The 263,761-nt window shown below is 38.1% G+C and overlaps 14 protein-coding genes and 1 long non-coding RNA gene across 23 annotated transcripts; 9 read left to right on the forward strand and 6 right to left on the reverse strand.

Moving 5' to 3' along the window:
• Window positions 1-21,638: 21,638 nt before the first annotated feature.
• Window positions 21,639-50,797, forward strand: erfl1 (Ets2 repressor factor like 1). Its single transcript, XM_084089089.1, has 6 exons — window positions 21,639-21,764; window positions 42,949-43,025; window positions 45,259-45,493; window positions 46,889-47,072; window positions 48,498-48,627; window positions 49,846-50,797. Exons 2-6 carry the CDS (start codon window positions 42,962-42,964, stop codon window positions 50,676-50,678), a joined length of 1,446 nt encoding a protein of 481 aa, XP_083945215.1. The 5' UTR covers window positions 21,639-21,764; window positions 42,949-42,961; the 3' UTR covers window positions 50,679-50,797.
• Window positions 50,798-52,960: 2,163 nt separating this feature from the next.
• Window positions 52,961-102,112, forward strand: arhgef1 (Rho guanine nucleotide exchange factor (GEF) 1). Of its 5 annotated transcripts, XM_084089715.1 has the most exons (33): window positions 52,961-53,289; window positions 71,109-71,173; window positions 73,194-73,280; window positions 73,623-73,736; window positions 74,429-74,527; window positions 75,893-75,935; window positions 76,065-76,170; window positions 76,354-76,494; window positions 81,619-81,648; window positions 83,398-83,515; window positions 83,640-83,694; window positions 84,006-84,038; window positions 85,354-85,530; window positions 90,045-90,186; window positions 91,234-91,245; window positions 92,290-92,445; window positions 93,368-93,558; window positions 93,654-93,800; window positions 93,931-94,013; window positions 94,144-94,269; window positions 95,162-95,276; window positions 95,537-95,637; window positions 95,921-95,995; window positions 96,087-96,162; window positions 96,261-96,428; window positions 97,490-97,577; window positions 97,724-97,840; window positions 98,002-98,063; window positions 98,160-98,303; window positions 98,402-98,521; window positions 98,690-98,862; window positions 99,016-99,116; window positions 99,228-102,112. In XM_084089715.1, the coding sequence occupies exons 2-32, from the start codon at window positions 71,147-71,149 to the stop codon at window positions 99,088-99,090; spliced, it is 3,201 nt and encodes a 1,066-aa protein (XP_083945841.1). In that variant the 5' UTR covers window positions 52,961-53,289; window positions 71,109-71,146; the 3' UTR covers window positions 99,091-99,116; window positions 99,228-102,112. The 5 variants fall into 5 exon arrangements, with proteins under 5 accessions (XP_083945841.1, XP_083945842.1, XP_083945843.1 ...); XM_084089716.1 differs by lacking the exon at window positions 91,234-91,245; XM_084089717.1 differs by lacking the exon at window positions 84,006-84,038.
• A 155-nt stretch (window positions 102,113-102,267) lies between these two features.
• On the forward strand, window positions 102,268-105,398 carry cd79a (CD79a molecule, immunoglobulin-associated alpha). Its single transcript, XM_084089743.1, has 5 exons — window positions 102,268-102,411; window positions 103,135-103,485; window positions 104,689-104,804; window positions 104,926-104,985; window positions 105,067-105,398. Exons 1-5 carry the CDS (start codon window positions 102,372-102,374, stop codon window positions 105,181-105,183), a joined length of 684 nt encoding a protein of 227 aa, XP_083945869.1. The 5' UTR covers window positions 102,268-102,371; the 3' UTR covers window positions 105,184-105,398.
• A 352-nt stretch (window positions 105,399-105,750) lies between these two features.
• On the forward strand, window positions 105,751-128,556 carry lipeb (lipase, hormone-sensitive b). 2 transcript variants are annotated; one of them, XM_084089721.1, is made up of 14 exons: window positions 105,782-105,915; window positions 108,615-108,649; window positions 112,092-112,333; window positions 112,676-112,960; window positions 113,738-113,828; window positions 115,250-115,395; window positions 116,045-116,230; window positions 116,827-116,979; window positions 119,186-119,330; window positions 120,630-120,857; window positions 121,973-122,113; window positions 123,913-124,157; window positions 126,776-127,036; window positions 127,211-128,556. In XM_084089721.1, the coding sequence occupies exons 2-14, from the start codon at window positions 108,634-108,636 to the stop codon at window positions 127,616-127,618; spliced, it is 2,547 nt and encodes an 848-aa protein (XP_083945847.1). In that variant the 5' UTR covers window positions 105,782-105,915; window positions 108,615-108,633; the 3' UTR covers window positions 127,619-128,556. The 2 variants fall into 2 exon arrangements, with proteins under 2 accessions (XP_083945846.1, XP_083945847.1); XM_084089720.1 differs by lacking the exon at window positions 108,615-108,649 and having other exon boundaries at window positions 105,751-105,915.
• Window positions 128,557-131,306: 2,750 nt separating this feature from the next.
• Window positions 131,307-149,198, forward strand: tmem145 (transmembrane protein 145). Its single transcript, XM_084089729.1, has 15 exons — window positions 131,307-131,568; window positions 135,247-135,321; window positions 135,881-135,958; window positions 136,369-136,455; window positions 136,751-136,852; window positions 140,425-140,509; window positions 141,051-141,122; window positions 141,348-141,416; window positions 141,734-141,814; window positions 142,530-142,608; window positions 142,904-142,997; window positions 144,426-144,598; window positions 145,845-145,965; window positions 146,058-146,243; window positions 147,337-149,198. Exons 1-15 carry the CDS (start codon window positions 131,473-131,475, stop codon window positions 147,580-147,582), a joined length of 1,644 nt encoding a protein of 547 aa, XP_083945855.1. The 5' UTR covers window positions 131,307-131,472; the 3' UTR covers window positions 147,583-149,198.
• Window positions 149,199-171,163: 21,965 nt separating this feature from the next.
• mrpl17 (mitochondrial ribosomal protein L17) lies at window positions 171,164-172,799 on the reverse strand. Its single transcript, XM_084089747.1, has 3 exons — window positions 172,407-172,799; window positions 171,594-171,662; window positions 171,164-171,498 (listed from the first exon to the last, which is right to left on the reverse strand). Exons 1-3 carry the CDS (start codon window positions 172,578-172,580, stop codon window positions 171,238-171,240), a joined length of 504 nt encoding a protein of 167 aa, XP_083945873.1. The 5' UTR covers window positions 172,581-172,799; the 3' UTR covers window positions 171,164-171,237.
• Window positions 172,800-181,737: 8,938 nt separating this feature from the next.
• Window positions 181,738-183,097, reverse strand: LOC311067711 (trypsin-1-like). Its single transcript, XM_084089742.1, has 6 exons — window positions 182,968-183,097; window positions 182,737-182,887; window positions 182,407-182,657; window positions 182,171-182,307; window positions 181,980-182,081; window positions 181,738-181,886 (listed from the first exon to the last, which is right to left on the reverse strand). The coding sequence occupies exons 1-6, from the start codon at window positions 183,005-183,007 to the stop codon at window positions 181,839-181,841; spliced, it is 729 nt and encodes a 242-aa protein (XP_083945868.1). The 5' UTR covers window positions 183,008-183,097; the 3' UTR covers window positions 181,738-181,838.
• A 12,286-nt stretch (window positions 183,098-195,383) lies between these two features.
• Window positions 195,384-197,588, forward strand: LOC311067715. Its single transcript, XR_014603267.1, has 2 exons — window positions 195,384-195,464; window positions 195,736-197,588. It is a non-coding gene; the product is annotated as an uncharacterized lncRNA (long non-coding RNA).
• LOC311067710 (trypsin-1-like) lies at window positions 197,464-198,846 on the reverse strand. The gene is made up of 6 exons (XM_084089741.1): window positions 198,694-198,846; window positions 198,463-198,613; window positions 198,133-198,383; window positions 197,897-198,033; window positions 197,706-197,807; window positions 197,464-197,612 (listed from the first exon to the last, which is right to left on the reverse strand). The coding sequence occupies exons 1-6, from the start codon at window positions 198,731-198,733 to the stop codon at window positions 197,565-197,567; spliced, it is 729 nt and encodes a 242-aa protein (XP_083945867.1). The 5' UTR covers window positions 198,734-198,846; the 3' UTR covers window positions 197,464-197,564.
• A 12,730-nt stretch (window positions 198,847-211,576) lies between these two features.
• On the forward strand, window positions 211,577-213,040 carry LOC311067875 (interferon-gamma-inducible GTPase 10-like; the record flags this gene model as incomplete). Its single annotated transcript, XM_084090022.1, has 1 exon — window positions 211,577-213,040. The coding sequence occupies one exon, from the start codon at window positions 211,577-211,579 to the stop codon at window positions 213,038-213,040; it is 1,464 nt and encodes a 487-aa protein (XP_083946148.1).
• A 6,938-nt stretch (window positions 213,041-219,978) lies between these two features.
• Window positions 219,979-235,384, forward strand: LOC311067706 (interferon-gamma-inducible GTPase 10-like). The gene is made up of 2 exons (XM_084089734.1): window positions 219,979-220,047; window positions 233,495-235,384. Exon 2 carries the CDS (start codon window positions 233,540-233,542, stop codon window positions 234,683-234,685), a length of 1,146 nt encoding a protein of 381 aa, XP_083945860.1. The 5' UTR covers window positions 219,979-220,047; window positions 233,495-233,539; the 3' UTR covers window positions 234,686-235,384.
• Window positions 223,820-227,958, reverse strand: LOC311067876 (uncharacterized protein; the record flags this gene model as incomplete). The annotated part of the gene is made up of 6 exons (XM_084090023.1): window positions 227,851-227,958; window positions 226,048-226,137; window positions 225,793-225,941; window positions 225,184-225,323; window positions 224,283-224,333; window positions 223,820-223,885 (listed from the first exon to the last, which is right to left on the reverse strand). The coding sequence occupies exons 3-6, from the start codon at window positions 225,908-225,910 to the stop codon at window positions 223,820-223,822; spliced, it is 375 nt and encodes a 124-aa protein (XP_083946149.1). The 5' UTR covers window positions 225,911-225,941; window positions 226,048-226,137; window positions 227,851-227,958.
• Window positions 230,415-233,185, forward strand: LOC311067705 (interferon-inducible GTPase 5-like). The gene is made up of 2 exons (XM_084089733.1): window positions 230,415-231,073; window positions 231,624-233,185. Exon 2 carries the CDS (start codon window positions 231,632-231,634, stop codon window positions 232,811-232,813), a length of 1,182 nt encoding a protein of 393 aa, XP_083945859.1. The 5' UTR covers window positions 230,415-231,073; window positions 231,624-231,631; the 3' UTR covers window positions 232,814-233,185.
• A 1,366-nt stretch (window positions 235,385-236,750) lies between the features above and the next one.
• irgq1 (immunity-related GTPase family, q1) lies at window positions 236,751-241,147 on the reverse strand. Its single transcript, XM_084089730.1, has 3 exons — window positions 240,881-241,147; window positions 239,373-240,107; window positions 236,751-238,318 (listed from the first exon to the last, which is right to left on the reverse strand). Exons 1-3 carry the CDS (start codon window positions 240,886-240,888, stop codon window positions 237,604-237,606), a joined length of 1,458 nt encoding a protein of 485 aa, XP_083945856.1. The 5' UTR covers window positions 240,889-241,147; the 3' UTR covers window positions 236,751-237,603.
• A 338-nt stretch (window positions 241,148-241,485) lies between these two features.
• Window positions 241,486-260,947, reverse strand: cblc (Cbl proto-oncogene C, E3 ubiquitin protein ligase). 4 transcript variants are annotated; one of them, XM_084089725.1, is made up of 13 exons: window positions 260,299-260,438; window positions 259,476-259,908; window positions 248,404-248,550; window positions 248,090-248,246; window positions 247,263-247,384; window positions 246,741-246,878; window positions 246,565-246,652; window positions 246,302-246,433; window positions 245,488-245,679; window positions 243,048-243,194; window positions 242,824-242,879; window positions 242,673-242,734; window positions 241,922-242,468 (listed from the first exon to the last, which is right to left on the reverse strand). In XM_084089725.1, exons 2-13 carry the CDS (start codon window positions 259,862-259,864, stop codon window positions 242,308-242,310), a joined length of 1,791 nt encoding a protein of 596 aa, XP_083945851.1. In that variant the 5' UTR covers window positions 259,865-259,908; window positions 260,299-260,438; the 3' UTR covers window positions 241,922-242,307. The 4 variants fall into 4 exon arrangements, with proteins under 4 accessions (XP_083945853.1, XP_083945851.1, XP_083945854.1 ...); XM_084089727.1 differs by having other exon boundaries at window positions 241,486-242,468; window positions 243,066-243,194; window positions 259,476-260,947; XM_084089728.1 differs by having other exon boundaries at window positions 242,673-242,728; window positions 243,066-243,194; window positions 259,476-260,942.
• Between the last annotated feature and the right edge of the window lie 2,814 nt (window positions 260,948-263,761).

Consider the following 263,761-nt stretch of genomic DNA (forward strand, 5'->3'; position numbering starts at 1 on the left):
TTCAGCTGATGAATGAATGTAACATTGTAGCGCGCATCCCATCCAATAAATCGCAATAATCTTTGTGCTTTGTTACTATTGATATGAAACAAAGTCTCAGATTTCAAATTACGTCCATTTTCTTACGAAATTAACAAAAACATAAATACCGTTTTGGCGCTGTGGCGTGAGACCGCTTTGGCTCAGCTCAAGAGAAGCAGCAGCGCGCACATGATCTTCTCTTCCGCCTTAATATTACCAGTTACCGCGCAAAATAAACATGAATGAGCATCTGAAAGTATTTTAAAAGGTAGAGTACAACTTATCGAAATCCATATAATGTGACATGGAATCACTCAATCAGTGTTTCAACCGTGGAAAGACGTCAGTAAATCAGCTTGTAAACAATGTCATGTAACGTCACATTTACCTCAGAAAAACCATATCCAGTGACCATAATCTCGTTAATCAGCTAGAAAAATTATATGTATATGTATACCATATTACATATTCATTATAATTTTTAATGTTCTGCAATTTTGAATGCATGTTTGAATAAATCTGGCAGGTTTTTATGACAGCCATCATTTAAATGTTCATATTTCATATAACTTTATTATTATAAAAATAAAGTGTAATTTAAGTGTTTGTAAACAAATCAGTTAATTTTTACCTTCAATATTAGAGTAGGCTAATGAAGCCTAGTAGGCTACAAATGACTCCCATAGTTTACAGCATTAGTTAAGAGATTTGTTTTCCTTGAGAAAATTTGCCATGTATTGTACCTGATATCCAAAATAATCAATATTGAATCGAATCGAATCGAGAGCGAATCGACTTGCAAGCTTGTGAATCGAAATCGAATCGAATTGTGAAATTTGTGTCAATACCCAGCCCTAGCCTCCACCTCGGCCTGTCGACCCATTGTCTCCATGCTCCTTTCACTCCACTGTGCTCCATCATCCCCCAGGCTCCTTCAGACTCATCTGTCGCTCCGGCTCTACCTTGGCCAGTCATCACCCTGGTTGTTCCACGGACTTCCGGGCCTCCGGCTACACCTTGTCTCTCCACCCCTTCGACTCTGCTGGACTCCTCCTTCCCTCCAGATCCACATTTGTCCTCACTCCCACCGGCTCCGCTCTGGTCTGCTGAGCCCTCGTCTCCACCTTGGTCTCACAAGCCTGCAGTTCTGCCTTGGCCCTCCAATCCATTGGTGTCACCCTGGGTCTTCGTCTCCTTGACTTTGCCTGGGTCTCCACCTTTCCTGCCTCCATTTCAGACGGTCGGGTTCCTGGCTCCACCCTGGGTTCTCCCTCCATCGGTTTTGTCTTGGCACTGCTCTGGGTCACTCTCTGGCTCCTTCCTCTTCGTCTCCTCCCTGGCTTCTCTCTTCATACTATCCTCAATGTTGATCCCCTCTGCTGGCCCCTTGAGTTTCCTGTGTATTACCTGCTCTTCACCCACTTCGAGAACACCCTCCTTCCCCCCTCTGTTGGACAAGAGGGGGCCTACTGTCACAGTCATGTTCTGTTTAGTTTGGTTTTCCCGTGTTCCCTGTTCATATTGCCTGAGTTCTCATTTCTAGTTTGTTTTCATGGTTTGTGATTGAGTTGCGCACCTGGTTCTTGTTCTGTTAAATATCCCTGTGTACACCAATACCCTCAATTTTTTCTGTTCCTTGTTCTGTGTCCGGTTATGTGAAGGCGTAGTGTGTGTTTAGAGTTTTCTCCTGTGTATACTCCGTGTTCAATAAAGTCTCCTAGTATATTTAATTCTGCGTCAAGCATCTTGGATTGTGGATTAGACTACACAGAAATTTTAACTAAATCCTACACAAACTTTTTGGTATGACCATCCTTTGCAGGTGGATTTCTCCAAGACATCAGCATTTTAAGTGAACCAGTGATTCAATGGCCCATAAAGAGAGCCATTTACTTAATTCCTGTATGAAACAGCTGTCTGAACAAATCAAATGAATAAATGGCTACATATAATATATATAAATGTTTTAAAACTATTTTGTGTGTGTCTGTGTGTAAAAACTGTTTTAATTACAGGTTGGACTGATGAACTCAAGTACAAGAGAATCTGGAATTCAGGTAGGAGATGTTTTGACTTAATCTTTGTGAGGAGTCTATATGTGACTTTTATATACAGTGTATAAATCCATTCTTCTGTAGGCAGTGCATTTGGCCAAACAACGGCCTCTTTTTTTCCTTTTCCGCCATCACTGATCTTTTTTTTTTCTTATATTGTTGCTGGATAATTGCAGAATGCCACACAAGATGACGGATTGACGACCAGATGAGCCTATGGATGCTCTCACATCAACGAACACGAAAAAGCAGAGCGATCACAACATAAATAGACAGATTGCAGGATGGATGAATTGATAGATCTTTGAGAGAAGGTCAAACTTCTGTGCGCACACTCTCAAACCATCATGAAAAGAAGAGAAATTGATTGCCGCTCACAAAAGGGTTGAAATGACCAAGAAATTATTTTTCTGGGCAATGAACATTGTGAGTGAGTAAGAGAGAGGGAGAGAAAGGGGAAAAAAATGCCTAGCCTCTTTGTATGAATTGTCTCAAAAGTAACTATAGTCATCAAGTGTTGCCAGTGTTCTGGTCAAATGGCCACTCTACCAGATCAGACCAAACGAGAGCAGTTTTGAGTTTCGGTACATCTACCTCATCTGAAGTTTGGCCTCAAACGTAGCCTTTACGTTTCGCCAAAGGAGATGGTCATGATGTCATCATTTCACCTGTCAAGAGTCTGTCATGGTTGCCTTGGAGACAACTGGCACCCTTGGAACCCTAGTGCCCCATGGCACAAGCTTTCGATTGTGGATATCACAGTTCCTCGATTGATGGACGCCTCCGATCCACACTATATTACCCTGCTGGGGTGAAAAAGAAGACATCTAACACTCACACCCCTTCCCACAGTGCAAATAAAAACATCTAGGGGGAAAAATGAATGCTTCTTTAATCATATGACGTCTGTGTGCACCAAGCCGTTCAAACGGCGCTCCACTAATGGACTGCTGATGAATAGACAAAGAGAACAACCATCCACAGTGAGCAGAACAAATAGGCCTCCAGCACAAATGGAGATGTAAGTGATCCCACTCACTCACGTTGGGATATGTAGATTGGGGTTCAGATGATCACACCCACAGACTGAGATGAATATATGGGCTCATGAGCGAATAAACACGTCAAGCCTTATTGTGAGCTCGCAGAGAGACCATTACCACAAATCTGCGTGCTAATCATAATTAATCACTTACTTATTAAGCATTAATTGCACTGCACAAATGTATCAACGTCCAGAAATGCCCCGGTATTGAAGTTGCTGGGCCTAGACAAGGCAATATTAATTTATTCGTACTTATTAATTTCCCTAATTAAAACAACAAGACCTAGATATAAGTGTATTCTTTGTGTAATAAATGAGGGTTTTTGAAAAGCAATACCAAGTCAAGTGTGTCGTTGTACAAACCGTAAATCATCTTCTCTGGGGTTGATTCATACTCTTTATCATTTCTGAGCCAAACGAACATATTAAGAAGATTGCACCCAAGTCTGTGTAATTATGCACATCCTTTTAAAAAAAATACATAGATTCATTTAGATAAACGGTTTTACTCCTAATAGAACTTGCTGATCTCTTTCCACTAAAGCTTAATCATCTATCTAATAGGATCAGGATGCGTTACTGCTTTGCAGGCCTCTCTGAAACAAACAATGCCACTTTCAGAGAAAGTTTGCCAATCACTGGTCCCGAGAGCAGAAATGGTTTAATTTAGGTCCAAACTGTTGGTATGTTTCAGATATTTTAGTATACTTCTCAGTTGTGGGATAACTTAACGAGTACCCCTTGTTTTCCCCCTGTCTCGCTCTTCGCCATGCATTTTTATCGGTTTCCTCATTTCTTTTTCTCCATTTCCAAAATGGTCCACCTGAGCGGGCTAAGCGAGGGCGGGGTTCCGTAATAGCGCTAATGCCCAGTAATACGGGCCAGATATTATAATCTAAGCGCTGTCACAAAGCGTTAGCCGTCGTAGACTGACGTGTCAATGCTGCTGAACGCAGGTGATATGGCGGGGCAGGAAGCACGGCCCGGTAATCGTCTAACACAGACACGTTTATTTTGAGTCTCACTCTATTTCTCTCTCTTCCTCTTTCTCTCTCACACACTGTCTTTCTCTAGGTTTTGAGCGCATGAAGGCTAACGACCCGTGCGCGCTCCTGCGGTCACGGTGCGGTGCGCGCTTCGTTTGTGATTTATGCGTGTGTGTAATTGAGTGTTAATAAAAGGTTGTCCGAAGCGCGTGTAATTGTGTGTTCAAGACTTTCTGTGTGCGAGCGTGGATGTAATTGGGTGTTATCGATGTTGCGCGCGCGTTTGTGTGGGTAAGAGTCCAGGCTGGACACGAGCGTATACATGCATTTTCAGCAGGTTAGTTCTCGTCTCGTGCTCATGTTCCATATATCTTACGGCGCCCTTTAACAGACCGTAGACGGCGTACACTAGAGGGCATTCTATACGTAGGATCATGTGTATGGCTCAGTCCAAGTCTCTTTGCTAACTTTGGCCAACTCATTTAGTCCTGAACACTGACAGGATTATTACAATTTCTATTTTATTTTCAAGACTGAACATCAGCACTGCTGTTATTTGCATGTAGGCATGAGGCCACAGCTGTGCTAATATTCAATAGGCCTCAACTGCAGCATTGTGAGTGTGATATTGTTTTTGTACAACAGATATAAAAAAATAAGTTACATTTAGTAACTTTTAATATCTATTTTTTTTTTTTTTAAATGTTCAGTTAGTTTGTGCATTTCTTTGCAAACAAAAATAGTTCCAAATGAAGCCAAAGTGTAACCTGGCTGTAACAGCATGTATGAGTGGAGCGAAGTGACAAAGATTTCCACTCACCCACTTCTAGTATTCAGTTTTCTCCAGTTCCACTCCGGGTTTTCCACTTCCTCACTTGAGAGAAAACTCTTGAGTGATCCTGGACAAACACCACTCGCATACTCTGTTCATGAACTTTACCAATCAAATTAAAAGACTGTAATTAACTTGTTTATTACATTTTTTTATTAAAAATATCTCAAAAAGCTGTACAATTTGAAGTTATTATAGTATTACATTATAGTAAATTCAGTATAGAATTAGCTCACTAATCAAAAAGTTGTTTTTGCAGTATCTTCTTGGTATGCTTATCACAATATAAAGCCTCTTGGTTTGATTTCATAAAAGCAGACTTGTTAAAGCTGTTGGTGCGAATTAAACTCCTGGACGTGTATCCAACATCTAAGATCTAACATACAGGAACATATTTGTGAGTGCAAACTGTTACAGAGTCTGTGAGAGAGACTAAAAAATACATTTGTACTGTGATTGTGGGGTGTTTGTGTGAATCAGAGGTATTTAAATGTGTGGCATTTATGTGTCAAGAGTATGGTATTGGGCCCAAAGCATAAAGAAAAAGAGAACATCAAAATAAAATAAAAATTATTAAGGGCTTTCCAGTGTGATTTCAAAAGTATTTATCCCATTTTAAAGTGTTATGAAATATGTGATAAAGTTTGTGCACATCTAAAGTAGAACAGAATAGAATGTACTGGTGCAGGTTAGTTGTGAGTGTATGTGTGTGTGTTAAAGAGTGTGCATGGTTTGGGGCCTGTTTAATTGATGTGGGCTGAGCATCGATCCCCCCCGCCTGGCCTAATGAAGGCCTGATTGGTTTGTGAGGGCTGGCTGGTTCTGCTCAGCTGCCCGGGCGGCCCGTACTAATCCACAGCACAGCGCATTAACACACACTCAATCCACCATCACTCTCTTCTGCCCCCTCCCCATCTTCCCTTCTTAAATTCTTTTCTCTCTGTCTTTTCAATCTCTCTCTCCCTCTATCCATTTTTAACTTAAAGCGAATTTTTCATTTTTTTTTGTTCTACACCTAAAAAAATTAATTGTACTTTTGACGAATAAGTAAATGTAAAATGATGTAAAGCTCTATATGATAAGTATCCAGTTTTATCACTGCCGTAGAAAAAAATAATATATATATGGTCTACGGTATATGTATACATGTACTGTATATATAATATATATTTTACTAAATTAGTAGTTGCTCTGACCATCCCATATTCTTTAATGTTCTACTGCTTAATATTTTTGTAGAAAACGTGATGATTTTTTTCTGTTTTTTTTTTCTGAACTTATTTTTAAGATTTTTTTAAAATAAATTTTTATTTTTAAAAATGCTAAATATCTTGCATAATCTGCAAAGGCTATATAAACTTTCAAGCACAGCTTGGTATGTATATCTTATTTGTCCGATACTGTTTATTTATGGGAAGTTATATTCCCCCTCACTGTTGATATCATAATTTGTTATTACACATAATGCTTTTTGTCAGGTACACATCTGTTCTCATAAATCTCATAGTGGATTCACACTGTTAAAGAAAGTGACAGCCCAGTTACAGAATCTGGTGGCAGATCTTGGGGATTGGTTGCCGTGATATGCTTTCCACATCACAGTGACTCGCAAAATTTGTCAAAGCAATCTCCCTGGTGCTTCCCTCTCCAGAGATGCTAGTTTTGCCACTTCACTGGTCAGTAAATTTTGATTCACCAGCTTTTGCGATGAGTTTTTGCTTTTATCCAGCCTTTCCATTTGTATCAGTTCTTTATATTTGACACTATCTTTCACCAGTTGTCACTTGTTGATAACAGATATTTGACCTTTCAAACTGTTATCAACCCTTAAAAATCCCCTCAATTGAAAATCAGCCAATTTACTTACTTTAACGCAGAATAATTAGAGAAAGCTGAAGCTTTTAAAGCACATTATGACCCTGGTCGGTTTGACTGTAACATTCAGTGCTTATTTGTCATCTATCAGAATACATTATTTGTCCGTTACACTACATTTAAAGCTTATTTGATTGTGTATTGAATTTTCAACATTTATCAGCTTGATAGTTTTCCTCTTTAAGCAAGAAAAGCAATTAAGAAGAGATTTTTATTTATAATAGTGGACTGCTAAGAGGTAAAGAGCAGATCATTTAGTAATATAAATTCAATACAATGAGGGGGAAGCAAGTCAAATGCAAAAAAAACCCTTGCAAATACATTACACACAAAACATGATACTGTAGAGTGCCAATGCTAATTATAGTACACACATGAGGAGTGTAGTGGAGAAGAAAATGTAAAACGGTTTACATACATCTGATTACACATGTTGAAGTAATCATTGTGTTAAGCCATGTATTCATTCTAACAAATCTCGTTATAAGTGAAATGTTTATATTGTACACCAGTAATTGTGGCAGTGGGTCTGGTTGATTGAGCTCAAGATATTTAATTGTTAGACTAAATGAGTAAAGATGGAGATACATGCACTGTGTTGTTTAAGAACCTATAGTTGTTGGATACAGCAACCTGAAATGACAGTCATCTTTTGGATGTGAATCTGTGATCTGTTTATCTGTCTGTCTGTCTATAGCTATGAGATTGGCATTATGTGTGCATGTTAGTGGTTGTGTATGTATACTATTGTGACTGAATGACACTTTACTACAAAAACCACTGAGTCCACACAGCACATCAACTAAGCTGTGCAATGGCCACCTTGGCTATCTGTCACTCTCTGTCAGTCAACAGGCTGGCTGGAAATGCTCTAAATGCTGTACCTGGATCAGCTTGGCCATGAGTGGGATATTTATGAGTGAGAATTAGCCACAAGACCCGCTTCACAGTCAACACGTGTGGAAAACTCTATAGACGCTTGATGTGGGATGCTAATTTAGAAGGCATGGGAAACTTTTATCTCACTGCTTGTGGTCTTAAAGTTGGCATGAAATTAATTAATTTCTGTACTTAATGCATGTTGCTGGTCTCATTCTGAATGAATCATCTATTTTTGGCTTTATACTTTTCAGTCAATAAATATCAAAGCTCATGATCAAGTTTACATAATTTACGTATTGTGAAAATCTTCCGTTTCATTCTGACTAATGGATAGATCAATGAAATAGGTGTGAATCCGTTCTTCAGCACTAGTCTAACTGTTATGCTTTTAAAGGAAAAGAGCACAAGCCTTATACAATCACCACACAATCACTGCGTGCCATTTTCTTTCTGTCAGTGATGACATGAAAAGCTCTCAGTGGTTTTTAATGCTGTTACAACACTCAGTTTCCCCTCAGATAGCACAATAGCAGCTTTAGCCTTAAGCAACAGCTCAGTTTTAGTGGTTCAACTTTTAGTCTAGGTTTTTTTTGCTTCTCGTTGCTGTCAGTGACTGAGCATATTTGAGTGGATGCTGTCTGAAAGCACATAATGTTTCATTGAACTTATGTACAGCAGATATGACTCTACATCACCTCACCAGTGTGTTTATCATGCCAATATACTGTGGTACAATGCTTAAAAATAAGCTTTTATGTTCTGCTTAAACAACAAGGAAACAGTCACTGATCAGATGTTCGGATCATCACAGCTGTCAATCACTCAGCAGTCAGGTTTGTCATTTTAGTCAGTACTTGTCTCCATAAAACTATTTGCACACACACAAACACACTGGCAGATAGGCACTCACACACACGGTGCTAAGTGGTGTGTGTTTACAGCTTGTTCATTTCCACTCTGCAACTGTTGGCTAAGGGAGTAGGGGCAAGAGAGGGAGAGAAAAAGAGGGTGATCGGAAGAGAGAGGGAGGGCTGGCGGGCAGTGTTTTTGTCCTGAAGAGAAATAGCCCTCTACCTTGTAATTGGAGGCAGAGAAAGAGAGAAAGAAGAGGGAGGGAACGACAGCAGAAATTGCTTGGCTGGGGCCGTGTGGGATGATAGTGTTTTTGACAGGTAAATAAGGCTGTGATTGTCGACAGTTACACTGCACCTTTCTGACCCCCACACACACTGGCCTCCTCCATCTATATTTCACTCTGACACTCGTGCTGACTGCCCCTCTCTCTTTCTCCTTCTCTCTGTCCTCCTCTATTCCTTTATGTCTTTTAATCCCTCAATCCTCTTTCTAGTTCTTTTTTGTATGTTTCTTTATACACAAACCCCAGCATACAGTACACAAATGCTCTCACCTTACATTTGGAACTGACTCACCAAACCAATTCAATTGCACACAGTCACATAAAGTGCAAAATATCTATTTTATGATAGGCTTTAGATCTAGAATTTGTATACATACCATCTCATGAAAACATCTAATGCAAGACTAACCAAAGCTTTATGATACATTCCAATTCTGCAATACTCAGGTAACGTTTCTGTTACATTCTGTTACGTTTCTGCAGGTGTAATTCTATTCGATAGATAGACGGATAGATAGATAGATAGATAGATAGATAGATAGATAGATAGATAGATAGATAGATAGATAGATGGGGCAACGGACAGACAGATAGATAGCTATGACTAGATAGATAGCTATAAGATAGATAGACGGATAGATGGATAGATAGATAGATAGATAGATAGATAGATAGATAGATAGATAGATAGATAGATAGATAGATAGATAGATAGATAGATGGGGCAACGGACAGACAGATAGATAGCTATGACTAGATAGATAGCTATAAGATAGATAGATAGATAGATAGACGGATAGATAGATAGATAGATAGATAGATAGATAGATAGATAGATAGATAGATAGATATTGTTTTCTCTCCTTTGCCACCCCTGGTATCTCTTCTTCCCCTTTTCCCGTCTTCCATCCCTTCCCATCCTCTTTTATCAAGTCAACAACCGTCTCTCCCCCTCCCGCTCTGTTCTGCCCTTGCCTCCCTACCTCCCTCTACCTCTCTCACTTCAATCTCAAGTGTTTTCAATTTTATTCTAGAGTGGAATTAACTACCCCCGATGTCAAATTGCCGACGAAATCGATAATAATATCTTTACAAAAGAGGATATTCCAGTCTCTCGCGTCGGCTTTTGAAAAATGGAAAATTTAGCCGAGATTGATTCATTAGTTGACACGTTATAGGACGGTATAAGTATTGATCGCGGCCTGTCATGTCCCATCTCGGCTAATCGAAGCTGAGGCGCTCTGTCGATGGGCGCATTTTTCATAATTCCAACGCCGGGGAGAGAGACTAGCCGACGGAGGCGACTGCAAGGCACTGAGAAAAGAAGAGAGTGTATGGGGCGAAGGGGGGCAAAAAGAAAGATAGACGGAGAAGAGATGGCTGTGGGGAAATAGGTAGGGGGCAAAGAGGGGAAGAACGAGAAATAGAGTGAAAAAGAGGTATGGGGTAAAAGGGAGAAGAAGGAAGAAAAAAAAAACTACAGCCGCGTAAGGGTTTTTTTTTTCTTCAGCGTTTACGGAAACAGCCCCACAGCTGACAGGGTGATCTGGGGGGTGTTTGGGGGGAAAGGGTAGCTATGTTAATAGTGCAGGTATTGGGGCGTAAATAATTAATGCATTAACTAATTAAATACGAAACCATGAGAAAACGAGATGGGATGGAGAACACGACAGGAAAGAGAGTGACGGCCACTCGGGCACCGATCGCGAAGAATGGGGTTTAATAGCTGGAGTTGAGGCTCGGAGGTGTGAAAATGGTAAGATCGGATGAGAAGGCTGAGCAAACGGTGGGGGGAAATAAATAGAAATCGAATGGTTTGAGTTCGGGAAAGAAGTTCTGAGGCGGAAAAAAATATATAGGGAGAGAGTGAAAGGCGATGACGTTGATTGAGAAACTTTTGATAGTTGTTCAGCCTGAAAAGTTGTTTTAAGGGCACCAATCTCACCTCTTATGTGTTTGCTCACTCAGATTACCACAGATGGGCCATTTCAGATCCAATCACTGCAATGCATTTGCTTTAAAGTTTTTTTCCCCAGTTAGCCTATGAAGTAGGCTACAATGTCTTTTTCTAAGTTTTAAGACAATGTAATTAAGAAAACATCACTTCATCACATTGAAAACTAGTTTAAAGGTGCAATCAGTCATTTTTCTATATTTAAAAAAAGTATAGAAATTAATCTCAAATTAAAGAGATTTACTGTATGGCCACATAGAGCTGTTCACCTCATGGGGGCCGACATCTTAGGACATAAAAAGTTTTGTCTTTTATGATGCTACATTTATGCTGCTATGTAGCCTATCATTAAGTTACCTGTCGTATTGGCAGGTGCAAACGATTATGAGTGCATCTTTAAGATAAGTTTGATTCATTTTAAACAGATATTTAATGTTGGTTCTCATCACTCTAATGTTGTCACGGATCTTAGGTCATATAGGTTTCTATGCTTATACCACCAGACAGAGAGGGGAAACCTTTCAATTGATCATGTATGTCCACTCTATCCTATTACAGTCCTCCATTATTCAATTAAGCTTGTGATCTGTGGCCAAACTCTGGACTGGAGCAGATGTTAAATGTGGAATGAACTCCTTTATCAAAAGCAGGCCCACTAAACGTTTAGATTTTGTGTCATTAACACTTTACACTGTTAGAGATTTTGGGGGTGACATTATAACAGATGACATTGTCTTCAAACATTTATTCAACTTAAACAATAAATATTAAGCAAAAATAATGAGTGGATGAGTTAAGACAAATAGAAAGGATTGATTTACATTCAAGAAAGAGATGGAGAAAGAAGAGAGTGTAGATGTGTGCGGTAGATGGAGAAATAGAGGGAGGGGGTGAGCGGGGTCTTGGTACTTGGCAGTCTCTGAGTATCTCAGGTTCTCTCCGGCCGAGGAAAGCGGTCGATATTTAATTGTTATTGCTAGCATGGAACGTACGGAAGCGGTGCCTGTACGAAAATTTCTCATTTATTTGGTATTCTTGTTTTCTCTTTTTCACTCTCTCTCCCTCGCCCCCTTGTAGAGAGTTGGAGATGTAGGTGGTTAGACATTTGTGGTACAAAAGAAAGTGGGCACAGGGGGTAAAAGCGGAAAAAAGACCTCTTTCGCCTAGCAAGTTTAGTTTTCTTCCTTAAGCTTACTGCAGCAGCCTATTCCACGCAAGCAACACGTTCTTTGACTTGAGCTCACCCCTCAGCCCAGTTCCCCTTCACCCCCACCTGTCCAAAATGAAAAACCCGTCATTTTCCATCAAACGTCCAACCAAATATTATCTACACTCTATTCCGAGAGATCGAAACGTATTTAGAGCGACGGCCGTATGTTTTCAAATTTCATTCCTCCATGAACTTTATTTTCCCCGACTTTGGACAAAATTATAACCCGATCGATTTCCTATCTGCCCACTGTCTACATATATTTTCTGCGGCGGTGTTCGTTTTTGCTCTCAGTCGCCAGTCAATTTTCTGACCCTTTAGCGCGAGACCAGGTGCAGACTAACGAACGCTCCCAAACCGCGATTAGCCAAGCTTTAGGGGATATACCCCATACTCTTTACCTCCTCCATCCCCCCTTGACCTATCTTCTTGGTCCTCTGACATGTCCCCCTCTCTCCTCCTCTGTTCACCGGCGCGCTCCACTTGAGACTCGTAGCCTACACTAGCGCGCGACTTGTCAGGTGCAGTTCAGTTTGAGCTCACTCTTTTCAACACATCCTGCACACTTTGCAGGCGGGCTTGCGAGGGACTACAGAAACCTATGGGGTGGGCGTCATTTTATTACCAAATTCGTGATCGTAAAGGAAACACTTTTTTTCTTGTCCTTCTCTGTTGTGTTTACATTTGTGTTTTGTCTCGTGCTCACTCGTCGTGCTATTGCTTTATCCGCATTATCACAACATTGTGCCTCCTTTTGAACGATAATTCGGAGAGATAAAAACCAACTTAATGCTATCCACGGGATCCCGGAAAACCAAGTGTTAAGTCGATGTGATTGCGCAGTGGCAGGTGAGTAAAGCTCTCTACTTTTTGATTGTTTGAGTGCAGATCCTGTTTCAAGACAATGTTCATTTACAGGGAAAATAGCTTGCCCGTAGTGAGTGACTGAGAGAGCATGAAATGATGCTCCCACCTTGGGTGTCTGTGAATTTGCCCTTGTTGCAGACAGCATTTTACTTTTCATGACGATGATTAGAAAAACGTGTTACATTAACCCGTGTGGCGTTTTATAGCTGCGGGGTGCGTAACGGCGCTATGGGAAAGGGCGAGAAAGGAAGGGGAATTGAAAGGTGATGCGCGGTACACCTGCACATGCCAAGCGATTGCTTTAATGGTGACGATTCCTTGCGCTTATTGGTTGGTGGCATGTTTTGTTTTGAAGTTTTAAGTTTGTGTTGGATTCGTCTTAATTCAAGGTTTAAGACTATAACTACATCCTAGACGTATCAAAACACCGTTGCTTCGCATTATTCTAATCTACAAACAAGATAAGTGGTGAAGACATTTTTAATATGTGCCTTCATTTGATATTCTATGTCTTTTTTTTAATGTAGGCCTGTATATTTTGTATTTAAAGTAGATATTGCAAATCAGCTTTAGCTAAACAATATATTTGAACCATGTACTTTATAGCAGCCAGAATGCTGTTTTTAAACACTTTCTCTCTCTCACTTATCACTAGGTCTGGTCGTCAGGCCTTCAACAATGTGAAAAGTCAACAAAGTATATGGCACTATGTGTTTCTTCTTTCTGAATGGTAATACGACTGAAGATAGGCTAGGCATATCTTCAGAAGCAGAATATTAATATTAAGTGCCTATGAGGATGTCATTAAGTCTTTTTGTAATATTAGCCTACCTATGTTGTGTTTGTAGCTCTGGTTAGACATGATGGGGAATGTAAGTTCTCTCTGAGTTCAGCTCAGGCACACAAGCATGTCTGCTAAGCATATAAGCCAAAATTTATGGGGGGTGTAACAGACTCATTACTGCTCCAGTGAGGATAAAACACTCATAACGCTTTACTTGAATATGCCCTTCTCCCCCATTCATTGCAGTGATGACAGCACACTGCTCTACAGTCAATGGCCACATCATTCCTCATTCCTTTTATAGCTCTGAGACATTTATGGGCTTCCAGAGGTTTAAGTAAGAGTTAACGAAAATCAGGATACTGGTTTTATTTAGCTGGGTGCTGTAAGTGATATCTGTGCGGTGGGCTGATCTGATGACAGATTATATTTGTTGCTAATAGTGACTGACTCTTACCATACAGTTGTTAGGTTTAAGACCTAGTACGTTTTCAGTTTACAAATATTTATTAAAATATTACACAAAGGTGTAGGAGTGAAGCAAAACAGCTACATAACAAAACTTTATTTTCAGTGTTAAAGTTTAAAGCAATAGCACAACACTTTCATTGCAGTCCACCCTACCTCACTTTTTTCTTTTTTTTTTACTCCCACTTAACCCCATATTTCACAGCTGAACTGAAGCTAAATTAACCCAAGTTAGCCACACACAGCTCTATCCACTCGAGAAGCATGCCTAATTACCCTCAATTAAATCACTTAGCAAACGAGAAAATTACTTTGATATGAAATAGTGCACATGGAAACGTGACGAGAACAGGCTGGTGGGCTGCTGGACCGGACAAATAAGCTGTGTTGAGTTATGCTGTCTCAAATAAAGAATTGTACGTTTATAGGGGATGTAGTTGCCATGCCCCGGGACCATAAATACAACCAAATTTCGAATAATGTAGTGCTTGAAAGAGTGTTGTTTTGACATAACACAAGATTGATTTTATTCATGATTTTGGTGCAGATTTTTATACCAGTCCAAACTTTCGTCCAATCAAGTGTTAAAGCTGTGAAGGAACGGAAAGTGTTTTGAATGAGATAATAAAGGCCTTTCTGTTCTCAAGAAGGTGAATGACTCTCACCTAAGTTATTCATATTTTTTAAAACTATTTTATACTTAACATGTAGAGTTTGGGGGGCACATTTTCTAAATATTAAATTAAATAAATAAAACTTTATTCTGTCTGCCCATAAAGTGTTTTATAGGACGTCAGTGCACATCAAACTATAGTATCTCTTGTCAGTTTAAAAAAAAATCATGTGAATGAGAAAGTGAGAGATGTTGTTTGTTGCACTTTGTGCTCACCTGTAAATGGGTTTGCAGTTGACATGTCCTTGTATGCACTCTACTCAGCTACTCCCTAGGGAAATGAGGCCTGATCAACAAAACAACTACTTTTACTGTACGATGTCGATGACATTGTACGGTCTAAAATTCCTCGTTAGACTGGGCCAATGGGTGTAGTGAACATCACAAAACAAATGTGATGTGTTGACTTCCGATGTTTCATAGACACAATCTGGTTGCACTAATCTTACTTTTAGCTGTTTAGGCTATTGCTATTTTACCAGCACTAGAGCATCCATTGGTAACAATTATCATAATCACCACCAGCCTAATACTTTCAAAGCGCTTATAAATTTCCAGTTTACCTCATGCTCTGTTGCTGGAGAGAGAGACAGCCCAGAAAAGGCGATGCAGTTAAGATAATTGCAAACAGTAGTAGTAATAACACCAGGCCCAACAGTGATAACAATTAGATTTGATTTCATTTGAGGATGCCTCCACAGCTGCTACCCCTGCCCCCCATAGCCCTCCAACCCCTCGAACAGACCAGTCTGAACCTCAGCACCTAACAACAACCCCACCCCCAACCCATGGGGCCCGTCTCCCCCTCAGATTAAAGTGGGTGTGTTAATTCGGTGGTGTAGCGATCGAAGAGCTCTGGCAACAATGGGAAATGGGCTATTGATCAGACCTGCTCAGATTAAGACTGGGGACTGGAGCTCTTTCTTGCTCTCTTTCCCTCTCCTTTTCTCTTCGTTTTCCCATCCCTCTCTTCAGTTCTCTTACAGCCTGTCTGTTCTTCTTCTTTTCTTTCCTTTTATTTCTGCCTCTCTTTCTATTTGTTGTTCCTTGTTCTATACATTTGTGTCTAAGGATGTACAGAGGCCTCTCTCTTTCTCTGCCCATTGCAAATAAACAGTATCTATTAGTATCTAAAACAGTATGTTTTTGGATTTGGGGGGGATTGTGCATGATTATACAACAGCAAAAGTTAAGCTTGATTGTACAACAGCAGCACAATTCGTCCTTTGCCAACATAATGTGGTTGTGAATCGGATCCACATTGTAAAGTAATAAACTATACAGTAAGGAAGTGGACAGTAAATCCATACAGTGCAAAGTGAGCTTTAAAAATCTCTGCTCTACCTATACGAATAACCTCAATCACTGATAATGGGATAGGTCAGTCTTCCCCCTCCCACCTAATAGATGCACCATCAGTTGTCACCAGTCACTGACATTAGAGCAAACCACGTACCTTGCATTCATAATGCCATCAGAGAGGCCTGTAATACACCGAACATTAAGGTCTATTACATGTGTCTGGGGTTGTATGCGCATCCTGTCATTGAACATTTGGCAGATGCAACTTACAGTTCATTCCAAGTAACCAGTTTGTGTGTTACTAAATCAAACCCACGATGTTGACATGCTGGTGTGTGTGTGTGTGTGTTTGTGTTTGTGTGCATGTCGTGTTGGGTTTCCATGTTTTATGGGGACTTTCCATAGACATAATTATTTTGATACTATTTTGACCTCAATTTAGGTCCCCACGGAGTCCCCATAAGTCAGTGTGCATTCAGGTTGAAATCCCCACCAGGATAGAAAAACAAACATACACACACGCACACACGCACACACACACATTATTTTATTTATTATTTTTCCTTTTTTTCCCCCCTGTAACTCTGATTCACATGAGACTGGACTTGAAACCCTCTGTAGTCATTGTGTTCACTAGGGGGCGATAAAGAGGTGCATGATGGTATTGTGTACAAGTCAGTTTAATATTGTTTGAGACTTCATAATTGGCAGTACTGTATACTTTCGCTACTCAATCCATCGCTCTCATTTCATTCTCTGTATGCATCCGCTCATAGTCTCATCATGTGCCTCCTTCTACACCCCAGTGGGTTCCATAGGTTTACCTAATGGATTATTACGTAGTCGATCAATTAAGTCATTTAAGTTTGTTAGTTAATTGCAGTCAATGGCTTGAAAAAGACCGTGAAGACTTAAAGTGATGTTTACTTCTGTTCGAGATCCAGAATCGGGATGCATGCCAGTGAGATCAACGTTAGTTTGCACTTAAGGTTTCAAGTATTGAGGTTTTTATCCGTATGACAGTTAAATAAATTATATAATCCTAGATTAAGATCAAGTCCTGAAATGGCTTCAACATTTTTAGCACGCTCTTTCATTTCATGCACCACCAGGCAAAAGTGTTAGGAATATAAGTATAGGCTCACTGCAGCTTGACTTGAGGAGTTGATGAAATTATCATTTTTGTTGTTGTTGTTGTTGTTTTTAATAGGCTACATTTTACGAACTGAAAGTAAATCACTGTCTTTCAATGGTGGTAATGGGAGTGTGATACATGAAGTATTTTAGTGCATGTGGCTGAATGTTAAGATGAAAGTTGTAGCTTGGACATTGGACATAAGGTCCAGAAGCAAAATGAACACTATCTGGAGAATCGCGAAAGGGCCAATTTCGTATGCGAGAATGTTAGGACGAGAGTGAAGTGGATTTTCTGGCGAAAAGAATGAGAGAGAGAGAGAGAGAGAGAGAGAGAGAGAGAGAGAGAAGGAGGGTGGGGAGGGAGGACAACACACACACACACACACATACACACACGCACTTCATATACGAGACAGAGGAGCGGAAACGGGTCGAATCCTACTTCAAATTCTCTTTCCTCTCGGCTTGTCGACCGGGGAAAACAAACCGACCCGAGGCACAGCGAATGGGGATTTACTAATTAACTACTTACCGAGAGATGCACACCTCCTCAGCGCCCTCCCTCCCTCTCATTCAGTTCCCTCGGTCGTGGTTATTAGTGTAGAGGTGCTTCCACGGATCCCGGCTCCGCGCGCCCCCGGATCACACACCAGGAGAGTGAAAGCGCACACGGGTTAGATAGTTTCTACTTTGGACGGTTGGAGAACACGATCAGGAAAGGCTGAGGTATGTCATCTGCACTGTTTTATAAAAACATTTATGATGACAAGATGATTTCACAAAGTGGAATTTGAACTTTTTTGTTGTTTTAAAAAAATAGGCTATTCATATTTTATGGGTGCATTTTATTTATTTTTTAAGGTTTAATTATTTTTAGTATTATTAGGCCTATTGTAAATATTTAAAAGTACGTTTCTGGTTCATTTATTAACCCAAAGATGTGTTTTCGTACAATCTTATTAAATTACAGTATAAGGAAATACAATATACATTATAAGGAAACTATGACAAATCCTTTGAGTTTTGTGTCATTTTGAAAAGCGCTGACATCCGCGTGCACACTCGCAAACAGCCTCGCTCGTGCGGTTCGTGCCACGTCGGATTAGCTGTTAAGTGTCTCTATTTGTTAACGCTGTTCGTTGAGCCCTCACCTACACGCCACACTATCAATCAGTCAATTAAACAGTCACTCTCACGGCAACTAGAGACGTTTAATGTGGACTAAGCGCCGGGTGTGTGTGTATCCCTTCGATCTGCCAAATGACCAAGCTCAATTTACTCTCACAAGTGCATAACGTGTGCTGCTCCATTCATTCATTCTTGTCATGTTGGCCACTGGTCAAATGCTTGCGAGAGGAGGACAAAATTCACTTTCTACTCATATTTATTTCGATACATTTTTCGTTTAGTTGCCGGTTTTGATTTCTTATGTTCTGGGGAATTTTGGAGTTTTGCAAATGGAAGCCTAGAATATTAATTATAATTGAAATATTAATTGAAAAGAGTCAGAATGAGTATGCTTAAATGTTATTTTATTTATAATAGCCCTATTAGTCATGTTACGTTTAATGTTGAATAGTATCCTTTGTGTGGATAATTTAGGTTTAGGCCTAACATTGTCAGAAATATGGGACTTGGAAACTTTTTTTTTTTTTTTTTTTTTTGCACCTGCGCAAAAATTCAGCTGCAGCAAAACTTTAAAGCATTCTGTTCAGTGTGTACCCGTTACAACATATTTAAGAGAATAGACCGAGCCTGTATTTGATCCATAATTCGGTTAGTTCGTTGCATAAAAATGTCTACCACGGCCGATCTTTGATGCATATGTTAGCACAGTAGATATATATCTCATCAATTATTACTTGCAACATTTTTTTGTTAAGTGTTTATAAATCAATAAACAGATATTTAGCTTTAACCATTTCAGATGCACCTCCTACTGATCTATCCATAGATATATATTTTTTTAAATCAACCGAAATATTTTGTTTGGATTTGTTAAATTATTCACTAAAACCTTGCGAGTTCTGAAAACTCGGGTGCTCGGGTTTTGTTTTTGCTCTTTTTCGTTTACTTTACAGCCCTGACTCGGCTCATCTCGAAAGTTCGTTTGTGACCATTTGTAGAGTTCCAGCACTGTACTAAATCTTGAAAGTGTTGAAGAAAATCATAGAAATGCTTTGAATATGACTTGTATGCAAGATGCACTGTAAAAACATTACGGTGATGGTTCAAAGAATTTGATTTTTTTAAACTTTGGGTTCAAATAGAAATGAAAACAAAAAATGTAAGTTTTTGTTATAGTGATTGTAAACAGCGTTTTTTTATATAATAATTTATTAAATAGGCTACAATTTATTAAAATAAGCTTTCGTTGGGAATAATATTTAGCATACTTTTTATTTAGAAATGGTTCGTGGATTATTTTGGAAATTTGTTTAATTTGTTAAATTTAAAGTTTGATTAAAATATTAACTTTGAAAGTAGGCTATGCATTTACCTATTGTGGCAGAGTAATATTTAAATTTTGTTAAGTAATTTTTGTGTGCAATGTTTTGTGAACTAGGCTATACACGTAATACGTTAGGCTATATTTTTTGTGGACTATAGGCTATAATAATAATAATAATAATAATAATAATAATAATAATAATAATAAAATGATTATTACTGTTATTATTATTAGTTCGCGAAAATAATCGGAGAGGGAAAAAAAAGAAAGTGAAGACTATTTAAAGACCTGATTGAGAATCACGGGGATTTTCCACATGCAGGAGTGATTTTGTTTGTCACTTGATGTAAATATCCCTCATTGTCATTTTGAGGCTGTACCCTTGCCTTAGTCCTTGAACATGTAGGACCTATTGCATCTTCCGAGTTCAATGCATTCTTTACGTGTTTTCACATTATTTGATTTCAATCAAAGTAATTAACCGCAGGATGTCAGTCCACGATTTTGGACAATATCCAGAACATCCATTAATTCAATCACTTGCCCGCCTGAGCCGTTCCTCTGCGTCTCCCTCTTGCGTCTATCTCTCTGTCAATATTTGTAGGAAATATTTCCGACATTAAATGGCATTTGGGGATATCTCTCCTCTCCACATCACTCAGTTACTCCCCCCTCCCTCCACCCCAGCACTGCCTTTGCTTAGTCCGCGTTACCGAAACTGCTCACCTGGCCAACTTTGTTTTAAGTCATATGCTCCATTACTTGAAAGAAGACATAGCCTACTGTAGAAGATAATGATAATATGTAAATGTAAGAATGTGTCTGACATGATTGTTAATAATAGGCATAATAATGATGATATCGTTATCGTGAGAACTAATAGGCTATTCTAACATTTGCCAGCATTTTAAAAATAAATAATTAATTAGCTTCATACAATTAAACCATTTTAAAGTATTTTGCATTTTGTAAACATTCATATAGAAAACTAAAACTTTATAATTTATAACATCGTGAAAAATCTTTTTTGTTTTTTGTTTTGTGAAGCTTCACTGTTTACAAGTCACGGCTGAAACTTGTTTTAAAAAACACTCTAGTTTGGGGGAAAAAATCAAATTCAACACATTTTATAGGCTTACATTTTTTAGGCTATCTTCTGATCCATGTTAGAAAGGTCTTAAGATTGCATTTTTTATTTAGAATGAAATGAGCGCTGCTGTTATAAACGCACTGATTCTCTGACTCAAAAAGTAACTCAATATTGAGTTTTATATAGCCTAATAATAATAAAAAAATATAAATATGTAAAGCGTAAAAAAATATTTTTTTTTATTCTTGTCTAACGTTAAACTTCATGTAGGCTACCATTTTCGCCATTATAGACCTATTTTAGCAGAATGCGGTTACTGCAACGGACTTCAGGCCAATGTCGGTTTGTAAAATTACTCAATGGGATAATTATATGAAAATAAGGCTACTTAGGAAACTGCGAGTATGTTATTAGTAAATATAACCATGTAGCCTAATTACTTTTTACTCGTTTGCCTATTCACAATTTTACCCTGCATATTACCCGACAGCTTTTTTTATCCGAAATGTTCGATAACATGTGTTTTAAGGTGTAAAGAAATGTAGCTATAGCCTACGAATTGAATAAAATTTGCAGAACAAAATTACACAGACATCTTACTCGTAGGAAATTCTCGGAAGGAATGCTTTCCAGCTCTTTGCTGGCACATAGCCTGCTACACTAAGTGATTAATGTAATGACGCTGTTTAACATATCCTTCTATTACAATTTTAGCTACCCACAATGCTTGTTTAAGAAGAATAGCCTAATTTATCAATAAAAGAAGAGTAAAAAATGAGTAAAAAGACGTTTTGTAAACTTTTTTTTTTATCAACAAATTATTTTTCCGTTTCAGCGCATCAATTATAGCCTACTGCACGGAACGGCACAATCTTTGCTCTTCGAAGTGGATCAGATAAAGCGCAGAGATTTTCGGTCCATCTTACAGCCAGCAGCCACGGTGCCGGCTCCGGCCCTTGGTTTCCGTCTGAGGCGAGGCCACTTGGGAGTGCCGGTAAGTTCAGCTCCGAAAACAAACACACACGGGTCTCGCTGCTCTCGCATCATTTTGCATCTCGCACATATTCTGCTTCGGAAATGTTGCTCGAGCGACGCGCTGTTTAGCCAACCCTACTGCGGTGAGAAACACATCATTTATATTCACTCGCATCGTGAATTTGTTCACAACAGGTTGCCAAACATAAGGCTTTGGTAAGCACGCTTATTTCGAAGCATCTGTTATTCCATTTGTAAGCACTGAAATATATTGTCACCTGCAGTGAAAGTCATTTAAAAAATAGTCTCACAAATTAAATGCTGAAATGGTTATGCCGTATCTTTATTGTGCTTTCATCTTGTGTTTGTAACCATTAACATATTGTAAAGACACATTTATTAATTTACAGTTAATACACGTTTTGTGTTCTAACACTTTTTTAGTTTTTATACTACTTTGAAAAGCAAAGGCATTTCTCTCCTTTCCTCCCAGTTCCTGCTCTGTCCCTTCTCCCTCCCCACTGTGTTCTTCCCTCCTATCTCGTCCACCTCCCGTGCACCCCTGGTTGCTACAAACGTGTACACAATAATAACAGCAATATATATATCCATCTATCTCTCTATCTGGCTTGTCTACGGTGTGGAGAGTGCCTGGGAGCCTGAGAGTAAGGAAAGGTCATTTAATCGATGGTGCCCAATTTGACAAATCCAAGTGAGTCTTATCATCCGCAGTATTTAGGGGCGATAGAGGGCCTACGAGATAACTGTTTAATCCTGACGGCAATTGCCAGGGGAGAAGAGGAGATAGAAATGTCTGTGAGAGAGAAAGAGACAGTAGGCTTGAGAGAAAGTTGCAGAGACTAATGTAGACGAGAGGGTGTAGGTTAAATAAAAGAGTTCAGAAGTTAGACATTTTAGGCTTTTGGAACAGATAGGAGAGTGTAGGAGAGTTATATGGACCAAAAAAATGTTTTTGGTCCATATAATAAGTCATTGTGGTCCAATGTTGTTTTGGACCCCACTGACTTTCAATATATGGACAAAATCAGTTTGTTTCGTTTTGTTTATTTATTTATATAGCCTAGCACCTTACAGACTACCACCGTAGTTTCAAAGTGCTGTACATTGCAATAAAAAGCAACAGAACAATAAGTCAAAACATAAAAACATCCATGTACTAATGTACTAAAATGATCAAAGAGTACAGATAAGATTTTAAGTGGTCCTTAAAAACATTAAGAGTCAAGGAAGATCTAACATCCAATGGCAGATTATTCCACAATCTAGGACCAGCGACAGCGACACGATCACCCTTCAGGGATAATTCAGTTGAAACATTCTTCAGTATATCTTCTGTTGTGTTCTGTAGAAGACAGTCAAACAATGAACCTCACTTTAGAGAAAAGGTATAGCTTTTTATTATTTTTCATATGAAGGACTCTAGAAAACACACACCCTAACACTTGTTGGCCATGAGAGGAGCTTAGTCAAGTACACAGCCTCCTACTCTTGTCCTCTCTCACCATCTCAATACCAGCTCAATGTAATTCGATTGAGATTAGTTGCACTGGCATGACAGCAGATCCCGTATTGCCAAAACACTTAGGAGGCAATGACAGCCTCCCATCGACATGTGCTAATACAAGACTCCACGACTGGCCATGCATCACGACTACAGCGTACACACACAGCAGAGGGGTTTGAGTGTGTGTGCACTTATGAGTAAGTGAGCTCATAACTCGGACAGAGCTAGAGATGAAAGGAAAAGATAAGAATGTATCAGCGAAGACAATAAGCGAGACAGAGAGACTAATGGCATAACAGGATTGAGTTATAATGAACAGAAGAATCAGAAACTGTGCTTGGGAAAGACGGAGCAATAGACGGACGGGGAGACTGATGGTGACTGAGGTAAAGTGCGGGAGAGGGAGACGAAGAGTAAGTGGGTTTAGAGGATGGATGAGGACAGGAAAGGGAGAAGGCACAGCTGAGAAACAGCAGCTTTACAAGAGCGGAGATTAAGGCAACATGTCCCCGGTCAGTCATTAATCCGGTTTAAAAGCAATTAAGCTAAGACTCTGTGAGAGAGAGACTGAGAAAGAGAGAGCGAGATAAAAAGAGAAAGAGAAAATGTGATTATTTGGGGTTTATTTGGATCTTTAGCACATACAACCAGTGTAAGGAGTAAGGAATAAGACACAGAACAACCTTGATTATTGTCCCCGATGCTTCAGTCTTTCTGTCCAGCATTGTCTCATTTCTCATCCTTAGTGTGCATCATTGTCATTGATGTTACAGATGTGTATCACGGGCTGCAGGTCGACACAGGGCCTCACCACATGTGTAATGTTTCTGCGTCCATGGGGAGATTGTGGTACAGATAGTGCTACCACCTGACAGATACACAACAGAACATAAATCACACCTGGAAGCTCTTGCATGCACTCAAAGAGACAGTTTTATCACACAAGTCTGTTCTACAAAGTAATTAACAACTATGCAAGCAGGGAAAGGTCAAAGCAGAGAGATGCTGAATGAAGAGTGAAATTCAGATTCAGAGTCCTGTGATTTAAAAAAAAAAATATATAAACATGTTCAGATCTAATTTAGTTGGGGAACAGAATCATTAAGGCTTTCTGTGACTTTAAGGCTCGTTTACATATGTCAGGATTATGCGCCATTCAAAATTGAATTGAGAGTGCATTTTCAATTATGTTGCTGAATTTGAGTTGAGGCAGCAAGCAGGATGCAGAATTGCATCCGAATTCAAGTGAACTGAAATTCAAAGAACTAATTTTTAACTTGAAAATCAAGTTTTATTAAGGCAAACTTTAAATGTTGACTTGACATGGCCTCATTTGAAAGTTTTGAAAAAAGCTTTGAAGTTTGAATGTTTATAAGCCTAGATAGATAGATAGATAGATAGATAGATAGATAGATAGATAGATAGATAGATTCCTCTTCCTGTCATTTTCGATTCAACTTCCTGTTTGTGACCAATTTAGTCAAATTCACACTCGTTAACTGAAAGGGAGCCAGTTCTTCAATTCTGAATATTGCCCAACCCTGACATATATCTTATTGGTTGCACCATATTAATAGTTGCATTTTATTTCATTTATTTAACAGGGACCATGCACAACACAGATGTTGTGCCAGAGTTAGCTAAATTGTTGTTTCATCTTTAAAAACGTAAGTATTTGTGCTGCCTTAATTTAAGTTTAGTCAGCTTGAAATGTAAAGTTGTACTCAATGACAACTTGGATATTTAAGTTGACTAAACCTAAAAATTTTAAGGCAGCACGAACACTTACTTTTTTAAGATGGAACAACATTCTTTTTCTGTGGTCCACATTAGTTACATTAGACAAAGAAAGAGAAAGATCATTTTAAAACGTGACGGATGAAGTCCGTCTCATTTTCCACTTTACCCAAAGTGAAAATACAAAAGTGTTGACATAGATTTTGTGGAGCGTTGTTCATTGTTGACCAGGATGGAGTGCTATTGACTGGCTCTTCCTGCTGAGGGATCGCTGTGCAGCCCTGAGGCCAAACCCACAGTGGCATTTAATACACTGCACTGGTGACCATACTGCCACACTGCTCACGGTGTGTCAATGTGTGTGTGTGTGCTCTTATAGACTCAATCACACACATATATACTCACTCAAGTTTAAAGACATTCAAAGACTACATGCAATTCTTCAAATAGACAAACAAGAAGGTCTCTTTGTGAGAGTCTCTTTTTGAATGAGAAAAAAAACAACAAAAACAAGGAACTGGTTAGATGTCTCTAAAATGTAAAATGTAAAAGGGGACAAAGAAGAAGAAGGGGGACAACATGAGAGAAAAAGATGCCACAAAGACAGCCTCTGGGTAGGATCTAATTTGCAAAAAAGGAGGAAGCACAGAAGAAGTTGTTCACTAGGGAGACAGAAAAAAAGAAAGACAAGGGAAAGACAGAGATACACAGATGGGAAGGAGAAAAGGGGAGGGGGGTAAAATTTCCATCAGGTTTTCAATTGGGGCGGATCAATAGTGTATTAGAGCTCACCTTGACCCCGCGTCTCCCTCCTCTCCTTACAGGCCAAGTCACTTGCACACACAGCAGGGGGCTGCAGAGGGACAGTGACTGCATTACTGACTCCCTCACAGCAGCCGAAGTGGCAGAAAATGGCACAATAAAAACGGGAGAGAGTGAACGAAAGATTGAGACTGGTGCCTGAGTTCTCTGTGAGGCAGAGCGGCCTGCCGAGCAGTGGTTGAAATTATGAAACAAGCTGATTTATAAGATATTTCTGCATTTACCTGCCTTTACAGATTTATAAATCTCAGTGTGCTTGTTCACACACACACACACACACACACACACACTCGCGAGAACGCTGCAGACTGCGTTTGCAAAGAGACAGTGAACTTCAATACACTTCGGAGGCGGAGGCAGGGGGCAGCGGGCACAAAGGGATGGGGGGGGGAGAGGTTGAATGAAAAAAATTGATCTGGGAATTTAGCATTTAGACACAGTTTACAAAGCGATATGGAGGGAAGGCAAAAGAGCACAGGGGACCGGTGGGGCCAGACACTTAACTTTACAATTGGTCAGCATCACCCAGACGACTCGGCTCCAAAATATGGAAATCTCTGGTGGGAAAAGCTCCTTTATTTTGGAAGTTTTGTCTTTTAATACTCTTCTGCTTATATCACAAGTGAATGGCTTTGCCTTTTTATGAACTGTTTTGACGACCAGGAAACTGGGTGATCACTTTGAAATGTATGTTCCTTAGACGACACCGTAAAGCCATTATTAAGACTTCACGTCTGCTATCGTTTTGTCGAGACGCTGAGATTGTGCCGCTCAGATGAGAAGTTTTCTCCAGGCGTTTCCTCAACCATTGTTGGCTTCACACTGTTTCGCTCAGTCACACTTGCACACACAGCGACTAACAACAAACCAGAGGTGCGCGTGCAGTGTCCCTACTGCTGAAGGGAAAAAAGAAAAAGAAAAAAGGGAGAGAGAAAAAGAAATCGATCGCCGGGGATAGCGGTGCGCGTCGGAGGATCGTATCTTGTCAAAATAATATATTACCCTCATCCCCGGCTGATCGATGCGGCGGATTAGGGACGGAGGGCTCGCTCTCCCCTCCTCTATCTCTCTTTTTCTCTCCCTCTCTCTGCCTGCCGTTCCTTGCAGTTTAATATTTACCTCCGTGAAGGAACGGGCGCGACGGCGCTCTCTCTTAATTGATTCCGACACTTGGGGCTCTGTGCTCGGGCTGCGGAAGAAGGAGGGAGGGGTGGCTGGAATGTAGAGAGTGTGAGAGGGAAGTGGTGAGGAACAGGCAAAAGAAATGAGGGTGAATAAAATAAGGCATAAAGGTACGAGTTTATTCATATGCATTTAATATGCATTTGAAGTTTCTATATTTTAATATTTTGTTGCTTAGGATATTTCATATCAAATGTTAGACAGGTAGGGGTACACAGAATATTAAGAGATGTGAAGCTACAAGTTCCACCTCCCATTATAGCCTACAAGTTATGGCAGAAGAAACACTTTCTATCTCACTTTCCTGTCTAGCAACTGTCCTTTCCTAATAAAAGGCAAATACTGCCTTTTTTTTTTTTTTTTACTGTATTTTTGATCAAATAAATGCAGTCTTGGTAAGCATAAGAGACTTCTTTCTAAAACATAAAACAAATATTACAGACCCCAAACTTTTTTGTATATTTTATATTACATGTTCAGTGATCAGAAGAGATAAATGAGACAAACGTAAAACAGAGGAACCTGAAGAACAAATAGAGGAAATGGCAGAAAGCAAAAAATAGACACATTGAGGTAAAGAGAAAGAAGAATGAGCATCAATAAGGATGACAAAGATAACATGCATGGCAAGAGAAAAGAGGGCAACCGTAAAGAGAAAGCAAAAAAACAAGGAGGAGGGGGAGATAACAAAATTGTGAGGTGACAGAGTAATATAAAGAGGGATAGACAGAAAACAGGAACGATGAAGGGAGACGGAGAAAACAAGAGAGGCACCATATTTTCCGTTGAAGGAACTCAGCTGTCATCTTGTTCCGCCAGCACAGAGCGTAGCTATAAAATACAAGAGCCGGGCAGGCCACACTCAATGACTTATGTGTATATCTAGGCTTTGTCAATATTTCTTTCTGGCTCCCCACTTTCTCTGTTTCTGTCTCTCTCTCAAACACATACTCTAGATGTTATGTGGGTGTCACGTTGCCCTAAACCTGTAGAAGCCATGGAAAACTTCTGATGTGATTTTCATACACATAATTGTATGACAGTGACAGATTGTTAAAACTGTTTGTATGATGGTGTAATTATTTTTGTAGGCCGCATGATGCTCAGACCAATCCAAGTGTTTTAAATGTATATATCTTACAACATCTATTTTTCTATATTATTCTGATATAGCATTAAAGTGGCAATTCACCCAATGATGAAAATTCTGTCATCATTTATAATGTTGTTCCAAATCTGTATGATTTTCTTTCTTCTGCTGAACACTTAAGACGATATTTTGATAAATGTGTTAGTGTTTTTTTCGCTCTCTGTACAATGTAAGTCAATGGGGTTCAGTGTTGTTTATGACCCCTTTGACTTTCAATATATGGACAAAAACAGGACACATTTTTCAAAATATCTTCTTCTATGTTCCACAGAAAAAACAATATTTAAATTTTTGCATGGAACTGTCCCTTTAATAATATGAATATTATATTCCTTGCAGATAGTTTCATTCATATCTAAGCAACTTCAGTCCAAGGTCTCAGTGCACTCACTATAGGTCTGCCACACACTAACATCACATGCAACTCAAGTTGTGTTGATGCCAATACACAGCATCTCTTTTCGTGGGTTTATTGGTTTTGAAAACAGAGGTATGCCATTGAGAACTATTGTGAAACAAAGCAGATTGCAAACAAAAATGCCCTCGTACATTCATCTAGCTGACTTGTCGAGTTTCTTTTTCTCTTTGTCTTCGGTTTCCCTTCCATCTCTCTTTGTATATAGGCCTACGCACCTCCATTTGCTCTCTCCATTCATCTCCCTGCTGTTCCCCCTCCTTGTTCATCTCTCTCTGTATTTCCTCATCTCTGGTCTTTATTTACCGGCGCTGCGGCGCTGGCTGTGGCAGCTCAGGGAGCGGTAACAGAAGTGTCAGGTGTCATTATTCGTCTAATTCAGTAATCCGTCATCGCACACTCCCTGTGTGTATGACGTATTATACATGGACACAGCGGGTGTAGTAGGCGCTGTGGTGGAGATTCGATTTGACACGCGCAGAGGTGGGCTGTTTGGTTGAGGGGGAGGAGGGGGGGGGGGTACAAGAGTGGAAATAAGGTCCCGAGTTTGACTGAAGACAAAGGGTAGTAAGAGTTATGTGTGAAAGAGGTTGTGGGTGGCCCTATAGTTTAAAAATGTGTGTTTTATTTTAGAACAATGTCTCTTATTTTATGAGAGAATTTTAACTTAAAGAGATAGTTCACCCAAAAATTTAAATCCTGTCAGCATTTACTCACCCTCTTGGCATTCCAAACCTGGGGTGCGTTTGCCATACAACAACATAACTCGCTGCTTGACTACCATATGATGTATTGTTGGAGAAATGAACTAGTCACAACTGATTCCCCAAACCAGTAACATGGTCGCACCTCCATCGTTTGAACCATGTTGGTTCAACAATTTAGGACTAATGACTTCACATGCAGGTGGTGGAGTAATATCTTCTGCTAATTAATCAATTCCAGATTGCAATTAATGTCAGATTACTACTCTAATGCGCATGGCATGAGGCCTATACTTCACTTTTTTGTTCTTGTCGTTTTGTTTTATTTGATGTTTGATTCATTGTGGGTTCCCTAGCTCTACGTCTTGCTCAGGGGTTCCTTTACGTATTTATGTACATGCACACTCTTCAAAAACGGTGCTGATTGTTAATATACTAAAATATATACATTGAAATATATTTAAATGGGATAAACGATATAGAATGCACTGAATGTTAGCTTGCTTATTGTGTCCAAGAGCATGTTCATATTAACATGGTTCTAACCACAGGTCGAGAGTAGTTTTAGTTTCAACCACACAAGGTTGCGATGCTGTTTGCAAATGTTCATTGGAACTATAGTTGCAGCAAATGAAACCAAATCATTGAACTACTGTATGTTGGTAATGACAGAACTTGCGACCATAGTTGATAACAATGCTTTTGGGAAATGCACCAATGTTTGACTTTCTTTCTTATGTGGAACACATATTTTGAAAAATATCTCAGTTGTCGATTTTTGTTGAAAGTCGGTTGGGTCCAGTGTTGTTTTGGATCCCATTAACTTTCATTGTATGAACAAAAAGAGTAAAAAAAAAATGGTGACAGAATTTTCTTTTTTTTTAGTGCTAATGCTCCTGTAAATCCAATCCAATTCCTTAAGTGTGTTAAAACTTGGCGAATAAGACACTTTCTGTTTCTGAAAGTAAATAGGATAGATTCCTGCTTTGTGGTTATTGCAATAATTTGCTATATTCAAATGTAACATATTCCATTCAATTCACATTTATTTGTATAGCGCTTTTCACAATACACATCGTGTATGTTTCAGAACATCAATATTCACATTCAACTGGCTCAAGATAATAGAACTTAAAATCACACTCTCCTTTTCAGTTTGTTCTATCTCAACCAAAATAATGTAGAAACGTTTTTTGTTTTAAGTTTAGTTTAGTTTGTATTTATTTAGGTAAATCATTTTGAATAATTATTTGCATTTAGGTTGATTTTGTTAGGTTCATAGTTCTTTTTTTTTAAGTGTCCCATTCATGGTTAATTGGTTTATTGCCAACTTTTCCCACTTCTGATGAAGAGCCGAACCGTCACCTGTGGTGAGAACATGAAATAAATATTTTTCTATTTTTGGAGCTGTGGTGTGCCAACTTTTCCCCTTAACCACAAAAAGACATAAAGTTATTATTATTATTTTTTCCACAGTGCAAAAGTATAAAAGTATTGATCCTCAGATTTAAAAAATCCTGGGTTGTTTCAATCCATGTTTGGGTAAAATATGGTCAAACCCAACCGTTGGTTTAAATGAACCTAAATTCTAGGTTAATTTAAACCAACGTTCGAGTTTGTCCATAAGTGTATATAAAAAAGTGCCCCCAAAATGTCTTTCATTATTTACTTTCCCTAATGTCACTCTAAACATGTGACTCTTCCATGGAACACAAAAAGTGAATTTTGAATTCTTTAAAGGTTTTGCATCTAGCTGTGCGAAGATCGAAAAGACCAGATTAGAAGTAAAAGTTTAATTTTTTATCAATTTATCAGTTGATTAAGCCAAGTGAAATCAACATTACAGTGTTTCCAATATTATCTCCCTTCAGTGGTGCTGTACTTGCTCTCCAAGGCTTTCTTAATTTAAAATGGACACACTCCATCCCTGACAATCACTGTTTTAATGAGTCTTGGAGTTAGCAGCAGTGTTCTTTAAAAGTAATGAAAAATACTGAAAAAAACTTTTACTTCTACTCTGGTCTTAAGGGCTTTTTTGATCTTCACACAGCTGACTGCGAAACCTTCAAAGTGTTTGGAGTATCATTAGGGAAAGTAAATAATGAAAATTTTTATATACACTTTTTACACTTTTGCAGAAAATATGGACAAACCCAACTGCAGGACCAAGGGTAATTTAAACCAACAGTTGGGTTTGTCCATGTTTGACCCAAACATGGGTTGAAACAACCCAGTATTTTTTAGAGTGTACAGTAAGGATAATAAATGCAGCAGTAACTCTCCAAGTACAGTCCTGCTAAAATTTTCAAGAGCATTGCAGTCTTCTGCTCTCAGTGCAGCCATGGTGATGATATATGTTCATAGGGACACACATAAAACATTTGAGGATTATAAATTAGAGAACTTTTCAGTGTTCCAAAAGGTCTAAAATGCCCAATGCAGGGATTAAGAGTAAGATGGTAAAGAAGATGCTATGTTGTTTAAATTCATGTTGGGAGCACCTGCTCCATCCTGGAGTTTTGTTTAAGTTGTGATGTTGCAGTTTTAGTTGCAGTTAGTGATGATTTATTTCCCGTGCCTCCATTGCTTTGCCATCAGCAAATTTGGGAAGTCACATCTGCCAGCTTCTTTTGGGATCCACAGATTTGTCATACTCAAGCCTACAAAATACCTCTACACCAGTTAGTTTAAGGAGTTTGAACCAGCTAACTCTAAGTGCAAGGTTACATAAGCAAAGATTTTGATCCTTGGATCATGATATCTGGTTGATTTGTCTGTGCAAAATGCCCAAATGCTCAAATCATCTTTCTCTTTACCGTTTATCAGAGACAAAAAGGGACACTTAATGCATATCTTAATACATATTGATAATTTCAAAGTCATTACACTCTCTGAGATTTCATTCATTTTAGTGTGATGCAACCTTCTGAACATATTGGTGGAATTTTTAGCCTAGTTCAACAGATTATGACCTGAAATGTACTCAAATTCTAGTTAAGATTGATCTATGTGTTGGTTTGTAAAACAATCAGTTAACCATCACACTGGTGTTCAATACCTGTGACTTCACAGAATAAACAACATCACACAGTTTCAAAAGACACAAGGCTAAGTAAAAAATTGGGCCAACATAAATATATATATTTTTTTGAATTATTTCTTTAGGACTCTAATTTGCAAAATTTTCAGGAAATCATGCATGTTGAACTCACACTAAACATGGATAACAGTTTATAATAATCCACAATTCATCTATGTTTAAAAAAGTTCATGTCTGTTATAGCAAGATCTAAGGTTCTTAAATATGTTCAGGGTTCAGTTTCCCAAAGCAGTAAAAAAAAAAAAAAGAGAGAAGAAGAATAAGAAAAATACATGCATCTATATAGGCCATGTAAATACGAGCGTAAATTAACGACAGACACGGATAACTCGTAAATATATTACTTGCGCTGAGCTTTTTCGTTTCTTCATCGGTTTATCAGAGAGAGATGGAACAGAACTGTCAAAACATTAACGATATTAATACATTTTGATTATTGCAAAATATTTCTACACAAAATGATATCCGAGAATAAAACTTGTAATATATCACATCTCTGCATATCACGTAATAGAACTGCTTTAATGTGACAGACAATAAGTTAAACATGTAGGCTATCACTTGTTAAACAAACCTAACAAGTTGCAGTCTTTTTTATTAATTAAGATATTACTTTTACCAGTGACCCTCCTCATAAATAAATGAAGTTAACGTGTGTTACGCGTGCCATCCTCTTCTTTCAATGGGAAGTTCAGATCTGCTCCAGTCAGTCAGGTGCCACATTGTGGCTAGTTTGGCGAATTGTCGAGCCCCTTATAATCATCTACATCTCATCTAATCACATTACATTTGTTTATTTTAAGCCAAATTTATATATGCGGTTGAAGATGAACATTCCTGAAACTTAACCAATAGTCACATTTATTTTATGTTCGCTAAAACCTCGACAAATTACATTAATCTTAGTAGTATTTTCGTGCTGTTGTGTTAGGGAGACAAAAATACAGTATTGGTGAAGGTTTTGTTCAGCCCCTTTGAACATGACAGCTCCTGAAACAATTTACTTCTACCCCGCTAGTCTGGGAAAACCTGAACCCAGCTTAGTTCGGATCGCGTCACAAATGACACACGCACAGCCATGCGCGTCTGATGGACCTTCTCATCAGAGACATTACTAGTAGAGAATTGCGTTGCAGTTACATCATGATTTATGTGCTGATTAATTTAAGATTTTCGGAAGGAAATGTTCATAAGTATCAGTCTGACGCAACTGTGACAAACCTATACAAAAATCGTAGGCTATTATTATTAGGCCTAGGCTACTATAAATATAATACTATTAATATTAATATTGTTTTTGTGTGTGTGCTATGCAGAAACAACACCTGGAAGGAGTAAAACCTGCCTATAAGACGTCCTTCCTTTATTGAGAGATTCTTGCGTGTCGGTAATGAGACGTGTCGAGAACTTCAAACAAACGGAAAAAGAGAAATCCTTGCGGATCTCTGATACAAGCGAGGGAGAGAACAAATCAAAGTGTTTACTGAGTGCATCTTTTCTTTTTTTGTGTGCAAATATCCATATTAAAAGCGATCGCAGATTTGACATGCAAAAAAAAAAAAAAAAAACTGAAGCCACAAGACAAATTATAAATTACTTCCAACACTACTAACCTTACACTACACATTATAATAAAGAGTTGTGTGAATGAAAGGGCGATAGATAAAAACAGCAAAAGTGCAGAGACAGAAGTAGGACTCCAGTAGCACACCGGGGAGATTGATAGTGTGCGCTGAGTTCGGGGCAGGGCAGTCACTGTTTTAGCCCTCGGAGTAATCCGACACTTTATCACCATCTTAATGACAGAGAGCGCCAAAGAGGGAGGAGAGCACAAAGGAGAGAAGGGTTAAGTAGGTGTGTATTCACCCGAGTTATTAGCATATGCTTGAGGAGAGAGCGAGGGGAAGAGAGAGAGAGAGAGAGAGAGAGAGAGAGAGAGAGAGAGAGAGAGAGAGAGAGAGAGAGAGAGACGTTCTACGAAAAAGTAAAGGAGGAAAGGGGACGAGGGAAAAGCGTCGTGAATGTGCACGCGTCAAAGACAGGCGTATAGGCCTGTTGATGAAAGCTTGATTAAAGTAAACGAGCTACCTGCGCCCTGGACTAACCTCTGTGACGCACACTGCCAAGAAGGACAGAGAAGGATGGGGGACAGGTGGAGGAGGAGGAGAAGGATGGATGGAGGGAGGGAGGGCATAGAGTAAAGTTCAGAGTGTAAAGTTCCTGACTGACGTCAAAAAGAGAGAAACGACAGCGAGAAAAGTTGCAGGAAATGAGAGCAGAAAAATCCACGATTAAACAAATTGTTCAGCATTGGAACAGAAAAGATGTTAAACAGGACGATGCTCTTGTTAAAAAAACAAGAGGCAAACATTGAGGCACATTGGCGTTTTACTGTAAGAATGCAAAGAAAGGCCATTATTTTGCATCGCTCTCTTGTTTGTGTACTTCTCTTGTTAATTCAGTTAATCACGAGACCTTTTTATTTATTTATTTATTCTTGCCACCCTCTTCCCTTTTTCATCTCTCTCTCTCTCTCTCCAACGATTATCCTGCCGTCTAATTAGAAATCGATACTGTGAAGCCGGCGGGTATTTGCGATGTGTTTGTGAATGTTGAGAATTCCCTGGACAGAGGTAGATAGAAGAGGAAGAAAAGAAAGCGCGCGCGGGCACTCACACATACACTGCCGAACTGAGACACACTTACGGCTTCGAGCTATTCGTTTTTTAAAAAGCTGGAAAAGCACACACTAAACAAGGACAGAAAAGAAGAGCTTCCCTTTTCTGCGCAAGGGACTGAGGCATGTGCAGCTGGGATTTTTATGCAAACAACGATACGGGGCTTGATAATGAGAAGTTGCATCATAGAGGCTATAAATCTCACAGATGGACTAAGGGGACAGTGGAAATTATGTAATTTTAATAATGCATTTCATTTAAAGAACTTACCATAACTTAGCCTTTAATGCGTTTCACACTTGAAATTAATGTCCTCGCATTTTTTAGTCCCGTTTCCGTTTCAAAACTCATAAAATGATTAGGCCTACTACTTAGGCTACTAAAAACATGTAAGCCTATTAGTATTTACTATATAAATAATTAGGCTAGCCTATATTTAGCTATAGGCCTATAGATTAATTAATTTTGTTATTCACAATAATAGGCTACGCATTGATTTAAGTGATTGTAGCTACCATTTATGCTACTTATTAGGCTATATTAAATAGTGGATTATTTCGTTTTGTATATATTATTGTCATCATCAGTGACATGGGGTCATAGCTTCTTCCCCTCCCAATGAGATGTGATCTGTCTCTGCGATCCAGAAGACGGAGGCGACGGGTTAGCGCTATTATTGCGCTGGCAATCGAAGTTAAACGAATTAGCAGCTCACGACGCCGATGTGGAGAAAAGAAACAGAGAAAAGAATAGGACCGCGCACATTTATTAGTTTAGCTCGCACCGAATCCGTTTTACGCCAAGGTTTTCTCTTTATTTGCTCCCACCGTAATGTGTTTGTGTCTGTCCTTACTTGTGATTGCAATGTCCTTTTTGCAAAATTGTTCTCTCTCTCTCTCTCTTTTTCTCCGTGGGGAAATGTCAATTTAGATATTACTATATAACACTTTTCACTAGAGTTGTTTGTTTAAAAGCAGAGCCAGCCATCCACTATTACATTATATTTCATCAACCTATCCGGTGAGGAAGGCTGATTTCTCTACATTTCTCGTGTTCTAGTTTGAATCAGTCCGTGTGCCTTTCCACTTGAGCCTCTCATTAAACGTCTCTCTCTCTCTCTCTCTCTCTCTCTCTCTCTCTCTCTCTCTCTCTCTCTGCTTCGCCATACTCCCCTTCTCTCTCTCTCCCTCATTTATACGCGCCTTGCCTATGGCTATATGATCGCAAAAATGTGTTTACAAAACTCGCTCTAGCACAGATCAAACCGCTCCATCGAATCAAAGAGTTTGAAACAGAGACAGAGGGAAAGAGAGGCTGGAGCACAGGGAATATGAGCAGGGGCCCGTTCGTGTGTAATCTTTAAATTCTCTATGTGTTTTGTGTGTGAGCCTGTTTGAGTTCGTGTGTAGCCTATGTGTGTTGGTTTCTGTGTTTTCATATTTTTGAATATGAGGAGATCAGCGGGGGCTAAAAAACAGAGTGAGGGTATGTGTCCAACTTGGATATTTACTTGCTTTGGCAAAAACAAATGAATCGTAGGTATCTAAAAAAATAAAATAAAATAAAAACTTATAAAAACTTTTTTTATTAGCATGCACCTAAGCAAAGCATTAAATATTGATTGACTTTTCTTTGTCAGCACAATTTTATCTTTTCTGACTGCCATATTAAGATACTAAATGCACTGCAAAAAGTGGTAAAGTGCAATTGTTCCCATAAGGATCTGTTTCTACTTTATATAGCCCCTAATTATTTGTGTGTGTGTGTGTGTGTGTGTGTGTGTGATCTATAATGGTTGATTCGGTTATATCAAATAATATTTTTAACTTAAACGTATGTTGAAAAAGCAATCCGACAATTTCTGCAGTTTTAGATATTATTTTTGTAAAACTGAAAACTTCATGTACTAATTTCTAAATGTTGATAGAAATAGTCAAAGCTGCGCAACACCTCCTAGAGACATCAGATTGCAGGAAGACAGTCTGTCACAGATGACACCGTTCAGAGGAAGCACAAGACAGAAAGCAAAAATGCCATGCAACTGATTCTAAATGAGGTATCACATACATTTTCTGATACATAGCAACACAATGATCAGATTAATTAGTTTTTGCACAGTGCCTATGGATGAAAATGAAGCAGTTATTAGAAAGAATAAGAAAGTGAACAGTAAGTTGTTAGTTAGTAGTAATTAGTAGTAGTTTGTCAAGCCAACATAAATAGAAGTTAAGGGGACAGAAGGTGTGTGTAAGAGAGAGAATGAAAGGGTAACGAGGGATGAGGGGGCAGACAGACAGGCATGTGGAGCGATTATAGCAGGGTTTATGTATGAGCTATTGATTGAGTCGGTGGTGACTTCTTGAGTGGTTAATTCGGGAAGTGAGAGCGATAGAGAGAGTAACTCACTGACCAGAGGGAGGAGGGATAAAGAGAGGGGGATAGCAAGTAGGAAGAATGCGCAATAGGCCTATACATTTGTGGCTTCTGTCCTGTAGAATAGGCTACATGTATACGATAAAGAAATATGAAGGACACATAAAAGAGCAGGATTAATTTGCCTAACTGCGTGGTTGCTTCTTTTTTTTCTTTTTCTTTTTAGTGATTTAATGCAGAATCAATTGGTGTTCAAATGCACACGCTGTGATCTCAAGACCTTGAGCAGTCTGCACTTCACTTCTTCACCACTCTCTTTCTCCAGATACTTGTATTAATTAGCTTTCCACACATTTTAAATTAACATCAAGCAGATCCAGAGCCAAAAAGTTCCCTGGTGCACCATTTAAACAATGATTTGAATCAGAATGAATGTGTCTTGGGTTTCCGCGTAAAATTGATTTTTAAAAATGCACAAAGGGATAGACAAACATGAAGATTTCAATTATGACGCGAGCTTAACTCACTTGTGTAACTTTTAGGTCTACTGGGGGAAATTAGTGAAGATGAAGACTGAGAGAAGTTTCTTTTAAATATTTTATTTTGTTTGGGAGTTACCACAGTGTTCATATATATATGGTGCATAGGCTGACTTGCCTAAAACAGCGTCATATGCTGAACTCGCTAAATTAGCGTGTTTATCTTGTTTTTGTATGCCAGGGCGTTATAGCCTACCTGCTCAGTGCTCATTGAAGGAAAGTAAACAATCGTTGACAATACGTTATGATGTCACCTCACAAGACGACGGCAGATGTATCGAAGTAGCCTAAGCGGCGCGCGTGTCTGTGTGAAGTTTAAGGTCCGCTCGGTCTCCCGCGCATTTTCCTCTTTCTCTTTCCTTCTCTCTTCCCTCTCGCGCAGGTTTTGATCTCTCAGCCGCGAGATCAAAGGCGCTCTCTGGCTATTAGTCAGCGAGAGCCATTGATCCCACATCGATCCACGCGAGACACAGCCGCCCCGTGAACACCGTACGAGGCTCCCCAAAGCTCTCCCGCGCATCGGGAGGGAAAGCGAGCGAGGAGAGAAAAAGAGCTTTAAGGGGGGCGATGTGTGTGTGTGTGTATTTCTCACTGGCGCGGGCAGAACCAAGCTCGAGCTTTTTCTTTGCCGCGGGACATGAAACAATGAGGCTCGAGCCGGTTTTAATAAAGCGCGCTTTCCCTCCTTTCAACTCTCGCGCGAGGCGGACGAGCCGGCAACGGAGAGCGATCGATAATTAATGACGATGAATAATTTAACCCTATCGATTGATACTTTTTCTCCGTCTTTCCCCCTTTTTTCCCTTGTATCTTAAGTCCAATGTTCTATAAGAAACTGATAGGCTACCATATCGCACGCTCGCTCCTATCATCTCTCCTAAAGTTGAGCACTGTTGAAGTTGAAGTAGGCTACTGTTCCATCTCTCTCTTTTTTAACAAGTTTCCTCAGTTTTCTCATCCGCAAATGCCAAGCACCGCCGAAACAGGAGGTTCACAGGAGACCGTATTATCTCAATTATGGGTTTCGTATCTAAACTTTGCAGTGTTAGGAAAGATGATCGCTGGACAGTGGTGTAACACGGGGTGAGACGTAAATGACGTCTTACCCACGTCACGAAACCAACTAGAAATTAGTTACAAGGGTGAAATCACTATCATGCATGACCACCCTCCTGAGGTGACAGTAGAAAGTCTGTGTATGTATAAAAAAATATAATATATAATATAAAATATATCTATAAAGCATTCAGGACAAAAACGACTTTGAATTGATTTTGAATAGCCTATTTACAAAATATTTTCATAGGCCTACATGCTACATTTAGGCTGATATTTGTTTTGTTTCCATACTGGTTTTTGAAATAAAATGAAACCATTTACTGTAGGCCTACATTTGATCACCACAATAAATGAATCCACAAAGTTTAGTGGAAGTCAATATTAGTGGGGGGAGATTAATTGTAGCCTACTTAACATTGATTTACACATGCAGTTTAAGAATAAATTCTAAAGTACATGGATGTGAAACAGATGAAAATATCATGTCAATGTTTGAGACACACATGCAGTGCAATAACACACACAGGTGTTTAAACAAAAATGTGTAACATTCTCTGGTCTCTCTCTCAAATTGCAAATTCAAATAACTGGCATAACATGGAACATGAAATGAAACCTACATTTATTACACTACCTTTATAGAAATCTCTTACAAGAAGCATCCAAAACTTTTGTAGAGAAATTAATGTGATCAGATCTTTGCATGCTCGAGCCGAGAGACAAAGATTTCTCCCCTATATGTGGATTGTTAAGAGTTATTATGAAATTTGAATAATAAATATGTACACATTTGTTAAATAAAGGTCTCATAGAATTTTGTGAGCCACCTGAAAATATTTCCATGTTTATGTGTTTACATAGGAACTGTCATTTTTGTATCATGTGCACAATTTGTCAGATGCGCCCCATCTCAAGTTCTCCATCTTGACCATATTTCCCCTTACCCCTCTCTTCCCCTGCTTCCTTCTTCATAACAAACACACACAAGCCAGTCCTTCTGTTCTTTGACCCCGAGGCTGTGCAGACTGTCAGAGTAGAGTCAAGAGAAATCGAGAGATGGAGAAAAAGTAAAAGAGGGAAAGAGGAAGGAGCAGTGGGGGGAGAAAGAGAGAGAGGGGCGAGGGTGTTTCAGAGTCCCTTTTCAGTGGCAGCCCGAAACCGAAAGATGACACAGATACGGAGGGTTTGTTTCATGTCCTGGGAGCAGAGAGCGAGAGGGACGAGACTCATCACATTCCCTCATCTCTGTTTCAGAACCTTGCTGTCCATCTTTTTCACAACTAGAAACAATGTCTACCATCTGTTACTCACTTCTTTCTCTTTTCCTCTACTCTTTAGTCCACCTCGGAACCTATTATTATTACCATTTTATTTTGTGGTCAACCCATAACACAAAATTGTTTCCAGCAGCCCTGTTTTGTCGAAGCATTAATGTGCAATCAGCAGAGCTTTTCACAAAATGTAATTAGTCACAGGGGTAAACGTGTTAAATCTGTAGGGAATGGCCATTCCATAATGAATGAGTAATCAATGCCTGTGTTTAAATGCAATAATGTTTATAAAAGCAGACTTATTATTTCATACTTAGTGTTTTTGTGCTTTAAGATTAGCGTAAATCATTTTTTCCATGGCATTAAGCTTGAATTCTTTGAATCCCCACAGCATTACAAAACATAGATTTACTAAATGATTAAAATGATTTAACATACGGTCAAAATATTTAATATTAAACCATAAAATCTGTTCTACATAAATATTAACAATAAATAATCCAGATGAGACTATAATTATTTAAGTGATATAAATGTAACTTTTTCTCATGCATAGATACATTTATATATATTTATTTACATATAATTTCTATAAAAACTCATTTGTATATATATATATATATATATATATATCATTTTAAATAATTATATATATTCATTTTCTTCCACTTTTATTTACTTTGATCATATTTTGTGTTTGTATGCTCACAGATGATATAAATGTGAGCTTTTTTGTGACCTTTATGTGTACCTGTCACAGAAGAGTTTTACTTTTCTCAAGAGTACGTTTGAGCATGTTGTCTTGGGCAAAGGTGTTACTTTGTGTTGCCCTGTTTATGTGCATCTTTTTTTTTTTCTTCTGAGTTTTTTTTGTTTGGTGTGTGTGGTGGTTGTGCACTCCCTGAATCAGTGTCTTCATATCTAGGAGATTGTGAGAAGATGTATTCCCTTGGCTGCTAGTTATAATGTTTCTGGGGGTGATGGGGAGAACTTGAAAGCCCTGTGCTGCCCAAATCAAAACTAACAAGGAAATGATGGGGGCTCCTTTATCTCTTCACTGGCCTGGAGGGGAAGAACAGGGCAAAAGAAAGAGATCGAGGGAAAGGGAGGGTGGGGGGCGTCCTGGCTTCCTCTTTGATTTGTAAAAAATGCATTACCTCCGAAATCAAACGGAAAATTACTGAGCGGGAGCAAAAACATACAGAGGAGAGAAAGAGAGAAAGAGTGCAGTTAGGTGCACGGGCAGGTAAGGCTGGGGTTCCTTTGATCGGATAGGCTGGCTGATAGGCTCTGAATACAGATTTCACAAATGAATTCATTTACAGGTGTATCTGGACTGCACCAGTTGCACTGTGCTCAATTGCATTTAATAGTGTTAAAGTAGTATCTATTTTTAAGTTGATAGTCTCGTGTAAGACTGGCCCAAGACAAATCTTAAAGGTGAGCACAAAGTCTGAATCTACATTTCTATGCCCTCGCAAAGCTATCGAAACGGGTAAGTAAAAATACAGCCAAGTTAATTGATATACCAGTTTTCTTCAGTATATATTGTACTAAAGAAATAAAAACAGATGAATGTTACGAGAGAAAAAAAGAGCGAGATGAGAGAAGTAGACGGTGCGAGGGTGGGGGAGAGCAAGTGGACAGTCCAAAGAGTAAAAGCAACAAAGGGGTGTGTGTGTGTGTGTGTGTGTACTTGTGTGTGAGAGAGAAGTGCCTGGAGTTAGCAATAATAATTTATACAAACACACCTCAATAATTCACGTTCCATTTCAATGCTGGAGGGAAGATCCAAAATTCACAGAGCATAATTAAATAGAGTGAGAGAGGAGAGGGGGAGAGGGGGAGAGGGAGAGACCAGCATTAAAGATACCCTTGTACCGGCTCCTTCTTCTTCCAGAGCTTTGTAAAACAACCTTTATGAAATTGTGATGGCTGAGGAGGGATTGAACTCCTCTAGCCATGTATACTGAATTGCTTCATGGAGAGATGGATCTTTACTGATGCTCCCAGTTGTTCTGATAGCAGATGCAATCTTCAATGATTTTTGATATCCTGCTTTGAAGTTATTTGTATGAACACATGCCCACCGTGGCGTGTTTATTTCCTTTTGCTGCAACGTGAACATTTGATGTTGAAAATGAAGTTCAACTGTAGTGCATAACGTGTGGAAACTGAAAAATTGCTTAAATTATTATTATAAAATAGCATGTGCATTTTCGTATTTTGATCATTATTACAAAATGAAAATGTAATGCATTAAAGTGCAAACAGATACCTATGAAAACCTGGACTAATTGCTTGAGGGCCTCACATACTGTCATAGATGTTCAACATGAGATGGGGGTCTTTTGAACGTTGCTCTTTGTGAAAAAATGCTCAGTGATCTTCTGCATGGCTGAAGGGACAGCCTTCGGCAACCATATTTAAAGAAACCCTTCAGATGAAAAGGCATTGATTGATTTCAGAGGCCACCGGAATGACATGCCCTCATGGTTTACAACGGCATGTTCTGACACACTGGTGTGTAGTGGGTGAAATGAGTCCACAAGAATTTGTGGAGTCAAAGTATTATGCTTTAGCCTTATGTTCTGTGGTCTAACCGAAAATGGTTCACACTCAAATTTTGTTGGTTTGTGTGAATGCAGGTGTAGTGGAGGTATGGACTGTAACTGTGTTAGTGACCTGCTGCTCACGCCACCCGTCCCAACCCTCTGGACACCAGGTGAGACACCGGAAGATAATTTTTCTTTCTTCACTATCATGGTTCCGTAGGACAGTAGAAACAAATGCATAGATGTTACATTGATCTTACAAGCAAGACTTATTATTATTATTATTATAATTATTATGAACAAGAGTCCCAACCAACAGCATGACACGATATGTTATCATACAACAGTTTACTCAACAGGAAGCTAATATTTAATGTTAAGCAACTTACATTTTAGACTCAATATTTCCAGCTTTGTTGTCTATTTTTTGTTCCGGCAATGAAAATCGTTCCAAACGAAGCCAAGGCAGAATCGACAATACGTCTCCTAACAACCCACAGTAATAGTGTTTTGTTGCTGAATAAAACAGTGTTTTGAACGAATCGGTTAAGTTAATTATTCACTGACTTACTTTAATAGGCTGCGTCCAAAAGGCAGACAGTGTTTGTGCATGAAGGTGCCTCACAAAACTGATTTTGGACAGACTTCTGAAGCAGTGTTTAACGGTTTAATGATCTACAACAAAATAGAGAGAGCTCTGGTGATAACTAAGCAAATACTTTATTACTACTATAGTAATTTATTGTTAGAAATTAGATGAAAAGTGGGAAAAGTAGGTAAAAAAGTTACATTTACACACAAACTGACAACCAACCGCAATTTCCAGATTCCATATACATTTTTTAGCTCAACTGTCACGAAATGGTACGCAGAGAACTGTGGGATGATAAAGGCAGACATCTGATGTAGATATCTCAGTGAACAGGGTGTGACACAATCATTGGATTTGGACATGCCTTGTTGCCATCCTACCTCTGCATTTTTAAGCTTTCAGATACAGCCAAAGACTTGTTTAGTCACTTGTTTCGTTCCTAAATAAATCAGTGTTTCGAATGAATTGGTTGAATGAATGATTCAAATGACTCACTCATAAAGACAATCACTTGTCGCCACCTACTGGCATAATGATGTAACTTACAGAAAGAATCCCTTAAAGTCCCCCTGTAGTCAATCATTTTTATCCCTTAAAACTCATCTTTGATCACCAAAATGACATATTTAAACGTTTATTCATGTGAATTTTTTTATTCATGCCAAAATAGCTTGAATGTAACTACACTCTTGCTTCATTTAGTAAACACGGATCATGAATATGCAAATTAGCCCGCCTCCACTCACTCACGCCAGCTCAGAGATGCACTCAACTTTACTCAAGTTACTGTAGTAAATGCAGCACAATGGTATCGCTCTTTACAATGTCTGACACATAACAGTAATTAATATGATTTGCCTTTTGCTAATGTTATCAAACAGCTAATAATGTGCCGCTAATGTTACATAAATCATGTTCCCATTCTCCATCTCAGAGTCAGATAGCTGTTTTCTAAAAATCAGCATCCTTAGAAACGCTTTGAACAACTTAGAACGTCAGTGGAGAAAGGCAAATATTTCATCTTAGCATCGTAATATACATCATATACATAATTCACACGCTATTTTGCTAAAAGTACCCAATTTTTCATATCAACAGAAAAAATATACCGGAAAAACCTGGCTTCTCTTGAGACGTAGTTAATGATATGCTAAAGCTCGCCCGCACATTGACGTGATTGCTTACAAGGTAGTTTGTGACATAAGAAACACCAGCAATTTCAAACCATCTTTGGTTTACTGGAGTTTTAAGGACAAAATACTCAGCAATGGTGTTGACATGAATTGCACATGGTTTGTCTTAAAGCATAAAGCATATTAAAAACACCACATAGACACATTAACAACAATAAAAACTTGGTTTTCACCATAGAGGGCCTTTTAAAAATCTCAACTACTAAATGTATTGACTGATTTTACATAGTGTTTGAGACAAACAGTAAAAAGTTCCAAAATGCAGCTCGGCCAATCAAATTCAGAGACCAGAAATAACTGTTGTATAAATTCAGTTTCAAACAAAAGGTAGAATTGATATTCATTTTTTGTTCCTGGTTGTCATCACAGGCTGTTTGCTGCAGTTTGAACAATAATTTAGTACATGTACAGAAAATTTAATCAAAATCAATTAAAAAAGAGAGAAAGTTCTCTTACCTATACTTGTTTAAAACACAGGCTAACTACTCCCTAGGCTCAAAATACCCTATTGAACCACCCATCGCTTCATCAGTTATTTAGACAGGAATGCTCTTAGCAAGTAGCAAAACCAACAGGCCTTATCCAAATCCTTTCACTTACTTGCCTCCCTTTCCTCAGGCATCGCCTTCCCAGACTGGGCCTATAAGCCAGAGTCAAGCCCAGGCTCCAGGCAGATCCAGCTGTGGCACTTCATCCTGGAGCTGCTGCAGAAGGAGGAATACCAGGGGGTGATTGCCTGGCAGGGAGACTATGGTGAATTTGTGATCAAAGACCCAGACGAGGTGGCAAGACTGTGGGGCATTCGGAAGTGCAAACCTCACATGAACTACGACAAGCTCAGTCGAGCACTTAGGTATGCACAGCATGTGTGGGTTTCATATTCAAAGGATTGTTTTCTGTGTTAATGCTTAATTGCTGCCTTTTATTGTTCTCTCATGCAATATGTATATTCTAGATGATGTGCTTTGTTGAGTACACAGTGTGTTTGGCTGTTTCTTTTGTGGGTATGTGTTTTTATCTTGCATCTTATGGGGGAAAAACATCATTTATTTTTTCCGCACATAATATCCTGTATAAAAGCCTTGGTCGCTCCATGCTTGATGCTTGATAGTATGTGGATATTTTAAGTGCTGCCTTCCCTCCAAAGAACATCAATACAGTCCAATTTGTGGAATCTTTGAACATCTAAATGGATTCTGGATGTTCTCCGGCAAGAGGCTCATATAAAGAATACTTGTCGATGGGGATTTTGAAATGAAGTCTAAAATTGATTCGTACCTCACCGAAATTCTATGTATCAGATCTCTTTTCAAACTCCAACATAAAACTTTCAGGATTGAACTTTGACCCTGGTTGAAGCACTTCTGCTCTTATTCATGCACATTCGCTTAGCCATTTCTCATCCCGCCTTTTTTATCGCTCTGCTCCCCTCCTACCCTCCCCCAGCCTCCCTTTAATAGATGCTGTCGCTAGCTGCTAATTGTTATGAATAGGCACAGGCCATAATTAGCCTCGTTGATTAGCCTTGCTTAATTGCTCAATTAAGGGGCACAATTGCCACATAAAATAAAAGCTTACAAATTATAGCGTCGGCAGATTGCATCATGGGAACTCGTGTAGGCTGCCGGACCGGGTAAAGTGAAGTCAAGCATAAAGTGTGCCGAGATTAAAGAGCCTCGCTCTCATGCACAGGTGAGCATCCTCAAAGCATTCTGACACTCGTGATGAGCGCAAACGGCTGATGGGCAGCGGAAAAGACTCCGTATAGATCCATCTCTTATTTCCAACTGACTGATATGCCGTTGTGTGATGCTGAGGGAAATCTAAGCGGTCATCACCGTGCAGAACGGGCAGCTGACAAGGCTGGCATTCTCAAATGAAGGCCATGACCCTGGAAAATGTTTCAGTGGAGGTGAAGGCAGCCTTTCCCCGCTTTAAAGCGATAGTTCACTTAAAAATGAAATCTGTGTCATGATTTATACATCCTAATTTCGTTCCAAATATGTATGGCTTGAAGAACAAAACTACTTTGTACCCTATTGTATGCACACAAACCCCTGAGACATTATTTTTTGTTCCACAAAAGAAATGGAACGACATAAGGTAAATGATGACAAAATTTTCTTTTTTTGGGTGATCTATCCCTGTAATTCAAGCATTCATTCTTGTATGCACAGATGCAGATGTTTTCTTTTACAAACATTTACAGCTTATTTTATTGAATTTTCTGTTGTTCTCCATCCTGCAGGTACTACTACAACAAACGCATTTTGCACAAAACTAAAGGCAAGCGCTTCACCTACAAGTTCAACTTCAGTAAGGTGGTTCTGGTGAATTACCCGCTTCTGGACATGGCCAGCTCTCCGTTCCTGCTGGCCCAGAACCACTTCAATGGAGGAACAGCCACACCGGACTGCCCTGTCACACCCGAGGTATGAGGGAATAAATGCATCGCAGTGAGTGTGATTACAGATAACAGAACAAACAATCTCAATATAATGAGAGACAGGAATGAACCGCCAGGTATAACAGAAGAATGAAGTCAGACAAAAACCCGAAGGGCTGACGTGCTCTGTGATAATAACAGCTCTATTGCCAGTGTTTAATGATTGATGATGTTTTTTTCTATCCATACTGTATAAGGCTTTCTGTATTAGCTTTGATGTGAGGGATCAGGCTATTGATTGTACAGAGCCAATCAGTATGTAGGTATCTTTTTTGTATTTATTGTATGTATTTTCTGTAATTGCTCTACTCTAGCATTGGTGTTCAGCAATTATTTTGTTTTCGGTCAATGTTAAACTTTAACTAAAATAGTTATCATTTGAATACTAGAGGCAAATCGTAAATTTATGTCCTGCTTGAATACAAAGAGTCTGAGAATAGGTTTTATCAATAAAGGTTTAGTCAAATCTGAAATTATAAATGGGTTAAAAGAATAAAATGGTGGTAAATTTGCTACACGAGGTAACTTCAAACAAGCAGTCTGATAAAATTCAATAACAAATTATTATTTATTAATATTATTTTTTATTAGTAACCTGATTTTACTTTAGCCTTGCAAAGTATATCTACTCAGGTCATTCTATGAGAAAGTTATCTGCTGTACATCTTGACTAGAGGAGACTGAAGGAGACGGGAAAGATCTAGAGGTGAAGAAGAAAGTAGAGAGAATGTCAAAGATGGCGTTAAGCAGCCTTAAAACAAAAGAAGACATTATCCCTTTCCTCTTATCCCAGTCTTGGAGGCGTACTCATCACTGCCATTGATTGAAAATGAAAGACATGTGAGAAATGAAAGAGAAGTTGGGGCTGTCAGATCAGTGCCATGTAATTAATGCGGTTTTGTTAAGCAATCCAGATTACGTAGCTTCGAAGTGTAGTCCTGCCTTTCTCACTGAAAAGAGAAGAGTGACAGAAATTATTGATCACCTTCATGTCACTAATAATAATAAAAAAGAGAAAATCTTTATGCCGTTCATCTTACTGACATCTTACGAAGTCTTTAAGACGAGAAGTTTTTTTTCTTCAAGATTTCGAAGACAGTGTTTAAAATGTCATGATAGTTTCACATTTCTTATCATCCTTTGAATGTAAATTTACAGCAGTGAATTCTTTGTCTGTTCGTGCACTTATTTTTTATATTTTATGACTATCCAAATTTTTAGCAGTACATATTAAACATCCCATAAAATGTTTAATAAAATTCATAATAACTGTTAAATGGACAAAATTAGTATTTATATTATCAATACTGTTATATATTAGTGTAATATAGTACATTATTTTAATGTAGTCCCCCAATTTGAAAAAGCAAATTTAACACATGCTGTCTTTTCTCTATCCCATCTCTCCCAGGCCCTTCAGTCTTTATTCCCTCGTTTGCCTGAATCGGGTCGAGGGCCCTCTCTGTTTGAGCGCAGTGCAGGGGCCCCAGGGCCTGATGGAGACAAGCTGAGATTGGACACTTTTCCTTTCCTCGGCTCAGGTGAGACACAAATTTAACAAAAGAAAAAGAGAAAATTATAGATTCATGTTAATTAGGGAATGTTCTTAGTTTTTTAGAACAGTGAAATAAAGTGTGTTGAGTTCAGATATAACTGATTAGTTCACACTGTTATCAGTATGTTCTTGACATTTGCACTTGCATTGCACTCTAGCACTTTCTCTGTGAGTGTTATCATGTACATATTCTCTTGTTTTTTCGGATGTTCTGAATGTACATTGACATATCAGTGTATCAGAATGTACAAGGGCATGAGTATGTCAGTGCGACTCCCCACCCCAAAAGACCCCCCACCTTCAACTCTGTTTTTCCTGAGGTCCTTTTCCGCCCTCCTCCTCTTCTTACCCTTCTCTGCCTCCCATGTGTACCCTCTGTCCTAATCCCTTCCCAAGCAGGAAGGCCCTAATTGAGGGTGCAGGCTTCAGTTTGTGGCCTGTGGGCACCCATTACTGTGTTTTCATAAGAAAGTGAGGCCTGCCTGACTGATTCAATATTCATGTGTCTGCCAGCTACTCCTGGCCCTACATACACACACACTCTCTAGCACTGTCAAATTAGCCCTGCATAGCAAATAACACAGAGAGTGGCTGTGGAGATAAAAAGAGAGGGAGAGAAAATAAAGTAGGGAGGAATAAGAAAGAAAGAAAGACTGAGAGGAAGTATACTGTGAAATGATGAAAAGGTATTTTTAATGTAAGTGAAAAGCATGTAAAGTATTAGGAGTGTGAAATCAGGCATATCAACTCTCATGTCATATAAGGATTATTAATTCATCTGTGAAAAAATAAGCTTGCTCGGTATGTTTTATCTTACATTGTCATTGTCCAAAGGATTTCTATTTCAAATAAATGCTGTTCACTTGAACTATCTATTCGTTGAAGAATCCTGACAAAAAATCCTTCACAGTGTCCACAAAAACATATAACCTCAGCACAACTTTTTGTAAAATTGACAATATTAAGAAATGTTTTTTATAATCAAATCAGTTTGATTTGTAAAGGATCAGGTGACACTGAAGACTGGAGTAATGGCTGATGAAATATTACTATATGATGATAAATATCTAAAGTTTTTGAAATATATGATTCATAATGTCCTTCTGGTTTTCCCTCACATTCTCTGTTCTCAGTCATGTCTCTAACATCTGATCTTAAACATTAACACTGGTTTCCGTTCCATGTTTTTCAATTTCTCCCACAGGGGCTCCTTGTTACTCCAAACCTCCATCCCTGTTGGGTCCTTACCCGCGGAACCCGGCTTTTGACTACCCCTGGGGCTTCAACCCCTACCTCCCAGGGGCCTTTTCTCTAAACAACTGTCCCAAATTGCCTCCAGGCTCCCTCTACTCCTCAAATTTCTACCCAAACCCGCTCCAGTCCAGCCTGTCTCAGCTACCACACCCCTTCTCTTCACTCTTACCCCCCGGAGACACGACCGGGGCAGAACGTGGTCAAACGGGAGGAACTAACGGTCAGCCCCCCAGACTCTGCATCCCACCGTACCCAGGGAGCGTGCCGCTGGGTCGGACTGAGCTGGGGAATGGGGGTACGGCTGTAGGTGACCGGGAAAGAGGGGAGACCAACACCGGTGTTATAGGTGGAGGTCTTGGTTTAGGGTTAGGCCTAGGATTGGGATTGGGTTTGGGTGGGCTCGGCGTGGGAAACGGAGGAGGAGGCCGTCAAAGCCCTTCCGAGCGGAGAAAGGGTGTGAAGCAGGATCCAGAGTCTGACTCTGAGCTGGAGATCACAGACCTGAGTGACTGCAGCTCGGAGAATGAGAACGAACCGGACTTCCCTCTAAGGAAGGAGCCAGGGCTGGGTGGTCGCTCACACCTTCTAGAGGCCAAATCCGGGGGTCTCGGGGGAGTCCTGCCCCCTCTCTCTTCTCTTCCTCCACCTGTGTCTCCACATCCCCTCAAAAGTCTGGGAACCCTGACTCCTCCACCGTCATCCCTGCCTCCATCCCTCTCTCCCTCCCTCAGTATGGTTGACCGGCAAAGGGAAACAGAGACACTTAAACTTGCTCACAGTTAATATGTTCTGTTGTGTGAATTTTGATGTCTTGCAGGTTCTCTTTTTCTGTCTGTGTATTCCTGCATTTGTGAAATAATGCTGTATATTCCCATTTCATTTTTCCCCTTCCTCTGTTCTGGTGTCCTCCCAAGCCACTCATGCAGTTCCAATATCAGAGCTTTCAATTTCTGCTTTCTTCGATTTCTGTATCGTACAATGAGACTCTCAATGCAATCATAGTTTTTGTCATTTTGAGAGTAGAAGTGCAGCGCACACACACACACACACACACACACACACACACACACACACACACACACACACACACACACACACACACACACACACACACACACACACACACACACACAAATAGCTTTTCAGATTAGAATGTTTAAATATCTAAATAATTCTCATTCTCTAATCTCAAACAGAGATATTTTATAGCCAAGACAGCACAGTAATGGAATATGCATATCTTTTATCACCACTTTCTGAATTGCACTGCATTCTGGCCATGCTGAGACAGGCAGTAAGTTTGTTCTGCTTGGTGTATTTCATAAGTTAATGCTAAGCTCTGCAATACAGTGTTCAGCTGAACAGTGTAACACAAGCAAAATGCAATAATGGCAACACTGATAGTAATTTTAAGGTGATTCAGTGATGCAATAAAGCACTTTTGTTTTATTGTGCCGATTCAGAAAAATATATGGTCAAACATTGCCATCTTGTGGTTATATTTTTCAAAGCCCTTCATAGTTTTTTTTAAGAGAAACTTTTATGTATTTATTTATTTTAACTTTCAAATTTCATGTTCAGTCCATGTCTTTTTTTAAAACGTCCAAAAACTTTATGAGCCTGAGAATGAGAGACAGAGTCAATACTGCTCATGTCACTGAATATTTAAAGTTTGTATCTATTTCATTGTATATATTTTATTATTGTGTACATTATGTTTAATTACTATTACTATATGGGATAGTTGTATTGGTGTCATTTTACTCTCTACCTAATTGAAGAGTGATATATGAGACAGGGAAATGGATAAGTATATGTGTAGTGACCCAAAGTTGACCAAGAAGGAGCAATTGTTTTTCACATTGCTCATAAGAATAGAGTTTAGACAGGGAGGTGTGCAAAAAATATTCTGCTCCCTCTAATTGTGCCCTGTGGAAATTTTCTCCAGATACCTCAGAAATGTAGATGACCCTACTGGACTGAGTTATGCTGCTAGTCTCATCTTTCAATAATTCATTCACCCAGTGGTGATGTACTATAATTAATCAAGTGTGAATAATATTAGTTGCAGCATCTGCTCATTTCTTTAACCAATGTTCATTCTAATGTTTAAGTTTGATATATGAACATCCAATCTGAATGTAAAGACAATGCATAGGAGCAGAATGACACACATTGATGAATGGATTTAACATTGAAAGCTATTCAGACAAGACCTAGAACAAGTTTAATACAAAGGCAAAATAAAAGTAAGGTTTTGCCAAACCTGTGCCAACAATATTCACGGATATATAATTACAGTTCTTTGGAAAGTTCTTATCTGATTCTAGATAAGAATTTGAAAGAGTTGTTACATGACAGTTGGTGCCCTTGACTTGCCCTTACTAAAGGAGATTTCATCTGTACATAGAACCTTGTGTATTTGTGTGTACACATTGAAAAGGAAAAAAATACCATTTACCTAACAGTAAAGATTTTTCTTTGTTTTATTGTGAAATTTAAAACAGAAAGGATGACTAGAACAAAAAAAAATGAGCAAAGAGTAATATCTTCAAAAGCAATAAACAATATTCTTGAGATTCAATTGTAAGAGTATGGATTTTTCTCTGGCGTTCAGTAAGCCTATGTGATTTTAAATCAAATGGACCCAATTAAAAATACTCGGTTTTCTGTCTGTGTCAAAAGTTTCATGAGGTAGTCAACATCCTGTCAGGTTCCAAACTCGCTGCATTTCTGAGATTAAATAGATAAATGGAAATGATGGATAAACATCTAGAGACCTAATAGGCCTACCATATTTCCTGCGCATACAAAAATCTATATATGAGTGCACTCAGTGCAGTATATTTCAAAAATAAAACAAAATGCAATCTATGGTGGAGTTTCACCTACAGGTCTATCACACACCCCAAACACAGACTTGGCTCGGGTTCACATTCATAAATCGTGAATATGTCAATAGTAGCCTAATGCCACGGAGAGTCGAACACACGTTCAAGAGCCCTGAGAGCCATTCAAATGGAGGGGAACAAATTTAATGTAACACTGAACGGAACCATACGGGCATACATGAAAGATTTTTTTGGACATCTTTCGGCCTCTGGTGGTCGCAAGTCACACAGGAAGAGGCAGTAGACGACGAAAAGTTACGTTTCCAACGCAAAATACACATAGCTTTCTGTCGAGTGCACTTGGTGGTTATTGAACATATTCAATGATCATCTGTACATTAAGAATAATGATTTAGTCCCGCTTTTATATCTGCTGTCAAACGTCGCGCGCTTGAAAATTTTGTCTCCACTTCCGCGTACAATGTTTTTTTCCAACGACATACGACAACTTTAGAACAGGAAGCCTTCAGAGGCGCTTGTCACTTCGTCTCACCTTTTAGAAGGTAAGTTTTAAGCTTAAAGATATGGATTGTGGTCTGTTTAGATTGTATTATTTTTCTTGTGCGCAATGATTTGATTTGTCATCAGAGGGAGCATTCGCATGCTTGATTAGGCTACTAGCATGATCCGCGAACGATCCGATCCTGCCAGTTTGCCTCTGCTCAGCAAGAGGAATGTTGTGTTTGGCTACAATGTAACCTTTGCCAGCATTCCTATTATTTCCGTCGACCCGCGCCTCTATTTTCAACAAACAGACAGCGACGATAATATCTGAATCTAGCTTCTCATCGAATCGATATGTTTTGAATAAGCAAATACAATTGCTCTCAGTCTTTGACAGCTAAACAGCTTTACTTAAACTGTCTCGAAAAATGTTTGCAGTAGCCTACATGCAAAAGCAGTGTCAACATAATCACCGTTTGCGTTGTTATTGATATTTCAGCCTGATCAGCAATGACGTTAAGCGCTATTGCAATTCATTTCATACATTTATGATAAGCTGATTATATCAACTGTAGTTCATAGCATGCACACAGGTCTTGAGTTTTTTTATTTTTTTATTATGAATTGGATTAATATTACACAAATAGCAAGAGATATGTTGTACTGCATATGAGCACGGCTGTAATTCCGCGCGATTGTCATATTGCATTTATACAACAGTTAGATACACAAGTAACTAATATACATTTCTTCTCCGCCAAATAAAATAGTTCCAAAATAAACCAGTGCAACAACTTTTACTGATCGCCAACCAACAAACAAACTGAAAGCCTGGTCTGGATCAGCATTAATAAGTGGATTTGCACTCCTTGCTCAAGGCCTTCTATAAATCACTGGGCTGTTGCTCCACCCCGTGTTTTGTATGTCACTGGTGAGAGAAACCCCGGTGAGAAGAAAATACTAATTGCTGCAAGCAAAATGTCACCGCTCCTCTTCTATTCGTGAGAGAAAACAGTAACTTCAGAAAACTTGCTCCTAGCTTTGTTTCAATTTCACACCACTCACATTCGCCGGTCTTTATCCCTGTGCTGTTATATTAAATAGGCCTAACTGCACTCTTGAAACACCACTCAACCTATCAAATTTGAGCCAGAAATTGCTTGCTGTATAATGTTTGATACGTTTATAATAAGCCCTGGCTGGCAGAAACAAATATGGTTTATTATGAGTTTTATTGATGTACTTTAATAAAGTACAAGTACAAATTGTAGCCCTTGTACTTGTCCATGCATAAAGTATCTTTAACTTCAGACTCAGTTTGTTTTTACAGTTTGTCAAGGTAAATTGATGTAGTTCATTGTTTACATTTTATGTTTGTCTTCCAGGTAATTTGTTGTGTAGAAAACCACCGTAGTCCATTACATTTTTGGGCGAGGAGCACTTAAGAAGCATCGTTAGTCTTGATGTAGTTCCTAGCTACGACCGTCTGACAGCTAGAGTGAACTGGGATTAGATTAGTTTAACCTTCGTGGAGTGAGCCTTGTTCATATTTATTGGATGCATTTGAAGAGAAATTGCAGTCATCAGTTAACCTGCCTGTACTTCTTTATCAGCTGATAGTACTCGGGTTTCATCCCAGTGTTGTTTTATGTAAACATTCTCATTGCTTGTTTCCTTTATGTTGTTGCATTTTAATTTTTTGGACTGAAAACGCACCACTGTATAATGTATAATCCTTTAAGTCAGTTCAGTTCAGATTATTTTGTTATATAGATTATTTTGTCATAGGACTAACACATGGAATGGTCAAACACAAGCGGTGTTGTTGTAGCAGTTTGTGGTATTATGTTACTGTAGTTCATAATGGAAAAACAGGAAGACAACAATACTTAGTTGCAAAAAGTTTAAGTCAACATTAAAGAGCTTCAGGCCTCTTTGGCTAGATGGTACAACCCATTACAAAGAGATTCCTAATTACTGTAGTTCCGTGGAAAAGGTGGAATGATTAGGATGTCACGAAAGCCAGTTGGATTGGCTATGTACACGTTCTGCAAGATTCAGTTTGTATTAAAAATCTCTAAGTAAATAATCTTGTCTAGAATCTGTACAATCATCCTTTAGTATCAATTATTAGAATGCACTACTGTATGCGGTCAGTAAGATTTTTATAATGTTTTTGAAAGACGTCTCTTATTTTCACTATGATTGCATTTATTTGATCAAAAATAAAGTAAAATGTATATGTTTTCTATTTTAATAAATTTTAAAATGTAATTTATTTTTGTGATGGCAAATCTGAATTTTCAGCATCATTCCTCCAGTCTTCAGTGTCACATGATCCTTCAGAAATCATTCTAAAATGATGATTTGTTGCTCCATAAACATTTCTTATTATTATCAATGTTGAAAATTGTTGTGCTGCTTAATATTTTTGTGGAAACCTTCATCCTTTTTTTCAGGATTTTGTGATGAATAGAAAGAACAGCATTTATTTGAAATAGAAATGTTTTGTAACAATGTAAAGTCCTCAGTCACATTTGACCAATTTGATGCATCCTTACTGTATAAAAGTATTAATTTAATTCCCCCAAAAAGTCTTACTTAAAAATCTTGCCAAACTTTTGAACATTAATTTATGAAAAACACTTTTTACACTAAGATATTTTAGAAGTGATCCTTTAAGTTGCTTCAGCTGTTTAGATTAGTACAAGATAGGGTTGTCAATACCAAGTAGTATTGTAATACTACTTTAATCGTGTGGATGTGTCGTTATTGCAGGGGCTATTCTGTTGTATTGCTTATTTACAGTTAGCATGAAATTTTATCATAATTATTGCAGTGATAATACATAAATAGTACAGTTCTGAACATATGTTTTAATTTCTGTCAAAAAGATGCTGTCAAACTCTCACATTGTGTTTCATTCTGTTGTGCTCCGTCACGGGTCCAGTGTAAATGGCACCTAAAACACTGGACTTAAATAATACATGCCAATGAGTTTAGCTTGAGTATTGCCTGAAGCATACTGTATATTGCATGAGAATATATTCTACCGTGCATCACGGTACTACCATTTTTGAAAATACTGTGTGTGGCACTGCCGGTATTTCAAGGCTTGGGCATCACGTTACTACTGTATCACCTGTAGGCTACACCGAGCAATAAGTTACTCAGTATAAGTTGGTGAAGTGCTTTTCTCCCAGATTTGTCATTTGGGTGGATAATAACTGAAACAATGGGGGTGTCTTACCACTTCCTCTTCCTGTTCTGACATTGCTTGTGTCTCTCTCTCTCTCTCTCTCTCTCTCTTACTTTCATACAGAGAGGCAAGTACAATCTTGTCCAGACAAATGCTACTGACTCTTTCTTTTGAATGCAGAATGATGAGGAATGCAGACCATTTCATTTTGTATCTCTCCTTTACCTTCCTTTTTTTCACTGTATCTTCCTCTCATACACTGTGTTGTTTTTCAATAGACAGTTAGTGCTTTGTGTTTACTCCTGGAATGGAGAATAATGCCATTAGACCATAGGAATTAAATGTGCTGCTTATGGGAAATCATATTTTGTAATAACAAGTGGCACACAGTAATTTGAAAAAAAGTTAAAGGGCTTGTTCACCTAAAATTTTTAATTTTGCCATAGTGTTGTCAAAATTGCCGACTTCGGTACCAAGTCGGTACTGAAATTTAAAAAACTAGTGCAAAGTGCCCGTGCAAAATCAGTGTTTAGTAATTGTTGGTTCGGTGTGTTTGAATGCTCATTGTTACAATTACACAGCAAAAGTTCAGTGACATTTTTATTTGTGCATGGTAGAAAGCAAATACTGATACTGACATAATGACATACAATAAATGTGGAAAATTGAACTACACGATTGAGGGAGCAGGCTACACAGTGAACTGCGAGAAAGCGCTATGCTTGAGCAAACAGTTTGTGAATAGGCTACTACAAATGATGGCCGTGAAAGAGACTGTGAACGCATTGAATAGGATATGTTTAGTTGGTGAATAGCATAGGCTACTATTACACAGTAGCGATAACGTTAAGTGCACCAGAATCAAATATAATATTCAGAAATAAACAGTAGGGATGCAACAATACCATTTTTTCAGAACCGATCCGATCCGATCCCAAAAATTCTGAGTATCGGCCGATACCGATCCGTACCAGCGCAGTTTTTTTTTAATCAAGTAGAATTTCTATAACTCTGTGTTGAACTGATAATAAGAACTGAAAAAAAGAAAAACAACAACAAAAAATATATGATCATAATCTGACATAAATGCTATTATAAACTAGATTAGTGGATAATTCAGCAGTAAAATTTAGTCTAGAAAAATCACGAGTGCACAATAATTGTATAAAATCTGAACATTTTGTGAAAAAAAAAAAGTTTAGTGCAGAACAAATTAGAGACAATAAGTGTAACACTAAATCTGGTAAAACTTTACACATTGCTCTTTGTATTGTTGTAAAATACATTCATGAAAAACAAGATAAAAATCAAAAATAGCAATTATTTTATATCCTACTATAAAATTTAGACATTTTTTAAATGTATAGCACATCTGTTTAATGAGGTAGCAACATAATAGATAGGACAGAACAAGAACGGCTATTGATAATCTTTCATTGCGTCCCTGTATTATGATATGAAAGGCTCCAATACAGTGCGGCACAAAGCGCTTATGCGGATCCCGAGCGCAGAATGATGCGCTTGAAGCAACTCGAGTCACAGCGCGCAGCGCGTCGAGTCCGCATTAAAAAGTTTAAAGCACAAAGAAAATACATATTGATGCGTAGTGTATTATACAGTATCTATCTATGCAATAGTCTATTCAGCATTTTCTTTTAACAGTTTTAAATCTCAGTTACTGTGCGCGTTAAGAACAAAGTGCTCTGAATTTACTCCAGTGTTGTGATCTAACAGACACCCGGTAGAAAGTAACATGATTAAGGTACAATAATAAAGTCCAGCAAGATAAAGTTGTTTTATGCGAAACCATAGACCTTTATCTACAGATCAAGTATAATAATAGTAACATTGAATCATCTTGGAGAGAGTTTCGTCGTGTTAACTGTCGTAACCGAACACGACGCGCTGTTTGAATGCTGAATGAAGAATGATTGACAGCCGCAGCTGAGGTGAACGTTTACGTGATCTTGAATTTAACGACTTAAATATTAATTTATATCTCAAATTATACTATATAATGGCTTCAGAACACTTATAATATTGTGCATGAAAACTTATGGTGCTTTATAATGTTTGTGTGCCTTTTGTGGGGCTTAAAGGTCCCATGACATGAAATTTCCACTTTCTGAGGTTTTTTAACATTAATATGAGTTCCCCTAGCCTGTATATGGTCCCAAAGTTTCTAGAAATTTTAATCGGTGTAAATCGAGCTTTTGCTATTTTTCTCTGCCTTTGAGAAAATGGAAGCTCAACCGGGCTGATCTTGAATCTCCTCCTTATGACGTTATAAGGAGAAATGTTACCTCCCCTTTCCCTGCTTTGCCCGCCCAGATAATATTTCTCGCCCATGAGAAAATGAGCTAGGAAGTAGAACGCGCGCGCGATTTTAGTTTGTCCACGAGAGATATCATGGCTTTTGAGCGAGCGAAGCATAATAATTGCTCAATAATTGGATGTACAAATGAACACCGAAGGGTACACACAGCTACACACCTCGGACAAGTAAGTCAACAAATGATATTTACATTTACATTTATTCATTTAGCTGACGCTTTTATCCAAAGCGACTTACAATTGCTATATATGTCAGAGGTCGCACACCTCTGGAGCAACTAGGGGTTAAGTGTCTTGCTCAGGGACACATTGGTGTCTCACAGTGGATTCGAACCCGGGTCTCTCACACCAAAGGCATGTGTCTTATCCATTGCGCCACCACCACTATTGTGTTGCTTTACTGTTAATGGTTACCTAGCTTCTTACACGTAGAATGTGGCTGTAACATTAGCTATGCAGCTATGCAGTTACTTGCGCTAATGTAAAGGTAGACAGCATCAAGTTACACATACTGTAACGCGAGTGTTGTAACGTTACATTTCTTTGTTATTTGGATAACCGTTTTCCTGTTGGTTATATGGCGCGCGCGATATCCGCATTTCAAGATAGAAAGCTTGATGTAATTGTAATAAGATAAATTACAGACGTTAAGTTACATATCTCTCATGAAAAGGCAACAGTAGGTTCGCGTTAGCTACATGATAATAACTGTAAACCATCCGAATAAAGTACCGTATCCAGACATAATATTTTAAACTAACCATTCGGAAACGTCCTGCTGGAGCCGCTGAGTTGCAACTTCTTCATCCGTTGCTTCTCCATCTGGATCAGATTCTGGGTCAAACTGAAATGCTTGAACGACTGCGTGTCTTCGTGCCATTGCAATAGGCTATATCCAACATAAACATGCATGGTACCGTTGCGCAAGATGGTCATAGGCCACACCCACCCTCCACCTTGCGCCGCCTTTCTCCTCCTCATTAGTATTTAAAGCTGCAGACACCGAAACGGCCCGTCTGAAGGAAGCTCATTCTGGGACTGGCTTGTAGTGGCTATAATTCTGCACGGAGGCTGAATTTTTGGAAAGAGATTTCAGATACAGTACTAAGGACCACTAAGGCCTATATTAAAGCCTACAAAAAGTAGCATGTCATGGGACCTTTAACAATAACACTGAATAGTATACGCACAATATCGGATTTGGATCGGCCTTGTCTGACCGATACCCGATCCGCCAAAAATGGCAGTATCGGAGCCGATACCGATACTGAGTATCGGATCGGTGCATCCCTAATAAACAGTGTAGCTGACTTACAGATTCAGTTAACATCCACAAATGAATAAGCACGACGATTCAGGGAGCAGGCTACACAGTGAACTCGCTGAAAAAAACGTTGAAAAAACGCTACTTAAGCTCCGCTGCTTTCTTCGACCCTCTCTTGTCTGTGGTCCTGCGCTGTGCTCACTCAGTGTGCAGTGTGAGAGGGATAGTGGCCAGCTGTGCTCACAGACAGACAGGCAGACGTTCCTGTAATTTATAGATGGATCTGACGATTTGAGCGGAATTGTAAACATATCTGATTGCCCATTGTGTTTACGCGCTTATTGGATATGTCTGTGATTTGGCTACAATGATCAATGCACGGGAGCGTTTGAGATCTCGGTGAATAGCGTAATTGATGTTTAAGAGCTCGGTGAATAGCGTAATTGATGTTTGAGAGCTTGGTGAATAGCGTAATTGATGTATTTATGTTTGATCATGTTTTTGAAGCGCTGATCATTGTATCCAATCACAAACATATTTGATGCGCACGTGAGCACAATGAGCAATCTAAGGTGTTTATGATTCCACTCAAAGCGTCACGTTTAAAATTTCAGTACAGACTTGGTACTGAAGTCCGTACTTTTTGACAACACTATTTTGTCATTTACTTACCCACATGTCATTCCAAACCCGTAAGACTTTTGTTCATCTTTGGAACACAAATGAAGATCTTTTTAATGAAATCTGAGCGATTTCTGTACTCTCCATTGACAGTCTACGCAACTACCACTTTGACACTTCAAAAAGTTCATGAAGAGATCGTAAAACTAATCCATATGAATTGAGTGGTTTAGTCCAATTTGTCTCAACGCTGAAAATATTTAATTTAGGCTTTTATTTACATATAAATATTCATCAACTCACACATCAGTTGTGGTAAACGGAAGCTCAAGCATGATCGCTTGAAGTACGAGAACCAATTTGGTTCATTCTTGTGTGTTACGCAGCATGTTTGAGCTTCCGCAAGAACCAATGAGGCTTGTTCTCGCGTGTCAAGCAGGTTCGGTTGAACTTCTAAGCAGTGAGTGATTTTCTCTTTTTCTGAGTAAAAAGAGAGAAAATCACTCACTGCTCTTGACTGAATAACTTTTGTAGCTTTAAAAGCAACCATTTGTAATTCATGCAGTGCCAGCAGGGGGGTAATCCAGCATCCAGATAGCGTACCATCCCCGAGGGCCGCCATTGGCTAACAAGCCATCACCTGCTGTTAGCATTCCATTGACTCCCATTCATTTTGGCGTCACTTTGACAGCGAATAACTTTACATCTGAGGCGTTTAAAGACTCTATTTGTCCATTGTTTATTTCTAAAGAAACACGATAATGTATAAAAGGCTCCATTACCTTGTATCTTACGTTATGGCCCCGTAGAAGCACTGTGACGTTCGTCTGTTATAGGACAACTTAGTTTGAATAAAATTAATATTTGTGTAGTGTTCAGTGTTGTTATCAATAGAGATACGCGGATGGGGTATTAGTTCATCCGCAACCGCTTCACATAACTCATCATCCGCACCAACGTTTTTTGACCAGATTTCAAAGACGCACCCGACTGCCATCCGCTGATTGTTTTGCGGTCTATGGACGATGCAATTCTCTGCTGATGCGAGCCGCAAGAAAGCCCTTGTCTGTTCTAGAAAGGATGCAGCAAAGATATTTAATGCTAATGTATGAGGCATAGGCCTACGCTGAGTTTCATTCATTTACGATGAGATGCGCTCTAGTTCAACTTCACAATGCAATGCAAGTGAATGCGGCGCATCGGAGCCTCCATGTCATGGTTATTATATTGTCTCCTATATTTGCTTTTTATTTATTAAATGCATGCAATTGGTTGATGAAACATTTATTAAAATTAAGATACAATTTGTACAAAACGAAATTCGCTTTAAAGAAAGGCTTTCTACAAAGCAAAACTTAATGAAGTGGTAAAAATCATGTCTGACGATTTACAAAACAAAACTTCATTAAGTGGTAAAAACCATGTCTCCCGATTGCAAATGTTCATTGCTAATGTTTATTATTGCAAATGTTTTTCATTTGTTTAATAAATCTCATAATGATGGCACATCACTATATCATAGCTTTTATTTCTATCTCAAATGATTGGCGGTCGGTCAAGGGGTAGTAGCCTACTTGGCAAAGAATCAAATACAGTTGGAAACGACGTAGACCATTAATAACACAGACTGTTAACAGTTGTTTTTAATTAGTATTTAAACATTCTCTATGATAAAAAATGTTTGTAAAAAATATTTTAATAACACTGTTTTGGCGGTTATAGAGTTGTAATAACGGTGTTCAACTATAACCGTCGGTCTCACGGTTATATACTAACCGACACACCCCTATATATACCGTTATCGTGAAATAAAATGACTCGTATCAAGATATTAGACTTTGGTTATATTGCCAACCCTTATTGGACCCCATTGACTTTCAGTATATACACATTTTTTTCCATACATGTTTGGAAACAACATGTAGTTGATTAAATTTCGACAGAATTCAGGTGAACTGTCCTTGAAGGCCTCACATAACGCTGTTTAAAATTAATTTTAATATGAAAAGATCTGTTGCAAAAATTATTATTGTACAAATCGTAGTAAGTTTGTGTGCATGCATGAATGTCTGTGCAGCAGGTGAGAACATGAGATCACAGTCAAGTAAATAAAAAGTTGTTCTGTTATGTGTTTTTATTGTGCTTTAAATTAGCTAATTCGGTTTTCTGGTAAGTCAAGTTTGCTAATATATCTACTGAAATTAGACATCAGAAGGCAATCAGTGCAAAAAGCAGCAGAATGTCTCCTGCTTGTGTGTTTATGCAGTGACAAAGCTCTCACAGTGTGCCGGGGATGTGTGTATACGTGTAATGTGATGTTTTTGGCATGCTTTGCTGAGGCAACAGAAACTGTTGGTGTTCTCTGAGCCATTAACAAAGAACCCTATGTCTTGTCATGAGTAATAGTAGTGGCGTATGTCTGGGTGGGAGGTATGTTTGTGGAAGCTGGCAGTGTGAATTGTGGTTGTAAGTTGTTAGGAAGCAAAGGTGTATGTGGACGCTTTAACCTTATCCAGATATATAATTGGAAAATATAAAGCTTAAAGTGAGCTAAATATATTTTGTAACGGTGACAGAGATGCAGTCTAAAAGAGAAGGTACAAAATATGGGATATGTCTTCATGTGAAAAGGCCAATTGAAACAAGGAAATGGAAAGTTCAAGAAGACAGAATGAAGGAGAGATTGACTAAATTGACTACAGAGCAGAGAAACTAAAGGATTTTTTGTAATGGAGCCTCTGAGTTGGTAGTCAATGACAGCAGGAAAAAAAGTGTCTTGGCTGTTGTGTCATCTCTTGCTGTGAGCGATGTTTTTTTTTAAGATACCGTGTCAACTTAAAAGTTGTCATCTTAAAAATAAAAATAAAAATTGTGTCTCTCACGATCCCTTTGTTCTGCAAGCATTTCGTCTGTCTTCATCCATCTGCTCACAGGGAGTTGCCTGTAGTCCGCTTCAGGTGCGTTCACACTGACTGTGAATTCAAAGCGATCTGATCTGAAGTCATTCATTCATGGAGAGGCAGACGGTGATCAGTTGGATTAAGCGATTGTAGGAACATGATTTAATCTCACAAAAACATGATGGTGGTACTTAAAGCTTGAATTGCTGAGTTTTCATAGTGGTCACAGGACATTTGAACTAGATTTATTATCATTTTAAAAATTTCACTCGTTTTTTTGGTATTTTAGTTCAAGCATAACTTTATACTTTAAGCATAACCATCTGACATTAAGGTCATATCTGACTTGAAAAAGTTCACCTCCAGGATTAAGTTGTGGCTAAAGGCAAACCAAAACTGTAACCATTTCTAATTATTGTTGTTCTGGTGGAGTGAGTGGAGTGAGTGAGTGAGTGTGTTTGAAGAAATGTGAACGTTTTCTATTCTATTTGTATGTATCTGTTTTATAATGTACTTAGAAATGCCCATCCAGGGACAGGAGTTGAAAATTAGCATTAGCTATAAACTCTAAATCCTGTGCAACAGTTACAGGCTTTGTATTGTAACTATGTTTGACTTTATGGTCCCTGTTAAATAAATAAATAAATAAATAAATAAATAAATAAATAACCAACCTACGGTCTTTTTGTTAATCTACCCGAGGCAAACTTTCGTTTAAAAGCATAATTACAATGGAAACGTCACTTTTAAGTTTGACCGTATTTTTGTTTTTGGTCAAATTGCCTTTTGAATGGGAGTGCTTGGTGGGGCACTTCTATGATAGCATAAAAATGCTATTTTTAAAACACTAGGAAGGCTCGACACAACATGAAACTTTGCTTGAAGTATCACCAGGGGCTCTACACATGAACTCGATTGAGAACATTGTTTGTGTACACAGAGTTTACTAAAAAGAAAGATTTTGAATAACTCACTGTAGCTGTTGTTGATTCCGTCCGCCGGCATTTTGTCAGTCAAAAATAGTCGATCTTTTAATTACTTAAATTAAATAGTCGATTTTTTAATAGTCGAAGTTTTAATTTTGTAATTTAATCTCTTTTTTTATATATTTTTTTATTATTTTTTTACATAGCACCACAATTTGTTCCATCTCTTTGTGGTGATACATACTGCATTTCATCAGAAACTGCACAGTACTCAAAATAATAGCATCAGAGAGTCTGTGATCAAAGTTCTATTTGTCGGAAATCGCAACTACACCCCATACTGCAGTACTTACTGGCAGTGATTACGCAGTAAATGTGCCATTACTGCTACATTCAGCAGTTACTATCATCACTCTCTGCAACTCCGGAACATTCATGATTCCACAATATGGACTAGATAGATCCACTGGCACTCAGATCTTGTCAGACTGCCTAAACTGGACAGCAGCTATATAGTGGATTTGCCAAGTTTTGCAGAGTTAATGGCATATAATCCTTGAGATATGTTCATTAGCTTGAGGTTGTTTATATCAACTAAATTTGCATTGTCTTTACATTGTTTCTCTGAAATGATGTGCAGTGCACCATATGTTTGCTGTGACAACTTTGCTGCATGCTGGTTTGTTATAGTGGTGTCGTCGATTTCTGATGTACCTGCCCCTAAATTTCACGTACAAGCCAGCAGGGTTTGGTTGCTTTACATGTTGTTCATTGTCCAGCATTGAAAATACAAAAACAAGTCTTTTTTTCTCTCTATATTTCCAGTTTGTTTTCATTCATATTGTAGTGCACATTTATATTTTTGCTAACAATAATAACCTTAATTGGAACTAGGTACGATTCAGAAGCCGAAATGAATAGTTAAAACCCGTGGAATTATTCATTACCATAGCTGTGTTGTATGTTTGATGCAAGGGCATATGCCAGAAAATGATGTGGTGTTCCAGGATCCTCCCTCAGATGTTTGGTGGTGAGACGTGATGCAGGCCGGTATCGCTGAAGAGAAACGAGTTGCAGTCAGGTTGAGTCAGATCGCCCAGGGTGGAGTGATGAACTGACAGAATGATGGATGCGGTGACAGGACTGTGGAGGGGAAAGCGAGCGAGGCTGGCGGAGGGCAGGAAAATGATTTGATGTGGTGATGCCAGTGTTCAGATCTGGGAGTTGAGCTACGGAGGGATCACCTGTCTCCATTGAGACTACTTGTTTTGACCGAATTCTAGCATTTTCCTTTTGTTACTGGCACATTTTCAAGAGGTACAGATAAAAATGGAGGTTTAAGTTGGATGATCTACCAGCTAAAAGGACTTTATAGTTGTTTCTGAGAGTTTTAGGCGTATAGTCTAAATGTGGTTGACTCCGTAAAGGGGGTGGGTTGATTCCTGGCTGCAGATCACAGTGCTGGAGCTTCCTGGCATTCCCTGCCCCTCCAGCACTCAGCCTGTTGGACACAAACGCTACATGATGTAAAGTTCCTGAATAGCTGTTCTCCAATCAGAGATGTTCAACGTGAGAACATACATGGACACGTGTATGAAACAGATGCATACTCAGACGTTAACTCACTCTTACACACAAACTCGCTGAATCCCGGTTGGCGTGCCTGTGGTGGAGCGGGTCTGTTGGGATGCCGGACAGGCCAGGTTTGTGTGCAGTCAAAGGGCTCTGTGTTTGAAGCGGGCTGATTACTCCCTGGACTCGCAGCCCACATTTGGAAACAGTTAGAGGGAGACTGCAAGCTGCCACGGCTTCTACCAATCAATGCGGCGGTGCGGCACTGGTTCACTCGCCTGGCAGCATTTCATTTTGCACCCATTGGACAATAGTGTCCCGCTTAGCCCCCAAACCCTATCCTTACAAGCTTGTAATTCTCGTTCTGATTGTGACCTCTTAAAAGTATCATATGATGATAACTTTGGCAAATGTTTGCAAAAGGGTCAAGAGTGTCTGTGATAAAGAAAAAAAAAGTGTTACACCAATTTTCAAGAATATTTTAAATAATTGTTTTTTAATATTTGAAAATATTCTTGAAAATGGTATAAAAAAAATTCTAAACCACATCTTAATTAGTTTTTATAAAGTTAAAAATAATAAAGTATAGATAAAAAAAAGTATGTATTTTAGAAAATTTTATGAATTCACTTTTGAAAGTTATGTTTTTATGCCTTTTAATAAAAAGTTAAAATTATCTAATATTTTAAGAGACTTATTGACCTTTACACAAAGTCATGAGGGTCTGCTCAATGATGGCAATGTCCCAAATGGCAACCTATTTCGTGACGTGATCAGGTTTGCTGCAGAGCTTGCGGGCTTGCATTTTTCATTTTGAGTATTGTTAAAAAGTACAAAATGGAGGACCAACGAGAACAGGACGCTGGAAAGCGGTAGATTTAAAGGAGGGAAGCAATCGGAAAATTCACAAGCTTGCCAACCTCATGCAACAGACTGAAAATGTGTTTTGCCTTATCACAAGGGAAATTTTTTTTTTGCCAGGGATCAGTGTTTTTTATTCTTTTTCAGGTGCTTTTAATACTGTGGATGCCTCAAATATTACAGATGGCTTAAAAAATGCAGAGGTAATAGATAATACTTGAAATGTGTCCTTTATATGTCCAGGCTACTGTATGAAACATCTAGGAATTGGCATTTTAAGAAATGTAGTGAAATGGGTCTTGATTACCTTTTAAGTGTGTTCAGAACGCATGCCTCTGGGATATTCCAGGCAACGTTTACGTCTATTAACAATGATGGGAAGTTGAGGCTATAGAAATAAAACAGGAGGAGATAAAAGTGCTCAGCAGGGTGAATAACAAGCTTTTTTCCTCTCCTTTTTTCAGAATGAATGGTGTTTCAAGCATTCCTAATTAAGTTGGCTTGGAAAAGCCAACTTACTGATATTGTATTTAAATCTTCTTCTTCTTCTTCTTCGCCGCCTTCTTCTTCTTCACCTTCTTTGCCTCCTTCTTCTTCTTCTTCTTCTTCTTCTTCTTCGCCTTCTTCTTCTTCACCGCCTTCTTCTTCTTCTTCACCGCCTTCTTCTTCTTCACCGCCTTCTTCTTCTTCTTCTTCGCCTTCTTCTTCTTCACCGTCTTCTTCTTCTTCACCGTCTTCTTCTTCGCCGCCTTCTTCTTCGCCGCCGCCTTCTTCTTCTTCGCCACCTCCTTCTTCTTCTTCTTCTTCTTCTTCTTCTTCGCCTTCTTCTTCTTCGCCTTCTTCTTCTTCTTACTTAGATCAGACCTTCAGACTGTTCTGATTTAGTGTGCTATATCTTTTCAGACTGATTTGACTTTCAGTTTTCTTAAAAATTAATATAAAAAGTCCCATACACTTTCATTGACCAAATGTCCAAGACTGTTTGAACTCTGTTTAACTGCCAGAAGCCCTTGATACTCATTTAAGCTTTAAGCTCTCTATCTTCTTTCTAACTAATAACTAATTTTCTTTCTTTCTTTCTTTCTTTCTTTCTTTCTTTCTTTCTTTCTTTCTTTCTTTCTTTCTTTCTTTCTTTCTTTCTTACTAATCTTTCTTTCTAACTAATCTTTCTTTCTAACTAATCTTTCTTTCTAACTAATCTTTCTTTCTAACTAATCTTTCTTTATTTTTTCCTTCTAACTAATCTATCTTTCTTTCTTTCTAACTAATCTTTCTTTCTAACTATTCTTTCTTTCTTTCTAACTTTTCTTTCTTTCTAACTAATCTATCTATCTGTCTATCTATCTTTCTTTCTCATCTATCTATCTTTCTTTCTCTCTAACTTTTTCTTTTTTTCTAACTATTCTAGGAAGAAGTAGAAAGTTGTGTGTGTAAAGAATGTTGAAAAAATTGTATCATGGTTTCCATAAAAATATTAAGCAGCACCATCATCAACATTGATAATATGTTAAGAAATGTTTCTTGAGCACCAAATCATATTAGATTGATTTCTGAAGGATCATGTGACAATGAAAAGTGATGCTGAAAATTCAGCTTTGCCATCACAGGAATAAATTACATTTAAATTTACATAGCTAGATAAAGGAAAAAATGGGAACGCTGTAGGCAAGAAAGAAAGAAGTTAAGGGTGGAGTGTGTGATGGTTATTAGAGGTTAACACCTCAGTCACACATCCTTAAAGTCCTTTGCTCTAAACATTGTAACACTGTTTATTTCTCTCTCTCTCTCTCTCTCTCTCTCTCTCTCTCTCTCTCTCTCTCTCTCTCTCTCTCTCTCTCTCTCTCTCTCTCTCTCTCTCTCTCTCTCTCTCGCGCGCGCGCGCTCTCTCGCTCTCTCTCTCTCTCTGCTCTTCATGCTCACATGGTCAGTGAGGCCACATGCCTGTAAGCCAGCCTTCCTCTGCTCTTATTGGAACGACTGAGAGAAGCTCAGAGATCTCTAATCTCCTGCAGTATTGAAATACCACACAGTCCAGAGAGAATCAAAGAGAAAGAGTGCAGTCATTACATACTTTTGAGGAGATAGCGAGCGATAGACCTCATTAACCCCACCTGTAACACCCCAGTGGCTCCACGCTCTCATTCTCAGTTAAATTGGGAAGACACACACTGTCTCTGACTAGTGACCACCATGCAGATCTTTCTCTCTTTCTTGAAGAAAGTCTGTGTTTAACGCTCGCTGATTGATCTTGACAGCTGTTGAGATGATTTATTAAAAGCTGTGGGTGTATTTAAATGTCTTTTAGGTTGTCATTTATCAAAATCACATTTTAGCATGTTATACTGAAAGTTCATGAATTTTACAGTCCTGTCTCAGTAAAGCTTGTGAATGTGATGTCTAGAACAGTTATGACTTTTATCGTTTTTCTATCCACTTATTTTTTATCTGTCAGTTCCTCTTTCTTCTCTTATCCTCCTTCATTGTTCTCACTTGACTTGTTTTTGGTTACAGATGTTGTTTCCGCTCTGTTTCCACATGTATGCATGAATGACTTCATTTATTGTTGTTTTTCCTGCTCTTTTCTTTATTCTGCTGATGTTGTGATGTTTTCTCTTTGTGACAGAGACGAAAGCAGTGTCACGAAGAGAGAGAGAAAGCATCTTTACTAGCTGTACTTTATACGCTTTCCATGAATTGGATACAAAATAGAGCCTGAAACCATTTTTTTGGAATATTTTATTTTCTAAATTCAAAATGTCTAAATAGTTTTTAGTTATTTTAGTTTTTATTTTAGTCTAAATAGCTTCATTTATTTATAATTTTTGCAATCATTTTTAGCAATAAACACTTTGCGTCAAAATGAAACGAACAGAATCTCTAAATTAGCCTAGATTTTAAAAATATTTGTAGTTTTTTTGCTACAATAATTTGAATGTCAGTTGAATAGATCAAAAATGGTTTTGTTTTTGTATTATTTGAATGTATTTTGTATTATTTTAATTGTTAGATTGGTCAACATAGTAGATAGTTGAGAAGGTCAAGACCCCTGATGTGGGACAGACCAAAATTGGCTGGGGTTCACAGACGTTTGATGTATTGCGCACTACCTACTTTTCATACTAGACTAATTTTAATGATAATAGTTCATCTAACATTTTTAATAGTTCTCACTATAAATGAAACCATAGTTGTGCCTATAATGCTTTAAAACAGTAACGGGGCACCAAAGTATACCCCATTTGTGGGAAAAAAAAGTGCCATAAATCTTTTCACTTCTCCTTTATGTGTCATACACTTGTCTATGTGTTTGTCCCTTCTTGTCTTTTTCCTTTGTTTGATGCTCTCTGTTACTCTGAACATGACTTTTGCAGACAGGTTGACAAAAAATGTCTCTGATCGTTTCCTGAGGAAATTACACCCACTTCCTCCCTCTCTCTCTATCTCAGTCTCTCTCTCTCTCGTCTCTTTATGCTTGCCTGCACTGTAGACGCAGCGCTTTGGAAAGCTTTGAAGATCTCAGAGACTTGGCTGATTAAAGCAGCTGATAAAACCCAAACACAAACACCGCTCCATTAGCAGTTATTTTAGGCTTTTGCTATCACACTGATTCAGTGCAGAGGACAAGGCCATTGTCCCAACAGCTGCATACGGTAGTCTGGTATGCAAAGACATCCCCCTGTTATCTGCTTTTTTTTGTCTGAAAGTTGGCGCACTTTCACTGCGAAACTCAATGCAGTACAGTAGCCTAATGTCGGTATTGATGCTCATTGAGATTAGATCATAAGAAGCCTTTGTTTTATATTGGAGAATGAGTAGAAAAACACATTGGCAGGACACTGAGCAGTGAAAAATTATTTTTAAAATCGCTCCTGCAGTTAAGATCTTGTGTCTATTATTCTGAAGGCGGATGATAAGGAAAGCAGCACAACAAACTGAACTATAGATCTTTTGACCACTGAGAAATGAAGTCACTGTTTTTCATTCAAAACCCTGCTCATTGATAGACCGTATCTGGCTCTAGTTCTTCCACATCGGTCTATCTGTTATTGATGTATTGGCTCATCCTGATGCTGTTGTTATTCACTCTGTATAGTTGTATCAGATGGCCCAATCTGCTTTGCACGTGGCAGTATGTTTGTATGTCCTCCACTTTGTGTTGTACTTTGCCGTTCTAGCCTTTCATGATGTCTTATCTTTGCAGGACCTTGGATTACCAGTGTTGGTGCAAACTACGACAGCATGGATTATGAAGACGCCCAAAATGGGGTTTGTTTCCATTCGTTCTTGATGTTTTTATAAGTGGCCTGCATCTGATTTGATAACAGAGATGGCATAATCAGTTTCCACCATTATTACCAAAACAATGCATCTCATGATTGAGTACACAGATTATTGAATCCATTCGTACATGAAAAGAATATTATCGAAGGGGTAGTGAAAGAGTTTTATTTGTGATATTAGATCTAATTTGCATCAGATTATGGACAATGAATACACTCAAATACAAAGGCATACACTGTCTGACGTTACAGCTGCCGAGACGCAAATGTTTCTGGATGCTTAATAAAATCAGGAATGTGCTGTAGTAGGTGGGGCGGCACAGCTGACTCTTCTCTGAGTGTCTAGTGAAATGAGTTATACTCCTCCATATTCTCACCAGCCTGAAGGGGGTCTGACCTTTCTGAGGGGGTTTAGCAGAGTCTGGGGAGTACAATGGTAAAGTCCTAAACATAGCAGTCTAGCAAAAATAAGGGAGTCCCTCTCTGTAGTGAATCTTACTAGTGTTGTAAAAAGTACCGACTTCGGTATCAAGTCGTTTTTGTAAGCGCTCGGTGAAGATTTATGTATATTTACAATATGTTTTTGAAGTGCTGATCATTGTAGCCAATCACAGACATATCTGATAAGCGTGTGAGTACAATGTGCAATCAGAGGTGTTTACGATTCTGCTCAAAGCGTCAAATTTCTTTAAAATTTCAGTACCGACTTGGTACCGAAGTCAGTACTTTTTGACAATTCTAAATCTTACTTCAGGTTACATTGCTACACCAGTAGGGGGCAACAAGTGGCGGCTTTATGAGTGAGTCACTGAATCATTCATTCAACCGGTTTGTTCAAAAACACTGATTCATTCAGGAACGAAAAAAACACTACTGGGTGTTGCTCTGACTTGAGCAAATGTTGATCCTGCATTCATTTTTTTTTTCTCTCTCTCTCTCTGCTTAAAGGGGAAGTTCACCCAAAAATGTACATTCTGTCATCATTATTGTTCCAAACCAGTATGACTTTCTTCTGATACAGGTCATGCAGGTTTGGAATGGCATATGGGTGAGTAAATGATGACAGAATGTTAATTTTTTGGGGAAACTATCCCTTTAAATGTTTAGTAAACAGCAACGCACACACATTTTATCTGCGGTTAAAATGTTTACACTAAGAAAACATTTGCTCTGTTTGTGCTTGCAGTATCACAATTGCTTTTTTGTTTCTACTGAAATAAACACTGTTAGTCTGTTGGATTGCTGGAGTTTGACTTGTACATGGATTTTCAGACTCTTTCCACTGAGTTATTATTGCACAACAGCGACAGAGGAAATTTGTCCTTAGCAACTCTCACAGTAGAACACTGTTACATTTACAGCCATTGGCCAGATGCATTGGTCCCGTTTATGGAATATTCCTTTGATTCAATTTAGTTTCTTATCAACAGGTGGAAATAGAAATATGATCACAGTTTAGCCTGTTGTTACTTTTGTTAAAGAATGAGCTTCATTTAGGTGGTAGAGTATGAATATTAATTCACTCTCCTCTATGTTTAAATGTTCTGCTTGGCTCCCTGAGCTCCGGTTCACCACATGAATCTTTTCATTTAGCCTCAAGTCAGAATATTTGTGGCAGGTACTTAATGTTTTCAATTCTTCTCCTTTAATTAGAAATCATTTCATAATGGCAGCATAATGTTACACGCAGTATATAACATTTGTTAAGGGCTTTGTTTTTAGTCATTTTTATTGTGTGGAGGGAACTGTTCTTTATTAGTATTGTGTAGATGGCCACAATACATTATTTTACTTCCTTACCAACACTTCATCATCTTTATTAAAAGTGTTCTATATTTTAACCGGGCCATTAGGCCATCCTTTTATTTTTGAGTCCTGTAATTAAAATTCATTCTACCAATATTAAAAATATAAAAAAAATCAATCCTACAAATGTTAACATCCCGTAGGATTTTTTTGTGCTGTTTTTTAAGATTCTGTTAAATCTCATCTTTCTCTCTCCACAGCGCGGGGCGTTAGGTGCTCAGAGTTCGAATCCAGCCATGAATATAATTGGAGCAGAGGATGAAGACTTTGAGAATGATGAGCAACCTGTGAGTGAAACTAGAACTAGTAGTTCTTTTAGTATATTTGAGGTCAAAAATATTTGGAATATGCATTAAACTGATCAAAAATGACGCTGAAAATGTGTCATCGCCGCAATAAATACATTTGAAAATTGATTAAAATAGAAAACAGTTATTTTAAATTGTAATGATATTTCACAGTATTACTCATTTTACTCTATTTTGGAAGAACTAAATGCAGCCTTTGAGAGCATAAGAGACCTCTTTCAAAAACATTTAAAAATCTTACCAAACTGTAGTGTGTATTTATTTATACATGTTTGTTTTTAATTAATTTTTTTATATGCATGTAATCACTTTTCTTCTCAGATGGTGGATGATCAGTGCAGTCACTTTAACAGTATTGAACTGTTGAAGTCCAGGCCCACCCACCTGCTGGTCTTCATTCATCATGTCATGTTACAGTTTGACTGTGCTCCTGTGGTGAGAAATTACAGAATGTGTGCCAGTTTATTTTGGTCAGTTCGCATGCATGCGCTTGCTTTAGTACAGTATGTGAGGCTCTGTGTGTTTCTTACACTATCTCTTGTTCAGCTATGAATGATGTGTGTGTTTAGGGGGTGAGGGTGTCATGTATGTATTAGCATTCAGATGAAGCCCTTTTCATGTGATTTAAAGCATGAGTATTTCTTCCTTTGTTTGGCATGCAGCCAATGTGATCTACCCGAGGTACCGTCTCCCAAATCCAAATCCTTCATCTTTTCATTTAACCTCAAAACTCTTCAGATAGGATACATCTCACAGATGCTAATGTTCAGATGAATAATCTAAATTAGTTGGAGTAGGAGTAAGGTGGACATCTTACCCTATATTGTTTTCCTTTTGTGGACCTATAATGTATTATTGAGTTTGACCAGTTATGTTTGGTTTCAAATCCAGCAGGTACTATGTTGTGTTCATTAATTTTAGATTGGCCCATTTGTCCTTGTCATTCCTCCAGATACTCTTTTCTCACTGCTCTAAAAAAACTCAACTGCCTCTCCATCCAGTCAATAAAGTCCACGTATAGGTTAACATAGCACACATCACTATCCCTCTTTTTTTTTGGTGTCTACATCTGTCAATTTTGTTATTCTTGTTTTTCTTCATTCTCTCTCTCTTTTCCCCTGTTCTAGCTATGCTACCTTCATGCTGACCTCTTCAAGAACTTCAGTGCCAAAGACACAAAGAAGCACTTTGGGGAATTCTACAACACTTTCCTTGAAAAAGGAGCGGTATGTGAACAAGAAGAGTTCTAGACATTCAGCTGTCAAGTTTATTTATCCCTTTACAAGTTTTCCTCTTTGTTCTGTCACAATTTTCAGTCTACCCTCGTTTTATTGTCTCTGTTTTTGTTAGACCCCCTAAAGGAAACCTGGGGAATATTTTTGAAGGGGTATTTTATTTATCACACAGATGATCTGCTGTTCGTCAATCTTGTCTTTGAGCTTGTTGTCTTTCAAAGCGGAGAAATGGTTTTTGCTCATTGTTTTCTGAAATAGGCAGATTAACATAAACTTATACATGGAACATGTAACAAAAATACAAGTGGAGCAAAAACAAGAGATTTGGAAAGAAATTTCTGATGAAATTAGAAAAATGCAGATCAGAATGGTAGTTGGCACATAACCATCACTTGTCCGTGTCATTCCTTGTCATGTTATTTATCTTCTTTATTTTGTAACTCCATAAACTTTTAATTATTATAAGGTCAGAAAACAGCATGATTAATAGTTATAAAATTATTCACCAAAAGCTGTTTAAAATGATTTTAGTCTATTAAATTTGTATCATCATACGGCTTGTATTGCATTAAAGTGACTGAAATCTTTGTCTAACTTGGCAGTAAGCATTTAGAGTAAAACGATTTAATTTATTTTTTCAAGTGGGTTTTATTTTGCATTAAAATAAATAAATGACTGGACTGGAGTGCTTCTTAATTTCATCATTGGTATGAGTGAATTTTTATGGTTCTTTATGACTATATTTTGAATACCTCTAATATAGTCATTAGAGAGAGACTATATTAGAATATGTTACCCAGTTCTTTCTTTTATTTTCTTATGATACTGTATATCAGGTCATTTCTCTGCTCATCTGTTTCTCCCCAAATCCATCTTTGTTTAGACTTCATTTTTTGTCTTTGTCCTTTTCCCCATTCTGTCTGCATATCCCTTCTGTCCAATGTAACATTTTTCTCTGTGTGTTATTTATTCTTATTTTAGACATGTTCTCCTTTTCTGTCTCATCTTAGTGTTTGTCCTACCCTAACTTCCTGTTTGGGTCATGGGAATGACCTCCCCTGATGAATGCCTTTTTTTTTTTTTTAAGTTGTCCTTTTTTCTATTCGATATATAATCTCTTTGCACAATTCTTTGAGTTGACATGAAGGCTGTTGACATGTGGAATCTGGTTATTTATATTGTTGTGACCTCTGGTGGTTTTGTGCTGAATTACAGTCTACACTGAAGGACAGAAAAACATCAACTTTAAGTTTTATAATTAATATAATGAAATCTCTTGCCAATATAACAAATCCTTACAATTGGATTTAGATTGGAAATAACATATTTTCTCTTTTCATTCCTTCTCTCTTCCAGATTCTCAAAGTATCAGTGCCAAATAACTTAGCATCTGAACTGGGTAAGGCCTTCACTAGTAAAAAGGAAAGCTCTTCTCTCACTGCACTTAATGTTTATATTGTTTTATTGCTGTAGTTTCATTAAATCCATTCACCCTACATTCGTCTCTCACTACGCTGTGTTCGTTCAGACCGCTTGCGTCCAGAAATTTGCAGCGAAGACCAACAAAGACGTTATGTTACTGAAGTGAAGTTCACGCAGAGTATAGAGATACACCGGCAGCTGGAAGACTTTAGGTGAGTCAGTGACCACTGAGTGAATTTCAAAATAAAGTGAACCTGGAGTACTTTGCATCCATGATGCACAGTATATTTACCTACAGTATAAGATAAAAAGCAAAAAAAAGTCAGGCTCTGATAACAAGTGTTCATCTATCCCTGGTGCTCCAGTAGCATAATTGTCTTTGTTTCCCTCATTAGGCAGAAGAGGATGATGGGAATGACTCCCAATGAACATGAACTAAGTGACGTGGAATCCCATCGTCCCACCGACCGCATCCCAATGGAGATGAAGGAGAAGGCTGTAGCTGAATCCTTGTTGGAAAAGATGGTTGATGCCAAGTAAGAGCTGTCAATAATAATAATAATAATAATAATAATAATAATAATCTTATTTTATTCAACAAATGGTTTAATAGTTGTGCTTAAATTGTGACCAGTGTAGAATTTTTGAGCCCTGTGATCCATAGATTTCAGTGAGATTGTTATACAATGAAACAGAAACTCAGTTTCTTAGTCATTATCTATTCCATTAATTGTGCAGCCCTACTAGTATTTGTATTTATGCATCCCTAGTTTTGGTGGAATTATCCCATATGTTATGGTCAGTTTACGGAGTGTCTGTTTTCTTGGTCTTGTCTGAAACGCAGAGCCAGACCTTTACTTTTTGCTGCCCTCCGTAGTGCCTATCCTATAATCCAATCCTAATTTCAGACTGTCTGCTGTGTGATTTTTGTGTTGCCCTGCTGAGTCAAACACCATCTATGCAGTGGGGAAGAGGATCATTTGCCACAAACAGTTCTCTCTTTCGATTCGCTTTGACAGAATACAGCTATTGTCAAATCTGCATTCACGGCGGATCAGAACCCCCGAGTCTCTGTCGATATTCACTCACCGGCTGCTAACTGATGCCTATTGAATGTGTCGCACTGCACAGGATCTTCTTGCTGCTGGGCTGTTTGACCCCTTGCAGTGAATTCTATAATAGTCGTATCCACTCAATGTTGTGCTTGATATGCAGTTCAATTAACTCAGAGTACCAGCTGACGTATCCATTGAAGGTTCATTCACAGCTCTAAAATAGTTCTTTTGTTGTGGGTTAGGGCCTTTCTTCGCAGTTGAGTCACCTTTTGAAAATGTAAGGCAAAAAGTTAAAGGGATGCTTGCCTAAAATGAACGTGATTGAAACCAGTATGATTTTTTTTGTCTTTTGTGGAACACAAAAGGAGATATTTAGCACAATGATCAGGCTGCTCTTTTCCAAAAAAAGTGCTAAACAATAAGTGTAGTATATATGATTTGTGCGCTATATTCCTAGTCTTCATAAAGAGATTCACAGTATATCGGTACCATATTGCTTATCTGCTGAAATTACAGATTTTTTTAAAAGAAATGTATTTGGTATTGGTCAACATTGGATATTTAACTGTGCTCAGTTTCCCTAGTGTTTTTTATACTGTATTATAATGTTTTGATGCCTAAATTTACTTTTAAAATAATTTTTTTATCATTTAAAAGTTTAGGGTCAGTATTTATTTTTTTAAAGATATTAAAGGGGTCATATTGTGCTTTTTCAACTTTAGTTAGTGTGTAATGTTGCTGTTAGAGCATAAAAAAGATCTGCAAGGTTACAAATGTTCAAAGTCCACTCCAAAGGGAAACATTTTATTTAACAGAATTCACTTTCCAAGAACTATAACAAACGACTCGTTTGGACTACAACACGTTTTTCCAGGCTTTGTGAAGTTCCAATTATAAGTTTTATGTTGTTGCTACGCTGTAAACAGAGGACAAAGCTTTGCCTCTTCTCGACTGCTAGCCAACATTAGTGTTGATATAGTATACTGAAGCTTTTGTAAGCTCTCGCTTTTGCAAGGCTGTTCACCGCCCCTTAGTAAAATTAACCTTGGTTTTGCGATCGATGACTGTTTGTATTATCATAGTTTTCCGACAAATATCTTGATTAAATGGTGTATAACATCATATGTAAAATGTATAAGATAATTACAACCAAAAAAAAACATACCACTCTGAAACATCCTGTGAAATCCGTGCTTGCAAAGTCCGTGCATGAAATCCTTTCTGGATGATCCTCTTGTTTGTTAACATTCTTAAGTCTGAATCACGCTTGAATTGGTTTGAAATTGACGCCATCCTTAATATTTACACTTGAGCAGATGAAACATTTCCCGAACATGCGCTTACAAGCGGTGCCAATCACAGCACACAGGGCCAGCTAACCAATTATCGATAACTAAACGGCGCGTTCGAGACAGACTGGGGAGAGAGGTGCTGTAATAATGTGAAAAATAATGTGTTTTTTGAATGATCAAGCATGAAAGCATACTAGTACACCCCAAAAACGAAATCAAGACTTCGTAAAAGGACATAATAGGACCCCTTTAACACTTTTATTCAGCAATGACACATTTAAATGGATCAAAAGTGACCAGTATAATGTTACAAATGATTACTATTTCAAAGAAATAAATCTCAGTGACCCCAAACTTTCAAATGGTAATGTATGTACAATGTTGTTGTTTTCAGTTAGGGACTACATTGTACACATGGTCCACAGGATAAACCTTTCATTAGAGGGATCTGTGTGGTTCTTTTACTGTACAGTGTGCAGTGAGTGCCAGATTTTCCCTGCTGGCTTTTATTGTGCAGAAATAATGATCTGAATTCAGATTGGCAGAGTGTGCAGCAGAGGCGAAAGGCTCAGCAGTCTCCTCCTGTCTCACTTCCTGCATGGGGGTCCTCACTACCCGTGGGGTGTAATATATTAATGCCTACAAACCCACATTTGCCCTTTAATGTGAATCTACTGCACTCATCGACCCTTTGATCCCTGCCAATTAAAGCACCCAAATTTCTTTGCTTAAAGGAACAGTTCACCTTTATCTGCATCCATGCTGAATACACCCCAGACTGACCCCAATCTTTTGAGCGGTAGTGTATAAGATTTAATTCATAGTTTAGCTTTTTTAGTGTCTTGTAGTTAAAATCATTACACAAACCTCAAGGACACAAAACTCTTCTGGCTTAATTTTGTTTCAAGCATGTCTGAATATAAAGACTAGAGAGTAAGATAATGATTCAGTAACTGCTCAGTTAAAGGACAAATCCAGTGAAAAATGAACCTAGGGGTAATTAACACATGGTTACCGAGTCGATCGTTCCCTGCGATGCGTTTTCATGAAAATCGAATGTAAAGAGTTTTATCTTTAAAAACAGATTAGCTCATAACAGTAGTATATGGGGCACAGAGTAAGTAAAAATAAATCGCTAGTTAATACCACTAACAAGGCTCAAAATAGCCTCACACTAACACGGTAACATAATGAGGGTCCTTACATACAAACCGAAGCATTGAGAACTTTGTAAGTGTACAGACAGTTTAATAAGAAGATACTTTATAAAGACAGAACATTACGCGTTGACATGCAGGAGCCATCTTGGAAAACAGTCTCGACTAATCGAGTCACGAACGCCGTCGATAGGATAGCTGGTCGATAGGAATTACGTTTGTGAAATCTAACGTAGCACGGCGTTCGTGGCTCGATTAGTCGAGACTGTTTTCCAAGATGGCTCCTGCATGTCAACGCGTAATGTTCTGTCTTTATAAAGTATCTTCTTATTAAACTGTCTGTACACTTACAAAGTTCTCAATGCTTCGGTTTGTATGTAAGGACCCTCATTATGTTACCGTGTTAGTGTGAGGCTATTTTGAGCCTTGTTAGTGGTATTAACTAGCGATTTACTTTTACTTACTCTGTGCCCCATATACTACTGTTATGAGCTAATCTGTTTTTAAAGATAAAACTCTATACATTCGATTTTCATGAAAACGCATCGCAGGGAACGATCGACTCGGTAACCATGTGTTAATTACCCCTAGGTTCATTTTTCACTGGATTTGTCCTTTAAGGATTCATCAAATTGAATCAAAGCGAACATTTGTGAATCTTTTTTGGGTGGCTCATTAAAATAACTTTTAGGAGTCATTTCTCATTTGTTCATGAATCCACACTAGTCGCTCTCTGAGTGCAGATAGACAGAAAAACGTATTTTCCTAACATTATATTGCATACATTTTGCAGTCTTTATATCCTAAGGTTCAATTCAGACTCCAATCAACTCTGGTAAAAATAAAAAATATTTTACTGCTCAGCAATTGTGAATCCTGCAATGTGGTATGAATGCTCCTAGTCACACTCTTTATTTCTATATAAAAAAAAATGCACCATTTGACTGTACATGTAACTGATTCTGCCCCAAAAAAAGAAGAAAAGAAACTGTAGAAAACAGAGAGGAAGTGGGAGAGATGATGGTGTCAGAAGTGCCACGCTGGCAGGAAGTCTCTGCATTCTGGCTCTCTGCCAGAGAGAAATATAGAAAGAGGGATGAGACAGGGGTCAAGTTTGAGGCCGGCAGAGGGAGGAAAACACTGCAAGGGACAAAAGCCGGTTTGCAGTGAGAAAGAATAGTTAATGTATACCAGATCCACCAGGGTAAAGTGATGTTGTAAAGGCACTGGAAGAAAAATGCATGTAAATCATTGTCTCTTACTCATTCAGTGGCATTATTAGAGACATAATGTGTCCTCAGAGACTTCACACTGATTATTTTAATGTCTAGTCTCAATATGGCTATTCAGTCTTCATATTCACTCACACAATCGTCCTTTGTTCTGTCTGCTTCCTCTCGCACAGTTTTTCTTTTTTTGTATCCCTCATTCATTCTCCTCCGTTGGTATAACAGTAATGACCTCACTTACAGAGGCTCTTATTGGCTGCACTTTTAATCTGAGAGGCGGATCAAGGTTTTTGATTGGCCAGACGCTGGGGATTCCTTATCGCACTCCTCCTTTCATATTATCATAGGAAAACACGAGGATCTGATTTCCATGTTCTTGCATGCTTGTTGCATCAGACAAAAACACAGTTAAATAGTAAGTTCCGTGGATGGGGCACTTAGATTGCTTGTGGACATTGCTGTAGGACAGTCTCAGTGCCTTAGGAGAGCGCCATCGTAGTGCTTGCAGTTTGAGAAGATAGCATAGCTCAGACTTCTAGACATCTAGTTTTGCAAGAGATTGTTTCACTGAACTTTTTATTTTTGCATAATTTTGTCTATCAAAAATTTGCCTGGATTGCCATTTTTGATGCAGCTCTATTTTTTTACATCTTTTTTTTTATTTTAGTTTTCTTTTTATTTCATTTGCAAGTGACAGAATATGTTCATTAGTTTGATTTCTACAAACAATACAACAGTTACTGTCATTTCGGGTCAGGGAAAGTGTGAACGCTTCAGATTCCACCGTCCTAAAACAGAGTTAAAATCCAGTCGAGAACGAGGAAGAAAAAATGTTTCTTAACTTTAAACGGTGAGTTCTTTTGACCAGCGTTGTGCTGCATTTTTCCTTTGATATCCCTCTAATTATTTCTGTTTCGCTTTTTGCAGCCCTTCAATTGTTGCCGACAAGGACAAAGGGTGAGTTGTCTTTTTCTTCTTCTTTTTTTCCGCAGTAGTCATTTGCATGGTTTGACTGGTTTGCAGTTTTGTCATTTTCTAACTATAACTAATTATATAGTCACTTTTATGTGGTTGTAAAAGTTTATACTCACTTTTCTGTAGAGGTAATCCATATTTTCTCCAATTGAAAATTGTTTTAAGGGAATGTTTTCATGAAAATATCAGTCATTTCTTGCAGTTTAGTTAGATTGGTTGTTTTGAGTTTATTTAAAAAAAATTAAATTGGTGCATTTATAAAAAATAAATAAAATAAAACACAGTTGAAGTTAGCGCAGAGTGTGTCCGTAAGAGCAGCTGTTGGTCATGCCATTGGTCAATTAGTCATGCACAGATGTGTCACTTAATCCATGTGTGCATGAGACAATGGACATGCACATGTGCACAGTCTCCACCTCCAGACTTCTGTCCCTCCCCTTTTCAACGCTCCTTCCCCTCCCTCTTCTCTTTCTCCCCCTTCACTGGAGATTCTGCTGCTCTTTTAGAGTGATGGAAAGGGTTTGATGCCAATTAAAGATCCCCCCTGAGGTACTTGGACAATTTCATGGTACGCTACGGGGGGTTGCATTGACAAGTCACTGATCACATAATTTCAGTTGCACTTCGCCAATATATGGCAACAGTCAGAGGAAAATACTTTGATCTACATACAGCGGCTTACTGTAACGGTGTCATTATTCATTCAATGCCAAATATACACTACCATTTAAAGAAAGTGACAGTAAAGACATTTATATTGCTACAAATATATCATATTATACAATATTTTAAATAAATGCTGCTCTTTTGATTGTTCTAGTCATTAAGGAGTCCTGAAAAAAAAAATATTATGGTTTCCACAAAAATATTAAGCGACACAACTGTTTTCAACATTGATGATAAGAAGAAATTATTTGTTTAGCACCAAATCAGCATATTAGATTGTTTTCTGAAGGATCATGTGTGAATCTGAAGACTGGAGTTATGGCTGCTGAAACCTCAGCTTTGCCATCACAGGAAAAAACGTCTGAGATGGTTTGAGTTTTTTTTAGAAAACCAACATTTTGCGAACCAACCTGAAACATGAAGGGTGACAAAAACCATAAGTGTCATGACTGTTTTTTTTTGGTGCAAAATTACATTGTTGAAGTGGTTCTTACAACACATTAAGCTATAAAGTGACTAAATATTTGAGTACTCTCTATAACCATTTCTGGGGCCGGTTTCACCAGCTGTGCGCAAGTTAAAACTTTGACGTAAATGGGCACTAAGTTGCAACTTACGCACTACTAAATATTTTTCCATTGCATTATTAAACTTAGTTGAAGTGTAACTCTACGTATAAACTAAATATTTAAGGAAGCCTCTGATCAGGAGTAATTGTTGGAATAAAATAGCAGACAGATTGAACTGCATAAATAAGCTCTTGTTTTACCTGATAAACTTCAATTCTTTGGACATATATGATAATGCTGACATTTACACTCGCTTACATTGTAGGAAAGAGAACATTATGTGAATAGATTACTTTGTTAGCGGCTCATCAACACAAACCCATCCTACAGCGCGCCGCTATGTGCATCTGTCCCATCGGTCCGTGTTGTGCATGTCAAATAAAATCAGTCATAATCAATAAATGTCATTTCTTGTATTAGTACTTATTTATCCTTATTAATTTAGTTTCAAATACAGTTTCTGAATGTTATTTACATTTAAAATATGTTCCTTCAGTAACTCCATCTTTGGAGCAGTGGCCTTCTATATGAAGCACCTTGGCGTCAAGACAAGAGCACTTGACAACAAGAAGACTAAGTCAGGATGGCGACCCTCTGTCCCTTCTGTGTTGAAGGTTTGATTACATACTCAATAGTTCATTAATATAATATAAATTCCTATATTTGTAAGTGTATCGACTGTATTTGTATTATCTGTATCGAATGTCTAATTGTATTGTTTCTGTTTGTGTTGAACAGCCATGGGGAACCAGCAAACCCACCAGAAACCTAGGGAAACTACCTACATTCTCCCGTATGTACTACACATAATCCCTTAATTCCCCTTCCTTTGAACACAAGCCCTACTTACATCACACTCTCATTGACCAAACCTGTATTATTTCACTGCGCACATCGATTTCCATTCTGCCATTTACACTAATTACCCATTTCATCTCAGACACCTGCTAAGATAATTGAAATCAATGTACACAAAAACAAGACACTTCTGTTGTTTATAGTATGAGAAACATTCTGCATATATTCATTAAAATACCTGCAATATCAAAGATTGATGTAAAATTTAAAGGAACTTGTTTGTGTTGCTATGTTTTCCTCTTGCAGATGATGGTAAGCAAACTAGATTGGACTTTGAAGGTATTATGGTCTGTTCTCTTTGTGTAGATCCTCTATTCTCGGATGGTACATTCCCTTGCTAATCAAATCTAATGCATGTTTGCATGTTCCACTTCAAACACATGGGTTTGTCTGTAGTTTCCGTTTCTTTATCCATCCATGTAGCAAATCTGATATGGTTTTCTGGTTGAGATGACTTTGTTGTGATCGAAAAAAGTGTTCTTTAAAGTGGCCCTATTATGCTATTTTAAAGGTTCCTAATTTTGTTTCGGAGGTCTTCAACAACAGTCATCAAAGGTCAAAAAACACTTTATTTTTCTCATAATATACATTGCACATCACCACATTTTTCAGTGATTCTCAAACGACTCATCCGAAGATTCAGTCTCTCTAAATCCCTCCTTTCCGCGAGCCTACTCTGCTCTGATTGGCCAGATGGCACAGTCTGTTGTGATTGGTCTACCGCTTACAGCGTGTATCTGAAACGAAACGTCCATTACCTTAACTGAATTTCAGCTACGTAGGCTTTCTAAAGCTCAGCGATTTTCACACTGTAAGGACAGTAAAGTTGGGGTTGATTTTACCATATCAATCCAAACGCGAGGCAGATGATGAAACATCTATGAAAGAACTAGTTAATCAATCATACTTACAGTTTGTGATTCTGAGGAGCAATTTGGTCCAAATAAAGTGGGTACTGTCCCATCTTTAATGGATAAGCGTTTTGTAAATCCCATTTAGACCTCACAGAGATTTGAGAAGCAATCGTCAAAAGGTTATACTGCTGTTATATCGCTGTGGTAATTTCAACCACTTACTCTTTACATCTTCAATTCTTTCTTTTGGGAGACAATAACTTTATTTATCGTGCACTTTCGACTTTGCAGACCGTTTACATTCACAGACAGCTATATTACACACTGACTACATGAAAGGCAATATTCGAAAAAGCATAATAGGGGCACTTTAATGCTTGCTTACAAATCTTTTCATGATCCTACCATTACAATATACTAAGGGTGATGTATTCATCAATAGATTATACTTTGTTTTCATGTGTGATGTTTGTCCGTGTTTGGTTTCGCCATTTGATTTCTTTCCTACTCTTTGTGATTTTTTTTTTTTTGTTTGGTATTTTTTTTGGGCTTGGCGGACCCTGGAAACCGCTTTTCCCAATGAATGACTAACACTGTTGGATCAAACTCCAGATTGCCCCCTTCCCCTTCATCTAGTTGTCATGTTTTCTTGTTAGAACCACACAATGATCATGTCCATGTTTATTAGTAGTTTATAATCGCAAATGATTAATGTGCTGCTCTCATTTCTCTTGGTCTAGTAAAGCCAATCAAACAAGTTGCCACTCCTCATCGACCGTCCATAAGTGATGGCAACACCACTCCAGGGCGAAAAGCTGGTGTGGCAGGGTCAGGTAGCACCCATGGCTCGGAGAGCAGTGAAGAGTTGACCATCAGCGTCAGTGTGACTCCCAGCCCCGACTCTCAAAGTGACACGGGTGAGGATCAGAAAATGTCTCATGCATGTTTTTGATTTATGCACATTGGACATCTGGGAAATCAACAAACATGGTATGTTTGAGTCATCTAGGAATATAAAGGTATATGAGAACAATTCATACAAATCTATGCTGCCACCATACTTTTTCATTGACGCACAGGTATTAAAAGTGTGGCTGATACAGGTAAGCTGTTAAAGGTAGGCTAGGCAATTGTGGAGAGGCTAGCAATTGAAAGTTAGCTTTGAAAGCATGAGATCCCACCTTCCCTTCAGAGTGTCTCCAAAGCCACGCCTCCTTCAAAACACGTGAACGCACACAACAGATTCTGCAAAGCATCATGAGAGACGGTGTTAAATAACCTCATGTCTCAAAGCACATAACATTACAATAATAATGAACGTAAACAGCTCAGAGTAGAACATCACAGGTTTCCATCTTGTAATAACGGTTACTACATGGCGTGAACGCAGCATAAGCTCATTGTTTTGGTTCAGGAGGAACTGTAAAAGTCAGCTGCTGTTTGTTTGTGGTATTCAGTAACTGTGCATACTACTCTGCATAGCCTTACGGAACGCGCTGATGACGTGTGCTGTCTGTGCGAACAGGGTGTTCAGAGGTATGGAAATACATATGTTGACAGGCAGGTAGGACATTGAATCATTGCATTCGGACCGAATGATTGGACAATTTTTTTGGTCCTGAGACTTCCACAGTAGATGGAACATGCATAGATATGTACATGTTTTAATATTTAGACCACTTTTTTATTATTATTGATTGCTATCATGATGTGAAGAGAGTTTCAACCAGTATAACAAAGTGTTTATAAAACAAATTGCCTACCTTACCTTTAATTATTTTCATATTCTATACTATTTTGTTTAAGTAAAAAAATAAAAAACACAAACTAAAAACATTTTAAATGCTACATTCAAATTTATAAGCATTATAATTTACAGTATAAAAAAAAGTTTTTGTTTTGAGATTTGTTGTAAGATTGTGTGTTATTAAAGGGGCTATATGTAGAATTCAAAATGTAAGTTTAGGTGTTTTGGCGAAACCGGTGGTCGTTAAGTGAACTGCAGCCAGCAACTTTTTGCTTGTGCTGGCACTCATGCACATGTGATGTACAAATGACTGAACGTGATTCATGGCCCCATATACTCGAGTGTATATATATATATATATAGATATATATATATAAAATTTTTTTTTTTTTTTTTTTCTCATTCTTCTCTTAGAAAAAAGAAAAGTTGGAAATACTTTTGCAGTGAAATACTGTTAAAAACATCCCAAACGCCATCCATGTTGCTGACAGCATGTTTAGATGAATATGTAAATATTTTCTGTGTGCTTTCCTCTCAATAACAAAATAAACGCACAACAAAGATGACAGCGGTGAGAAAGTAGCAGTTAAGAAAGCATCTGATCATAGCGATGTGGATATGTTTGCACCAGATGAGATGAGGTTATTAAAATTGCACTGTTATGATAGTTTGACTATGAAGTACATTTTCAAATATCCACCTTTTTCCTACACCCCATGACACTTTGCACAATTATGGGATTAACTTCTGTTAAACCGTAAACAATCAAGGAAAAATTATATGAACACAATAATACACATTTTCAAAAAATGGGGTACAATGAGATGATATTATTCTGCTCACCCTTCAACCATTGAACATTAAAAGGACATTTAAAAGTGTAAAAGCATTAACAAATTACTACAACAAACCATGAATAATCTCAAAATTATTTCCCCAGCAATATTACAGACATGTTAAATATAAAAAATAGGATACATTGGAACAACTGATAATTGGTAACTGATAACCAATAATTGGAACATTAAGTGATTTCCGTCATTTTGACAGATAACAAATATTGTATTTAACTGCTTTAGAAACATTTCAGTAAACACTGCTAATAGGGATTAAAAGTAAAAAAGAGAGACAGTTACATTTTAAAGCTTGTGTGAAAACAAGCCTGGAAAGAGATGTGACGATTTGGTGACAAAACAAGAGATTCTTAGTGCATTTCAGTAAATCATTCATGGGATGTATATTATAAATTAAATGGGAAGAACAGACCACAAATGCGCAGTAAAATGTTGTCTTTTTTCATAGTGTTACAGCGGAATAAAAAGGGAAAAAAGAAAATAAACAGGAGGAAAAGAATGCAGCGACTGAAAAGAGCTCTTGCCATAGATATTCTTGTTATACCATGTCACATTAAAATGCCATGTGTTACGTTATTCTTCTGACGTCTGAAAATAGAAAATGAAGGACATTTTCCAGCTCATTCAGATTTAGTCAAACTGATGGATAAGTATTATTTGTAGCGCACCCTTATGGTTTGAAATGATTTGTTTAAGTCTATTTAGTCTTTGGTGGAGCTTCCCCAAACCAGAAATGCCCCCCATAATCTAAAACTCAGTAGGCTTGTTAGGAAGAAGGTGTATAGACTATACAGTTCTGGCTATGTGAGACTATACTTCGAATTAATCGCTTTTCTTTGCACAACACATTGACATTACAGTACAGAATAGCTCTTTTGGCATTATCATGAACATTGTAAGCATTCGATTCATGTGTCATTGCTCTAGGGAGCACGCGTAAACACCACATCCTTTTAACTTTCTCGGCAAAGAGTCCTTTACAAAAAAATCAGTCTACAGGCTTTATAGACAACCTAGAACATTGGGGAAGGTCTCATTACAAGCTGTTCAAACACTGGCAATAAATAAGCGATTGATACATGAAAATTCTTATATTTAGCCCCTTTAGATTATTTTCTAAACATTTAGTGAGCATTAGATGCTGGTAAAAGTAGTCAAAATGTACAAATAAAGGATATTAGTATGTGCAATTCAGTGTTAGTTTAGTAATATTTATATACTATTATAGTATTGTAACGTGTAGTTTTATGTCTGTTTTGGTTCTGTTTTCCCTGTGTTTCTGATCATTATTAGTCTCCCTGGTAGTTAATTAGTAATCCTGCACCTATTCGGTTTTACTTTGATTACTCCCCTGTGTATTTAAGCCCTCAGTTTCCTTTGTTTCATTGTCCGTTATCGTCCATGTTTTTATGTGGTTGTGTGTTAGTTTGCTCCGGCGATCTCCTGTATGTTCCTTTTTGGATTAATAAAGAAGTGTTTGTTTGGATTCTCCTGCTTCATGCGATTACTACTACATAATAAGTATATTATAATTAAAATTAGTATTATAGTATATTCATTTTATTTTTTTATTTTTAGATTTTAATTAGTGCTGTCAACGTTAACGCGTTAACGCATGCGATTACATTTTTTCCAGCAGCATCTGTTTTTTTTTCTTCCATCCTTTGGCTAGCGTTACATTATATGATCACGTTTTTATTCATGCAAATGCTTTTAAACCATTCAAGCGCGACAAGTCAAGAGGGAACACGCTGTTTATGAACATCCTGTCCATGTGACACACACACACACACAATGCACAGAAAGAAACGCACCAGTATCGTGCTCACAGACAGCGCGCCAGAATCGAGTTCTCCTTCGCGCTTGAACTAAATTCAACAGCCACTAAAGCTGTCTGTCATTAATGTTAATCAAAGAACAAAGGTGACAGAGAAAATCACTCACTGCTCTTGACTAAAGAACATTTGTAGCTTTAATAAGGATTAATCTATATTTAATTTATAATTTATGCAGTGCAGACTGTTTGATAACTTTATTCAATTTCTGTATATTTCCTACCTGTTAGACAGGTATGAAGGGGATCAGGTAAATATGACATTTATTATAGGTTTATGTGAGGTTGTTATTTTATGAAGCCTAATAAATGTTTTAAAAAAAATTGATAGCTTTCATTCAATTACACTGTAATGTTCAATGGCTATAATTAATGTTTAAAATCATTTTCATTGAGACATCAGTAGCTGTATTAGTATCAGTGATACTGGCCTTCATTCATAAAAAGATGCCATTTAACAAGTATTTAAAATATACTGTCTTTATTTTGTTTAATTTAGAGAGTAACTATGAAATTATTACATTATAAAATATATAAAAAAACGTATAAAAACATAAGTGTTTTTAATTGCGATTGATCTCAGAAAAAATGTGTGATTTAATCTAGTTAATTTTTTAATCGATTGATAGCACTAATTTAAAATTTAAGTATATTTTTTGCTCATTTTGTTATGTGCTTTTGTCTGTTTTATAATTTTTTTTTATATTACTATTTAGGTTTTCTTTTTCTTTTGTTTTACTTTGTTTATTTCCAGTTTATTTTAGTGCTTCAACTTCAGTTAACTGCTAAGGCCACATTTCTAATTTTCGTTTAGTTTAAGATTTTCGTCCTAATATTTATATTTTATATTATTTTATCTTTTAACATAATCAAACATGTTAAAAATGTTAATAGTTTTAGTTAACGATAAGGTAAAAAAAAAAACCTGGACGTTAATATTATTGAATGACCCCCTAGTGTTTCATGTGCAGAAATGATGTCTCTTTCCTCATATAGGTGTCAATAACAATCGGTCAGACCCCAAACCAGTCTCAGAGGGGGGTGATGCATCTCCTGTCAGCATTGGTGGGGGTCTCACCATCTGTGAACCTCTCTCTGGCATTGACATCCCTCCAGAGGACAGTCAGGAAAGTGGCAGGTAAGAAAGCTGGAAAAAGAATGAGGAGAGTATATAGAGACAACACATAAAAAATGCAAAACTCACAGTGAAATAACTAAACAAACTGTTAGCATACTTTTATAACTGTGCAGAATTAGTTACAGTTTTACCTTCCACTTTATAATAAAGGGAGAGTGGTAAAACTCCCTGTCTGCTTTGTCCTGGGGAGCGTGCTGTGTCCCTCCTGTGCTACTGCTCCTGCTGCTGCCCGCAATATACGCTACCCTCCTTGTGGACAGCAAAGACCAAGATGATCCCTTACTGCGCATACCACCTCCCTCCCTTTCCCCTCTTATCCTAACACCCTTTTTTCCCCACTCCTCACTTTTTTCTCTGCATTTTGTTGCCTCATTTTTGTTTTTGTTTCTTGTTGTCTGTTTCTTCCTAGTCCCATATGATGTACTGCTATGTGAGTCATTTTTGTAAGCTTTCAGTTTTTGTAAGCGTCCCGCAGTCTTCCTTCGCAGCCATCCAACGCTGTGTCCTGCAATGTCGCGCCAAGGCACAAAGCTATCAAAATAAGCAGATTGTGAGATTTGGGCAAATATTACGACCACTCAACTATTTGGAGAGTTATGTTTTTGGTTCTGTAGTTAGAAGGTTGTTATTTAGCAGAAGCTGTCATCCGAAGTGACTTATGGTGCACGTTTGACAGGGAAAATTTAACAGGAGCAACCTGATGTTATGCGCTATGGTACAATGGCGATAGTTACTTGAGGGATTTGAACCTTCAGGTCATCAGATTTTAAACTTAACATAATGTAGATGCTTTGTTTATAGTATATGGCATAAAACTAGCATAACTGAATTAGCTGTGCATTTTTATTTTGCTCGTGCAACTGTCCTTCATGTGGAAGCATTGTTTGTTGCTGTTGTCTGTTGTTGTCTCGCTTTGTTGTTGGCCCTCAGATTCGATTTTCTTCGAGGTTAGTTGGTTTATAGTCGGAAGTTTTGGTTTGGTGTATGTTGATGAACGGTTTGTTGTCAGGTATGCTGTTAACTGTTCGTTGTCCTATGTTTTTACAGAAGGAAGACAAGGTGGGTCTGCGCGAATGTCTCTGGGATTTTCTGCCAGCCTCAAGCTGCTACTGATCCACACATGCTCTTACCAAACACAGATCACATTACATGATATAATTCATATCGTAGAAGTTTTGGAATATGAGTGGCATGGTTTTTTATGCTTTAGATTCACATATAGACTCACACAGACACTCACTGCATGGCTAAGTATGGTTCTACTCTGGTTTCTGGGCTGTAGGGATTCAGGGCAGAAGTATCTGCTTTTTTGGATTGCTTTGCACAAGTGGAACCCAATTACTTGCCAATAGTGTTTTAGGTGTTCAAATGCACTGCGATGGTGTATATGATACTTTTAGAAAGAAATGGAGATGTTTTTCTAATGTGGATTCTAGAAGGGTTTAGACTGTTGGGGCTGAATGAATCTCCTTGATGAACTAGTTAATAACATGTTATATAGTATAGTGGTTTTAACATCAGTTGTCTTCACATTTCACTCTCTGTTTCTCACTTCATAATTTTTACATTTTCTATTTCTATCATCTATTCATGTTACCTTTGATCTGTGGTGTCTAACCTCACTGACATCTGTCTGTCCCTTCCACTGTTTTTTTTTTTTTAAACATTTCCATGCACTAAAACATTTCTGCGACTTCATTACCCCTTCCGTTTCCACTCTTCAACCCTTCAATTTCCTTTATTTTCCTATCCTTTCTCCCCCCCCTCTTATTCTTCATTTTCCTTTTCTTTGTCTTTTTCATCCTCCTTGTTCATCTTACTTTTCCCTTTCTGTACCTTTCTTTCCTCTTCCATTTCTTTTCCTTTGCTTTCCCTTCCCTTCCTTTCCTTTCCTATATCTTTGTCTTCCTTTTTCCTTTCCTTTCACCCTCCTCTTTCTTTTCCTTTTCTTTCATTTCCTTTTTCCTTACCTATCGTTTCCTTCCCTTCTATTTCCTTTTGCTTCTCTACCTTGTCCTTTTTTCTTTTTTTCCTTTGTTCCCTTTCCTTTCCTTCCTCATCCTCTTCTTCTCTTCAAACTCCCACCCTCTCTTGGGTGTTCAGGAATGTGCGGCGCAGTGAGAGCCTTTGTGTGGAGCGCCGTCACTCTCGCCGTGGTGGCTCTACCCGGGCCAAGCAGTCTCGCTCCCGTAGCGACGTGGACCTGCAGTCAACTTCCACTTCCCATCCCCTCTCACCCTCCCCACAGCATTCAGTCCCGTAAGGCAAAGACTAATTGTCACGCACACTCATATACACACCATCCACAGGAGACAGCAGCACAAAAGGCTTCTCAGTAACTCACACTGAGTTCAGAGATTGTGATCATCGCTACCTTAAATGGATAGTTCACCCAAAAGTCATTATTTTACTCGCTCTCATGTCAACACAAATGAAGATCTTTTGAAAGAAATTGGAGAGATTTCTGTCCCTCCGTTGACAGTCTACGCAATTATCGCTTTGACGCTGCAAAAAGTTCATAAAGAGATCGTAAAACTCATCCATATTAATTGAGTGGTTTAGTCCAAATTTTCTGGAGAGACTCGATCGCTTTATATGATGAACAGATTGAATTTAGGCTTTTATTCACATATAAACATTCATCAACTCACACATCAGTTGTGGTAAACGGAAGCTCAAGCATGTTCGCTTGACGTGCGAGAACCAGTGAGGTTCATTCTCGTGTGTTACGCAGCACGTTTGAGCTTCCGCAAGAACCAAGCAGGTTTGGTTGAGCTTCTGTTTATGTTCGCTGATCAATGTTTAAATGTTAATAAAAGCCTAAATTCAATCTGTTCTTCACATAAAGCAATCAAGTCTCTTCAGAAAATTTGGACTAAACCGACTCAATTCTTATGGATCAGTTTTAAGTGATCAGATCACTTCATGAACTTTTTGAGGTGTCAAAGTGGTAGTTGCGTAGCTGTCAATGGAGGGAATGAAATCTTTCAGATTTCATTAAAAAGATCTTCATTTGTATTCCGAAGATGAACGAACGTCTTTATGGTTTTGGAGCGATGTGAGGGTGAGTAATTAATGACAGAATGTTAATTTTTGGGTGAACTAACCCTTTAACTATTATCACATTGCTTAACATGTATGTATCCCTTTTCACTTTGTTCCCTTTATTTGTCTCTCACAGTGTGGAAGGTGGATTGTTGACCGATGGCCCCTTCACTGGTCCTGCTTTTGGCCCCTTCCCACAGCAGGAGGAAATGGAGCCCCGCCTCCTAGAGCTCGAGCAGGACCCGCCCAACTGGAGGGAACTTGCCCCCAGTGAGAACCTGAAAAAACTGAGCAAGAAGGAAATCAAAAGACAAGAAGTGATCAATGGTAATAAATGCAAGAACATTGAAAAAAATTGTTTTGTTGACCTGCTATGTAGCAAGGTCCAATGATGAAAATGTTTTTCTTTCTGTGACTCTCAGAGCTGTTTGCGACAGAGCATGCTCATGTTCGTATGCTGAGCGTATTGCAAACTGTGTTTTCTCGACCATTGGAGAGGGAAGAGATTATGAGCGTAACTGAGCTGGCCACCATCTTCCCCAGCCTGGATGAGATCATAGAGATGCACTGTACGTAACTACCTCAAATGCATTAATACACTGAAATCTGCATGGTTATAAGATATTTTGATTGCCATTCAAGTCGTACATAAATAGTCACGACAGACTTGATATAGCTAAAATTCATTCTTTTTTTTAGATGCTTTTTATGAGAACCTGAAAAAACGGCGCGAGGAAGATGATTACATTGTCAAAATCATAAGCACACCACTTCTCAACAGGGTAAGTGGCTTAGAGTGTGTTAAACGCTAGTTTTTCCTTGTTTTTTTAACACTGGGTCATTCAGCATTCATCTTGAATGCTTAAATGTATATTTGCTGTTATACAAGCAGACATGTCTTTATCTCTGTAGTTCAGTGGATCAGAAGGAGAATGGTTTCAGAAGCTTACCGCACGCTTCTGTAGCTACCAGTCCTGGGCTCTGGAGCTGATAAAGAGCAGACAGAAGAAGGACCCCCGTTTTAATCTTTTCATACTGGTACGTTTACACTTAAAACACTGTTGTCCATGTTATTGCTAGTAGTCGACAGACACAAATGGATTGTCATGGGTAAAAGTGTTAACTTGACTTTTTCTGGACACTTGGCATCTTGTAGTCATTAGCTACGTTTCCATCCACCTATTTGTATGCGCATTTTCATCATTCACATAAAAAAAACGCTGGATGGAAATGCGCATCAATTCTAAAAAATGCACATGTGCTCAATTGAGTCAGATAAACTTTTTATCCGATAAGAAGACATGCGCATAAACTGCGATGGAAACACATTTACAGAATAAATTCCTCAATGTGCATCAAAAAAGACATTATGACTTTGCAATGGGACAGCATAACTAGACTAACCAGCTGACCAATCTCATTGCACAGCATCTGAAATGTTGTTCTAGTCATTCTGAAATGCCTGCGCAAAGTCCCTTGTCAAAGCGATCCGGTATAATTACCTGCCAGAACTGTCTTACACGACTGTGTTCCCAAACAGCAGGCATCCGCCTCCGAAAGCAAGATAACTTTATTGCGTTTCGTCTGTGCACTCTGAGGTCGCAAGTAATTTATTATATACGAAATGTTTAAATACAGTGGCTTCTCCTACTGCAGGAACTTCCATTTTTCTTAGTGATATTTAGCTGCAGTTTATCAGGAAGTGATCATTTTGTTCTCCTCTGCTCACTGGATGCAAACGGTGCTCGCATTATTCGCAGATGTTTTATGTGAAATTCCAATTTTGTGCATAAGTTAAATTTGCAACTTTGGATGGATACATAGCTATTGTAGTCCAAAACGAATTTCCCCAAAAACGGAAATTCTGTTTTATTCTATTCCATCTCAGAATGTCTTTTGGGAAATGGAATCTTTTGTGTCTGTGTTGTAGGATGCAGAGAGTAAGCCACAGTGTCGGAGGCTACAGCTGAAGGATATCATTCCCATAGAGATGCAAAGACTAACCAAGTACCCTCTTCTGCTGGCCAATATTGCAAAGGACACAGGTGTGTGTTTCATTTCTATTCATACTTTATTTATAGTAAACCCTTTGTGCAAATAGTGCTGCCTCCAATATTGTAATGTCATAAAATCTTGTCTTTTGGGATTTTTCTCAGCAATTGACAGTATATGCAATTAATTATCCTTAATTTGATTGCTTAATCAGCATATCTGATTATATAATTACTGTTAGACAGCACTAACAATACTGCAATATATTAGACAAAAAAATGTAAAGTTTATAGCCAGTGTCAATTTCTTACAGTGGATGAAGCAGAAAAAGAGAACATTAACCAAGCTGCTGAATCCTGCCGCAAGGTCCTTAACCACGTCAATGAAGAAGTCAAACTCATGGAGAACCTGCTGGTTAGAACATTCAGTACAAGTTCTTTTAAAAAGACAGGGTCTACTAAGACTGTGTGGTTTGGCATTGCATGTAGCATTACTACATTCCAGCATGTTGTTATGTATGTATTTAGTGTGATATAAAATTGCTCATACTGTGATAAAAATGTCAAGTCATATCGCCCACCCTATATGGATAGTTTAAGCTTGATTCATAATTTTTAATATGATTGATTCAAGGCATTTTCCACACCACCTCTCTCAACTCTTTTTCTCCTAAATTTCCATTCTTCTTTAAACTCAGATTTTGAAAGACTACCAGCGCCGACTAGACACCTCAGGATTGAAACCCAGTAATGACCTCTACAGTGAGTACAAGGTGAGAAATATCTTGACGTATGTATCAGTTCCGTTACTAATGAAGGCACTCTCAGACTGGTATGATATCCACTCTTTTCTCTATTCATCAGAACATTGATCTGACCAGCAGAAAGATGCTGTATGAAGGATCTCTGACATGGAGGGTGACCAAGGAGAAAGCGATCGGTAATCTTGCAGATTGACAAATTTGATGGTTTTCAGTGTCATCAGTCTGTAATCAAGAACCGGGCCTGTTACTCACTCTATTTTTTGTGTATTTGCAGACGTGCACTGTGTGTTGCTGTCAGACCTGCTGGTCTTGCTTCAGAAGCAGGATGATAAGATGGTTTTGAAATGTCAGAGCAAAAGCAACATCACTGCTCAAGAAGGCAAACTGATGCTGAGTCCAATCATCAAACTGGAGTCTGTTTTTCTCAGAGACGTGGCCACTGGTGAGTGAGCGTTTTTAATGAGTTTCAGTGAGTTAGCTTGTTGTTTTCTTTCTTTTTCTTTTTTTTTTAACCTAATTTTTATTATTGATTCTCAAGAAAATGTTTTATATAGTTGTTACGCCCTGCCTAGGGTAAAGGACACAACATGAAAAGTAAAAAGACTTTAGATTGAAGCAATAAAGAGTTTTTAAAAATGATTGAATGCTTTAATGGCAATGAAAAATGGATTTTAACTTTAGGAACTGACAAGGCCAAAATATCAAACAGAAAAGCTAAACAGTATTTCTTTCTAACTAAACCTAATTCAGATGAAAATGAACTTACCTGACTCTTTAAGCATAAACAATAAATAAAAAACAAATAGCATCGGACTCCCTACTAATTGTATTTATATATATATATAATATATAATCATTTACACCTGGGATACTTACAAAGGCAAGCTAACAAATCAGAAAGAGAAATGCCAAAATCAAAGTTGATAAACAGGCCATTGTAGTAGTTATCACAAAATGTCTGAACTAGTCAATCACACAAAGTATCTTTCAAGCAAACACTCAAGCACAAATCACTCAAAAACGTTAATTCACTACAAATACAAGCTAATGTGATAGAGATTAAATCAAACACAGCAAGCGAGCAACAATGCTGACAAGAGAAGTGACTCGATTTTTTTTATAGGACTGTAGGTGTCAGCGGACCATCAAGGTGTAGTAATAATGTGTCTGCAGGAATCAGCCTTCCTGGACAGAATACACACTAAACACTTCCCTCAAACAAAACAGATTTAGAGGGTTGTAACAAAACTATTATGGAAATACAGGGAAAATATAAAACAAATAAACAATAGAACAAGGGGTATACATTCTGTTTTTGTGCTAAGTATAGCTTTACATACACTGTCATTTCATATTTTTTACATTATAGGACTCCATCCATTTCTCACCATATGTTAGTAATAGATCCTTTTTAAGCCTCAAAATACAAGGCAATTCTTCCAAGTTTGTTGTATTCTGAAGAACATAAGTTTGATATGCAGTTATTTTCGTTCTTTCCATCAGACCCGAAGGCCCTCTACGTCATCTTCACCTGGGAGAGCGGAGCACAGATCTATGAACTAGTGGCTCAGACCGTAGGGGAGAGGAAAAAGTGAGTATGTGAACCATATAAAGCCACTTATATGGAACGTTTACATGAATGACTGACAAGCAGATTATATGAAATTTTGCTTTTGATAAATTGAGATCCAAAGCATATAATTTGATCTGACACTCACAGTCTGTTTAATGCTCCAGTTGGACAGAGGCGATCAAAAATACGGTTGAAGAGTTAAAGAAGAAGGTCGGGAAACCGCTGGAAAGAAATAGAGGTGGCAGCACGCCCAGCAACTCCATGGGACCTGCATATAACTCGTGAGTGTGTTTGCTGTTGTTGTTGTTGTTGGTGTTTTTTTTTTGGGCAAATGGCAAGGCCCCATAAAAGAATACAAGCATCCTTTTAGAATGGCGTTCCACCACTAGCCTACTCTAAGCCAACTTCAGTCATCAAAGCTCTTTCCATTTCTCTTCTCCAGTTTTAATCCTCCTCTTAGCCCCACTGAGAATGGAGGAGACCTGTTGAAAAGTCGCAGTATTGGTGAGATTTTTGGCTCTTGGAAACTTGGATATTAAGCCTATCCATGTAATTTTACTATGGTATTTTATTGTGACTGTGTGCTTTATTTCACCATAGGGCGATTTAAAGACACTCTTACTGATGAAAAGGGTAGAGAAACTGATCCTCCACTCATAGACTACCTAGCTGCCCATGGCTTTGACCTGCTCACCCACAGCCACACCCCTCCAGAGAAGTCCGCTAATGGTGCTTTGGACGAAGGTCAGCATTTATGAAATTTTATACAATTCTAACAGACTGCATTGCACCCCTACAATTTTATTCCATGCTTAATCTTTGTGCTTGTATTCCTCTCGCAGTCATGTATTTGAAGAGGCTATTGGTTGGGAGTATTAGCCTGTCAGATGATTCTCAGACTCTTGGGGAAAATGGAGGGATGGCACCTGAAAGCCAGGAGGCAGATGGAGTTCATTCGTCAGGTACTGCACACATATTGCTTTAGGTTTTAAGCTGAAGAGGTTCAGCCTCATACCTAGTCATCATATATATATATATATATATATATATATATATATATATATATATATACACACACACACAAACACACACACATTTTGAAATTTCTGATGCCTTTTTTCTCCTCTCAGTGGAGGAATCCAGCACAGAAGGAAGAACTGAAGGAGAAGATGGTGGGGGAGATGGAGGGAATAAAGGAGAAGGGGAAAGAGGGATCAGCGCTCCTCTTGTACTTTCTCAGGAACGCATGGAGGAGGTGCAGAGGAGACTGCAGGCTCTCGAGGAGCAACTGAAGAGACTGCAGGTGAGGAGGAATCAATTGCATTTGTGAAACCGAATGGTCAGTTCTTCAGTTCTTGAAGAGGAAGAGAGAAGTAATAGGGCTCCATCCGAGTGAGGGGAAGCTGAGAGAGGTGTTCTTACTAATATGTATCTCTGGTGTTCTATTTGTTCCCAGGCTGTTGAAGAGGACCATTATAAGTTGCAAGAAGCTCTTGCTAAATATTCACTTCAGGGTGGCCATTTCAACTGAGAAACATCACAACTTGCTGTAACAAGGTACGACTACATACTAAATAAAATACTGTAATCTTTATTTTTATATAGTGCCATTCTGTTTTTTGTAAGTATAGCAACTCAGTCTCTATCATCTGTCCTTTTTGTCCTCAGATCACTGTATGTGCTGGACTTGAGACTTGCTTTTCGGGGATTCGCTGATTGACTAATGCTGCCTGAATGTTCCTGCTCTATCTCATCTCTCTTCTCAACTGTTCTTTCAGAAGAATGACAGCAGGCCTCCAGCAGTTTCCATACCACTGATAAATGAAATGAAGTTGGTGTTGAGAAATTATAGTGATCATTGAGCATGAATGAGTGTGTATGTGTTTCTGTTGAGAGGTGTGAGAGAGAGTCTTTCCAAAAAATGCCAAAGAAATGTGCAACACCTAGAGAGATATCAGAGCGAAACGCTAAGTGTGCATGTGGAAGCATTATAACATGCACGCACACACAAAGATTAACCTGTCTAAGCATGTCAAAAGTAATTTAGTACCAAAAGACTATCTATATTCATAGAAAAGTATAGTGAATGCAGTCTGACACATATGAAGCCTACTGCTCAGACTGTAGTTCAATAAGGTTTTCAGTAAGTTAATTCAAACAGATAATGTGCCCTTTCATATTTCTTTTTGCCATTTTTTTTTAAAGATAATGTTCACTCATCTTAATATTTATTACCATAAACCATTACATGCATTTTCAAAAATTACATATATTGAAATGGAGATGTATTCAATATACAATATATATTGAAATATAGGTTGTTCTTTTTTCTTTTTCTTTTTTTTTGCAGAGTATTGAGTCTTTTGTAGCATGCATTGGCCGAACTGTTGTAAATGGAGAGTAAAAGCACAGAAAACCCTTATTTTTTTTATTTTATTTTTTTACACACCAGAAGTCCTGTTATTGCTCTATGAATGAGTAAAGAAATGCTAAGTAGGAGAGATCAATACATGGATGAGGAAGGGAAGTAGAGAGGAGGTTTGGGGATGCTTGGCTTGTTTTAAGTTAAATCTAACCCCTCTGCAGTAAAACCAGGCAAGTTCTAAAGTTGAGAGATGGAAGATTTGACGTGGCAAAGGTTCGATGTTGAGAGATGTCATCAAGGTTAGCGGAAATATGCGTATATTACGTAGAAGTTTGAATGTAACTAATGCATACAGACCAGCTTGTAGGTACATCCACACTTCGGTGTCGTTATAACATATGAAGCATGCACAATATATAACATTCTCTGACCAGGGTGTTGCCAATAGTACTGTGATAATTCTACAGAGGACTGATGATAATCATCACACATTGCCAATTTTGTGAGCCTCTATGCAAATTCATGTGGTGTGGCTGTAACAGGCAGGCTTCAGTAATTTCGTTTATTTCAGTTTCATGTTCTTACACGTTGGATGCAATGAATATATAGTACTTTTTTTTCTGGAATAACTTTATTTCATTCTTAACTATATAAGCAGGACCAAAGAGTTGATTGCGGAAACAAAGTTTAGATATGAAAACATCTTCAGCTGTAAATTGGAATGATTTGCTGAGTTGAAAGGGGGATCTAATTTCTGCTGGATCAACCCACAAAATGGTGAAGTGGATGGATTGGCTTGTAAGTGTGATGGCTCAGATAGATGGAATTATAAGTCAGAACTGAATTGCTGTATCAATTATAGAGCAGTATCCTGGATTTCATTATCAGTCCATGTTTTTCAGCTTTAGGGACCAGCTTGTTCTCTCCTGCTCTCCTTATCTTACTAGGAAATCAGGCCACAGAGGATCAGGCACTTGCAGGGGCTTCAAAGTGTTATATCTCAGAGTTCGGAGACAGGGACACAAACAGTAGGTTTTCACACCAGTACTGGAATTATTTTTCCCCGGCCAACTGTCAAATTATTATTTTACCTTATTTGTTACATTGTGTGATTTACATTCACGTTTAAGTTGTAATTGTGTTGTTTATTTTGATAAATGGTAAGGCCTTGTTTCCTTTTCCCTCTTTTTCCTCAACTGTTTACCTTCATAACAGTCAAAAGACATACTGTAGGACTAACACAAAGTGGATTACCAGAAGTCTTGCTTACTGGCCAGCAGTGTTGTTTCTAGTACACATCAATCATAACTTTTTCTTTCTTTTTTTCCTTTTAGAAGTAGCAAATGATAATACTTAATACTTAAAGATTGGTAATGAAACTAGAGAGATTTGTTCTACCCACTTGACTTTCCTACAGTCCTTTTACACAATTTTTTTCATTCGCGATTGCTTGAATGAGCAGTTCATTCAGTCTCTTCGATTCTGTTGTTTTGATTTTCTTTGAAAACTATGTAATTACAGTACTATGCATTGCCTATTATAAATAAGGGACTGAGAGAGAGACATAAAGTACACCCTTGACCATACTAACTATAAAAGGCTTCACTGAAATTCACTTTTATGACAGGAGCCATACGTGGAATGTACCACAATTTAAACTCATTTAAACACAAGTCATTTTCAGACTGAAACTTTGATATCCCTATGAACTCTTTATAATGCGCAAGACCGTTTTGGGTGCGGTCATTTCTCTCTCATCCCTTAAACTTTTCATGTGTATCTGTTACATATACGTATACATAGTGATATATCTGTATGTTTACATCTATTTATAGGGTGCCTTGTGCAAATTGGGTCGGTTGACATGCAATCTCTTCATTTAGCGGTTTTTAGTTTTAAATGCAAACCCCTTGTTCTTTAAAATGGCTGAGTGCTCAGCACTGAGTGCTCTTTGTTAGGTCTTTTAAACCCTCTGAGTCTATGACTGTCTTTTATGTAATTGTGTACAGGAGTCCACTTGATACAGGCATTCCATTGCTGTCTGTCTATATAATTGATTATGCAAGGACTATTCTGTGTATTTGGGCTTTGATTTTATATGTAAGTTACTTAAGAACAATGTAGGTACGTTTTTTTTTAATTATAATTTTCTCTTTTTTTTTTTTAAATAAATGATCAAAAACTACAAGCTTTTATTGTCTTCAATTTCAGAAGCATTCGCTTGATATAAACAGATTACCCCATTATCCAAAAAAGAGAATTATATATATGCAAGTGTAATACATATTTGTGTGTGTCTGTGTGTGTGTGTGTGTGTGTATACCACAAACTGAAATAGAAGAATGGGTGGGTGTAGATGAAACAGGAAAAGCAGACAAACACTCAAACAGTGCATTTACTTGCGAGCAGCAGTAGGTTTTTTCAGTTTGTCTGGTTTATTGGAGAAAATGGAGTTCAGACTGGTCATTTTTTTGTGTTTCTGGGAAGGTGGGTGTTTAACATACATCTAATGTTTTTATGTACTGTTGATTTTAATGTGGAATGTTAATATTTGTTGAGCATTAAATTATAACTAACTGGTTTTAAAGTAATCCGAGCTCTATTTGAGCACAAAAAAATTAAAAAATTCAATCTAAATTTAGTTTTTAGAAAGCATACCTGTTCAAATTGATTATTAAACTTTTTATCTTTTACAAAAGAACAAAGTGCACCATTTCCATCTGCACGTCTGCGTTCTGCTTCAGTGAAGCTGATTTCCTCTCAGAGCAGCTGTTACAATTTGTATCTTAGTGCTAGCAGTGTGTAGTTTTTTTGTTTTTTTTGTTTTTAGTGTGACTTTCAATTTTAAAGGTCTAATTTAATTTTACACTGTAATGTGTAGCTTTTGACTGTATGAATTTAAGTCTTGTCTATAAAGCATTTTGTGGGTGAGAAGTGGACGGTTTAGTTAATAGATTTAAACATGCTGATATCATGTGGACTGAAGTGAATGCCCATTGGGGGAGTAAAGCTGTAGCCCATATTAAGCTGCTTTGATATAAGAGGTTTTTAATCACTTATGACCGTATCTTAAAGAAATCCCCACTGTGCAACAAGTCACTGACTGTTTTAAACACTGCTTTGTTCTGGTGTCTTCCATCCTTAATAAGGCCATATCATTTTTAACTACTGTTATGTGGCTTTTTGGTTTATTGTTGTCCTTTGCATAAGCTGTTGCCAAAGCTGAAGTAGAAGAAGAAGAAGAGCTGAAACTGGAGCCAGATCAGCCGTATCAGCGTGTGGCCGTCGACCATGAAGCTACAGTCCGCTGCTGCTACCGTTGGAAAAAGAACAACACCATCACCTGGATCTTGAATGATCCACCCATCAATGGCACCATAGTGCCCAGATTAGTAAATCTGTCTGAGAATGTGATAATGTCAATGAAGGAAACGGATGGAGTCAAATGCCATTTGCTGGTTTTCAAGAGCATCCAACTCAATTATACCGGGCTTTACCAGTGTAAATTGAATCATGGTTCACTTCACGCCTTTACCCATGGTACCTTCCTTCTAGTGTACAGTGAGTCAGATCATAGTTATATCTTTTATTTATTATTTTATTATATTTTATTTTTATTTCTTATTATTTCTTGTAATCATCACAGAAACCATTTCAGCTAATAACACTACTGTCGAAAAGTTTGGTATCTGTAAGATGTTTTTAATGTTTTTGAAAGAAGTCTCAGGCTTACCAAGATCCCATTATTATTAACTACAGTAAAAAAAAAATAAAAAAAAAAGTTAGATTGGGAAATATTATAATTTAAAATAGCTGTTTTCTAATTATATTATATTAATATATTATATTATAATTATTATTATATATACACAACTGTTCAAAAGTTTGGGTTCGGTAAGATTTTTAGTCTCTTATGCTCAGCCAGGCTGCATTTATTTGATCCAAAATACAGTAAAACAGTAATATTGTTATTAAAATAACTGTTTAGTAATATATTTTAAAATATAATTTATTCCAGTGATGAAAAGTTGAATTTTCAGCATCATTACTCGAGTCTTAAGTGTCACATGATCTTTCAGAAATCGATCTAATATGATGATCTGGTGCTCTTATTATTATCAATGTTGTGCTGCTTAATATTTTTGTGGAAACAGTGATACATTTTTTTCAGCATTCTTTTCAGGGAGGTTCAAAATAACAACTTTTATTTGACCTAGATTTGTTCTGTAACAGTGTAAAAGTCACTTTTGATTAATTTAATGCATCTTTGCTGAACAAAAGTACTAATATCTTAAAAAATTTACTGCTCTCAAATTTTGAACAATAGTGAATAATATATACTGTACTGTATATAATTTAAGATTATGCATATAATGTAATATTGCACATAATTTGTTGTAGGCCCACTATTTATTCTTCATTACATAAATATGATATGAAAGTCATAAACTTAACAATGCAAGCACTCAAGCTCTCTTAAGAGGCTGCATTGTGCAATAATCCCCACAAATCATTTAATTGGCTGAGTTAGGCAAATACAAATAGCCCATTCAAAGACATAAACCCAAATTCTACTCATTCATGCTAAGTTTATGTTACTTAACTCTCCTTACACAGGCAAGATTTATTGTTTATTTATTGAATTTTTCCCTGAAATCTTCTCAAGACAATAGTCCATGGTCAGGTTGATCTACTTGCAATGGAGTGCTCTTGTCAATCCTAAAAAAAAAAAATGTCATGGGTTAAGACAATGTTTTTTATTAGAACCTTTGCAGAAGACCTTGAACCTCAGTGAGAGTGTGAAGAACAGCATCATTACAGCAGAAGGGGTGTTGCTGCTGCTGTGTGTCTTGATCCCTGGCACTATGCTGCTCTGTAAGGTCAGATATGCAGATTTAATGTTGATTCAACATATTAAATGTGTTCCACCATATGAAAACACATCTGCACCACACACAACAGTAAACAAACAAATAAAGGTGTGTAACTTTTTTTCTCTAGTCAAAGACGTTGAATGAACTGAACAAGAAGAAAGGACGGGAGGAGGAGAATATCTATGAGGTATGTCCATTTCCATTTTCTTTTTCTTATTACTAACACGCTGCATATTTATGAAAGAGACCTTCACATATCCATCCATAGGGTCTAAACCTGGATGACTGCAATTCAGCTTACCATCAAATTCAGCGCTCCAATCAGCAAGGCCCTTATCAGGATGTGGCCAGCTGTGCAGAAGACATTCAGTTGGAGAAGCCGTAGCTGGATCTGAAGAAACAGGGAAAGAGACCATTTGAAAAATGATAGATGAAAGTGTGAACTCTGTGTATTATTTGTGATAAATTGCTTAATTGGTCATTTCAGCATTTCATGAGCCTGCTGTCACTGTGTCTTTGCATCATCTAATAGTTTGAAGATAAGCTTGCAGTGGTAAATCAAACATATGTGCTAATGATTTTAATAAATTGTATAAAACATTTGTGTTGCTTTGTGTGGATTTTGATGTATGTCTCATTTTAAGGGTGTCCTAATGAAGATTAATGTAATAATAATATAAAAGTAAATAATACATTATTATTATTATTAAAAAATAACGAATCCACTAGATACTCAAAGTGATAATTAAATAGTAATTCGTTAGACTAACTGGGAGAGAGAAAACTGGGATCTTTCTTTCTTTATTTATTTTGACGTCACACATGTTGTAGGAACGTCACTTGGCTAAAAATGGGCAGCATGTGATGGGCGGTACTAGGAAGAAAGAACTATGTGATAGGTTCTTTGAGGATTCTCTGGCGCGTTATTGGCTATTGATTTGAATGTGGGCGTGGCCGTCAGTAAGGTAGACTGGCTGGGTATATCCAGACAGAACAGAGGTGGGAGGTAATGATTCGTGTTTGAGGAAGATGGCGTCTTCAAAGAAGTCTGGGAGCGGCGTTCTTGAAAAAACAGTAAACAGGAGGCGCTCGTCAAAGCACAAAGAAGTTCCAATAGGTATATTCTCTTTTAATAAACATAACCGCGTTTAAGGGGGAGGGGGGAGCTGTCGCTTGTAAATGACATCCGCGCTCCCGGTTAGATAGTTCCAGAAGTGTCAAAAAGAAGATTAATATCCGAACGTTTACTGTGTACAGTAATGCAGGACCAAATGTACCACACCGTATGAGTACTGGTATTTCCTTACTAATATGTAAACAGTCATTTTGAAATCTCTCAAGAGGCTGTAGCTCTAAACCAACAGGCTTTAATCACGTTTGAACTATTTTGTGTAATGCAATTGGCTAAGTTACATCGTCTACGCTAACTGTAAAACTGTAGCTAGTGAAGTGTATGCATTGATGACATTTCCACGTAAATTACATTGTAATACATTGATATAAACTTTGCTTTCACTGTTCTTAGACAGGAGAGATACGTTTGAATGACATGTGAGTAACGTTACTTGCCTTAACTTTGCTGTAGTTCATCAGGATATGCTTGACTCATGAATGGTCGAGACTGTGGATTTAAGCTTATAATCACTGTGTATGTAGTAAGTGTAGCCTAGATGTTCTTAAACATTTTCTCTTTAAGATGGTTGTGAAGATATGTTTTGACCTCATTTAAAGGCAACCGTTTTGACTGTTATTAAAAATAACACTGTGGGCTTTCAAATAACCTTTTATAACCACACTATTATTGAAATGGTGCAAGGAGTTGAAGTTCCCATGTTCTCTCTGTTGCAACGGCAGAGCGTCACTGGCTGTTTGGTTTCAAGTTTTCACCATAGACCCCTGTCTTGTCCAGAGGATCAGTGTGAGGATTTGCCATCTAAACACACTAAGCCATTTTAACTGAGTTCTCGGATGTGCAGAAGAACAACAGTATGACAAGATTTGTAGTCTTGTACATTCATATATTGAACATATCAGGCTGTTCACATTATGTATGTTCGGTATAAGTTGTGTCACTTGCTGTTGTTGTGTTTGGAGAGTGCGAGGAAACTCTTCACTGATGTCAGTGCATTGTTTTTCTTTTCCTGTTGAGATGATTTGACTACATTTACAAAATAATCTGGGACACAGGTCAGCTTCGATCCTTCCATTATTCCTTGCGCAAATGCTTAAAAATAAGCTGAAAAATTCCGATTTGACAAACTAATCTCCAGTAATGTACTTTTATAACAAAAATAATGCAGACATTTTGCATTACATGAGCGATGTGACAAAAATGTGTCGTATGTGTATTGTATATATTAAACAATAATTAGGTAAATTTCAAATTGTCTACTATTTATATCAAAAGTAGGCCTATGCTTCTATTTTTATGTGTAGCATTTAAATGTACTTCTCATTTCTAGCTAGGTCAGACATAATTTAAACAGACAGAGAACATCCCATGCTATTTTCTTTTGATCTTTTTTTTCTTTTAATTCCAACAAACAGTTTGCCCTTTGAAATTGTATAAAGAAGTAATTTCCCCTTAAGAATTGATATAAGATTGGGTCTTTAACATACTCACCTGTGTTGGTGTATTGAAGTGCATTTATGGTTTGTGAAATGTATAGAGTTAATTAGACAGTTAATATATTCTGAGGAATAATATTGCATATTGTTTATTCAGTTTTTGATTTTGCTAGGAAAAATTTAATTGATGGGGTGCATGATGTATCAGTATCATATTAGAGAGTTTTTTATTTTACATTTTGATTTCATTTGCTTTTATCTTACACCAACCTAGTAAGTTAATCTTTAAAAACACTAATTTTTTTTATTTATTTTTTTTATGTATAAATCCCCTTTTCTTCATTTCAAATACATTGTGATTGCTAAATTCCATTGTAGCATTGATGTTTTTATAATTCATTTTAGTGTTTTATTTTTAATATCAGCTATAACATAAAAATAGTTCTCTGTATTGGCTAATAGTTATTTGTATTCATATCAGCTAGTCCCTAGTTATTAAATGTAATCTAATGAAACTAATGCCAACATTGTTTACTGTGTAGTTTTTTTAGTTAGTCAGAAATACATTTTAGTAATTAATGTATTATACAGTGTGACATGCCTATTACTGTTTCACCATATGACGTAGGCTAATACAACCATTGCCAAATGACATAATTGAAGTCAGTATGTAACCCACAACTTTTGGTGTAGCAATGACCAAAAAAAAAAAAGAACATTTTTAGAGGTCATTGTTTGTGTCTGTCTGTACCAGATTTGAATCGTCCAGTTAGGCTGAAGGTCACTGGCCAGTGTCCATCCCCTGCTGATACAACCAATAGAAACAAAGGTTACTTAGGCATAGGCAATTGTGGGTTTTCATCAGGTAGAGTCTAGTTGGTTTTAGGACACAGTTGGCCTGGATCCTTTTAAACAGTGTGTGTGTGTCTGTGTCTGTGGGGCAGTGAGTAATTTGTTTTCATTGTACACTGGGTGAAAAGCCATCTCACCATAACAGAGGGACAGTTGGTATGGGAGAAAATAACAAAGCTGTAAAGGAAGGAGGAGTTCACAAAAAAGAAGAGGGGATGAAATAGAAAGTGACAGAATGTCATGTCGTGATCTGAGGGGACAAACAGGTGGGAGGGAGGGCGACTGCAAGCGTCCAATCGAAACACTCTATCTTACTGTCTTCCCCTTTTGTTTACCTCCCCCTTCCCATGTCTCTATTTCCCTGGCTCCATGGCTGTGCTGGTATTGAGGGGACAGGACGCACAAGGACTCCAGCATGAGTTCAGAAGAGGGTAACGTTCAGATTCTCCAGGGATCAGTCCCTGCATGTTTTTGTGTGTGTTTTTTTGTGTGTTTTTTTAGGTTGTAGATTGTCACACTTAAGCTCCGCTTTGCTCCCTTGTATCCCTTACAAGTGTCTTGTTGCTCCTCTGCTGTGGGTTGTGTTGTATCATGCTTTATGGGTAAATTATATTCATGTATTTTAGCGCAGTGTCACTTAAAAAGCAAGTGTCCTTGCAGTAGTTTGGCATAGCTGGCTAGGCCAGGCTTTGGCTGTAGATATGTTTGGATGAATTGAGAAATACTCTCATTCAGAGTAAGACAACATTGGGTAGGCTTTGTTTTTCTGGATGCAGCTGTTTTCTTTCTTTGTGCTTTGATTGATTGATCGATCCATTGGGATTGTGGTACTAATTGGAATGAACAGTGTTGATTGATAAATGTTCTACTTACCATCTTCTGTCCAACAATTGAATTAGCCAGCAGTAGCAAATAGGGACGTGTGCGCAACGACTCATTTCATTTAAATTAAATAAAAATACATAAAATAAAGAAATTTTGCAACCGACTAGTCTAACTGTTTCTTACCACTGCAACCACTCGAGTGTCCGGGTTTGTACACACATGACGAGCGGCAAAATCGCAAGAAAAGCTTGACGTGTACTGACAAATATACATAATTTAAGCGTATTCTCTGCTTAGTCCTAATGTAATTTAAATGTAGTCGTTGTAAAAAATATAAAGGGAAACATTAGGACTAAATGTGCAAAAAAGTCATCTTGCAGCAACAGTATTGTTTAATCGACTAGTCTCACGCATCCCTAGTAGGAAATATACTAAATTTTCAGATATTTGCAGCCATTTCAGGAGAAAAAAATGCCATTCATTGTCAATGCAAAATAAATTAATACTTTTATTCAGCTAGTTTCATTGATCAGAAGTGACAGTGCATTTATGATGTTACAAAATATTTATATTTCAAAAAAATGCGGTTCTTTCATCAGAGAATCGTGAAATAAATTCTATGAGAGCAACACACCCTATATTGCCCTTAGACTTCCATTGTTAGGGGATTTTTTAATAACTCTTTTGTGGTTTGTTTTACAAATTAGATTAGGATAGAGTTTTTAGATTTGTCGGCCTTTTTCCTTTATAAATGGGTCAATAGCCTTCAATTCTGTTGTGTTTTCAGGTGTCCTTGTATGTGTTTTGGTGTGGTAAACTGGTGCTGGGAAGTCTTTCATTGACTAAAGGGATTGGGTGGTAGGTTCTCTTGTTGCACATGTTTCCATAATGAGAAACGTAGATAATCTATGGGCATGAGGTTCATTTAGTCAGGGCTCTAATAACTTCTGAACTGAAACCCATCACAGCTGTGAAAGTCATTACTACATGAGCCAAACTAGTTTTACAATAGTTGTTTGATTATATCTCAATGGAAGCAGTTTGAGCTGTGACACAGTAACATGCTTGGTTTCCCATGCAGATTAGGACACTAATCTCTCAGGTCTGGCTACAGCCTTTAGAATAAGGACAGGGTACAGAAATGGAAGAGAAGAAAGGACAATCCTTTTTGAGAGAGGAAGATGTATTGTTTGTTTTTAACAATGAAGGGAAGAGATCACTGCCAGTTAGAGAGGCACCATGGGATACTTTGTCAGTTGAAAAAGGGAGAGTTTGGAAAGTCAGAGAAGAGAATGACTGGACGTGTGATGGGTGGGGTTATCTGGGGTAAAGGGCAGAAAGGAAAGGGCCAAGGCTGTTTTAAACCCATATGTGCAGCAGATAAGAGGACATCTTGGGAATTCAGCTCTAAATAACACTAAACATGTACTGCATGTAAGAAAATATTGTCTGAACTATTTTTGCATTGACAAAGTAAGCACTTTGTATTCAGACATTCAAAGTTCTAACCATTTTTGCGGTTTGTAAAACAATCTTGCAACCACAATGTACAGTAAACTAATAGAAGCTTATGTACGTTTGTCTTTAACTGTTGCTTAGGTTATGATTACCCTTAGTTGTGGGGCAATGCCCTATCTTGGATTATATAAACGATTATATATATGATCTTTAATTGTAAAAAATAATAATGTATTGCTTAAATACAAGATGTATTTGCTTGCATTTGTGGTTTTTTATTAAATCATAAAAAGCTGAAGGTTTGTTTATGGTTCTGCTATTCCTGCATTGCCTGCTGTTGTGAAGTTGCTTGTGATTCTCTCGGTTGTCAGGTTGCTGAGTGCAACAGATTGACCTAGTCACCTGTATTGTCTGTATCTGGCATGTCAATCTTGATCAGATAAATGTGCATGAGTGTATACAGTGGCTGGCTGATGGCCATCCGTCACTGGTTACTCAGTATTATGTCGTGATCTTGTCCACAGCTTCTGTCTCCTGTAGCTTGCTGCACTTACTGTTTCTTATTTTCCTGTCGAGAAAAACAAGCAACAGTAGTGTCTTCAAGATGAGTGTGTTGTTGTAATATGTTTGAATAGAGGCTATTAGTCGTGTTGTTGTATGTGTGATAGTGGTAGGACCTATAAGCTAAGTATGTTTTCATAGACACTAGACAGTGAAATTATTTTTTAAAACAATATTTGTCTTATTTTACAGTAAAAACATTTTAACATCTCTAAAACAATAAATGTACTTAAATTGCTTAAATTAGCCTAGTTTTTATAGAATATATCTTTATTCCCAATAGGATTTATTTGAAGAAAAAATATCTACTATAATAAAATGTATTGATGTTTATACTTAAAACAAGAAAATACACTGCCATTCAAAAGCTTAGAGTTGGTACATTTTATAATGTTTTTGATGCTCACTGTGGCTGCTTTTATTTGATAAAAAATACTGTAAAACAGTGATATTGTGAAATATTTTTACACTTTAAAATAACTTTCTATTTGAATATTTTTTTTAAATGTAATTTATTCCTTTGATGGCAAAGCTTGATCCTTTTATCATTATCAATGTTGAAAACAGTTGTGCTGCTTAATATTTTTGTAGAAATATGTAATACATTTTTTCAGGATTCTTTAATAAATAGAAAGTTTAAAAGACCAGCATTTCTTTGAAATAGATATTTTTTGTAACAATGTTCAAATTAATTAATGCTCAGTACAATACAACTTTTGTCAACCATTTCTCTTTCATCACACCAACAATAAAAAACAAAACACACACTGTACAACACAAATGTTAAAACCACCAACACACACACACACACACACACACACACACACACACACAAAACAACCATCTCAGGCCATTTAACCTTATCATTTTGCTCTATAAAATGTTTATAACACTGTTTATAACCACAGTCTGCACAAATTCTTGGCTTTTGTCTTGAGCTTAACCACTCTTTATTGGCTTTAAAGTATTTCAGTGTGTGTGCTAATTTGAAGTAATTCTTGTGTCCTCAACTCATCCGATCCCCTTTAGTGATGGACACCAAGGCAGTTTTCACTGCCTTGTTTGACGTGTGTGAAGAAAATGCCGCCTTTTTCTCTGGGGCCACAAAGGGCCAAGCTGGGGATGCAGCTCAGCGCCTGGTGGACGCCATGACCACCATCCAGGAACATGCCCGGAGCCTGGAGCCTGTCATCACTGGATTCGCTGTCATCTACCACCATTTTGACTTTGACCCTCATATCCCAGCCAATGGATATCGCTCCCTTGTTAAGGTGCATTTCTGACTGTGTGTTTAATGATTTTAATGAGTTAGCTTAAGGGCAAGAGAAGTCTTTCCTACCTGCCTCTTTCCTCTCCCTGCTGTAAATAGCAACTTCAAGTGCATCATTTTCAGCAGTTAGTCATCACAGGTAACTGTTTACATATTCTGCTTTTGTTAAGCTCATTTCTGCCGAAGGCATGTTTCCTTAGTCCTTCCACGCTTGTCTTTTCTATGACTTTGTTTCTCTCAATAAGCAGGTTTACATTGCACCTCCTTTCTCCTGCATGATGCATTTGCGAATTTTTCCTAGCATACACCTCAATTCATCTCACTCTGTCATCCTCTTCCTTAGGTGGTGCGCTGTTGCCTCCTCCACATCATCCACAAAGGGCGCTATATCACATCCAACAGGCGAAGCATCTTTTTCCGTGCCAGCCACAACGCGGCAGAGATGGAAGCATACTGTAGCGCTCTGTGTCAGCTCAGGGCGCTGCTCTATCTAGCTCAGAGACTGCTTCATGACAACAGTCACGGCAACCTCTTCTTCCAGGAGGAAAGTGGCCTCAGCCAGAGCTTCCTGAGAGAGTACGCCTCCATGCATAAGGGCTGCTTCTACGGCCGCTGTGTTGGATTTCAGGTGTGTTTGTTCAAGAGCACATAAGCTTGTGATAGGATTCCATTGGCAAATGATTATCACGTTTCTACAGTTTCTACTGTAATGTAAGGTTGGAATCTCAAGTAATTTCAACAAAACCATTGCTAAATAGATTCGGTTTAATGGAAGAACTAAAACCAAAAAATCAGTTTAAAGATGGGTTTTCCCATAAATGTTTCTATAATATAACAACAAAATCATAAATGGCATTATTTACATTGTATACATTTTGCATTTTAATATTTACATTACACACACACACACACACACACACACACATATATATATATATATATATACAAAAAGGTTCACTGGCTTTCAAAAGTTTGGGTTCAGTAAATTTAAGTCAATTAATGGATGCATTAAAGGATGCGTTAGATTGATCAACAGTGACAGTAAAGACATTTACAATGTTACAAAAGATTTATATTTCAAATAAATGGTGTTTTTTTTTTTTTTACTTTCTATTGATCCTGAAAAAAAATTATTGCGATTTCCACAAAATTATTGAGCAGCACCGCTATTTTCAACATTGATAATATTAAGAAATGTTTCTTGAGCACCACATCAGCATATTAGAGGGATTTCTGAAGGATCATGCGACACTTATTGTAATAATATTATTTCACAATATTACCATTTTTAGTGCATTGCAGCTTTGGTCTATCAAGTATTATTACCGGTATTATTTTTATATATATTTTCTTCTGCCATATTTTTCATGTTTTATGATGAATATCTTGTTTTCTCTCCTTTTAGTTTACTCCTGCCATCCGTCCATACCTGCAGTCAATTGCTATTAGCCTGGTTGCCTTTGGAGACAATTACAAGAAGCATCAGTCTGGGATAGGTCAGTATTGCTGTCACATTCAGCCTAGTCTAATAAACCTTCCTTTATGTACCTCCTGATTTATGGCTACAGGTCACTATTTTACACTACTCTTTGCCAGTGTCTGCACAGCAGGTTTCCCTCTTGTGTTAATTTAGGACACAAAAGTGCAGTTGTATACACTGACCTGCAGAGGCATTCTAATATTGTTTCTTGTGCTGAATGCTGCACTCTAGTGGAGGCAGGAGATATTGCACCACATGGTGAGTAGCTCTCACAGAGGGTGGAATGGATGAGAGAAATTTCTGTCCTTCCCAAATCTGTCATCTATTCTGCTAGTATATTACCTTTTTCCTCTTTAGAGATGATTAGCGCCTGTGCCTACTAGGGGTGGGAATCTTTAGACACCTCCCGATCCTGTTTGGTTCCGATTCTGGGAATCACAATCTGATTTTACTGACTTTAATAAAAATATTCAAATTGCTTATATAATTACAAGTACTTGTACATTTTGAAATGCAAGTGTATTTAAAAAACGAGCTGTCTGTTGTTAAATGGGTTTTGTGTATTGAATATATATATATACTGCATTCTAGATGGCATAAATTATGCTTTCGTAGAGCATTTGGAAGAGAAAACCTTAAAATACGTGTACCGAAATGCGTTTCTCACAGCGTATATCCTGTGCAACGAAGCCCACGATTGCCCTTGTGTTTCTCTTCAACCCCTTGTATTTTGCTCATGAACCTTAATGCAAGTTTATAGACTTGTTCGATGGTTTTGTGTGTGTGTGTGATTGGTAGGAAGCAGAATATGGCTCTCTCTTGTGCAGGGGTTCTCAACTCTGGCCCTCGAGGTCTACTTTGCTGCAGAGTTTAGCTCCAACCTTGATCAAACTCACTTGTCTGTATCTTACTAGTAATCCTAAGGAGCTTAGATAGCTTGTTCAGGTGTGGTTGATTCGGGTTGGAGCAAAACTCTGCAGGAAAGAGGATCTTGAGGGCCAGAGTTGAGAATCCCTGCTCTAGCGCTCACAAGTGCCATTATAAATATGCAGGGGGAAAAACTAAACTCTGGATCGATTCTGAAGTTTGAGAAGAGAACCGTGATGCATCTGATAATCTTAGTTTTTCCTCCCACCCCTAGTTCCTATGCTGTGCTTCAGCATGAGAGCAAGACTGGTTACAAGACTGGTTACAGGCTACAGTTCTCACTTTAAGTGTCTATTGATGTTTGTAAATATTAAACTAATTGCTCATGCATGCTTGTCAAGGTAAAATGATTGAGGTCACTATTATTTGTGTGTTTCTGTTTGTCGGAAAACCCACTTTCATTTCTTCCCCCCACCCTGTATTACTGTCCAAGTAGGATGCCCTGCTGTGATATGCTAGTTATATAGACAGGCATTCATCTAACTGTCTATTTGTCTGTGTTTCTCTCAGGTGTAGCAGCCAGTTCTTTCCTCACCTCTGGGAAGTATGCCATTGACCCTGAACTGAGAGGTCGGGAGTATGAACGCATCACTCAGAACCTGGATGTTCATTTTTGGAAGACATTCTGGAACATTACAGAGACTGAACTTTTATCAGTTAGTATTAAACATCTGTGTGTTTCAGTTAGGGCATCACAATTAATTGAAAGAAAATTGGTTTGAGATTTGACCTTGTATTATTTAACCACAAAAAAAAATGCTGCTTGAATTTAAAGAAATTTTGCCTGAAGCATATTACCACTGTAATAATAAAACTGTAATCTTCAAAATAAGAATGATAATTCAGTATTGCTATTACTAGTTATATATTAATTATATTACATTACATTATATATTTGAACTGGGGTTAAAAAAAAGTGAGTGCAAATTAACACTGGGCCCCAGCTAAATGTGAAATATAATTAAAAAATAAAAAATAAATAAAAACTCTTTCTAAACTTTCTACATTTTAAACGCATTTAAAGGATACTGACAGCAGATTGTGGGTAAAACTTTTCAGTCTTGATATCTTAGCTCTTTCAGTAGAAATATGAGATACCAATTGTTTATAAGGCATATAATTGCTTAATATTCCCTTGAGTTATAAAACTCCTTGCACCAGTCTCTTTTTAATATACTCAAATCTTTTGCTACAGCTGATCAGATCAGATTATGACCAGTCCAAGTTCTCATAATGCAAAGTTCAATTCCCAGAGTAGAAAAAGCTTTCTCTCATCTCTCTATCTCACTTTCTCTCTCTCTCAAGGGTCTGATGTCTATAACGGCCACAACCGTGAAAGTAAATCGAGCTCTTTCTGTGCCCCCTATGCCCTTTGATCTGCCGTTGGTGGCGGATCCCACCCACATGGTGACCGTGTCTCCTCCAGCATCTCATATCGGCCTGGGGCCTGTGCAGATGAGGTTGATCTCATATGAGCTGAGAGAAGGACAGGTACATACAGTTCATATTGATGTCATTGACCATCTTAATTAGTCTTGAATGATAATCATCTTCCTCCTCACAGAAGCTAAAGCATGAACTTTTCATTTGAACCATAATTTGACTACTTTGTTCTTTAAAGAGAGTCATTTTTCCACTATACATGCTCTTCTCTTGTCAATAAATAAATAAATAACTATGGACAGAAAGCAAGGAATGAATAATGAGGTGTGCTTAGCTAAATAAAGCGGTTAAGCTTTTATCCTTTTATCTCCTTTTATCCTTAAAGCCCTATAATTCCTGATATACCTCTCTGTGTCATGGGAGGACTTGAATTGGTTGCAATGTAGATGAGTAAGATGTGATGGTGTTTAAAAAGCCTACTTGACTTCTCTTCACACCCTTTGAACTCCTATTGATCCAGCTGAGGCGTAAACTTGATTAAGAACCTCACGTCTGTAGCGTTTAATTACACGTCTCTTGTCTAAATGAGAGTTTTTGTCTTTGTGTGGGGCACAGAGCTTCAAAGAGATTCAAATGTTCCATTGGTTGTTCTTTATTGTTCTGGTGCTTATAGTCCATTTTATATTTTTATTTTCTGTCTTCAGGACAGTGAGAAATTACTAGCACTGTGTCGCTCGGAAGGGGGCCAGATATCTCTTTCTTTGGGCTTAAAGCCGAAGCGCCACCCCCCTTCCCCATGGCTGGTGTTGCACTTCCACGGAGGAGGCTTTGTGGCTCAGACTTCCAAATCACATGAGGTATCTCTTCGCCTCTTCTGTCCTTACACATCCTATATGCCCCCTTTTTCATCCTACCTTAAATCATGCAGACCTGTTACTTTTAAGTCATCAGGCATATGATTTACACCTGAAAATCGTATAGACTTACTTTAAATCTAGGAAGCAGAATATCATAGAGCCTTGGGGTGGGAATACACAATGAAATAAAACATAACTCATTGCAATATTTCTTATTAGATTTAAAATAAATAAATAAATTGGACAGTCCCAGTTTTGATGTCATTTCCACCACAACAATTTTCCTCTAATAAGTTTTTTTGTTTACTAATGTGACAACAATGTTTTGATATGAAAAATGAGACCAGTGATGTGTGAAGAAAAATAAAGGTAAAGTCACTTAGCAGAACATTTTTGTGTCATTTCAAGCTGTAATTTTGTCAAATGATATTTAGGATACATAAAATGTTAGCTGTGAAATTAACAGTAGCAAAATAAAAGAGTAAAAGGGTTTTATTTAAAGTGGCATTTCCAACACAGAATGTAATTAAACAAAACGTCACTTAACATGTTGTGGAAATGACACTGTGGTGAGAATTACATTTTTTCCTGTGATTCATGTACGGCCACTGTTGGACATTGTTAGTGGACAAATTAAATTGTTTTTAAGAAAGGTTATTTTCACAGATGTGTCAATAGTTAAAGAAATACCAAGATGCTACAGTCTACAGAGCATCTTTTACTGCTAGATTTATCCTAATTGACTTAAGTTGTTCATGGCATATTTATTTGAATTTTGAATACTTTATTGTCTTTAGACATTGACTGTAGCCACCCAGGATTCCACTTCTATGTCTGATTACTCATTTAGTGGTTTTAATAGTGTCTCATTTATGCAGAGCAGCATCTTGGCAAGCAGTATAACTTAAGATATTGGTCATTTGCATTTGATTGTGTCCCGTGTCTCATGCAAAGTATGAGACTAAGTATCATATTAAAGTATCATATTATCACTGCACTCATGCAAAATTCACACAAATACCTCACCAGCGGCAGCCTGCATTCTTGACACATTGCATTAGCTGCTTGAACAAGCTCCACTCAACAATGGACACGTTGATATGAAATGTAACTGGCAGTCAGAGCAACATGTTGTGACGCCTGTCAGCACGCATCATTCCTTTAAACTACTAAACAAAACTTAGAGTGAGAACAAGTAAAAAATACTGAAGTCTCTGAGAAGAAATATGCTCTTTCCCTAAGTGTTTTCTCTTAATGCTTGGTGAGGCATGTTTAGACGGATATTCAGGGTGACAGAAGCTACTTTAAATGAACATTTAGTGTTGAGGACCCTAATTCAGGCTCTTTTCAGCAGTTATGTCACACTGAAACCACTTTCTTAAAGCTGGAAACTACAGGAGGTCTGGATTCAGAGAGGAATTAGAAGTGTGAGCTAGGTAAGCAGTTTAGGATTTAGAACTACTTAATTGAGGCAGAAGTGAAATAAAGACATAATATAAATAGTCATATGTACTACTTTTTCATTAATAATGTACGCTACTATTACAATTTGAACATACTACATCTGGCATGTTGGCAATGGCATTATCATCAATTACAGCCGTGACACTGTTCCCTGCTATATATATGAATATGACAACCCACCTCATGTGGCCTCATGGGATAATTGTGTCCATTGGATGCACTCTTTAAAATCTTAGTGGAAAATTTAGGTAATCTGGGTATTTTTACATACTGTATGCCTACTGAATGCTGCATATTTAGACGTGCTGCACATTTGATGTATTGCTTTTCACATACTATCTAGTAAGTAGGTAGCCATATTCAGACTCCGGATAAGTGAGTATAGTATTGAGGATTTGGTGTATTTCTGAGTGAAATGAGAAACATGCAGGGCAGGATTGGTTGGATTGTAGAAAGTGGGAGTTGCAAACTAAATGGAGGCAGATCTGAATGCAAGTTTGCAATCTGTTGTGGAATGACCGTTTGCTGGAGGGGAGGGTTTGAAAACCATGTTAATGTTTTTGATTTAAAAAACGTTAACATGAATTAAAGCAAACAAATACCATATTCCCTGTAAAGTGCGAAGAACAAAAGGAAGAAATAACTAAACCTGAAAATCCTGGTGTGAATTTTTTAGTTTATGATTTCTAATCCTTAAAAATGTAGCAGTTTTTTATTCTTTTTTTTCTCTTTTTCTTTCCAGCCATATCTGAAGAGCTGGTCTCAAGACCTGAATGCCCCCATCCTTTCAGTGGACTATTCTCTGGCCCCTGAGGCCCCGTTTCCTCGGGCTTTAGAGGAATGTTTCTATGCCTACTGCTGGGCCATCAAGAACCACAACCTGCTAGGTAAGAGGAATAGCGCCTTCTTTATACTTCCTTATCACATGATATTGTGATTCATATTTGTTTCTTAAAGTCGTGATGAAACGGAAGTAGTATTTTTTTCCATTTTGTAACGTACATCTGAGTGTAGCGGAGCTTATCAAAAAAGAAAAAAAATTTGGCAGGGACTTGTTTTATCCATCGTTTGTTGATTGGATTTTGGGATGTCGTGTTGCATTGAAAAGTGGAGGCAGATGAACGTGAGCTTGCAGGAGCGGGGTTTAAGCAAACTAAATGATTAGAGAAGTACTGCACATGTCACCAGAGAGAAGTCTTTTGTTTTCACCAAAAGGTCTGTTTATGACATTTTGATTAAACATTTAGAGGTCAACTTTTGTTTTAAAAAAAACGTGCACAATGAAAATTGATGAGGTTAATTTTCATTGCATGCCCACTTTAAGCCTCCTTTGTATGTTACACAGTTTGTTGCCGGTTCATTTTCAGTGGAGTCGGCAGTCAACCTTTTTTGTCCCAAATATCTTAATTACATCAGACTGCTGGTGGCACACGTCAAGCATGATTTTGTCTTTTCATGGTTGACCTCAATCGGAGGTGATTTTATTCACGACCAATAAAACGGCATTTAGCTTTTACGTGGTCCTTCAGCTTTTATGAGTGCAAAACCTGCACTCCAACCCACATGCGAAAAATGAGTTTCTTATAGAATGTCAGAACACATTTTGCAGGGAAATATTTTATTTTAATAATTTAATCCTGTTACCACTTTAATGAAACTGAATACAACATTTATAGTAATTGCATCATCCATCTACCAGACTGCTTTTTACATTTTTTTTTTTATTTAAATTTGAACTTTTTTTTGACATTGTATGATTCAGTCACTTGATTAGTCCTTAAGAAAACTGATTAAGGTACAAGACACGTGAAATTGGCCGACTTGATCTGTCATACTGTTGTACTGTGATGGTGTCGAGATCCCACAGGGAACAAAGATGCCTATTGAAACTCAGCTCACACTCGGGTCTGATTACAGCAGGGTAAACATATTCATCATTCAGTGTTCTCTCACCTCCGCTATGTATCTCAGGATCATGACGCAGGTCTTGCACTTCTAATAATTCTCTTTTGGTGTGAAAACCACACCACATCAGTGATAAAAATGTGACCTAATTTTAGAATTATGGAGTGTATTTATCTTCTTGATTCTCTAAATAATTTATTTTATTTGATCTATTGCTCGTTACTTCATTTTCTGCTTTGCGCCCCCTTTCTAATTATTCTCTGTGCCCCTCTCTTCCTCAGGTTGGACCGGTGAGCGTGTGTGTTTGGCCGGTGACAGCGCAGGAGGAAACCTGTGTATGACCGTGTCGATGCGGGCTGCTGCTCACGGCGTGCGCATGCCGGATGGCATCGTCGCTGCTTACCCCGCTACCCTGCTCACCGTGTACGCCTCGCCATCCCGCCTGCTCACCCTCATTGACCCTCTGCTACCCCTCAGTGTGCTCTCACGCTGCCTCAGTGCTTACGCAGGTCAGTCTGGAACCGTAATAGGTTTTATGGCAAATAGTGCTGTGTTGTGACTCAGGTTATTAGCAAGCTGGAATGGTCAGGGCTGATGCATAATTTATCACTGGTAAAAATGTAGCATATTCACAATTTAGGGAGTGCAGACACCTTAATGATGATGAATGATTTCAACAAGTAAAGTTAAGTGAAGCCACACACACATCAGGAAATGATTAATAGGTTTGTATTTTGTTATAAATGATTTGATTAGTAGTGTTTTCAATCATAGTAATGATAAAGTCAAATCAGTGGCCCAAGGCTTGTATTGTCTTTTCTCTGCAGGTTAAGTGTAGCAATATTTTCTTTCTGTTATAGTAGTACTGGATACTAGGGGTGTAACGATACTCTCGTGTCACGATTCGATACATATTACGATACTGAACTCACGATACGATATTGCGATACTCCAAGATTTATGGTAAAAGGTTAACAAAAAATGTACTGTTGATTAAAATGCTAAATTTGGAATTACATTGGGAGTGTAAATGAATAGGCTTGGCGACGGTGACACCAGAATAAAAATGAATGAAAAATTCATGATTCTGGAGCTGAAAAACAAATTATTTTAGATTAATATGCTTGCACTCTTTCACTGACTAGATCTATTTAAAGCCACTTTTTGCTGGTAATATAAGACATTTTGCATTATTAGTAGTTAATGTAGTACTGACACTAAAACTCTGAAAACTTGAATTTTTTCATGCACAGTAATTTTAATTTTGGATGATTTTTACGCAATACATATTGTCACTACCCACTATACATATTGTTGTATTTTTGTATTGCAATATATTGTTACACCCCTTTTATTTTTTATAATATAAGAATGTCTTAGCATTCGGTTTCTCGCCTTTTTGCTTTTATGAAAGCTCCACAAGATATTTGTGACTTATTTTGAGATATTTTTATTATAAAATGTAATATTGTATATTAATATTATGTTTTAAATTACATTAAAATTTTTTTGGTTATTTGTTTGTTTATATATTGATTGAATCCTACACATGTGATTTTGATTTTTTCCATCCCTACTGTATGTTATTTGCTTTTCCCCCTTTGTCCTCCTCTGGTGTGTGTAGGCACAGATCCACAGGTGGAGAAGCAGGTGGAGAAGGTGAACACTTTGAGCATGGTGAGGAGAGATACTGCCTTGCTGCTCCGAGACTTCAAACAGGGGGCCTCCAACTGGATCCATTCTCTGCTGGATAGAGGAAGTGCAGGTACATGTATAGGGCTGAAATGGAGCGTATTCTGTTTTAGAGTGTACTCATTGTGCCTAGTGTGTCTAAACGGTATTATCAATATGTCTTTTTATGATAATAATCCCTACACACACTGATGATGATGCCTTTGTAATAGTGCAGCTGGCTAATTATTTGATCTGCTTTAATTAGGTTTAAATTAAGGCACACAAATCCCTCGTAGCACTCCGCTTTGCTTGATATAATTGGCTCCATGGTGATAATAGCCATTTGTTCAGAGCTATATGTGGTAGCTTCTGAACTCATTCTCCAGCTTGTGGTGCGTGACCCACAGATGGTTTTGTGGAAAGTGGTCCTTCTGAGCATGTGCTGAATGGAGGCCCTGATTCAGTCTGTATCTGTCATCTGTTGTTAAAGCATACCTGGAAGGCTAATGTATGCATGGTCCCACAACCCAATTGTATTTTGTGTCACAGCTCCACAATTCCTTCCTCTTCTCTCTACAGCAGTATTATGTTTTACTAACTCGGCACCCCTTTGGCCTCAGTGATCTTCCCCATGATATTGCAACAACAGTAGTTCAGCCCCACCTCCCCTGCTTCAGTTGGTTGCTACCAATTATTTTAAAATTGTTATAATTATATTAGAATCCTATACTTTTTTTATCTGTGAGAATGAAAAATAAAACACTAAGCACTAAAAGTATTTTTAAATGCTAAAGGTGAATTTGGGCATTACAATATTACAGAATGAAAAATGTTTTATATTTGCTAAAGATTACATAAAACAGTGTTATTAAAGATGTTATTAGATGACAGCAAAGGTTCTCTAAATGAGCGAGCACAGTTAAATATGCAATATCGATGAATTAAAAAATCTCTAATATTTGCCAATAATAGATATGGTACTGATGTTTTGCATTTCCAATAAAATTATGTCACAAATGCTCACCTCTGACTGTATTTGCATTTTTATTCTTATTTTTATTGTGGTTTTGATTGCGTAGTCAAACAGCTGAACTGAAAATGGGCTACTATCAACCCTAGATCTCATATCATTTGAGTTCATTAGCTCTCACAGAGAGAGAAAGAGTAGGGCTGTGCAGGATGTCAATGCAGTGTGGCTAAAAGGCATAACTAGTGTGGTGTCACACACAACACAAAGCATTCTAATTGCCTCATGATGGCCATGAATTCATTATTCACTATACCAGCATAGCTGAGAATAGTTTTTCACAAGATTATGGTTATGGGCAATACAGCTGTGTTGTGGCTGGTCAGTTGTGTGTGTTAATGTCTGTTTGTATGGCAGTTTGAGGGCCTTAATATTTTCCTGAATGTCTGTTTAATGCCACACACATGCACTTCACTTCAGACAGTCACATGCCTTACCTCTCTCCCTGGCAACTGTTTCCTCGCCAACAGCCTCCACCAATGTCCAATGAGGGTCTTTGTAATCCCCCACCCCTGTTGCTTAAAATTCCTACTCTGCCCATTTGTACTCCTTTTACATATTTATTTACTTTCTCATTTTGCCTTTCTACATATTTGCATTGAGAAATGTTTCTGGAAGCATATCTGCTCTCTATAAGATTTCGAATAGGAATTTCCTCTTTTCCAGCTTAGAAATTACATTGGGAATTCAGGATTTACCTTAGTTTTGTTGGTTTTGTTGTTCCACCATCGCATTTGGGATGTGCAACATCAGTCAATATATGTGACTTTAAAACATCCACATCACCAGGATGTCCTTGAAATGACATTCATTGTTACTATTACCTCTAAAAACAACCTAAATATCTCTTTTTTTCTTTTCAGACTCTGTGAGAAAGAGCGTTTCAGAAGCGTCTCTGACCTCTCCTCACACAGACCCTCCAGTGTCTGCCAAGCTGTCTGAGCACTCCCATGGGAAAGGGTCTATGAAGAGCCAGACTTGCCAGGACTTGGGCACCCATGCTAACAGCAACGTGCAGAAAAATGTCAGCGAGTCCACCAACCACCTTAGCACCATTACACCCAACCACAGCTCCATCCTTGACATCACGCTGACACCCGAGAGCAAGGTACAGTTCCTCATCTTGTGCTTTAAAGTGGCTTAATAAAATGTCTGTTTTCACCATGTTCCTAAAGCTCCCGTGGTGTTGAAGGTTTCTCTTTTACAGATTGCAACAGTGAGTCATATTAATCATCCAGCTGATTTGCATTCTACTAGGGTGCCAATCTCTGTTACACAGCATCCATCAGGCTGTTTTTCATGGCTTTATGAGTATGTGAAACATATGCCAATATTTGCGCTGATTAATTTGCGCTAGAGTGAGAATGACCTAGCCTTCAACAAATAAACAGTGTTGCTTATATCATAGTCAAACATAACATTTAAATAACAGACAGTCCATTGTTTGTAAGAATCTGGTATGTTTGCTGGAGTGCAGCACAGATGTTCGCACACAGTATCAAATTGCCATTGGTGGCAGAAAAACAGGAGTTTGTTATGCCACAATTAGCATCAGAGTCAGAGCTGTGGCAGAACGCAGGCTGTCTAATGCACAGAATTAACTGGCCTCTTAACACTGCCTGTTTTGTAATTGCTTGCAGTAAATTGTTGATCTGGTTATTTTAGTCTGGTACAATATGTGCAAATAAATCACTTAGCTTTTTTTGATTCTGCACAATTCTTTCACTGTATTCAACTCTGTCCGGCTTAGTGGAGTGAGAAAGGGTAGTGCTGAGAGTTAAGTAGTTGTGCAACTCTGAGAAAGTGCAAAGGATTATGCTGCAATGATGTCACTTGGATTTTTGCATGCCATTGTTAAAGCATGTGTTAAAATCCCACAGAGAATCCCATGATACGATGACGTCAATTGCTGGATTTGAAACGCTATTTTTTACTGCCTGGTTCAAATGGTTCAAAATCATCTCACCCTCTCCTGAACCCATTCTCCATCTCCGTTCCTCTATGTTTCTTATAAATTTCCACTGACCTATATAAGAAAAGATTCAACAAATAAAAACAGCACGACTGTTTTCAACATAAGAAATGTTTCTTGAGCACCAAATCAGCATAGAATGATTTCTGAAGGATCATGTGACACTGAAGACTGGAGTAATGATGCTGAAAATTCAGCTTTGCCATCACAAGAATAAATTACATTTTAAAATAATAATTAAAGGTCCCGTATTATGCCCCTTTTCACAAGATGTAAAATAAGTCTCTGATGTCCCCAGAGTGTGTATGTGAAGTTTCAGCTCAAAATACCCAACAGATCATTTTTTACAGCATGTTTAAATTGTCATTTTTTGGGGCTCAGAAAAACGCGCTGTTTTAGTGTGTGCCCTTTAAATGCAAATAAGCTGCTGCTGGACGACCCAGGGGGCGGAGCTTCATGAGCTCGCGCTCAGTCTCTCAGGACAATGGGCTTTATGCACAGCTGCACTACTTCCTGAACTTCAGCCAGCTCTTTGTTTCCTGTCTGCCATTATTGGACAAACTGATTAATCCAGGTGTGCCTGACCTCAGTAACAGTAATCAGACACACCTGGATTAATCAGTTTGTCCAATAATGGCAGACAGGAAACAAAGAGCTGGCTGAAGTTCAGGAAGTAGTGCAGCTGTGCATAAAGCCCATTTCATCTCACGGAATGATGATAATATCAGAAACTCTCAGTAACAGTGTTCATTTCGAGTCGAACAATAATGCCTACAGAGTCAGAGTGCTGTATAGAGATGGAACAGGTATAGTTTAGTAGTTTAATTACGGTTATTATAACGTATTTGTCATCTGCTTGTATGTATCCATTATTAATAGCCTACAAGTCTGCTGTTTCAGACCAGGTCCGAATGATGATCAAACATATACTGATAAGTTTAATAAAGTTTATTGTACATCACACAAAAGATGAAGCGTCAGTTTTACTTCAGAAAATCACCGTAAGAGCTGAGTAAACACAGTAAGTTATAAGAAGTGCGCAAGTACATAAACGAATTTCGGTAGAGTTGAGGGAGCATTCCTGTGGGCGGAGGTTAGTCAAAAAACTGTTCTACTGACGTCATTAAAGAAGGAAGTAAAGGGATGTAGTCCAAACGGGCCGTTCGATGTAGGCGACTAATGTTAAATAAAATATCTCGCTTGGCATTGAACTTTGAGCTTTAGAATTTTACAGATATTATTTATACTCTAACACAGGGATGGGCAACTTCGGTCCTGGAGGGCCACTGTCCTACAGAGTTTAGCTTCAACCCTAATCAAACACACCTGAACAAGCTAATCAAGGTCCTCAGAATTACTAGAAAATTACAGGCAGGTGATTTTTCCAGGGTTGGAGCCAAACTCTGTAGGACAGTGGCCCTCCAGGACCGAAGTTGCCCATCCCTGCTCTAACAACAACATTACACACTAACTAAAGTTTGAAACATGGGATCACGAAGAACGGGACCTTTAAAATTGAAAAAAATAAAATAAATTGTAATAGTATATCACAATATTACTGTTTCTATATGTGTGATCAAATAAAAAAAAGTTTTACCGACCCCACATTTTAAACATAATTTTACAAAAGAAAAAGGAAAAAAACAAGTGTGGCCATAATGGAGATGTTTCACTTTGTTCATCTGCCCTGGATGAACCTTGTCGCCTCACGTTCATATCTAATTGACCTCCGTTTACCTCCACCTCTCTCCTAGCCCGAGGATGTGAGTTTCTTCCTTTGCAAAGAAGTGGATCCCTCTGTGTCAGAATCCTTTTCTGCTGTGGCCATTCCGCCCCCTGCTGGTGAGGAGGACTCTGAGACACCCCGGGAGTTTCCAGACGGCTTTGAGCCTCTGCGCTCAGAGCAATTAGCAGAAATGAACGTACAGAGCTCTCCCATCGTCAGAAACCCTTACATGTCCCCCCTTCTGGCTCCAGACAGCATGCTAAAGGGACTACCTCCCATACACATAGTGGTAAGAGTGACCAAAGACTTTTTACAATTGATGAGTTTAAGAAGATGTGCTTGGTACTTCATTTTAGGATGAGAAAATGATTTTAAATGCTTTCACTCCCCTCATAAGCACATTGTAGATATTTTTATTCCGTTTGCCTATGTCTGAGACTCTTCTTCATCCCCCATTTCTCAGGCCTGTCATCTGGACCCCATGCTAGACGACTCTGTGATGTTTGCCAAAAGGCTGCGAGATGTCGGTCAGCCAGTGACCCTATGTGTCGTGGATGACCTTCCTCATGGCTTCCTCAGCCTGTCACAGCTCTCTAGGGAGACTCGAGAAGCTGCTAACGTATGCATGGAGCGAATCAAGGATGTCTTCACCATGAAAGACCCTCCGCCAGAGATGCGCAAACACCGCAAATTGGAACGGACCATTCAGAAGCCTTCTTCTACCAAAATAGACCACATTCAACTTTCGCAAGTAACCGTGCTGGAGGAGGAGGGGGTATCTGTTGGGGGAGAAGCTTCTGTTGTGGATGAGGAGGGACTTGCTGGCTTTTACCCTCCCACTAAGTCTGAATCTGAAAAGATTCCAGCTTAGAATTTTAGACTGGTTTCGTTCTGAATGATACCAAAAGAGAGATACGTAGGCCAGAGTAAGGTCATATTATGTGAATAACACATTATGTGAATGATTATAATGGATAAGAGTATATAGAGAAAAATAAAGTAATTAAGCAATTATTAAATGATAACTTAAATAAGAGAACATTAAGTATTTAGTTATAGAGAGGAAAAATGAATACACCTCTAGCTTTATTATTCAAATCTAATGGCGTACACATGCACTCCCTTTACATCTATATTACCACTTTGCCTTTTGGTGTGTTATACCAGCACAAAAATTAATATCCTGCCTTGTTCTAAAAAAACATCCCAGCACATAACGTCATTATTACAAATGGATGTATTAACCCAAACCTCACTCCTTATAACACTAAATGTTCTTATACAATAATGAAATGTCTACAAACTGTGATTCAATATTATACATGTGTGTTACAATTTATACTCCGTAGAATGTGTTGCTGCTAGGCATCCTGGGGCTAACTGACGAAAGCATTTATTAATGGTTTAATTTTTTTTCTTTTAAGTAGCTTTTGAAATATTTATGACACTGAATTATAATATGGTATTACTGTGTATGTAAATCACCCTTTATGAATCTACCTGCCTCTTGGCACCTAGAGGATGTCCTGTGTGACTAGCGCTTGAATGGGATTTCTGATGCTGCTTTGTCCTCAGAGTTCAATGATTATTAAATTCAATTAATCATGATTGAATTTCCACAAGCATTCTGTGGAAGGAAAGCTCAAGTGTCACCCAATTTGTGATAGTGTTACTTGTGTTCTGTAGTGTCCAGTCTTGTTATAGTCAAGATAATAGTCTATTTTGCTACTGTCATGTATTATCTTTGTAATGGCATGGAGAATTGTGTTTATTGTATGTAAATGTTTACTTAAAATTGCTAGTTCACCCAAAAAAAAAAATTCTGTCATCATCATCTCACCCTTATTTCGTTTCAAACCTGTATGACTGTTTCTTGAAGACCGTTTCAGCTATTTTTGCTCAAACAATGAAAGCCACTGGGGTCCAAAACAAACCAACATGGGACCCAATTGACTTTCATTGTATGAGCGAGAAAAAAACACACAAACATTTTTCAAAATATCTTCTTTTTTTTCTATATAAGTCTATATACAATATAAGTCATACAGGTTTGGAACAACACAAGGGTGAGTAAATGATGCCACAATTTTCTTCTCTTTTTTTTTGGATGAATTACATCTTTAAGTCACAAGTGGCGTCGAAATGGCATATTTTGAAATGGCATATATAATTTGTTTATTATAATCATATAATAATCACATTATTTATCTGTTAGATTAGATTACTTGTCAAAAAGACAAGAATATATATATACTGGTTTGAAAACTGGACAAGAGCTTAGAGAGAAAAAAAACATGGGCTGTACCTCTCCATCACTGCATTTCCCTCTTAGTCAGCATGTCAGCGCAAGCTTCCATTATTTTTCCATCTCCCTCGTTCCTTCAGTCAGTTTGTTTCCCTCTTGTTCACAGTCGTGTCATCTGTCCCCGTGCATGCTGACCCATTTTGAGCACTCTTTTCAATTCTCACCCAGCCCGTCCTAGAGGTATTTTAAGCAGACTCCCTTTACACCCAGCAACCTTGAGCCAATGAAATCTTTCAGCCTGCACATGTGTGATACATGCCGCTGTGATAGCGTGTCTCTATTTGAATCAGGTCTCCTCTCTCTCTGGCACTAATTGACTCTATTGACTCTCCGAAACAAACTCGCCAACATTTTGGCACTCCATAAAATGTATTAGTGCTGTATGGGAGATTTGGACCTTTGTGTGCACAGCGTGGCCTGACCTCCCACAGTGTGTTTATATAGCACACGTTTAAAGTATCGTCAACCTTATTATTGAAACAATGGTGGTCGTTGCTGTCATTTTATGATTCGCTCTGCTCAAGCGGCACAGCATGACATGTCTTTTGGGACTGTGTATATATCCTCGGCAAAGGCTTGGTCTTTATCGGTGTGTCTATGATTGGATTAAGCCAGAGCTGAAGTCAGGCTTTATCTGCTGAGAGAAAACAATGCTCCATCTACTGCTGATTGCAGCATTTGAGAGTCAGTTTCCAAGAGTGTCATGATATAAAAAGATTTGCTTGCTTGCTCTTTTCACCGTGTCAAAGCTGCTCCTTTCTGGTGACGGATTTGAAATACTAAGTCTTGGTTACTCTGCAGTTTTTTGTTATGGTTCTTATGTAAAACTCAAATGTTGTTCTGGGTATTTTTGTCAGATGATGCCCGTTTTGGTCAGCTTGGTTCTGTATGTGCATGTTTGTTTGTCGCACTTTGTGTTATAGTTGTGTCCGCTCTGCATGGAAAAGCTTCTCAATAGATTGTGCTTTTAGATTCTACATTGTCTGTAGTCCCTTCTTGGAACCATGACTAAAACAACCAGAACTGGGAGAGGAACGATAAGACACTCTGACGCCCTCTGGTTATCCGTTCCAGTCGAGTTGTCTCTGTAAGCTTTTTTTCTTTTCTTTTTTTTTGGTAGGACGATGTAACCTTGAATGCACTTGAGCATTTCCACCTTGTGTGTGTGACTCTCAAACTGCCTCCCTCAGAGAGAGATTACTCATTCATCTCAAGGGTGTTATATAAAACACCAGGTTAATTTACTCCTCTGTTTAAATGACCATACCTGCACTTATCACTGAGGTGTAAGCAGCCAAAACCGTGCTGCATCATCTCCCCTCAGAGGCATGAGTCGTGCCATTGCATTTTACATCTGCTCTCATGACTATAGTCAATCTGTCACTGACTTAGAGTTTTAATCAGTAGGATGTTTCATTGTTTCGTTGTGTTTTGAGCTCCTGTCCTCTTGAAATCCACCAACGATGATGTCGCTCACTTTAAGTACAGGCTCTAATGACCACTGCAGTATCGTTTACGAGGGTGCTGATGTCTATTCTCTCCTCGTTTTCACTGGGATGTAAAATCCAATGAGAGATACAAACTGCACTTTGTATGTCCCAGGCAAACTTTCTCACATTCAGTCAGACCTGATGTTTTCAGGACAATCTCAGCTAATAAGCACTTTATAGTTCAGTGTATAGCAGCATCTGAGGTGGCGTGTGAGCAAGATTTCAGGTGCCCTCACAGCCATTCAGGAACTGAGAGCTAGCTTCTTTATGATTATATGATTTGTTATATGTTCTTAATTATTATAACTATTAATAATAATATTATTTATAATAATAATATTTGTTATTATTATTTCCTTATGTAAAGACACCATAAGTGCAAACCTGTGTATTTGGAATGTACTGTATATGCATAGATGACATTTATTGTATAGAGAGACTAATTATACTCTTTAGTTTTGTTTTTTGTTTTTTTTGTCGACAGAGTATTTTGAGACTTGTGCGGACTGTAGGAATGTTACGATGATAAATGAGAGTAGCTATTTTTCTGCAGTAACCTATGTATTTTCCCTGTGTCGATTTATATTTGAATAAATAATTGTCTCTGCATCTCTGTGTTTATCTTGTGACGGGATAGAGAACGCAAAACATGGCTAATAATTAGTAATAAAATGGGTTAAAACGATAAAAAATTACCCATAAGGAATAGCTATTTGTGTAATGCTATGTCGCAATAAAATATCGGCAGCGCGCGTTTCACGCTTCCCTGGCAAAGCGCGTGCGATACTAGGCGCGCTCCCGGCGAAAATTCTGGGGGATACATGCATTTGAGGCGAAGAACGTGGACGCGCGTCTGGCAGCCTCACTAGGCAGATCTGCTCACACAATATAGGAAGGAGAGCGCAGAAACGCCACGGTGGACAGGTGAAGATGGAGAAAGTATTAGGACTCGCCGTGGTATCCAGTATGTTATGTGTCGGCTCGGTTTTTGGGAAATATGTCAGAGGTATCGTCAACACAAAAGAGGTGAGTAACGTTATAGTGTTTACATTTTATTACTGTTGTGCTGGTAATGGTTCTGAGTTTTCCTGCGTTCTTCAGCTGCGTATCTCCTGACTGCTGTTAGTAATGGGCTCTTATGGCAAGTGTGTGTTGACGCCTCTGTATTATTTGCGCGCATCTGGAAGCTTATGCTTTAATAGCCTGTGGGTTGCCAAGATAATTACACCCGCCGCTATTGAGCCGATGAAAGCTTAATTCCTCCTTAAGACACGAAAAACACATTTTAAACGGCGTATTGCCGACAACCAACTTGCACCCTCCCACCCGCTTTTACAGGTGTGTGTCTGTCATTACAGCATTGTTAGATTGTAGGCTATTTATCGCATGCTGATGTTTGTGTCCAAACTGATTTAGGTTGCTTAGCTGTGCTTATAAAGGCGTGTGATTTGCATTGTGAGACACAATTCAAACAACAACTCTGCAAACGTGGAAATAAGGCACAGACGATTTGAGTCATTGCTGTTGAAGTGTGTCCATATTTGCCGTACGTCATTTTCTTAATTTTAATAGCTGTTGGGTGAATTATTTGATTGCAGTGTGCCTTGTGGGAAACACTGGCTATTATTATCTGATAGACACATGGTGCAAAAAGAAAATGTTGGCCTGAAGCAAACAGTGAGAGGGGGAGAAAAAAAGTAATTGCCTCACTTATTTCATCACATTGTTTTAATGAACAAAAATGAAAAACATACAGAGAAATGAGGGAGCAATTATATGTATTTCCTTTCAAAATCCATAGTACAACCTATAGCATAGAAAAAACTGCTTAAAATTACTTTTTATTACTTAAAAGATCAGACACGATTTTTACACATGTAAATATATGGGCAAGTTAAATCATTAAATCATGATTAAGTAGGTTTTGCTGCTGGTAATTTAACAACAACCTAGCTGTATCCAAGTTCTGATCCTGCTCTGTTTTTGGTCTCTGTATGAGATGGTTAAACAGTCCATTAATCTCACTTCTGTTTATTTCCTTACAAGGTCGTTCATTTACACTGCCATGCACACACTCACACATAAATTACTGGAAAGTTGTATCACGTTAAAGGGATAGTTCACCCAAAAATTTAAATTCTTTCATTAATTACACACTCTCATGTCATTCCAAACCCATAAGAAGTTTGTTCATCATCACTTTGATGCTTCAAAAAGTTCATAAAGAGATTGTAAAATGAATCCATACAGAATGAATTGAGTGGTTTAGTCCAAACATTTCTGAAGAGACACAATCGCTTTATATGATGAACAGATAGGCTTTTATTCACATACATTCATCTACTCACACATCAGTTGTTGTAAATGGAAGCTCAGGCATGTTCGCTTGACGTGCGAGAACCAAAGAGGTTCATTCTCGTGTGTTACGCAGCACATTTAAGCTTCCGCTAGAATCAATGAGGTTTGTTCTTGCGCATCAAGCAAGTACAGTTGAACTTCTGTTTATGTTCTGATCAATGTCGTTTTTGGGTGAACTAGGCTATCCCTTAAAAGTTGTTTGGTTGTGTAAGGCATTTGCCCCTTTAATTTAAAACATAATTTGAGACAGAGAAAAAACAGCATTGTCATTTCTTTCTTTGTTTATATATATATATATATATATGTATATAATATATATATATGTGTGTGTATATATGTATATAATATATATATATATATATATATATATATATATATATATATATATATATATGTGTGTATATGTGTGTGTGTGTGTGTGTGTGTAGTACTAATAGATTCCAGCAAAGCTCCTTGTTCTGAACTGAGTGTGGCCAGAGAGTTGTGCAGGTAACGTTAACTGCCTATGGGTAACTACCACTGCCACATGCATATAAGACTCATGGGCACTCAGGTCGACGTCTTGTGTGTGTTATTGTATATGTGTGTCAGCACATGTGAGTGTATTTATGTGTTGCTCCGTTGTGTAACTAAAGTATTGAATCATTTAAAAGCCCAGTGGACCCGGGGTGACATGACTAGTTGATTGGTAATTAATTGTTAATGAGGCTTGGCGGTCGGAGAGAGATCCGGAAAGACAGTGAGAGGTGAGGCCACCACTGATTCGGTGAAGTGACCGGATACTGCATCTGCGTATAGTGCTTGATTAATGTAGGGTCTGTGTGCCGTGTCTCTCATCCTCCCTTTGCCTGATTCAATGACTTTGTATTACAATGCAGTGTCTATGGGGGATAAGACAGATAGCAGGGATTATTAGTGACACTTTATGGCCTATTCTGCATCACAACACACACATTATGTTGTCCATCCAGCCATTATACGAGTGTGAGTTTACATACACAATCATCTCAATCTTCTCAAACACAAGTTAAGCTCAGTCAAAAGCATGTGTGGCATTATGTTAATCTCACACAAAAGTAATGAACTCATCCATCGATTTCGTTTAAAGGGCAATTACTCACTGTAATTCAGATTGTTTTTTAAATAAAACGAGGAATGAGTGCAAATTTTTTTTTGTGGTCACCAACATTACAGCACAAATTCTCTCAATTGAACTTAACTTGTACTCAACCCTGAATATTGCTCCACCGCATGAGGTACAGGAGAGGATTTCTCACATGCATGAATGCTTCTGGCTGTGCAATCACATAGGAAATGTAACAGATGGGAATGTGAACAAGGACAGAAAGAAAGAAAATCAATGTTGTGAAGTCTTTTGGTTTTAAAAACCAGGATTGGAGGACGGTCGTTCTTGCTATAAGGGGGTTTAGACAGAGTCGGCCTCTACCGGTTTCTATAGTAGCTGCAAAGTGCAGTATGTGTCTGTTGCCATGACAATAGTACTGATATTTGTTTTAGTGAGGGCTTTTTTTTTTTTGAGTGGGTGTTTGTTTAACTGTCTGACTGACCATAGGTGCTCTTTTACGTGTACTTCTGTTTTAGAGAGACAAGGTGGTCTTTCAGAAGCTCGGTCATGTGATGCCTGGATCTTAATGGTTGTTTGGGGCTCAGTTCTGGGTCAGAGAGTCTTAGGGCTGCTGTCTGTATTGTCAAGGAAACCTGTTGTTATAGAAACCACCAACTGCAGACACTGAAGAGTAAGTTAATATGGACAAGGGGCTGAAAGCTAGAGCGCACTTAGTGCCATTTTACACTTCACTGACTGCCTGCGTGTCAGCGTAAGTTCGAGAGAGTGTGTGAGATGAAGCCCAACTAAAGTCTTGAACAATGCAGGAACTTCATTAACTATTACCATATAATGTGATATGAACTGTTATCAGTGCATTAGATCAGACTTCTGTTAGATAAGATTGAACTTGTGAATTTATGTGGTGTAAAGCTCAGGGCTTGGAAGCAGAAGAAGATTGCTGGTTTGATCCCTCAAGCTGTGACTGAGCAATCACTATGTTGCTGAGCAAGCTTCAGGGAAAATATCCTTCTAATAAATGTACTATAAGGTGCTTTGTCTGCTAAATGATGTCATGTCTAGATGGTGACGCCATTTTGTGAGCCTCACAAGGTTCGCGTTTGCTTCTAGCATGGGTACGGTTTCTGCGGGACTCTGAATAAACAGTACCCGAATGTCACTATAGTGAATCCCATGAGACTCCTCAAAATGAGGGTTACCATCCAGACACGGGCGCTACTACTTGCTTCCCTATACTTACCCTCCCCTCTTCTCCACAGGACTGGGTTTTCCTCACAAGGTTTTGCTTCCTGACCGATTTTGGCCGATTGAACTTTAAGTTCCGATACCCCAAGGTAGGATTAAAGACCTGTATATGAATATACTCATGACTGATGTTGTACTAAATCTCCAATACTGTCACAAATGCATGATGCAGTGGAGAGAAAGTCTACACACTCCTAAAACAGCTGTTTTTTCTGATGTAGAAAAGCAAACAAAGATCCATCATATCAGAACTTTTATGTAAAAATTACAACCTATGCAATGCTATGCAAAAGCTTATAAATAAAAAATAAAAGCTTATTTAAAATGGTACACACCTGTTTTCACATAAAGTGACTCCAAATAAATCTGTTCTTATAAGATTTTTCTGAAATCATTTTGGTTTTAATGCTACTTAACTTGGTTTCATGCTAATGCTATCTACAAAAGAATGGCTTCAGCAAAGAAGCCTAACCATTAAATTATGTTTTCAGGCTGCGCCTTTCTTCTTTCTGTATATGTCAGTCATTTACATCCTTTTAAGTTTCTAGGTGGCGTAAACAGTCCAAGTAATAAACTCTCCCCCTCTCTCTATCTATCCATCGATCCTGTCTTCCTGTTCCTCTCTCTATGTCTGTTGCTCACTGAAAGTCCCGATGCTGTCAGAACATATTGCTCTACTTTGATGAAAGCTCTCAGTGGCCAGCTGTGTACAAGAGGCCGGACAAGGTGAGACACACACTGACAGACTTTGTGTTTGTGTGAAAATACTAAATGAAATAAGACTGCATGTGTGTGCGTAAACAAGCAGAGAGCATAAGCCGGAATGTGTGTAATACACATCAGAAGTAGAAGTATATGAGAATTAAAGGGGAAATGTCAGCAGTGCTCTGTGGATTAGGAGTCCAAATCCAGTCTCCAAAAAAACACGAGTGTCAGTGCATGTGCGTATTTAAATACAGCACGTTTTCTCCCTCCCTGTGGCAGGATCTGCATTGCGGGACTCTTTGTAAAAGTGCTCGTAGGAAGTCCCTGCTCTTCATCAGTCATAATCTGCTACTTAGTACTTCAGCTCTTGATGTTGTTATAGGGTGTCTTAAATCCCACGTTTGTTAATGGAGGGTTTATGTGCTCTACAGGATTGCTACCTGAAAGAGTCAGTACTGAGGCCTGAAAATAACCAAGTCATCAACCTGACCACCCACTACACCTGGTCTGGCTGTATGGTAAGACAAAAGCTAGTCTTACATAGTCTGTGTGCACAACCAAACACTATTGCGAAAATAATGGTTTCCCAAACACACTGCCTGCTTGCCAGTGGCTGAGCCAACTCAAACAAGCATAATGCACGCATATTGATGTATGTCTTAATTACAGTATCATAGTAAACTTGGATAGGAGAAAGAAAGAAATGAAACACATCAAATTATAAGCATTCTCTGTTAAATCAGTGATGTACAATTATGCAGTGAAGCACTGCTTCTTTTTGTAATCTTATGTCTTTATATCTGCCTCTTTCAGGTGGAAGGCGAAGGTAATGAAGAGATGCTGAGTTGTGTAGGAGGTCGAAGTTTTCGTTCTGTCAGAGAAAGATGGTGGTACATTGCGCTCAGCAAGTGTGGGGTGAGTGCTGATACAATAAACAGTATGTAGTGACTAAGAATGTGCCTGTAACAGACTACCTTATTCGCAGAGGCATGATTAATGACTTCACAATGAATAAGTAATTATACTGAATAATACGTTAGGCTGATTATGCAACAAGGGCAAAGCAATATTTTTAATGAACATATCAAAAAAACATAATGATTTGTCTGTGAAGCCAGTATGGCTAAAGTGGTATCCTGTGAATGAAAAGGAGAATGGTGTGAAATTGTCTGAACACAGATGGCTGTGTTGCTGTCTCCTTTTACTGCAAGACTCTGAAAAATCTGAACATTAAAATAACATACTATATCATACATATTTTTCACCTTTTGAAATATAAAAGCTAATTCAAAATGTTAATAAATACTAAAAGTATATAAAAATGACTTTTGGGGTTACAATTTATTTATTTTACATAAAGGTTTTAATAAAAAAAGAATTAGTAATTTTCTGAATTATAGAAGGTATATTTGCTAAATGTCAATGTCACTTTTATTTGTATAGCACTATTAAAACAACACATATTGACCAATGTGCTTTACATCATCTCAGTAAGATAGACAAAATAGTACAATAGTAATAGAATAAAAAGAATAAAAATTATTATCAAAAGGATGAATAGGCCATGGCAAACAAATGTGTCTTAAGTTGTACTTTAAAGACATGTACAGAGTCAGTGTCCCTAACATGTAATGGTAAGCTATTCCAAAGTCTTGGCGCTACTACCCCAAATGCACAATCCCCTTTCTGGCTTAACTTGGTCCTTGGAATTTTCAGCAAATTTTGAGTTGATGATCTCAAAGTTCTTCCTGTCTGATACTCCATTAACAGATCTGCTAAATAAGTCAGTGCAAGGCCTTGAAGAGATTTATACACCAATAAAAGAAGTTTAAAATCAATCCTATAGTGTACAGGGAGCCAATGTAAAGAGACCAAGGACGGAGTGATGTGTTCATGTTTTTTAATATTTGTTAATAATCCTGCTGCAGTGTTTTGAACCTTTTGCAGCCGTAGAATAGATGCTTGACTAATACCCTTATATTAAAAATGACAATAATCAAGTATTGATGATATACATGGATTGCAATTTCAAGACTCTTATACGTCAGACATGATTTCATCTTAGCCAGATTTCTCAGATGAAAAAATTTGACTTTACCACGGGATTTATCTGTGCATTCAACTTCAGGGAGCTATCAGTATAAACACTCAAGTTTTTAACACGTTCTTCAACATATAATGACAGTGGGCTGAAATGTAACTCTGCTGCGCCCCTGGTTCCTCTGAACACTACAACCTCTGTCTTATTTTCATTGAGATATAAAAAGTTATATAAAAAACAAGCCAGCCATGATTTAAGATCAGACAGCAGGACATTAGAGGTTCCAAGCTATTTCCGTTTATTAACGGTAAATATATTTGCAAGTCATCTGCATAGCAATGAAATTCAATGTCATACTTCTTGAAAATGTCTCCCAACGGGAGCATATAAAGCGAAAATAGCATTGGGGCCAGGTTAGAGCCTTGTGGCACACCACATATAAGTGATGTCGATCTCGATGTATCAAATCTTACTGCCATGCTTCTGGCAGTCAGGTATGACTTAAACCAATTTAGGGCCTTCCCCTGAATCACATACTCCTCTAGCCGCAAAAGCAGTACCGTGTGATCTATCAAAAGCTGCAGTTAGGTCTAATAAAACTAACACTGCTGAATCACCAGTATCCACTGTCATCAGTAAATCATTAAACACTTTTACAAGGGCAGTCTCTGTGGAATGATGCTTCTTAAAACCAGAATGGTAAACGTCACCAATCTTATTCTGTTCTAAGTAAACATGTAGGTGATTAAACACCACTTTTTCTAAAATTTTTGACATAAACAAGAGATGAGAGACGTCATCACGTCAAATGAGTCAAGTCAGTTGGATCTAAATTGGGTTTTAGACAAAGGTTTTAAATTTGGGTTTTTAGGTTTTTATAGAAGGTGTATTTGCTAAATGGAAACTACAAATTGAGTAGAATTATTTCTAAAGTTTTCACACACTTCCAGTTGAAGCCCCGTCCACATTTGATTCCATCTGAATACAGATACAGAAAGAGATCATTATGACATTGCAACACATACAGATAGACACAGGCTGTTACTACTAAAATATTTGCTTGAATAAAAATTATATGATAAATTTACAATATATGCTTTTTCTACAGGTTCCATTTTTATTATGAATATGAATTTACTGTATAATCCAAATTCCTGCTTCCATGTATGGCATGTAAGAAACATGGCAAGTGTTTATTTGACCTGGTTTTAAGGAATGTTATTACATGGATTTCATGATAGATAAAGAGGCTTTGGCCCCGTTTACACCTGGTATTAAGATGCGTTTTGGATCACAAGAGGACGACACTAAATACAGGTGTAAACGGGGTCTAAAACGTTTTGAGTTTGTCCACCTTCGACTACTTCCAGAGGTAGTCAAAAACGCAATCGCCCGGATTGCTTTCGAAGTTCAAACGCTCATGTGATCGGAATCGAATGCATTCGAACAACCACAAAAGACCACCTACTCTACGCCTACTGACCTAATGTGTAAACATTACGGGAAGCGTGCTTGCCAGACGCGATTTAAATTTTGTCTGAAGACCCCTGTTTGGTTCTTTCACCATTCCTGAACACTCACAATGTTCAGCGTGTTCTTTCAGCTATCAGAGCAGAAACGAAAGCTGATGCTCTCCATGTTTTTCCGTCGTCTCTTTTTGCGTTCATATGTCAATTTTGTGAGCTTGTTTCATCCATTAGATAGAAAGATCTGAAAAAGCCCATACATTTACCCGGCCATAGACCCTCCCCTCAAAGAAATCAGGACAGAAGTGGTTGAAAGTGGATAAAAGAGACAGATTAAAACACATGGGGCAAAATGTAAAGGGTTGTTTCATGGATGTAGGCAGGCTGAAGGACACAATGCTAAATCCTGTTGGACTGAAGTAAAGCACCATCTCCGAGCAGCGAGCTCTCAGTTCTGTCCCTAAGGGAGATTCTCTGTGCCTGCTGCCAATTTCTCTTCTCATCTCCCTTCTCATTGGCCAGCCGAATACCACTGTACCTCGTAACTTCTGTTACAGTTTTTGATTACTCACTTCATTCTTTCATGCTCATTCACTTTGTATATAACAGTCTTTTATCTGTCCCTCTCTAGCTCTGTATTTTTGTCCCAGTCTCTCTCGCCTCTCCATCTCTGGCCACATTGATTTGGTGATAGGGCAAGCTTGATATGCACCTCACCTTTTTGGAGTGAGGGAAAGGGAATTGGTTTTTCCTGCCAAGTGAAATCAAAGTGTTTCTCTTTTATTAAGCCAGGCCGAAATCCTCTCAACAGCTAGAAACTGTGCGGCTTTGAAGTATTTTCTAGACCAAAGATCTATTTGTGCACTCAGTGTTTATATGGTCTCTGCAGCTCCCCACTCACTTTTTTTTTTCTCAGTTACACACCTCCTGCTTTTCCCTCCTCTGAATTCCCCTTTTTTCTCTTTTGCCATGAAACACAGGGAGATGGGCTGCAGCTGGAATATGAAATGACATTAACCAATGGACAGTCCTTCTGGACCGAGCATTTCTCTGCAGATGAATTTGGTGAGAGACAGCTGAAAGAGAGAGGGATTTATTTTGTATTATGTGAAAGATTGGCGATAGATAGATAGATAGATAGATAGATAGATAGATAGATAGATAGATAGATAGATAGATAGATAGATAGATAGATTTAGACTTAAAGGAATAGGATATTATTTACATATCATCTTTCCAAACCAGTGTCATTTTTCTTCGATAAGGAAAGTGCAAAACAGCACCATAATGTTAGTCCATACAATTTTGCATTGTATTCCAAGTCTTCTGAAGTGATATGACATCTTTGTGTAAGAAACAAACACATTTTTTGCTTAATTAATAAATTAAACATTAATTAATACATAATAATAATAATATGTGTTGTTGGTTAATATGTTTAACACAGTTTTTAATATGTGTTAAAAAACTGCTAAACTTCTCCTTTTGTGTCCCAAGCTTGAAATTGAGAGACATTAAAAATGAATTATTTGGTGAAATATCTCTTTAAGACATTCATCATACTTACACTGTGACTAAAAGCTATTTTTGTTTTGTTCTGTTTCAGGCATCCTGGAGACAGACATCACGTTCTTGGTTATATTCGCCACTGTGTTTATGCTGTCTTGTTATTTTGCTTGTGAGTTTCCATGTCCTGGAGGTATAAAAAATCTCAAATGCATTGGTCTCAGTGCATATGTTTAAATTACATATGCTTAAGTTAAATTAAAGGATATTCTTAGCCATCCTCCATCTTCCAGATAAACAAACATACAGATACTATTGGTTCTTCTATTTTTTTTAGTCCCTCTGTTTAAGTTATTAGTTTCATTTGAATCTCTCTCCCCCTGTGTAATCCTTTAAGATCATTTAAAGGGAAGACAGCTGCTCCATACGACCTATAAGATGTTTATGACTGCGGCTGGAGTGGAGGGTGAGAAAGGCCTCTGAACACACTCATATAGATAAACACTAGCACACACGTTTTATGACACTGGGCTTTGCAACACTGGATGCATAACAATATCTCTTGTGTCATCCCTTATTTCTTTTATCCTTATCTCCTCCCCACTTCCTCTGCGATCTCACTGCTGCTACTGTGACTCTCTATCTCTCTCTCTCTCTCTCTCTCTCTCTCTCTCTCTCTCTCTCTCTCTCTCTCTCTCTCTCTCTCTCTCTCTTTCTCTTCTCTTCTCTCTTCTCTCTTCTCTCTGGCATCCTTTCTTTCACTTTCTGATTCCTTCCTCTCAGTCTTAAGCCTACTCTTCTTTTGCTTTTACTGGGGCCTTTATGCCAGGGATGGTGTCGGGAATGGCAGCCTCAAGATATTAGGTGAGAAAAGCACTGTATGTAAAGGATGATACACATGTTCATCATCGCAAATTATACCATGGTCTGTCTGAATACTCGATTCTGATTGGCTGGAAAGTTTTTAATAAAACCATTTAATGCACAGGTAGTTCCAGGTCAGTTTAATCACCGCTCTATATTAATGTGCTGTTTTAATTAGCCAACTTCCCATCCAATTTTTGCACTGTTTTGTTCTTGAAAAAGTGATGCGTAAAAAAAAGTTTGCAAAATTTGCTGTGTCCTAAAACACATTGTCGCATACGTTTTGTTGTACCGCTAAAATGATGAGCCGTTTCCACACATAATTTCATTGTCATTATGTCAACTAACTCTCATTAGAGTATTAGTAGAGATATTAAGCAGATAGTCTGCTAATATTCTAATTACTGGTGACTTTAGTTGATGTAGTTGCAAAGTTGCTTATAGTTAGTAGAATGTCTAGTCATTTAAGCTTGTTTTAAGGAACATGGTTTTGTACAAATATTTGATCAAACCATGAATGACCAATCAGAATGAAGTATTCCAGATAATTAATGTGCTAAACAAGATTACAATACAATATCTAAACAAAACATACTTGGTTTTAGCATGGCACATTTGTGTGCGTGTGTCTGGATTCATTCTTAAATGCTGACCTGATTATTAACCTACTTGTGGTCAACTGTGTAACTCTTCGTGGCTCTCTCCCTCTCACCAGGGAAATTACTCTTTTCTGTGAGCTTCCTGATTTTCTTGCTCATGCTGATTCTCTTGGGGAAGGGATTCACAGTCACAAGGTAGGAGGCCTTACTTCTCACATAATGTGGGTAATGACTTACAAGGCTAATCATGCAAATGTGACCCAGATGCCAAGACAATTTTGTATCCAAATTCCCATATTGTATCCAAATTCCCATTCAGAGTATGTAATGAATTAAGTGATGAACGTAATTCTTAACTGTTTATGCAGATGTTCTTTATATGCAGGTGAGGTGATGCTGTATCTGCCAATGGGTCTTTTGAGCCATGTTTTCTAAGAAAATGACATGCAGTAGTGATGTTTCTTTCTTTCTTTCTTTTTTTGCTTTCCAGGGCAAGAATAAGTCACAGTGGCTCTGTGAAACTGTCCATTTATATGACAGTGTACACCATCACCTACATCATTCTCTTCATATATGAAGCAGAGGTAAGATCTGCTTGCCTTTTATATTTTTTCTTTTTTCATATGCTGAGGCTGGGCAATATGCTGGATATTCATAACATACAGTACTCTACCGTTCAAGAGTTTGGGGTCAGTACATTATTTTATTTTTTTTTAAGAAATTTATTTTATTCATCAGGGATGCATTAAATTGATCAAGTGACATACAATAAAAACATTAACATTTTAACATTGTAAAAACATTACAATGTTAAAAAAGATTTATATTTAAATAAAAGTCATTCTTTCTATTCATCAAAGAATGCTGAAAAAGTATCATGGTTTACAAAAAATATTAAGCAGAACAACTGTGTTCAACATTGATAATAATAAGAAATGTCTCTTGAACAGCAAATCAGCATATTAGAATCATTTCTGAAGGATCATGTGACACTGAAGACTGTAGTCATGATGCCGAAAATTCAGCTTTGTCATCACAGGAAGAAATTACATTTTAAAATATATTAAATTAGAAAACCGTTATTTTAAATTGTAATAATAAAATGTTTTTACTTCATTTTTTGATCAATTAAATGAGCATAAAACAACTTCAAACCATTTAAAAAATACTATTGACCCCAAACTTTTGAACGGTAGAGTATTTCTGATGGTTTTGCTGGCAGTACAATTGAGCAAAATTAAATAAAATTAATACAATTTATTTTATATTTTTGTTCATCATTGAAAGAAAAGTGTGGAAAGCATGCCTTGTTTTTTTATTATTGTATTTTAGTTTTGCATAACATTTTTGGAATGTAATTTGATTCAATGACTATTTAGTTGAAATGACTCATATAATTGGAAAATGAATTTGTTAAAATAATAATGTTCATACATTTTAAATATGTATATATCAAACTAATGCTAAAACAATTTAGGTTTATCAAGATATATTTTTGTAGTTACAGGCAAATAATATACTGTAAATAACCATACCAGAAATGTATTCAAAATGTCTATTAATTTCCATATTACCTAATGTGTAAAACATGTTATCTTTGAGCACTATCAACTGCAGTTTCTCATGCTGCACCCGAGAGCTACTCTGCTCTATACATAATGTAAAGCTGTGAGATGAAGTTACTCAGCACGAGCATGTCGTTCTGCTGTAGCGTGGTGTAATGGAACCCGGCAGATAGACAGATAAAGAGAGCGAGGGAAAGACAGGTAAAGTGAATGACCCAGATAAGCTCTTGCAGTATCATGGAAGAGCTCCTGTTGCATCCTGTGTCAGTGTCACCCTTTGCTCTAATGCAGCTTTAGATGTTTGGATTTGAGGAACGTTCCGGCAGTTTCCACTTATGCAGCCTATAGATTGTGCCATGGTTGGATTTAAAACCATCATTCATACAGATGGGATGCCAAGGGGCGGTGATTTCCCTGTTCCCACTCCCACTGCATGTGTGTTTGTAGTTCTTTGATCCAGGCGAGGTGCTGTATGCTTATGACAGCCCTGCAGGGTACGGTCTAATGGGGCTGCAGCTGCTTGCGTATGTATGGTTCTGCTATGCTGTGCTGGTGTCCCTCAAACGCTACCCTGAAAAACAACCTTTCTACATCCCCTTCTTCACTGCGTACACTCTGTGGTGAGTTCTACAATAAAGATACCATAAATTAGAATAAAATGTAGTGTATGTAGATATACCTGAAGCTCATTTTATTATAGTTTTTCAGTGGGGTGCTTAATATACTCGATGAAGAAACATAAATTGTTTCAAACATACCAACAACATTTGATATTGTTTAACCCAGTTTTCAGTGCAACGTCCAATGGCTTTAAAAATATTTTCACTCCTATTTTTACATGATTGGGAATTTACCCTATATGTTTTCTATTATGTTATTGATCTTATTGTGAACGATTTATCTGTGCACTGTTTTATTTATTTATTATTTCATAATTTTCAGTCAAAATCTGAATTGATCTTCAGGTGAAATGACAGACTTCTCTAGCCATGTTTGCTGAAATTATCCAGTCATTTAGTTGCTTAAACTCTGTCCCTTTCTTACAATCCACTGCAATTTTGCATTCAGATTTGCCTCCGTCCAATCAAACAACTGATAGATCGAACCAAGTTCCACCCTACACATTTTATTTTTCGCTATATGTTTTATTTGTGACTTTAATAGTGTCTTAAACATAATTTATTGTACAGTATATTTTCATTACATGAAATACAGTTGAATTGACGACAGTCGAAAACATCAACCTGATCTTGGTTTTGGTGTGAACCGTTCCAATCAAAATATTTTGTTCAAGTCTTAGCTGTGTCCGAAAATACATAATGTACTCTGGGCACTTATATAATGCACTGTGTATTCAACCATCAAGTGTATGAATTTTATATGGTTATTTTGTTATCCAACATCACAGTCTGATAGCCCCTCCCCCTCTGCTATGTAAGGAAATACCCATCCGGGTATTTAAAGTGCACTTTTAATTTTTGGAATTTTCAGTATGAACGCCCTACTCACACTATTGATGCTAAAAACTGCATAGAATAGTGCACAAGTACGCAAATTGGGATGCACCTCTTGTTTGAGTGTAGCACTCCTAATAGCAATAAAATGCGTTAGTTTGAATAGTTTTTGGTGTCACCCGGTGGCATTTCACATGTAAATCACAGTAAAATGTAGCACATCAACATTTGCAAGAATGTTTATACACGAGTATACATATTCATGAAACCAGGCTGAAACTGTTCATCTCTATTTTGACTCCAAAATCTAGTGGGTTATAATTCTCCACTGCCTTTGTAAAGCTGTAGAAGAAGAAGATTGACAGTAAAAAGCTGCTGTTCCTCTTTTCATCCATTACTTTTTCACCCATAGGTTTTTTGCTGTGCCAGTCATGGCTCTAATTGCCAACTTTGGCATCTCTCGCTGGGCCAGGGAAAAGATTGTGAACGGCATCCAACTTGGCATCCATCTCTACGCCCATATCGTCTTCCTGGTATGATGTTGTTGTTGTTGTTTATTGCTTGCTTTATTTAAGCGAATAATATGATAAAACACCCCTGCTTGTGACTAATCCTGTCATTTTAGGCCATCACACGTCCGTCAGCAGCCAATAAGAACTTTCCTTACCACGTGCGGACGTCACAGATAGGAATCCTTCTCTCCAGTCCTAAAGGCAAGGGGGCAGAATGCTTCCCTCATCATGCTTATGGGAATAGCTCCTTCCTGGGAGACTCTCAGCCAAACTTCACAGAGCTCTTCTCCATCCACTCAGTGAGTATTGGATGTTGTAGATGATTTAAATATGAGTTGAATATAAATGAACTTATTTTGATGGTAATATAATCAGGCTGGGCAGCTTTAAATGGGTCATGACATGGATTTATTTGTTCTTTTATTATGTTCCTTGAGGTTCACTAATAATAAATCTCAAAGTTTCTTAGCGAACTCTCCATTACATAACTGCCTCTTTACAAAACAAAATGCTCTGACTAAACATAATCCTTTGATGCAATCTGGCAAGGCATTCAAATAAACCATCCACTTGTTTCTGATGCTACAGAGACACAAACGTGCTGTTTAAACTGGATGCGTCAAAGCGAACATTCTTTCACTCTCACTCTTGTCTGTCGACAACAGGACAAATGGAAAACTAAACGTGCATCTGTATACTGTATCCAGTGTAGACAGCGTCAGTGATTATAATGGGTTCTATTTGCTTTTGACGCGACGCAACGCTCACATCCAGTTTAGGCAAATGTCAGCCAATAAGCAATTGAATGCCAGTGGGAGGGGCCTATATTTGCGTGTATGATGTCATAAATCTTACAATATTCAAACAAGCCATTTTTGGAGCTTGATTAAATAAATGCTCTGTTTATAATCAGGAGGACATGTTAAAGAGTTAGTTCACCCAAAAAATTTTATTCTGTCATTACTCACCCTCATGTCGTTTCAAACCCGTTAGACCCGTTTATCTTCAGAACACAAATTAAGAAAGCTCTCGGATTTAATAGGTCTTACAGATTTGGAACAACATGAGGGTGAGTAACTATTGACAGAATTTTCATTTTAGGGTGAACTAATCCTTTAAGCTATGAAACTTGCTGGATGTTTTAATGGTAATAGTTTAATAGCAAATTTCATTTCTCAAGTAAAGTAATTTTTTTATTTATTTTTTTTATCTAAAGAACTTTTTTCCACCTAAAGAACTTTTTTCCACTATAAAGAACCTTTTGTGAAATAAAAATGTTCCATGGGTGTTAAAGGTTCTTAATGGAACCATAGATGCCAATAAAGAACCTTTATGTTTAGGAGTGTTCAATCGTGCTATTTCTTATATTCCATGTCATGTTTCTCTATTTAGGACCCTGTAAAGACGATAGATGAGACGGTGGCTCGGAAGGGACAGGAAGTGCCAAGGAACTGCGAGCACAAGATCATCACCACAACGGCAGACCTGTCGTCTACATTCTCCCCTCTTCCTCCTCCAATACCACCACGCAGCTCTGCACACTCTCCCCCTCCTCCTAGATTAACGTCCCACTTCACCGAGTATTTTAGTATGCAAGGGGCCACTGGGATGGGTTCCAATGCCTTGAGCGGGCCGTAGAGGAACAGGCCATGCGGAAACAACTTTCAAACATCTACGAGGTGGAAAAGAGTTCAATATTTCAATAGATTAGGTTAAGGCAAGCGTGAAAAAGTAAAGCCATTTTCAAAAAAGTTACCAAACATCCGTATCTTTGAATTTGTAAAGGGAAACGCAAACTGCAGAACGTCGAGAGAGAGTGGGGCATAACCTGCTCACAATGCTCCTAAAAAATAAGAAGCAATAAATATTTCAGTGAGATGATGTAGAGTCACTGGAGAGAGATAAAACACAGGCAGTGCAATAGAGTGACTGGAGACGACGGTGAATCTAGAGTATAGCTATTTCAAGCTTAATGTGACTTTAGGATAGCGATGTGTACAGTAACAGTACAGTGAGCTCTTGACATATTTTTTTTAATGCTTTGTTCATTTCAAGTGGTGCCGTTAATATTTGTATTTCCTTGCCATTTTAATGCAACAGAACCAAGTATTCATCTCCCTCACTCATTTTTTAAATGTTTTTTTAGTTACTAATTTTGTCTGTGAAGTTGAGATAATTTAGGGTTTATGTATTTTTATTCACATTGAATACGGTTAGAGACTTTGCAAACTGATGTTAAACTGCAATGGCAAGTTAACTGGAACAACTAGGCAGTATTTGTATACCATGCATGTTTGTGCTTTGTCTACATTCTGATATATTCAGTGTAATTTTGGGTGTGCCTAGTTTATAATAATAGCAGATAATACCGTGCAGGGGTTTGTGGAGTTCAGATTCAATTCCAGCTAACTTTGTTATACATTTGTACATGTAATAACACTCGCAGCGGTCATGAAGCGGATATATTCTGTCTGTGAGTAGAAAGTAGAATCATTCAGTCGCAAGGTTTGTTTACTTGAGTGTCTGATGAAAATATAGCTCTACTCTTACAGAAACACTTTGTATTGACTGCATGGAGCACTTTACTGTTTTTAAACACTTATTTCATTACCATCAGAGACCCTTGAAAATGCAATCATAATGCAATAGAGTGAATGACAAATGTACAGGTAAAATGTGAAGGTTTTATCTGTAAAATGCCCATTATCACTGCTGTGTTTGTTTTATTTTAAAAGAAGAACAAGCTGTGGGTCGTATTTATGTTATATATATTAACATATCCTATATAATCTCCATCTGAAATTGACCCGTTTTAAATCTAAGCCTATAAGTTATGTACATAATGACATATTTATATTCAACATTGTTTTTTAAAGAGATGAACCATACTTGAAGAATTATTAAAGCTAGGTTCGTGTGATTGATTTTTTTTGTTTTGTATTAACAGACGTAAATGGGCCTGAAACGCTTGATTTGCAACTTGATTTGTCAGGAAGCCACTAGAAAAGGATATTCTAAAAGGCTTTGCCGTGATTTTTTCCCATCTCTTCAGTGAGTGTGCACACCTAGCAGAGAAGAGAGAACACACTTTTTGAATGTATGATAGATAATAGCACATCACATTCGGGAGCACAGAAAGATTCAGTTAAGCACATTTCTGTTGCACTGTTCATACTGAATGCATTTTAATAGTGTCAAATGACTTGGCAGTGCATACCCTTTTTGCCAAATTAAAATGGTCTGTTTTACTACAATGGCTTGTTTGGTTCTTTTTGCAGTTAGATTAGCAATGAAGGTAGCTAATTGTAAACCTTCTACTCTAAAGTACAAACAACTGCCTAACAAATTATTGTCATGGGGCTTGAAAATCAGTTTAAAACCATGTAGTCTCACATCCCTTCATTCATCAAAGGGAATCCTAGATTTTACAATATTTATAATCAAAATTTGACCAATTTTTATATCCAAGCGTGTTGACTCATATTGGGATGCAAGAAAATAAAAGCAGGGGGTTGCACCCAAACAAAGATAAGAACTTTAGAAAGGAACAGATTCATACAAAATAATATCTTTCTATGTATACTTTCATTGGCTTGTCACACCACAGGTTCATCTGGAATTAATTAGTGAAGGCAAAATGCTAATAAAAAATGGCAAAAAAAATAAAAACATCTGTTTGTGACCAGTTACAGGACCACAGACACGCTTATCTTACACAGATATATGATGTTAAAATACTGATTCAAAAAAAGTCATGGGCATGTTAGATCATCAACCATACACACATAATATTGGGAACAAAAAATGATATTTTAATTAAATGTATACTGGTTTATGACGTGAAATGTAATGTACGAATACAGTGCAAGATTAGAAGTCCTTTTTCTCAGCGACCATTTGAGCTTTTTCTTCTCGGTATCCTTTCAGAAGTTGGTTTACCAAGCTCAGTTCACGGACACGTTTCATGGGGGACAGGGGAGGGAAAGGGTTGCCTTTGTACTCCAGGAGGACAGCCATGGCTGCGTGGTCCAGATTCTCTCTGTTAGAATTTTTAAATCTTACCGCCAGAACTTTGAAGAGCTTGGGGATTAAATCTTTTGTAGAAAATAGAAATAATATATGTTGTTACAATGTTGTCCTTTGGCTTAGTGTGCAGCTATTTTTAACATTTAATCAGCTCAGAGACAGGAGATGAAAATGATCTATTTTGGCTTGAAGTGCACATTTATATAACATTAGTGTTAATTAATGTGTGTTGTCCTGGATATAAAAACAAAAGCACAGTTTATATTTGATTTTTTATTATGCATTCCAATCAAAACGTACCAACACAATATAACATATATCTATTAAATATTTAAAACGTTGCAAAAATGTATGTATATGCTACATAAATGGCACATTTTCTTCAAGCTGCCTGGTTCCAGCTGCTGGTCCTTGACTTTAATTGCCAAGCGCTGCATTTTTTGTGGAGGTGCCTGGTCCACACCTGCATTGTCCTGATGAAGGAACAGACATATCATTTCACGCTGCAGATTTAATGAGTGATTCTTAGAGAAAATCTTAATACATGTCCCTTCTACAATTTCAATATGAGGGTTCTATAAACTGAAAAGAATATGATAATAGTCATATATTAAATGATTAAAGTGTTTACATTTTTAAATCTGAAAAAAGGAGGGAACCTACCAATGCTCTCTTCCGGTTCAGCTGGGACCTGGGCTGAAGGCTGCTCTGGTCCAGGTATGAAGTGCTTATCTTATTCTGGCTCCTCAGTTTAGGATTCAGCTGCACCTTCTTGTCAATTTCCACACACATTTTATTTTGGGGAGGTGGCTGACACACATCTACATTGTCCTGTTGACGAAACAAACATAATCATTAATGAGTGCTTGTTAGACTTAATCTAAACACATATCTTTCTATAGTTTTGAAATACTATATAAAAGGATTTGAATAGAGGACCTAGAAAACATAGAAGCATATTTGAAGTCAATGTTTACAATTATTATTATTTTTTTTATATAAATCTGAAAATAAGTAAAAACAAGAGATGGAAGGGACTTACAGATGCTTCTGTCCTCCACTGACACTGCCTCTTACTCTGACTGGACATGGGTGGTCCAGGATGGGACTGAGCAATGGGACTTGGTTTCTGCTGCAACAGATGTAACCCAGATGCTCCCTGTGGGGAACAAGGTGGAACCAGTGCTCTCTGTGATGTGTTAGGAGACATAGAAGCTCCCTTTGGGATATTCTGCTGTCCCTGCTGCTCCCTCTGCTTCTGCCTCTGCTGCTTAGGGATCCTGAGGCTTTCTCCCAGTTTGGGGGAATCTGCAGGCACAAGTGATCCCTGTGAGGTCCCCGAATGCACAAGCGCACCTTTTGGGATCAGAGCCCCAGAGGGCACTGCTGCTCCCTGTGGATTCCTGGCAGGCACTGCTGCTCCCTGTGGGGTCATGGCATGCTCAGACCCTCCCACTGGGGTCCTGTCAGGCAAAGGTTTATTGGCTTGGGGCTTCTTCTGCACCAGCTCCTTCCTAAGTAGCTCAGAGATCAGATTTCTCTTCTCTGGAACCTTCTCAGGGACAAGTGATCCCTGTGCACAACAGACAGGCTTCTGCTGCAGCATCTCCTGCTTCAGTGGCTCCGGGATCTTTAGTTTTTCCCTGTTTGCGGTCTTGTTAGGCACGGGTGCTCCCTGAAGAGAAGAAGCTTGAGGCCTCTGCTGCAGCAGCTCCCCTCTCAGAGGCTCAGGGATCTTTAGCTTTTGCCTCTTTGAGGTATTGTCAGGCAGTGTTCCCTGAAGAGAAGAAGCTTGAGGCTTCAGCTGCAGTAGCTCTCGTCTCAGTGGCTGAGGGACCTCTAGTTTTTTCCTCTTTGAGGTCTTGTCAGGAATGGGTGCTCCTCGAGGAGAAGAAGCTTGAGGCCTCTGCTGCAGCAGCTCCCCTCTCAGAGGCTCAGGGATCTTTAGCTTTTGCCTCTTTGAGGTATTGTCAGGCAGTGTTCCCTGAAGAGAAGAAGCTTGAGGCTTCAGCTGCAGTAGCTCTCGTCTCAGTGGCTGAGGGACCTCTAGTTTTTTCCTCTTTGAGGTCTTGTCTGGAATGGGTGCTCCGCTAGGAGAGGAAGCTTGAGGCCTCTGCTGCAGCAGCTCCCTTCTCAGAGGCTCAGGGATCTTTGGCCTCTTTAATATGTTGTCAGGCAGTTTTGCCTGAAGAGAAGCTTGAGGCCTCAGCTGCAGTAGCTCTCGTCTCAGTGGCTCAGGGACCTCTAGTTTTTCCCTCTTTGAGGTCTTGTCAGGAATGGGTGCTCCGCTAGGAGAGGAAGCTTGAGGCCTCTGCTGCAGCAGCTCCCCTCTCAGAGGCTCAGGGATCTTTGGCCTCTTTAATATGTTGTCAGGCAGTTTTGCCTGAAGAGAAGGAGCTTGAGGCTCAGAGATATTTAGCTTTCGCCTATCTGGGACCTTTTCTGGCATGGCTGCTCGAAGTGAGGAACATGCGAGCACCTTTGGGGCAGGAACAGGTGGTCTCCGTAGAGACTGGGTCACGGGTGCTCCCTGTGAAGACCCAGTGGGCACAGGTGCTTTCTGTGGGGACTCGACAGCCACTGGTGCTTCCTGTGGCTTTTTCTGTCTCCACTTTCTCTGCTGTTTTGTGGATTTCAGTGTTGTATCTGAGTTCAGGACCTTCTCAGATGCATCCTTGAAGGCCAGGGATGAGGTGAGGTTCAACTTCTTAGAACTGGCATGCACAGTTGATTCCTGTTGGGACCTGGTGGGCACAGGTGCTCCCTCTGCCTTGTTCTGCTTCATGGACTTCAGGGATATGGGGCATGGAGTTTCTCCTGCCTCCACTGTTCCCCACCACAGCCCTGAGGTGAGGTCCCCATACTCAGGCTCCTCAGAGATGGGATGTGAAACCTCCATTATTGCCCACCACTCCCCTGCAGCAAGGGCCATGGTGAGCTCATCAGAGAGTTCAGGACATAAGGACTGCTCTGCACTCTCAGGAAAACCGATGGGACAGGTTGACATACTCATATTGATTTCGATTTGATGATGATCTGAACAATACTGCCTTTGTGCAATCTCTAAAACACTGTGAAAGACAAAGAAATGGAAAAGATGAGTTGAGTAAACACATACAAACCTGGAATCTGTTTGTCTTAGTTATCAAAATACTAAAAAAATAATAATTTCTACAGTGTATGCCCATGGCTGTCAATCAGAAGAGACAAGGGAGTCTAGTCCAAGAGCCTCCTTAAAATCTATTCAAAATGAACAATTAAGCTGAAAAAGTTAAAGGTATAGTGGAGGATCTTTCCGAATTTTAGATAAGACCCGCCCTCTCCACTTTTTGAATAAGTTTGATTGATTCACCAGAATGATTGACAATTAGGAGGACCAATAGTATAGGTGATCCACCCGGAAGTAAAAAATCCTCCGCTATACCTTTAAGTTATATTTTTATCAATTTAACTACTAATGTGGATAACTAAGATGAATATAATGTAAAAATATATATAATTTTCTATCATGCCTGGTAGTCAAGGCAAATTTTATTTACTACACGAATAGAAGAGGATGACAGCAATAAAGGCTCAAATCGACATTTGTCTGTCCAAAATGGACATTAAAGGCATAAGGAGGCTAAATGAAAATTACCTCATGTAATCAGTTACAGTCAGAGATACAGAGATAACCATTAAGGCCAATCAGCTTTCATTATCAGTTCAATGTGTTATCAGATCTGCTATTGGTTGGTCAAAGAATATAAAGGATCTCAAAGCAAGAGAGATTGAAAGACAGGTCCATATAAGAATTGATCATATTAAAGGAGTGGTGGAGTTCCAAAGACAATATAACGTCTATGGAGCTCTCCATTTATGAATATTAAAATGGTCATAGTCTGTATTTGTTGATTTAATGTGTTTTGTTGATTGAGATAATGTGTCATTAAATATCATGAATATAGGAGGATATCATCTGTGTATAGGAGCATATCAACAAATAGCTAACGTTAGTAGCCTATATTAAAAACATCAAACCCAATTTACATATTAGCCTCCCCAAATTTTTTCACACAAATTACCACTGTATAGCATGTCTATTCATGTATCTGCATCGAGTCAATAACGTTCTATTGTTTAAGTAGATTCTAATTTGAGTAATACAAATATTAAAATTCAAATCTCCAAACCCTGAATAAAAAGCATACTCACGATCATTCGCCGACTCGCTACAAAATGCAAGATTCCTCTGTACTCAGTTGTTCGTTCTACAGATCCCTATGACATCACAATGGAACACGGCGCTCAATTGACTCAAGTGTTTGTGAGTGACATGAAATCTAGGCTGTTTAGATTCAAACTTGACATGCAATACAAATACAAAGAGTGACTAATCATATTTAATCCATGATTGTTCCTAAACATTTCTGTTTTACCCTTGTAGCCTACAGTTACTGAAGTTTATGACAATTTTTTTCTTTCCAGGTGCATATGGTAGCTAGCTGAATAATTCTCAAAATTAACAGCTTCTTATTTCTTTTTTTATATATATAAATATTAGGGGTGGAACGGTACATGTATTCGTATTGAACCGAAACGGTACGGGCGTCACGGTTCGGTGCATGAATACACACGGAGAATACACGGTATAAAAATAAATAAAACTTGCGTGCAAATTAATTAATGTAATGCGGAACTATTGTTAGATTCGCGGGTTCTTTAGGGACACCTAATCTGTAGCTCCGCCTTAGCTCTGAAGCTCCGTGGCTATAATGAACAGGCTGCGATGTCAAGATTGCAATGCTGGAATATGTTGTGTGCGTGCGTGCTAGTGATGGGATTTATGGCTCTTTGAGGGGATCCGGATCTTGGCGATCCGTTCCTTTCAAAGAGCCGTTCAAAAGAACGGCTCTTTTGGCTCTTTTTAAATATTTAGTCAGTTTTAAGAAGCCAGCTTGGGGGCATCTCAGTTTATCCTGGAAATAATCACTGGGAGGAATGATGAGGTGAGATTTGTAGTCAAATAATTAAAACTCAGATATCACACACCAATATCTGAGTTTGAATTATTCTGAAATATTGATTATTACCTCATTTGTCATGTGTGGACTATATTCCATAGGGTTGCACAACATCCCTCTGCTTAGACAGTGACATCACTATTTTGGATTTACCTTTAGTACAAAGTGTGTGTATGTGTAAAGCTACGTTGACTTATGTTATTCATACAATACCTACTCACAAATAAACATCAAAAACAAAGCCGGCTGCAATGAATTTCTGTGCAAAACAGCTTTTACTACAAACACTTCCACACAAGAACATTGTTATCACACAAGAACATTTTGATAGAAAACAAAAAATATTTAAAGTTTTAAATATATACTGTAGATAAAATTAGAATAAATAAAATGGAAATGTCTACATACAGTCCACTATTACTACTATTACTACTGTAAACTTTGCAAATAGGACATCATCCCCTTCAAGTCTTAAATGAACAATAACAAAGTGGGCTGCAATGAATGTCTGTGCAAAACAGCTTTTAGTGAAAAATTTCTATACAAGAACCAGGGGCGATTCTAGGATTTTCATTTTAGGGGTGCTCAGCCCCCAATGAGGGTATGATTTAAAAAAAAAAAGTTTTTGTTTTGTTTTAATGCGCATTATTAACTAGTTTCATTCATTCATCCATTAACATGGATATGGCAGGGTTTTATAATCACTGAGGTACCGAATGTGAGGTATTTAGGGGGGTTCGGGGGCATGCTCCCCCGAGAAAATTTTGATTTCTCTGATCTACATATGTGCATTTTAAGATGTTTTGAAGGCCAAAAAAATTGAATAACAACAGCTTTAAAACCATGTGCGGGCAGCTGTTTATTTTTCTCACCTCATCAGCATCACACTCTTTTTCTCTTTGTTTTTCTCTTGCTCTGTCTTTTCCCCTCCTAAAGCTGAGCTTTGACTGATATAGGCTTTTCATTTTTGTCTGTCAGTGAAGAAAGTAAACATAGGGTCAACTGATAGGTTGATTCATGAATCATTTTCTCAGACAAAGCTACCAGGAAAGCTAGGTAACTAAGTTTATTAAATTCATTCACAATATGTACACATTCATTATTGATCTAGGCCTAATACATGGCCGTAGACAGGGCTTTATAATCAAAGAGGTCATAAATTTGAGGTTGTTATGGGGTTAAACATTTTTATTTCTCTGATATGTGCATTTCAAGACGTTTGAGGCCAAAAAAGGATAAGAAATAGATTTAAAACCTGCTCTCTCCTCATCTCCATTACTCTGTCTTTTTCTCTCAGTCTCCTGATCTTGCCCTGTCTCTTCCCCTCTAAAGCTGAACTTTTTTAATTTACTGAAGGCTACAAATTGTATTATATTAATTCTCAACATGTACACATGCATTATTAATCTTGTGCCTATGAAAACGGCTTTGTTAATGTTTCTTGTCCCCTCACAATGACATAATTACACGTTATAGGCCTATTTTCAGCTCAAAATGGCGAAATTAGACAAAGGTTTATTAGTTTTCTAATTATTTTTGTCATTCGTTTAACATTTATGACCTAAAAAACTGTCAAATATAAAATGTTTAGTTTAGCTACTTACATCTTCTTAACTCGCACTTGACCGTAAACTGAAGCGTCAGTCGTGCTGCTAAAATTCGCGCTCAGCAGCTTCTGTGAACATAAAGCCCGCCTACTTTGATTTGATTGGTCATCTCAAATATTCTGACATTGACGAGAAGTGAAAGACCAATGAGGCTCAGATGAACAAACACACACACACACGCGCCTCTGTTTCTGACCTGCGCTCTGCTTGGCGCTGCTGCGGATTGAAGATGAAGAACATTATTTAACCTTGTCAAAGACAAAAAAAATATATATATATTTTTTTAGAATAACAACATTTCTTACTCCAAGTTTTAGGGGTGCTGAGCTCCTTTTTAGGGGTGCTGAAGCACCCCTAAAAAGGGGCTAGCCTCGCCCATGACAAGAACAGTATCACAAAAGAACATTTTGATAGATAACAAAAAATATTTAAAGTATTAGACATATACTGTAGATAAAATTAGAATAAATAAAATGGAAATGTCTACGTACAGTCCACTATTACTACAACTACTGTAAACTTTGCAAATAAGAGATCAGCCCCTTCAAGTTTTAAATGAACACAAAATGCAATGTAAATAAATACAAAGCAGTTCCAGCACCCCTGCGCTGGGTGCGCCCCTCCCCCTATAACTGTTCTGTCTCCCGGAGGAGCTAATTTGTGTGCATCTGTGTGAAACACGCATAGGAAAAAAAGAACGACAGAAAGAACGGCTCCCCTCCAGCTGCGACTCCCCAGATAGCACACGTCTATTTGATGTGATGTTTACATCTGGAAGACGTATTTTTAAGAGTGTTTGCTCATCTGCAATACGTCTATAGGACGTTTCCTGTCAGATGTCACATAGACATTTAGAAGATGTCAGTTTAACATACATTCTAAATAATTACATCTTAAAGACATCTTCTAAACGTCTATTTGACATCTGACAGGAAACGTCCTATAGACGTATTGCAGATGAGCAAACACTCTTAAAAATACGTCTTCCAGATGTAAACATCACATCAAATAGACGTGTGCTATCTGGGATTATTTTATACAGAAATAAATCTATCTATAAATTACAGAAACGTCTGTCTGTCTGTGTGTGTGTGTGTGTGTATGTCTGTTACTCGCATATCTCTCGAACCGTTAGTCCGATTGATTTCAAACTCGATGGGTGTCTTGCCACGGGCACGAGTAAGTGCAGTTCCAAGTTTGACGTTGTTTGGATGAGAAATGCTAAAGATATTGTTAAAAATATCAGTAAAAGAAGCACAGAAGGTTGCGGTTTAAAAATAAACATTCTGACATTAGAGGGTTGTATCATTCAAAGAAGCTCCAAGAAGGTTGTGGTTTAAAAATAAACATTCTGATATGAACACGATGAAAATGATATTTTCTGTTTCAAACTTTCACATAGCATCTTTGGGTTATAATAACATAAACAATTCAAATCCAGATTTTGATTTTCAAAGATTTTTTATAAAAACTGATTATTTTCCCCCAAAAATGCAATAAATTCATGACATTTTTCAAAATGCAATTAATCCATTGAATCAATATAAAAGTTATTTTTTATCATATTGAAACTGTTGAAATCAGCCATCGCTAATATCTCCTGAACTTTTTTGACGGCGATAAGCTCACAAAAACTGATTTTGCACGGGCACTTTGCACTGCTCCCTGAATCAACGCGCTTATTCATTTGTGGATGTAAACTGAATCTGTAAGTCAGCTATGCTGTTTACTTCTGAATATTATATTTCATTCTGGTGCGCTTAACGTTATCGCTACTGTGTAATAGTTGCCTATGCTATTCACCAACTAAACATATCCTATTCAATGCGTTCACTGTCTCTTTCACAGGCATCATTTGTAGTAGCCTATTCACAAACTGTTTGCTCAAGCGTTTTCTCGGAGTTCACGTTGTGCTTTCTACCATGCACAAATAAAAATGTCACTGAACTTTTGCTGTGTAATTGTAACAATGTGCACTCAAACACCAAACCAACAATGACTAAAAACACACTTAAAAACTGATTTTGCACGGGCATTTTGCACTAGTTATTTATAATTCAGATGAGAATAATGTTAATTAAAATTTTAAGGAAAACAAATATATTGATCTGAAATATAGCAAATTAATTTTAAATTCATTCAGGTACAATTACCAAACATATCTCAAGGTCTTTTTGTCTTTTTATTAATTTTTATATAAATTATATAAAGTTATATAAAACTATTGTCAGTGCACTACAAATAAACTGGTTCTATGCCTTTACTTTATTAATAAAACTTATTTAAAAAATACAAGGCTTAAGATATTTATTTTCCTTTGGTGGTACAGCCTGAGACATGCACAATAAAAAAAAATTGCCTTCTACATTTTTGTTTTGCTTTTCCCTCCATTGTACCGAACTCGTACCGAACCGTGATGTCTGAACCGAGGTATGAACCGAACCGTGACTTCTGGGTACCGTTCCACTCCTAATATATATATATATATATATATATATATACAGTGCAATGCATAAGTTAATACACCCATGCTAAAGTTGACTAAAAAGAGGAATAAAAAATCATATTTTGGAAATTGAACTTAATGCCTTAATTAAAAAAATTAGGAAAAATCCAACCTTTTAGGACACCAATTTTCTTTGTGAATGAATAATGTATCGTAAATAAATAAATGTTCTTCCTTAAAATACATGGTGCATAAGTGTGTACACCCCTATGTTAAATTCCCATAGAGGCAGGCAGATTTTTATTTTTAAGTATTTTTTTATATTAATTTTTAGGATACTATGCATCCTGATAAAGTTCCCTTGGCCTTTGGAATTAAAATAGCCCCACATCATCACATAGCATTCACCATACCTAGAAATTGGCATGGTTTTATTTCAGTTAGCCTAAAAGCTAGTTTGATTTGCATTGAGAGATGATCTTATGGAAAGTACCCCATGCCAATCTCTAGGTATGGTGAATGCTATGTGATGATGTGGGGCTATTTTAATTCCAAAGGCCAAGGGAACTTTATCAGGATGCATAGTATCCTAAAAATTAATCCAAAAAAAATACTTAAAAATAAAAATCTGCCTGCCTCTATGGGAATTTAACATAGGGGTGTACACACTTATGCACCATGTATTTTAAGGAAGAACATTTATTTATTTACGATACATTATTCATTCACAAAGAAAATTGGTGTCCTAAAAGGTTGGATTTTTCCTAATTTTTTAAATTAAGGCATTAAGTTCAATTTCCAAAATATGATTTTTTATTCCTCTTTTTAGTCAACTTTAGCATGGGTGTATTAACTTATGCATTGCACTGTATATACAGTAGTGCCCAGAATTAATCATACCCCTGGTAAATATGATAAAAAATGGCTGTAAAAAATAAATCTGCATCATTTATCCTTTTGATCTTTCATTCAAAAAATTGGCAAAAATCTAACCTTTCATTGAAGTAAAAGAATTGAAAATGGGGGGGAAATCACATTATAAAATAAATGTTTTTCTCCAAAACACGTTGGCCACAATTATTCATACCCCTAGAATTTTTTATGAATAAAATATCTCTAAAGTATATTGCCATTAATATTTACCTTTTTTAACACACCAGGGTGACTAGGAACATGAAACTGTCCAGCTATGACTTCTTGTTTCACAGGAGTTTAAATATGAGGAAGCACCAAAAGGCCAAATTCCCTGAATCATCCATCACAATGAATAAAACCAAAGAACATAGTTCTGATGTGCAGCAAAAGATTGTTGAGCATCACAAAATAGAAAGTGGCTGTAAGAAAATAGCTAAAGAATTGAAAATCCCCATTTTGACCATCAGGGCAATAATTAAGAAGTTCCAATCAACTAAAGATGTTACGATTCTGCCAGGAAGAGGACGTGTGTCTATATTGTCTTAATGGACGGTGAGGATGAAAGTTTGAGTGGCCAAAGACTCTCCAAGGATCACAGATGGAGAATTGCAGAGATTAGTTGAGTCTTGGGGTCAGAAAGCCTATTAAAAAAAAAAAATCAAACAACCCCTACATCCCCACATGTTGTTTGGGAGGGTTTCAAGAAAAATCCTCCTCGCTCATCCAAGAACAAACTCCAGCATATTCAGTTGTCAGACACGACTGGAACTTCAAACGGCACAGGGTTCTGTGGTCAGATGAAACTAAAAAAAATAGCTTTTTGGCAGTAAACACGCTAGATGGGTTTGGTGCACACAAGGATAAAAAGTACCCCATGTGTACAATTTAATATACCATTGGATCTTTAATGTTGTGGGCCTATTTTTCTGCTGGAGGTCCTGGACTTCTTATTCAGATACATGGCATTGTGGATTCTATCAAATATCAACAGATAAAAAATCAAAACCTGACGCCTTCTGCTAGAAATCTTATAATGAGCCGTGGTTGGATCTTCCATCAGGACAACGATCCAAAACAAACATCAAAATCAACACAAAAATGTGTTAGGGAGCACAAAATGAAGCTTCTGCCATGACCGTCCCAGTTCCCTGACCTGAACCCTATAGAAAATGAGTGGGCTGAACTGAAGAGAAGAAGCACCAACATGGATCTGGGAATCTGAAGGATCTGGAGAGATTCTGTATGGAGGAATGGTCTCTGATCTCTTGTCAGGTGTTCTCCAAACTCATCAGGCATTATAGAAGAAGACTCAGAGCAGTTATCTTGGCAAAAGGAGATTGCAAAAAGGTATTTAATAAAAGGGTATGAATAATTGTGGCCAACGTGTTTTGGAGAAAAAACATTTATTTTATAATGTGATTTCCCCCCCACTTTCAATTCTTTTACTTAAATGAAAGGTTAGTATTTTGCCAATTTTTTGAATGAAAGATCAAAAGGATAAACAATGCAGATTTATTTTTTACAGCCATTTGTGATCATATTTACCAGGGGTATGATTAATTCTGGGCTTGACTATATATATATATATATATATATATATATATATATATATATACATATATATATACAGTGATGAAAATAAGTATTTGAACACCCTGCTATTTTGCAAGTTCTCCCACTTAGAAATCATGGAGGGGTCTGAAATTGTCATCGTAGGTGCATGTCCACTGTGAGAGACATAATCAAAAAAAAAAATCCAGAAATCACAATGTATGATTTTTTTAACTATTTATTTGTATGATACAGCTGCAAATAAGTATTTGAACACCTGAGAAAATCAATGTTAATATTTGGTACAGTAGCCTTTGTTTGCAATTACAGAGGTCAAACGTTTCCTGTAGTTTTTCACCAGGTTTGCACACACTGCAGGAGGGATTTTGGCCCACTCCTCCACACAGATCTTCTCTAGATCAGTCAGGTTTCTGGGCTGTCGCTGAGAAACACGGAGTTTGAGCTCCCTCCAAATATTCTCTATTGGGTTTAGGTCTGGAGACTGGCTAGGCCACGCCAGAACCTTGATATGCTTCTTACAGAGCCACTCCTTGGTTATCCTGGCTGTGTGCTTCGGGTCATTGTCATGTTGGAAGACCCAGCCTCGACCCATCTTCAATGCTCTAACTGAGGGAAGGAGGTTGTTCCCCAAAATCTCGCAATACATGGCCCCGGTCATCCTCTCCTTAATACAGTGCAGTCGCCCTGTCCCATGTGCAGAAAAACACCCCCAAAGCATGATGCTACCACCCTCATGCTTCACAGTAGGGATGGTGTTCTTGGGATGGTACTCATCATTCTTCTTCCTCCAAACACGTTTAGTGGAATTATGACCAAAAAGTTCTATTTTGGTCTCATCTGACCACATGACTTTCTCCCATGACTCCTCTGGATCATCCAAATGGTCATTGGCAAACTTAAGACGGGCCTTGACATGTGCTGGTTTAAGCAGGGGAACCTTCCGTGCCATGCATGATTTCAAACCATGACGTCTTAGTGTATTACCAACAGTAACCTTGGAAACGGTGGTCCCAGCTCTTTTCAGGTCATTGACCAGCTCCTCCCGTGTAGTTCTGGGCTGATTTCTCACCTTTCTTAGGATCATTGAGACCCCACGAGGTGAGATCTTGCATGGAGCCCCAGTCCGAGGGAGATTGACAGTCATGTTTAGCTTCTTCCATTTTCTAATGATTGCTCCAACAGTGGACCTTTTTTCACCAAGCTGCTTGGCAATTTCCCCGTAGCCCTTTCCAGCCTTGTGGAGGTGTACAATTTTGTCTCTAGTGTCTTTGGACAGCTCTTTGGTCTTGGCCATGTTAGTAGTTGGATTCTTACTGATTGTATGGGGTGGACAGGTGTCTTTATGCAGCTAACGACCTCAAACAGGTGCATGTAATTTAGGATAATAAATGGAGTGGAGGTGGACATTTTAAAGGCAGACTAACAGGTCTTTGAGGGTCAGAATTCTAGCTGATAGACAGGTGTTCAAATACTTATTTGCAGCTGTATCATACAAATAAATAGTTAAAAAATCATATATTGTGATTTCTGGATTATTTTTTTTTTAGATTATGTCTCTCACAGTGGACATGCACCTACGATGACAATTTCAGACCCCTCCATGATTTCCAAGTGGGAGAACTTGCAAAATAGCAGGGTGTTCAAATACTTATTTTCCTCACTGTATATATATATATATATATATATATATCCAAATAGAATATATCATATATATATATAGCTCATATATATATATATATATATATATATATATATATATATATATATTATAAGTTGCATAATTATCCCTTTTAGTTTTCTTATGCATTTCTGTGGTTTTCATGTGTTTATGCTTTAAGGTATTATTTTCAGATTTATATTCGATTTATGATTATTTTATTATTATTACTGTTTTCATCTAAATGCTTGTTGGAAATATTTTAGGTTGTATAATACGCGTTGCTTCAAATTAATACAATATATTATTGTAGCTGGAGAAGGATGTGTTTGATTGGTTGTACGTGCATGTTCGCGTCATTACGTATATTTGTACAGGGAGTTCTCTTACGAGAGGTTCTCTCGTATTGCGTAAGTTGCTTACGCTACTGGTAAAGTCATCTTTTCTCGAGATCTGAAGCCAAAAATTATCCTTAATTTTGTATTTATTGTCAACGCAGTGCGGCAACCAGCAGACCATAGCAGGCTGTATAAGCGTGCTCATTGGCTGACCTGCGGCAACTGCAGCAGCCTATTGGTGAGCCCTGCGTGACGTCACGCCCAATGAGCGTCACAGCGTCACAGCCCGCCAGAATGGGTGTGGCTAGAGTGTATAAAGGAAGGGCTCACAGGCTGGAAATCTGATTTTCATCACTTCAGCGAAGCTCTACGCATCGCTGGACTCTGAGAGAAGCCGCCGCCGTTGAATTCAGCGACCAGCAAGCTTAGGACAGCGCCTGGAGAAGCCGGTCGTGTTCGCGCAAACAAACGCCGTCACAAGACATGATGACGCTCTCTGGCTATTCGCCTATTACAACATCTTCCCGCTCTCTCTCCCTTTGTCCGAGCCGTGCAAACTGCGCCGTTCTCAAGGGATGTCAGAGCGGACGGTCACGAGCAATGTTCAGCACCCCGCGTGCCTCACTCACCGGCGAAAGGAGGAAGAAAGAGTGTTTTAGTCCCGCCGAGGCCGGACCAACCTCCAATTCTCACACATTTCTCAGTCCCCTCTAAGTTCAGGCGGCTGGAAATACTAATATTGCAGTAAAAGAGCCTGTTATAATACATTCACGCCTGCAAACAGACGCCGTCACAAGACATGTTGACGCTCTCTTATATGCTCGCGCTAACTGGAAACTTATGTGTTTCCCCCCTGTGGCTCAGTGGCGGAATCTTAGGCTTTTCGCGCCAGAGACTCGAATCCCGGGTCTGCCGGCAGACAGAATTATGCCGTCGAAGCTTTCACTCTGTCAGTCCCCTTAAAAAGGCAACTGCAGATGTGTTTTTTGCAGCCAACGAGCACGTTGTACAACCCGCTCGCCTGCACCCTAATGTTGACACTCTCTTATATGCTTGCGCAAACTGAAAGCTTATGTGTTTCCCTCGGTGGCGGAATCTTAAGCTTTTCGCGCCAGAGACCCGTGTTCGAATCCCGGGTCTGCCGGCAGATAAAATTATGCAGTCAAAGCTTTCGCTCTGTCAGTCCCCTTAAAAAGGCGACTGCAGATGTGTATTTTGCAGCCAACGAGCGCGTTGCACAACCCACTCGCCTGCACCCAAACACCGTCTTTACGGCACCCCAGAGAAATCTCATAAGAGTACAATTCTGGTTATCCGGCTCGCGCCGATGGTGTCTTGAGTGTAGAAAATGTGCCCGCTTCCCAGCGTTCACCCCTACACAAAAGCACGGTTCCCCCGGTGTCATTTACTCATGCAGAGCCCACTCTAGAGCTGGCATATGCCTATATGTAGGAAATGTGCCCACAAAACAGTGCCCACACCTACTCACTGCCCGCTTTGCTACACTTTTATCCCAGGGGACGGAACATTAATGCCACATACCGGCCGTGTTGTGAACGTAAGCCCTGTGCCCGCACACGAGCGCTCACACTTACTGATAAACACTGTATCCCCGGCGCCGCTCACGCGTCCCGCTTTTCTCGCCACAGAATGTTCTCCATCCAAAGTGATCGAGTCATTGAGTGTAAACCGGTCAGCTATCGCTGTCAGCGAGCCACCGTATTCAGGCATTGAGAGCGCGCGCGCCGCACCGATACCTCTGATACAGGTTCTCGACCCCACGCAGTGCGGTGATCGGAACCCAGAGGCCATTCTACCCCTAGCTATACATGCAAAAGCATGGGAAGCGATTCCGGGCGTGTCAGAATGGGTGCGAAATACTGTAAGCAGGGCTATTACTACAGTTTGCTCGCCGTCCCCCGTGCTTTCGAGCATGGACCGGGACGAGAGTGAATTTGGAAGTAGCACACCTACTGTACTTCGTGCAGAAATAGCAAAGCTGCTGTGCAAGGGGGCATTAGAACCGGTACATCCTTCTTTGAGCGAATCAGGATTTTACAGCCGTTACTTCCTCGTGCCCAAGAAGGATGGAGCTCTCAGACCTATCTTAGATCTGAGATATTTGAACAAAGCTCTCATGAGGCGACTGTTCAAAATGCTCACGACCAGACAAATCCTCACGCAAATTCGCCCGAGGGACTGGTTTATTTCTCTCGATCTGAAAGACGCATACTTTCAGATCCAGATTATACCCCATCACAGGCCATTCTTGAGATTCGCCCTCGACGGTCAGGTATATCAGTACACCATCCTCCCGTTCGGCCTGTCTTTAGCACCCCGTACATTCACGAAGTGCATGGACGCGGCTCTCGCTCCCCTGAGAAGTCAGGGTATGCGGATTTTGAACTATTTGGATGACTGGCTGATTTTAGCGCAGTCAGAGATGGAACTTATATCTCACAGGACAGTGGACAGGCTATGACAAAAGACAACGCTCATTGCCCGAGATTCCTCTCGAAGAGCGAGGACGCGCTGGCCCAAACCTGGCCCAGCCGCCCGCTGTATGATTTCCCTCCGATCTCACTGCTACCACAGGTAATCAAGAAGATCAGGGAAACGCGCCACTCAGTGCTCCTCATAGCCCCGCGATGGGAGAACCAAACCTGATTCCCAGAACTGGTGAGGCTGTCACACGTAGCCCCATGGCCGATCCCGTTGAGGAGAGATCTTCTCTCTCAAGCCGGTGGATCAATTTGGCATCCCCATCCAGAGCGCTGGTCTCTGCATGTGTGGATAATCAACGGATACCCGCTGATCTGCCAGAAGGGGTCGTGAACATGATCACGCAGTCTAGAGCTCCTTCTACGAGAAGACTCTAAATGGTCAGTGTTCTCCAAATGGTGCGCTACTAAGAGCCTGGATCCACGCACGTGTGGGGTTTCGTGGGTGCTCTCCTTCCTGCAAGAGCTGTTGGACAAGGGCAGGTCCCCTTCCACGCTCAAAGTGTATGTCACGGCTATTGCAGCGTTCGCGGAGACGACGCGCAGCCTTGCGATAGGATGAAACGAGCTCATCATCCGCTTCCTTAGAGGAGCAAGGAGGATGAACCCCCCGCGGCCACCTTCGGTTCCTATGTGGGATCTTTCTTTGGTCCTAGAAGCCCTGAAAGCGTTTCCCTTTGAACCGTTAGAATCCGTGGATCTGAAATACCTCTCGCTCAAAACCGTTTTTCTGATAGCTCTGTCATCAGTAAAACGTGTGGGGGATCTACACGCGCTATCCGTTAGCCCCACATGTCTCGAGTTTGGACCAAATGACTCTAAAGTCATCCTCAAACCGAGACACGGTTACGTCCCCAAGGCGATTGGCACTCCCTTTAGGGCGCAGATCATCTCCCTATCGGCTCTGCCAGCATCCGATAGCGAGGACAGTGATAACCTCCTATGCCCCGTCAGGGCGCTGAGAGCTTACAACACACGCTCCGCCGCCTTCAGGCGTTCTGAGCAGCTCTTTGTTTCGTTTGGTGGGCGCACTAAAGGTCTCGCTGCCTCAAAACATAGCCTGTCCAGATGGATAGTGGACGCTATCGCAGCAGCTTATGCGTCCAAACACCTGCAGTGCCCTATGGGCATTAGAGCCCACTCCACTAGAGGCATGGCCTCATCGTGGGGCTTGGTCCAGCGGGGTTTCTATCCACGACATTTGTATGGCGGCAGACTGGGCCTCCCCCTCTACATTCGTGAGATTTTATAACCTGGAAGTTCCCGCCTTGCAGGCTAAACTGTTATCAGTATGAGTGATGCGTACGTTCTGTCCATTTGTTCATGTGCAGACTACTCTCATGTACTGCTAGCTCTTCTGGTGAGCTGCACTAAGGGGTGAGATTCTCTATACACAGACCGGCGGAGCCGCTCTATATTTTCCCCGCTATGCGCCTGTGCACTTGTGCTGGCCCACGTTGCTGGCCACCTATTCTCCACACAGCTGTGCTAAGGGTTGATGCTCTCTATACATAGACCGGCGGAGCCGCTCTTTATTCTCCCTATGATGTGCTTATGTACTGTGCTGCCCCGCGCTGCTGGCCGCCTTTCCCCAAACGTTATACATAGACCGGCAGAGCCGCTCTGTATTCCTATGAAGTGCTTATTACATGTGCTGGCCCGCGTTGCTGGCCGCCTGTTCCCGCATGTTGTGTTCCCCGGGCTCCCCTGGGACTCATGCAATGGATGCTCGGCGCGCACGGCGTTGACAAGGGGTTCCCGTAGCGTAAGCAACTTACGCAATACGAGAGAACCTCTCGTAAGAGAACGTACTCGGTTACCTAACGTAACCTCGGTTCTCTCTAGAAGAGGGAACGAGTATTGCGTAACCTGCCGTGTCGCGCCACAAGCTTATTTGCTTCAGTCTATGAAAACCAGATTTCCAGCCTGTGAGCCCTTCCTTTATACACTCTAGCCACACCCATTCTGGCGGGCTGTGACGCGTGAAGGGCGCGAAGCGCCCTCATTGGGCGTGACGTCACGCAGGGCTCACTGATAGGCTGCTGCAGTTGCCGCAGGTCAGCCAATGAGCACTGAAGGGAGTGGATTGGAATCCAATGCTGCTTCAATGTATATGTAATGAGTGATTATAATCAAGGTATTAATCAATACTTTTCCTTCTAAATATCAAATGAGTTGAATAACTTCTCTGGAGATTTTACTTTGTTATAGAAGTTAGTTACTAGTGTGATTACTGAAATGTTCTTTTCATGTATTCTTTAATGTCTGCATTTGATATTTGAATGCAGTAACATTGCTTGCCTATTTATCCCAGCTTCCAGAAATTAAATAGGGACTGGTTTTGTGTTTGAGAAAGGTCTTCAACATGTTAAAACACATAGGGGTCATTGAAGTCTATAGTTTAAGGGACCATTTGTCAGTTAAAGCCTATACTTTCCATTTAGACTAAAGTGTCCGATCCTGAGAGAAAGAACTTGTTATCTTGATGTTTTGAGACGAGACTCCTGTTTATAGTTAGAGCCTGGCCAAATCCAACCTTGGAAAAGATGTGTGTCGGGTGTGTGTGTTAGTCTTCTTGCTTACAGGTTAAGGAACCACTGGCATTGTTGGAGATTGACTGAGTTGTTGTTCGAGACATGCTGACACCCAGCAACCCAAATCTGCAAACTGGAAGGTCATGACGTGCCTAACTTCAGGGTCCGAGTGTCAGCGGCATAATCTATGGAGATATGCTTCTGTCTATCTGTATATGTGGAAAATTACTATGTTTATCAATTTCTTAGCCAATCAGAATCATTCAACCTGTAAGCAATGATGTAGCTTAGACCTTGGAAATGGTATAACTGCTTTGATCTTTGTAACTGTAAGCGGGGCAGCCTACAAACTCCTGTGTGAGTCTTGAAGCTGACTTCTGCTGATGAAACTGCAAACTATCTTCAGTAAAACTTTTCTTCAATTTTTTATAATTCTGACTCTGGGTCTTCTTTCAAACATCTGGTCCATGGGTCCTAAACTGTTAACCCCTAACAGCACGCTTATACAGCCTGCTATGGTCTGCTGGCTGCCGCACTGCGTTGACAATAAATACAAGATTAAGGATAATTTTTGGCTTCAGATCTCGAGAAAAGATGACTTTACCCGTAGCGTAAGCAACTTACGCAATACTCGTTCCCTCTTCTAGAGAGAACCGAGGTTACGTTAGGTAACCGAGTACGTTCTACGCGATGCGTTTCATTCTCGATAAGCAACGGTGAAGGGGCATCGCTTGAACGTGTAGCCTATTCATGTTAATATCGTCTTTTACAGGTATAAAATAAAATGCACGCCATCATTGTAGACTGTACACATTAATTGTTTTCCGATGTAACGTTATATGGGCGTGTTATGTGTCTGTAAACTCTATTTAGTGTTAACGATCGGTGCCGCGCTAGTGTACTCTGGTGATGCGGAGATAAAATACAGATTATGTAGTGGTATTGTATGTGTTTCATGTTATCCTTTATTCATTTATTCATTAATTCTTTGTTAGGATTTTATTTCGTGTTGATTCACTAATAGTGTGAGTAGGCTATATGACGTCATGTATTCGAGTGAACTTGGATGTACATACATGGCATGAATGAAATTTTAGTGTTTACATTACCAGTAATGTAAAGCTGTGTTGAAAAGTATGAGGCTGCACTTGTTAATGTATATCATTTATTTCCATTAATTAATCGTTCCATAATAGCAGATAATACCGTGCAGGGGTTTGTGGAGTTCAGATTCAATTCCAGCTAACTTTGTTATATTTGTACATGTAATAACACTCGCAGCGGTCATGAAGCGGATATATTCTGTCTGTGAGTAGAAAGTAGAATCATTCAGTCGCAAGGTTTGTTTACTTGAGTGTCTGATGAAAATATAGCTCTACTCTTACAGAAACACTTTGTATTGACTGCATGGAGCACTTTACTGTTTTTAAACACTTATTTCATTACCATCAGAGACCCTTGAAAATGCAATCATAATGCAATAGAGTGAATGACAAATGTACAGGTAAAATGTGAAGGTTTTATCTGTAAAATGCCCATTATCACTGCTGTGTTTGTTTTATTTTAAAAGAAGAACAAGCTGTGGGTCGTATTTATGTTATATATATTAACATATCCTATATAATCTCCATCTGAAATTGACCCGTTTTAAATCTAAGCCTATAAGTTACGTACATAATGACATATTTATATTCAAAATTGTTTTTTAAAGAGATGAACCATACTTGAAGAATTATTAAAGCTAGGTTCGTGTGATTTTGTTTTTTTGTATTAACAGACGTAAATGGGCCTGAAACGCTTGATTTGCAACTTGATTTGTCAGGAAGCCACTAGAAAAGGTTATTCTAAAAGGCTTTGCCATGATTTTTTCCCATCTCTTCAGTGAGTGTGCACACCTAGCAGAGAAGAGAGAACACACTTTTTGAATGTATGATAGATAATAGCACATCACATTCGGGAGCACAGAAAGATTCAGTTAAGCACATTTCTGTTGCACTGTTCATACTGAATGCATTTTAATAGTGTCAAATGACTTGGCAGTGCATACCCTTTTTGCCAAATTAAAATGGTCTGTTTTACTACAATGGCTTGTTTGGTTCTTTTTGCAGTTAGATTAGCAATGAAGGTAGCTAATTGTAAACCTTCTACTCTAAAGTACAAACAACTGCCTAAAAAATTATTGTCATGGGGCTTGAAAATCAGTTTAAAACCATGTAGTCTCACATCCCTTCATTCATCAAAGTGAATCCTAGATTTTACAATATTTATAATAAAAATTTGACCAATTTTTATATCCAAGCGTGTTGACCCATATTGGGATGCAAGAAAATAAAAGCAGGGGGTTGCACCCAAACAAAGATAAGAACTTTAGAAAGGAACAGATTCATACAAAATAATATATTTCTACTTTCATTGGCTTGTCACACCACAGGTTCATCTGGAATTAATTAGTGAAGACAAAATGCTAATAAAAAATGAAAAAAAAAAAAAACATCTGTTTGTGACCAGTTACAGGACCACAGACACGCTTATCTTACACACATATATCCATTTTGATTTTAAAATACTGATTCAAAAAATGTCATGGGCATGTTAGATCATCAACCATACACACACAATATTTGGAACAAAAAATGATATTTTAATTAAATGTATACTGGTTTATGACGTGAAATGTAATGTACAAATGCAAAATTAGAAGTCCTTTTTCTCAGCGACCATTTGAGCTTTTTCTTCTCGGTATCCTTTCAGAAGTTGGTTTACCAAGCTCAGTTCACGGACACGTTTCATGGGGGACAGGGGAGGGAAAGGGTTGCCTTTGTACTCCAGGACAGCCATGGCTGCGTGGTCCAGATTCTCTCTGTTAGGAATGCGGGCCATGTGCGTATATCCACCTGTCTGATTCTCAAATCTTACCGCCAGAACTTTGAAGAGTTTGGGGATCAAATCTTTTTCCTGAATGAAAAAATATATATCAATGTAGATGTCCTTTACTCAGAAACACTGTTAGCACATTGTTAGAACTTTTTAAGCAATGAATGAAAACTTACCGTTAGCCAGAAATCAGCCATTTTCATTGACTTTTCATTAGTTTCTCCCTTTTTTGCATAATCAATAATCTAAAAAAGAAAACACAAATGTAAAAAAAAAAAAAAAAAATTTAAAGTCAAAATAGAAACAAAGTCATTCAAAAACAATAATCGTTTTAAAGAATTGTATTTGCTGAAACCGCAAAACTCTTTAAAGGGATAGTTCACACAAAAATGAAATGTCGGTCATCATTTAGTCACCCTCAAGTTGTTCCCAAACTTCAATTTTTTTTCTTCTGCTGAACACAAAAATATATTTTGAAGAATGTCAGTAACCAAACAGTTAATGGGCCCCATTGACTTCCATAGTATTTTTATTTATTTTTTCAATGGGGCTTTCATCAACTGTTTGTTTGGTTGCCTATATTCTACAAAATATCTTCTTTTGCAGAAGAAAGAAATCCAGACAGGTTTGGAACTTGAGGGTGAGTAGTCTAAATTATGACAGAATTTTTATTTTTTGTTTGAACTATCCCTTAAATTACTTTAATCAGAATTTCACTGTTTGGACATTTCAGCTTAACCCTTTAATATTATATATATAAATATACATATACACACACACACACACACATACATACATATATATACATATTAATATATTACGACTTTTACATCACGATCAAATCATTATTCTGTCAAAATATTTTTCAGAAGTCCAAGATGAAACAAAGTTTGACGCCGTTTTATTGTTTTAAATTTATTTAAATATGTATTTATTTATATAATAAATGTAAGTTAGGTACTGAAAATTTGTAGCCTGCTTGTACTTGCCTTTTCAGCGTAAAAGCGAACTTCATCGGCTCGGGCTCTTGTTGTCTCTATTCTCTCGTGTCGAACCAGACCAGTGAGTATGTTCCGAAGCATGTTGATTCTGGACTCAGGTCCGAGTCCCATCCGACGAGCCACTCGGCCATGGGAAATCAAAGCCCGCAGGGTGAGTCGCATTTCAAGAAGCGATGAAGGACACTACTCCAGAAAAGAAATCCCCTTTGTTAAACAACGTAAATATACTGCAAAAGTAAAGAGAACTCAGACGAGCGCTGCTGTGATCAGCGACTGCATCCACAGTATATAAACAAGTGCATTTATTTAAACTAGAGTAAAAGGTTGTACGTTCAGCTACAATACATGTGAGATGGTACGTCGGTCTGAAGAGTCCGGAATGAAAAACAAGACTTTAGTAAGGTTCCGCATGCACGTTTTGACAAAAGCGATTACATCAAGCACTAAATAAGGTTAAAATGTACCCCTTAAAAGCTTTATGTCAGTTTTTCTTATCATATTTTAAGTAGATCTGAGATACATTTTATCATTTATTCAGAAAATATTTAGCCTAAAGCTTAAAAGTTCTCCTCTGAGTGTTTCGTCTCTGTGCTTGGAGTGTCTGATGCCCATATGCATATAAACTCCTCCAAAAGGCCCCTCTTACAAAAGGCTTACTAATAAAAGTAAAGTAGAAAAAGTCTTGGGGTATGCTCCCCAAGAAGTAAAAGCAAAGCTTAAATCTTAAAGTTTAATTCTGTTATATATATATATATATATATATATATATATATATATATATATATATATATATATATATATATATATAAAGTTTTTAAAACAAACCTTTATCTGATTATGTTTAGGATGCAGACTAGGTAGGTAGGATTTTTCTAAAAGGATTTTTCTAAAAAAAAAAAAAACATTCCAAATTTGTTTAAACTGTCTTTATATACCAATACATAATTAAAATATAAGTACTCTGAAAAAGAGAGTATAAAAATCGAGTGTCTGTAGACCTCTCACGACTGTTGTAAACACAGCTAATTATTTCCATTCACTCCACCCCCTCCCTTCTGGGCTCCTTCCAAAGCCACGCCCCCAAAACACATGAACGCGCGACGCCAAATGCTCAGGCTCAGGAAGACGCATTTATTTACCTGAGACGAGTGCAGAGGAAGGAGTGCAGTGCATGCAGTGACATCATGTCAGAATCACATGTAATAAAATACCTAACTTTATCACTATAAATATAAACAAATAAGATGGCTTTTAGTACTCACTATCAAGCTAGCATATCGATACTGGTAAAGTTTAAAATATATTTTGTTTGATTCGGTAACGAGCTATATTTAGGCTATAGGTAACGAGCTAGGCCTATATTTATAAGGCAAAGCTAAAAACAGGTTGCATTGATACACGTTTTTCCATTAGGCCTACCATCAGTTAAACTGTGATGAAGGTGAATTTCGTGTAAGAGTCATAACATATACGGTGTTTTGCATGTAAGAGTTTACATGATGAAAACATTGTTGACTCTGATGAGGACTAACGTTAACGTTACACTCTGGTGACAAGTAGCGCATCGTCAGTTCAAGGACAGGTCCGGGGTCGAGGGCGAAGCAGAGGAGGTCGTTCAAGAGTGCGGGCAACCAGGGTCCGAGGAAGTAGTTTTTGCCTTGTTTGCCTTCGATGACTGCATATGCAGGTGCTTTGAATTTTGAATGCTCTTTTTCTCTGCCATAATTTTACTCTTCGTAGGTTCCGCGCCTCTCTTGCACTCCCCTCAAATCAAACGGGTGCGCGCGCATATGGGCAGATCTAGCAACAGTGGTGGTAGCCTTGGTTGCGAGAGTGAGTGACAGTCGCCCAAACCAATCAATTGTTTCGTCCCGGATGGAAATAATGAGCTGTGTTTATTGCAGATTAAAAGGTCTACAGTCACTCGATTTTTAAACTCTCTTTTTCAGAGCACTTACATTTTAATTATGTATTGGTATATAAAGACAGTTTAAACAAATTTGAAAAAAAGTTTTTTATAAAAATCCTACCTACCCTACCTTTAATGCAAGAAAATGTATTATACTGTATACCAAGATAGTCAATATACAGCATTATATGATTGTCTTCAGCCATAAATTGTAGAAAATAGAAATAATATACGTTGTTACAATGTTGTCCTTTGGCTTAGTGTGCAGCTATTTTTAACATTTAATCAGCTCAGAGACAGGAGATGAAAATTATCTATTTTGGCTTAAAGTGCACATTTATATAACATTAGTTTTAATTAAAGGACAAATCCAGTGAAAAATGAACCTAGGGGTAATTAACACATGGTTACCGAGTCGATCGTTCCCTGCGATGCGTTTTCATGAAAATCGAATGTATAGAGTTTTATCTTTAAAAACAGATTAGCTCATAACACTAGTATATGGGGCACAGAGTAAGTAAAAGTAAATCGCTAGTTAATACCACTAACAAGGCTCAAAATAGCCTCACACTAACACGGTAGCATAATGAGGGTCCCTACATGCAAACCGAAGCATTGAGAACTTTGTAAGTGTACAGACAGTTTAATAAGAAGATACTTTATAAAGACAGTACATTACGCATTTACAGACAGGCGTCATCTTGGAAAACAGTCTCGACTAATCGAGTCACGAACGCCGTGCTAAGTGAGCTGGTCGATAGGAATTACGCATAGTGAAATCTAATGTAGGCTATTTTGAGCCTTGTTAGTGGTATTAACTAGCGATTTACTTTTACTTACTCTGTGCCCCATATACTAGTGTTATGAGCTAATCTGTTTTTAAAGATAAAACTCTATACATTCGATTTTCATGAAAACGCATCGCAGGGAACGATCGACTTGGTAACCATGTGTTAATTACCCCTAGGTTCATTTTTCACTGGATTTGTCCTTTAATGTGTGTTGTCCTGGATATAAAAACAAAAGCACAGTTTATATTTGATTTTTTATTATGCATTCCAATCAAAACGTACCAACACAATATAACATATATCTATTAAATATTTAAAACGTTGCAAAAATGTATGTATATGCTACATAAATAGCACATTTTCTTCAAGCTGCCTGGTTCCAACTGCTGGTCCTTGACTTTAATTGCCAAGCGCTGCATTTTTTGTGGAGGTGCCTGGTCCACACCTGCATTGTCCTGATGAAGGAACAGACATATCATTTCACGCTGCAGATTTAATGAGTGATTCTTAGAGAAAATCTTAATACATGTCCCTTCTACAATTTCAATATGAGGGTTCTAAACTGAAAATAATATGATAATAGTCATATATTAAATGATTAAAGTGTTTACATTTTTAAATCTGAAAAAAAGGAGGGAACTTACCAATGCTCTCTTCCGGTTCAGCTGGGACCTGGGCTGAAGGCTGCTCTGGTCCACGTATGAAGTGCTTATCTTATTCTGGCTCCTCAGTTTAGGATTCAGCTGCACCTTCTTGTCAATTTCCACACAAATTTTATTTTGGGGAGGTGGCTGACACACACCTACATTGTCCTGTTGAAGAAACAAACATAATCATTAATGAGTGCTTGTTAGACTAAATCTAAACACATATCTTTCTATAGTTTTGAAATACTATATAAAAGGATTTGAATAGAGGACCTAGAAAACATATAAGCATATTTGAAGTCAATGTTTACATTTTTTTTTTTTTTTTTTATAAATCTGAAAATAAGTAAAAACAAGAGATGGAAGGGACTTACAGATGCTTCTGTGCTCCACTGACACTGCCTCTTACTCTGACTGGACATGGGTGGTCCAGGATGGGACTGAGCAACGGGACTTGGTTTCTGCTGCAACAGATGTAACCCAGATGCTCCCTGTGGGAAACAAGGTGGAACAAGTGCACTCTGTGATGTCTTAGGAGACATAGAAGCTCCCTTTGGGATATTCTGCTGCCTCTGCTGTCCCTGCTGCTCCCTCTGCTTCTGCCTCTGCTGCTTAAGGATCCTGAGGCTTTCTCCCAGTTTGGGGGAATCTGCAGGCACAAGTGATCCCTGTGAGGTCCCCGAATGCACAAGCGCACCTTTTGGGATCAGAACCCCAGAGGGCACTGCCGCTGCCTGTGGATTCCTGGCAGGCACTGCTGCTCCCTGTGGGGTCCTGGCATGCTCAGACCCTCCCACTGGGGTCCTGTCAGGCAAAGGTTTATTGGCTTGGGGCTTCTTCTGCACCAGCTCCTTCCTCAGTAGCTCAGAGATCAGATTTCTCTTCTCTGGAACCTTCTCAGGGACAGGTGATCCCTGTGCACAACAGACAGGCTTCTGCTGCAGCATCTCCTGCTTCAGTGGCTCCGGGATCTTTAGTTTTTCCCTGTTTGCGGTCTTGTTAGGCACGGGTGCTCCCTGAAGAGAAGAAGCTTGAGGCCTCTGCTGCAGCAGCTCCCCTCTCAGAGGCTCAGGGATCTTTAGCTTTTGCCTCTTTGAGGTATTGTCAGGCAGTGTTCCCTGAAGAGAAGAAGCTTGAGGCTTCAGCTGCAGTAGCTCTCGTCTCAGTGGCTGAGGGACCTCTAGTTTTTTCCTCTTTGAGGTCTTGTCAGGAATGGGTGCTCCTCGAGGAGAAGAAGCTTGAGGCCTCTGCTGCAGCAGCTCCCCTCTCAGAGGCTCAGGGATCTTTAGCTTTTGCCTCTTTGAGGTATTGTCAGGCCGTGTTTCCTGAAGAGGAGAAGCTTGAGGCTTCAGCTGCAGTAGCTCTCGTCTCAGTGGCTGAGGGACCTCTAGTTTTTTCCTCTTTGAGGTCTTGTCTGGAATGGGTGCTCCGCTAGGAGAGGAAGCTTGAGGCCTCTGCTGCAGCAGCTCCCTTCTCAGAGGCTCAGGGATCTTTGGCCTCTTTAATATGTTGTCAGGCAGTTTTGCCTGAAGAGAAGCTTGAGGCTTCAGCTGCAGTAGCGCTCGTCTCAGTGGCTCAGGGACCTCTAGTTTTTCCCTCTTTGAGGTCTTGTCAGGAATGGGTGCTCCTCGAGGAGAAGAAGCTTGAGGTCTCTGCTGCAGCAGCTCCCCTCTCAGAGGCTCAGGGATCTTTGGCCTCTTTAATATGTTGTCAGGCAGTTTTGCCTGAAGAGAAGGAGCTTGAGGCTTCTGCTGCTGCAGCCACTCCTGCCTAAGAAGCTCAGAGATATTTAGCTTTCGCCTATCTGGGACCTTTTCTGGCATGGGTGCTCGATGTGAGGAACATGCGAGTACCTTTGGGGCAGGAACAGGTGGTCTCCGTAGAGACTGGGTCACAGGTGCTCCCTGTGGAGACCCAGTGGGCACAGGTGCTTTCTGTAGGGACTTGACAGCCAGTGGTGCTTCCTGTGGCTTTTTCTGCCTCCACTTTCTCTGCTGTACTGTGGATTTCAGTGTTGTATCTGAGTTCAGGGCCTTCTCAGATGCATCTTTGAAGGCCAGGGATGAGGTGAGGTTCAACTTCTTAGAACTGGCATGCACAGTTGATTCCTGTTGGGACCTGGTGGGCACAGGTGCTCCCTCTGCCTTGTTCTGCTTCATGGACTTCAGGGATGTGGGGCATGGAGTTTCTCCTGCCTCCACTGTTCCCCACCACAGCCCTGAGGTGAGGTCCCCATACTCAGGCTCCTCAGAGATGGGATGTGAAACCTCCATTATTGCCCACCACTCCCCTGCAGCAAGGGCCATGGTGAGCTCATCAGAGAGTTCAGGACATAAGGACTGCTCTGCACTCTCAGGAAAACCGATGGGAAAGGTGGACATACTCATATTGATTTGGATTTGATGATGATCTAAAGAACTGAACAATACTGCCTTTGTGCAATCTCTATATGTAAAACACTGTGAAAGACAGAGAAATGGAAGAGATGAGTTGAGTAAACACATACAAACCTGGAAACTGTTTGTCTTAGTTATCAAAATACTCGAGAAAAATATATATATTTTCTACAGTGTATGCCCATGGCTGTCACTCAGAAGAGACAAGGGAGTCCAGTCCAAGAGCCTCCTTAAAATCTATTCAAAATGAACAATTAAGCTGAAAAAGTTAAGTTATATTTTTTATCAATTTAACTACTAATGTGGATAATTAAGATGCATATAATGTAAAAATATATATATTTTTCTATCTTGCCTGGTAGTCAAGGCAAATTTTATTTACTGCACGAATAGAATAGGAACAGCATGAGAACAGCAATAAAGGCTCCATTAAACAAACCAATGGGAATAAATATTCAAATGGACACTTGTCTGTCCAAAATTGCCATTAAAGGCATAAGGAGGCTAAATGAAAATGACCTCCTTTTACATATGTAGCTAATCAGTTACAGTCAGAGATACAGAGATAACTAACGTTAAGGCCAATCAGCTTTCATTATCAGTTCAATGTGTTATCAGATCTGCTATTGGTTGGTCAAAGAATATAAAGGATCTCAAAGCAAGAGAGATTGAAAGACAGGTCATATAAGAATTGATTATATTAAAGGAGTGGTGGAGTTCCAAAGACAAGATAACGTCTATGGAGCTCTCCATTTATGAATATTAAAATGGTCATAGTCTGTATTTGTTGATTTAATGTGTTTTGTTGATTGAGATAATAATGTGTCATTAAATATCAAGAATATAGGAGGATAACATCTGTGTATGGGAGCATATCAACAAATAGCTAACGTTAGTATATTAAAAACATCAAACCCAATTTACATATTAGCCTCCCCAAACTTTTTCACACAAATTACCACTGTATAGCATGTCTATTCATGTATCTGCATCGAGTCAATAACGTTCTATTGTTTAAGTAGATTCTAATTTGAGTAATACAAATATTAAAATTCAAATCTCCAAACCCTGAATAAAAAGCATACTCACGATCATTCGCCGACTCGCTACAAAATGCAAGATTCCTCTGTACTCAGTTGTTCGTTCTACAGATCTCTATGACATCACAATGGAGCACGGCGCTCAATTGACTCAAGTGTTTGTGAGTGACGTGAAATCTAGTCTGTTTAGATTCAAACTTGACATGCAATACAAATACAAAGAGTGACTAATCATATTTAATCCATGATTGTTACTAAACATTTCTGTTTTACCCTTGTAGCCTACTGAAGTTTATGATAAGTTTATGATTTATGATAGTTTAAAAAAAAATTATTTCCAGGTGCATGTGGTAGCTAGCTGAATAATTCTCAAAATTAACAGCTTCTTATTTCTTTATATATATATTTTTTTCCTTTGATAAGTTGCATAATTATTATCTCCATCAGTTTTCTTATGTATTTCTGTGGTTTTCATGCATTTATGCTTTAAGAGATTATTTTCAGATTTATATTCGATTTATGATTATCTTATTATTATTACTGTTTTCATCTAAATGCTTGTTGCAAATATTTTGGGTTGTATAATACGCGTTGCTTCAAATTAATAAAATATATTATTGTAGCAGGAGAAGGATGTGTGTGATTGGTTATACGTGCATGTTCGCGTCATTACGTATGGGAGTTCTACGCGATGCGCTTCATTTTCTATAAGCAATGGTGAAGGATCATCGCTTGAACGTGTAGCCTATTCATATTAATATCGTCTTTTACAGGTATAAAATAAAATGCACACCATCATTGTAAACAGTTCACAGTAATTGTTTTTCGATGTATATGAGCGTTATGTCTGTAAACTCTATTTAGTGTTAACTATCGGTGCCGCCATTAGTGTAGCCTACTCTGGGGATGCGGAGATAAAATACATATTGTATAGGTAGCCTATGTGTTTCATGTTATCCTTTATTAATTCATTCTTTGTTATGATTTTATTTCGTGCTGATTCACTAACAGTGTGTGTATATGACGTCATGTAATCGAGTGAACTTGGATGTTCATACATGGCATGAATTCAATTTTAGTGTTTATAGCCTATTAGCCTAATGTTAAGCTGTGTTGAAAAGTATGAGATATGCACTTGTTAATTTATTGATTCACGATAAAGCAACGGTGAAGTCATTTTACAGGAGTATAGGCTATGCGCAAATGTGTCCATATACGGCGTATGCCTGCCTATAATAGCCGATGGGCCTTCTAAACTTGATAAACAGTGAAAACTACTTTGATGTCTTAAAAAACTTTTTTTTTTTAATATTTAATTTAAGCAGTTTAAATTTTATATAAGTTAGATGTGATTCAACTAAAAAAAAATTATACACTTTTAAATGACTTGTAGCCTACAGCTTTTTTTTGATTAGACTAATAGCCTACTTAAAAATGCAAGGCATCAAGTGACCCTAATACGTTTTTAAGTTGTGGAATTTTTTTACAGTGCGATTCTGAAATATATGGAATGGTTGGCAAACCTACCTCAAACACCTTTCTGAGCAAATATAATTTAAATTTAGCCTATTATTTAATCAAGTTGGACTGCCTACATTTAAACTGGTAGTCGACGAAGGCCTCAGTAAATGAGAAAGATATAGGCCTATGTGAAACATAGTAGTCTGGCTTACTTTAGTCACACAACACTTCAAACTAAAGGCCTATGCTACTTCTTTCTTTAGGTGTCATTCTTAAACCTAAAATATGTTTGATGAAGGCTCATTTATAGTTGTTATAGAAACATGTTGAAGCTATTTTTCTATATGACTTTTTTTTTGCTGATTTATGATGCTAACAAACACTGTATTATTAATAACCATCCCAGCAAAAATATGCTCTAAGAATGTTTTGCTAACATTCTAATGGAAGTTATTAATGGATGGTTAGGCATTTTTTTCTAATGTTCTGTTTAATATTTATGAATGTTCTTAGAATGTTCAAAACATTTTTCTTGGTTCTTGGTTATGTGGGAACATTATGGTAACAGTACTTTGAATGTTCTCTAAACCTTCTGTAACAAGTAGTAAAAAAAATAAATAGATGTACTAAACTAAAATGTTTCAGTAAAACATTTCATGAGAGATGAATGATTAGTGTTTTTGTGCAAACGTTTTGATGATGTTATTAAAGACCAGATAACTTTAACAAACATTCTATAATGTTACTGGAAGAACTTTAAAAAAAATAAAACATTTCAGAGAACATTGCCAGAATGTTTTCCAATGCTCTGAGTAACTTCTGAGAACGTTCCCTGTTAGCTGGTATAGCTGTTTAGCATTTCCTTTGTTAGAAATACATTTTTTCCTGATGTATTTTTTATGGAATAGCTGTCTTTATTATTAGAAATATTAGGAATTTAACTTATTTTATTTTGTGTTGCTTTGCTAATTGTTTGCTGAGAGCATTTGTACATTTAAATATAGGCCTCTTACTTACAATATATTTATTCAGTATTTATTCATAAATATGAATGAAGCACTTAGAGAAAGCAGGATATGTTTAAATGTTTTTATTTTCAAACAGGTTTTTATCTCCAAAATAAAGAAAAAATGATGGATTGCAGATTTGGAGGCTGTATGTGACTTTGGATCAGATTTAGTTGTTACTCATGGTGTCGGCGATCCATTGGCTGAACGAACAGACCTTGAAGAAAAGATAATTCATAGAAGTCATGAAATTCCTTCATATCATACCAAACATATTGTTTTGTAACTAACAACAACTAATGTATATTACCTTGCCATAGACACCAGGATGATTCTTCTCAGCACAGCCATAACCCCAGGACACAATACCATGCAGTGCACCGTTGCACACCACGGGACCACCAGAGTCACCCTGAAAAAAAAGAAAGACAACCACTGGTGATTAATAATATTGTCTCAGGTCAAATTTGTGTGACAACACTATTTATTGTCATGCTCTACCTGGCAAGAGTCCTTTCCTCCCTCCAGGTATCCAGCACAGAACATGGTGTTGGTGATCATGCCAGGGTAGGATTTGTTACAGTCACTGTCGGACAAGATTGGGACCTCCAGACACTGAAGCTTGTTGGAATCAGCAGCTACAAAGAAATGAATAAAACAACAACAGAGATGGAGTTAACTCAAGTGCTATGAACATCAAGTGTGAAGGAAGTGACATCATGAACTCAGTCACTCACTGGAACTCATGGTGTTTCCCCAGCCAGCGACTCTGCACATGGTGCCAGCGGCGGCACAGCCACTGGGCAGGGCCACGGGCTGCACATACTGATTGAGGGTAGCGGACTTGCTAAGCTTGATCAGCATGATGTCACTGTCAATGGTCCAGGAGTCATAGCTGGGGTGGCGGATGACCTTCTCAGAGGTGATGAACTGCTCAGAACCCTCATTAACTACGATATTGTGCTCGCCCAAACGGACCTCCACACGTCTGAAAGACAAAAATACTGTTCAGAACTGAGGAAGCCAATGGACCGGAACATGAGCTACCTTACGAAGACGCCACTTACGACTTGTAGCAGTGAGCAGCAGACACAACCCAATCCTGGCTGACCAGAGAACCACCGCAAAAGTGGTAGCCAGAGTTCAGAGACACCGTCCAGGGCTGGGAATAGGGCGTGCACTCATATCCCCCAACAATCTTGTCATCATCCAGAGCAACTACATACAATGAGAGAGTATCATCAGTATATTGACTCACCTTTTCCATATTGCTATCTCTGAATGGAATCTCTACTCACAGGCAGCTCCAAGGAGCACCAGGAAAACCAAAGACCGCATGACTGCTGATTGAACCTGTTCGATGATGGTTTCGCTCCTCACTCGCAGTATTTATGAGACTGCCAGCCTACTGATCCACGCCCCAGCGGTCAGCCATTGACCAATCAGATCCAAAAGACCTATCTGAAGTCTGATAAGTAATTCACTATCATTGTGTTTCCATGAAGAAATACAGTATTACATCTTGATTACTTGAATGTTAGAACACTATATTTTAGGGGCTGCATTGGCACTCTAATGTCACTCAGTGTACACTCCAAACCATTTAAACCAACAGTTCGGTTTGTCCATATTTGACCCAGACAGGCCCGTCGCGACAAGGCAGGCAAACCAAGCAATTGCTTGGGGCCCCGAGCTGGCCTGGGGCCCCAAGACAACGACTGGTTAAGAATAAAATGCAACGACAAACTGTGTGAGCGCCCCTTTGATAGTCAATGCAGTAAAGTGCAATGACACTGTTATCGGGATCCCCCTCAAGGGGGCCCCCCCTCAGTAGTCGCTGACAGCAGCCAGCCGACCACGCGATCTCTGCTGCCGGCAAAATACAAAACCTCCTCGGCAGTTATCATGAAGCGAATTATGCTTCAGGAAGCCAGAAAAGAAAGAAGTTAAAGGTAAAAAAATATAGTGATAAGTGATAAATTACACTGGATAAAATAGCTCTACTTGTCTTGTACAAATGGTGTACTTTTGCAGCAGGTAGGCTAGCAAAAATATGTTTATGTTAGCTATCTGCCTGACGGCAAATGCTACTTGTAACGAACAGTTAGTGCAACTTTTTTTTCGAAAGGACGGAATATGGTTACATACTGTAATATGTTTTTTTAACGGGATAAGGAAGACGCAGATCTGTTCCAGAATCACTGTTTATCGTATTTAATGACATGACATTGCTATAGCTTTGTAATAGGTTTTGATGAAAGTGGCATAGCATGCTATACTAACTATTCCACCGTTATAATCTATTTCCCAAATGGGGGGTATTGGGGGGGCCTCCATGTCCATTTTGCTTGGGGCCCCCAAATTCCTTCAAACGGCCCTGGACCCAGACATGGGTTGAAACAACCCAACCTTTTTTTAGAGTGTATAGAGCATGTAAAGTAACAAAATATATGTTTTTATGCTTAATTAGTGTATCTCAAAGAAAAATGTTTGTCATATATTTTCCAAGATATAAAGCCAAAAATTCCTTTAACTTACAGTGAAAAGCTACCTGCAATACACACGTTTTAACATTCTGAGAAACAAATTAGAGCAACATTTCATTTTAAACAAAGTGCTGACAGTGTGTAGATAAGACATTATGCCAATTTTAGAAACAACCAGAGAGATCCAGCAGCTGTGCTGTTGAATATGTAAGCTGTTGGCTTCCATATTTTCAACAGCTGTCCATCTTCTCACCTGCAGGTTTTACATCTGTTCTTGTCCCTGACTGTTTCACAATTTATTCGTAACATTACATTGTTCTTGGTAAAATTTCTCATGAACTTCTAATAGTAAACGTCCATCTAACAAGCAGTTATATTTGTAGCCAAAATGTTTTTTTGCTTGTGAAATTGTATCAGTTTTATCAGTTGTCTTCTGTTATTCATTTCATTGTTAGTTGTGAAACAAAATAATTAATGTTATTGATACGCTATTGGCATCATGTATTTCACTTGGTTTATGGTTCTGCCGGGCACTGCTGCTTCCTTTGGGGTCCCCTGTAGGAATGGGGACAAGTTCACGGGGCACAGGTGCATCTTGTGGAGCCCTGGAGGCCATGAGTGCTTCCTGTTGAAACCTGTGGCAGAACGGAATCCGGTAGCCACTTGATCATTTGTATTTTGTCATTTTTTTCTTCCTGTTGACCAATTAGAAGAGGCTGATCATTTGTGACAAGATATTTAAGGAGGGGAATTGTTTCGTCGGGTGTGGCGGAAGTGAACTGGTGACGTGAGAAGTCTTGTTGTTACGGAGATGAGTGCTGTCTGTTAGAAGAAAGTGTGAGAAGTTGTGTGCTCCGGTACGAGAAATGAGTCTACTTGCGAGAGAAGAGTGAAGGAAGCGTGCAGTGTCCAGGAGGTGTGGCTTATGCTTACCTGCGTTTGAATGACGTGACGGTGTGAACGAGAGTGCAGCTGTGAAGCGGCGGCGTAGGCTCTCTATCTCGGCTGCCGGTAGAGGTGCATTGCCTTGGATTATTCCTCGTCGACTGTTTTCCTGGACTGTGCTGCAAAACGACGCTCCTGTTACTTACCTGATACTCCAAATGAAAACCATCGGCACCGGGTACAAGCTTGACGCACCCATAGTACATGCACACGCTCCGCAAGTCGTACACACACACGCAATCAATCGTACTTTTTCTTGGCTGTTTGAGAGCATATCAAAAAAAAGTGTGGAAGCGAAACTAAGTTGTAAATTCCGTCAGCTGACGGGTTTGCTCGGACATAGTTCTTCTCTTTACTTACTTTTCTTTCAACTCTTCATAGTTGTTTGTATTTATTTATTTATTTTTCTTGTCTTGTTTTCCATGGAGATGTGTCTTAATCCATGATGTTTGAATATGAGAGTCATGTTTTGCTGTGTTGGGTATGTGATTTGTGCTGACTGTCTAAAATAAATTTGCAAATTGATTGGTTTCCTACAAGTTTAATTTGATTCCCCTTTCTTCAAGTCCTTCATATGTAGCTGGTGGGTTTTAATAAGCTATCCGGAGTTTACTTATTGCTAGGATTAAATGCCTGGCTGGCGCCCGAACAAATCAAAATAAATATAAAAGTAAAGATAAATGTTTATTGATGGGGCACCATCGCTACAAACCAGGATGCTCCCTGTGGGGAACAAGGTGGAACAAGTGCACTCTGTGATGTCTCAGGAGACATAGAAGCTCCCTTTGGGATATTCTGCTGTCCCTGCTGCTCCCTTTGCTTCTGCCTCTGCTGCTTAGGGATCCTGAGGCTTTCTCCCAGTTTGGGGGAATCTGCAGTCACAAGTGATCCCTCTGAGGTCCCCGAATGCACAAGTGCACTTTTTGGGATCGGAGCCCCAGAGGGCACTGCCGCTGCCTGTGGATTCCTGGCAGGCACTGCTGCTCCCTGTGGGGTCCTGGCATGCAGACACTCCCACTGGGGTCCTGTCAGGTAAAAGTTTATTGGCTTGGGACTTCTGCTGCACCAGCTCCTTCCTCAGTAGCTCAGAGATCATATTTCTTTTCTCTGGAACTTTGTCAGGGACAGGTGATCCCTGTGCACAACAGACAGGCTTCTGCTGCAGCAGCTCCCGTCTGAGAGGCTCAGGGATCTTTAGCTTTTGCCTGTCTGGGACCTTTTCTGGCACGGGTGCTCGACGTGAGGAACATGCGAGCACCTTTGGGGCAGGCACAGGTGGTCTCTGTAAAGACTTGGGCACAGGTGCTCCCTGTGAAGACCCAGTAGGCACAACTGCTCCCTGTGGGGACTCGACAGCCACTGGTGCTTCCTGTGGCTTTTTCTGCCTCCACTTTCTCTGCTTTTCTGTGGATTTTAGTGTTTTATCTGAGTTCAGGGCCTTCTCAGATGCATCTATGAAGGCCAGGAATGAGGTGAGGTTCAACTTCTTAGAACTGGCATGCACAGTTGATTCCTGTTGGGACCTGGTGGGTGCAGGTGCTCCCTCTGTGTAATGGCCTTCCCCTTTAATTTGTTTTGCTTGGTGTCACCACTAGGTGGCGAAATACATTTATTGCATCTTAAAAATAAATCGAAGGCACCCGTCGAAAACTCTGTTTCTTTTCTTCGAAGCTGAAGGGCCGCTACAGTAAAACTCGTTGCTACACATGAGGTTTTCATCGTGTTGCTGTTGTTTCATCGCGTGAGTGGGACACTGGACTTTGCATGTAAAGCGCTGATGGAATCACGTCACGTCAGCACTCATCAGGATTGTAAAATCACACAGTTTGGAGCGTGGCTCATTCATGAACGTTTGGATGGTGATCGCATATCAACATTACTGTTGCAGATGAAAAGGTAAACTTTCAGTAAAAGAACGTTAAATGAAGTAAGACTGCAAATACAACTTCCTGGACTGTGTGAGTTGAAACCTTTACAATTACAGACACTTTAGATGTTTAAAAATATTTTGAATTTTACAGAGAATTGAAGTTTCAAGATATGAAGTTGAATGAGTTGTGAAATATTGATTCATGACGTTGAAGTTATTGATTTGAGTATTCCTTTACAAGACATTGACTGCCACAGGTTAAATGCTGGGTTTCATATTTATGGTATACGTTACAAACACGTGTAAAATGTTGAATGTCAAAGAATTTATGATTGTTGCATATACAATTTGACTTATTACCATTGCTGATTATTTGAGTGTCTAAATTATAGATGTCTGATATGAGTAATGCATTGCTCTCTTAAGTTTGTAGTCAGACAAAATGGAAGACACAGTTGAGCAAATGGCAGCGCAAGCAAGTCAAAAGTTAGTTCCTGATAAGGATTTAAATATTTCTAAAGAAATGCAACAAGTTAGATCAAGATCAAGTTCTCGAAAAAGAAATCGTACAGAGAAAGGCCTAGAGATGCATAAACAGGAGACCAGGAAGCAAGAGAAAGCTTTTAACAAAGCTTATGACTCCTGGAAGCAGACAGCTAAGGAAACTAGGTCTAAATTGAAAGCTTTATGCACAAATGAAGAGCTTGAACATATTTTAAAGGACATTCAAACTAGACATGATGTAGTCACCCAGCATTATGCTCCCTTATTGCGCAATCAAACAACAACTGCAGAGATTGTTAAAAGAGTAGATGTTTGTGCCACACTGACTGCAGAAATTTCTGATTTGGTGAGCAAACGAATAGAAACTGTTGAGCAGATCCAAAAAAAAGAAGTTGTAAAGGAGAGAGTAAGGCAGATATTAAATAAAGATGAGTATGCATCTGTCTTTGGTTACACCAACACCGATACCATCATCTCAGAATCATCACAAGCTTCAGAAAGCCTAACAACATCGGAGACCTCTTCCAGAGCTTCCAGTAAACGAGCCGACCAGAAGCAGAACTCGCAGCCAAAGTAGAGCAAGCGAAGGCTTCAGCAATCAGCAGGCCAGATTACTTGAGATGGAGAATGACTGGAAGCTGAACGAAGCAAGAATGCTAGCAGAGATGAAACAGAAAGAATCAGAGATGCGTCTAAGACTAGAAGAAGAAAGGACTAGGCTGCAGATGCTACAAGCAGATAAAGAAGTCAGGGTAGCCGCAGCTCGAGTAAAGGCCTACAACAATCGTGAGAGTAATCTTGAAGAGGAGGAGGAGGGGAGAGGTAATGCAACGTGGTCTGGAGGGAGAGAGGCTGAAAACCAACCCCAGCTGAATCCTCAGGTAGAGTAATTCCATCCTCAACAAGTATTTCAAGAGGTAAAGACAACTCAAGAGACTGAGAACTTAGCTCAAGTGTTAGCGAACTCTCTAAGCATAAGTCGATTACCTGTTCCAGAGCCAACGACTTTCACTGGTGATCCTTTGAAGTTCATTGATTGGAAAATGTCCTTCACAGCACTTATTGATCGTAAATTAATTCCAGCAAGCGAGAAGATGTTCTACTTGAAAACCTATCTTGCTGGAGAAGCTTGAAAAGCTGTGGAAGGTTTCTTCTATAGAAATTCTGACGATGCATATCAGGGCACCTGGAAGGTCCTTGAAGAGTGGTATGGTAACCCGTTAATTGTTCAGAGAGCCTTTCGAGAAAAACTCATGAGATGGCCTAAGGTGGGAGTAAATGACCCACTTTCCTTGCGAGAATTCACTGACTTCCTACAAGGCTGTGTTGAAGCTATTCCACATGTCAAAGGTTTGGCTATTTTGAATGACTTTGAAACTATAAACTACTCAAGAAATTACCTGAGTGGATTTTACGTAAATGGAGCAAAATTGTGGTTGAAGAGTTAGACATGACTGGCGATTATCCAAGTTTTAAATGATTTGCAGAGTTCTTGCAGAAGGAGTCCAAAATAGCTTGCAATCCATTCACTTCTCCACTTCTACTGAGTTCTAAGGTTTCAGATGAGAGATTTCCCAAAAGAGCCAGAGCTTTCAACACAAACACTCAAGTTAAAGATTCAACAAGAATAGAATTCAAGATGATATCACCATGTTCTGTCTGTAAGAGTGAAATGCATAGTATCTCTAAATGTCCTATTTTTGCAGAAAAGCCCATGGATGACAAAAGGTCTTTTATTCGTGAGAATCATATCTGTTTTGGATGTCTGAGAAAGGGGCGTATTTCCAAAGACTGCAAAAGACGCCATATTTGTGGCACATGTAGCTTTCGCCATTCCAACTTGCTTGCATGAAGATAAAATCAAAGGGCCTGTGAATGTATCAAGAATGGGGTTCACTCCTACAGAAGTGCGCACAAATCAAGAAGTTCAAAAAGTTATGTCTCATACAGTAACACAACGTGCTTCTGCTACCTCTAGCATTGTTCCTGTTTTTATTTCAACGGTGGATGAGCCACAAAATGAGATTCTCACTTACGCTTTACTTGACACACAGAGTGATTCGACTTTTATCTTGAAAGATTTTCTTTATGAGCTCCAAGTAAGCAGTCAAGCAGTGAAGCTGAGACTTAGTACTATGACGACCACAGATACAGTCACCCCAAGTAACAAGGTTCTGTCAGGTCCATTAAGTCAAGAACACACAGACAATAAAAATAATTTAAGAATTTTTATTGAATAGATTGCAAACAAGTTGATGTTCCTGAATTGAAATTTGGCGGTATGGCTCTGTTCAGGGAGTCCTCTGACCTTTCATGAGCACCATGAAATAGCAGAGAGTCAGAGGACAGCAGCAGCAGCATTAGGGAACGCTCACACAGTTTAGGACTGTGAGAGCTAAAATATCCCCCTGTGAACAGAGCAGGCAACATGACATAAAGCAAATGCCATGTTATGCATAAGGAGGAGCTGGGGAGGTGGCGGGCAGCAGTAGTGAGCAGCAAGCATGTATGAGCAAACTGAATGTGCTTTAAATAGGGCGCCTTGTTTGAGCTTTGGCCATTGAGCAGCGAGGGGAGTTAACCAGCTAATGCAGCTCAGCTGGAGCAGATCAGCTGGAGCAGATCAGCTGACGGGACAGTGTTGTTAGCAAATAGCATTAGCCGCGTCTTGACTACCTGGCCTGCCAGAACTGACGCTGACGCTCAATTTAGTGGCCTACAAGTTCGAGGACTTCAAGGTGGGAAATGTATTAAAGTACAGCAAGCCTATACTTGTGACTTTATTCCTGTGGATAAAGCTTATATTCCAACTAGAAAGACTGCGTTGCAATGGCCTCACCTCAAGCACATTGCCAATGAGTTTCCACCACTCCAGAGCTGTGATATAGGATTGTTAATTGGATATGATTGTCCTTTAGCATTAGCTCCCTTAGAGGTCATAATCGGCACTGAAAATGAGCCTTTTGCACAGAAAACAGAGCTGGGTTGGAGTATCATTGGCCTTTGTAATCCCTACCTGGACAGACAAGGAAGTCAAAGTTTCATTCATCGACTTTCAGTGAAAGAATTGTCAGTTCCATCAGCTAATGATGTCTTAAAGGTATTAGATTCAGACTTCAATGAGAAGGGTTATGAGGATAAATATGTGTCCCAGGAAGACGTCCGTTTTATACGTCTTCTTAGTGACAACATCAAACATAAAGAAGATGGACATTTTCAACTGCCCCTTCCTTTCAAGAGCATCAGTCCTCCTTCACTACCTAATAACAAGAAGCTTGCTATGGTACGTTTTAAGCACTTGAAGAAGAAGCTGAAGTCAAATCAACAGTATTGTGATCATTATAAGGCCTTCATGGAAGAAATGTTCAACAAGGGAGATGCAGAGATAGCTCCTGTTACATCTGATGAAGGAACAGTGTGGTATATACCCCATCATGGTGTTTACCACCCTCACAAGCCAGACAAGTTGAGGGTGGTATTTGATTGTTCTGCAAAATTTTGTGGCATTTCTCTTAATGACACTCTTCTCACTGGTCCAGACTTGATCAATTCTTTAGTGGGAGTACTTGTTGCTGTTGCTGTGACATGTAGTGATATCGAAAAGATGTTCCATCAATTTCATGTTCCTCCTGATAATAGAAACTACTTGAGATTCTTATGGTGGGAAAATGGAGATTTGGAAAGAGAACCCCAAGAATATAGAATGACTGTTCATCTTTTCGGTGCCGCTTCATCTCCTGGATGTGCCAACTTTGGCCTTAAATACCTGGCAGAGCAGTACAAGTCTGAGTATCCCACAGCTTCGTCATTCGTGAAGAAGAACTTTTATGTTGATGACGGCTTGATTTCTGTCCCATTGATTGAGGAAGCGAAGGAGTTGATTGTCAAAGCTCAAACTCTGTGCAAGCATGGAGGGTTACGCCTCCATAAGTTTAATTCAAATGAGAATGAAGTTCTTCATTGTGTGAATTCCTCAGAGTTGGCAATAACTACTAAACCTCTTAACTTGACTCCTGAAATAACAGGATACGTTCTTGGCATTCAGTGGTCTACGAAAGATGACACATTCAGTTTTGACATCAAACTGAAAGACCAGCCTGTCACACGTCGGGGTATTTTGTCAATTGTTGCTTCCTTGTTCGACCCTATTGGGTTTGTTGCTCCTTTCCTTTTGAAAGGAAAGTGCATTTTACAGGAGTTGTGCCGTAGAAATATTGGATGGGACGATCCTCTTCCTGATGACTTATTCCTACGGTGGGAGGAGTGGAAAAGTAGTTTTCAGGACCTGAAAGATTTCAGCATTCAAAGATGCTATCATCCGCCATCCTTTAGTAACATTGTCTGGACGGAACTGCACTATTTCTCTGATGCAAGTAACCTGGGGTATGGCGCATGTTCCTATCTTAGGTTCAAGAATGACAAAGATGAAGTACACTGTAGTCTCGTAATGGCCAAAGCTCGAGTTGCACCCACCAAGATCAAAAGCATTCCGAGACTGGAATTGTCTGCTGCTGTAGTTTCAGCCAGAATGAGTGTTATGTTAAAGGCTGAACTGGAACTGAAGATTGATCAAGAGTTCTTTTGGACTGACTCGCAGGTTGTCCTAGCATATGTCAACAACATGTGTTTGTTGCAAATCGTGTGCAGCTAATCAGGGAAATCACAAATACACACCAGTGGCAGTTAGGTAGAGTAGTTGAGGTCATTCAGGGGAACGATGGCTTAGCCCGACGAGTTAAAGTTCAAACAGGAGAACGAAAACTAAAGACTAAGTTAGGGCATCACTCTAAACCTTCAATCATTGAGCGACCAATTAAAAAATTAGTGGTTCTACTTGAAAGCGAATGATTCATTGATGAAGGTGACTCGTGCATTAGACAATTGGGTTAAACACAAGGTTTAAAATGTATTTATTTTTTGTATTTTGTTGTGTGTTATGTTGAAAAGGGTCATTGAAGGTTGAAATCATGTATGATATTTGTATGAGTTTGTTTTGTTTTTGTGTTTATCATAACATGATTGGTGGGAGTGTAATGGCCTTCCCCTTTAATTTGTTTTGCTTGGCGTCACCACTAGATGGCGAAATACATTTATTGCATATAAGGGAAAGGAAACAGAGCAAGAGTATTTCACGTTTGTTCTTGAGCTAACACGCTTGAGAAAATGGTTCAAGCTTTAAGCTTTAAGCTTTAAGCTTTAGTATCCCTTTGGCAAGCAGAGCGAGGTATGTTAGTTTGTTTTATATGTATTTCTTTGGTACCATTTGTTGATTAATTTGAACAATGTTAAATGTGTAGTGAATGTTTGTTTGCTTGTTTGTTTATATTGTGAATGTTGTTTGAGTTTATTTTGCTTTGATATTTATGTATTGTTTCTTATGTTTTCTTTGTAGTTTTACGTTGCCACCATGCTGTGATGCAATTGTTATGGTGCTATGAAGTCAATGTGTAAACAGTGTTGTGATGCATGGAGAACATTTGCAACAAAGAATTGAGACAACGAATACTTCAGCAATGAAGTTTATTGCATCTTAAAAATAAATCGAAGGCACCCGACGAAAACTCTCTGTTTCTTTTCTTCAAAGCTGAAGGGCCGCTACACTCTGCCTTGTTCTGCTACATGGACTTCAGGGATGTGGGGCATGGAGTTTCTCCTGCCTCCACTGTTCCCCACCACAGCCCTGAGGTGAGGTCCCCATACTCAGGCTCCTCAGAGATGGGATGTGAAACCTCCATTATACCTCCACTCCCCTGCAGCAAGGGCCATGGTGAGCTCATCAGAGAGTTCAGGACATAAGGACTGCTCTGCACTCTCAGGAAAACCGATGGGAAAGGTTGACATGCTCATATTGATTTGGATTTGATGATGATCTAAAGAACTGAACAATACTGCCTTTGTGCAATCTCTATATGTAAAACACTGTGAAAGACGGAGAAATGGAAGAGATGAGTTGAGTAAACGCATACGAACCTGGAAACTGTCTTAGTTATCAAAATACTCGAAAAAATTAATTTTCTACAGTTTATGCCCATGGCTGTCAATCAGAAGAGACAAGGGAGTCCAGTCCAAGAGCCTCCTTAAAATCTATTCAAAATGAACAATTAAGCAGAAAAAGTTATGTTATATTTTTATCAATTTAACTACTAATGAGGATAACTAAGATGCATATAATGTAAAATATATATATTTTTCTATCATACCTGGTAGTCAAGGCAAATTTTATTTACTGCACAAATAGAAGAGAATTACAGCAATAAAGGCTCCATTAAAGAAACCAATGGGAATAAATATTCAAATGGACACTTGTCTGTCCAAATTGGCCATTAAAGGCATAAGGAGGCTAAATGAAAATTATCTCCTTTTATGTCCTATATTATCTCCTATATGTAATCAGTTACAGTCAGAGATACAGAGATAACCATTAAGGCTAATCAGCTTTCATTATCAGTTCAATCTGTCATCAGATCTGCTTTTGGTTGGTCAAAGAATATAAAGGATCTCAAAGCAAGAGAGATTGAAAGACATGTCCATATAAGAATTGATCATATTAAAGGAGTGGTGGAGTTCCAAAGACAAGACAACGTCTATGGAGCTCTCCATTTATGAATATTAAAATGGTAGTCTGTATTTGTTGATTTAATGTGTTGTGTTGATTGAGATAATAATGTGTCATTAAATATAAAAAATATAGGAGGATATCATCTGTGTATGGGAGCATATCAACAAATAGCTAACAGTATATTAAAAACATCAAACCCAATTTATATATTAGCCTCCCCAAAATTTTTCACACAAATTACCACTGTATAGCATGTCTATTCATGTATCTACATCGAGTCAATAACGTTCTATTGTTTAAGTAGATTCTAATCTGAGTAATACAAATATTAAAATTAAAATCTCCAAACCCTGAATAAAAAGCATACTCACGATCATTCGCCGACTCACTACAAAATGCAAGATTCCTCTGCACTCAGTTGTTCGTTCTACAGATCCCTATATCACAATGGAGCACAGCACTCAATTGACTCAAGTGTTTGTGAGTGAAGTGAAATCTAGGCTGTTTAGATTCAAACTGGACATGCAGTACAAATACAAAGAGTGACTAATCATATTTAATCCATGATTGTTCATAAACATATCTGTTTTACCCTTGTAGACTGAAGTTTATGACAATTTTTTTCTTTCCAGGTGCATGTGGTAGCTAGCTGAATAATTCTCAAAATTAACAGCTTCTTATTTCTTTATATATATATTTTTTCCCCTTTGATAAGTTGCATAATTATTATCTCCATCAGTTTTCTTATGTATTTCTGTGGTTTTCATGTGTTTATGCTTTAAGAGATTATTTTCAGATTTATATTCGATTTATGATTATTTTATTATTATTACTGTTTTCATCTAAATGCTTGTTGCAAATATTTTGGGTTGTATAATACGCGTTGCTTCAAATTAATAAAATATATTATTGTAGCAGGAGAAGGATGTGTGTGATTGGTTATACGTGCATGTTCGTGTCATTACGTATATTTGTACAGGGAGTTCTACGCATAGACAGTAAAATAAATGGACACACCGACACCATGGGATTTAACGGAGAAAAGTGAAGTCAATTAGAAGCACTCACTTCCTGATGGCTGAGCGTACTTCAAACTGAGCTTGACGACGTAGATGTGACGTGAGCAACCCGTCTGTCTTCTAGTAGCTGTGCCAAGAGAAATCTGAATCATTCCTTTCTGAAACTTGCAGAGACGGAGAGCGCGAGTAGGAGGTGTCCATGAGCTAGGAGCAGGAGAAACTTAGTTTATTGAGTATTCTGATTAATTATTTTGTCATTTTGCCTCCACGTCCCCCAGATTGCCCGCGAGCTTCTCCTCCTGTCCATACGGTAATTTCTCTACTGTGCGACAGAGAGTCCCGTGGTTATGACGCAATCGTTAGCCTATTTTTACAAAAACGGCTTCTACAGGGCCATAGCGTAAGATACAAGGTAATTGAGCCTTTTATACATTTGAGATAAAAGAGATAAAATGCACACCATCATTGTAGACTGTTCACAGTAACTTAATTGTTTTTCGATGTATATGAGCGTTATGTCTGTAAACTCTATTTAGTGTTAATGATCGGTGCCGCCATTAGTGTACTCTGGTAATGCGGAGATAAAATACATAGCCTATTATGTAGGTAGCTTATGTGTTTCATGTTATCCTTTATTAATTAATTCTTTGTTATGATTTTATTTCATGCTGATTCACTGATAGTGTGTGTATATGACGTCATGTAGTCGAGTGAACTTGAACAAAACCCCAAGATACTTAAACTCCTCCACTTGAGGCAGGAACTCTCCACCAACCTGAAGTGGGCAAGCCACCCTTTTCCGACTGAGGACCATGGCCTCGGATTTGGAGGTGCTGATTCTCATCCCAGCTGCTTCACACTCGGCTGCAAACCGTCCCAGTGCATGCTGAAGGTCCTGGCTTGATGAGGCCAACACGACAACATCATCTGCAAAGAGCAGAGATGAAATCGTGTTGTCACCAAACCTGACACCCTCCGGCCCCTGGCTGCGCCTAGAAATTCTGTCCATAAAAATTATGAACAGAACCGGCGACAAAGGGCAGCCCTGCCGGAGTCCAACACGCACCGGGAACAAGTCTGACTTACTGCCGGCAATGCGAACCAAGCTCCTGCTTCGGTCGTACAGGGATCGGACAGCCCTTAGTAAAGGACCCCGGACCCCATACTCCCGGAGCACCCTCCACAGGCCGCCGCGAGGGACACAGTCGAATGCCTTCTCCAAATCCACAAAGCACATGTGGACTGGTTGGGCAAACTCCCATGAACCCTCCAGCACCCTGTAGAGGGTATAGAGCTGGTCCAGTGTTCCACGGCCTGGACAAAAACCACACTGTTCCACACTGTGTTTAAGTTGTGGAAATTTTTTACAGTGCGATTCTGAAATATACGGAATGGTTGGCAAATCTACCTCAAACACCTTTCTGAGCAAATATAATTTAAATTTAACCTATTATTTAATCAAGTTGGATTGCCTACATTTAAACTGGTAGTCCAAATGAGTAAATGAGAAAGATATAGGCCTATGTGAAACATAGTAGCCTGGCTTACTTTAGTCACAACACTTCAAACTAAAGGCCTATGCTACTTCTTTCTTGGGTGTCATTCTTAAACCTAAAATATGTTTGATGAAGGCTCATTTATAGTTGTTGTAGAAACATGTTGAAGCTATTTTTCTTTGCTATATGACTTTTTTTTTTTTGCTGATTTATGATGCTAACAAACACTATTATAAATAACCATCCCAGCAAAAATATGCTCTAAGAATGTTTTGCTAACATTCTAATGGAAGTTATTAATGGATGGTTAGGCTTTTTTTTTTCTAATGTTCTGTTTATTATTTATGAATGTTCTCAGAATGTTCAAAACGTTTTTCTTGGTTCTTGGTTATGTGGGAACATTATGGTAACAGTACTTTGAATGTTCTCTAAACCTTCTGTAACAAGTAGTAAAATTAAAAAAAAAAAGAGAATAATTAGATGTACTAAAATGTTTCAGTAAAACATTTAATGAGAGATGAATGATTAGTGTTTTTGTGCATACGTTTTGATGACGTTATTAAAGACCAGATAACTTGAACAAACATTCTATTAATGTTACTGGAAGAACTATTTTTTTTATAAATTTGAGAGAACATTGCCAGAATGTTATCCAATGCTCTGAGTAACTTCTGAGAACGTATAGCTGTTTAACATTTCCTTTGTTAGAAATAAATTTTTTCCTGATGTATTTTTTATGGAATAACTGTCTTTATTATTAGAAATATTAGGAATTTAACTTATTTTATTTTGTGTTGCTTTGCTAATTGTTTGCTGAGAGCATTTGTACATTTAAATATAGGCCTCTTACTTACAACAATATATTTATTCAGCATTTATTCATAAATATGAATGAAGCACTTAGAGAAAGCAGGATATGTTTAAATGCTTTTATTTTCACATAGGTTTTTATCTCCAAAATAAAGAAAAAATGATGGATTGCAGATTTGGAGGCTGTATGTGACTTTGGATCAGCTTTAGTTGTTACTCATGGTGTCGGCGATCCATTGGCTGAACGAACAGACCTTGAAGAAAAGATAATTCACAGAAGTCATGAAATTCCTTCATATCATACCAAACATATTGTTTTGTAACTAACAACAACTAATGTATATTACCTTGCCATAGACACCAGGATGATTCTTCTCAGCACAGCCATAACCCCAGGACACAATACCATGCAGTGCACCGTTGCACACCACGGGACCACCAGAGTCACCCTGAAAAAAAAGAAAGACAACCACTAGTGATTAATAAGATTGTCTCAGGTAAAATTTGTGTGACAACAATATTTCTCGTCTTGCTCTACCTGGCAAGAGTCCTTTCCTCCCTCCAAGTATCCAGCACAGAACATGGTGTTGGTGATCATGCCAGGGTAGGATTTGTTACAGTCACTGTCGGACAAGATTGGGACCTCCAGACACTGAAGCTTGTTGGAATCAGCAGCTACAAAGAAATGAATAAAACAACAACAGAGATGGAGTTAACTCAAGTGCTATGAACATCAAGTGTGAAGGAAGTGACATCATGAACTCAGTCACTCACTGGAACTCATGGTGTTTCCCCAGCCAGCGACTCTGCACATGGTGCCAGCGGCGGCACAGCCACTGGGCAGGGCCACGGGCTGCACATACTGATTGAGGGTAGCGGACTTGCTAAGCTTGATCAGCATGATGTCACTGTCAATGGTCCAGGAGTCATAGCTGGGGTGGCGGATGACCTTCTCAGAGGTGATGAACTGCTCAGAACCCTCATTAACTACGATATTGTGCTCGCCCAAACGGACCTCCACACGTCTGAAAGACAAAAATACTGTTCAGAACTGAGGAAGCCAATGGACCGGAACATGAGCTACCTTACGAAGACGCCACTTACGACTTGTAGCAGTGAGCAGCAGACACAACCCAATCCTGGCTGACCAGAGAGCCACCGCAAAAGTGGTAGCCAGAGTTCAGAGACACCGTCCAGGGCTGGGAATAGGGCGTACACTCATATCCCCCAACAATCTTGTCATCATCCAGAGCAACTACATACAATGAGAGAGTATCATCAGTATATTGACTCACCTTTTCCATATTGCTATCTCTGAATGGAATCTCTACTCACAGGCAGCTCCAAGGAGCACCAGGAAAACCAAAGACCGCATGACTGCTGATTGAACCTGTTCGATGATGGTTTCGCTCCTCACTCGCAGTATTTATGAGACTGCCAGCCTACTGATCCACGCCCCAGCGGTCAGCCATTGACCAATCAGATCCCAAAGACCTATCTGAAGTCTGATAAGTAATTCACTATCATTGTGTTTCCATGAAGAAATACAGTATTACATCTTGATTACTTGAATGTTAGAACACTATATTTTAGAGGCTGCATTGGCAGTCACTCAATGTACACTCCAAACCATTTAAACCAACAGTTCGGTTTGTCCAAAAACAACCCTTTTTTTAGAGTGTATATATATTTTGAGTGTAACAAAATATATGTTTTTTTATGCTTAATTAGTGTATCTCAAAGGAAAAATGTTCATGTCATATATTTTCCAAAATATAAAGCCAAAAACTCCTTTACCTTACAGTAAAAACCTGCAATACACAAGTTTTAACATTCTGAGAAACAAATTAGAGCCCAAAATTACATTTTAAACAAAGTGCTGACAGTGTGTAGATAAGATATTATGCCAATTTTAGAAACAACCAGAGAGATCCAGCAGCTGTGCTGTTGAATATGTAAGCTGTTGGCTTTGTAACCTTAACAGCAGGCCATCTTCTCACCTGCAGGTTTTACATCTGTTCTTGTCCCTGACTGTTTCACAATTTATTCGTAACATTACATTGTGCTTAGTAATATTTCTCATGAACTTCTAATAGTAAACGTCCATCTAACAAGCAATTATAATTGTAGCCAAAATGTTTCTTTGCTTGTGAAATTGTAGGTTATCAGTTTTATCAGTTGTCTTCTGTAATTGATTTCATTGTTAGTTGTGAAACAAAATAATTAATGTTATTGATACCTATCATAACCTAAATGTTTAAATAATATGCAATTAGTATCTGCGCTTCATACAATTTGTTGTGCCTTTTTCATGCTAATCTTATTAACTATAGATTATCTGTGCAATTAGAATGTATAACATAATATATATTTCTGTGGAATTACACTACAAATCAGAAAATTACATTAACATTTTTTAAAAGACTATTGGAGGTTAAAGGTAACTTTTGCAATGAAGTAATTCATCAATGAAAATAAAAGGAATTAATTAAAATATAGAAAAACAACAAATACATAAATAAACAGACATAAACTTTAGCTTTTGCATTTGATTGAAATTGCATTTATTTTTATGATGCTTAACAGACCTTAAGTTTTACCAGGAGAGATTTAATCATGTTGCATGTGATTTTCTTTTTCTTCTTTCAATTTGGTAAACTATATGCATATCTTCACATGACCTAAAACATGCTATCTAAAGGTTCTTGTGAAGCTCTTTTGATCCTGCATGCTGTAATTTCAGATTTTTGATTGACACAGTTACAGCATGTCTGTTAAGATTAGTCAAAGGCAACAGCACTGGGTATCAATGACCAAGACTTTGACTCTGGCTATTAATAATTTAGTTCACCATCATTCATTACAGATTCTTTGCAGATACTTCACTTTAAAATTATTGTACAATTAATAACAACATGTACAAGACAACTGGTTATTGGTATTGTTCCCTAAAGTCTGACACAGGTTATAAAGTAGCACAAATAAAGTCATCTAGAAACAATAGATGTTCAAGTCTATTTGGACATTTCGATTTTGCTAATGGCAGAGTAAATGATCCTTTGCTTATAATATTCTGTTTTGTTTTCTTGGCTCCACACTGTTAACATCAGCGTTCCTACCATTATTTTTACTTTCTTGAGAACAATAAAATAGTTAACTAATTACATATTGTACGTTTTTATCAGTTTTATTTTTCTTATAAAAGTTTCCAGAATTGTTCCTGCAAATTATTTGGAGAAAAGAAAAAAGTGCACAAATTTCTTACAGGAATACATTTATTCTTTATTATTTCTTACAGTTGGCATACATTGTTGGTCACATTTCTAAATACAAAGTCAAGTTCAAACCAGGATCACCAGGATTAGTGGATTAAATCTGTATTGTGATTGTTAGGTCCTTTTTATATGTTAACTGGCAAACAGTTCAAAATTATTCATTTTGTGTTTAAATGTATTGTAATGAATAACTCTTGTTCTTTAACTGACAAGTGTCCTTGTCTTCCTCCAGGTTTATCACAGCACAGTCACTTCAGGCCAGATGGGAATGTCAGACACTGCCTCTTTTTGGAATCGGCTGCTAAAGAAAAAAAGGGAGTCTGTAAAAAAAAAACAATAATTGGTAACAGTCTGACTCAAAGACTTTACTCATTGTGTTTCCTCCAGTGACACTGAAAATGGTGCCAGCAGGGGCACATACTGCAGGGCAGAGCAATGCTGCAAAATACTGCTGATTTGTTAGCTCCAGTAGTCATGACGCATTCAGAGTCAATGAACTGCTCAGAACCCACGCTCAATAATGTTGTGCTCACCCAAACAGACCTCAGAGGAATACATAGAAACACTGATTGTGATTAGATTTGTTAAATTGTCACAGCTGCGCTCAATGTTTTTCTTAATAAATCTTATTTTTTAAATGTGCTGAACTACTATTAGGTATTGTATCTAGCTCTTGTATGAAAAATTATACAGAGGGAAATTAATTAATTAATTAAGATATTAAAAAAAATAATAATATTGAAATCTAAAAATTCCAAAACTACTTTTTCCATCTCAGAATCAGGTATTTTGACTTTGAAAGTAGTGTTTTTTGGTAACACTTTACAATAAGGTTCATGAGTTAACATTAGTTAACTACATTAGTTAATAATGAACTACACATTGCTTTTAATAATCTCCTCTGTTAATGTTGATTTCAACATTTACTAATACTTTATTAAACTCTTGTTAACATTAGTTAATGCACTGTGAACTAACATGAACTAACAACGAACAGTTATATTTTTATTAACTAACATTAACAAAGATGAACAAATACAGTAACAAATGAATTGCTCATAGTTGGTTAATACATATGTTAAACTAATGTTAACTAATGAACCTTATTGTAAAGTGTACAATAAGTTTCTTATTGGTTCAATCCGGTTTCTTATGTTAAAGTTAAAATACATTGTTGATGAAAAATACCTTAACAATCCTTATTATCTTTATAAATAACAACATATAGTCTTTTTGTAGACATGGCTATATCTGTTTTTTAAGCTATATAAATATAAACTATGTAAACTCTATTTAGTATATTAATGATCAAAATAACCAAAAAAGTATAAAAGGCTTTAGAAAACATGTGGATCCAGATTTGTACCATAAGCTGGGAAACACCCAGATGCTGTTTTTAGGTCAGAGGACAAATCCAAGGACAGAGTAAAAGGCAAGATCTCTATATTCATATTATCTTCACTGACTGGGGGTTTTAATCCTGTACAATACTTTGTATTGGGAGACAGAATTCAGTCAATTCAGTCCTTTTAATATTAAACCAAATGTAGCACAAATTCAGTATGCCTACTCAGTCTTTACTTGCAAATCTCTAGTATCCAGGGATATTCTTTCAGAATATCTTTTCTATTGTAATTTGCCATTATTTTTAAGATTCAACTCTCTGATCATGAGACTCTCCATTAGAACTCAGGCAGGAGTTAACCTAACATTTAGGTTAATGTTGACATTTTACTTTCCCAAAAGTGCTCTTACCTCTTAGAGAAGCATACTGACAAAGAGCAAATATTCTTTAATCTCTAGTCTTAAATCATAAACTCTCAGATCATAAATCAAGGGATTCTTAGTATTTTTAATGTAGCATATACTGTATTACAGTTTTTCTCAATTGCTTAAACACATTTCTTGAATATGCCTCGTATTCTCAAAACTATAAACACAAATCCATAACGTCTCACCCAATTCCCCAAACATCCTATTTTCAGGTCAAAATGAAACTCTACACTCAAAACCATTCACTTTGCCCTCAGACATCACACACAAGCCCTCATAATCACACACACTGCAACATAGTCTAACACACTGGTGCAATAAATTCAAAACAACATTTCCAAAACTGGTAAGTTATGTTGCTTGTGGTTCCCCCCATCACAAACCTTTTCACATGATGAACACAAAAGACACAACCAGTGGATACATTGGCACATTTTTATTCATACACAGAAAACACACACACACAATTATTTTATTTTTTTCCTGTTTTACTCTTCTTTTTTTTTACTCTTTTTTTTTTACTCTCTCCTCTAATTTTTTTGTAATATTTACTTACAGTAAGATGTGTGTGACCAACATATGACAGTAAAAGAGCACACACAAACCATATTCTAATATGGAATTCGAATTGTATTGGAATGGTAAAGAGTGTTGGGATGTGACAGGAGGGTCTCCACTCAAGGATACAATATGATGGATACGTCTAAGAATGTTCCACATATGGTTGAAATACCATCATTTGCCTAGAAAGATAACATTCTGGGAGTCAATACTATAAAGGAGAAAGGATGCCCTCCCTTCATTGTCATACTCTGCAGCCACTCTGTGTGACTGTACGACCGCTGGCCTTTTCTTGCAAGAAAATAAACCTCATCAAAGACTATTGGAAATGTTTGTCTCTTATTCAGTGATAGAATTTTGTTTGCCACCACACCTCCCTGAAGGTTCTCGAGGCGACGGTAAAGCGACTCAAATTTGGCCTTACTTGTAGCCCAGCCTCCCTCATAGTCATACCATTGATAAAGACATGGGCAACTAGAGTGGCTTGAATTTCATCTGAGACTGCTTGTCTTCTTGTCCTTGCCCTTCCTCCTCCTCATTCTTATCCTTCTTCCTTCATGTCTTTCTGGATCCATTGTTCCAAAACGCAATAAACTGATTTGGGCCCTTTTATATATCTATTGAAGGCTCTGACTGATGTGTGTTAAATTTTGACTCTTAGTGTTTCCACCTGGGTAATAGTGTGCTAACTGAGCTGAAGCTGTGCTGACTTGAGTGAACAATATTGAATGCTAGTGCTTTTTAAATGACAACATGGTCTAAGCAATGAGAAATGAAGAGATTTGTGTGTAGAGTTTTGCAGTGACAGTTCAACAAATCTGACTCATGTGTCAAAACAGGGAATAGTGTTTATAGTTTAGTGAAATGGGTGTGCTTTTTGATAAATGGCGTTATGGTTTTGAAATTTTAGTTCAAAAGCCTGGTTATAGTGTTTAAGCAATCGAGAAAAACTGTAATGTAATTTGCTCTTGAACTGCTTGTGTGTTAAAGGGCTGCAGGCCTAGTTTCATGTTACTCAAATTAATAACCTATGTTATGCATTATTCTTACAATTATGCTTAATATGGATGTCAGTCAACCTATGTAAAATAAGTTGTTAATAAATGTAAAATACTTAAGTAGTTCATGTAAAATACTTATGTTTATGCTATGTTCACTTTATTCAGTGTACACACAGTAAGCAGAAGGCTAGTATTCCATTATCCGTATATCAGGAAAGCCTTTGGCAAGCAGATTTTTGCATCTTTAAGGGATGTTTTTGTCACACATTTTTAAAACTCTTATACAGTCTGCATGGAGTAAAATTTACATATGAACTCTCTCTTTCACAGGGAAAGTTTTCCTGTCTGAGACCAGATGTCTTTTTAACATCAGACTTCTACAGCAGTTTTGGCCAAGGCAATTCACACGCACAGTTACAGTACAATGTGCATGCTGCAGGTGCCAGTATAGGTCTCATCTTGAAATCTATAAAAAATTTGCTTCATTCTGAAATGGAATTTTTTGCCTGGAAATATTGCTATCAATTTAATAAAAATAAGCCACTACATAAAGGTTCAAATTTAGCATTCTGTGCAAATAGTGTTTATATGGCTTTTAAGGAGACATCTTACACAATCAAAAACACTTACTGTATGTCTGGTTTTCCTTGCTGTGTATTTTTGTGAATTTCTGTTTTGTTCTTGATTCTGACCTGCCTTCATTTTTATTTATATATGGTCCATGTTATCACTAATTAAGTGAGCATTTAAGGTAAATGTCTTTTATTTATGCACATACACACTTCCTTTCTGTACAATAAATTATCCTCATGCTGTCAATTGTTCCCTGTGTCATGTTTGGACTTTTGTTATACAGCATGTTTCCTGTCCCAGTTGCCATGTTAGTCCCTTGTTTCATTACAAGAATAAAAACATTTTTGTTCAATAAATATACTGTCATTAAAATGCATTTTAAAAATACAGAAACAAAATTATTTTAAAAAGTATAAAGATTCTGAAAGCATTGAATGAGATCACATAATAATAGCTTTACAGTAATAACAATAAATACAACATTTTATCATATGATATGAGTAATATTATATTTTTGCATATCTATCTATATATATATATAATATTAATCACATGCGTGTGCTGCTGACGCAGGAACCGGCCAATGCTGAGCCGGCGTTTTGATGTAGAACCCGGAAGCGCTGCACTGTGTTTACAACGTGAACAGCGTCAGTGACTGACACGGAAGAGAAGAAATTGTTGAATAAAGTTGTTATTTTTGTTTTTGCGCACAAAAAGTATTCTAGTCATTTCATAACATTAAGGTTGAACCACTGTAGTCACATGGACTATTTTAACAATGTCTTTACTACCTTTCTGGGCATTGAAAGTGGTAATAACGTTGCAGTCAATGGGGTTTCAGAAAGCTCTCGGATTTCAGCATGTCTTAATTTGTGTTCTGAATTTGAACAAAGGTCCTATGGGTTTGGAACGACATGAGGGTGAGAACGTAATGGCAGAATTGAAATTTTTGGGTGAACCAACCCTTTAAAACAACAAGCACATTGCATGCAAATAAACAGTGACAGTGGGTACACTTCAAAACTTCCTTGTGAATTCCCCTTTGAGGTTTTCATTGCTGAGACTGGTCGGTTTAGATATCAATGAAAAGCACATAGACCGTAACGTAACTCATACTTTTAAATTGGTTTTAGCAAAGAACACGGAAACAGCATACCATCCAAAGGCGTAGAATTTACACTCCAAAAGATTCTTACACTTTTTTTTTTTTTTCAAGATTTGCACATTTCAATTAATAGTAGAATCCCATCAAATTTAATTGAATAATCCTTATATATTATTCATATTATGAATTAAGAATTTTAAATAAGTAAAAAAACAAGTTTAATAAAATATTTTGTATAAATCTTAAACTCAAATTTAAACATTTTAATTTATTTATTTATTTATGAATTCCCTTGTTCAATTAAGATTTATTGCCACCTTGTCGTCATTACCTTTAACTGTTTAGATATTATATCATAAAGATCATAAAGCTAAACTGTAGCTACTGTTGTTGGTTAACAATCGAAATTATGTTATTAGTTATGAGTTGGCTTGGTTATGTTTATGGATCTTCCCCTTTATCTACTTCTTAGATTTTATTTTATTAAGATTTGATTTGACAATTGTATAAGGTCTGCCTGAACTTTTTTTTTTTTTTTAGCTATGTTTTTTCTGTTGGAATTTCATTAACTAAAATCTTGTCATGAGATTAGATGCCTACTGTATTGATTAATCTTTATTGTCATTGTTGCTGTAATATGAAGAGAGAGTTGTTCAAGTGGATGCCAGATTAGATTATACTGGGAGACTGAGACTCAAAACTCAAAGTTTATTTAAAAACAAGTGTTTGTCAAAGTGCAGTGCAACCATCAGAATAAAACAGTAAACGCATACAACAAAACATAAAACTTAAATTTAACATAAATCATAAAACAGCTCTCATTCCGAGTTAAAGGGATGGTTCGGAGTAATTTCAACCTAGGGTCCTTTGCACCATGACCTCGAGCCAAACACCCCCCCCCAGAAGCCTTTTTTCCCTTGGTCGAACATTATTAAAGTTAGAGCTTATTTAGAGATATCAGCCGAATGGCTAAGTGCAGGCGCTAATGGATCCAAGGTTGTATCTCGTAAATTACCCCACTAATAATGCCCGAAATGGTACCAAACTTCTACAGTAGTACAAATGAGTTATGTACTCATAAAACAAGGCATTGGAAAGTTTGTACGTACATCAGGAGTTTATTTAAATAACACTTGCCTAATGGCTTATGCTACCACTAACCCGGACATCGAGGTCATTTCCGTGATTTGGGAAAAGCTTGTAAAAGTCCTGGCAGAAAGTGGTGCATAAGGATGTAGTGTAATGTGTAACAACACCCAGTTCCAGAAATGCACTAATATTTTGTTGGTAGTATCAGTTTGCAACAATTATTAGTTAACACTAATTTCTATGGAGTGTTAATTTCACTAGTGATTTTGCAAAGGACTTTTTTACGGGCTTTTCCCAAATCATGGAAGTGACCTTGACGTCCGGGTTAGCGGTAGCATAAGCCATCAGGCAAGTGTTATTTGAATAAACTCTTGATGTACTTACAAACTTTCCAAAGCCTTGTTTTATGAGTACAGAACCTATTTGTACTACTATAGAAGTTTTGTACCATTCCAGGCATTATTAGTGGGGTAATTTACGAGATACAACCTTGGATCCATTAGCGCCTGCACTAAGCCATTAGGCTGATATCTCTAAATAAGCTCTAACTTTAATAATGTTCGACCAAGGGAAAAAAACCTTCTGGGGGGTGTTTAGCTCAAGGTCATGGTGCAAAGGACCCTAGGTTGAAATTACTCCGAACCATCCCTTTAAACACAGGGCTGCCAACTTTCGAGTTTAGCTTGGAGTGAGATTTGGGGGGGGGGTTAACTAAATAGAATTTTATGAAGTTTAGTGACAACATGTTACAATGTTTACATTATACAATGACTCGTAGGATACAGTTTTTATTGTTGCTTGACAAAAATTACAATTTTCAATTTCAATTGAAAGATTCTTTCAATCTTTCAATTGAAAGATTTCAATTCCATTCTCGTGATTTGATTCCGATTTTGATTCAATATTGACTAATTTGGATACATGTTTATTTTAAATTTTATTTAAAAAAATAATCTCACCTAATGCTGTAAACATAGAGGGCCCAATCTGCTGGTATTATTAAAGGTTAAAAATATCAAATGAAATTAAATATAATGCAGTTTTTGTTATAATAACAATTATTTAATGACATAAGTAAAAATATAATAAATATGTAATATAGTGCTCAGCAAAATCTCCTCTCTAGCTATTTTTTCTATTCAATTAACATGCTATGGTCATTAAATGGCTTTCCTGAGCTAAATGTAACGTTATGTGACTTGTACATAGACTTGCTATTATATATTGACCTCTTTCCGTGGTTGAAAAACACTAATTGGTCGATATTATGTATACTTTCGGTTAGTTGTACTGCATCTTTAAATAAAAAAGTAACACATGATCGGTTCACGTGCACTTGAACTGAGGCGCTCAGCGATCTGTCACGTCACATTTACAAGCGCCAAACGTATTTTTGTCTGAATTTCGTAATAAAATTGACGGAATCTAAGAGCTGAGAATTAGTTTAATATTAAAAGTACCTCTTTGCTCCGCAATTTTTCTGTGCGTGAGAAAATGGATGTGTGGCGTGAGAGCGTGTGAAAAGTGTCAATTGCGTGAGTCTCACGCTCAATGCGTGAGAGTTGGCAGCCCTGTAAACACCAAAGAGTCCAAATCAGTTTTAAGACCTAAAATGAGTTTTAAGAATAAAAATGAGTTTTAAGACTAGATTTAAAAGCAGAAAGTGTGTGCCTGCCTAACATCTAGAGGCAAATTATTCCAAAGTTTTGGGGCTGCAACTGCAAAAGGACGGTCACACCTGCTCTTCAGCCTTGCTCAAGGGACGACCAAAAGTAAACGCTCTGCAGACCTGGTCTTGATGGAGCATGTGGCTATATTAAATGAGAGAGATATCTTGCTGCTAGTCCATTTAACAATTTAAATACTAAAACTAAAATCTTAAAAATCAATTCTAAAATGAACAGGAAGCCAGTAAAGGGAGGACATTATTTGTTTTATGTTCTCGTTTGTGCATTCCTGTTAACAGACGTAATGTCTGCAAATGTGTTAATTTAGTGTTTATTCCTAAAAATATACACCCTAAGGGAAGCATGTACAGAATATGAAGAACAGGGCAGGCCCAAGAATGGAGCCCTGAGGGACTCAACACCAGAGAGATGCCAAGGAGGAAACAAAACACCCAAGGCAGACAGAAAAACTTTTACCAGACAGATAAGATGTAAAGGCAGCCACAAGACAAAACTGAACAGAAACATGATGACATAATTTCCAGAGTCAGTGGCTTAATGATGAAGCAAAATATCATCATCAATAATGACACATTAAACGACGCAAATGACACAAAGTTTTAAAAATGCTTATGCATCTCTCAAGAACTGCACTTGCAATTAAAATTATTGAACGCCCCTGACTTGCAGTACATTCTGGTTTTGTGAACAAAACTGTATAAAACACTTCACCTAAAGCATCAGTAAACCACCATAGATTTAATTTTAATATTATTACAATTACAAATATTAATAGCTACACATTTGAGTGATTCTGAGAATGTTAAGTTGAGTTACTGAGTTCAGATGAAAAAAAAAAAATCTAATTGGCTCTAAACATCAATATACAAAATTATTTTATATATATTATTTTATATATTGTAGAGAATCCTTGACTCTTTATAACCTCAAATAAACGTTGCCTAAGTGCTGACAAGCCAACTCGATCTCACGGCAATTCGTTCGAATTTTACGAGGTGGCTAACGACCTCACTCGTACTAATTTGTACGATTTTTTCTAAATCGTACATCTTTTACGAGTTGCCCAATTCGTATGAATTCGTACGAATGACCCCTGACCCCGCCCCTAAACCTAACCGTCACAGGGGTTTAGACAAATCGTATGCATTCATACGAGTGAGGTCGTACGAATTCGTATGAATCAGCCACATTTTACTCACTCAAGCTTCTGACACTCTGGAATCTTAGGCCATTCCTTATGTGCAAAAGCTTGCAGCTCACTGATATTCTTTGAATAATGATGGCTGTATTATGAAGAAATCCAAGTTTAAAATATTATTGCTATATTAAAACATTATCGTTTTTAATATGCCATGTACATGTAATATCCTGTAGGCTATGTATTATTTTTTTTTTATTTTTTTTTTTTAACTGTATCTTTAGAAAACCTTACATTTCGGCAACTTGTTACAATCCTGTGAGGTTGAATAAATTTGATTGCAAGTGTAGGTGCGATCATTTAGCCGACAATATATGAGCTTGGTAAGTAGTGAAACTGCAAAAGATGTTGATAAAAAAAATGTTTCTGTCTTTATGTCTTAAGATTTACAGGGCGTATCTCAAACTTTCTTTTGTAATAATATTAATTAGGGATGCACCGATCCACATTTTTTCACTTCCGATCCGATCCCGATACCTGAATTTAGATATCGGCCGATACCGATACTATTCCGATACCAGAGCTGTGTTTGCTTTAATATTTTTGTTATCATTATTGTTTATTTTATATGATGCTGAAATAAACTTCTCTCAACATGCAAGTATGATATGTATGTAGGCTATGTATGTATGTATGTATGCATGTATGTCCCAAAAGGCAACTTGAGGTAAATTATAAGGTCAGAAAAGGAAGTAAAAAAACAGGAAATACTGTTAACAGGAAAAATCCCATTCTGAAAACAAATATGCAACTTTAAGGGTTTCAAATTGATTGTAATATCAATATTTATTACATTCGCAAAATGTCAAATACTAATATAAGTCTTGAAATATAAGAAAAGTGCAAGTGTAAACAGCTTACACACACACACACACACACACTATCTGAAGGGTGATCCTCGCTCCGATGCAGTAACTCTCTCGATGAATGCTCGATCAACATCAGCATCAAGCGTCCAACTAGACGCGAATTTTACGCGCTATTCGCGTTTGGTGTGAACGCACAGTAACGTGGTGCTTTTTTAAATGTTTGATTGCGTTCGCTGTGTTGTACGACGCGAGGGAGCTTTAAAGAGCTCTGAATCATGGCTTTGCAAACATTGCATTTAACGTTAGCTGTCTTGCTCTGCGGCGTTTCCAGTGTGAAGTATTTACACAAAGCGGACATGTGGCTAGCCGCAAACTGCGGAACGGATTTCTCTCATAACTCTGTGTCTCATTGAGCCGCGCCTCCATTCAGGAAATCCATTCCGCAGTTTGCTGCCAGCTAGCAGACTCGCCGGCGGGAATGACTTTTAGAGTCATTTCAGCAGACAACATTAAAGCGCAGACATGACTCATGGATATCGGATATCTCCGCAGGTTGGATCGGGAAAATCCGATACGTGAATTACGCTGGTATCGGGTCCCGATACCGATACTGGATCGGATCGGCCCCATCCCTAATATTAATGATATTAATAATAATAATACAGTTTGTTTTGGAAGAAAACCATGCATAATTTGAATGTCATTGAACTTGTCATTGAAACAATGCTTTGTCGATAAGCTGAATTTGTTGTTAAATGGCTCTCACTGGGTTACAAGCAGTTCTACAAAAAATATCTAATTTATGTTGTGTTTTTATGAATGCAACACATTGTGCTATGTCTTTCAGATCAATTATGAAATAATCACATCAGTGAGAGGTTTGCACATATGATTCTAAGTAGCAGTCCCAATACATGTTGCAGTGGACGATACTGAAGCTTCCAGAGGCTAAGCAGAAAATTCTGGACTCCCAACGGTGTGTTAATCTGTCATTTCCAATTGATTTCCAAAATTCCAGATACTGGATTCTCAATTAATTGTTAATTGTGTAACACCATAACATCATAAGGCATTGTACTTGACACTGTTCATTTATTATTAATCAAATATTATTTAATTAATTCATTATTACTTTATAGAGCTACCATGTCAGATGTGGTAAATCCCTATAATGACGATGATCGCTCCAGCCAGTTATCTGGATCATCTTCAAATACATCACAAACATTCAGCAAAGAAGTTCATTCCCCAAGTACTAGCTGCCCAACAATCAGTCCAAAAAAAATGGAAAAAGCTGAGAAAAATATACAACCTGAATGTTTTGATGAACTTAAGGACATTGAAAAGCCTGAGGAAAAGGACAAAAACAAAAATGTGTACGTGGTTTCAAGAGAGTATGTAGACATATTGTCTGACATCACAGCAAACAAAGAAGAAGAAGAAGAAGAAGAAGAAGAAGAAGATTTATACTCCATTGGCTCAGAAATTAAGGAACTAATCGACTCTTCACCTGCAGAAAATACAAAAAAACTGAAAAGTAAACTGAAGGAGTTGGAGAATGTTACACTTAACATCGCTGTAACCGGGATGACAGGGGCAGGAAAGTCTTCCTTTGTCAATGCCCTGAGAGGACTTGCTAATGATGATGGGAGAGCAGCTCCCACAGGAACAACTGAGACAACTATGAAGCCAAACATGTACCCACATCCCTTCATGCCAAACGTGAAAATCTGGGATCTGCCTGGAATTGGTAGTCCAAAATTTCAAGCGAAGAAGTACCTGAAAGATGTTAAGTTCAACACGTATGACTTCTTTCTCATAGTGACCTCTGAAAGGTTTAAGGAGAACGACATAGAGCTGGCCACAGCAATCCAGAAGAGCAAGAAGCTATTTTATTTCATTCGTACTAAAATTGACAACGACGTTCGTGCTGAATCACATAAAAGAAACTTTGATGAGCGGATGTTGCTCAGTAACATTCGAGAGGATTGTAAGTCGAACCTGCTGAAAGTCGGAATATCCAAAATATTCCTAGTATCTTCATTTCAATTGGAAAAATATGACTTTGAGAAGCTGATCAAGACCCTCGAGGATGAACTTCCTGAGAACAAAAGATTTGCTCTCATTCAGTCTCTGCCCATTTATTCTCTAGAAGCCCTGGCGAAGAAGAAAGCGTACTTCAAGAAAATGATTTGGCTGAATGCCTTTGCAGCAGGGATCGGGGCGATGCCTCCCCTCCCGGGATTGTCAGTGGCCTGTGATTTTGGCATCATGAAGAATTTCTTTAAACAAGTCTTCACCAGCTACGGCTTATCAAATCAAGCCCTAGAGGTGCTATCAGCACGAGTGAACAAACCTGTGGAGCATCTGAAATCTGCTATGACGTCACGCTTCAAAGATGGAGTCACTGATGATGTTCTCAAAGAAATACTGTCTAAACCAGTCGTTGCTATAGCCAAGACGCTGGGGACCATAATGGCTCTGCTGCCATTAGGAGCCATACCGGCGGGAGGGACGGCTATCACCACTGTGCACCACCTGCTTAACAAGGGACTGAATGAGATGACAGAAGACACCAAAAAGGTTCTTGAGGCATCACAACTTACCTAATATACGTGGAACAAAATGAGCCTCAGATCAGGCTCTGGTCTTATATATCAATTAACAGAAATTATATAACAGCTCTGATGTTACATAAAATGTAGTTGTAGTTTTGAAAATAAATAGATACAAGTAAACTCACTAATTATACTCACTTCTTTGTAATTATGTGATTTAGAGCATTTGAAAATAAACCACAATTTTCTTTGAATGAAAATGTCATTTTAATTTGTGTCTGGATATAGTATATAGCCTGCTGTATGTATGTACTGTATATTATGCTGAACTTTGTGCAAACAATAAAATACTTATTGATTTCACTGTGTATTTTAGTTAATTAGAAGACTTCTCTCATTGGTTTTTCAATCTTATCAAATAACTAACTTTAAAAAATACAAAAACACGTAGACATATTTAAATAGAAAATTATTAAGACAACACTTTCCAATACTTCCCAAACAATAGCAACAAATGTTGTAGATTGGCCTGAAAGGGTCTAATTAGACATATTGTCTTTTATACTGTACAAACTATATTATGTCCCCTACCCATCAAAGTTAACTTTTCTGTATTTTTACATTTTCAAGAAACATCACTTAGTATGATTTATAAGCTGTTTTATAAGGACCAAAAATATCCCCACAACGACAAGGATTTTGGATTTTGCTCCCATATACCTGAACCACACACATGTGGTTTGTGGGGACTCTCCATAGCCATAATGGTAGGAAGCAGGAAGTGTCCTCATAAATCATGTTTACACTGTAATAGCCATGTAATTATACACATTTGTATCCTCATAAACCATATATACTGTACAATAACACACACAAACACACGCATACATGCATGTATGTTGGGGTTGCATGCTTTATGGGGACTTTCCAAGACATAATTATTTTTATACAGGAAAAACTGTATATTCTACCTGTCGGCAATTAACCCACTCATCAACTCCAGCTTTATAAAAGAAATTTTATTAACCCTATATGTCAAATAAAAGACAACATTTAATCCAAAACTACTCCAAACTAACTTCATAATGTCAGTTGAGTGCTTGAAACAAGCTGATGTGGCTTATTATCATAGCATAAGGCAGACAATATATTATTTTATAGTACTGATAAAGGCTATGTCAATTAGCATTGCATTATAAATATACTTTATTATTATGAAAGTACCCGAGAAGACTTGAAGTCGTGTGTTTATTGTCTTCATGTTTAATCAGTCAAAGCATTTCAATCTTCTTTTTATTCAGCTAAAGTGATAGATCATAGCTGAAAGCCTTTGTCCATATTAGGGATTTCCTGGAACATCATAAGTTATTTTACTTCTGTGAGGCATATTTGGAGTTTCATGCACCAGGGCGCACTCCGAATGAAAAAGAATAAACGTGTTTATAGTGCTCAATAATGCTCACTCTGTCCTATTTTAAAAACAAAATAAATTATTAATTATTAAATTATTGTCAGATTTTGTAAAATACAAATAGGATTATTATTTTCGAATTATTATTATTATAGCTATTATACCCTTTTTTCTGGTTTGGGCCACTGCCCCTCAAAATGTCTGTGAACGGCCCTGATTCTACTTGTCATGTAGAATCAGGGCCGTGAGGGGCCTGTTTGCTTCACAACTTTATGATGTGCTTCCTGTAAAACACTTCCTGCTAAACAGCATTCATATGAAAATGTGCATCTTGGGAATTGCTGTGTTTTAGTTAGAAACAGCAGAGAAAGAAAGTATAGGCCTATATTATTTTGAAAAATAAAAAATAAGAAAAAATAGATGTAGGCCTTTAAATATGGTTCACATTTAAAATAGACACTCACATAGCCTATATGAATTATTTTAAAAGTGCATTCATTCTTCAACACTTTTGTAGGCCTATTACAAAGTTAGTTTAGTTAAGTTTTACAAATGTACAAAAAGATATGTTCTGGGGTAATCGACAGCATGTCACTTAACTCATATTTAATAGATTTCTGAAGTGTTTCTAACCAGATATTTAGTTTCAGTCCTCAGATGTTTTCTGAGCCACACCCTAAACCCACCCCTTACTGGCTACTTTTTCATAAACAGCTCACATCACTTTAAAACATGCAGAGGTACCGAAATTATAACCATCTGTGCACAGACAAGGTGAGTTTATTTTATTATAAACGCAAATATAGAAACGGTTACTGCTTTTTGTTTGTTTCAATAGGCTAAAACGCAATATTATTAAGCAATTCTGAAAACTTAGAAAGATTTCCATTGTTAAGAAATAGACTATTGGTGTGAACATGATGGATGTTTATTTATTGTAATGCTGTTTTATTGTACGAAAGGTGGGGTGTAATTTAATTATGTTTTACGTCTGAAAATATAGATAGAACTTTTGAAAAATGTAAAATGATGTAGATGCAAATTAGATTCCTGTCTTTTTGCTAGCCTAAATACAAGTTTTATCCTACATAGAATATGTTGCCGTATGGGAGTGGACCACTTGCTGTCCGACACTTTCGCTCGTGGAATAAATAATGCTGACTGAGAATTACATCGGCTGCATTTTTCTTTTCTTTTGTGTGATAGCCTACTGCATCTCCGCCGCTAGATGTCAGCGCAACATTAAAGGAAATAGCGGAACTTAAAGGGACACTTCACCCAAAAATGAAAATTCTGTCATCATTTACTCACACTCAAGTTGTTCCATGAATTTCTTTCTTTTGCTGAACACAAAATAAGATCATCATGTCAAATGAATTAATAATAGACCCTTTCCTCAAAATCGACACAAATCCTGATCAGATAGCAGTAGCTGATGGGCTTTACTGAATCCTTTCACAAGGACATTGTGTTGAGAGAGAAACAGAAAAACACAGAGTCCCTAGGAATCATCCAATCAAAAATCAGTAAACCTATGGAAAAACAACCATCCAAACAAAGTACTTGTTCGGTACTGGACATAAAACTTGATGTGAAGGACAGAGAAAATATGAGAGAAAAAAAGGAGAATGAAAAAGAAAAGCAAGCAGAGAAAGAAGTGATAAATATAACAAATTAAACAACTGTGGAAAACTCAGAAGTGTCTAATGTTGACATGATACGGAAAGAAAAATGTCTCGAGGAGCAAAATAAGCAAGCCATGGCTGGGGATCCACGTGAAGTTACCACAGAAAAACAACATGTGATGGCTGATAATAAAGAGGAACGAAGAGAACAAATCTTAAACACTCCATCTCAGAAGACAAATGAAGCTATGATTAAAAGGGTGTGTATGAAAGCTACAGACATTCACACGACAAAACAGCCTGAGGGTGTCGAAACAGACAATTTACAAGACCAGCGTGATGCTATAATGGAAAAAGTTATTTTGACACAAAAACCTAGTAAGAATCCCAGTGAACCAATGAAAAATGACACAAAAGAGCATAATGAGGAGGTTAAGAAGATACAGGAGCAAGAATTGCTCATTGAAGCAGTGTGTCCAGATGCCAAGAAGTCACACAATGACACAGATAACATGTCTCAGTGTAAAGCAAAAGAGAAACTGTGTTTAAAATCAAAAAGCATAATTAAAAGAAAAAGTATAAACATGAAGCCTAACACGCAAGAAATTGAGCATTTATATGAAGTGCCTGATGATCTACTCACTAGTTCTGCTGCATATGAAACAGAACAAGAAAAAGAGCAACTCAAGCATCTGGACAACGTCACACTTCATATTGCTGTTACAGGATCAACCGGCGGAGGAAAATCCAGCTTTATCAATGCAATGCGAGGTCTTCAACCTGATGATGTCAATGCAGCTCCCACTGGAGTGACTGAGATGACAATGACACCAATGGTGTACACACATCCTACAATGCCCAATGTAAAACTCTGGGATCTCCCAGGGACTGGAAGTCCCAAATTCAAAGCCCAAAAATATCTAAAAGAGGTCAAACTTGATACCTTTGACTTCTTCATCATCATCTCCTCAGAGAGATTCAAAGAAAATGACATCATGCTGGCTAAAGCAATTAAAGAGAGGAAGAAGTTGCTTTATTTCCTCCGCTCGAAGATTGACAATGACATTCAAGCGGAATCTCAAAGGAAAGATTTTGATGAGCAGAAAGTGCTCTCTCACATTCGTGAGGTCTGCCATAGAAACCTTAAGGATAACTCAAATGTTTTCCTGATTTCCTCCTTTGAATTGCATAAATATGATTTTCAGGTCCTCATCGACACATTGGAGAAGCAGCTACCTGCTCACAAGAGAGATGCTTTGGTTTTGTCCTTGCCAATATACTCCTCCAGGATTCTGGAGAAGAAAATCGAAACATTTTTTAAGCAATCCTGGTCAGCAGCCGTTGCGTCTGGTTGCATTGCTGTGGCTCCTGTGCCTGGTCTTTCCATTGCTTGTAATGCTGGCATTTTGCTGGGTTTCTTCACCAAGTGTTACTACGCCTTCGGTTTGGATGATGAATCAATAGACAAGTTGTCTGTGAGGGTCAATAATCCATCCCTGAAATCTGTAAGAAGTTCACCTCTAGTGGTTGCTATTAGGCAAAAGAAACTCAGTAATAAAGAGCTGTCAGCACTGACAAGTAAGGAATCATTTGTTAAATTCGCATGGAGTGTGGTTCCTGTTGTAGGGAGCAAAAGAACAGCAGAAATGTCTTACTCTGGAACACTGAACCTTCTGCGAGCAGGACTCCAAGATCTCGCGGATACAGCCAGAGAAGTGCTGAAAGCTGCAGGCCTGAGTGATGTCTATTAAAATAGATCACAGTCAAGAGGTCATGACACTGCTATGTGGTCAGTGATCTTTTTGGTTAAGCTATAGCTCATTGCCATATGTTTTAAAACATGTAAATAACTTTTAAAAATTATTTTTTCCCTTGGATTTTAAACCAAGACTGAGGACAAAAAGTAAAGCATTCAAGAATGTGGTAGCAACATATAGTGCACTTGGGGTGGGGCATTGAAACAACAATGTAATATCTAGATTTCATATGAACACTTTATTTTTAGACTGGATTATTTTCTGTTCTGACTTTGTAGCTTAATATTACTAATCCAAAAATGTAGCCATTTGAGCATGAACAAAAGGATGCTTTTTGTGTTTAATGGATCATAAGAATTGGCCATTATATCATGTGAAATACTGCAGTAGTATTTTCTAAAGAGACCACTTTTAAATGTGTTTATAAACTAATAGCTAAACGTAAGGATAGGTAAAGATTTTCTGAAAGCTAGTACTCATTGTTCTATTGTGTGCTGTGGCCTAATTATTAATACTAATTGAGTAGTCTATTTTTAACAGTTGTTTTTCTGTTTTTCAGTACAAATGGGCTTGTTGTTGCAAACTAAAAAAATAAAATAATCCAAAAGAGAAAATATTTGACTGTTATAGTATTCGACTGATGCTACCATGATAGATGAACAACAGTTTGTAACAAACAAAATATAGGACTACAACAAATTTGTGTTCTATATCGTAGTTCATATTTTAAAACAATGTAAAAAAATAAAAATAATAATAAATAAATAAATATATAAATAAATCTTTATCTATCTTTAATTTTTTTATTAGGTTACTACAATTGTATTTTAATAGATAAACAAAACATATGATGGTATTGTTTGCTTTCAAGGTAAATGTTGATGTGCATGTTAACCTTGAAACTGTATAAACATCAAGTGCAGAATGATATATGCCTTATATTCACAACATGCTGTTAAAAACACACACAAAAAGGAGACTTTGCTTCCGGAGACTTTGCTTCCTGACTTTAGAAAACTGACACACAACACTAACTATTTCCTCTTTTTCCCATTATAACAGGTTATCAGTAATGCAGAACTTTCCACTTCCATTGTGGTCTCACTCTCACACTAATTTGCCCTGCTGTTTAGGCTAGATTTAAAAGGGTGGTATAATGCTCTTTTCACAAGATGTAAAATGTGTCTTTGATGTCCCCAGAGTGTGTATGTGAAGTTTTAGCTCAAAATACCCCACAGATATTTTTATATAGCATGTTAAAATTGTCACTTTTTGAGGGTGAGCAAAAACACACAGTTTTTGTGTCTGACCCTTTAAATGCAAATGAGCTGCTGCTCCGGCACAGTGGGTGGAGCTTCAACAACTTGTGTCCTTTTACCTTTTTATGTTCAAACCGGAGACAATGATGGAGAGACTCAAGAAGAAGTGACAACATGTTGAAAGCAACAGGACATTTCTGACTGGTTAGTTGATGAATTTAGCTTATGTGTAGTTATCTTCTAATCAGTGATTGGCATATTCTGTCTTGGTAATCTATAAATCGCGATCCCAGGGGCGGGGTTTATGTAAATTTTAAGGTTGGTGATGTCACTAACCCAAGAGGAATGTCGTGTAGCCCCTACCAGCTATTTGTTTAGTCCTTAAAAAGCCATTTCTGTAAAAGCAAATATCTTCCTTTGCTATGAACTTTGAGCTTTGTAACTTTGCAGATGTTGTTTATGCTCAAACAGCAACATTACACACGAACTAAAGTTAAAAAAGTGATAAAAGCATGTGTTAAAAAAGTGATAAAAGTTAAAAAAGTGATAAAAGCTTTAATAAAAGCATGTGTCAGCACAAACCCTCCTTTGGGTTAAAAAACTCCTGTCAGGATTGCATATTATGCATTTGCAGGAGTTTCCCTTTCAGAAGCAAAATGTATTGGAGGAGAGTATTTAACGGAACCATGCAAGGTGGTTTGGCCCAGTCAATTTACTGGTATTTCAATTTACCATTATTTACCGCTCAAAAAGCACTTAAACCAAACGCTAATTTGCGCTGTTATTGGTAGATTGCATTGGTCGTGGAGCTGCGTTTGTGTTCTTTCATTTAGGGGAGACCGGGACAGTTGCAACAGGCGATGGTTGCAACATGTAATTTTTCTCCAATCAGAAACAAGCTAGAGTGATGACACTCATACTGCACATGCACAGTTAGACCCTCCCCCCACCAAGAAGACATATTCAACATCTGCTGCTGCATTTATTGAACAAAACTTGTTTTAGAGGTATGAAAGTAATTTTTTTCACATTTTGTATGAATTAATCACAACTTAGTTAAAACTTACTTAGTTTGAATTGTTGTTTTGTTGACTTCTAAGTGACATGGTTAGCATGTGTCAAAGTCAGTGTGTCTAGCAGGCATATGATGATCTGTCATGGCTAGGGTTGCCAACTTTCAGAAATAGAAATACGGAACAGTGAGCGGGGGTGGGGTTGGGTGAACCACCACCACCTGGCACGGCGCCAGGATTCCAGTTTTGGATGGGCCAGACCTAGGGTGACCACCTGCTAATAAGCCCAAGGGGGGACAAGGGGTATGTTTCTGAGGGACAATGTGGGACACTGCCTGGCGCGGCGGTGCCCCCACCCCATGGGCAGACTCACTGTGGATAGTGGTTTACCCATTTCTAGCACATACCACCTTACATCATCATGGTATATTAATAATGCCCTATTCCCCTAAACATGTATAATTGCTGATGTATGCTCATGAATAGGCCAACCAATGTGTATTTTTTTCTAAATAAAGATTCATAATATTTTGAACATTCAATGAATTGACAGATGCACGTCCACTTACGATTTAGGCTACTATTTAATTTAATTTATTTTTCATTACAATTTATTCACTTTAAATAAATTATAATATAAAATTATAGGATTAACAGGAATTGTAGTTGTTCAACACCACAGGAACAGTTAAAAAAAAAGTATTTAAAAAAAAATAAAAATACGATTGACATCGTATTCCCCTCCATGTCCGATTGAGAAGGACGTTTTGCAAAGGTCACAAAAAGTCCTCTCGGTATCCCCCTCAACACCTTTCAGCCACAAATATTCATTTTCCCAGTCTTTCTTGAACCCACACCTTCTCTTTTTAATTGATGATGGCGGTGCCTCTCAGACAGTCTCTTTCTCCATTTTTCGAATTGGAAAGCGCGCATCTAAAAGTTCCTTCCCAGTGTGTCTGGTATGCGCGTGCGTGCGCTGTCATGACAACAACGAAAAAGTTGACAACAGTCAGCAGTTCAACTGAGGGGTGGGTGTGGCAACAATAGCGTGCTGAACTGTCAAGTAATGTTCGTTTGGCTGCCTGGGGCTCGAGGATATAGAGCGACCAACTTTTTTTTTTGAGCAAGCATGGATTATGCGTGACACGGTCTCAATTTGCGGGACGCATGAATTGGGCTTCAAACGCTGTGCGCGCACGCGCTACGCGGGACGGGTGGTCACCCTAGCCAGACCAATAGTGGGTGGGCCTTAAATTAAAAACGTTAAATTAAAAACGTTATCCAATCACTGTTTAACCTAATAAAAAAAAATATTGACTAATAAAGCCTACTGTTATATTATCTGTGCGTATACATAATATAGATTTTAATAGCTTGATGCTCTTTAAAATTTTTGTTGCATTGTTAAAAGTTTCGGTGCATAGGACGACCTATATCCACGATCGCTCTCCACACTGTTAAAACAATCTGTAGAAATGACAGTATTATTGGCAGCTACTTGCCAGTAACTTACTGTAGATTTAAATTGATGTTATTTACTGGCAACAGTTAGTTAAATGAACATTAAACATTAACAAGTCTTTATCTTTACAGAATAAAACTAAAATAACAGCCTCATGCAAAGCATTCTGGGAACCAAAATCTGAAGGAAAAAAACAGAAAAAGGTTGATGAAGATTTCTGGTTCCCAGAATGCTTTGCATTAGGTTGTTATTTTATAGTTTTATTCTGTAAAGACAAAGACTAACTTTGAGCAAACTGTTGCCAGTAAATAACATCGATTTAAATCTACAGTAAGTTACTGGCAAACAGCTGCAAAACTACAGCAAATTTTTTACATTGCATGGTTCTGACCAAAGAAGAGCGCTTTGGAATCTCCATTACGCATCATACCTGGGCTGCGTTTCCGATAACGTTGTCTCTTAGCGCACTACGAAGACTCTTAAGGTAGGTATAACTTAACTGAAGGTATACTACCACTAAAGGTATACCATTGCTAGGCGTCTTCAGGGCTATCATCCACTCGCGAGGCAGAGGCGCTGAAAGACAGAGGCGCTGGCGCCCTCCTAGCAACGGCGCTGTTTTTGGTAAAACATGATTTTGACGACTTCATTAAGTTTTGTTTTGTAGAAAACTCTTTTTAAAAGATTTTCGTTTTGTATAAATTGTATCTTAATTTTGATCAATGTTTTATCAACAAATTGCCCGTATTTATTAAATAAGAAGCAAATATATAGCAGGCAATGTAATAAGGCGCCAAGCAGCACAACTTGCATTGCACGTGAACTGGAGGGTGCCGAAACTCAGCTTGTGCCTCACAGATTTGAGAAATATAGGCTATCTATTACAGAAAGCTTGAAATGTCTACTTTTAAACGAAAATATTCAAACCAAAATAAATAGCCTAGGCTACTCTCTGATTATCCATATGAAATGTGCATTTCTCTCTGCAGCGACACAGAAAACACCAGTTTATTACTAAACAAATAAATGTCTCCTTGCTAATTTAGACACATTCATAACCATTACTTTAACCGGTTCTTTGTGGCAAGCTTTATGCGTGCGGTCATAACGCTTATTATCCTGTACCAGCCTATTTAAGTAATTAAATTAATATAAAGGGGCGATTTGTCCACAAATGGCTTAAATTAACAACTACTAGTCGACTAGGGAAAAAAAAATAGTCGGAGGCAGCCCTCCACATATTTTCGATCCAGCAGGCCATTCTGGGTTGAGCGAGCGACCCTGCGGAATGAGTGAGAGGAGCGGAATATTCAGAAATGCGCTCTCCGCTCACGAGCTCTGATCGAACCCGAACCACTGTCTGCTGAACTTGCGCAGAAACATCAAAATAGACATAGCCAGCTTTTTTTAAAACTAAACATTTAGACTATTTTAAAGGAGAACTTGGTAACTTTTTTAACGTAATAAAACTGTCTAGAAATCATTTGGATGGTTAAACAACCTGTTCTGGTGATATTGGTGACTTTCCCCGCTCCCCCCAGCGTTCCCAGGCGGAAAACCAACCTTGCAACTTGGGGACTACCGTCCCGGCAAGATAGAAATTGGAAGTCTCGTGAGAAGCGAGAACGAGAATGAGAACGAGCGCGAAACACGAATTGCTTTACGGCAATTCGACATAAACAAACACGCATGTATGATGTATTACCAGATTACCCACCTCGGTAGACATAGCTCCACACGATACAGTTGGCTTGCTCCGATCAAAACAAACGCACATGAGCAGCGGTAGAGAGGGGGAGGAGGCCGCCGCAAGTGAGTTTTTTACGACCGTGTTGTGAAATATACACCCTCCCACAGCTGTAGGGGGAGCTCGTGGGGAAAACATGTTACAACAAAAGGGAAAATCAGCGAAGAAGTGACTAGAGTTCGCTAGAGTTACCGAGTTCTCCTTTAATACAAATTATGAGCTTATTGACGATTTTTTATAATTCTTGACAAAATTAGAATATATTAAGATTTTATTTTTATTTTTTTTTAGTTTTGGGTGCGCCGAAAACTAACGCCGTGCCTGGCCCCCACGGAAGAAAATTTTGAAAAATAACCCCTGAAATGATGACTTCTGGTGAATATTGTGGAAACTAATTGATACATTTATATAAATATATTTCATACATTATAGCATATTATAATACAACTTATTAGGCCTATATATTTATAGAATAGCAAAGTAGGCCTAATCAATATACAAGACTGAACCACATAGATGTGAAATAAAGGCTATCATTTTTACATTTCCCGCTGTTGTCACTTGTCGTCATCGTTGCTAAAGGGGATTCTCTGATGATGTTCCAAGATGTTAAAAACGCTACGCTGATCATAGACAAACAGGGGGAGAAATTAGTATGTTACCGCACCGTAGGGTTTTTTTTTCTTAGCATACAAATGTCTTCGTTCATATAGTCTGTCTGACATAGGCTATATTAGAAGCTATAATGTGTCTGTCATCATGGATTTGCACTGAATTTATTCTCAAAAATACGGAACAAAGTGCGTTCCGTATCAGTTCAATACGGAACAAGACTTTTATGTGTCAAATACGGAACGATTCCGTATTATACGGAACGGTTGGCAACCCGGCTGATAGGGTTGGGGACGGTTGCAACAAGTTATAAATTGCATGTTTAATAAATGTTTGTGGCATTGCAAATTGTTTAATTCTCCCTGTCTGACACTGAAATATGGAGAGACTGAATAGCATTTGTAACACCTGCACACTGAATCTATGTAGGCCTATGTTCTCCACCATGTTTATTCCAGGCTAAAAAAGAAAATACACGAGAGCGAGAGTTAGAGAGTGCAAGTGAGTAAGGACCAAATGTCTACCGACTACTATAGTATAATTAAAATATAGACATTGTGAGGACCATTTTCCTGGTCCTCACTAGAGAAATTGTTTTATGATAAAGTCTAGTTAGCTTTACAATTTGGAAAAGATTCGGTGCATTTATAATTCAAAAAGTTGAACTGTAATAGTCTACATCTCATTGCACATAACAAAATATTTTTTGATTAAGTCTTAGAGCATATAGCTCACATTACAGAAAACAATTAAAAAAAAAAAAGATTCAGACCTCAATTGACCTAAAAAGCCATAAATTGATTGATGATATATCATTACAATAAACATGCTCAGAAAATGCGTGCGGCCCACCTATCTGGCCGATGGGCAGCGGGGTTAGGTGGTCAGATAGATGGGCTGCAAATGCTTTGTAGATTTAGAAGACTTCTTTAGAGTCAACCTCATAGAGTCAGGTCCAAATGGGTTAAAATACAAAAGTGTCAACTTTCTGATAAATATGTTAATTTCTGCACTCAATACTTTGTTGGTGCCTGTTTTAGAACAGATTACTGCATCAGTGCGGTGTGGTACAGAGGTAACCAGCCTGTGGCACTGCTGAGGTGTTCCAGAAGCCCAGGATGCTTTCATAGTGACCAACTTAAGCTTATAGAACAGCTATTTTCCGAATACTGTCAGGCTATATTTGATGCCTGTCCCCAAAAGTATAGTAAAAAAAACCTGGATATGCATGTGTGCGTGCACAGTCTTGAGCTCAGATATGTTGACAAAATGAATAAAGTTTCCCCTTTAGATGTGCTTGAGGACTTACAGGCTTATGGTCGATGAAGGCCAAGCTGCATTCCTGAATGGTGTGGCAAACCACTTTTGCACCGCGGCCATGGCCAACTCTCCAAGTTGTAGGTGGAAGCAAGGCTGGCAGCTGCCTCAGGGCGAGTTCCCCAACACCATCTGTAAGACATAGGCGTCAATACAATGTGGAATGGCATACCTATGATTTCACAATCCCCGCAATATTGTCGCATAAATATCCTGCATACTCCATCGCATTTTTTAAGAAAACGTGCCACATAATCAAGGATTTTTGCCCACAACAATCACAAAAAAACTCGTTTTTCTGGAGGGACTGGTTAATGTTATTAGTTACACCGGTACTGCTGTGAAAACTTGGCCTTTTTCGTACCCAATTAGCATAAAGAGGGTGACGGATTTATTTAACTATTCCTATGATGATATCACTCACTATTCTCTATTCACTAAGTCACTATTCTGGCCAAAATGATGTGAAAAGTTTTTGGTCAAAAAACTTCAAAAATGTTGGAAAGAGGAACGCTAAACCCCCCCACTGCTACTGCTGCCCACCCACTTAAGACCCCTAAAAACCCTGCATTTACAAGATCTGCTGACAAGAATATATTACCTGGTGTTAATCCATCCAGGGGCAATGTCAGCTTCCGCTCCTGTCTTGCCAGGTACAGGATCTTCCAGAAAATCAGCATAGATGGGTAGCCATGTTTCAAACAACTTTGATGCAGCATCCCAATGCAGGACAAGAAAGTTCTGTGCAATCTATAAAATGGAAAACACATTTTTAAAACCAATTCAATGTAGCACACTAATGAAATGTTTTAAACAATGCATCCTCATATTCAAGATCATATTTCCCTATACCTACCATGCCTTTGGTCATCAGGCGAGGGAACTCTTCGAGGATCTGATCGATGGTCCAATTCACCCTTCGCAGGGAGCTTGATTGACAGGCGATCTAACCAATCATAATCCGCCAAACGCCATTTTGTCCGACAAAGCAGTCAGGAGAGATAGCAGATTAACATGGGAGGATTTGAATTTAAAAAACGGAATGTACTGACGCCTTTCCGCGGTTTAAAACAACATTCCTTCTTATGTTCATTCATGTTTATTTGATGCTATAAATGAACTAGAAGGAAGAGATGATCGGTTCACGAGCAGCTTTAACTGATGCTCTACAGCGATCTGTCAGACACATTTAAGAGCCACAAAACGGTATGTATCGTTTAAATTTCTTTTAAAAAATGACCAAATTTGAAAGGTGAGACTTTGTTTAATATGTTTAATATCAAAAGTTACCGAAAAGTAACCTGGTCTGTCCTGTCTGTCAGCGTGTTGTCAGTCTCCTCTCTGCTCCGCGATGTATTTTTCACTGCGTGAGAACATGGTGTGGCGTGAGAGCAGCGTAGCTTGTCGGACATAGCGACAGTAACTAAGGGGGGCGGGTCTTTGCGAAGGGTCAATTGTTGTCCCTAATCCACTTGGCCCTGTAGACTGCGTGTTCTGCATGTAGGTCTCTATCTGGCTGAGGGGCTGAGAATTGTTTCTCAACCATTATTTAAGCTGTGACGCACGTTCGTCTGATATGGTACTATCTGATATGGTACATTCTGTAAAAAAGAACAAAGTTGTCAGTCACTGAAATATGATTGTTTTGCTTCATCAAATAATTATTCCGTTTAATAAATTACCTGGTATGAGAGCCCTTGCAATATTTCATGCAAGTTATACAAAATATAGAGAAAACAATCCTCCCTATCTCTCTACAATTCATATGACAAATTGCATAAAGTTACATGTAAATTGTCTATGTTTTTACTGCACAATAATATTTGTGGCTGCTCACTGCATAGGGCACAGAAATACATATTTCTTAATGTTAAAGGCCCCGCGCAGAAGGCCAAGTAACGTTAACGTTAGAGAGACAGTTCTGCAAAATAAGTGCATCCGATCTTTATACATAAATTGTATACAAACCAAACACAAATACAAGTAAACTCATAATGAACACTATAACCTTGTAACTGGAGTCAATTTGAATCGAATTAAACGCATTTCACAACCACCTCGTGTGTTAGCGTTCACAAAATGGCGGACAGTCTGCATAGACCTATATTCAACATATTCACAACCCCGAACGTCATTAACGTTACCCGAAATATCTGCGGTATGAACATATACATTTACATTACAGATCCCGTGTGCATATTATCAAGTTGTTGTAACAATAGTACCTGCAAAATAACAGGACAAATTGATGAAACAGGAGACACCGCGTCACGTCGCACCAAATCCTCAGAAGATTTGAGGAGGCGCAGGCGCGCACTGCGGCGCACAGAGTCCTCCTTTCAATTTTCAAAATTGTCCCGGTTTCTCACCGCAACAGACTATATTCTTACACTAATCCTGTAATGATTTACTTTCAAGTCCCACATCTCCACATGAATAAAAATAAACTTTTGCTTAATGTATAACCTTAGGACTTACAAAAAATGTAATTCAGACCAAATAAGCAGGCTATCCGTGCTGATAACGGCTAAATGGCTAACGTTAGCTACGTTGTTAGCCAAACCAACCAACTAGCCTCGACATCCGACAATATACAGATAGTAATTCAATAGGTAACGCAACACAGACAATGTGAATTAGACATGTAGTGTACACATACCTTTTATTATTTGTTTGCCTCGCTGGATGATCAGTCAGGTTCTCTGCTGTGACGAGTACTCGGTGTGTGGACACTGGTGACGATATGATGACGTTCGAAGCACAAACAACCCACGTGCTGGGTCAAACGATATAATGTTGGGTTGATGGATTTTGACTCAACACATGAGTTGCACAAAATAACCCAACTTCCATATAAATAACCCATAATGGGTAAAACATTTCATAACCCAGCATTTTTTAGAGTGTAGGCTAGGCTAAAATCACTCCTAGTAAAATTCACTTAAATATATAATATATAAGTGTCAAAACATCGAGAAACTGCTTTTGCTTCCTCTTTTGTCGAGCCAGATGTCTTTTCTGCAGACTTTAAGTAGCCTACCTTTGACAAAAACATAATTGTTTCACTGTGGTGTAGTGGAACTTTTAGACTTCTGCTCACAACTTACATAAAGAACAAAAGGTTAATCTAAGTCAGATACACTTATATAAAGAAAAGCATTGAACATATATTTCAAATGATAATAAAAACACAACAAACTATGTGATTTCTTCAGATATGATTGACGAATTAGGGCGCCCTTACAACCCAATCACGATTTAAGATATGAATGATGAAATTGTAAAACCAAATATCTACAGCTCAATTCTTTGAAGCGCACTGCTTATAAAATATAAAACAATATATCAACAATATAAAACTCCCATGTATGCTAATATCACAAACTGCATAGTGTTATCCCATTTGTGCCCAAATTTTTCTGAATGGTTTCATGCATATAGTTGTGTTAATAGTGTCCTATGTGAACATGTTCTGCATTTATTTTCCCCAGGTTTTTGTTTTTTTTCTTGAAAATCGTATTTGAATGTGCGGCAACTATAGTTGCCGGTGGGCAAATATGTTGTGTATGCATCCCCTCAGTGTCAAATATGAATAGGAGGAGAACATTTGGCATCTATCTCAAAATAACTGCTTTCAACAGATCAATCTTTATTCATAAACAAATTTATTATGTATAAAAGTCGAAGAACATTTGATGCGAACCCAAAAAAGCTGCATCTATCTTATAATCTCTTGAATATGAAAACACAACAAACAACAAATTAATTTTTTTTTAACCCCTGTGTGCTGTTCAGGGTCTTTTTGACCATCCCAAGGCGTCATATACTGACGCTTTTGACATTTTGACACCCTAACATTTCGTCTACATCCAACACACATGGCACCCTTTAGCGTCAATATGAGACGCAGATAGATATGGGCCAGAAGGCGCCTCCTAGCGGTCTAACCCTAATCCTACCCCAGACCTAAACCTATACCCATAACCGAACAAAGCTCTGTGCGTCTCATACCCTATGGTCTCATATTGACGCTAAAAGGTGCCATGTGCGTTGAGTGTAGACGAAATGTCAAAAGCACCCTAGGATGAGAATGCGTTGCACATTTCTAACTTTCATTCATGGGGATAACATGGATAATTTGACATGGTTTAGTGAAAGATTTTTGCCCATCTTTTGGAAAATGCCGTTTTAAAAGTAACAAATTATCACTTTAACCAGTAGATGGCTGCAGAGCTCCACTATTTATTATTTGACTAACTGAAACACATCTTTTCACAAGGTTTTCCAGTTGTATTCATATCTACATATTATGAAATCACAATTATAACAATAAAAGTTACTTTTTGTCAAAGTTTAGGCATTTTTTGTACTGGAAAAAATCTGTTTTTCAATAATGTTATATTATGATTAGAATCAAATTAATTTTGTCAATGGACAAAATTCCTCCTCAAAATCAGAAACAATAGAATCATGGAAAACGGATGTTTGAAATAAATGATGAACTCTAAAGACTCCAACTTTTCTCTTTGTAACATCCTGATCAGGTTTGATTATAATCATAATATAACATTATTGAAAAAATGATTTTTTTTTCAGTACAAAAACTGCTAAACTTTGACAAAAAGTAACTTCTATTGTTATAATTGTGATTTCATAATTTGTAGATATGAATCTAACTGGAAGGACTTGTGAAAAGATGTCTTTTAGTTTTAAACTGTTAGTACGTTTAGAGCTCTGCAGCCATCTACTGGATAAAGTGATTTTTTTATTTTATTTTTTTAATTATTTTTTTTACTTTTAAAACTGCATTTTCCAAAATACGGGCAAAAAATCTTACACTAAATCATGTCAAATTATCCATGTTATCCCCATGAATGAAATTTGGAAATGTGGGCATTTTATAAGGTGAATTTTAAATTGTCTTTCTTTTTTTTTCTTTTTTTATTTCAAACCTATTTAAAAAAAAAAAAATTTAATTTTTTTTTTATAAATTTGATGGAGTAAAAATGTCCAAATTTGGAGTAAAAACATTAATAAATGGATTAAAATTACATTTGTTTAAAAAAAAAAAAATATATATATATAGCCTATATATATATATGTGTGTGTGTGTGTGTGTGTGTGTGTGTGTGTGTGTGTGTGTCAATAAAAAATACTTATTATTAGTAACATGAAAATGACCTTTCGTTGGGAGGGTTTGCCTTCGCCATGCTTCCTGAAAGTAGGGGTGGGAAGTTGACCAGCCTCATGTGACAGGAAGCAAGTGAATACCTATTTTTTTTTTCTTGAAATCCATTATTTGGTTGTTTGCTTGCATGTAATTGAGACATATAACAAGGATAACATCTAGAAAAATACTTACAAAAGGAAAATGACAACTATACACTGCGGCAAGTTGCCGGTGGGCTTAAAACTCCTCAAAACACACGTATCCGCAGCCTATATAGCCTAAGCTATAGCTAATATTTTAATTCAGAATGACATGTCTGGTCATTTTTTTAAATTATTACTGGCTGATTTCAGGGACGGAGCGAACGAAACTGAATTATCCGAATTGCATGCGCCAAAAAAAAAAAGAAAAGAAAAGAAAAGAGAATCGTATGTGAATGGCGGATGGCAACAGACTCAGAGCTTCTCAGTGCAGCGATTTAATTGGCCATTCGGCCTGTCACTCACAGATCCCAGTTACGTTTAGGAATCAGACACGCCTACAAGGACGTATACGGTAGTGTTTAGGAATAAGCATTTCTTGGGAAATGAAACTGTGACAGTAACAGCGCCGTATTTCTGTCTGTAAAAAAATATTTATCTTATTCCTTAAGCCTCTCCTGTAACTTAAGACAGTCACAGTGTGTCCTACTGCTGGAACCAAAAACGTAAAAGTAAGTAGGCTATATTTTTTGTCACTTTAATTATTTAATTACTTTATAATGTCTCTCATTAATAAGTTGCCAAAATTACACTATAACCTTTACACATTACATTTATGCTGCTGAAGCTAATTATCCATTTGGACTGCTCCCATAATGTCTATTTTATGTAGGCTATCATGGTTATTTTTTTTTACCATTGTGGGACACACACACACACACACACACACACACACACACATAAATGTCTGAACATAAATTACATCTAAATCAATTTTATTCAAAGATTTTTGTTTTATTACTCAAATGTAAGTTGATAAACATGATCAACCAGAATTATTGCAGACCGTAACCATTTAGGAACAGCAAAACACCATCTAGCCAGTAAACAGGACAAGGTCTCTGCGTTGACTACATTTATTAAACAAAGCACTTTGGGTTATGTGTGAATCACATAACTGAAACTATTTGATGATTATTGTAATAACAGGAATTATTAGCACTTAGGCTTCAAGAATAAATGTTGAAGCATAGCCTATACTTCTATACTTAACTTTTACAGTTTAAATCATGGAAACTCAAGACCCTGCTGTTGTCGAGGCAATAAAGGCATCAGGCGAGTCCACCCTGGAAAAGGCTACAGCAAAAGCTACAGAAACATTTGAACAGTTGTTAAATGTCTCACTTAACATCGCCGTGACTGGAAAGACAGGATCTGGGAAATCGTCCTTTATAAATGCACTTAGAGGTGTAAGTGAAGATGATGATGGAGCAGCACCTACTGGAGTTACAGAAACTACAATGAAGGCCACCATGTATGAACATCCTACAATGCCAAATGTGAAGATCTGGGACCTGCCTGGAATAGGAACACCAAACTTCAAAGCAGATAAATACCTTAAAGATGTCAAACTTGACACCTATGATTTCTTCGTTATCCTTAGCTCAGAAAGGTTCATGCAGAATGACATCATGCTGGCTAAAGAAATACGAAAAAAGAAGAAAAACTTTTACTTTGTTCGTTCCAAGATTGACAATGACATCAGAGCAGAGAAAAAGAAAAAGGGATTTGATGAGCAGAAAGTTCTTGCCATAATAAGAGAGGACTGTCAAAAAAACTTGAAAGAATTGGGAGACCCCAAAGTTTTCTTGATATCGTCTTTTGACTTGGAGAAATATGATTTTGAAATACTTCAAAACACTCTCGAAGAAGAGCTTCCAGACCACAAGAGATCTGCTCTTCTACAAGCCTGGCCAGTGTGCTCCACAGCATCACTTGAGAAGAAGATCAAATTCTTCGAAGGCATGATCTGGGCTGCATCTCTTGCCTCTGCTGGTATAGCAGTGGTCCCTGTGCCTGGTCTGTCAGTAGCATGTGATGCAAGCATGGTGTTTCTTTTCCTCACAAGGTGCTACTATGCATTTGGTTTGGATGATGGATCACTGTCAAGGCTTTCGGAAAAACTGAACAAGCCCTTGGTGGAACATCTGGCCAAGTCAAAGTTAGCAACTGCCATCCGTGAAAAAACAATGGCCAGGATTCAAGTCTCTGTTTCACTTGCAGCACTTGCTACCATTGAATATGCTGCAAGTCTCCTTCCAGTTGTGGGCAGTGCTGCTGCTGCAGGAATATCATTCGCTACTACTTATTACATTTTGAGAGAAGGATTAAAAGAACTGGCAAATATTGCACGAGAAATCAGAAAAGAGGCAGAGCTGGACACACTATGCAGTAACTCGCAAATGTCCTGAACATGTGTTTCATTAAGAATGTATATGGTTTATATTGATTTTATTGGTTAATTTAATTTAGGGCATGTAAACATTTTCTGCCTTAGTTATGGAGTTAATTGCCATATTATGTTTGATTGTTTGCTGATTAGAAAGGAGATTACAGTCTATTCACTAAGCATATGGATGATTTCATTAATCATTAATACTGTTTTCAGGGGAAACGTTGTTCAAAAAAAGTAATTTATTCAATTTCATGTTTAATAGGCCTGTTTTTAAATAGTTTACAATTTGTGTTAATTTTCTCTGAAATCTGGGCACATTTTCTGTCTTACATATAATGTATTTGTTCTATCAAATCTCATACAATAAAAACAATACCTTTCTGTGAGAAATATTTGCATGTGTGGTTTTAACTATACACCCAATGTTATAATATTTCTAAGTTTCCTACATTTTCCAGTTATAAAAAAAAAAATGATAGGACTAAAAACATTGTGATATAAATATACAATCTCAGTTGGGACTGGGAGATATAAAGTTACATTGTGAAAAATTAAGTTGCAATTGCGATGAAAAAGTTAGATGTGAAATATGCATGACCCACCAAAAGAAGTTATGATTTAGTTAAACCATGCAATGATTTACCGGTATTATAGAATAATTTTCCCTTCTGTAATATTTTGTTTATGTATTTTACAGTAAAGAATTTAACCAGGCATAAAGACAGAAAATTCTTCTTCTGACATGGATTTATCTGGAGCTTTGCAGAGACTGGGAGAAGAGGACCCAAATGCAGCTGTTGCAAAGGCTAAAGAACAACTGGAAAGTATTGACAGTGTGACTCTGAATATTGCTGTAACTGGGGAAACAGGAGCAGGAAAATCTGCATTCATTAATGCATTTCGGGGTCTGGGTGATGATGACGATAATTCTGCACCAACTGGAATAACTGAAACCACGACGCAAATTACCATGTACACCCATCCCACGAAACCAAACATCCAACTGTGGGACCTGCCAGGGATTGGTATGCCAAAATTCAAGGCTAACAAATTCCTCAAAGAAGTTAAATTTGAGACATATGATTTATTTATCATCATTTCCTCAGAGAGGTTCAAGGAAAATGATGTCTTTCTGGCCAAGGAGATTCAAAAAAAGAAGAAAAGTTTTTATTTTGTCCGGACCAAGATCGATAACGACATTCGCTCAGTGGCGCAGAAAAGAAATTTCAATGAGCAGCAGGAACTTTGCACAATTAGAGAGGACTGCAAAAGAAATTTGAAAGAAGTTGGAAACCCCAAGGTGTTTCTGATATCCTCTTATGACTTGGAAAAGTATGACTTCCAAGACCTGGTAGATACCCTAGAGTTAGACCTTTCAGAACACAAGAGGTTTGCTCTGGTTCAGTCTGTGCCTGTGTGCTCTCTGGCAATGCTAGAAAAGAAAAAAGAGTATATGAAGAACCTTATTTGGCTTCCAGCATTGGCCTCAGGTTTGGTTGCCTTTGTCCCTAACCCTGTATTATCTCTGGTCATCGACAAGACGGTATTGACAACCTTTCTCGTAAGTTGTCATTACAATTTGGGTTTGAATGAGAAATCACTCATCAAACTGTCAGAGAGAATGGACAAGCCTGTCTCACAGCTGCAGTCAGCTATAAAGTCTCCTTTAACAATAGCAGTGGTGAACACACTGGCGACTAGGCCTCGTGGATCTATGACAACAAAACCAGTGAAAAGCTTAGATGATTTGCTAGATAGTAAATTTCTTGTAAACAGTTTTCTGAATGCAACGGAGGCCTTCAAAGCGACACACACTGTCTTGAGTGTAGCTCTAAATGACATGATCAATGACATGAGACAGGTTCTCCGAGCAGCAGGTTTGGATTAATAAAATCAAAGAGATGTTTACCAAAACTGTTTATGTTAAATCAGAACATCAAAACTTAGTTTATTAGCCATAGGTTTGGGGAATTCGCACAGGAGAGTTATCCCCCCAAAAAGTAAAATGGCTGGAAAGAGAACGTTATACTGAATATTGTCCAGTAATTTTCTTCGTGTTTTATCAAGGTGCATGTTAAATGGAATGGAATATGGAATAAAATGTATTTTAACAACATAATTGGTCAAATGTGTAAAAATGTGGGAATCTGGTGGTTGGTGCAAGAAATTTGCTATCTAATCTTTTTATTGTGCAATTTTGTACATGAGGACTGTTAACTTCACTGAATGTTTAATTGTTTTACAATGTAGAAGGGCTTTATGCCAAGGGTTAGGATCTCTTTACAGTATCTTTTACTTAACAATAAACTGTTTCTGTATATTCCATAGTTATTTTTTTAATTTATTCATTTGTTTTATCCATATTGTTAATGAAATTACAGTTATTGATGACAAATGATAATAAAAGGCATATGGCATGTGTTGACTTTCAGGATGAGCTATAGTTATGAGGTTTTTTGCATTTATTATCCAAAATGTGTGTGGTTTACTTTAAAAATGGCCAAAGATTATAAATAGATTTTTAGGTTTATATTAATAAATGTGTTGTGATTGTCTGAAATTAATAAATTTGTTCCATGGTGCTATATACATGTTGCTTACATTTATTTTAAGATATTGTTGTCAGTTAATTTGTTGAATTCTCAAAAGTGTTGGTTTGGTGTGTGAATGCATGACGCAATTGTAATACAAAAAGAAAAATGCCCTTTGTTCACAGGTTTATTTTTGAGTGTTTTATAAGCTACGTGACACATTTATAATTTATAAAGCCTATTGAAAAGTAAGGTGTGACTAAGCCGTTGCATTGGGTGTCACAGTAAAAGATTAGTCCAGTTCTTATCATCGATACCTAGCAAGGAGTCAGGAAGTATTTGTTTGTGCTGTTACCCATAACAACATGAAGCACATAGAAGTTAGTCTAGTGTAAATTGCATGATTCATGCTTGAGTTATAGGGACAAATAACTAGCGTCTAGATTAGCATACAGTTTCACTAAAATAATTTCTATGATTTTCAGGTCTGTTAAAAAATCTAAACATTATGTTATAGAATAATTAACCAGTCCCATTACAAACTGTTTTTATGGTTTGCATAACGAGAAGTGTGGTGCATTTTTCATGAACATTTTATTAAAGAAATCATCGTGAAGAGGCAAAAACAATGCAAGAAGTTCTTGAAATACAAAGTTCAGGCATTGCTTAGAATAGCATAAGCCAATTTTTTTATGTTTAAGAGGTTAAGTGCTCACGGAAGAGATGAGTTTTCAGCTGTCTTTTGAATGTTGTCAGGGATTCTGCATTCCGGATGAAGGTATTTCTGCCTTGATTCAACAGTCTGCATAGCAGTCCCTATCTCTTCTATTCTTTTGCAATAATTTGGACAAAACAATCAAAAGCAAAATGTGGTGCCTTTGAATCAGAATGGCTAGTTGTAAGCACAGGTGAGACCACCTGCAAGGCATTTCTGCCTGACGCACTTCCGCCAGTGCCTTACTATATTGATACTGACAATTTAAATAGAGCTCATACATGTGGTTTCATTACAAAATGTCCTACATTTCTGGGTAGCACTTTATTATACAGTCCTGTTTCACATGCTGTACTTATTGTAGTAATGACACTAATTATGTACTAACCCTGAACCTACCCCTAAACTTTAACTTAACCCATGTGGTTACTTTGCACTACTCAGTACTTTTGTGATAAGTACACTGAAGTACATTGAAAGTGTATGTACTGCAAAATAAAGTGCAACCGATTTCTGTTTATTCATAACAACTTAAATTACAATATTACTTTTAAAACATAGGACTTGAGAGAAAATGTAGTTGATCAGTGCACCAAGCGCAAACCATTACCATCAGATATAGCAGACAGGATGCTTCTGATCACCAACAGTTTTGAGATCAGTTTGCATTTTCTTTACGTTTCAAAGACACAATCAACAATACAGTATATTAATACATGCTTATATTTTAATTGCTTATGTAGTACCCCTGAAAGGGAGTGTTTATCAGTAGACACTCAAAATGCGATGCTTCACAATCGTTGGTTTACTGAAAATGAATTGTGACAATAAATTAAAAATTAGTACACACAACAAATGCATCCGCTCTCTTATTTAAACACATTTTCTCAAATCAAGAGTATGTGTCTTGAGGGAACAGTTTATATCCTGCATTAAAACATTACACTCCACGTATTCACAAGTTTGCATCTCATTTAAAACCCACATAACAATATAATCACACATTTACCTTTTAAACAAACTGAATAAGTCACAAAATAACACAATAACATTTACATTTAATCATCGCACAGGCTACTCATAGAAAGCATATTATTCATTTGTGTGTTATACATACCTGAAAGGGAGTATGTTTATCAGTAAACACTCAAAATACAATGCTTCACAATCATAGCTTTACAGAGAAAGAAGCATATCGCAAGAACTACCTGATAATGAGAAGATGCCCGACCAATCAGATCCATTTTAACAGCGTTAATATTTAGATTTTTAACATCATATGAATTTACTAAACATATAAATTAATAGAAAACATAAAAATATTAGTGTATTTGACAACATGTGACTATTTCATAATTATTTTAACTGATTACTCATTGTATGAACTGAAATTATCCCATGAATTAAACCTCAGGAAAACACTTCTTCAGCATATTACACTTATTCCATTCAAATATTATATTGCACACCAATTATAAACAAAAACAGTTGTAAGCAGAAATATTTGATGGTAAATTAAACAGTTTATTTCTGCATCAAATCTCATGTTTCTGTGTTATTTTATTTATGTTGCTTTACTATTCTTTCTATATAATATGCAAAAGCACTTGCCCTGACAGTGTTGAGGTCGCAGGACAGTGCACTTTCCAAGCCTATAAAGTCAAATGCACTTCTGTCTAGGCTGTTGATGAGAAAAATCTGTTGTTCATACACTTTTGCCATCTGAAGCTCTTGTGCATATTGTGCCCGTAGCCCATCAAGTATCTCAGTCTCATCACAGTACAAATCTGTTTGCGTCTGTAGATGACAGTCTGCTTTGGTTTGGACGAAGAGGTAATGCTTTCTTAGTTGTTCAACTGCTTTAGCTAGTTTTATATGCCGTGCTTTCTGACAGTCTGATAGAATGATGATATAGAAGTCATAACAATTCAGGACTTGTTTCGTCCAATTCATTGAGTAATCCATGTTTGCCTCTATGCCAGATACATCCCAGAACCGGACATCTGGGTATCCAGGACTCATTGCAGGGTTGCAAATGCATGCTGTTGCTGCATTGCTCACCTCATTCTCAAGACCAATTAAGGCACTTACTAGAGTGGATGCTCCAGACCCAGTCTCACCCAAAACTGCAACATCAAGCTGAAAGTGACTCAGAGCCTCAAGTACAACACTGACTTTTGCGGCTCCAAAGCCTGTGAGCTTGTACATATTATGCAATGTTGTGATGTCGTCAGCTTGAAGTTTTCCAGTCTGTTCGATGTGGTGTGTAGCATGCCTAAAGTCATAAAGAAATATCAATCAAATTAATGACAGCGGTGATGTGACATTCATTGATTGTCCTCTCTATTCATTTATTCAGAAATACATAAAAAATGCTAAACATTTAATTACTTTGATAAACCTGATATATGGCGATGTTCTTAATTTCTGAATTAAAATAAGGGTGTTTAAGCAGTGTTATTCATGCCAGGCCAGTAGTTTGCAGTCACTTTGTAAATAAATATTACACGACTATTGACTTAACACCTAATATGCATGCGCATGACATCACCGTTTTCACAAATTCGTGTTTTTTTTTTTACATTGAAACGATAACGGTATCGTTTTCAAAAACTTCCACTTTGAAAAACGATTTCAAAAGCTTGCATTTTCAGGCTGCAAAAATGCTGTTGAACGTCCAAAATGCATAAAAAGTTTTCCGTTTCCGGTGTTGTGTAAACAGACCCTCAATTGTGATATTTGATTTTGGGTATAAAGTAAAAAGTATAAGCTGATACCAATGTCCTGACATAATAATGAAGAAAAAAGGCTCATTAAAATTCTTGAAAAATAAAACTTCATTAAGTAAAAATGACAAATGACAAAATGACAATTTTCTGACAAATAAAAATCATGTGGTCCAACCATGCTTAAACAGTTCAGGAAATTATATCATAGAGAGGACTCCAGGAGACCCTTACTGAGTAAAGTCAATAAAATATCAAATAAATTGAATGTGACTTTCTATGACAAGGCAAGGTTAGTTCAGGTTGTAAAATGTCATGTGGTGCAACTCCCTAAACTTGTTTTTTATATTCTGTATCTTATATTTATGTTAAGTACTGGAATTTCCAATGCCACAACAAATTCCTTGTGTTCAATTTTGCCAATAAAACTTCTGAAAATGTAATGAGGTTTATGAGTTAATAATTAATTAATTAATGATACTTGTATAAAAACTGGTATACATTTGTAAGAACATCACATTAATTATACTCTCTTCCAAACTATTTGAATTACCAAGACAAATTACTGTTTTAAACAAGCATTTAGTTACAGTACATACTCACCTTGCATTCATCCAACTTCCGTGCAACATCTTGTCCAGAAAACTTGAAAATACTTCTGCTCTAAGCTGAGAAACCTCATTCTTAAAAGTGTCCATGAGCTTCTGCATCTCATAATTTTGTGTCTCATGGGCTGAAACTAGGAACACGTGGGCGTCCAATTTCTTCTCCTTCAGATACTTCTCACAGTCTCGTCTTATTTGATCCAATGCACGTTTTTCAGAGAATTTGCTTTTCTTTCTTTGGGATCGCATATCATTATCAGCTTTTGTTCTAATAAAATAAAACGGCTTCTTTCGTTGCCCAATTTCGTCGATCAAAAGCATGTTATTTTCTCTGACTCTCTCTGATGTCACAACCATAAACATGTCATATAGATCAAAATTCATTGTCTTAACATAACTCTTGGATGTAAAGGAAGGGGTGCCCATCCCTGGAAGATCCCACAGTCTGACGTGTGGGAGATTTGGATGCTGATACATAGTTGGTTGCTTTGTGGTTTCTACAGCTCCAGTTGGAGCCGCCCCAGTGTCATCAGGATTAAGTCCGAGGAACACATTGATAAGAGAAGACTTTCCTGCACCAGACTCTCCAGTCACAGCGATATCTATCTTAAAATGGTCAAAAACCTCCAAAAGAGAAATAAGCTGATGGGGAATTTTCTCTGGGCTTTCAGAAGCAAACACATCCTTGATTTTGTTGAAATGATCCTCTTGAATTTTTTCTGGCATGTAAAATCTATTGAAAACATGAAAACATTCTGTCAACATTTTATGCTTTAACATTTTTAAATAACATTATTCCATCATCACACATTTGGGAGTGTTTGGCCTCCTCCAGTAGTTGGGGGCCCAATGAACTACACTGTAAAAATGAAAAGAGGACCCTTGAGGCCCTTTAGGCTTCTTCTCTATTAGCCTAATCTCTCAACAGACACTATTTTAAAGGTGTCTCAAATATGATTGTGAATATTTGAGGTATCAATCTGAGAAACTGAGGATCTGAGAAATGGTGGCTCATCTTTTTTAACAGTTTACGTACAGTTTTTTTTTTTTTTTTTTTTCGGGAATTTGTCGTGTCCAGTGAAGACAGTATAACTGATTATAATTGTTTCTATATTGTCTTATGTCGAGTCGAAAAAAAAATATGTTAAAAACTTTTAAAAACACATCAACTTCTAGACCCTGCTTTTTTCTTTTCGCTGTTGCGTCTCGCGTTTTTAAACGCTTCTGACTTTGGAAAATGGAGATACTGGTCAACTACACGGTCGTATTGGGCCTACCTAAAACACGCACAAAAAATAACATTGCATTGATATTTAGCGTTGTCATGTTTTTAAAGAGATTGACAGGCGTAACTAGCTACCATTCAGGACATTCAGTCGAAAGCCATTTTTAACACAGCGACTTTGACAAGTGGATAACGTTTTAAACATTCAATTTCAACACTTATTAATTACACTTTTTCGGTTATTCAAACTCATGACAGTCTTGTTAAGTAAATCCACTCACCCTTCCATTGCGCTGTCGTTGGCGGTTTCAGTTTCCACGAAATCCCAGTGAAATCGAAAGTAAGGTATAGGCTATTATATAGGCGATGTGCAAAAAAATGCATTAACAAAACCAACACACTGTCATATTTCTCATGCTTTCTTGACAATTTACTTCCAGAACTGCGGATTTTAATAAAAACGACGGCTGTCTTCACACCGAATTAGCCTACCAAACTAAACACGGGCAGTAGGAGGAGGGAAGGGAACGACGTCACGAAAGCTATCTGAAGACACGTGTTTAAATGATTGTTTAACTAGAAATGACTTAGCCTAATCGTTATTTGATCGACCTAGACCTATTTTCTAATTCAATGGAAAATTCAATGGAAAAGTAGCCTATAACATCTCATAAAAAAAATAATAGTGTCTTTTTCTAAAAGATTCAAAACTGAGTTGTGTTATTAAATGCCCATGAACCCCTTATATTTTAGCCTACTGCAAGCCACCTATGTAAATATCTTACAAAATCCTCCAATTTTTCAATTATAGTGCAGATATCAAAAACCAATCATGACTATTAATTTCTAAATAATATGTTGACAATATTGTTTTATGATTTTATTTGCTCAGTTTAATGGCAAAATGCGGGGAGACAAACAAATTAATTTTAGGCCTGTCTTGAAAGTCAGGTTTACCTGACACAATGGCACACTCTAACAGCAACATATGAAACTCATTTTAAAAGAATGAAGGAAACTGGAAGAATGCATTCATGTGAACCCCAGCGAAGTAGGCTTCTCCACTATTATAACACAAATGAAGTTCTGTCTCAATCCAGCGGAGGGCAGCAAAGACAATTTATAGATCATTAAAGGGTTTTCACCAAAAAAAAGTCTTATATCGCTTTATGAACTTTCTGAAGCGTCAAAGCGATAGTTACTTGCGTAGCTGTCAATGGGGGGACAGAAATCTCTCAGATTTCATGAAAAAGATCTTCATTTGTGTTTCGAAGATGAACGAAATTTTTTTTGAAACATTTTTGGATGAACTAACCAGCCTTGGAAAAACACTATTTTTATTGAAATGTAAATTCCATCTTGACAGGTGGTTTGATTGAGACAGATTTGTCGGCAAAAGAGATATAAAAGAAAAAAGTCTGTTGTTTGTTTTATCTTAAATTCTTTATTCAATGCGATCTATTAAAACAGTGCCTTTTCGCTAAACATTTAGTTGGCATGAGGTAGGATTTAAAATGTTTTAAAATCTGTGAGCATTAAGATGTGTTTTCTGCGTTGTCAGTGGAAAGATCAATCAAGCTAACATTCTTAATCTGGTAAATATTAAGTCCTTTGAATAATTTTGGTTGTCCAGTGTTGATGATATCGCACGATTGCTTTGTCTTGCTAATATATTTTACAGTCTGAAGTCTAAGATTAAACTTTGCCGTCAGGATGAAGTGTTTTCTTGGGTCTCCCCATGACAGTGTCTTCCTGAGAGAGATGCTGAGTCCACCACACCTCTCTCACTCTCTTCTTCTTCCCTGTCCCTTCTTTTCTCTCTCCTCTTCCTTTTAACAGTTTCTGAAGGCCCTTCCCAGGGCACCCCACCTATGAGAGATAGGGTAATAATTTTTCATCAGAAATGGCTTATACTCTATGTAACTACAAGTCCTGCCACCAGGTGTCAGTACAACAACATCAAATGTGGTTGTCATGTTCAAGAAAACATGTCACAAGAATTCTCAGGCTTAAACAATTATCACAGATATGATAAGCATACAGAGGCGAATCAAGGTTAGTTATGGTACCCACTGTGTCTACCACATGGCAAAGAGGAGGGACGGAAGTCTTCCAAAAGTTCCTCGCTTCTGAATCTGGTTAGAATGGGGAATGGAACGGAGGAGTAAAATTAATCCCATTCTTTTAATATTGGATATTACCCATGTAACCTATATTTTCTTACCTATCTGAGGAAGTTTGTCTTAGCATGTTTTCTGACCAGGAATTGTGTTTGACTTTCTGGGGAGAAAACATAACAACTGATTTTCATGATAACAGTAAGTTTGAATTCACTTACTAACTATCAAGGATCATGCACTTAATAAAAGTAACATTCATTTCATCATTTGGATACCAACCATAAAGTGGTTTAAAAACAACACGTTGACAGACAGACAGACAACCCACCAAACTAGACTGACTGACCCGTGTGCCTGTGCCAAAGGATCTGGAGGGTGGTTTGGGAGAGGGACACGGAGAAAGTGAATTTCTTTTGGGAGGAAGGGGAGGAGGTAACTGACTGGAACGGGGAACTTGATACTCCTCCTGTGATATCTGTAATAGTGAGAGAGGAATAAGATTAACCAACCATTAAAGTCGAAGTAAATTAAAGAAATGCACAGACTCAGGAAAGTAGATAAACCTACACTTACATTTGTATTTATTGTCTAAGCAGACTTAGCAAAGCAACTTGATATATGATACAATACATTTTGGAATTACTGACAAATATCAGAACAGAAACTTGAGAATGCTTGATAAGAGGGTCTAAGGTTGTACCGATAGTAGAATTCTAGCAATTAGGGATACGTCAATATTTTTATATCATGGCCACTAACCAATAAATGCCGATTTTCAAATTCTATATTATTTGTCTAAATGAATTAATCAAAATAAAATGTTAAAATAAAATAAAATGTGTACACTCACCAGCCACTTTATTAGGTACACCTGTTCAGCTGTTCATTAACGCACATAAGCCAATCACATGGCAGCAACTCATTGCATTTAGGCATGTAGTCATAGGGTGCGCCGCGCCTCAATCAGCTCCCTAGTTCAGTATCAGGGCACTGATCAGGGAGTTGGCCATTATAAGGGCTGTCTCAATCGTAAAAAAAAATCCAGTGCAGTGGAATGTTCGCTCCCTAAAAAAATCCCACAATGTACCGCAAAAACCTGGGAGCATCAATGCTCACTATGCGCCCTTACCGTAAATCACATCACATTTCTGTAGCCAACTCAGTACATATAATGACACGTGATAGAAGATTTGAAAACAGTTTTTTTAATATATGTCAGCATAAACACACAACCCTAGACAGATAGGAAATTAAGTAATCGCAGTCCCAATGTAGTGAGCCAGGGTCCTTACCAGTGCCCGGATTCATACACGATATACTGATTTACAAGCTCGGGAGCTATAAGGAGCCTATTTGAGATGCACTTATGGTCAAGACAATCTGAGTCAAGTTCAAACTGAGCATCAGAATGGGGAAGAAAGGTGATTTAAATGACTTTGAACATGGCAAGGTTATTGGTGCCAGACGGGCTGGTCTGATTATTTCAGAAACTGCTGATCTACTGGGATTTTCACGCACAACCATCTCTAGGGTTTACAGAGAATGGTCAGAAAAAGAGAAAATATACAGTGAGCAGCAGTTCTGTGGGCAAAAATGCCTTGTTGATGCCAGAGGTCAGAGGAGAATGGCCATGGTTCAAGCTGCAGAAAGGCAACAGAAACTTAAATAACCATTCGTAACAACCGAGGTCTGCAGAAGAGCATCTCTGAACGCACAACACTTCAGAACTTGAAGCAGTTGGGCTACAGCAACAGAAGACACACCAGTGCCACTGTCAGCTAAGAACAGGAAACCAAGGCTACAATCCACACAGGCTCACCAAAATTGGGCAATAGAAAACTGGAAAAAAAGTTGCATGGTCTGATGAGTCTTGATTTCTGCAGTTGTCAGAATTTGGCATAGACAACATGGATCTATCAACGGTTCAGGCTTCTGTTGGTGGTGTAATAGTGTGGGGGTATTTTCTTGGCACACTTTGGACCCCTTAGTACCAATTGAGCATTGATTAAACGCCACAGCCAACCTGAGTATTGTTTCTGACCATGTTCATCCCTTTATGACGACAGTGTACCCATCTTATGATGGCTACTTCCAGCATGTCACAGACCTCAAATCATCTCAAACGGGTTTCTTGAACATGACAGTGAGTTCACTATACTCAAATGGCCTCCACAGTCACCAGATCTCAATCCTATAGAGCACCTTTGGGATGTGGTGGAATGAGAGATTCACATCATGGATTTACAGCTGACAAATCTGCAGCAACTGTGTGATGCTATCATGTCAATATGGACCAAAATCTCAGAGGAATGTTTCCAAGAACTTTGTGGAATCTATGCCATGAAGAATTAAGTCAGTTCTGAAGGAAAATGGGGGTCCAACCCGGTACTAGCAAGTTGTACCTATAATAAAGTGGCCGATGATGAGTGTAACTTTAGGCATCAAAAAATGTATGAAAACGGATATTCATTTTGATAGTGTACTGTGGATTTCTAGTTTAATCACCATAGCCATTACGCTGCTGTATATTTATATAATTAGAGTACCTGTTTGTTTAATGTAAGTGCATTTTGATTGAAATGACAGTATGAGGTCTACAATGTGAGGTGTGAAAGCGGTTGATAATACAATGCAATGCAAACAATGCACAATGAATATTTAAGAACACATGAGTAAAAATCAGGGTAAAATCTGTTGAAATTCAGTAAGGATTTGGGTTTCAGACTGGCAACCAAAAGTTTCCTGATACCACAATTATGCACTCTCACCTTTTTCATACAAGCCAGTTTTTTCATTACCAGCTCCACATCCTCATGATCGTCCTCCTCATCTTCATCTTCATCGTCTTCCTCATTCCCCTCTGGCCTCCTGTCTCTCACTGGCAGGTAGGGCTCAATGAGGATGGACTCCGTGCCTCTGATATCACAGCGGCAGTAGGGGCATGTGTGTCCATCTGACTTCTGCATATTAGAGGGAGTGACACTATTTCAAAACTCAATTTCACTTACTTATCTAATGCATAAAGCACCAAAACTATGGACTCTAGTTCTTAGTTACCAAAAACATCATAACACAAGAAAGCTTATATCTTGGCATCTTACGAGAATGAGTTGCACTACTCTTTGAATGTGTTACATTAATTCTAGAGCTGCAGAAATGCATCACATCCTCTCATTCTCTAAGGTAAATGTTATCTCACCATGCAATGATGTGTGACTGTGAACTTGAGAGAAGTGGAAAATCAGTCACACACGCACACATGCTTGATCAAACACAGGCAGGAAGCTTGAGCCAAAAAGTCAGGTCATGCTGCATGACGCTGTGGCAAACACTATAATTCATGCAGTACTGCTTTCTGAATGACCTTGCTTTTTGCAAGTATTTAGTTATCAGTTTATGTTAATGGTCTAAAAGAATTATACTCTAAGGAGTTCTACAGCAACAAGACGAACCACAATCATGTTATCATGTAGCGGGTGATTGTGGGTTTTTGGATGTTACCTCACCATAATTGCTCATGAGTGTGAATCCAAGTGTGAATGGGAGATGTAAAGGTTTGAGCACAATAAGAATATAATTTACCTGCCAGCCTGTCAAGCAGGGCTGACACAGCAGATGCCCGCATGGCTGAATGCGAGTGTCCTTGTCTCGTTCTGTACAGATTTTGCAGAGTTGAAATGTGCTGCCAATCTCACAGTATAATTCATACTGCTCCTGAAGAGAGAAAGTGAACAAATGAAGAAGAATCTTGCATTAGAGACAAAATGGACTTGCATTCAAAAAATTAAAAAAAATGAGCAAATCAGAAATAAATTTGAAACTCTCATTTTTTAACTCTCAGTTACCTCTGTGACTTTGACTCGACCCTTGTGAGCCGGACTGCACAGGCTGGTGAGGTCAGGGTTCACGTCGCGCCCATCAGGGTATAAGTAGCTGCAGATGGAAGTATTTCAGGTTATATTAGCATTATGGTGAAAGCTTTAATTTTAGTGTGCAATTTTTTTCCTAAAATAATACACACCAGCCCTCCCTGAAACCTTGTATGAGTGCTTGGTAGAGAGGTGTATTCTGGGGAATGGTTTGCACAATGCTGCCATCACTGGTCACATGACCAATCGCCCACTGACCCATTTGTGTGCAACTGAGACGAAAGATGTAGCTGTGGATGCACAGAGAGAGCCAGTAAGAGATTAGATCTAAACCATACTAAGTCTAACGTTAAACCTATATAAGCATCCAACGCATTCTCATCCTAGGGCGTCATTATACTGACGCTTTTGACATTTCGTCTACACTCAACGCACATGGCACCTTTTAGCGTCAATATGAGACGCACAGAGCTTTGTTCGGTTATGGGTAGGTTTAGGTCTGGGGTAGGATTAGGCGCCTTCTGGCTCATATCAATCTGCGTCTCATATTGACGCTAAAGGGTGCCATGTGCGTTGAGTGTAGACGAAATGTCAAAAGCGTCAGTATATGACGCCTTGGGATGAGAACGGGCTGAAGCATCCTATAATAAATACTTGTCTGCTGCATGTCTCACCTGCCAGGACGATGTCTATAGTGCTCCAATCGGACCCTGACCTGGTCGTAGGTGAGAAACGCCATGTATCCAGGGTGAGTTACTGCTAAATGATTCCAGTTCCTTAAGAGAGTTGACCAGGGCTAAAGGGAGAATACAAGATTAGCTTTTTGCTTTGAAGTGATTACAGCATGATGAAGAAAATGACAAAGGAGAGCTTCACAAATCAATTTGTGTAATAAAATGTTGTAGAAAGGGTCCAAATGAAGGTTAGGGTTAATTAATGTTTTTTTTAAGGAATTTGTAAATAATTTGAATGTGTAACAAAGATATAAATATTGTTTTTGGTCATTAAAATGAGTTAATATTTTTTTACTACAGTAAAACTAATATCAATATAATATGAATATTAATATTGCAAAACACTTTAGCTGCTATTGAGGTGGGATACGGGTAAGGTTAGGGTTAAATAATGTTTTTTTTTTTTAAAGGAATTTGTAAATGATTTGAATGTGTAACAAAGATATAAATATTGTTTTTGGTCATTAAAATGAGTTAATATTTTTTTACTACAATAAAACTAATATCAATATAATATTTTAAGTAAATGACACGACTTTTGAATAATTTGAATTGTTAGATAAACCCATGAAGATCAAAATCACAGCCAAATGGTCAAACAGGCCAAAATGGCCATTTGATGTGGTTAAAATTATCTACTTTTTATGCCAGATTTATTTTGTAGGATTTAGTTTATCAAACATATCTAATAAGTCTCACAACAAACTACTCATGGAATGTGCCTGTTATTTTTAAGATCTCCTTAGAAGTTCTCAAGCTCAGGATACCTGAAAAAGCCTGGTGAAAATATCAAACTCAAAGATGGATATTTGATCGTTACAAGTGAGATCAACTGTGGACTTCAAAGCCATGGACTCCATTCCCTCTTCGAAGTAATGAACCCTCCTCAGCTGCTGTTTAAAAATGTTCCATTGCACTATACACCTGAATGATAGAGAGAGAGTGAGAGAGAGAGAGAGAGAGAGATAGAGAGTGAGAGAGAGAGAGGAGGGGGGGGGGGGGGGGGGGGTGATTGTCCAAAAATGGATGCTTATGGTTAAAAAGTCTTTAATACACATTCAATCAATTATTTTTGTCATACTTGTGTCCAAAAGCCTTCCTCCAGAAATCTTTGGCCTCTGTCTTTGTAACCCTATAAGTATCACCCTGAAATCGTCCCCCAGGAAACATATTTCGTAGTTCATTCAACATGTGGCTGAACAGAAGTGACAACTTAGTAAGATTTCTCCTGAAAGATAAAGAAAATTAAAACATAAGATTAAAAAATAGGTAAAACTTTATAATAACTTTCATTAATAAATGTTGATTAACAGATCATTATTTAATGTAAATGCTTACAAATGTCAATAAACTTTCAATTAATTTGATCATGCACTTCTTGAAAATCTGTAAGTGTCATTAAACTTCATATTACCTATTACCTTTTTTTCACATTCACAAATGTACAAATGCAAAAAGGTGTTTGGAATTTTCAACAATAAATTGAAAAATATAAGAATGACTGGTCCCACTTTATAGGTGTCTTTAACTACTATGTACTTACGTCAAAAAAAAGATTGTTAAGTACAATGTACTTTGTGTTCATGATCAAAGTGCAAAACACTTTAGCTGCTATTGAGGTGGGATACGGGTAAGGTTAGGGTCAGGTTTGGTGGTACGGGTATAGGTTAAAGTCTTTGTACAGGCGTCAGCAGTGTCAGCAGTGTACAGGCGTCAGTCTGATTACTAAAAGGGAACACGGTTTATATTACTGTTACAAGATGGTTGCAAAAGAGATGAAACAGGATCTAAATGCAGCAGCTTTATTCAAAAACAAACTTCACAAAACAGAATCTCGGAAACAGGAACAGAACAACCAACTAAATGCAACTGTCATGGTTCATGAATTCACTGACTCTTTCTCTCTCCGTGTGTGTGTGTGTGGGTGTGGCCGCTGATCAGATCGTTAGCGCAAGCTGCACTATCAGCCCTGTTATTTAATGTCCTCGTCATTCGCATTGTGTTTGTCAGCTCGTTTGGAGTTCCCGGTGTTTGTGTCCTGGTCCTGGTTGTCTCAGTGGTCCCTGTGTTTCGTGTCTGGATAACGAATTTTGTCTTCCTGGTCGTTCTTCCTCATTGTCTTCCTCATTCTTGTCTTGTGTCTGCCTGTTCATCTGTGTCTTGTTCTGTGTTGCAGCATGAGTCTGTGATTTTGTCAAACATGCCCGAGGAGTACCTTGACCTGAAGGAAGTGTTCAGTAAGTCCCGGGCTGCTTCTCTTCCTCCGCATCATCCCTATGACTGTGCTATAGATCTACTAGTCAAGTCAAGTCAAGTCACCTTCATTTATATAGCGCTTTTAACAACATAGATTGTTTCAAAGCAGCTTTACAGTGATAATAGGAAATTAAAGTAACAGAGATTGTTTTGGCTTTACAGCAGCTCTAGAATAAAGTTATTGTCCAGCTAAAGTTAGTTTTGATTGATTCACTTCCGTCGCAACGATCAAGTTATTGACTTAGGGGCTGCAACACGACACCTTTCTAACAGAAAACCCTTAAGTTCTCTCTGGGTAAACTTTAAAAACGTGAACCGGTGAGAACGCTGATGGCGCTTTAGTCTTTAGGTATGCGCGTTTGAATATATATGAGTGCAGGCGTGTAGTCCTTCTTTACAAACCAACCCTCAACAAACTACTTGTCAGGCCTTAAAATTTATAATACAGAATTTTTATCGCTTCTGCGTAGCCATGTGAACCGGAATTATCCCGACAACATTTTATCTGTACAGAGGTAAAGGGAAGGGAAGAAGGCCTTCACAGGGGAGAGACTAGTTGACACTTCAGGACTGCATTGTCGTCATGTCCAGGAGCAGGTCCTTCATCAGATCTGGATACGGCCTGGATCTGGAGGACTGCGGTAAACCTCGGGATAAACAGAGAGACTAATATTAGCGCAGACGCCATTCTTCAGGATTTATGGGAAGTGTTCCTGGTTCCGGCTGACCTAATCTATGCAGCCTAACATTGAATTATAGAAGTCTATAATGTGTTATGTGTATGCTAGTTCAAAGAGATGTGTTTTTTAGTCTAGATTTGAACTGACAGAGTGTGTCTGTTTCTCTGACAATGTTAGGAAGACTATCCCAAAGTTTTGGTGCTAAATAGGAAAAGGATCTACCACCAGCAGTCGATTTTGATATTCTAGGTATCATCAAGCCGGAATTTTGAGATTGCAATAGACGTGAAGGACTATAATGTGTTAAGAGCTTGCTCAAGTACTACCGAGCTAAACCATTTAGTGCTTTGTAAGTAATCAGCAATATTTTAAAATGTATACTATGTTTAATAGGGAGCCAATGCAGTTTTGACAGAACGGGGCTAATATGGTCATACTTCCTGGTTCTGGTAAGACCTCTAGCTGCTGCGTTTTGGACCAGCTGTAGTTTGTATTGTAATAGCATTACAATAATCTAGCCTTGATGTCATGAACGCATGAACTAATTGTTTCGCATTTGTCATTGAGAGCATATGACGTAATTTAGATTTTTAAGATGGACAAATTCGGTTTTACAGATACTAGACACGTGACTTTTAAATGAAAGATTGGTATCAAAGAGCACACCCAGGTTCCTAACCGACGACGAAGACTTGACAGAGCATCCATCAAGTGTTAGACAGTATTCTAGGTTATTACGTGAGGAAGTTTTTTATCCAATAATTAGAATCTCTGTTTTTTCTACCAGATACGTCTCTGCCTAAGGGCAAGTTCTACTCGCTTTCTGCTCCAGAAAGGGAGGCCATGGAGAAATACATTTCTGATTTTTTAGCAGCGGGCTCATTCGTCCTTCCTCTTCTCCTGCTGGGGCGGGGTTCTTTTTCGTGGAGAAGGATGGCTCCCTGCGACCGTGTATTGACCACCGAGGGTTGAACAACATCACGGTAAAGAATATTTATCCTTTGCCGTTGATGTCTTCGGTCTTCGAGCGGTTGCAGGGAGCATCTGTCTTATCTGGCTTATCATTTGGTTCGCATAAGGGAGGGGGATGAGTGGAAAAACACGTTTATTATCCCCAGGGGGCACTTTGAACATTTGGTTATGCCTTTTGGCCTGTCAAACTCCCCGCGTTTTTTCAAGCACTCGTTAATGACGTGCTGAGAGACATGATCGACCAGTTCATATATGTCTACCTGGATGACATATTGATAGTTTCTTCGTCTCTCCAGGAACATGTTCAGCACGTCAGGAGAGTGCTCCAGAGGCTGCTAGAGAATGGGCTTTTTGTCAAGGCAGAGAAATTCACTTTTCATGCACAGTCTGTTCCTTTCTTAGTTTACATTGTCTCGTCCGAGGGAGTGCGCATGTACCCAGACAAGATTAAGGCTGTGGTGGATTGGCCAGACAAGATTAAGGCTGTGATGGATTGGCCATACCCAGATTCCCGTAAGGCCCTACAAAGGTTTCTGGGGTTTGTCAATTTTTACAGACGTTTTATTCGTAATTACAGCCAACTAGCCGCTCCTCTGACTGCCTTGACCTCCACCAGGATGATGTTCAGGTGGTCTGGTGTAGTCGAAGCTGCATTTTCCAATCTTAAGAGCTGCTTTGTTTCGGCTCCCATTCTGATAGCCCCTGATCCGTCACGTCAGTTCGTGGTGGAGGTCGACGCGTCAGAAGTGGGGGTAGGGGCGGTTCTTTCCCAGCGCTTTTTCCACGGACGACAAGATGCACCCTTGCACGTTTTTTTCCCATCGCTTGTCCGTCAAATGTAACTATGACATTGGTAACAGAGAGTTGTTGGCAGTCAAGTTAGCTTTGGAGAAATGGCGTCATTGGTTAGAAGGGTCGGGGGTACCTTTTATCATCTGGACCGATCACAAGAACCTCGAATACATCTGATCCGCTAAACGACTCAACTCCAGGCAGGCTCGGTGGGCAGTTTTTTTCGGTCGTTTTGAGTTTTCTCTTTCGTACCGCCCGGGTTCTAAAAACATCAAACCCGATGCCTTGTCTCGCGTTTTTGACCGTTCTGAACGCTCGCCCTCTCCTGAGTGTGTTATACCTGAGAGATGCATTGTCTCCACACTCACATGGAAGATCGAGTCGAAGGTCCACACGGGCTAAGAAGGGGTAACGCCTCTGCCTGGTTGCCCACCGAGTCGTTTGTTTGTGCCGGAGGAATTACGGTCCGATGTTATTCAGTTGGGTCATTGTTCCAACGTGACGTGCCATCCAGGAGTAAACCGGACCAGCTTTTTGGTTAAGCAACGATTCTGGTGGCCGATAATGGCTCATGACTTTCAGGCTTTTTTTTTGGCCTGTTCGGTTTGTGCTTGCGGTAAGACTTACAACCGACCCCCGGATGGGTAACTCCAAACGAGACCCTGGTCCCATTTAGCACTCGATTTTGTCACCGCCCTCCCAGGGCAAGATGGTCGTTTTGACCGTAGTGGACCAGTTCTCGAAGGCGGCTCATTTTATCCCCTTGCCTAAATTAGCATCTGCCAAGGAGACAGCGGTGGCTGTCGTAGATCACGTCTTTCGCATACATGGCCTCCCGATGGATGTGGTTTCCGACAGGGGGCCCCAATTTGTGTCCAAATTCTGGAGAGAGTTTTGTAGATTACTGGGGGCGAGTGTCAGTCTGTCTTCTGGGTTTCATCCCCAGAGCAATGTCCAAACTGGGAGGGCCAACCAAGACTTGGAGAGAGTGTTGCGAAGTTTCGTATCCAAGAATTCTTCCTCCTGGAGCCAGCAACTTTCATGGGTTGAGTACGCACATAACTCATTACCAGTATCGTCCAATGGCCTCTCTCCGTTTGAGTGTAGCATGCCTTCTTCCAGAGGTGCCGCCAAACGGGGAGAAGAGCCCGTGAGATTCTCTTCCAGGTGCGAGCGCGCACTAAGGCTCAGGCCGATCGCCACCGGTCAAGCCTCCTGTTTACGTCGTAGGTCAAAAGGTGTGGCTTTCATCCAAGAATATTCCTCTTCGCTCCGTATGTAACAAGTTAACTCCCAAACTCATCGGTCCGTTCACTGTCACCAAAGTCCTTAGTCTGGTGACAGTTCAACTCAAACTCCCTCCTGCGTACAGGAGAATTCATCCTGTCTTTCATGTCTCCAAATTAAAGCCAGTGTTTCATTCCCATATTAACCCCCCCACCGCGACTCGTAGACGGGGAACCAACTTATTCGGTCAATCAGATTCTGGACTCAAGACGGAGGGGACGTGGATTTCTGTACCTGGTGGACTGGGAAGGTTACGTTCCGGAGGAGAGAAGTTGGGTTCCTGCTAGGGACATTATGTATCATTCCCTTATTGATGATTACAATCAACGGGTAAGTGCTCCTGGGTGGAGGGGTACTGTCACGGTTCATGAATTCACTGACTCTTTCTCTCTGTGTGTGTGTGGGTGTGGCGTTGATTGCCGCTGATCAGATCATTAGTGCCAGCTGCGGCTGATCAGCCCTGCTATTTAATGTCCTCGTCATTCGCATTGTGTTTGTCAGATCGTTTGGAGTTCCCAGTGTTCGTGTCCTGGTCTTGGTTGTCTCCGTGGTCCCTGTGTTTCGTGTCTGGATAACGAATTTTGTCTTCCTAGTCGTTCTTCCTTGTTGTCTACGGAGGATTGGGATGCCCATTCGCATCCCTCCGCTGCCAAGAGAGACTATTCCCAGGCACCTCTGTTCATCTGACCCTGAGACTAATTAATGAGATACACCTGAACTGAAACTCAAAAGGCAGAGGGCGGAGAAAGACAGAACTGACAATGTGACAATTACATTGTTTTGATAAATGAACAAGTATTTTCTTGAAAAAATATATAATATATATTTTTTCAAGAAAATACTTGTTCATTTATCAAAACATTTATCAAAACAATCTTATTATACTATATCCTTAAACAGGATATTCCTTGAATCATTCATCAACAGGAGAAAACAAATATTATTTGTTTTCTCCTGTTGATGAATGATTCAAGGAATATCCTGTTTAAGGATATAGTATAATAAGTGTTGAGGCAATAAAAACATGTTTTGCACCCAAATTACAATTATGTGGTGTTATGTCTTTAGCAAGCATTTAGCTCAACTTAATGCTTTACATAAATGTTGTTACAGTAGCTAAAAATGCAATGCCCATATAGGTACTTAATGCTAAGTAGAAAAGATTGAAATGTCCGCAACACTGCTTACTCCCATATTTTAATAAAAAAAGCAACGTTTCGACCCTACTGGGTCTTCTTCAGGCTGCCTGAAGAAGACCCAGTAGGGTCGAAACGTTGCTTTTTTTATTAAAATATGGGAGTAAGCAGTGTTGCGGACATTTCAATCTTTTCTATTCAGTAGTCCTTTTTGTCCAGCACCTGCCAGATGGTGGGATGTGCACACAATAATCTTAACACTTAATGCTAAGTAAACATTTGTAAACATTTACAAATCGGGTACTGCAAAAACATGAAAAAATAATTAATAAATGATTAATAAAATTATTAATAATTAATAAATTATTTGTTAAATAAATAAATAAAAATACACACCACAACAAAAGAAGACCCAATGTATGACCTATAGAGACTATGTTTATAAGTTAATGAATATTATGTTAACATGAATAGTGTCTGAAGTGCTTAAAATTACAAATTAAATGAATTTGTTTATTAATTTAAAAAAAATCACAACATTTGTAAATGTAAAAATGTGCATTAGGTAATATATAAATAGAAGTTTAATGAGATTAGATAGCATTTTTATTTACATTAAATAACGATCTGCTAATCATGTCATCTTTAATAAGTTTATTTAAACATTAACAAGCATGTTATCGCATAGCTAGTGAATATTAACTAAGGATCTGTTAAGCACTATATAATGTTTGTTAATGATTTATTAATGATTTATTAATGAAAGTTAATATAAAGTGTAATAAATAAATAAATAAATATGAACACAAATATTTAGTGTGTTGCACATGGTAAAACACATTTTTCTGTATATAAGGCTGACATAAATACTAATTGCACAGGAGAGCTGTGGTGCTTATTTACTAATTTTTGCAGATATGATGATGGTTGGTTGATATGTCATATAATCATGTCGACAAGTTTTTACACAACATATTCCTGCATGCACAAACAAACACCAAAAAAAAAAACTGTCATCAGCACAACACACTCTACTAGAAACAGGAAGTAGTACTTTGATACATCCTGTCCTGAGTGTGTGTGGTGAGACTGGTGACAGAATTTTCCATTACTAATTGATCAAAGAGGTTGTCATGGTAACGTCAGCATCCTCTACACAGCACAGCATAGATCGGCACCCTTCATCTGTTATACTTTTTTTGTCCAAAAGGGTTATGGTTAGGTTACTTGCTGTAGAAAGTCTATTATAGTTTATAAACCTATAATTTATTATATTTATTAAGTTTTGTATACTTTTCATTGTAGTATAATAATGATTAGACAGAATCTTTAAATAATAAATCTTCTTGTAATTGACATTCATTGAGGCTATTTCTGTTTGACCTTGGTTAATGTGGCTTAGTGTGTTGAAATGCATATGCATAAACGCTCTGGCCTGGGTCTTAAACTGGCCAACCATGGCTTGTATGCAACAGATTTTTCCACTCAGACAATATGACCACTTACTTTCTACTTTTATCTCTAGCTTAACCACAAAGCACAAAGGGTTGAACTTTCCTTCAGTCATGTTCTTAAAGTTTCCACCACACATACTGTCCTGTCCACTAACCGTGTTGGCATGGTTTCAGCATTGTCAAGCAGTCACAAACTAGGTGAAATTATCTAAATTTACCCACATGTACTGTAATAGGTTTATGTGGTGATTCCATTCCCTTTAATAGTGAATGAGCCAAATGAATTAGCATGCTTTGAGAAATGGGGTGTGAACTACTGTATCTATTTAAGAAACATGTTAAACATTTGTGTCATAATCAATGTGTGTGTGTGTATTTAAAGTATGCATTATGCACAGTGTGTATTTCACATCCTGCTTTTGCCGAGTTAGGCGCGTTCCTTCTTCAGCGTATTTCAAACCCCTAAACCTTACCCTAACCATAAGTTATCCCTAAAATCAGAGGGAGATGATAGGTGAATAACACTAAAGTAGAAGCACCTAGCCCTAGTTGTAAGACTAAACTTGACATAAACTGTAAACTTGTTTCAAATCTGATTAGTTGATAGGAATGTTGAACATGTTGCACTTGGTGAAATCAGGTTCTGCTGCATGGCACAGTGGCACAGTTTCCTTTTAGATCGTGTTTTTCTACGCTAAATTTCTAGTTGTGACATGCTGTGTGAAACATTTATTAATTTGTAGGTCAAGCAAGACCTTTGTTCTGTTGCACTGGAAACCCGTATAAGTTGGCAAAACTCAAAAACAATTGTGGTAATCAGTTACATAAAATTGTTTAAGTTAAGACATTTAAGGCCCTAAGCAAAACTGGCAGATTTTTATTTTGTACATTTTAACTGCTATTAACTTGAAATATTTGCGTAAGCTAATTCATAACTTAAAACATCTTGTAATCTCAACTTAAATATTTTTAGTAATGGAAACTTGGCTAGCTTTAACTAAAGCTAATTCAGAAAATGCTAACCTGGTTATTGGCAACACAATGCTATGGCATTAGCATAGCAATTTCTGAATGACTACGGCAATATATAATATTGTTCTCAAACCAAGCTTGTTCACTCGTCACATGTATGCCCCCCCCCCCCCCCCCCCCCCCCGAAAAAACACATAACAGAAAGTTTTAAATGAGCATAGCAAAACATTAAACACTTCTAAATCTCCACCTTAACATTAATCTTGCACATACAAAAATATATATATATATTTTAGCATTTACACTCGAGTGTCAAGGCCAAACATGCTGGGAAATAGAAATCCAAGCCCAGTTTCAGTTAAATGTAAGTTTATATAAATTAAAAGAAACATGTTCATAAAACTCAAAACAATTAAACAATTCAGATTACTTAATGTGTCAGTTTTGTGAACTCAAAAGAAAAAGAAAGTTCTAAATACTCATAAAAGTTCATTTGATGGAACATTTATTTATTTATTTAAGTTTACCTTACTCAAACCAATTAATTATTTCAAGCATTAGGGTTTGCGGTTATAGGTCTCGTTATTTCACTTCACACAGAAGAGCAGAGAAAACTATTTGCAGACCTTGCGAACAAGCCATTTAGTTTACTGTTACTTTAAGATAAATGAAGAGTATACACTGAATATATATTGGGTCTGTTTTAAGTTATTTAAACTTGATATATATATAATATATATATAATTATATAATATATTATTAGAAGATTATATTTCACTCTCTCTTTTTGCCATGCATAAATAAATAAAAAAGAAGGAAGAAAAAAGTCAGGAAGTAAACAGAATGGCCACTGTAGTGCCGAAACAACATTAAACTGCTGGCTTCCATTGCTAGAGGGAAGTTTCCTCAATTTACATGATAATGCTGCCTATACACACTGGTCATTAGTAGTCACAGCAGACCAGAAACTTGGTCAAGACTAAATAGGGACTGCAGTCTTTGGTTGCTTAAGATTGAAAATAAGCCATTTTGTTGCAGTCAGGTTGTTGGTAAGGTATACTAGGAAATTAGTTTCAACCCTCGCAAAACTGAAGCACATGACCCTCTCTTTATACGTGTATGGACATGTACGCATTTATATTTACATTCTTTTGCGGACATTTTTGCCAAGCGTTGTACTTCTGTAGTATGCAGACATTTCACATTAATAATGTGGTCATTTTATTTGATGACTGATTTAAACACACACTGATTCATTTGAATGAGTTTTATATACTTTTTGTGTTTCTGCCTCTTCTTCACAGTGTTTATTGAAATGAGATGTTGAGAGGTTCAATCAGAGAAGAATTTCCCGCATTTTATGCTTTATTTTTTTATTGCAAACTATATAAAACTATAACAAAAACTATACATTAATTGCCATTCTATATTAAAGTAGCCTACATATTTTGATTAAACTACCAAAACAAATAGGAATAATCTGCTTTACTATTTATATACTTTCTGTCTGTTTTTGGAACTTTTAAAGGGGTCCTGTTATGCCCCTTTATGAAGTCTTGATTTTGTTTTTGGGGTGTACTAGAATATGTTATCATACTTTTCAAAAAACGCATTATTTTCCACATATTTTCCATTATTACAGCACCTCTCTCCCCAGTCTGGCTCGAACATGCTGATTTCGATTAAGCCCGTCGTTCCAAACACGAAATGTGCTGTGATTGGTTAGCTGGCCCAGTGTGTTGTGATTGGCAGAGCTCAACGCATGCTCGGGAAATGTCACGCCCCTTCAGAACCGCGAGCTCTACTCAAATGTAACGATGGCGTCCATTTCAAACCAGACCCTGAAAATGTTAACGAAAAAGAGGATCGTCCAGAACGGATTTCATGCACAGACTTTGCAGTCTGAGTGGTATGTTTTTTGTAATTTTCTTATACATTATAGATACGATGTTATCCACCATTTAATCGTGATATTTGTCGGAAAACTAAGGTAATAGAAACAGTAATCGATCACAAAACTATGGTTCATTTTCCTAAGGAGAGGTGAACCGTCTTACAAAAGCGAGAGCCTACGAACGCTACAGAAACCCAGCTGTTCTCCGTAAAATGTGCAGCGCACATATAAACGTTTGGGTTTTAATATTCAAACATTTAATATTTTTGGGTTTAAAAAAACAGTGTCTCTTGACACTGCAACAACGTTCTTCTCTAACGTAGCTCAACCAGGCCTCGTCCCCTTTTTACGTATTCTGTGGGCGGGGTTATTTAAATTAGTAACATTGTGACTTCACGAAGCCCAGAAAAATCGCATTGTAGTCTAAATTCAGTTTGTTGTAGTTCTTGAAAAGGGGATTATAAATATCTCCCTTTGGAGTGGACTTTGTGGCTTTGTAACCTTGCAGTTCTTTTTTATGCTCAAACAGCAACATTACACATTAACTAAAGTTGAAAAAGTAGAAAAACATAATAGAACCCCTTTAACATCATTCTGCCGACTTTGATGGTCTTTGAGATGTTTGAATGTGGACAACTGAAGAACACACATGTTGTGACCAGTGAGCAAAGTCTAAAAACTGACCTCCAAATTGCTTGGCTTTGTCTTACCTGTAGCTTGATGTTTCTTCAAACATCTTCTCCTTGCCATCTTTAAACAGCAGCACAGCTCTATCTGTCTTGTCCAGCAAGTGGCGAATATGGATCCTCAGATAATCACCCTCGTCCCCTCGGGGCACGGCCATCATTGACCCCCTGTAAGGAGCCCATACTTCTGTCAGGAGGGTGGCGGTCTCCGACACCAGCTCGGGCAGGTATGGCGGACTGTTTTTTAGACCCAGCCTGGGGTCGGTGCTCAGTTTATGCAGTTTCTCCAGTCTCTTGAAAACTTTATCAAGAACTTTGCGGTCCGCACTGGTGGGGGACTGAGACATGGATTGAGGAGCGTCAAGAATTTGACTTCGGCCTGCAGGTCCTGAACGCCTAGCTGTTGCCATCATAGATGAGATGTATCCGATGAGCCACACGTGGAGTGTTAGTCAGCCTATGTTAATGTTCAAACATGTGTCTGAATCAACAGTTGTCTGAGATAGTGTTGAGTGTACTCACTTCCTTCACACAATTAAAGTGTATTTGATTCAGTTGTCCTTTTGTATGCATGATACAACAATTGATGATTAGTTGAGTCAATGGAGAGCATCGTTTTTAGCAGAGCTAGCATGAAAAGATGAAAAGCTCTGAGACTATGACTTATCAAACGGTTACACCATTATTCTCAGAAAAAAGAGATCTATTTTTAGGAAAAGAGAATTATCTGAAAACCACTTCCCTGGTAAGTCTATGTCCTGTTATCATTGATTATGATATAATGATGAAACAGCAGTTTAAAAGCGGCTGTAATTGTGATGATTTCTAAAATCAGCTATCATCTTACCACAGCAAAACTTTGTTCAGTAATCCAGTTTAAAAATCTTGTATTGTCCATATCGAGGTCCACAGGTTCGGTCAAGTGCGAAGAAGTGATGAGAGATGTTTGTCACCATTGCCACTGTGAGGGCAGATGCCTTTCATAAGATACATTCTTCACGAGCAGAACAAGAAGAGCTCACTTATTCAAACAACACACCTGCAACACCTTACAAAAAGTATACAGGTTGGTGCCTATACGTCCTCAAAAAATGTGCTATTGCTCCATTTAAAAAAACACTCCAAAGTTCACGTGTCCTTTTGCCAGGTCTCCGTAACAAAGATGTTGCAAACAAGCTAAACGAAACCCTAAAACATGAATTCTTCAGATACTCATTTTTTGCTCTCAGATCTACCGGCCTCCTGCACCGTCACTCCACCCATACTGCCAGTCATTATCTCTCTCATCCATACGGTGTCTCTCAGTCTGTCTGAATGTATCTCTGTGTCCAAAATTTTGAAGAGGCACTTACACTCACATTGGTTTAGGACAGGAAATCAGCTGCAGACATTCACCTCTCTTTCTTTCTCCCTCTCTCTCTCTCTCTGATCAGTTTCCGGGTAGCTAAGAGGCAGACAAACAGGTTTGTTTTCTTTTGTGTCTGTGAGTGAGCTGTGCTGCATGGGCTGTGTGCAGTTGGGACGCTGTTTGAATTGTGACGTATTGGACAGACCATGTGTGTACAACTTCCTGAACACATAACAAAAGACTATAGAAAGAGGGAGAGATAGAGTTTCTGTGCTCTTGTAGGGCTGGCCTTAAAATTACATTGTCATTACATAAATTAATTAACATTAAAACTAATAGCCTACCATATTTATATGACTCTTCATGCTAAGCTGTTAAATATATCTTCAATATAGCCAATGCCTTTAGAATAACATAAAATAAAACTACATAAAGTAAAAAAAATAATAATCAAAGACTAAACACATCCACACAGATAAAAAAATAAAATAAAATAAAACGATTTAGAGACTTTGAGATATTAATCTCATATGGACAGCTAGTATTGCACACATTTTCTCACGATTTAAACATTTGGCTCTTTGTGGCCCTCTAATGGACAAACATTTTATAACAAGCTTCTCTGACAATGCCAAGTGTAACAGTCTTTTACCTTTTTAGTTTTTATTATTTATTTTTTTTTTCTTCAACTTTTATATTCGGGTAACCCTTTATTTTTTCGTCAGGATTTCCCTGAATAATACATAGCTTATTAAATAGCTAATCATTACTCCGAATTTACATTTCTTTTGAACTTTTTTTATATTATATTCGGGCAACCCAAGGATTTCTTTTGTGATTTTTTTCCTGTTACGTTGCATAATCCATAATATGGCTCCGAAGCAAAATTCTTTATATGAAACGATATGTGTAGCCGCTTATTTGTGTTGCAAAGAGACACCAGCAGAGGGCACTGCTTCACAGCATTTCATCAACCAGAGGACATGAATGACAAGAGTCCGACAGCTTTTTAAAAATGTCCAAGATGCTTTTAGTGTTCTGAATTAACTCATGAGTAGCTTTGGCGATTTTGGTCCCTCTATGATACATAATTAATACTTACATGAACAAATTGATTTAGCCTACTATTGATTGCATAATCCTGAATATGTAGGCTACTTAAAGGTATAGTTCACCCAAAAATGAACATTCTGCCATCATTTACTCCCCCTCAAGTTGTTCCAAACCTGTATAAATTTCTTTTTTCTGCTGAACACAAAGAAATATATTTTGAAGGATGTTGGTAACCAAACAGATCTCGGGCCCCATTGACTACCGGGGCAAAAAATACTATGGTAGTCAATGGGGCCCGAGATCTGCTTGGTTACCAACATCCTTCAAAATATATTTCTTCAGCAAAATAAAAACCTTTACACAGGTTTGGAACAACTTTAGGGGGACTAAATGATAACAGAATTTTCATTTTTGGGTGAACTATATCCATTTAAATGCAAATATAATTTTTTTCCCCTTCTCAAGACTAATATGGTTGTAATGTAGGCTATGGCGCATATAAATGGAGCATGTCCTGGAAAAAGTCACTGTCAGCCCATATAATGTTAGTAAACCCATCTTGTTTACCCATCAAATGTCTATAGGCCTACTGTCTATGAGATCTGATAATTTAAGGTTATTTTCTTACCTTAGCCTCACAAACACTGTAGTCATTTCAAGCACACTCCTTTTGGGGCCTGTTCTGCCTATATGTTAGCACTTATCACTTTTCCTGCAAATGTGTACCATGCAGCCAATTCTAAGAAAACACAACCTAAGAACAGGATGTTCAATACATAAGATTGTCCTAAAGGAAATTAGAACAAGTTTGAACACACCAGTATTGCTTATTGTCTTTTTTTTTTGTCCCTCTGTGCTAACATTAAGTGTCCAAATGAAAAGGTTAATTTGCTGTAGATCTTCAGTTGGCCCATGGGAACTAAACTGGCTGCGATTCAGCATTTGGATGGTATTGTCACCAACTGACAAGTTCAGACCCACCGTGGACTCTTCTTGGTGTTTTGGGGACTTTAAACACCTATATTATTTTCCGTTTGCCGTTCCATACCCGCTCAGCCCCACAATGAAGGAAAGTCCCAAACTGGCCCAGGTAACACCAAACCCCTAGTGTGAGGAGGAACTAAGGCTATGGGGTGTAGGTGGAAAGCATAATCTGATACAAGTGTGTTTTTGTAAGGTCTCTTGATTCTACATAGAGCAGGATCAGAAGGCTGATGCTAATGATATCAAATTCATAGCTAACAGAACATTGGGTAACACTTTATTTGGATGGTCCCTTTTGAATTTTCTGTTGACTATAACTTTACAACTACTTGTCAACTAACTCTCATTAGAGTATTAGACTCACTGTCTGCTTAATATCTACTCACTCTTTATTGTGATGGTCCTCCAATAGACATTCTACTGACTATAAGTAACTTTGCAAGTACGTCAACTTATTCTGACCCTAACCCTACCAGTCTACCAATACTCCACTAACACTCTAATAAGAGTTAGTAGACATGTACGTTACTTATAGTCAACAAAATGAGTTAAAGGGACCATCAAAATAAAGTGAAACCGAACATTGTCTTTACGTTATCACAGTTCTTCTCTCTCTCTCTCTAAAATAACTAATTCCTATCGTTCTAATGTTCTCTTTAGGTTCTATTTTGTAACCAAAAATTGGTTTGGTTCTAGGAACCAACAATTACTAGCTAGGCTACAGCTAGGCTATGCATCTTTAAGGGATCTGATCAAAATGGGGGTGCTTTCCAGATAAGATGCTGAGATATCATGTGAAAGACAGTAATTTGCTGTTGTCATCGATATATGAGTCATAAATCAAATCTCTAATGTAAGAAAATGACCCTATCTTATCAGTTCTTATCAATCAGTCACTAATGAGATCCCAATGTGAATGTGCTGA

Source organism: Abramis brama (genome assembly GCF_963993115.1).
Source record: "Abramis brama genome assembly, chromosome: 17".
In the NCBI taxonomy this organism is placed as follows: Eukaryota; Metazoa; Chordata; class Actinopteri; order Cypriniformes; family Leuciscidae; genus Abramis; species Abramis brama.

Bases quoted from the DNA above. Each gene is read 5' to 3' on its own strand.
- erfl1 (XM_084089089.1), top strand. From the start codon at position 42,962: ATGGACTGTAACTGTGTTAGTGACCTGCTGCTCACGCCACCCGTCCCA. The intron at 47,073-48,497 runs GTATGAGGGAAT...CATCTCTCCCAG, and splicing joins ACTGCCCTGTCACACCCGAG to GCCCTTCAGTCTTTATTCCC. The intron at 48,628-49,845 runs GTGAGACACAAA...TTTCTCCCACAG, and splicing joins TTTTCCTTTCCTCGGCTCAG to GGGCTCCTTGTTACTCCAAA.
- arhgef1 (XM_084089715.1), top strand. From the start codon at position 71,147: ATGGATTATGAAGACGCCCAAAATGGG. The intron at 93,559-93,653 runs GTAATAAATGCA...TGTGACTCTCAG, and splicing joins AAGACAAGAAGTGATCAATG to AGCTGTTTGCGACAGAGCAT. The intron at 98,522-98,689 runs GTACTGCACACA...TTCTCCTCTCAG, and splicing joins AGATGGAGTTCATTCGTCAG to TGGAGGAATCCAGCACAGAA.
- cd79a (XM_084089743.1), top strand. From the start codon at position 102,372: ATGGAGTTCAGACTGGTCATTTTTTTGTGTTTCTGGGAAG. The intron at 103,486-104,688 runs GTGAGTCAGATC...GTTTTTTATTAG, and splicing joins TACCTTCCTTCTAGTGTACA to AACCTTTGCAGAAGACCTTG. The intron at 104,986-105,066 runs GTATGTCCATTT...ATCCATCCATAG, and splicing joins AGGAGGAGAATATCTATGAG to GGTCTAAACCTGGATGACTG.
- lipeb (XM_084089720.1), top strand. From the start codon at position 105,828: ATGGCGTCTTCAAAGAAGTCTGGGAGCGGCGTTCTTGAAAAAACAGTA. The intron at 116,980-119,185 runs GTATCTCTTCGC...TTTTCTTTCCAG, and splicing joins AGACTTCCAAATCACATGAG to CCATATCTGAAGAGCTGGTC. The intron at 120,858-121,972 runs GTCAGTCTGGAA...TGGTGTGTGTAG, and splicing joins CTGCCTCAGTGCTTACGCAG to GCACAGATCCACAGGTGGAG.
- tmem145 (XM_084089729.1), top strand. From the start codon at position 131,473: ATGGAGAAAGTATTAGGACTCGCCGTGGTATCCAGTATGTTATGTGTC. The intron at 135,959-136,368 runs GTGAGACACACA...TGTGCTCTACAG, and splicing joins TGTACAAGAGGCCGGACAAG to GATTGCTACCTGAAAGAGTC. The intron at 141,417-141,733 runs GTGAGAAAGGCC...CCTTCCTCTCAG, and splicing joins GACTGCGGCTGGAGTGGAGG to TCTTAAGCCTACTCTTCTTT.
- mrpl17 (XM_084089747.1), bottom strand. From the start codon at position 172,580: ATGCGACTCACCCTGCGGGCTTTGATTTCCCATGGCCGAGTGGCTCGT. The intron at 171,663-172,406 runs GCAAGTACAAGC...TTTCTTTTTTAG, and splicing joins TTCGCTTTTACGCTGAAAAG to ATTATTGATTATGCAAAAAA. The intron at 171,499-171,593 runs GTAAGTTTTCAT...TTTTTCATTCAG, and splicing joins TGGCTGATTTCTGGCTAACG to GAAAAAGATTTGATCCCCAA.
- LOC311067711 (XM_084089742.1), bottom strand. From the start codon at position 183,007: ATGCGGTCTTTGGTTTTCCTGGTGCTCCTTGGAGCTGCCT. The intron at 182,082-182,170 runs GTAGAGCATGAC...CTTTTTTTTCAG, and splicing joins GAGGAAAGGACTCTTGCCAG to GGTGACTCTGGTGGTCCCGT. The intron at 181,887-181,979 runs GTAATATACATT...CTTTTCTTCAAG, and splicing joins ATCCTGGTGTCTATGGCAAG to GTCTGTTCGTTCAGCCAATG.
- LOC311067710 (XM_084089741.1), bottom strand. From the start codon at position 198,733: ATGCGGTCTTTGGTTTTCCTGGTGCTCCTTGGAGCTGCCT. The intron at 198,384-198,462 runs GTAAGTGGCGTC...TTTGTCTTTCAG, and splicing joins GCTGCTCACTGCTACAAGTC to ACGTGTGGAGGTCCGTTTGG. The intron at 197,613-197,705 runs GTAATATACATT...CTTTTCTTCAAG, and splicing joins ATCCTGGTGTCTATGGCAAG to GTCTGTTCGTTCAGCCAATG.
- LOC311067705 (XM_084089733.1), top strand. From the start codon at position 231,632: ATGGAAACTCAAGACCCTGCTGTTGTCGAGGCAATAAAGGCATCAGGC.
- LOC311067706 (XM_084089734.1), top strand. From the start codon at position 233,540: ATGGATTTATCTGGAGCTTTGCAGAGACTGGGAGAAGAGGACCCAAAT.
- irgq1 (XM_084089730.1), bottom strand. The intron at 238,319-239,372 runs GTGAGTATGTAC...TTATGACTTTAG, and splicing joins GGAAGTTGGATGAATGCAAG to GCATGCTACACACCACATCG.
- cblc (XM_084089725.1), bottom strand. From the start codon at position 259,864: ATGATGGCAACAGCTAGGCGTTCAGGACCTGCAGGCCGAAGTCAAATT. The intron at 242,880-243,047 runs GTGGGTTGTCTG...TTTTCTCCCCAG, and splicing joins GGGTCAGTCAGTCTAGTTTG to AAAGTCAAACACAATTCCTG. The intron at 242,735-242,823 runs GTAAGAAAATAT...CATTCTAACCAG, and splicing joins AGACAAACTTCCTCAGATAG to ATTCAGAAGCGAGGAACTTT.